Source organism: Carassius auratus, chromosome 41 (assembly GCF_003368295.1).
Source record: "Carassius auratus strain Wakin chromosome 41, ASM336829v1, whole genome shotgun sequence".
Classification (NCBI taxonomy): domain Eukaryota; kingdom Metazoa; phylum Chordata; class Actinopteri; order Cypriniformes; family Cyprinidae; genus Carassius; species Carassius auratus.
Genome location: NC_039283.1, coordinates 24,379,024 through 24,625,082, shown reverse-complemented (window position 1 = coordinate 24,625,082; position 246,059 = coordinate 24,379,024). Strand labels below are relative to the sequence as shown.

The 246,059-nt window shown below is 35.6% G+C and overlaps 10 protein-coding genes across 21 annotated transcripts; 6 read left to right on the top strand and 4 right to left on the bottom strand.

The window, feature by feature from the left end:
* Window positions 1-2,658: 2,658 nt before the first annotated feature.
* LOC113059363 (G-protein-signaling modulator 1-like) lies at window positions 2,659-7,035 on the bottom strand. Its single transcript, XM_026227821.1, has 5 exons — window positions 6,815-7,035; window positions 6,029-6,503; window positions 4,632-4,788; window positions 4,301-4,539; window positions 2,659-3,075 (listed from the first exon to the last, which is right to left on the bottom strand). Exons 2-5 carry the CDS (start codon window positions 6,488-6,490, stop codon window positions 2,941-2,943), a joined length of 993 nt encoding a protein of 330 aa, XP_026083606.1. The 5' UTR covers window positions 6,491-6,503; window positions 6,815-7,035; the 3' UTR covers window positions 2,659-2,940.
* A 1,205-nt stretch (window positions 7,036-8,240) lies between these two features.
* LOC113059355 (pre-B-cell leukemia transcription factor 1-like) lies at window positions 8,241-17,806 on the top strand. Of its 2 annotated transcripts, XM_026227807.1 has the most exons (9): window positions 8,243-8,580; window positions 9,178-9,251; window positions 10,957-11,201; window positions 12,053-12,243; window positions 12,843-12,978; window positions 13,109-13,250; window positions 14,012-14,106; window positions 14,278-14,328; window positions 17,343-17,805. In XM_026227807.1, exons 1-9 carry the CDS (start codon window positions 8,336-8,338, stop codon window positions 17,421-17,423), a joined length of 1,260 nt encoding a protein of 419 aa, XP_026083592.1. In that variant the 5' UTR covers window positions 8,243-8,335; the 3' UTR covers window positions 17,424-17,805. The 2 variants fall into 2 exon arrangements, with proteins under 2 accessions (XP_026083593.1, XP_026083592.1); XM_026227808.1 differs by lacking the exon at window positions 14,278-14,328 and having other exon boundaries at window positions 8,241-8,580; window positions 17,343-17,806.
* Window positions 17,807-25,609: 7,803 nt separating this feature from the next.
* LOC113059359 (alpha-(1,3)-fucosyltransferase 9-like) lies at window positions 25,610-27,363 on the bottom strand. Its single transcript, XM_026227817.1, has 2 exons — window positions 27,285-27,363; window positions 25,610-27,067 (listed from the first exon to the last, which is right to left on the bottom strand). The coding sequence occupies exon 2, from the start codon at window positions 27,059-27,061 to the stop codon at window positions 25,949-25,951; it is 1,113 nt and encodes a 370-aa protein (XP_026083602.1). The 5' UTR covers window positions 27,062-27,067; window positions 27,285-27,363; the 3' UTR covers window positions 25,610-25,948.
* Window positions 27,364-29,675: 2,312 nt separating this feature from the next.
* On the top strand, window positions 29,676-40,867 carry LOC113059348 (antigen peptide transporter 1-like). 2 transcript variants are annotated; one of them, XM_026227792.1, is made up of 14 exons: window positions 29,676-29,881; window positions 31,035-31,211; window positions 33,177-33,511; window positions 33,592-33,778; window positions 34,549-34,663; window positions 35,599-35,729; window positions 35,837-36,042; window positions 36,659-36,856; window positions 37,015-37,143; window positions 37,334-37,522; window positions 37,753-37,926; window positions 38,285-38,444; window positions 38,827-38,963; window positions 40,022-40,867. In XM_026227792.1, exons 2-14 carry the CDS (start codon window positions 31,205-31,207, stop codon window positions 40,253-40,255), a joined length of 2,202 nt encoding a protein of 733 aa, XP_026083577.1. In that variant the 5' UTR covers window positions 29,676-29,881; window positions 31,035-31,204; the 3' UTR covers window positions 40,256-40,867. The 2 variants fall into 2 exon arrangements, with proteins under 2 accessions (XP_026083577.1, XP_026083578.1); XM_026227793.1 differs by lacking the exon at window positions 31,035-31,211 and having other exon boundaries at window positions 29,677-29,881.
* Window positions 40,868-41,471: 604 nt separating this feature from the next.
* LOC113059344 (bromodomain-containing protein 2-like) lies at window positions 41,472-55,852 on the top strand. 8 transcript variants are annotated; one of them, XM_026227778.1, is made up of 13 exons: window positions 41,472-41,629; window positions 43,636-43,912; window positions 44,352-44,459; window positions 44,615-44,752; window positions 45,156-45,303; window positions 45,430-45,605; window positions 46,626-47,039; window positions 47,191-47,319; window positions 48,126-48,389; window positions 48,624-48,868; window positions 51,373-51,689; window positions 52,703-52,831; window positions 54,168-55,852. In XM_026227778.1, exons 1-13 carry the CDS (start codon window positions 41,598-41,600, stop codon window positions 54,293-54,295), a joined length of 2,505 nt encoding a protein of 834 aa, XP_026083563.1. In that variant the 5' UTR covers window positions 41,472-41,597; the 3' UTR covers window positions 54,296-55,852. The 8 variants fall into 8 exon arrangements, with proteins under 8 accessions (XP_026083563.1, XP_026083562.1, XP_026083564.1 ...); XM_026227777.1 differs by having other exon boundaries at window positions 41,473-41,629; window positions 43,639-43,912; window positions 48,126-48,401; XM_026227779.1 differs by having other exon boundaries at window positions 41,473-41,629; window positions 45,186-45,303; window positions 48,126-48,401.
* Window positions 54,238-58,885, top strand: LOC113059372 (HLA class II histocompatibility antigen, DO alpha chain-like). 2 transcript variants are annotated; one of them, XM_026227836.1, is made up of 4 exons: window positions 54,238-54,368; window positions 56,041-56,290; window positions 57,393-57,689; window positions 58,673-58,885. In XM_026227836.1, the coding sequence occupies exons 2-4, from the start codon at window positions 56,083-56,085 to the stop codon at window positions 58,804-58,806; spliced, it is 639 nt and encodes a 212-aa protein (XP_026083621.1). In that variant the 5' UTR covers window positions 54,238-54,368; window positions 56,041-56,082; the 3' UTR covers window positions 58,807-58,885. The 2 variants fall into 2 exon arrangements, with proteins under 2 accessions (XP_026083621.1, XP_026083620.1); XM_026227835.1 differs by lacking the exon at window positions 54,238-54,368 and adding an exon at window positions 55,817-55,906.
* Window positions 58,886-66,084: 7,199 nt separating this feature from the next.
* LOC113059349 (raftlin-like) lies at window positions 66,085-153,816 on the bottom strand. Of its 2 annotated transcripts, none has more exons than XM_026227794.1 (10): window positions 153,400-153,816; window positions 129,943-130,114; window positions 108,518-108,695; window positions 97,388-97,496; window positions 94,341-94,770; window positions 88,563-88,766; window positions 80,720-80,835; window positions 72,928-73,031; window positions 68,379-68,454; window positions 66,085-67,291 (listed from the first exon to the last, which is right to left on the bottom strand). In XM_026227794.1, the coding sequence occupies exons 2-10, from the start codon at window positions 130,085-130,087 to the stop codon at window positions 66,830-66,832; spliced, it is 1,824 nt and encodes a 607-aa protein (XP_026083579.1). In that variant the 5' UTR covers window positions 130,088-130,114; window positions 153,400-153,816; the 3' UTR covers window positions 66,085-66,829. The 2 variants fall into 2 exon arrangements, with proteins under 2 accessions (XP_026083579.1, XP_026083581.1); XM_026227796.1 differs by having other exon boundaries at window positions 94,341-94,767.
* On the bottom strand, window positions 138,166-143,702 carry LOC113059347 (uncharacterized). The gene is made up of 5 exons (XM_026227791.1): window positions 143,458-143,702; window positions 141,073-143,056; window positions 140,878-140,973; window positions 140,047-140,163; window positions 138,166-139,158 (listed from the first exon to the last, which is right to left on the bottom strand). The coding sequence occupies exons 2-5, from the start codon at window positions 143,054-143,056 to the stop codon at window positions 138,935-138,937; spliced, it is 2,421 nt and encodes an 806-aa protein (XP_026083576.1). The 5' UTR covers window positions 143,458-143,702; the 3' UTR covers window positions 138,166-138,934.
* LOC113059601 (cysteine-rich venom protein ENH1-like) lies at window positions 153,728-164,245 on the top strand. Its single transcript, XM_026228151.1, has 7 exons — window positions 153,728-153,851; window positions 160,968-161,068; window positions 161,154-161,244; window positions 162,130-162,272; window positions 163,243-163,328; window positions 163,474-163,556; window positions 163,674-164,245. The coding sequence occupies exons 1-7, from the start codon at window positions 153,728-153,730 to the stop codon at window positions 163,814-163,816; spliced, it is 771 nt and encodes a 256-aa protein (XP_026083936.1). The 3' UTR covers window positions 163,817-164,245.
* A 2,059-nt stretch (window positions 164,246-166,304) lies between these two features.
* LOC113059342 (inactive phospholipase C-like protein 2) lies at window positions 166,305-204,117 on the top strand. The gene is made up of 6 exons (XM_026227773.1): window positions 166,305-166,786; window positions 183,319-185,805; window positions 189,064-189,267; window positions 194,083-194,158; window positions 200,892-201,001; window positions 202,740-204,117. The coding sequence occupies exons 1-6, from the start codon at window positions 166,562-166,564 to the stop codon at window positions 202,938-202,940; spliced, it is 3,303 nt and encodes a 1,100-aa protein (XP_026083558.1). The 5' UTR covers window positions 166,305-166,561; the 3' UTR covers window positions 202,941-204,117.
* The last annotated feature ends 41,942 nt before the right edge of the window (window positions 204,118-246,059 follow it).

Here is a 246,059-nt window from a genome sequence, read left to right as displayed (position 1 = left end):
ATATATCTATATATATCAATATATATCTATTTATATGACAAGTTATCTAATTTTTATATATATATATATATATATATATATATATATATATATATATATATATATGTAAAATTTCTGAGATGGCACAGGCCAATAGGTTCTAACTTAGTTTGATTATGCAATTTGCTAGCTATCTATCTATCTATCTATCTATCTATCTATCTATCTATCTACATCCATCCATCCATCCATTGTCTATATTCATTAAAACGTTATTTTATATTAAGCAAATTCATTATATATGAATAAGTATTTCCCGGTAAAGCATGAAATCAGTGTTAACACTTGTGTAATTCTGTATTGACCGATCAGCATGCAGCAGTATAATTAAAGAGCTACTTAAATCTCCTCCAGATATTGCTGTGCTTGATTAAGCTTGTTTCAGTGTGGTCATACATGCAGAGCCAATGACATTTCAAAAGGATAAATAAAACTGTGCATGCTAAAACAGAAAACTACAATGTATAATGTGTTTATAACACCGTATTGACATCATGCAGAGAATCCCGAGCCGGGCCGTCATAAATCCAGAGCTGAGGTCACAGGTGAGCAGAGAGCTCAAAGAGGGTCAAGGAGGCGAGCTCAGGCCTGACGCTCTTACTTACTACAGCATCTTCAGCACAAACGCTGACTGTAGCTCATAAAGAACGGCTGTTTATCTCTTATAGCAACTGAATTCAATCAGAGCTTTAGAGCTGTAGAAATCACTGGTGTTCAGCGTTCAGCGGAGGAAACTATCTACATTTCTGTAAGGGGTAGGGTTAGAGTGTGAGTTAGGATTTGCTTATAAAACCTGTAACAATCTGTATATGAAACATTACAAATCATTACAAATAAATGTGTGTGTGTGCTCTTGTTTTTGTGACATATCAGGACACAACTCTGTATAATGACATGGGTATGACACAGGTATTACAAGGAGAGGGTGACTTATGAGGACATAACCCATGTCCCCATTTTTCAAATGCTTATAAATCATACAGAATGAAGTTTTTTGAGAAAGTAAAAATGCACAAAGTTTCCTGTGAGGGTTAGGGTTAGGTGTAGGGTTGGTGAAGGGCCATAGAATAAACAGTTTGTACAGTATAAAAACCATTACGCCTATGGGATGAACACACTTTTCACAAAAACAAACGTATGTGTGTGTGTGTGTGTGTGTGCATATAATACTGAAAATTCTCTTATGAGCAGATATCAAAAACAAAATGTGAGATCTTTGTGAAAATGTTGCATGTTTCTGGCCAAACTTAACTTATTGAAAGCATTACATTTCAGAAGCTATGCATATCAATGTGCCATGTTTTTTTTTTGTTTTTTTTTTGCATGCAGACATTTTCTGCCTCGTGATCTTGTAATTGAGCACAAATTGCTGGTAATGCACAGGCAGTGTCATGTTCCCAAACCTGATCGCTGCAGGGGAAGCTCATATAAAAACCAGGCATAAAAAAAATGCTAATTACTAATGTTAAGAGTGTAGCTGGTGATTTGAGAACAACACCTGACAATTATCACGCTCTCCCTCAATGAACGTCTCTCAGTGCAAACCTGATTGAGCTGCAGTCTAATGAGAAAGAACATCATGTGTGACCTTCAGCGTGTGATGAACCCACATGCTTTAGTCTGCAGTTAGGGTCCCGTGTCCCTGTGGAAAGAGACTGTGCTCTCATTAGCCTTCACGTCTGCTCACCTCCATCACCAGTGAACAGGTCGTTTAATGAGATCGGACTCACACAAGAGCTCTTTACCTTTCCTCTTGCCGCTTTGTTTTTTTTTTTGGTCTTTGAACAGTATATGTATAGGTTTTATGATCTGAAACTTAAACTTATTTTTTTTTCTGAAGTGTTTTGTTTGAAAAATGGGCTAAAATATTTTTAAAGAAAGCTATTTGTTATCCTGTTTTGTTATCTCATGAAATAACCTTTATTATATATTTTTAAATGTCCGATTACTTTTTGGGCCTACCGTACTGAATTAGAAGTGGACACCATTACTGATATTACTCTAAAAAAAAGGCCCATATGTCAAACATTATACATTTTTATGTTATATTTAACAAAATGTATTTTAAAAAAATGAACTCAAAATACAATAATAATAAATCAAAATCATTAGCATTTACCAATTTGACATTCCTGACTGGAAAATATAATATTGATTATACATTTGTTCTGATAAATAATAATAAAAATATATTTTTTAATTATTATCATTATTATTAAAAGGTTAATACAATAATAATAATGTTAGGAATTAAAAACATTAGCCTTTACCAATTTGACATTACTGACTGGAAAATATAATATTGGTTATAAATTTGTTGTGATAAATAATAATAATAATTTTTAGAATATTATATTTATTATTAAAAAGTTAATACAATAATAATTATTTTTGAAATTAAAAACATTAGCCGTTACCAATTTCACATATATAGCTGATAAAATGCATTAAATGCATATATATTTGCATTATGTTTGTCCTTCCTACTCAAGTGAGATTAAAATGATTAGTCTCTTTCGCCATCTAGTGGATGAATCTGTGATGTAAGAATTATGAATTATTAGAAATCTGTGCATAATAATTCATAATTCATAATAATAATTACAGTAAACATTATAATTCACATTGAAACCTTTATTTCCTTACCGTAGCATGTACATAACAGAAAGAGCAGAGATCCTTCAAATGACCTTTATCTTTAAAGCAAGAGATATTCTGTGACTCTCCCGTTTAATATTGAGTTATGATTTCAAGCGCAATAAGTGTAGCAAGAAGTAGTGCAAGTGTTCTTATACTGGTAGTCTGATCTTTATAGATACTTGTACAGGAAAGAGTCTGACAGGATAAACTCACACACTGTAACAGGCCCAGTAAAGCAGGAACCTCCCGTTTGATTCTCTCTTAATGACCAGGTTTGAGCTCCGTTCTCTGTTCATCCATTCTTCCGCCCTGGACCTTCAGCAACAAACTAAAGAAATCTTCATCGTCCATCGGTCCTGGAGCTGCACTGCGCTGCTCCTCCAGCCGCCCCTGGGCCTGGGCAAACAAAAATAGAAATCAATCAATCAATTAATAGTGACAACAATAATTATTATTATTATTACTTTTAATGAGAATCATTTTATTATTAATTAATTTAAGAAATCAAAACATTAGCCATTACATATTTGACATTACTGTCTAGAACTTATTATATTGATGATACATGTTTTGTAGTGAAAAATTATAAAATAATTTTTTATATTATAAATTGTATAAATATAATGAAAAGGATATGACAATAATACACATTTTAGAAATAAATACCATTAGCCTTTACCAATTTGACATTACTGACTGGAAAATATCATACTGATTATAAATGTTTTGTGACAAATAATATATATTTTTTATAATAATACATTATTATTATTATTATTATTATTATTATTATTGTTATTATTATTATTATTATTAAAATGTTAATACAATAATAATAAATCAAAATCATTAACATTTACCAATTTGACATTCCTGACTGGAAAATATAATATTGATTATACATTTGTTCTGATAAATAATAATAAAAATATATTTTTTAATTATTATCATTATTATTAAAAGGTTAATACAATAATAATAATGTTAGGAATTAAAAACATTAGCCTTAACCAATTTGACATTACTGACTGGAAAATATAATATTGGTTATAAATTTGTTGTGATAAATAATAATAATAATTTTTAGAATATTATATTTATTATTAAAAAGTTAATACAATAATAATTATTTTTGAAATTAAAAACATTAGCCGTTACCAATTTCACATTACTGACTTGAAAATATTATATTGATTATAAATGTGTTAAGATAAATAAAAATAATAATTTCTAATATTATAATATATTATTATTATTATTAAAAAGTTAATACAATAATAATAATTTTTGAAATCAAAAACATTAGCCGTTACCAATTTGGCAGAATTTTAACAGCAAGAAATAAATAAAAACAAACAAACAGTTATTTGTCTTTGAAAACAAATAAATAAATAAACATGTTTCTAAAGTCAGTCTCAGATGAAAATATACAGCTGTCTATGTAATATTTTATATTATATTTGGGATCCTGGCATCAGCGAGTATGAGATCCCTGTGTTTAGTGAAGTTAGAAATAAGAAAAGAATACGTTCCAGACATAATTCAAATACAAAGAAAAGATGCAGACTAGATTATATGTGTCTGTTCCAGTGGTGATAAACAACATCTCCGCAGCGCTCACTTGTGAGTTGACGATCATGTTGTAGAAGTCCTCTTTGGGTGTCTGCATGGGAACGGTTCGGGTGACCTCGGGGATCTTCCAGCTGCTCTTCCTCTGTTTGGCTTTGGGCAGTGGAGGTGGGGGGGCAGAAGGAATGTTCTGGAGCTCTGCTCGCTGGTCATCCAGTCGACGACCCTGAGAAGTCGCCAACAAATCGAAGAACTCCTCCTTCTGCAGGGACGTCATGGAGGAGAACACCACTGTATGGAAAGACACAGTTCAATCAGTCCTGTGTGTTGTATTATTTTCCGTAATAATGGCAAGGAGATGCATTCAGACTGTGTTTCTTCACCTCTCTGGCTGTGGCGAGGTGTGCAGGGCTCTGAGTAACACCTCCTGCGGCGATCCAGACTGAACGAGCAGCGCTGGTCATTGAGTCGCCGGCCCTCTTGTAACGCGAACAACAGCTCACACAAAGCGTCTGGGAAATCTTGAGATGTCCTGTGAACCTGAGCACATCACATCCAATCCGTCATTAAAGCGACGGTTCGACCAAAATGATCATGTACTCACCTTCATGTTGAGCCAAACCGGCATGAGTTTCTTTCTTCTGTTAAACACTAAAGAAGATATTCTGAAGAATGTGGGTAACCCAACGGTTGATGGTAGCCATTGAGCCATTTCCACATTGTGGAAGTCAATGGCTACCAGCAACAGTTGGGTTACCCACATTCGTCAGAATATCTTCCTTTGTGTTTAACAGAAGAAAGAAACTCATGCAAGTTTGGAGTCAAACGAGTCTTTCCATACTGTAAGTGTCTAGATATTGCCTAATTTCCAAAAGTCAGTAATGGTATCTCCTCAACACAATCCACTCAGCTCCTGACGGATCAAATAAAGGGCTTTTGTTTTGTTTTTTGACCTTTTCACTCATAAATATTTCAGATTACAGAAGTAACGTTCATTTCATAATTCTTAATAATGGGTGTGTCAGTTGCTCTAGACGAAACTTTTGTATTTTTGTAAATACCTTTTAAAAGTGCTTTGGAAATGTACAAAATCATGGAAAATTATTATTATTATTATTTATTTTTTGATGCAAAAAAAAAAGGCTTTCTAATCCCACGACAACTAAAGTAACAAATGTGAAGCTTTTGAAATATTATTAGTCCATACCTGTTAGCTTTGGGACTCATTTACAATACTGGTCAAAAGTCTGTAGTTAAGAGTTTTTTTTATTATTAATATTATTATATTAACACTTTTATTCCACAAGGATGAATTGCATTGATCAAAAGTGACAGTAAATACATTTATAATGTTCTTCCTTTTTGAAATCTCTCTTCATCAAAGAATACTGTATCACGGTTTCCATAAACATAGGAAGCAGCACAAATGTTTTAAATATCGATAATAGGAAATGTTTCTTGAGCAGCAAATCAGCATATCAGAATAATTTCTGAAGGATCATGTGACACTGATGATTATAAAAAAATTCAGCTTTGATCACAGGAATAAATATATTACAATAGAAAACACACATATTTTTTATCAAATTAACTCATGTAAGAGACTTTTTAAAAACATTAAGAAATCTCACCGACCCCAACCAAATGAAGATGCTAATATAATCGATAATAAAAATGTTTCGTTACACTGAGTGATTCAATAGTAAATACATTAACACAGGAAAGAGTCCTGCACTTAATAAATAATCTGAATAAATTTCAGATAATTATGAAACTTTACCATTTGCTTTGCATCGTCAGGGCTCAGTCTGTCTTTGGGCCGCAGTTTTACTTCTCCTTGAACGCTTGATTTGTCTTGAGTCTCTACTTGTAGCATCTTCTCTGGTCCTGCAGCCGTCCCGTCTGACAGTCCCTTGTCGGTTTTTGTAATAATTTCACGACCTGCATGATCTTCCACCTGTTGACTTTCTATAGTTGCATTCTTCTCCTCATTCATTTCTGCTTGCATTGTTTTACTCTCACCTTTTCCTTCTTGGACACTGTTGTGATCATGTGTACTTCCCTCTGTGGCTTCTCTAATGTCATCCTTTGTGTTTTCATCAGTCGTCCTAACTCTCAGTACGGTCCTTCCTCTGCTGCTGTTTATCACATCCGAAGGTTCATCCCCCTCTTCGAGGATGAGAAGAGGCTCCAACTGCTTGTCCACTGAGGTTTCAACTTTGACCTCGGCGCAGTTCATCATAGCTTCTGCCGAGCTGTCCATGGAAGAAAATTTGAGAGCTTATTAAAAGTACGAAGTTGAAGAACTCTCATTTCCATTTGCTCAACAAGTCGAGACATTGAAAGACACTGAACAGGCGTGCATGTAATCAGCATATACATCTCAAGTATGTCTAACATTTATTAACACATTTTTAATTACGTAGTCTGTAGTAGAACATGACATTTGACTATTTATCTTAAACACTTTCAGTGCACAGCATAGTTATTATATAGTTACAACATGTAACTGTACTTATTTCAACACAGATTTAGATAGTAGGTGATACTGTACGGCCCTGCTTACCTTCTCAACCTTCGATGAGTTAAAACGAGGTCCTCAGAGTGGAATGTCAAGTAAAGCCCACATGCATCTCACCTCCGTGTACGAACAAGCATTAGCTCCCACATATCTATAACTACATGAGTGTTTTTCACAAACGAATCTGAAAGGAGCTAGAAGCTGACACGATGCATCGACAACTTCACTGCTTCACAGTCTCTTCCTGTTCCTCTCTTATGGCCCTGATCCACCCCTATTTATTTGGCCCATGTCAGTGTAAGTAGTGGAATTGGCTCATGTATAGAAATGCACTATACGCATGATATATCAAACCAACTTATTTTTTCAAATGCTAAGCTATTTTATATTCATATGTCTTAGAAATGTGTGCTGACGCTCAACAGCTCAGAAAGTCTTACATGTTGAAACTGGCAGCCTGTTTGTTTAACACAGTCTGTGGTTTTGCAGATTTCCTGTTGACTACCAGAAAAACGAGAAGTTAGACTCGGCGATAAAGAACAAGACTCGAGAATGGTGGAGAAACCAAATGAGCCACTAGCATTTAAAATAAGATACTTGAAATTCACGTTCCATTTTCACCAAGAAACATGTCTTGTTTCTCCCCCTGTTGATTACATTTCAGACCTAAAGCCTCCGGGCCGTGACATGGTGACATGTAAACTATGCACTTGCAGTAAGGAATCTTGTATATGTTGAGCAACTGTTGAGTGCATGCAAGAATATCACATTTCAAACTGTGCTTTGATACAAGAGTGAATCTCTTGAAAACAGTCGAGTACACGCCCAGTTCACATTTCGCCCTTAAAACAAACAAGTAAATAAATGAACAAGAAATAAATGAATGATATTTACATATTTAAATGCATTATAATATATATATATAATATATTAATAATATATTTACATATATATATATATATATATATATATATATATATATATATATATATATATATATATTTTTTTTTTATAAATAATTTAAAAAAGAAATCAGCAGTTATTTTAACGATAACTATTAATTAATTAAGAATGATTCTACCCCAAATCATTTTGCAATTCTGGAAGTATTTTAATTTCACTTATCAATCTATTCACTGGAATGTAATGTTTTGTTTAATTGAAATCAGCTAAATTAAAGCATCATTTGATTTATATGTATTTTTTATCAATCTTTTTTTTATTTTTTTCAGGATGCTAATTGAACATGTTCTTGACAGCTTTGTGAGATTTAATCACAAAAAAAATTATCTTTTTTTTTTTTTTTTTTTTTACATTTTCCTGGGAGCAGAAATCCACTTTCATTCTTGGTTAGATGAGGTTTCAATTTCACCTATGAGTTTTTATGTACTGATTTTGACCCATGCAACAGGACTGCGTGGTCAAAGTGTACTCATATCTTGACTTTTGCATTTGCAGAATGCCTATTTCCATGCAAGGACACGGTTTTTTATGTGTCAGTCGCTAGGGGAACCCATCGTGGTGATGCATGGACACACACTCATCTAGATTAATATACTGCTCAGGATGTTGCAGCCGCAGCAGCCCATCACGGGCAACGGGCCCAGCGCAAGCCGCGGTCTCGGGTTGAACGTCCACCCGGGAATGCATCCCCTTAACCCGGTGCACCCGCCTTCTCAACACCGCCCCGATGGAGACCCCAAGGGCCTCGAAGGCACCGAAAATGGACACAACAACCGCCGAGACATTGGAGACATCCTGCAACAGATCATGACGATTACCGACCAAAGTTTAGACGAAGCTCAAGCAAAGTGAGTTAGTTATTTAAAATGATTTCTTTGAAAACTTAACGTAACGTTACAAGTTTAGCATTGAGCTAACGGCCGCGTGAGACAAGGGTATGCTAAAACATAGAAATATCTATTATCTAACCTTTTTAATGAAGAAATTGTATCTTTAGTCCAATCAAATACACTTTTATTTTACCTTTAAAGTTATTACTGTTTAAACATTTATTAGAATGTGTGCTGAAGTTCACGGTATAAGTTAACTGCTATTGTTTACGTTTTACTTGACTTACAAGAAACTCTTTTTCTTATTCAGTTTTGTAGTATATACGTTGCATTATATTGATTCTTTATTAGATGTACATAAATCTATATAGGTTATTTTAGTTACTTTTTTTTACTCCTTCCACAAAAACAAATCACTGCCTGAAGCTAAAGTGAAAGTAGTCAGTAGAAACGAAATCGGTAATCAGTATTTAATATGTTTAAAGAAAAATCTAAATTATATCATGAGTGGGGTTGTGAAATAATATTTTATTTTCACTAGCAAGGCGATTTCACTGTTCCATCGGTAGCATGATAATATTAGCTGACTGACTTTTGCTTGTTATTTTGTGATAGAAAACACGCTTTAAACTGTCATCGGATGAAACCGGCTTTATTCAGCGTCCTGTGCGAAATTAAGGAGAAAACTGGTGAGTAATGAGCATGCATTTTGTTTGAAAAGTGGTAAATCTCATAAATGTAACTTTATAATTGGTTTAAAAGTTGCCTTTGTAATCGGCACAGCCGCCATGTTCTGCAAGAACAAAGCCAGAAGAGTGTAGACCTCACAAAAATACAATAATTTTAATATTTCCCCTAAATAATAATTTAGAGTTTATTCTAGTTTATTAATGTATTCTCAACCCCCATCGTTTCCATGCAATATTGCATGATTTGAATTGTTTAGAATAAAGCATGTTTAACTCAACAATAGCATCATGATTATGGGTTTGAACAGGTATGCAGCTTTTAAAAATTAATCTTATACCAAAAACCCATATTATTTGCCAAAATTATTTGCCTGCATGTTTTTTAAATAGCTATATAATCACAACAACAACAAATGTTATCTGGTTTGTCTGAAGACCACATTTGCATTTCCTGAATACATTATTCTCAGCTTTATGTCTGTGATATTATCTCAAACTAAATTGTTTTTCATGCATCTGATATCAAATTGTTTGCATGCATTAAGTACAAGTATGATAGTAATAGGCTTCTATGAGAAAATAATAACAACCATCTAGTATATTAACACAAACCTTTTTATTTGCATGCAGCATCCTATTATTTGCAGGCAAGAACTGACCTAATAATAACTGCACAATGCCTTTGGTTAGTATGAAGAGTCTAAGTTTATAAAATCCCTTAAGAGGACTGAGATGTTTATAGTGATGGTTAGTAATTAAATGGCCTTGTGCCTAATGGATACTTAATTTCCGTGGTTTGGCAAGCTCCCTCACAGCCCGTGTCATTAATCATACACTACTGCCACTATTCACTGTTTATCGTACAGTGCTGTCTAGTAACATAAAAAAATTAAATCTCTCCTAATAAGAGTATGTGTAATCGTATAAAGCAGATTTTAGGGTTGTTGCAATGTTAAAGCAGTGATGAGACAGGAACTTCTTAATGTTTTGCTCTTGACTGAAGCACTTAACCTTGTGTTGCTCCATAGAATACATTAAAATGAATTAAAACTCATATTTATCTTGTAGGTCATTGACTGCCATTATACTATCAGGCATGTTGGATTGTGATATTTCTACTCCTGAGAAAATTAAGGGTTTTAAATAAGCTAACCCAAATTTAGTTTTAAGAAATATGGGTGTTGAGCAACTCAAATGTAGTTTTTATAGCATGAACATACAAAAATAATTTGCTATGGCTTTTAAATAAACAAATTCATAATTTCTGAAATTATTTGTTTGTATTATATCTGTTAATGTTTATTGTTATGTATATTATTCACATATAAAATTCCTTACATTTGAAGTACTAATACCAGTGTACTAATACAATTAGTTATTTGTATTATTAAGTGTAAACATAATATGGTGAATATTAAAGGAGTAATTGCTACGTGACTCGATAAAAGGGCTGCGGGGGAATAACACGGGAAAACTGCATCACCCATAATGCACTTGACCCGATTTGACTAAAATGTGGAAGTATAGGATCTGTAGTTTTCACAAAAGTGGTAAAATGTGCCATACGGCGGACAAATAAATGGGGGTGTCTTGGCGTAACATGAAAAAAATAATACACGATGTTCATTTACTTCATTTAATAACTGAAACAATGCAAAGTGGTTGTAAATCTGTAAACTCTAATGGATCTGTTTCATATTTACAGGTCTTTCTATGAGAAATGCTCAGGAGGAGGAGCCTCCAGACCCACAGCTCGTGCGATTGGACAACATGCTGCTGGCCGAAGGTGTGGCCGGTCCTGAAAAGGGGGGCGGAGCCGCTGCGGCGGTCTCTGCTGCGACCAGCTCTGGCGGGATGTCACCTGACAGCTCACTGGAGCACTCCGACTATAAAAGCAAGTTGAGCCAAATTCGGAACATTTACCACACAGAGCTGGAAAAATACGAGCAGGTACATAACGCTGCCATTGTGCTGGGTAGCCACGCCCCCGGCGAAATCTCATTGGTCCAGAATCCTGCATCACATGGCTTTTTCAGCTGCGTTGTTTCTGGAAGTATATTATTCATTCACTATTTCCATAGGGATTTAAAAGAAAAAGTCTTTGTTAAAGAATCAGAAAAAGTGAACTAAACCAGCGAATCACAATTTTTCTAACTTTGATTTGAAGCAAAAAATATTTGAAAATCAGCTAAAAGACAAAGCTTAACAGCTGTAATGAAGAAAAGGAGCCGCAAGCCCATGAAGCATTGTGAATGACATTGAATTGAAATAATAGTATTAAAAACATTGTGAAATTGTAAATGTAAAGAAACTTTTTTTTTTTCTTCTATTGCAAAATAAGGATACTACCAAGTACAAATAGTGCAAAACTTTAAAGTAGTTAGAGATCATTCTTATTATTATGCCACACACAATGCTTCATGGAAAGAGATTATTTGCTTGTGTTTAGTGGAGATTTTTCTGCAGAATCGTGGGTGATGTACTTTTCCATCAGGAATTCCACTTTTGAATATGATTTTCTTTTTAATATTTTAAATAAGTTCAAATAAAGCTTGCTGATGGTTTCAATCAAAGCATATAATGTCAATTGATAACCTTGTCGCTCACAGTAGGTCTCACTTTAGTGGTTTATAAGTTATTGTTCAAGATCAGTTCCTCTATGGAGAAAATGAATGGGATTTTTGCTTCCAGAACCCAACTGTTGCACACTATTGTGTTTTTGTCAGTTTGCACAGAAAATTGTTTTCTGACTTAAGAAAACACATGTTCTGAGTGTTTTCTAATCTCATTGTCGTTTCCAGGCCTGCAGTGAGTTCACCACCCATGTTATGAACCTGCTGAGGGAGCAGTCTCGCACCCGTCCCGTATCTCCGCGTGAGATCGAGCGTATGGTGGCCATCATCCACCGCAAGTTCAGCTCCATCCAGACGCAGCTCAAACAGAGCACCTGTGAAGCGGTCATGATACTGCGCTCACGCTTTCTGGACGCCAGGTGGGTTCATGCATTTTCTGATATTAAATCTTTGTTTTCAATATCAGAAAGTTAATTGTTCCGGCTTTCTGCATGGTCTTAAAATGTGGATTGAAAAACGTTGTGGCATTAAATGTTTCATGCATTGCTAAAAACTAATATCTCAGTGTTTTTGTTTTCTAGAAAAAATTTCTAAACGTATTCAGAAAACATCTCCTTGAGAAGTCTTAAAAAATTTAACAATTTTAAATGCTTAAAACAAATTTCAGTCAATGGGGGATGAAAACTTGTTTTCCTTTTCAATTAAATTGATTTTACTCATCCCATTGGTATACATATGTATATAAATATATATATATATATATATATATATATATATATATATATATATATATATATATATATATATATATATAAAATGTATATATGTTCGTGTTTTATTCAGAAACTCACTTCATATTGACAGAGAACATGCATTTCATTTTATTCCTTAAATTTTCATTATGGGTCTTAAAAGGTCTTAAATTTACCTTCATAAACCTGCAGAGACCCTGTTTGCTCTACGTGTAGATGATAATTTTAGATTTTTGTTTGACTGTGGCACTTTCTTGGTTTTTCAGGCGTAAACGGCGTAATTTTAGCAAACAGGCCACAGAGGTCCTGAACGAGTATTTCTATTCCCATCTCTCGAACCCGTACCCGAGCGAGGAGGCCAAAGAAGAGCTGGCCAAGCAGTGCGGTATCACTATGTCTCAGGTACCAGCTCCTCTATCAGATCTCATAGGCTTGTTCTCTCTTGTGAGAGGAGCCTGACTCTCAGTGCACTATGGGATCGTCCGGTCATCAGAGACGTATCCGTTTCATTCTGCCTCTGAAATCGTAACAGGTGTCCAACTGGTTTGGCAACAAGAGGATTCGCTATAAGAAGAACATTGGGAAGTTCCAGGAAGAGGCCAATCTGTATGCCATGAAGACGGCCTTAGGGGCGACACAGAGCGAGGAATCCCCCCACACTCCAAACTCCACGGGTCAGTTCAGATCTTTAGCTCTGATGAGGCGTTTTCACACTAGATTTGGAGATTTGAAACAGGATATTTAAGACATATTAAGAAACAGTAATATTCAGCTGAAACTGAAAACTGACTTGTGACTGACCATCTGTTGATTGAATCAATCAAATTAAAAGAAACCAGAATTGTGGAAAAATGTTTTCAACTGTAACGTGATTAAAGAATTTGAAAGCAATACACATATATTCTGTTGTTTAACAATTTAAACAATATATTAATAGACTGTTCAAAAGTTTGGCACCATTTTAATGATTCTAAAATCGAATATTCTCACCAAAGCTGCATTTATTTGAACAAAAATACGGTAAAAGCATTAATATTGTAAAATATTACTACAATTTAAAATAACTAATTTTATTTTCTAATGTTTTTTCAAATGTAATTTATTCCTGCGATGCAAAGCTGTATTTTCAGCATCATTCCTCCAGTCTTCAGTGTCACATGATCTTCATAAATCAGTCTAATATGCTTATTTGCTGCTTAAGAAACATTTCTTATTATTATCAATGTTAAAAACAGGTGTGCTGCTTCATATACTTCTTGAAAATGTTTTTCAGGATTCTTTGAATAGAAAGTCCAAAAGAACAGCATTTATATAAAATATAATATATATTTTAATAATATCTTTTCTGTCACTTTTGATCAATTCCGTGCATCCTTGCTTCAGACTTCTGCACAGAATTGCAATAATGATATATATACACCTCTTATTTTTCCAGGCTCAGGGTCGTTCTCGCTGTCAGGGTCAGCTGACTGCTTCCTCGGAGTTCCTCCAATGAACGGAGAGCAGCCGTCCTATCACATGGGGGCTCAGGTACGACTGTCTTAAACTCAAACAGCATTCCTGCTCCCCTGCCACATGTCATTGTCCCTGTGTGCGAGGATCTCACTGCTTCAGTAACATCAGAGGGAATGATGTGTTTTGTGTGTTTGCTTTAGTGTGCAGCTCTGTCTAAATGTCCTTCTCTCTCTCTCTCTCTGGTAGGACGCTCCATCCCGCTTCTCAGACAGACTCTATAGTACCAGAGAGAGCCGGGTGAGGAGCTCATCACATGCATGCTCATGTTTGCCGTCTATCAGTCTCGCTTTTTAAGTGACTTGCATGCACATCACTTGGATCCGGGGTCTTTACTTGTTTATGCAGTTTTTTTGTAAGGTTTCACGTGCTCTGTTGATTATTTTTAAGGTTTGTTCACATCAAGAGCGATGTGTGAAGTTGCATATGATTTATTAATGAGAAACATTCACACATATGAACAGAGGTGAATTACACATATATACTCTTTGAATGGACGTATCCAAAAAAAATAATGTTTTTATTATTATCATTATCTGATAATACAAATTTCCATTCAAATAAGTTTGAAATAGGAATGTAGCTTGATATAATGATAGTAATATTGGTATATTGTTAGTAATAATAGTAAATAAGGTGCTGTATAAATTCTTAAAGTATTATTATCATCATCATCATCGTGATCTCATACCGATTTGTGATCCTGGCTTATAGCAAAAAAACATTTTATGGGTCAAAATTATTATTTTTGTTACATGCCAAAAATCATTAGGATATTGAGTAAAGATCATGTCCATGAATATATTTTGTACATTTCCTACCATAAATATATCAAAACTTAATTTTTGATTAGTAATATGCAATGCTCAGAATTCATTTGGACAACTTCAAATGCGATTTTCTCAGTATTTAGATTTTTTTGCACCCTTAGATTAAAGATTTTCATATAGTTTTGTCTTGGCCAAACATTGTTTGATCCCAATAAACCATACAAAAAGCTTATTTATTCAGCTTTCAGATGACGTATAAATCCCAGTTTCGAAAAATCGACACTTAAGACACATTTCACTTAAAAAAAATTATTGTGAAATATAAATACATCTTGTTAAAATGATATTAATAGTGTATTATTAGTAAAAAAATTTATAAATGTTAAAGTTATTGTAATTAAATTGTATTGTTATTGTTAAATTTAAATTATTATTTCATGGTTAAATCTGAATATTATCAGATTTTACTTGCATAAAACAGGAATATATTGATAGGACAACAATAGTTGTAAAATATTAGTAATAGAAATAAAGTGTGGTATAAATGTTTAAATTGCATTATTATTTTTGTTATGATTATCTGTCAGTATATATTTCACTTGCATTAAATAAGTGTTAAATAGTAATATATCTTGAAATAATGATAATAGTGTTTTATTTCTTGTAACAAAATAATACATGTGATCAGCTTCTCATTAATAATGTGGACCATTTTACAAAACAGCTTTTGATTTATTAAAAGAAGAAAGCATTGTGTTTACAATAAGACTTCTGCAGTGAAATCACTAAATGTCCAAGAAAAAGAGGTTTGAACTTTGAAGACAATGTGAACAACATGAAAATATACACACACAAAAACATCAAAATGTACGGAAGTTCTAAGCGGCCATGCATTAAAATATTTTTTCTTCTTGTTTTCTCGTTATAACGACTTAATTTTCTCGTTATCTCGACATAACGAAGTTCATATTCTCATTATAACGACTTCATTTTCTCGTTTTCTCGACATAACGAAGTTCGTTTTCTCGTTGTAACGAATTAATTTTCTCTAAGAAGTTACAAAACTGCGCCAGCAGGTGGCACTATAGACCTGAATATAACTGATGCTGTGTTGTACACTGTCCACTTTACTGTACGCGGACCTTCCTCGTGATCGCTATAATTTGTGCAGTCTTCATTACTGACATTTAATTAATTCATAAATGTTAAATGCTTGAATCAATATGAATATTTTGTGTATTAAGTTCCTGCTAGATGCATGAGTTTCACCAACGCGTTCTGTGTCATAAAATAACTGCTTATCAAAACCAATGTTGACATCACTGTATTCTGTTTATCTACAGTAGGACGGGATTTAACGATGCAGGCTGATGTGCTTCTTTTCCTTATTACTAATCTTTATTGTTAACCATATTGATGAGAAATGTGATGTATATGTAAAATCCATAGGCTAATTCAATTCAGTTTTGTTCTATAATGTTGTAATCGTTGTAATGTAATGTTGTTTTTCTACACACACACACACACACTACACGTAGTCCTACACATGGACGCTCTTTTCAAACAGAAGCTTGTAACACACATGATATCTGCCACATCATATAATGACTACTACAAATTACAAATTATATATAATTTTATTTCAAATAAAGGGAAAATGAAAAGTGAGTTTAATCCAAGCAGCTCTAATTTCGCGGTGTTGCCATTTAAACATGTTAATTACAAAAACAAAACGTTCGTTGTACTGTCTCTGGAAAAATCAACAGTGATTGATCAGCCTTTATTTATGTACAGTATTGTAGACCTTATTACCTAGGCGAAACTAAATTTGCTGAAATATAGGCTACAGTAAGAGCGCCTGCATGGTTGTCCATCAGATGCCTGTCAAAGTTGCGTTCGTTACTATAGCAACAGTAAAACTGTTATATGTCGTTATGACGAGAAAACAAACTTTTATGTCGAGATAACGAGAAAAATGAGTCGTTATAACGAGAAAACGAACTTCGTTATGTCGAGATAACGAGAAAAATAAGTCGTTATAACGAGAAAACGAACTTCGTTATGTCGAGATAACGAGAAAAATAAGTCGTTATAACGAGAAAACGACTTTCGTTATGTCGAGATAACGAGAAAAATAAGGCGTTATAACGAGAAAACAAAAAGGAAAAAAAATTATAATGCACGGCCGCTTAGAACTTCCGTAAAAAAAGTGAAATGTTTTCCTCATATCAATTCAGACTATTACTTTCAGCTGGATCATTTTAAATAACATCTTTAGCACATGCTTAAGCACAATTTAGTTTTTTTCACTTACTATGCCTTAAAGTGATAGTTCACCTAAAAATTAAAATGACCCCATGAATGATTTTGGTTGAACTATCCTTTTAAATATTGTCATGTATGCTAGTATTTGAATATGTTTAGAGATCTCTGTACAGGATGACTTCTTTGTATGGTTTTAAGAGCAGTTTTCTGTCTGTACAGACTAATGGTAACTGGCAGGAGCAGAACACGCCTCCCTCGGCCACTTCACCCGGCAGCGATCACTCCGACAACTCTGACTGATGAACTCCTGCCACCAGGACGAAAGAATGATGCTCACTCTTCTACCCTACTGCAGTTTTAGTTATTCTCATTTTTGTTTTTAGAAGCTCATTATCGGACTGAAATACGAGCAGAGATTTTCTGTGTAAATCGTTCATACATCTGTTCTTATGAAAATTGGCGTATTCCATTCAATACGGTAATTTACAAAATAATGGGCCGTATTCATGAAGTAAACTGTTTGTAAAATTGTATTTTTTTATTTTGCATTGACTTCAATGTGAGCAGAACTGATTTCAGTCAAAATGTCTTGTGTGTGTGTGTGTATATATATTAATATATATATATATATATATGAATAGTTCAGATGCAAAAGCCTCTAAGTGCCATCTGAAATTTTCATCTAAAATTAGGACTTTTATCAAGCTCCTATGCTTAGATTGAGTCATTTTACTTTAATGACAATGTGCAGGTCCTTTTCCAGGCTATTAAAGTGAAATAACTGAACATAAATATAGAAGCCTGATAAAAATTCTAATTTTAGATGAAAATTTCAGATGGCATTTAGAGGCGTTTGCATCTGAACTCTTCATATATATATATATATATATATGTATATTTGTGTGTAACACTAATTAAGTTACTTACTTAAGTTTTTGTTACAGTTCATGGAATTTATGCATATGCATACATATATATACACACACATATACAAATATATATACCGTATTTTTCGGACTATAAGTCGCACCTAAGTATAAGTCGCATCAGTCCAAAAATACGTCATGACGAGGAAAAAAAAACATATATAAGTCGCACTGGACTATATGTCGCAGGACCAGCCAAACTATGAAAAAAAAGTGCGACTTATAGTTCAGAAAATATGGTATGGTATATAATGTTTGTGGAACTGTTAAATACTAATTTACATCTAAGTTTTAATTTTACAAACAACTTAAACATCTGTTGAGCTTTCGTTTCATGAATAAGGCCCTTTTTCCGTTTGAATGAGTGTGTGTGTGTGTGTGTGTGTGAGAGAGAGAGAGAGAGAGAGAGAAGTGTTGGATGAGATCATGGCGTATGCTTGCCGTCATGTATGTTATTTCACTTTTCCACTACAATACAACTTCCACTATTTGTTACTGCAATATCTGGGTGTTGAAAGGGGAACTTTTTAAACTGCATTAAGACTGCTTTCATTATAGTTATTATATTATTATTATCACTGCTTTATATTGTTTATTCAGAGCTCAGATAGAATTGGCTTTGGTGAAGGGGGCAATAGAGAAAAATCCAAAGATTGTTGGTTTTTGTGTGTGTGTGTGTGTGTGTGTGTGTGTGTGCTTTTCTCTTTTTTTACTGAGTTTGTGTGTGCATCAGTTAAATGAATGAGGTGTGTTTGCTGTCTTTATTTCCCGTTTGAATGAGTATATCAACAGTGCTGTCTTTTCTCTGTACAGTGAAACACCTGTATTCTCTACCTCTTTTACAATAAAGACTGTCTGTGTACACATTCATCATTTGCACTTAAATATCTTTTTTCTAAGGACATGATCTGTTTCACCTATATTTTTATCACTGAAAAGTGTTTGCTTAACATAAAAGGGCAATTGCAGCCAATTTTACTTCAGTAATCTGATTAATGTCCCAGTCGAATGTTATTTGTTAATATATCACTGGATGATATTTCAGTCAAGTTGGACCATTGTGAAAGACGCACTGGAATCTTGACCATTCTAGAAACTTCATCTCATGTGAGTGCACTTTATGTTAAATGCATTTACTATTAATTTCTTTAGGTATAATACTTTTTTTGTGGAAAACATTAGTGAACCTTGGGAACCCTCCTAAACTCTAAAATGGAGAGCAGATCCGGTGGCAAGAAAATGCAATAAAATATAATAGGATGAGAAAAAATTACAGAAAATTAAGCATATTTTAGCTGAATTAAGATTTTATGACAATATTAAAATATTTGAGATTAAGATGTTATTATTGAACTGTAATATAATTATTGTAGTATATGATGTTTATTGATTTATGATTATTTTCATGAAAATAAAACAATTCCTGTAATGCACAAAATTTATTCTTACTGCTGTAGTGATAAGATTATTATTATTATTATTATTATTTATATTTTGTGTTATAAACCCTAAAATACTAAAAAGCAAAACATGCAAACATATAATAGTAATGAGACAAAAATGAAGGGAAAAATGGGTTTTATTTACTAGTTCTAAATAGGCTTCTTTTTTTTTGTTATAACTTTTGTTTATTTTAATTTTGGGATGAGAACATGTTTTCCTGAAATTCAGCCAATAATATTAGATTATTTTCATACAGTCAGTAGAAAAATTTTAAACAACAGTTTTATGCATTAATCAGTGTCTTTTTTTGTTTTTTTTTTGGCACTTCCTGCTTTGGATGGAGTCGGTGGGCTCACTATTGACCCTGTCACTGATTTTGGAGTTGCGGTACCTTATATTCTCTTTCTCAGAGTCCATCTGAGCTGCGCTGGGGACGTTCCCTGTGTTTTTGCTCTCTGATTGGCTGGCCGCTTCTCTAGGGTGGGGCACGATCACTATTTCTGCATGCTCATTGGCTATTTTTTTGACTGGCACTGCTAACTGACTCTGGATGGTTGCCACTGGAGCGGCGGTTCAGTGCTTGCTGGGTACAGGAGAACGAGCGCTGTCGAGGCACAGGTTGTGGAAACCGGAAACAAGGAATGTCCTGGGTCATCTCCCTCTCCTCGTCCTCCATCTCTGACATCACTTCATGGAGAGTGCTGATAGGGTGAGATGGGTGGCCAAGAATCCTTGGGCTGACCAATGCCATTCCCATCTGCCAATCACTGCTGAGAACAAAACATGAGAGCATGCTAAAATTGTAAATGGAATTGGAAGGAACAGCTGCAGAGCTGACTTACGTAGGCAGAGTTGTTGACATCCCCCTGTGGCCAATTATCCCTGAAAATGAGGCACTTCTTAATATTTATAGAAGAGAGTGCCTTTTCCCTTCACCTTATGGTCCTGTAAGTCCACTGTAGCACCGTAGCGAATGAGAGTCCCAGTGGAGGTCAGATCTCCCTGGATGAAGAGAAGGAGAGAGAGAGAGAGAGAGAGAGAGAGAGAGAGGAGATGCAAGAAGGAATTGATAACAGACAGGGCCAGGGTGATCAGGAAATGGCGTGTTGTGGTGCACAAGAGTGGTCACAAAGTACTGTACGAAGCCAAACAATGACATGAGAGCATCCAGGAACGTCTTATGGGAAGAGAGAGAGAGAGAGAGAAACAGAGGCTTGGAAGATGCCCAGGTGATACAGCACATTAACTGTGTTCTGAGCTGGATGTGTTGATCGGTGCTGGAGGAGATGGAGGACGGCACTGGGGAGTTCAGGACAGAACAGAGACAGTGGCAAAGACATAACCAGAAAGGGCAAAACACATTACTGTCCAACTGCAAAAGAAACTAAAACTCTTTCTGTAATGTATTCTAGAAGACGACATTGATTGAAGGACTCCACATGCAAGGAGTTAATGGCACTCTTACCGGTGTGGTCAGTGTTATTGACAGCCACACTCCGGCTCTCAGGAGCTCCACAACTACTCGGTCAAACCAACTTCTGACAGCTCGGATCAGTACAACCCAGCCGTCTGGACCACACCACTTCACCGGAGCACTCTGAGAGATGACAGACAAATAATCAGCTCTACAGAGAGAATTTTTTACATGCACAGCGATGCAGCATGCATATTTTGTTCAGCAACAGATATCATGAATGCTGTAGTATAACAACTTTTGTGATGTGCAGGCAGATTGTTAAAATTAAACTTTCTTGGTCTTTGAGGTGTAGGAACCACGTTCCTTTCCCATCCTCTAGGAGGAGCTAAAAGAATATGGTCACACTTTATTTTAAGGACCAGTTCTCACTATTAACTGGTTGCTTATTAGCATGCATATTACTAGCATTTTATCTATTTATTAGTCCTTCTAAAACACATATTAATGTCTCATTCTGCATGACCATATTTGAGATCCCTTAACGCTTACCTCATCCCTAAACCTTACTATCTTACTAACCAAATAAGCAGCAAATTAGGAGTTTATTGAGGAAGAATTGTATTAATTAATAGTGAATATGTGTTCCCTATTCCCTATTATGTGCTCTCTATAGAGAAACACTGAATTGAAGTATAGACGGAGCATGTGTAAGGCGTATGGGGACTTGGGGCAAAAATGCCACTTAATTGGACAACAAATGTCCCTGCACAAACAAATATAATCTATTATGTCTGTTGCTAACAAAGTGAATATGAATAGAGAGTGTCGAATGTGACATTAAATTAAGATCTTCTCATGTTGCACGGAAAATCAGCCAAAAGAATAACTTGAATCTTGAATCTTAGTGCTTAAATTCGTGATAGATCAGTGTTACAGCACATAATGTCACTCTCTCTATATAATTCGCTGTTTGAATAATCGTGGAAAGGAAACATTATATAATTAGAAATGTCTGACCTTATTATTAAATTGTAATCTCATTATATACAAATTATGTACCATTACAAAATATATATTTATCCTACATGACACCCATGTCTGGTTCTTGCCCAAAAAGACGTGTTTAATATGTTTAATACACAGCCAGGATGTTTTTCATAGGGGTGTCTGGGGTGGCACAGAAATCTTCATTATTTCAATATAAAAATATGTTTGATTCTAATGTACTGGACTGTTTTAGTGCCCAAAAAACACAGCTGAGTACAATTAATTTCTACTTAACTGTAATTGAGATATTTGTAAATTAGATCAAGTAATACTGGGTGAATATGACTTTTTTTTTGTATTATTCCTCACCTCCAGGTATTTTAGTAAAGGGGCACACTATACTGTAGCATTATTGTTTCAGCTTCTATTAACTCCCAAATGCTAGCTCTCCAACATACTCATACTCCTGGATGAGGCAAGTTTATTGATACAAATTTAAAAAAGTCTGAAGTCAACAGTCAAAAATGCCAGAATATAAAATGAGTTATTTGATGCATTAAATTTTTTTAATTTTCGCATATTTTCTAGTAGCCTATAAGTGCCCTGAGCTCACACTTATTTGTGCATTAAATTACAAATAAAAAATACATATCATCTTGTGCTTTATCTGGTAATCTCGAATTGCAGAATATTATATTTATGTACATGCATTTGAGAGACGTTCTTGTGTGCTGCATACATGCAGTTTGCAGTTTTTAATTTTTGGTGTTTTCATGACTTAGCTTAGAGGACAGAACGATGTATGCAGCCTATGTTCAAAGTTTCTTTAGCAGGATATTTATGATGAAGTGATATAGAGCGTGCGCCACATATCTGCGTACTGTTGAAGAGTGTGCACTGTGAGCGCAGTAAAACGGCTGATGGGACATGGAATTGAGTGTTAATGACAAATAGTCTAAAAATATTGTTTGATGTGGTCATAGCCTAAAGAGATATGGTGGTTCCGCATCTAAATAAATGCATTTCTTGTCAAGAAATAAAAGGGACAAAAACTGAAGTGTTTTGAGTGGGGTGTTTCAAGCTTTTGTTAGTGGTGGCACCGTGTTAATATTTTTGGCTGCTTTTAACCTCACCCTGGAATTGGTGCACCCTCCGAGTCCTTATATGTCTGTGTTCCATTTCTCCTCGTAGTGTTACATAGTATTTGCATGATAAGAATGAGCACTTTCTCTATTCATGGTGTACTGAAAATAAACTAAAACAAGTCTGATTTTATTTACTTGAAATAAATAAATGAATCATCAATCAAAAATAATGTATATATTTATACAGAATCAATACATATATTATCCAAATTAATCCAAAAACTACATGCTTTCAAAATCATCTTTGTTAATTGAAATTCAAATTAAATATAAATATTTAACTTCAATTGAACAAAAATTAGAAAATTTGCCTTAAGGCAACTAACGGAAATATGCTTGAAGTATGAAGTTAAAAAAGAAATACATTAAAAAAAGAATAAAAGTGACAGAAAGCACACCAAAATGCTAAAACATTAACTAAACTGAATTTAAAAAGAAAACTGAAAATATAAAAATAAGAACTCTTTCAAACTAAGAACCAGGGGTGGTTCTAGGGTGAGTGGAGATCCAGTGCTTAGCCCAGAAAAATCCATGTATGTGAATTTTTATTTTAATAAATCAGAAATATTTAACTTGTTTAAAATATACAAAAACAAAATAAAAACAAATTTAAATTTTTTATTTAAAGTATTGAGGAAAATAAATTAGCTTTTTGCAAACAAAAATTAAGAATTGCATAACAAATGAAACAGCGAGAAAGCAATGATTTTGCAATAAATATTTTCCATGGTCATATCTATTAATTTATTTGCAGCACTGCTTTTGTTTTGTGTGTCATCCTGTCATGATGAGCGGAGACTATCGAGTAGATCGTTTATTTTTATTCAGTAGCATTAAAACATTCATGTTTTTGTTTTATTTACTTTATTAACAAATTTGTGTATAAGCAGCGTTTTCTCAAGTTAAAATTGTTAACATGAAAATCTGCTGTTTATTTCTCTAGATGTGCACATTTTAATAGCATTAAGTATATTGGGATTCCAAATCATTTGAGTCAGTTTGGGAGTTCGCAGCGGGTTCACGAATCATTTGAGTCAATTTGGGGATCGCGAATCATTTGAATCAGTTCGGGAGTTCGCAGCGGGTTCACGAATCATTTGAGTCAATTTGGGGATCGCGAATCATTTGAATCAGTTCGGGAGTTCAGAGCGGGGTCGCGAATCATTTGAGCCAGTTCGGGAGTTCAAAGCGGGATCGCGAATCATTTGAGTCAATTTGGGGATCGCGAATCATTTGAATCAGTTCAGGAGTTCGCAGCGGGATCGCGAATCATTTGAGTCAATTTGGGGATCGCGAATCATTTGAATCAGTTCGAGAGTTCGCAGCGGGATCGCGAATCATTTGAGTCAATTTGGGGATCGCGAATCATTTGAGTCAGTTTGGAGTTCGCGAATCATTTCAGTCAGTTCGGGAGTTCTCAGCGAGATCGCGAATCATTTGAGTCAGTTTGGGGATCGCAAATCATTTGAATCAGTTCGGGAGCTCGCAGATGTTTCGTGAATCATTTGAGTCAGTTTTGGGTTCGCAAATCATAGCTGTATATGGATAGGCATTTTTAACTAATTTAGTAGCTAGTTCTAATTAAGTTTCCATGCTTGTTTAGGTGTGAAATGTGAACTGGTATTTTTTGTTTTAATGATGTGCCTTAACAGTATCATTTATGTTCCAAAACTAAACAAATCGTGCCTAAAAAGTGCACGCATCTAGGCTAATGTAAAGTTACATTATGAAGTCATACTAGTGCGCGTGTGCATTTTGAGTGCGTTCTTTCACTGCATTATTCTGTATATTCAAATGCAATTATGAATGCATGTGAATGATCACAAAATTTAGGATATGAACCCTTTGTGCCAAAAGGGTTCTTTCTTGTCATTATAGATCCTTTTTAGCATAAAAGGTTCTTTGGAGTTGAGTAAAGAACCCTATGGTTCTATATAGAACCCCGATGATCCCTTTTTTCTAAGAGTTTGTTGTCATAAAACTATAGCCTATATAAATAAAAAAACTTCAGTCACGGCTTTCAGTAAACAACTGTACACATACTCTTACACATTTATCTTACATATCTAACAGCTAATGCAGCCATATGCATATAATTTGCATGTTATGCCGCACAGTGCGCACAGGCTTCCAACTAACAGCTTATCAACAATTTCAACATTGGGGGTGGGTTAAATTCAGAATAAATTTCCCTACGTCGATCAGTTAAAGTAATCCACCAATACAAGATTCACTTTGATCATTCACGTCATTCTTAACTGACGACACGCCCACAACAGCAGCGGAGCTGTCAATCTAGAACTAATGGACCAATGATGTCGCTTAAAACCGCCCTCATTTACATGAACTCTAACCGCAATATTTGGAAAAGCAGAACAAACAAAAGCAGAAGGGCAAATTAGCATGAGCAAACAAAAATTAAAACATGAGCAGAAATGTTTGAGAGGAGGAAAAAAGAGACCAAGGCAAACATGATTTTGTGCGCAAGTCAGACAGTATTCGCATTAATATTTCAATTTTGTGCAATATAATTTTAAACGTATTTAAAGTTTTGATCCATGCTTATTATTTTAAAAAATGCGTTATAATTTTTTATTTTATTTACTTGTATTATTTTTCAATCCGTGTCCATTGTTTGCTATTCTGAAAACATTGCTTTTATTTGTAAATCTTGTGCAATATACTTTTGCATGCATTTAAAATTTTTATCCGTGACTGTTTATGGGAAGGGAGCTTGAGTAGGCTATAAATTAAAACAAAAGCATCTTCACTTAATTACTAAGTAATTCATAAGCAATGATTTACCAAAACAGTTACAAAATCTAATACCATAATTAACAGATCATATAAAATACAATCTATTTCATAAACATTGTAACTGATAATGTAAGAAAACCTGGGGTAACTTTAATTGAAGTACCACTCATAGAGATCATGAGCTTCTTTATATTCCCTGTGTCGTGCTACATGGTCACAAGCAGTGCATATAGCCAGATTAAACTCTTGTGTCTGGAATATCAAGGGAGGACTTGGAGTGAGATGTTTCCTCCAGTTAAAGTACTTGTGATATGCATCTTCATCCTTGTCCAGCTGAAGCAGATATTCAGCTAGTGATTTTGCATCTGGGAAGTCATTGACATGAATGAAGGACTCGGCAGGAACAAAGTTCTCATAGTTTCTTCTCGGAGGACCCAACACCACAGGGACGGTTCCCACAGCGAGTGGCCCGTTTATCTTCTCAGTGATGTAGTCTTTGTGAATCGAGTTTTCAAAAGCAAGGTAAAATTTGCAGCTGGCCATGGTTGGATAGTAATCATTATAATCCAGGAACTTTGCATAGGCTTTTCCGAACAAAGTCACTTGTATGTATTTCCTGAATTCTCTGTAGAAAACGTTCCTTGTGTCGACACCAGTTGAGGGATCATTGTTACTCACAATCCAACACACCAGTTTGTCCTTTTTAGGAATCACAAAATCCTCATTAGGTTTCTTCCTGGTCATCAAGCGCATCCGTACAGGAATATCTGCATCCTGTCTGTAGCTGAGAGTGAGATTGAACAGGTTTTCCAGACCTGGTATCCTTTTGGTGTTGGTTGGAGATTCCAAATGTAACCAAATCCACCTCTGGAACGGAGGACGAGGAGATGGAGGAAGGTTGGACAGATCCCAGTTGATGGCTTTATGAAAAACGATGACATCATCTGCATCGTTGTAGAGAGCTCTATCATCCGTCAGATGACAATTATCAATATCGCAAAACTTTTTGCAGTCACTGAACTCAAACCTGTCATTTTCAGGCCAAACCCATAACAGAACTATAGGTTTCTCCTCTGCATTTTCAGTTACCGAGTTGTTGCTCTTGGCAAAGTTAATTTCTGAATTTCGATCTGGTATAAAAACTGGAAGTGGACAGTTTTTTGAAGGTGAGAACCAGAAAAACATAATTCCAAGAGAGATGACACCTGCCAACGTGATTATGATACCCAGACGAAACAGCGATGGGCCATTTGTGTTGGCCATTTTTTACTTAAAGAGAATAATTAAAGAAAGTTAATTTACTTTTACAAAAAAGAAGCTCTTTAATAAAACTATTGTAGAATCAGTTCACACATTTGTGAGAAGCAAAAGCTACACAAGTAAAAGTTAATTGTTATCTTGTAATAAAATATAAAGTTGAAACGTTGACAATTTTGTCTAATAAAAACAAAAGTTTTGAAACAAAGTACTTAATTCAGTTCCTCACCTGATTAAAAGAGAAAAAAATCTGTAATTTGGTGTCCGATATAGAGACAAACACAGAAGAGAGTTTCCGTCGAAAGAAGAAATGAATGGGTTGGCTTGTTTTGAGGTTTGTGATACCTGCAGGAAGTGCCAGTGCTTGACACGAACCAATAACATCACCTCTAGCTGAGGGTGATGTAAGGGTTTTTTTTTTTTTTTGAACAGCTAGAACAAAACAAACAAAATATATACACCTACAATGGCATTAATAGTTAAATGAGTATCAAGCATGGCATATAACAGTTAAATAAATAAATAATAATAATAATAAAAGAAAACATTCTACATTGTAAGTACATGTAAGTACATTTTAAATTTAAAAGTATATAATAATTAAGAAGGGGTTTATTAATTCCTCTTCTAAGAGACCAAAGTCTCTTATTCCTGCAAATGTCTGGGCCTTTTTCATTTTTATACATTCGAATTATGGAAATTAAATTACCCTTGAATACAGAAAAATAAGGTTTCATCTTCATACATTTGCATCTATGAATGAATTTTTTTTTCCCAGAATCAACATTAAATTAATTCATAAATAAATATATACATTTCTTATTTAGAATGCAATAACAATGGAAATGGAAAATGGCTCATTTACACCTCTGCATACAGACACCCAACTGTACAAATTCATTTATAGATTTAAAACTCCTGAAGAGAACCTGGAGAACCATGTTCTGTAGAGTTCAGTTCCAACGCACTTGGACAGTGCTCCTGATCCTGAAGACCTTACTTAGCTTAGGTGTGTTTGTTTGGGGTAGCTAAACTCTGCAGGACTTCCAGGACTGAGAGCCCTGACATTAGCTCTTCACATTCTTTGCATGTGATTTATCTACACCTAGTACATCTTAAAATATACAGCTCATGAAAAATAAAAGTTCCATATGGACAAACATTAAATGCATAAACCAGTGTGAATAAACAATATCTTGAAATAGATTTGGAGGTAGGTTGAAAAAGCCAGAATGGGAAGTTTTAAGTAGTTGTACAGCTTGAAGTGTGAAGTTTATTCTTGCGCAGATATGGCATATTCATGGCAGAACACATGAAATTCCTTTTTTTTATTTGTCTTTTAAACTAATATAAACAGAAATCCTGTCGCCCCCTCTAGTGGACATTAAGACGAGTCTAAAGATCTGAGCTGAATTTGGTGAAACAGTTTTATTCGGTGTCAATTATTCTCATAATAAATAATAATAATAATGTTTAAGTATATGTTGCCTTTCTCAAGCCCAACAAAGAAGACTAAGAAGAGAAACATCATTCAATTTAGTATGAAATAAAACTAATATTACTAATTTATTTAATAAATTTAACTACAGCCTATTAATTTTCACAATTATTTATAAATGTCACACACAAACAGTAACTAGTGCCTTTAGACTTAAAAGACGAGAGTGGTAAATGTTACAGACATATCATGGAACTGTTCAGTCTATTATTGATTTTTATTTCCACTTTGCTTTTATCCAAGGAGACAACAATTTGCACTGTATATATTAGTGGGGCAATATTCATACAATGCTATAACCTAGAAATAATTTAAAGGGGTCACTTGCAAGTCGCAGCAGCACGAATTATGTGTCCAACTACATCTGACTAAAAAGTAATGCTAATTAACAGTGAGTGGTGATTTCAAACATTATAGTACTGACTCTTATTCTGCCTGAAAGAATGAAAAGACCGTGGTGAAGGCGGAGCGTTTCGACCAATCAGATGAAAGGACCGTTTCAGCTCCGCCCACAAGTGCCCTAATCGACAATATGAGATGTTGAGCCTTAAATTAAACGGATAAACCAATAAACTAAAGTTTTACGGGATCCCGGCAGACATTCCTTCACAGAAATCAAAAAAACAATTGTGGTTGGTTGAATGCAATATGGTACAGACTGTACGGAGATTATCATAAATAATGCTCTGTTTGCAGTGCACACTTCATATCAGGTAAAATAATCTATGCATATTAACTGGTGTGTTGGTTTTATCTAATAAATCAGCAAGTTTCTGTTTTATAGGTGAAAAGTCGCCAACCTTCAGCTCACTAGCTAGTTTAAATGTTAAACAAATATACAGCCATAGATGTGTGTGCCATCCTTTGAATGGTCTCTTAAAATAATACACATTGCTTATCATAGTTAGCCCAGCATTAGAAAATAAGCCTTGACAAAATTCCCCAAAACCAACCAAAAGTAATTCATATGGCCGTATGGCAAGCTGTCACTGTCCCGCAAAGTCAGAGACTGTACATATTCGGACAGTTCCGAACCTTCTTCTGCATCCATGTTAAATAAATCCCTCCTCAACGTGCTAGCTTACGCTTGTCAACATTGCGTCCGCGCCTCTTTTTGCCTCCAGATAAGCCCCGCCCACCCGGAGACGTTGCAATGTTTACAAACTTTTAAGGGGTCTATTGAATTCTAAATAGGAAATGAAATGATCGAAATGTACAGGGACCCTCCTGTAATCGAGGTCAACGTCATTGTCAACGTCACTAACGCGTCGCGAACGCTGTAACGTTACTGTGGCTGCTTTCGGTATCAGGTGTGGACACTGGAGAGAGTAAGCTTAATTTCCATTCCCTCTCGTATGGTTCGCATCAGCTGTTCTGTTCCTCGTGCGGGTCTCGCAGACTTGCACTGCTGCTGTGGCTGTCTTTGTTGTGTGTGTGACTATGCACGTATCATACTGGTCATCGGTATGTCTAATAGAGGCTTGCTAAGTTTGGGTGAGGGATATTAACGTATAATAGTAGAATTGAATGGTAACATTCTGTTTTTATTTCAGATGCTCTCCCTAAAACATTGAGAGTGTTGACTGCTAGTCCGGTGTAGCAGTCGATTCCAAGTATAGGTCTCTGCAGGAAAGTAATGGGAGTTACCAGATCAGGGTGTTTTTCTGTTGCCCATCCCTTCTGAATGTCGGTTCCTCCCCTTTACGAAAACATACTGCGTAGTTGCCAAGTTACCATACGTACGATCAGAACTAGCGTGCGCAAGAGGCGCGACTGAATCAAGTCAAATGGTTCAAAATATCGTCCAAAATCCTATATTTGAAAGGAGAGGGTTTTCAACTTGAAAAATATACATTAGAATAAACATTAGAATGCTTTATATTTTGTTTCTCTTTGTTTTATGTTATCTTCATTTACATTTGGCTAAGTGATTCTCTCTGCTCTTCTTTGACTTTGTATCTTCTAATAGGTTTTTTTTCTTTTGTATTTTATTCTGTTGATTTCTATTTTGCATAGAACCCTACCTTTTGTCTTTGGGTTTATTTTGCAGTTCATTATTTTGTGTGGCTTGTTTTATTTCTTCGTTACTTCCTATTAACAATGGTAACATTCAGTTTTTTTTTGTTTCGGACGATCCTTGTTTTGTAAGGTTTTTGTTGGCCATTTGATTTTTTGTTAAATGCAACCTTTTTGTTTTGTATTTTTCTATATTTTGTATTTTCTGTTGCTTAGTTTATTTTCTTGAAAACTGTTAAAACCAACTGTTTCTATTGTGCATTTTCTTAACTCTTTTGATTAATTGATTCATTGCAATTTCAGGGCAAATAGGCCTTGCCTATTTTCTTTTGCAGTTTTGTTTTAATAATTTTGTGTTTTGTCATTTAGTTTGTTAAATCAACAAGAGGACAGTTCAGTGCCATGTTTAATAATTCGGTGTGCATTTTAGTGACTCTTTAAGATTGCTCTGTTCTTGTGTCACAGGATCTGGGTGCCAAAGTCAGGGAGGCCGGCTCTGTTCCCTTCTAGTGGTGTGTTGTTCACGTGTGCTGTGTCCATCTGAAGAATTATTTCTCTGCTATAGGCAGATAAAATCTGACAGCCTGACCCTGCTGGAAGCCCCAGTTAGCTGGTTTTCGTAGAGCAAATCTCTTATGACAGGTATTGTCCATATTGTCCACACACAGACAGGTCTGGAGTTAGTCAAGTTCCTCTTGATAAAACACCATGACCCCCTCGTTTAAGAATCACCAAGATGAAGACCTGGTGTCTTCTCATTTGAGGCTGCTCAGGGAGTCTTGGATGGTTTCTTCAGATGGATGCAGCAGTATCAGTCCAGTGATGCTGTGTGACGTGTGTGAGCGTTCGTGACTCTACAGCTCCCTCCCCGAATTTGTCCCTCATTCTTTTTCGGAAGTACTGCGGATATCTGGATGACTTTCTGCCACTGTGTGGAAAAGAATGGGAGCGAATCTGTGTGAATCTGAAAGGTCATCATTATCGCAGGAGTTTGACCTGTTTATGAATTATTTTACTGCAAGAATTTGTAATGAAGGAAATTTGACAGGACAATTGATCAATGCCACACAGAAAAACTTCTCTTCCTTGTGTTTAAACTAGACATATCTCACTTTTATATGTTGCTAAAAATCTTGTATTTTTTTTAAGCGGTTTGTCAAAAAAAAGTTTGGGGTCAGCAAGTGTTTTTTTTAATTTTTTTTAATTAAATTAATACTATAATATTAAATTAATATTAATAATAAAATTCAAGTAGATTTCTTTTTATTTTTTTATTCTTGAGATAAACAATCAAGACAAAGACATTTGTGTAATATATTTCCTAATTATATATTTCTGTAATGTGTATATATTTTCTAATGATGTTCCTTTTTTTGGTGTCACTTTCATTAACATTGAAAAAAAAAAAAAAGTTCATAATGTGTTGTATAAACAAGTGAAGTGATATTATGCGGGAGGGGTCAAGCAACAAAATCAAGCAAAGCACAAAAGCAGACAGATCTTTATAAGGCTGCATTAATATCCTGTTAACGGTAACTGTCTTCAGTTATTCCCTCAATATTTCTCTTGTGGCCCATATAGTGAATTTATTTATTTATTTTTTAAATCAGTGCACGAAATAAAGCTGCTCTTAATTTCCAATGACTGAATTGTTAATTTAAATGATAAGTTTTTAAATTAACGGACCTGTATAAATTAAAAAAAATAAAAAAATAAACCTTTTTAAAAACATTTCCATTGAGGAGTAGGCTATAGGCAACAATTAAGCATAAGCATGTCAAGTGGTGTTACGCTATGTTTAATGAAACATAATAATAAAAGTAACCTAATAAGTAGAAGAATGTAACAGGGCTACATTACTTGGAAGTACTAAATCCTCTTAATATTTCACATTTTTGATGCTTTTGATGCATCTCAACACACGGTCCACAGTGCCACTGTGTGGAAATAGTTGCACGAATTGTCGGCACTGACTGTATCTATTGTCTTAGGACTTAATCATGTTTTCCTGCAAATTGGCATTGAGAGTTACTGACTCTTGATGGCCAGAAAAAAATGACTAAATACTGTAAAAATAAAATAAATAAGAATCAAATTAAATAATGAAAACATGATTAGCATGTTCAGGTGGGTTTGATAAGGGTTACAGCTACAGTTACAGCTAAACTCAACAGGAAAGTGTAATTCATTCGTTTTCTTAGGAACCCCTCAGGACTGTTAAGCCTCTGTAACATTATAATTTCTCTAGTTTATTGACTACCGTATTTCTTTAAGCTATAATGTATTAAATAAATGTGACGACGACATTGAAAACATTAAATTCTTACATTTTAAAGCAGATTTTCTTATTGTTTGCTTCCTTCTTTTTTTCAATAGCATTCTGTCATCTTCATGCAGTGCTGGAAAATCTTTAAACTAAATACATAGATAAAGATAAAGATATAAGATATAGACTGTTGAGTAAGCAAAAACACATCGAACATAATATTAAAATACAAGTGAACTTAATTGAAACCGAAAAAAGAAATTCCATTGTTTTGCATTGTTTTTACACTGGTTGTTTCTCACTGTTAAGTTCTGGGATTTGGTTTGTTTTCTCATTGGCAGTGCTGGAGGTGAAGGATAAGATGTCCGTTCCTCTGTTCGCTCTGTTGGCAGTGTGTGTGGACGTGAGTGCTGTGATGGTCATTGGTTTCATCCAGCTCTCCTCTTCCTTCATCAACAACACCTTCATCCTGCTGTGGGCCGGTGGTCTGCTCCGAACATGTCTCCCCATCTTGGTCTCCTTCAGCTGTCCTGGCAGCCCAGCGTGGATGAGAGGATCCGAGGGGATGCAGACAGCTGCAGTTCATGGTCTTGTTTATCCAGTGTATATCTCCTCCCTCTGGGCTTGTGACAGGCCTATAGTGGAACTGGTGTGGGGTTGGCACACCTGTCAAGGGGTAAGATGGGTCTTAACACATTTAAATGCTGTTCCCGGTGACATTTTGAGAGTGTGCATTAAATTAGTATTATATTTCAGCTCCTGCAGGGTTATGTGGTGTTGGCTTCTCTGTTGCTGTGGAAACGGCATGCTTCCACTCTCCTCCTCATGGTCCAAAAGGAGAAAACCGAGCGGAAGGATTTGCTGCAAAGGCTGCTGGGATGCATGAAGCCTTTCAGTGGATGCTTTTTAGCCGTCTTTTTCCTTATTTTTATTTCTTCATTAGGTAAAAATATGTCAAAGTCTGGTTTGACCATCCTGCAAAAAAAATAAAGAAAAACGATAGTGCATTCAATTCTAATCCTGTAAGTGCCATGGACCCAAACCTGTGATCATCCTTGAGCAAATGACCCCAGTCCTAAAATAAAAAAGGCAGCTCTGTAATTTCATATATTATGATCTGTAAATAATTACTTTGAAATCTAGCCTGTAGTGTCATTTAAAACTATAATGAGATCTAATGTTACTTTTACTTTTACTTGCTCTGATACTTGAGTACACAAAATCATGCCAAGTTTGCAAACAAAATAAATATAGACTTTTCAGCAACTTGATTTAAATGTATTGATTATTCTCTAGAGCAGTGGTTCCCAACCTTTTTCAGCTCGCGGCCCACACAACCAAACACATATGTTTGCACGGCCCACTGCAAAACAATTAACTGACCCCGCTAATGTTTGGTGAATAACTGAGTACTCAGAAGCTAGATTGTTAACTGTCTTTATTGAATGAACTGGCAATGAACAGAAAATAACTCAGGCTGGCACCTCTTGGCATAACTGCTGTTGTTCTGTAGCATATGCAGCAAAAATATCAATTTGCAGTTTATTCTTAAACCAATCAGTGAGCTTGAATAGTGGAAGCATAGTTAGAGTTTAATATTTATGTTTTGTTATTTAATGGGTCACTGATCATAAACTTGGATCTTTTGTCTGTAAGCAAATTAGAAGATGCAGACAATGTTAACTGCAAGTGTCAATGCATATTGTCCCGCAGGTGAAATGGCGATTCCTCATTACACTGGTAAAATGACTGACTGGATCATGAATGAAGATGAACCCGAGGCTTTTAACCATGCTATCACTGTCATGACACTGATTACCGTTATGAGGTAAGAGCAAAAATGTGTCACAGTTATTAAGTTGGCTTGAGAAAGTCAACTTACTGAAATCCTATTTAAACGTATTATTCTTATTCTTCTAGTCGCATGCTAATCATGCTAGAAACATGCTAGTAACATGCTAATCATGCTAGCAACATGCTAGTCGCATGCTAGTCATGCTAGAAACATGGTAATTATGTTAACAACATGCTAGCGACATGCTAGTAACTTGCTAATCATGCTAGCGACATGGCTAGTCACTTGCTAATTATGCTAGCGACATGCTAGCAACATGCTAATCATGCTAGAAACATGCTAGTCACATGTTAATCATGCTAGAAACATGCTAATCATGCTAGTGACATGGCTAGTCACTTGTTAATTATGCTAGCGACATGCTAGATACCTTGCTTATCATGCTAAGTACATGCTAGTCATTTGCTAATCATGCTAGCAACATGCTAGCATCTTTGCTAATCATGCTAATGACATGGTAGTCACTTGCTTGTAATGCTAGCAATATGTTAATCACTGTCTTTTTTTAAACTTCTTAAACTTTTAAATCTTTTTAAACTTTTCACATTTTCAAACTTTCTAAACTTTTCAACTTTCTGGTCATGCTTTCCCAAGCCAACTTAAAGTTTGTCTTGACAAACTTTTTTATCTAGTTATTATTGCAGTTATTTATCACAATCACATTTCAGCATTTATGATAATAAGAAATGTTTCTCGAGCAGCAAATCATCATATTAGAATGATTTCTGAAGATCATGTGACACTGAAGACTGGAGGAATGATGCTGAAAGTACATTAGATTTTTAAATATATTCAAGTAACATTCCTTTTAAATGGTAATAATATTTCACAATATTACTGTAACAGACAGCTTCTCAAATGCAGTAAAGATAAAAGCACATCTCAGGTTTTCCATCTGTTTTCTGCAGCGCTGTGTGTGAGTTTGTGTGTGACCTCATGTACAACAGCACCATGAGCCGAATACACACGTCCATCCAAGGACTCGTCTTCCAGTCTGTGCTGAAGCAGGAAATTGGGTTCTTCGATAAATCTTCCACAGGTAAAGCTGCAAACGTATTCCATTAGTGCAGTTTTTTTTATCAGGTAATTGTTGCTATGTTTGATTGTTTTAATGCATCCTTTCACTGTTCCTGGCTTCCTGTCCAGGGTGTATTGAATCTCACATCACCACCGCCACCAACGAGATGAGTATGTCTCTGAGTGAGAACTTGAGTCTGCTCATGTGGTACTTCATGCGTTTCGTCTTCCTGTTGGGCTCCATGGTGTGGCTCTCCTGCACGCTGACCTTCTTCACCGTACTCATCCTCCCCATCATCTGGATCATCCCAGAATATTTTGGCCAGTGTAACCAGGTACAATTATAGCTGAAGAAGATATAGCCTCTAAGTGCCATCTGAAATTTTCATCTAAAATCCTAATATATAAATGTGTGTGTGTCATACATGAGATTGTAGGATAATATCTTAAAGTATTTTTGTACATTTATTTTATTTTTAAGATATCTTTAATATCTTAAAGTATTTTTGTACATTTATTGTGCACATGTGATGTTAGTTAAGTCAAAATGTGGTTAATAGGGCTTTATATGTGTGTGTGTGTGTGTGTGTATCTATATATATATATATATATATATATATATATATATATATATATATATATATATATATATTAATTACATCAATTAAAAAACATTTTGTAACGTTTTCTTTACACTTTCTGAAAGAAGACATATTATGGAAGTAAATCAGTTTAAAATCTCAAAATTGACCAGTACATGAAAAAACTGTGGTTTTGTTTGTAGTATCTTTTCTTAAGACATCAGTGTAAATAAATCGTGCAGAAAAAATTAGCATTAAAAGAGAATGAGCATTAAAAAATAGGGTCATTTTTCATCTTACACTGACTTCATGTTTCCATTGAAACCATTTTCTTTAGCTCATCAGATGTGTGATTATATTTTTCCCACAGAAACTTTCTAAGCAAGTGCAAGATTCTCTTGCCAAGGCCAATGATGTTGCCAAGGAAACCTTCTCTTCCATGAAGACAGTAAGGAGCTTTGCAAATGAGGACGGAGAGACCGAGAGGTACAGGATGTGCTTAGAGGAAACGTATGCCCTGAACAAAAAGGAAGCCGCTGCTTACGCTGCCTCAACTTGGACCAATAGTGTAAATGATTTTTGATCTACTGACAAACTTTAATTTGGCCTGTAGGGGCAAAAACAGGAACAAAACATGCCATTGAAGCATATATTAGTTAACTATTGTATATATTAATTTATTATCTAATACATCTTTAAGTTTGAAATCAAATGTGCATTTTTCAGATGTCGAGTCTGGCTTTGAAAGTCTGTATATTGTACTATGGAGGCCGGCTTGTGACAGGAAGTGATGTCAGTAGTGGCGATCTAGTGTCCTTTGTGCTATATGAGCTTCAGTTCTCATCAGCTATGGAGGTAAGACTTCAGGTTCTGTCTGTTCGAGCACAGACATCGTGCTTTACAAGAATCACTCTTTAAACAATACCCTGTTATACTTTAGGAATGCCCTGCAAGCACCCACAACACCCTAGAACTCCTATTGCATGGGAAAACACCACTTATAGTTTGCTTTTCTGTCTTTAAACCAATGCCTCTTCTATCACAGTCACTTATGTCCACATGGCCAAAACTAATGAAGGCAGTCGGTGCTTCAGAGAAAAACTTTGAGTACATTGACCGAAAGCCTGATATTCCTCCGGATGGATCCCTCGCTCCTGAAACTCTGAAAGGACACGTGCAGTTCAAAAATATCGCCTTTGCTTATCCAAAGCAACCGGACACAGAGGTGCTGAAGGTATGTGTTGAGAAAGATGTCCTATTATATTACACAAAATCAAAAAACAAAAAAATCATGTTTTGTCCGAAGAAAATTAAGTCTGTTTAGCATTATGACAGTGAAAGATATTTTAATGATATTTTTAATTCTCATTCTCTATACTGCAATGGCAAAAAAATGTTTTGAAAAATATTAGTTAGAAATATTATACATCTCATATTTAAATAATTTGTTGCTGGCCTCTCTAGAACGTTTCTCTTGAGCTGAAGCCAGGTCAGATCACGGCTCTGGTGGGTCCATCAGGTTCTGGAAAAAGCACTATTGTGAGTTTGCTGGAGAGATTTTACCAGCCTCGAAGTGGGAATATTTTCCTGGACCAGAGGAGACTGGTGGATTACAAGGACCAATATCTACATGAGAAGGCAATTCTGTTTTATTCTATAGTTCCCATGGCTCAGTGGTAGAGCATTGAGTTAGCAATGTATAGCTTGAATGCACTGTAAAGTCGCTTTGGACAAAAGAGCCTGCTAAATGCATAAATGTAAATATACTATCTGAGAAAAAAAGGTACAATAGCTGTCACTGGCGTGGTATGCTTCTGTACCTTGTTTATGCCTAAAAGGTGCATAGTAGTAACTTATAGGTACCAAAGTGGTACATTTTAGTACCTTTTGAAAAGGTACCACCACAGTGACAGCTTTTGTACCTTTTTTCTGACAAGAGTGTACTAAATAAATAAAAGTGACATATTCTTTGTTTGCCGACCTTTTTAATCTTCAGATTAGTGTGGTGCCACAGGAGCCACTTCTGTTTGCTCGGTCAGTGCAGGAAAACATCAAATATGGCAAAGAAGATGCCTCGGATGAAGAAATGTACACTGCTGCCAAGCTGGCCAATGCAGATGACTTTATTTTGAATTTGCCTAGAGGATATGACACGGGTGAGTCTTAAAGGAATAGTAACATTTGCATAATGTACTTAGGACATCCAAGATGTATATGAATTAGTTTTTCATTGGAGCAGATTTGGAGAAATTTAGCATTGCATCACTTGCTTTCTAATGGATCCTCTGCAGTGAATGGGTGCCATCAGAATGAGAGTCCATACAGCTGATAATGATGGATTTGTTTCCTAAAAACATGCAGCTTTTCACTTCACAAGATGGACTGGACTGGTGTGAATTATTGTGATGTTTTTATCAGCTGTTTGGACTCTCATTCTGACGGCACCCATTCACTGCAGAGCATCCATTGGTGAGCAAGTCATGTAACACTTCTGAACATTGGTTGAGAAAGTGACTCATGTAGTTTTGTTATTGTCAGATGCTGGAGAGAAGGGTGGTCAGGTCTCCGGAGGTCAGAAGCAGCGTATCGCCATCGCCAGAGCTCTGATTCGGAAACCACAGATTTTGGTGATTGATGATGCTACCAGCTCACTGGACACCGAGAGTGAACACAGGGTAAGAGGAGCGCTTACTGATGCCGTATACACCATGAAACCAACCACCTGATTAAAACGATTTGGAAAAGCCCATTCATGTACATTAGGGTTGAGAGATGAGTTGAATATTCACAGTATGTTTGCAATAATTTTGCATTAAGCAGCAGTGTGAATATTGCAATGCACTTTTATCCGAATGACTTTCATCACAACCTGCTTTGAAATTTGGCCATTAGGTTTGCTAAAGAGAATATCATTAGTCTAGGACCTATAGACTCTAAGTTAACAAATGTTTTTGAAGCACATCTCTGATTTAAATCCCAGTAGTAAGAAGTTTAGTTCAGTTTTGTGAATAATTTCAAGCTGCTTTAATGAATCGATTCAAAACTATAAATTAAGAAAAATAAAAAAATATGCAAACATATTTATGTTTTATATATATGTGTGTGTGTGTGTGTTAAACATTTGAAATCTAAGCCATTTAGGCTATTTAATAGCAAATACATAAATATATATTTATGCTGAATATCAACGAAGTTAAAAAAAATATTTAAATACAGATTCTATCTGTTAATCATTAATTTGCATCATATTTATTTTTAGTAAAACATTTGTGGGTAAATATATATATATATATATATATATATATATATATATATATATATATATATATATATATATATATATATATATATATATTTCTTTGTTAATACAGTTACACAGTTTTAAATCTATTTTTGTTATGTTACATTTATTCCAAATATTGCTTAAATCTGTTTAATGATTATTTGTCATCATATAAAAAAATATCAATTATTTTTAGCAATATATATATTAGTTTTATTTTAAGTTTTAGTTTTTAAAGTTGCACAATTCTAAATCTATTTGGCTAAAATGACCGCTTGGTTGAATTTTTTTTTTTTTTTTTTTTTTTTTTTTTTTTTTTTTTTAGAAATTAGTAGCAATAAGTAATTATGTATTTACAAACATCACCTAAGTTTTACAAATATGGAGATGTTTTGTGTAGTGTTAGTGTGATTTTTCCCTGATCTTGGGTTCTCATCCACTTCTTCTCAGGTGTACAGCGCTCTGCGGAAGGAGCTGAAGAACTGTACGGTTCTGCTCATCACACACAGACTGAGCGGTGTGGAAAACGCAGATCACATCATCTTCCTCCGAGAAGGGGAAGTGGCTGAGGAGGGGAACCATGAACAACTGCTAGCTAAACATGGATTCTATGCAGAGTTTGTGAAACAACAGAAAACTTCAATCCATCGCAACACAAGAGATGTAACAAACTCCATCCAATGATCTAGACCAGCTGCTCTACATTTAATCTGAGTTTAGCAGAAATCAGATGACAAATCCTTGCTTTTTTTTTCTCTATTAGCACATATTTCTCAGCTTTTCATTTGTTAACGCTACTAATGTTTTAAAATTAGGTCTAAATATCACAAAAATGCAAGCACAAAGATATGGATTAATCTTAATAAGATATTGCATAAAAACAGAATAGATTCTGGACATGTGACTTTTTTTCCCTAAGCTCACATCTACAAGAGTATCTTTTAGACATGTATTATATTTCAAATATATTGTGTAATTCATAGCATTAAATTGCACATGTATTTTTAGTTGCACTAAACACATTTTTAAAATATGATTTAAAATTAAAAGTAGGATTATTTTCTTTACACCATTTTTATTTATTTTATTATCCTTTTTTATTTTTATTTATCCTTTTCCTTTTTATTTCTAGATAAAATATGTCTTGTTCTTAACATGTTACCTGAAAATCAGTTGTAATACACTTTCCCATCAAAGTACCTTAACCAATGTATTTATTTATTTATTTTTTTGTTATGGTATTTATGTTTTTATGATTGATATGTTCAGGTTGTAAATAAAAGTAGTGCTTCGTAACTTTCATTAGTATGGCATTTTAAAACATTATGCTTATTATGGACATGAAATGTGTTATTTCATTTAATCTATTAAAGAAAATATATATTTTTTAAAAATGTCTGTAATTGTTGACATTGAAAAAAATCCGGTAGTGCTAGAAAAATGTTTAATTTTTAATAGGTGAATCAGAAACAGTAACAGAAAAAAAAAGCTTTTTATTATTTAAATAAATATGCTTTTGAAATCAAAAGGAAATTAAGGGTTACGAGGGAAAATATTTTCTTATAAATATTAAACTAAGAAGTTAACTATTTTATATCATTCAAACTATAATAAAGGAAATATTTTTAAGTAATTTAACCATGCGTGCAGTTAGTGTTGAAGCTTAATTAACATGCTAAATAAAAAAAATATTAAAAAAGTATTATTATTAATAATAATAGGTTAATAGGCTAACAGGTTAAACAGTTAAAATTCCTTTTTTTCTTTATCATCACCCCTCCAGTCATGGGCGGTTCCTGCCTGCAGAAGGACTTGACACTAAGCCAATAAGAAACTAGTTTCAGAGCCGGGACGAGTTCTGATTGGTCAGTAGCGTTCGTATATAAAAACCCAGGAGCGGAAATTGAAAGGCGCCATTTGTTCGTTGGACTGTCCGGGGGTAGGTCGATCATAATCAGTTGAATAACAATAAAACGGAAGCGAAAACACAGGATTCCGCACCGTAAAACTACCCCGATCCATCCGAATGGATGCGGCCATCAACCCGTCTCTTGACAGGTAACGTTAGTATCGGCGTGCCTTCGGAGTCTATTTACAAATCCTTTGTGTGTGTTTTATCACTAAGAATGAATAAAATGGAAGGAAGAGTTTGTTTACAATTTATTCTCTCCTTCAATGGGAATACAACTCATATTAAAGCTGCCTTGCGTCTGTTAAACTGAGTTGTTCCAGTTATTAATATAACAGCATGCAGTGAGCATCACTGTGTTGTGGGTATATGCTGCATCTTTTCCAACCGCCATCTTCAGCATTTAAAGCTTTACACTGTAATAACACACACACACACACACAGACACACACACACACATACCATGATAACCACACAGTCCCTGTCGAAATACAATAGTTACTGTAGTCATTGGTACAAACAGGCATGCAACTATGTTATCTTGGTATTTACACTGTTGCCATATCATCTATTAAGTAATCATGTCTTTACAGTATTAACTATACTAATGTGGTAAGAACTGTATACATCGTGGTACAGTTTTAAGGAATCCTAATGTGATATATATGCATCTCAGTGTTTTGCGTGGCTTGCATCTGTCTGATTGTGTTTGCGCATTCATCACATTTGCATAAGTGCAGTGAATGAGCTATCTGAAGTGTTGTAGCTGTGGTTGGTGTTAAATGTGTGTGAGGGGTGGGTGGATGATTGATGTGGCTGCTGACTGTCCTGTGATGATTGGGCATGAATGCACACAACGCTTGTTTACAAACAGAGAATAGGCGGGACAGGTGTCTCTTGTAGTGTGTTTTGTTATTGAATGACGACTTTGTCTTGCTGCAGTGCTAATGCATAGTTTCAATGCACAGATGAATTGTCTATTGAATTAATGTGTCAGTAATATTGTATGCAGTGCATGTGTGTTTATGCCTTGTAAACAATTTGTTGAAATAATGAGAATATATATATTGATAGCCTGAATGCACTGTTTATGCACTGAATGCCTTGGATAAAAGCGTCTGCTAAATGCATACATTTGTTTAACTTATATATTAAATATATATTAAAATAGAAAATAGTTCTTATAAATTTTAATAATTTAAAATATAACTTTTTACTAGACCTGCACAATTAATTGAATTTCTAATCGCAATTTCAATTATGGATGCCACAATTACGTAATAATTCAAAGCGGCAATTAATCATTCAAAATCCACTTATATTATTCTCCATAGATAATTTTTTTTCTTTCTCCATGTTATCTTAAGGGTTTTCCGTTGTTTTGATGTTAAAGTATAACTATAAAATCATATATATATATATATATATATATATATATATATATATATATATTATAATTTAAAAAAGAGACCAATCCGATGTATAGTTGGCATTTTAAGCTTAATACTACAGAAAAGCACTAAAAGTTTTTCTGTTAGTGTTTTCATCTGGTTTATTTTCATATAAAAATACGGCATTCAGGTGCATCAAACAAAAGTATGAACATCAATCAGTGTAAAAAGAGATAATCATAATTAATAAGCGCAATTATAATTTCAAGGGAATAATCGCCAGTTATAATTTTTGTCATAATTGTGCAGCCCTACTGTATTTTTGAATAAATGAATGCAGTTGACATGTAATATTAAAACTTACGCAATATCTAAGCCTTCGCACCATTCCCCAATAAAAAAAATAAAATAAAAATATATATATATATATTAAGGTAAAATGTATATTATCTGTTAATAAGGCAGTAGATAGCTTTGGAAAGGGACTTGATGGAAGTATAACACTACTGTTTTATGCCATTAAAATGACCAAATATTTGTTTATCAATCAAATTAACTGATATGTCTGTGTGGTTGAGGATAGTGGATGTTTTATATATGTAATGTAATATTATGTGGCTTGTTCAGGCTACAGTATGACTAAACAACGCAATGTTTGATATGCAGTCATATTTATTACATTTAAAATCATTTAATTTTTTGATATTCTCCAAACTCAGCACTAAATGCAGCATATTTTGTGTTTTGTTGATGATTTTCTGCAGCAGCTCTGTGGGTCTAGGGCTGTCTGTCTTGGGCGGGATGGAGCAGGGTTCAGGCAAGCGTATTCGGAGACCCTCGCTGCTCTATGAGGGCTTTGAGAGCCCGTCTCTGCCCCACGTGCCTCCAGCCGGACCCCCTCCGCCCCAGACAGACCGCAGCCGACAGGGACGCACCAATCAGCTGCAGTTCCTCTACAAGGTCTTGGTGAAAGCGTTGTGGCGCCATCATTTCGCTTGGCCTTTCCATGAACCTGTGGACGCGGTCCGACTCAACTTACCTGTGAGTGAACGCTTACTTTCAGAGAATAATTCACTATAAATTGTCTAGGGTCATTTTGTGTCAAATCAACTACATTTCAGAAAACTTTTGATTTTGTTAATATTTTTCTGAAGAAAGACAAGCACAAATGGCAAAGAAAGCCAAAATATTAGATGTCATGGATGTATATTTAAAGGGAAATACACTACTATTTATGACCATCTTCACCTGAGATTTGGAGCCAAATTACAAATGATGGCAGGATATGTTATTTGTACATGGATTGGTAGGTCTGTTGATAAAATTTAATAAAGATTATTGCTTTACATTATATGCCATTATAAGCGCTTTTCAAGTTTTATTTTCCTAAGTTTGCATGCCTGTAACTTAAGAAGTAATAAAGATATCTTAAAGCCCTTTTAGAGTTTGGTTCTTAATAAACTTTTCTTTTGATATCTAGATTTGTAAGGCCCTATACGTTTCAGTTCCAGCGATATTGGGATCTCCATATGGCTCTGAGAGTAAATTCACAACTCTAACCAACCGACCTTCATATCATTCCAAAACGGCATGGTTTTCCTTTTTCTTTGCATTGCAATGAGTCTGTCCAAGATTGGAAATCTTCAGGATGTAGTTGGTGCAAATACTCTGAGAGACATTCCCTTATACATATGCATAAATTATATGATCACCAATGACACCATTTTCACGTTTTGCTTTCAGGACTACCATAAGATCATCAAACAGCCGATGGACATGGGCTCAATCAAGAAACGACTGGAGAGTAACTACTACCACAGCGCCAGCGAATGTTTGCAGGACTTCAACACCATGTTCACCAACTGTTACATCTACAATAAGGTGTGTGTTGCCATGAAAACATCCCACAGTCCTCGTTAGGCATCACCTAACGGTGAAAGCAGAAACACAGTCAAATCAGTATATTAGAATGATTTCTGAAGATCATGTGACACTGAAAACTGGAGTGATGATGCTGAAAATTCAGGTTTAATATCACAGGAATAAATTACATTTTAAACTATACCCAAATAGAAAAAACTCATTTTAAATTGTAATAATATTTTACAATTTGACTGTATTTTCATCAAATTAATGCAGCCTTAGTGAGCATATTTTTTTTTTCTAAACCATCCGAACCCAGACTCTTGAATGGCAGTGTACATTTACATATCAGCATCGGTCTATCAACTGATGCCGCTGTTAAAATATTCTACAGAAGTGTATTAAGTGAATAGTTTTTCAGCCTACAGATGACATTGTTTTGATGGCACAGTCTCTGGAGAAGGTCTTCTTACAGAAGGTTGCCCAGATGCCCCAGGAAGAGATTGAGTTGCCCCCTCCTACCCCTAAAGGCAGAGGAGCAAAGACCATCAAAGGACGTCGAAGCAGAGGTTACACAGTCATGTAGTCTGTAGTACCAGATTTGTACAGGAAGATATCGCCTGACTGAGATGTGAAGCAATCAGTCAATCAACCAGTCTGTCACTTTTGCTAAATGCATGCTTTATTTCCGTCAGGAGGAGGAAGCGTAACATTGGCTCACCAGGTGCCTGCCGTGTCGCAGTCAGCATACTCTCCTTCCTCTCCCGACACGCCAGATTCCCGGTTTTCCACCCCACCACAGACCCTGCTGAGCAACAGCGGCCCTCCTCCACCGCTGATGACCCCACCACCCACCCAACCCACCGCAAAGGTTCATACACACAAGCTTCAGGGCAAAACTCTGGGCTGATACTAGACATCATCTTCATCTGGAGTTACTTGTTGATCCATTACATTATGATGTTATGGTTATTTATTTACTTATTATTTTAATATTTCAATAATTCTATAGATATTTTAACATTTATATATAACATTTATTTATTTATTTATTTTCTTTTACCGTCTATGCACACCCCACTGTTTAGTAAAAAAAAAAAAAAAAAACCTTTATACTTGATCAAGAATGCTTTAAATTTCTCAAAAGTAACAGTTAACTCTTAACTTCTTAAAAACAAATGTTTTCAAATAAATGCTGCTCTTTAGAACTTTTTTTGAAGTAACAAAAAATAATTTAAAAAATCCTATAAAATGTATCATAGTTTCTACATAAATATTAAAACTTCAATCATTAACTAATTTCAACATTGATAATAAATATTAATCAGTATATTAGAATTATTTCTGAGGATAATGTAACACTGAAGACTGGAGGAATGATGCTGAAAATACAGCTTTAATCACAGAAATAAATGACTTTAAAAACATATTCAAATAGAAAATATTTATTTTAAATTGTAATAATATTTCACAGTATTACTGTTTTTACTGTATTTAAAAAAAAAATTCGGACTTCAAATTTGCAAAATGTTGGGTTGTTCTGAATGCAATTAATTATATATATAACAATAACCTTATGTATTATTTATTTGAACTAACAAGTAATTATAATAAATAAACTATTATTTTATATAGTCATATGATCAGTATTTAGTGTACTTACAGACTATACTAAATACACCATAGATTTAGGTTATGATACTTGTGTGCTGTATTCCAAGTCTTCCGAAGCGTTTCGACAGAAACACAGACGGAAGTTTAATTGATTATTCACTGAAAATGTTTCCATCTGCCATTGCTTTTAAACACTTTTGGCTGCTGGTAGGTTAAGTTGTGTGTGTAGTTATTACTTGCACTAAATGAGAGTCTTATGTGTGTGTTCTTTCTTCAGAAGAAGGGTGTGAAGCGTAAGGCTGACACCACCACTCCCACCACACTCGGCTTCCCCGTGACCGCAGCTGCTCGGATGGGAGGCATGGGAAAAGGTCACGGATTGACTGGAGAGATGCCCCACTCTCTGAACGACCCCACACACCTCCAGCCCGTCTTGGGGCGACCGCTGTCCCGTCGTCCAATTAAACCTCCACGTAAGGACCTGCCCGACTCAGAGCGGCCCCATCAGCCCTCACGCCGGGGGAAACTAAGCAAGCAGCTTCGCTACTGCAGTGGCGTACTTAAAGAACTGCTGTGCAAAAAACACGCGGCGTACGCCTGGCCCTTCTACAAACCCGTGGACACATCGACACTGGGCCTGCACGACTACCACGACATCATCAAACACCCCATGGATCTCAGCACCATCAAGGTGACTCGCATCAACTACACATACACACAGTACTTTTGGATGGCCGTGTATACATGCTTCCACTGCAGATTTTTGGCTTTGTAAAGGTTCTGGGTAGCATTAAAGCAGTCTGAGGTGATGTAATACTCGACCTGTGTTTTGTGTTCCTCAGAGGAAGATGGATGAGCGTGAGTACAGAGATGCCCAGCAGTTCAGCGCTGATGTCAGACTCATGTTCTCCAACTGCTACAAGTACAACCCACCTGATCACGATGTGGTCACCATGGCACGAAAACTGCAGGTACTTGAACTCAACTGCCTCTGCTGTTTTGTATGAAGATGCATCAGTATAAAGATGCTTAATTCTGCTTCACTGCAAAATAGTAATGATGCTAAAATAGGCTTGTGTTTTTGTTCAAAGTGTTGGTGTGTAGTAATTGTTTGATTTCGCTGAACGCTCGAATGGTTTATATATTAATGTCATTTTTTTGCTTCTACTATCAGCCTAGTCAAACTGAGAGCCATAAAATATACTTAAAATACAATTTGAAATCATTTAAAAACATTTCTTTAATTATTCTTTTAATATTTTTAATATTCTCATTCAGCTTATTTTATTTGAAAATGAGGCCCGATAACTGAAAGTGATTCAGATTAATTATATTACAGTAAAATAAATATTAAAATGTATGTGTGTATTTATATAAATACAAATATAAATATATAAATATAAATATAAATAGTGTGTGTCTGTGTGTGTGTGTGTATATATTATTTGTTTTACTTTAATATAATTAATCTAGTTTCATATTTACTATTATTATTACTCATTTCAATATTTATTTATTTTAGTCAGTTTATTTATATAAAAAACTATTAAACTAATTTATATATATATATATATATATATATATATATATATATATATATATATATATATATATATGTATGTATAAATATTTGGAACCTTTTTTTGTGTGATAAAATGATTTGTTTTATTTTTTTGTGCAGTGATTCTAAGTAGTTTATTTTTGTTAGAGATTTTGCTAGGATTGTCCTTTTACAGATGTAATGTTTTTTTATATTCTTCCCTTTCTTTTTCCACAGGACGTGTTTGAGTTCCGCTTCGCAAAAATGCCTGACGAGGTTTCGGAGGAGGAGGGGTTGTCTCCCATACCATTAGGACGGAACATGGGCATGCTGGGAATGCACCACTCCTCCTCTTCATCGTCCTCTTCTTCCTCTTCGTCGTCCTCTTCCTCCTCGTCGGAGAGCGAGCCGAGCAGTGACAGCGAGCCGAGCAGCGACAGCAGCCCGAGCTCAGACAGCGAGGAGGAGAGAGCTCAACGCCTGGCCCAGCTGCAGGACCAGGTGTGTACTCAGGTACACAGACCTTCATGTTACGCTCTACTTCATACACACACTTCACTCAGCCAAGAGATCAAAGTCCTCTTTTACTTTGATAAAACTCTCTCGTCTTACTGTGCATGGTTCATCCATTCATTCATCTTTATAATAACTTGCATGTTAATCTAAAGGAAAAGTGTCATGACTTTGACTGTCATAACTCAATATTTTAGCATGTAGTCTGTATCTGTGCTTTAGCTCAGAGCGGTACATGAGCAGCTGGCAGCCCTCTCCTCCGGCCCGATCATCAAACCTAAAAGGAAACGAGAGAAAAAGAAGGACAAGAAGAAGAAAAAGAAGCCAGAGAAACACAGAGGAAGTCGAAGTCTGATGAGTGATGAGCGGGACAAACCTTCCAAACTGCCTAAAAGCAAATCCAGCCATGCTTCCCTGTCATCTACACAGAGCAAGAAAGGCCCTGCGAGGAAAAGCAACAAGAACAAGTTTGTATTTTTCTGTAGCTATGAGATATGGATGGAAATTTATTATTCTGCTCAGATTTTTAACTAGTTTTGTTTCTGTTACCCTAAAAAAAAAAATCCCGTAGTTTAAATAAATTTGAAATGCAATAAAAAATTAATATTATATTAATTTGTTTACAGAAATTAGAAATGTTGGCTTGACAACTTACTGAAATAAAGTTGGTTGAAGTACAACAATTATTAAAACAGAAACGCAAATAAATTGAAGCTACAGTATATAGAATGTTAAAATGAATGTCTTAAGAGTAATGACAAATGCACATAACAAAATCAATATACATTATTTTCCGGACTATAAGTCACACTTTTTTTTCATAGTTTGGCTGGTCCTGCGACTCAGGTGTGACTTATTTATCAAAATTAATTTGACATGAACCAAGAGAAATTAACAAAGAGAAATTAACCAAAATAAAACATTACCGTCTCCAGCCATGAGAGGGCGCTCTAATGCTGTTCAGTGTAGAGGTCTTCACGGGTCCAAAAATTTGTGCCCGAACCCGACAGAGACCCATAATGCACAACACCGAACCGACCCGGACCCGTCTAATATTTCACAAGCTGGCCCCGGACCCGTGTAGATCCGAGAAATGTCTACCCGGACCCGTATATTATTTGAAATCTGGACCCAAACCCTCCGGGAAGACACAGACCCGACTGGACCCGACGTTCACATATTCCACCTTAACAAGTAAATAAACCTGTTGAGAAGAATACAGCTTTTTGTCTTACCTAATTTAAAGAGGCGTAGTCTCTCTTCCTTGTACCCGACTGCCTGTGATGCATTACAATCCTCCGACAAAAAGTTATTCATGTTATTCCTCTAGTTATTCCAAGTCCAAGCTGAATCCACTCATTATTTCAGCTTCAGAAGTCCACTTGATGTCACGGTGACGGATGACAAATGCTACTGTGCACATTTACATTCTGACTTGAGTTAATTCGCTTAATAACTTAGACTGTTTGCCCTTTTGAACTATAATAACGATCGCTCGTGCAATGCCATGGCCGCTGACGTTATTTATTTACTATCATCTGATCTCTGTCTGTGCTCTCTGCTCTGCATCGAGTCTGAATCTGAACCACTAAAACTTTAAGATTAAACGGTTCATTTATAATATTATAAAAATGGGAGAAAATGTAAAACGCGGTTCGGCGGTCGAAGTGTCCCTCACTGCTTGCCATAGAAACATGAAATGCGCAGGAACATACTATTGAATGCGTGCTAGCTGTATCAACCTAAAATGCTTAACGCAATTTGAGCGTAATAGAAAACATTCATGTGACAGTTCACCTCAGATTGTGTTGCTGATTTGAAATATATTAAATATGAGTGTGTCAAGTCTGCAAGCATTAATACCGTGCATGCACTTGTATATTAACTCTGAGTGTGCGAGCAAGAGAGAGAGAGAGATCACTTTTTTTGGCTCACTCTTTTCTTTTCCTAATTTTACAAGTTGCAAGTTACAAAAAACACAAGTAGTCTTTGATCACGGCCGGATGTTCTTCGAGTCAGATGACTCCGATCGCACGGGTATTACACACAATGTTAAACAGACCCGGGACCCGAGGTAATAGATTCGGACCCGACCCGGACCCGGCTGATGATTTATAATATAGACCCGAGCCCGTACGGGTCCCGGGTCGGGTCCGGAGTCGATGGGTCTCGGGTGCACTGTGAAGATCTCTAGTTCAGTGCTCCTGTAGTCTACACTGAACACATAGATCGCCCTCTGGCGGCTGTAGACGGTAATGTTTTCTCTTGGTTCTTGGTTCTAAATAAATGCGACTTATATACGTTTTTTCCTCATCATGACATATTTTTAGACTGATGCGACTTACACTCAGGTGCGACTTATAGTCAGAAAAATACGGTAATTAAAATTAAAAGTAATTAAAAATATGTTATTGTATATTTGTATTCTAAAAGTATATAAACAATACCAAAACAACACTGGTCCAAACTGTATTTTTATAGGTCTATATATATAAAATACGGTCTATATATATATATATATATATATATATATATATATATATATATATAGACCGTATTTTATATATATATATATATATTATATATAGACCGTATTTTATATATATATATATTCTTTAAATACATTCAGCTTTAATACAAACATTATCTAAAACAGTTTTCATTTTTCATTTGATCATTTTTAAAGTACCGTTTATTGCAACAAAAAATATTTTAGCTACATGTTATGAACAACCAGTTCTGATCAATTCAGTTATTGGAATCTTAATTCAATTCAATAACAGTAGACTGCTTCAGATCAATAACCCAGATAGTGAAGAACCAGAACAGCCTTTAGTTTAAGATCTAAACCGCAAACTAACATTTTCTCATAAGAAGCAGCAAATCTTCAAATCCAGCTCAGATCTTTAACCAGCAGCTTCACCCTCCCTCTGTTCAGAATCACAAGTCTGTTTATTTGATTTACTGGCAGGAACGCAAAGAAATCCTCCTCCTCTCTTTTCTCCGCGGCTGCTGCCGTCTGCTTGCCACACTACGACTCTGAGGAGGAAGAGGACGGTCTTCCCATGAGTTATGACGACAAGCGGCAGCTCAGCCTGGACATCAACAAGCTGCCCGGGGAGAAACTGGGCCGCGTGGTGCACATTATCCAGTCACGGGAGCCCTCGCTCCGCGACACCAACCCCGAGGAGATCGAAATCGATTTTGAAACGCTGAAGCCGTCCACACTCCGTGAGCTGGAGCGATATGTGATGACCTGCCTTCGCAAGAAGCCCCGCAAACCATATGGTGAGCTGAGATCGAACGCTTGTTACCTGTGACATCCTGAGCTAGGACAGATGAGAAATCAGTTTTTCATATGCATTATTATTTGCATCTGGTTGCTAACTCAAACATGATGTCAAAATGAGTTATGATTAGTGATTTAAGCCAAAAAAAAAAAAAAAAAAGATTTATTTTTTTTATCAAGATAATTTTTTTTTTCTCTCTCATTTAATTCATCATTAAGTTACATACTTTACATTTTGTCTTTGGTCTTATTATGCATTTTTTTTTTTTTTTTTTTTACAGTTTTATAAATGTTTTATATATATGACATGTTTTTCCACATGATTTTAAAGTTAATATATTTTAAAGTTAATCTTTTAATTATAGTGATTTTGTTTTATGTATTCAGATTTGTTAAATCATATCGTATTTTAATAAATAAAATTAGATTTTATATATATATATATATATATATATATATATATATATATATATGTGTGTATGTGTATATATATATATATTTGTATATTATATATTTGTATGTATGTATATATATGTGTGTATGTATATATGTGTATGTATGTATATATGTGTATATATGTATATATATGTGTATGTATATATGTGTATGTATGTGTGTATATATATATATATATATATATATATATATATATATATATATATATATATATATATATATATATATATATATATATAATTTTTATAGCACTTGTGTATCATTGTTCTCTTGTTGATTTTGATTGCTTCCATTGTCCTCTTTGGATAAAAGCGTCTGCTAAATGAATAAATGTAATGAAAATGTAAAATAAATACACATTTAATTTACATTTTACTTCATCTTTAAATGAAATAGTTTGATTTGATATATAAATTATTCTTATATTGGTCAGTGTCCGCTCTACTCTCTAAAATATCAGCATCTACCATCCATAAAAAACATCTTTATTTGTTGACCTCTAGTACGTTTTAGCTGGAACATTTTGTTGTGTGATGGAGATGTGTCCTGTGTGCAGTGATGAAGAAGGGAGGAGGTGGGAAGAGCCGAGAGGAACTGGCTCTGGAGAAGAAGAGAGAGCTGGAGAGGAGGTTACAGGATGTGAGCGGACAGCTGAACTCTGTCAAGAAACCCCAGAAACCCAAAGGTACTGTAGGGCTGATAGCAGCTTCTGAAGGTCTCTAGCTGCTCCATTATGTCTCGGTGTGTGGGACTCATCAGTAACTCTGGTGTAATCAAGCTTCAGGCCAGGGTTGCCCTTTATGGGGTTAATTGAATGTGTGTGTGTGTGTGTGTGTATAGAGGTGATATGGGACAAGCAGACAAGAACAGAGGGAACCTAGGTGAACAAGATGAAAGAAAAAAACAGCAACAGACATGCCACAAGATGCAGTTCAATAGATACTTGGGGCTGCATGAATAATCAAAGTCAAAACTAAATTGTGATGATTATGACTTTATGATTATGGTGTTTTCAGTATCTTAGAGCGGTTTGGTTCTCGAATAATGCCACTCCGCACAAAACCTAACATTTGCCAACCATCTTCCCTTGTAATGAGAAGTGCTTATAAACCAGCTGTTGTCATCAGAAGAAAGGGTTTAACATTTGAAAATAAAGAAATGAAGCCATACATATTAGCTTTGCAATGTTATGTTTGCAATGTCTAATCTAATCTAATCTACAGCTGTATTGTAAAAGAAAATACATTATAATTGTTATCATTAGTAGTAAATAAATTATTTAAAAACAATTAATATTGCAGTTGTATTAAATTGAAAAACAATTCTAGAAAATATGAAAAGTATTTCTCAGTAGTAATGTGACTTTTTTGTTATTTGCAATAGTATTATTTCTAATTTTGTTGAATAATTAATCGGACAATTAAAAAACAAGCAAATATTTAAACAAATAATGTTTCATTTGTATTAAAAATAAAAAAGAACATTTATAATAATATTTACATTATGTAAATAATAATGGAAATAAAAATATTGCAATTGTAATATTGCTTATATGTTTGTTTATTTGATAATAATAGTAGTAATTATATATAAATTATGGCTTTTAATCCATCTCTGTTTGCTTTAAGATCATCTATTTGCTTAAAAGCTGACAAAATAGCATTTTCTCTCAGGAAAACGGACTACAAATATGAATTATGAGTTATGTTCACATGTGCAGACCAACTGTATAAGTTATATATTTTAGAAATCCTGTCAGTATTTATATACAATTATAATGTAAATCATGTAGGGAGTCAATCATTTATATTAATATATTTGTATCTGTTGTATTCAAAGTTATAATAAACATATGTGAAAAGTATCAATTTAGAAAAAAAGACATATTTGGTCTTTGAAGGACAAGTTATGTGTTCATAGTAATTTGCCATGTAAATCAAGTCAACAGCAAAACTCTGCTGGGATAAACCCACAAAACCAGTTTCTTCATGAGTGTGAACTGGTTTGTGTTTCTCTTTCAGTGGAGAAGCCGAGCGGCGCAGAGCCTCACACCATAACCTCACGTCTCAGCGCCAGCAGCTCCAGCTCAGACTCCTCCTCATCCTCCTCCTCTTCCTCATCTGACACCAGTGAAGAGGACTCCAGGTGAAGAGGACTCTGGGAAGGCACAGGAAGTGGGCTCTCTGCAGCACACTGAATCCAGGATCTATGTTTACTATAGTGTAAAAAAAAATGCACATACTATGAAGGATTTTTTTTCTTTTATAAAGAAGACTTTTACCAGAATGCCCATAATGGGAAAGAGTGCGTAATCATAACTACTTTTCTTAGTTGATGAAATAGCTTGTTGTTTTGTTCTGCTTCCATTTTGACCATTTAGAAACATTTCTTACTACTTTTTGCATTGCTTTAAAGATCAGGGCCAGTATTTAAATCTCTTTGAGCGACCGAAACTTGCCTGAAGATTTCTAAAGGACCTTTAAGGGGGATCGAAACTTTGCATTTGCATTGGCTTTAAAACGTTTATTTGTCTGCGCCGCGATGCACTGGACTGTTTTGTACACAGAGTTGTTCAAAAACTTTCCATTCGTGAAAAGAAACCACTCTAATTTGATTTTGATATTGCTTTGAACTGTAAAAAATGTATTTAATTTTTATTTTTTACATGATTGAATCAATGTCAAATTCAAACACTCATAAATCTGTCTGAATAGGCACCTGTAAAAATTGTAGTAAATATATTCATTGAAAAGAACAGCCATAAGGCCTCACTGGACTGGAGGAGATGGTTCATGAGTTCTAGAGAAAAGTTATTAAAAGAATGAGCAGTTTAAGTTGAATGTTAACTTGAGAGATCTGGTTTGTAGAGGAGAACAGAGGCGTCACATTTAAGCAATAGACTGTCATTTATTTCTTGTATCTATGGAGTCCTTATACCATGTTTTCTCGTTTGTATTTATTTGCATTGCTCTAACCTTTCTTTTCTAAAATATTCTTATATATAAGACACACGGCAGATCATTGTAACCCATTATTTCTTCTCTGCAGTATAATTAAGAGTTTATGCGCTCCAGATTATACATTGGTTTTTTATTTGGATGGAAATACAAATACAACAGGTGAACGGTGGGTGATTCAGTATTTTATTATTGGTACAACTCAGCAGGCTTGCAAAACAGGTAATGCTAGGGAGAACGGTGTGGGAGTTAAAATAGTGTGTACAAGCTAACATAGTCACTGTGAGAAAAAATAAATAAATAGAGCCCGAGCGCTTTCGGTTTAGCTCAAGGGCATGAAGAAGTTCTGACTGCTGGGATTTTGAGCGCAAGTCTCAGAAAACATTTTAATATCAGGATTATTTGGGGAAATTTATGCTGTGGAATATCTCTGTGGCAATTGACATAAATCCAACCGTCAACTATCCTACTAAATTGAATGAAAATCACTTCGAAACGAGCTGCTGTCAACCAAATCATATATGTATATATATTTGTTAGTTTTTTACATTACACAGTTTTGCCACCTTTTGTTTAATGCACAATGGTTATAGAAAAAAATGCAGTGGTTTCATGCAACACAAAAGATGTGGAACCTGATTAGCTGGTGGAATGTAGTGCTCTAGTTTCTATCAGGCATGAGGAAACTGTTTTGTGCTTAATAATGACTGGAGCAGGAAGTAAACGCTCTGTTCGGCTCATGGCTTTGACATGTTGTGCTTGTTCTCTCTGTTTTGCACACTTGAGTTTTTCAAGAGCTCAAGGTAATGATTTTATCTGCTTAAAAACTACCTTTGAAATCTTCTGAACTCAAATTTGAGGTCGTTTCTGTTGGCATTGTGTTCATTGTCTGTAATCCTGCATGTTGATGGTTCAATAGAAGGGTTTTCTCCTTCAGGTGTCAAGGGTTTAATGCGTCAGCTGACATACCGTCATAGAGATGATGGCCACTGGTTTTGAGCTGGAGTTTGACGGTGAGGAGCTCTGGCACGTCGAGACTAATGATTTCACAGCAAAGCAACGTTTGAACGCAGGCGACTGGACCCTTGACCGCAATCTGCCTTCTGTAGCACACTTCTCCATCGGCAGCTGCTTCTACAATATTCCTCGCTGCATCACAGGAGAGAAAAATCCCTCCGAATCAATGGGTAACATCTCCATATGAATAGAAAACTAATGATTGAAATCATGATTCAGTTATGTCATATATTAGTCTCTCTCTCTCTCTCTCTCTCTCTCTCTATATATATATATATACAATGTGTATATATGCGTTTTATATATATATATATATATATATATATATATATATATATATATATATATATATATATATATATGTGTGTATGTATGTGTGTGTGTATGTATGTATATGTGTGTGTGTGTATGTATGTATATATATATATATATATGTATGTATATGCAATGTTTCTTTTTAATGAAGCCTGTCAAAATATGTTTGTCTTTTATCTCAGAATCAAGTGAAAATGAATCCTTCCTTGAATTTCTATAACACATAAGCACATTTTAAAATTCTAATTACTTTAATACAAAATGTATTTTAGTTACTATTAACTGGAAATAAAACTAACTAAACCTAAAACTGAAACTATTATAAATAACCCCAAATAGTAATATTTCAAATAAACAACTAATAAAAATTGGAAAAAAGCACAATGACATGAAAAATAAAAAAATGAGAGTGCAAAAATTAAAGCCAATTCAGATAATTTATAAAAAACTATTTATTATATTATATAATTAATCCTAAAATAATAAACTGCTCAGTTGTCATTAAAATAATGGCTTTTTCCCCAGTAAATTTTATTATATTTCTGCAATTTTATTTTTTTATTCAATCTTTTAAATACATAATAGTATTTGTTGTAGTGCTTCTAATAAGTATGACAATATTACATTAAAGTGCCCAAGTAATGGCACGTTAGTAGAACTGAAGGAGAATGTGCTCAGTTGCAGGTTTATTATCATTCATTTTGTTAATATAAATAAAGCTGAAATATAAAAAAAACATTTAAAATAAGATTAAAAACTAAAAATTAAAATTAACCCTAAAAAATAAATTAACCCTAAATAGTAATGTCTAGAATAAAAAATGAATACAAGTGACAAAAGCACATATAGTAACAAATTTAAAACTTAAAAAGTGTTGCTGTGTGTGATGCTCAAACACAAACAGTGCTTTAAGTACATGCAAGGTGTTTAAGGATTGTTTTTTCATATCTCCATAAGATCTGTCCACAGTTCCTCCGTCTACGCAGCTGTACACCAAGAGCGACGTGAAGCTTGGTGTTGAAAACACCCTCATCTGTTCAGTGACCGGCGTCCACCCGCCGCCGGTGAACATCTCATGGATGAGGAACGGCGAGCCGGTGAATGAGCAGGACGTCAGCGAGACGCAGTATTACTCCAATCCAGACTTCAGCCTTCGCCTGTTCTCCCACCTGAACTTCTGTCCCAAGAGAGGAGACATCTACACCTGCAGCGTGCGACACAGAGGACTGGAGCGGGACATCACCAGGTTCTGGGGTGAGCTTCTCCTTTGTGGGAATATCAGACAGTTTGTAAAGATTTCCAACAGCATGCAGATCTGAACAATGATCTTGGTGTGTGAGAATTTTCCAAAGTACACATTTCCTTCTCTTAGATTACCTAAATAAACTAACGTTTCAAGGAAAGTTTGTCTATTACTGTTGTTTATTTATTCACTCATATTTCTGGGCAACAGGAACAAAATAATCAAGTTTGTCTATTTATTTATTTACCCCACAATAATTTTTTTATTTTATACTTTAAATCATTATAAAAATAATTTAAAGCTTTTAATAATACTTGTATTATAATGAATATAATTCTTATTGTTATGTTTTAACTAATAGAAAACTAAGACCTCAATGAAGGATGAAAATACCTCTTTGCTAATAAAAAAGTTAGTTTATTTATTATTAAAGATTAATTATTGCTTCATCAGTATTCAGTAAAATACACATATTTTATAAATGCACAATTATACACAGTTTCACTTAAATGTAAAACAGTTTAGTGAAGCGATAACAGAATGCATTTTGTTTATCATCATATTATTATTATTAGCATCTTAATTAAATAGTTTATTTTCACATTTCTGTGTTTGGGAACAAAAGAATCAAATACATTTTAAAAATTATTTTATACTTATTTTATACTTATATATATATATATACTTTTTTTTTAGCTAACAGAAAATAAAGAAGCCCAATTGTTGGAAAAAATTATTTAAATGATATTCAATCAAAATTTGTACTATTTATTTATTGGTAAATATTAATTATTGCTTCAGTTTTCAGATTTTATAGATGTAGAATAGTGCTTAATTTCACATAAGTCAGTTTTGCGAGGCAAAAGGATAGTACAGTGTATGTTGCTGAATGTAGATCTCCTCCTTTTTTATTTCTACCATTCATTTCTGTGAAGTATTTCAGATGTTTGGATGACTGTTTAATGTTGGTGATGTTCTGCTCTGTGTCCCACAGAGGTGGAGGTGCCAGAGGACTCTCAGGAGGTGGAGGTGGTGGTGCTTGTGATCGGAATTCTTGTGGGATTTCTGGGATTTGTGCTGGGAATCGTTATAGTCGTAATGAGCAAGCTGGAGCTGCGGCCTGAATGAACACAAACTCTCAAACAGCCTTCTGTTCTTCTGCCACAAACACTCTAAATCATCTGTTTATACTGATTTTAAAATTAATAAATATTTATTTAACATTTGAGTCTTTTATTATTTGTTAATGTATTTACTTATTTTATTACATTATTTTATATATTTATTTATTATTATTGGATATCTCTCTTGGATAGCTCATTTTTAAACATGTTTTCTTCATACATTTAGATTACGGAAAGCTAATATAAAATGTTATTTAATAAATCGCCAGTTTATGGCATCGGTTTATTATCCAGGACATGACAAAAATAACAACATCCAGCCCATATGGTAGCGTATAAATTGAATGTAACTGAGAAAATTATTTAAGTCTTACTCCTTTCTATAACAACTTTCACATCATCACTGATGTGCAGACAGTTTCACTTATTGTTATGCTGATGCATATTCATCCTTCAGTTCAGATTGCCGTTATGAACTAAGTAGATCAGGTAATTAATTCATTTAGAGTTTGGGCTCTGACAGCAGTAGATAAGCATTCATGTGGGGAGAGCAAAGCTTAATTGCATTAATTAAATGTGGGCTGGATAATCCACCTAGACTGTGTTCAAGTACTGCTCTCTTTGAGCGCAAAAACTAAAACTTAACACTAGACTCGAGTGGAGAAGAGTAATGATTGTGCATTACACAAACAAACTACGCACCGATGGTATCAGTTCCTAATAATATGATACTTTTGAATGATATCGGATCATTACCACAATATTCATAAACGTGCATTAACATGAGTAGCTTTTTAGTCATAAGTGAAGTGCTGAGATGCACGAGCCACTAGATGGCGCTGTGTTCCTTCAGTCGGGTTTTACATACTGTACTTGGCTTTTTGGTGACTTGATTTGACTTTAGTAAACATGTTACTCTAAAAGTCACCTTTGGTGTTTTTTTTCTCATCTAAATCTAAAAATGTGGCGTGTTTTAGGACGTCTGTCTATACATTATTCATTGTTCTAGTCTCTACATGACTTAAGTGTCTTAAGTGTTTTTTTCTGGTAATGAACGTGGCATTGATTTCATGTGCGTGTGTTTGCACTTGTGGTCTCTGTCCCAAAGAGCTTCAAATGGAGGTAATTTATACAACATTCAATGATTTACTCACAAGTGTTTTTCATTAGTCTGGCAGAGCTATTTTGCTATTTTAGTTTGTGGCATTGCATACCAGATAAGTTACTATCCACGGTGTCCGTATGTCTCGCGTTATAGGAGTGAACGGGTGCCGTCAGAGTTCAAACAGCTTATAAAAACAAGTAATCCACACCACTCCAGTCCATCAGTTAACATCTTGTGAAGCTAAAAGCTGCCTGTTTGTTCCACACATACCACATTTGCAGTGCGGTTTTCCAACTTTAGCGTTCATACTGCAGATGTGGTTCCAGAAGCGGTGCGGATTCAACAATCGTTTCTGCACACAAGTCTGTTTTTGCTGTGCTGCACGAGCTGGATTTAAGTGACAGCGGATTGTTTGCAGTAAAAATGAACATGGATTGATACAAAAAAAATATAGTAATTGTGCATACCATTAAAGTCTGTGTATCACAGTCAAAACATTGCCTATGGGTTTTTGGCTAGGTTTAAAGCAAGGAAATGAGCACCTTTAGATAACAAATGCAATAGATGGCACTCGCGGAGGTGTGAAACTAAAGTCTCCAGTGAAAAAGTTGTCTTTTCTGAATCAGAAGAGAAATCTGCACTGATCAAGCTCTGTTTACAAGTCCAGACTAACAGCTCTAAACAAATATGTGGGTGGATTTTGATGTGAGATGACACCTGGAGATAGGCTTTTTCACTGGAGGAAGCATTATTATTATGAACTCAAATTTTTTGCCAGAAACGACAGGTTGAAGTTAAATGATTCTTTCTTTTCTTCTAATGTTGTACTTCACAAGATGTTAACTGATGGACTGGAGTGGTGTGGATAACCTGTGGATTATTGTGATGTTTTTATCAGCTGTTTGGACTCTCATTCTGACGGCACCCATTCACTGCAGAGGATATTGCACTGGTGAGCAAGTCATGGAATGCTACATTTCCTCAAATCTGTTCTGATGAAGAAACTCATCTTGGGTGGCCTGAGGCTGAGGGTGAGTACATTTTCAGCAAATTTTCATTTTTGGACGAGCTATTCTATTATCTTGGGGTCGGTGATGAGGTTTAATTCATTTTTTTGTCACAAAACGTTTCTGACAAGCATATGAGAAGCATAAGATGTTGTGTGTGCATGATGTTATTTATTATTATTTATTAATTAAATACACACTAAAAAGTGTGTGCATTGTGATGCAACCTGACATAGAAATGTTGCTGATTTCTGTGGAGCCATAAAATGTCTATGCATGATATCTGTGATGAACACGCTCTTCACATTTCTCCTGATTATCATGCAATTACAATTTGCATGAGGAAAACAAAGCCTATTTAAGGACCATTAAGATTTTAATTAATTTTTTGGACTGTGAAAGTATCTTGGTAACAGTTAAGCACATTCCCCGAACCTTTAAGTTTTAAGAGTTTTTTGTAATTAATTTTTTTTTAAAGATGATTCTCATTAGATTATCATTTGGGTAATTGCACTTAATTGTCATGAAATTACTGCCTCAATGCTAAAAAATAAATAATAATAATTATTATGAACATAAGGTTTAATTTTCTTAATGCAAAGTAACATTATGTTTTTTAAATGAAATATGACCTGTGCAATCCCTCTATTAGAAACATCTTGAGGCTTTGCTTAATTAAAGCAAGCAATAAAGAAGCTGACAGATATTATAGCAAATATAACTTTCAAAACAAATCAAATATAAATGATATTTATTATATTATACAAATTGTACAGATGACATTATCATGTTGTTTGTCCTTACAAACAGTGAAAAATGTTGATCAATGTTCACAATGGCACAACAGAGGCTGACAATCAAAGAAGCAACCTGCAAATACAGAGGCAGTAATGGTGAAATCCTTTGAGATGTACAAGCTTGCTTTACGCATCTCACCGGCTGGGGGGTTGAGAGGGGAAATGCAGCATGTCTGGCATGTTTCTATCTTCTGAAAAGCAAGAAAACCAACAGGAAATGGACCACAAAATTAGGTGCACATACTTAAATGTGCATTAGTAGCTATGATGATCCTCCCCTGCCGCTGCAGGATGCATTAAAATCAATTTTATAACTGATGAACTGGCACATTTCTTAGCATACAACAAACAGAGACGAAAAAAAAAAAAAACCTACAGTGGACGAGGTCAGCTGCTGCATGAGTCACGGGAGATGAGGGTAAATATTACTCAGCATCATTTCACTGATCCTGCCTCACTTTCTTCCACATCCTTGTTTTTCCCTAACAGCTCGTTTGGAGCAGACTCACCGACCCACGGACTGATCCGACTGACCCTGCGGACACAGACCGGACATACCATCCATAAACTTTCTGATGTCATTCAAATCCACGCAGTGGGCGGTAAAGATCACGCATGTTCGCTCTCACAAACTAACCCTTCATCACTGCCAGCTAAACCACAGAAAGCATGTCTACATAGACATCTAACCTTCAAAGTCTTTAAGAAATGCGTAGCTTCTGTATGTGTTTGTTTAACAAGGTTTGAGTGCGGAATAAAGGCTGTGTTTGAAATATAGCATACTGTTACAATTTCTGCATAATTATTGAGTTAAGGTCAGTTTTGCACTGAGCATAGTCACCTCTGACTTAGAACTTTCTTTTATGCTGTTTCACATTCTATTAAAACAAAAGGCGGCATACAGCATACACTGTGCAATATGCAGTACACTAGTATTCTGTCCCCGAACACAGTCAAGGAACTCAATCTAGATAAGCCAAGCTTATCAGAGCAGATGCTGACAGTAGAGCAAAATGCATACTAACACACACTGTAACATAACTGCTATCTGTCAGTGATAAGCAGGCCCACACACAATCAGTGCCTTCAGATGTCCGCAGGAATTGGCTCGCCCTTCATTCACAAACTTCTTTATTTATTGAACTCTCAGCTCTCGTTTAACACATTCCACGGATTTTACCACCTCAAAAAGCCTAGATTCCACCTGTGATATGCAACAAGTAATGCTTGAGAAATACATCTGTATGTAAGCGGAGATTGAACATGTTAAACTGAAAATAGTGTGATCAGAATGTCTTTTCATCGTCAGCGCAGCTGTCTTTCCCCTGTATTAAAACAATAAACAAGGCCTTTCCCCTCCAGCTGCAGTCTAACAACAACACTGTGACAAAGCGCAATTATAATGACAACGTGTCAGAAACCGAATGAGAGCCGCCTTCGCGTATTATAGAGGGAAGTGCAAAATGAATTTCTTTAAAGCATTGAAAACGGCATGTTTTTTATTAGGGAGTTGAATGGCTGATGTCCTTTCTGATGAGGCAGAGAGGTTCAGACGCTTGTCCCAGCAGGAGGGGGGAGTGGAAAAGCCATTATGATTTTAAACGTGACCCCTCTGGCCATTAGAGCTAATGCAGACCCCACAGAACCGCACACACGTCGTCCCTCAAGACCACTGCTAATCCAGATTACAAACACAACATTGCTGACTTAATGGAAATGCATATGCAGCTCAGGTGAGGTGTACAGTGGAATAAAAATCAACATGAAATCAAAATGGCTATATTTACTTTCTTAAGGTGCAGTAGCAGAATCTTGGGAGCAAAAACAGGTCCATTGTAAATAGCAGAGAGATGTATCAATTATTACTTACACAGAAGACACTTTCATTTTTGAGCAACCAACTTGATCATGAGTAAAATCTGTGTGGGAAAGTTACTTTGATCACACTTTAATGCACATTTCTTGATGTTCATGATGGATTTGTCCCACTAACATCTGACGACCAGTGGTTTTAAATTATTGAAATATTATCTATCTGTGAAATGTTTTGCTTGTAAGGTTAGCTTGAACTGTCCCAGCTAACAAAGTATGTTTTAAGATTTTTATTTTTATGAAAAGTTTTTCATTTTTCTGAACGTTTCAAACATCCATTTAAAAGAAAAAAAAAAGTTTTAAAAACATTTTGATATGTGAATGTTAAGGGACCGTTCCATTTAATTTGCAATGAATGTAACTTTCAAATGAAATAACTTTTAAAAATGTTAGACAAACGTCCAACTAAAATGTTTCATGAACAAACAAACAAACAAACAAACAAAAAAACATAATTAATGTAAAATGTTCTTTTTGAGAAGATTATTAAAAACCAGATAACGTGGAACAAACGTTCTATTAACGTTACTGGAATAATGTTTGTTCATAACTTTGAGAAAACCTCAGAACTATATTCCCAGTTTCAAATAAATGCCACTAGTTTGATATTTGAACTAATGCAATGACATTCTCTGAACATTTTAAGGCATGTTCATATGTGTGTTCACCATAATTTTCTGCAGATTTCCTGAATTCAACAGGATTCCATGTCATCTGGAATTTCATGTGAGGACGAAAAGATTTCCTCATGCAAATTTCAATGGGTTCAAGTTTAAAATTTTTTTGTCTTGGTTTGAAAGTGACTTCTGTGTGAGCTATGATTCATATATATCTCACGAATGTGGATGCACCTCTAAGTTTCTAAACACTTTTTGGTCTATTCTGATATAAAAACACAATGTGTTACCCAGTTGTTGTTAACTGCTAAAATAATGTCAAATAATAGTTTTCTTTAACACATAGATTTTGTTCTTTTTTGATCATTTCTAAACCATGATTTAGATAGGATTATACTTTCTATCTGAAATCATAGTCTTGTGATTCGGCTGGATTAAGGATCTGGTTTCTAAAATACAAGACATTCGCTTCATTAATAAAAGCTGAAGAACCACGTGAACCTGTCACCGCATTATCCTCATTTTCTGTTGTTCACTTGAAAACTGAATCATCCCAGAAGATCAGGGTAATAAATTCATATCAGTCATGAAATAACCCCTCTATCCTCTCACAACATTCTGTTACACATTATCCACGTATCCAGTTATTTTCTTATGCAAATTGAAAATCGACTGCGGTCTCTATAATAACACCGTGAAGTTTCACTCTCATTTTACATCCTCCCCAGAAAATGTGATTTTCAAATAAAAACTGTCAGTATCTTTATGAATTCTGTGCAGTGAAATATATTAAAACAATGTTTGTACCATTTCGGTGCACATATGTGCGCATCTGTGCTATGTTTTTACATGTTTATTTCTGTAATTTGATGCACTTTTTATCAAAATTGAGTTGAATGGTTTGATAGTTACAAATCAAATTGCTGTCTGTTTTAAATCATGGCCATCAGATGAATCAGGGGCAGAATGAATATCTTGAGGTGAACATTAGAAAGTGTCTGGGAGTAAATGTGCATTTAAACGCACCTTCTGTGGCGCTCCGTTGTTTTTAACATGAGATAAAGATCCTGTGTGAAACGGCCTCTTATTCATCTGCTAATTAAACCAAGGAAAGGATCTGTTCATGAGCGTATCTCATCTTTCTGGTGTTGACTTTCTCAAACAAAATCACTTTAGAGAGCATCTATTAGAGCTAAAGCATGTAAAAGTCTCCATGTAAAAGTAAACTGAAGCCCAAACAGACACTTATTTTGCCACCTGCCTCTTTTAAAAGCAATAATACACTCTATAAAATGATCATTCTGTCATCATTGAATCACTTTCTTTTTGTTTTTGCACAAAGCATTCAGTGGATATTTTAATAAAGCTTGTGGCTAAGCTAACAGTACAATATAAATATTATGTGAAAATATACTAGCCCACAAATATTGGGTAAAATAATATATTTTTAATTAGATGGCCTACCGTTCTGATGCATCTATGGAGCTCAAAGGTATAGAAGCCAATTTCTGCATAATTATGACATAATTGTCACCACTTTGAGATAAAAAAGTCAAAATTGTAAGAAACAAAAAGTTGATATAAGACATAATTATGAGATAAAAAGTCAAACATGACATACTAAATATTGATACAATGTGCTGAAATTATGACATAAGTCAAAATTATGGTATATATAAGTCACTTATGAGATAAAAAAATTAATGATTTTATATTTTCAGTATCAACATGTCAATTTCTACTCTTTATCTCATAATTATAATTTAGCATGTTACAATTTTGACTTTTTGTCTTATAATCATGAAATCTTTTTTTTTAATTTTTTTTATTTGTGCTAGAAACCTTTCCACTGGAATGAAGTCATTCATATTTGAAACAACATGAGGGTGAGTAAATGATGACAGAATGTTTATTTCTTTAAACCTGTGGTGAATACGCTCTGAATGCTTACGACCAAACCACTGTACAACAAACGTAATAGAAATATTCCCAGTATGACTCTCAACCAGGTCGTGAACCTTCTCTTCCATTTCGAGAAGCTGACCCTTTCGTTCGGACGGTCAAATGAAATATTCATATAAACGTAAACAAAAGCATACACAAACAAATGCACTTTCAACACAACAGATTGCTTCTCGCGGTAGGAACCTTCTCCTCGGAGCGCGTCTGTGATGCCGTCTTCGAGTCTGTCTCTGGGCTCATTGAGTAAATATTAATGTGGTTTTCCCATCCAGTGCATTTACTGATAAACAATCTCTTCCCATCGTTCCTCCCTCTTCCTGGATAGCGGAGTCCTTTGGCTGTTATCGCCCGCTCACCAGCCATGAGTTAAATGTTCAGCATTGGTTACAAGCGGTGGAAATGTCAGATGAGGTGTTTGCATGACAGTTAACCTGTCTAAAACCATACCAGTAGTTTCGTCTTGAGTATTTAAAAATCAATAAAACAAGACGTTTAATCAGCATTGGCATTGGCTTGTTTTCTTGTTTTGTAATTGAACTTGTTTTAAGGATGTTTAGATACTGGAAACAAGACAAAATCTTTTTTTCTTTTCTTTTTTTTTGCAGCGAAGCAATTAGAACATTCATAAAGATCCACTTGCGTTGGCCTGGTGGGTGTGAGTGCGTCCTCAATCCTGATTGGCTGAGCTGTCTTCCTGTTTGTCCACCTCATGGTCCTCTCGTCCTGTTTCTTGTGCTGTAGGTGAGGCCTTGTCTTGACACGACTCCATTTCAGCTTCTGTTTTCACCCTACACTCTTCCTCTTTAACGTCTACCTCATCCTTAGCATTTCCGTCTCTCTCACTATTTCCGCCCACCGCTTCTTGTGTTTCCCTGCCTGCTCCTACGGCCTCGTTCCCTTCCTCTCCGTCCTCTTTCTGTTCACTCTGCACTTCAGCATCAGTCTCGTTATTCTGCTTCTCCTCCCGTCTTGTATTTGTCTCTTCAGCGCTCTTCTCGGCTCCATCACATTGCGTTTGATCACTTATCTCTTTCTCTACGGTGGGTGTGGAGTCTTTCTTCTTCTTGTTCTTTGGTGCGTCTTTGACCGAGTTCTTGTTGGACTTGTTCCGTGCTTTAAAGATGACTTTCTGAAACAGAAAACGTTGACAGAGTTTTAATACTTCTTTTTTTTATGGAAAAATAATGAGATACAGGTAAATATTTAATTAATTGCCTCTTTAAAATAGCAAAAGTCTGTAATGCTGTTTCCATCATTTCGAGCATCATTTTATGAATCACTGCTTCGATGATAAATCAAAATTTACTTTTGAGCAAAACTCTGTTTATCTACGGTCTTGTTTTAATCTGAATTAAATATAGTAGGCTACTATATAATCACATGATTTAATCTCTTTTTTAACCCTTATTAAACCTCTTTAAATAACAAACAGGCATCATCAATGTTAAACAAATCCATAATAAATCTGTGTTTATCAATTGAATCACTGAAAGCCCAGCCACAGAAACATTTATTTAAAGTTTTTAACCTTGTTTCCATCAAGTAGAGTACAGATCATTGTGATTTGTAAATGCTCAAAACCTGATTGTTGCTGTATTGCACTTATGAACATGAAATTATGCTTATATAAAAGCAGTTGTCACAAAGCTGTGGTGTCCTCGTGCAACCACAAGATGTGTGAGATGTATGTTAAAATTATATTTTTGGAAAAAGTTCATTTAGATTCTCACATCAGTTTGTTTATGAATACGAATTCACATATTGAATTATTACATATACAAGTGATGATGACATGTGTGACGGGTTGATTAAAGCTTAACACAGTTCATTTGCATGAACCTTTCTTCCCAAAAAATGTAAGGGGTAAATATCATCAGGAAAGCCAAACATGCAGTAACACCCACTATGCACACACTGGCTTTGGTTTTCTTTGAAGTGCTATGAGCTAAACCTTTGTTTAAATGATGCATTGTTCTCTTCAAGCGTCTTGTGCTTTCGCTCTATTTTATGTGGAGCTTTAAGGAAATGCCTCATGCACTGAACCCTGCAAAAACACTTGGTGTGTGACTTTAGCTGCTAACACAAACTACATAGATGTTTTTAGCCAAGAAGCAGACCGAATGAGAGGACTATGATATTAACTGTGTGTGTGTGTGTGTGTGTGTGTGTTTGACAGCAGTATGTCAGTAATGTGGCAGGAATAAGAGGTCATGTACCTTGGATTCCTTCTTCTTTCGAGGTAACACTGGTCTCTGGAGGAAAACGATCTGCTTGGTGGCCAAACTGCCATCACTGGATGAGAGAGAGGAAACAGTTCAGTTAGTGATCTAGGTATGATTATACTTCAATAATGATCAAACTGTTTGTCGTATGTCCAATCATCTTGAGCAGAAGTGCACAAACTGTTTTCTACAAAGGGCCAAAAATTGATAAAAAAAAACAAATGACACAAGTTGTATACTTGCACGGACACACACACACACACACACATATAAAGTTGGGTGAGTGTGTGTGTCTGTACTGGTATATATGGTTTATGATAGTTCATATGTGTGTAATGGCACAGGTACTACAATGTAAACATGGTTTATGAGGACACTTTCTGTGTCCCTATGAAACAAAAGGCGTAAATGGTGTTTTATGAAATTCAAAATTGCCAGTATTTTTCTGTGAGAGGTAGGTTGGTGTAGGGGCGATAGAAAATACAGTGTGTACAGTATAAAAACTATTACACCTATGGAGAGTCCCTGTAAACCAGAAATGCAAGTATGTGTGTGTGTATTAGAAATGAAGTTTATTGTATAATGGCATGTTTTCCCTTTTTTCACACCCCCAAAAGGGCACGGTGGGCCTTTTTTGGGGGGCATCTCTGATTTACACCAACTTTAAGTGACCAGCTAGTTTTCATTTGAGCATTTTTCAGAGCAGCCGCTCTGTATTGTTTAGAGTGTGTTTGGATATTCAGCATCTTATCTTGTATTTATATCTCCAATAATGCTGGATGGTGCACCCCCCCGCCCCCACTTGGAGATCTGTTTACATTTTTTAGCTGCGAGTGCAAGTGGGAACATCCGGCATTGAGAGGGATGAACAAAATATCCGTTTTGTGAAATCCTGTGATGACTATATCTCTCTTTCTAGCTGTCTTGTCATGGCTCTATCGCTAATATGTGTAGAGAAGGAAGTTTTACATCATCGAGCAAACATAGAGTGCTGTGAGTTGTGTGTGTTTGGTGTAAAACCTCATTTAAACAGTTCAGATAAGCAGTGTAATCTCCAGAGGAGATGTGTTACTAAACAGTCTCAATCTTGATCCCCCTTTCTCTTTATGATTCTGCTGCACATCTCTTACATCAAATGGGCCTCTGCATCTCTGGCATAAGCTGGCAATCAATACCAAATGTCTAATTTGCCCTGCTATTTATTTATTATTTTCACTTCCTATTTTCTTGCTTGTCAAGGAACTCGTTTATTTATTCAAGGGCTTCTTGCTTAAATCAAAGAGCTAAAACTGGATTCCTGCCTCAGTCCATTAAAATGTAAACGAGAGGCTGGTCGGTGAAATTACAGCTCTGTTCTTCAGTCTCGCCAGCATCCAAACTAGTCTGCGTCTCCACTTTATGGAGGACGACACACGCCACCTATAAAATCCCCATCATTAAGGGCTTAATTGAATGGTAACTTCAGCAATTTTGAATATAATGAATGTACAAGCCTTCTGTACGGCGTGATGCATAGCAATGAGAAGCCGCCCTGTGTGTGGAAATATAACCGATTACAAACAAACTCATCTGCATTCAGAAAAGTGTTTTGTGAATTACCTTGTTTGTTTGGGAAGACGATTACTGGAGGACTTTTAGTCATTTTCTAGAGATTACACTTACAAAGAGTGGATTCCTAGCTCATCAAGAGTTGAGCATGACAAGAAAAAATATATATTCAGTGTAGAAATTTCCATTACATTTATTATATTTACCCCCCCCCCCCCCCAAAAAAAAGTTTTTCTATGACAGTTTTTGCAGAAATCTTAAAGCAAAATAAATAATTATTTAATACTGCAACATAAATCAATTTCATTTTGCAGTAAGAAAAGAATTGCTTGCCTTCAAAATATTTGTGTCTGTAATATTTTTTTCTCTCATACTCACAAAGGCTGCATTTATTTGATCTAAAATGCAGTAAAATGAGAAATATCTGTTCCTTTTTGTAATATATTTTAAAATGTAATGTAATTTATAAATCTGAATTTTCAGCATAATTACTCCAGTGTTCAGTGTCACATGATTCTTCAGAAATCATTCTAATATCCTTATTTTTTTATTATTATTTTTTTTTATTATACTTTTATGGAAACCTTGATACATTTTATTTTATATGACAATTTTAAATGAAATCAAAATCTTTAACATAATAAATATATTTACTGTGACATTTGATTAATGCATACTTGCTGAATAAAAGTTTCTTAAACTTATACTTTTTAATGATACTGTACTTTTTAAAAATACTAGGTTGTTTGTTGTTTGCTTGTCATTGACTTTTGTTACCATGAATAATAAAACTGGATTTTCACCAACACTGGTATTCATAGTACTACGAGTTTTACCCATATATTACCATATTATATTTTGCCTTGCAGAAAAACAAGGCCAACCTTCTCAAAGACATTGAAAAGTGACGGTTCTGTAGCATCTAGGACAACGTTTTGATTAATTAGCCACATTGCTGCTCTTGTGTGTTGTGGTATTTTGTGAAAGTTTAAAATAGGCCTGTAATTAATCAGCAGGGACTTCAGGACGGATAGAAGAATGACGTGTGAGAGAAAGGCCAACGCAGGATTGGCCCAGTGCAGACGCTGGGTATGACAGATGAAGATTACATGGTGAACTTCAGTTCGACATCGCTGGAAGCTTCCACTCGCCATTACAGGAATCATCAGTTAGCTTGTATTGACATTCCATTACGGCGAGCAAACAGAGTTCTGCCCCATACTACTTGTGCCAGTCATTACATCTGACTCCACGAGGCCTGCAGAGCTCTTTATACCCCGAGGACTCTGTTGCGGTTTGAGATCAGGATGTACCATTACTCTAGATTGTACCATTGTTTTTTATGTTAGAAATGGCGCCCCATGAGGTGTTTACACAGAATCAATCGATGGCTTTATGTTTCCTACCTCTGAAGCCTGTTCACACTCAAAGGCTTTAAAACCTAGTCGTATTATTAGTTGCAATGGATTTTTTACTGCTGGATGCCCTAACATGATTGGTGAAATAAGCAGGTGGTCATAACACCAATCGAAGATGGTAGATCTTATATCAAATGAATATAATAATACATAATGGAATTATATATATATAATATACATAATTAACATAATTTAAAGGAATTATGTGCATTTATGTATGTGTGAGTATATACACCATTATTTTTATCCAGCTGTGAAAACACCATGTCAAAAAAAAAAAAAAAAACAGAATCACAGAGTTGGAAAAAGGATCACTCCCTTCTGTCAGTATTTTGCTGTAATTACAGCCTTTAGTCTGTTGGGATTTGTTTCTACTAACTTTGCACATCTAGACTTTGCAATATTTGCCCACTCTTCTTTGCAGAACTGCAAAAGTTTGGTTAAATGTGATGGTGAGTGTTTGTGGACTGCAGTCTTCAAGTCATTCCACAGACTGTTAGTAGGGTTTAAGTCTGGGCTCTGACTAGGCCATGCAGGGACATTCAGCTTTTTTCCTTCAATCACTGTGTGATCAGTTTTGCTGTGTGTTTTGGGTCTTTGTCATGTTGGGAAGGAAAACCTTCTTCCCATTGACAGCTTTCTGGCAAAGGGCAGATGATCTTCCTCAAGAATTTGACTGTATTTTGGCTCATCCATTCTTTCTTTTATCCTGACGAGTGCTCCAGTCCCTGCTGCAGAGAAACACCCCCATAACAGGAGTGGCTTTTTTCTGGCAGCTGCCCCATACAATCCACGAGAATTTGTGATGCTGTTGTCACATGCACACACAGTTCCTGTAGGCCCCTTGGTCGCCAGTTTCATTTTCTACTTCAGTTTCTTCTACAGGTACTTTATGAGAATACAGGGTTCACACAGATAGTGTTTTGGTTGTGAGACAGGTCAGTGGATTTTTTTTTTAAGTGCAAGGTCTAGAGACATGTTTTAGAAGCTTTGACATGTTGGTGTTTTAGTATATCTTTCACTTGGATGTTATAAGCTCCACTGAGTAAATATAGCTTGATAAAATAAAAACTGTGTCCGTCTTTATTTCAGGCTGCCACTAAAATTTCGAATATAAATAACGGCAATGCATAAAGCATCATATCAGGAACATGATTTTCATTGCATAAGACAAACCCACTTTAATTCCTTGTATATTTTCCATGCTTCATTTTTTCCCCTCTTAAATGCCCAGTGATCACTCGTGTTTTCTTTCATTGAAATGCATGGTTTTTGGTTTCTTTCTTGCTGTTTATTGCTGTCAATGAATATGAATTCTCATAGTGCTAGAAGACTAGCTGAACATACCACAAGTCTATGGTTGTACTGCAATTTGCATACTAATCCTAATCTTGTGTACTATATAGTACAAATAGTGAGATTTGGATTATTGTGTACCAAATCCTTGTATGTTGAAAACAGGATGCCAAGGGGGTCTGGATAGTGTATTATTATTTTTATAGACCTTTGCAGTTTTAGAAACTGTATGAACCTAGAAGTTAAATAAATAATAATGAATTTTAAGGCAATAACTTTACCTGTTGGTCTTGATGATGGGTGTAGGCAGCACACAAGTGAGTCTCCAGCCAAATGAAGCCAAAGACTGCAGCAGGGGAATATAGTCTGTCTTCACCTGTAAACCCTGAAAAGAAGAAAAAAAATGCTTTAAAGGGGGAAAAGTCACAATTAAATACAAACTATTGATTCGAGACCTGGTTTGGACTTTAAATGTTAGTCTTTAGGCGTATATTAAGACATTTAAAATGGTGACTCTGTTAAGATCCATTGCTCTTTTGTTCTTGTTATTTGTGTGGGCATTTGCTTTAATATAATTCAAATATCTGCAAGTTTTAAAAGGTTGAAAAACATATAACTTATACAACTTGTCGATATTTGGAAGTTTCATAATAAATGTGTCATATACTGAGGATGTGGGTTTAGCCTGATAGAAAACATATCCTAGTTATAGTTACCCATTCATTCACTATGGGTTAAATTAAGAAATGTAGTTTTCTAGGGGGATATAGTTGAAGCCTATAGTTGAAACTTGATTGGATCCCAGGGACTTGTTTGATTCAGTTTAAATAAATTCAGAGTGATAAAAAATAAGGTTTAATATCTGCTGTGGTTATAAAACAGATGTTGAAATAGAAGCTGTGTTGTATGAAGAGCTCATGAATATATTTCTGTGTGATTCAGGGAGCAGCGTTAATCAAACAGGGTTGTTTTGAGCAGTTAGGGGTTGTACTGTGGTTTCAAAGAGAAAGCTCGTACCCTCATTTCAGGAGGAGCACACAGGAAGTCAGTGCGGTTTAACGGCACCTGTCCTCAAAAGGAAACCATGTCGCGTGTCAGCCATGCACACACACTCATGATAACGCAAGACAGCTCTACATGATAATGCTTCACTTGCAATAATGTGCCACGAGTTTCGGCTCAGTCTCGCATGAATACACTATACAGTTAAACATGAGTCACTGTGGAAAGTTCAGAGTAGATAACAACATGATGACTTTGGAGCAGGCTTCTAAAGCAACAACTAAAACCATATTTAGAGGCTGTTTTAGAAAACTCTACATATGGATTAAAAAACAACAAACACAATCATTGGGTAAAACTAGGTAGATTGTTTTAAGTATTATTATGTATAATTGTTTATTGTTGAAACATTAAATAATTGTGTTAAATTGTTTTATAAAAATAAAAATATTTTGAAATAGCATTATACACTACTGGTCAGTAATTTGGGGTCAGTAATTTTTTTTCTTTCTTTTTTTAAATAAAATCAATACTTTTATTCAGCAAGGATGTGTTGAATTGATAAAAAGTGATAGTAAACAAAATATATTATTAGAATATATATATTATTAGATTTTTTTTTTTTGAATAAATTCAGTTTTTAACCTTTTATTGATCAAACATATTAGAGAGCAGAACTGTTTCCAACACTCATAATAAATCAGAATATTAGAATGATTTCTAAATGATCATGTGATTGACTGATGTTACATGTGACACTGAAGGCTGGAGGAATGATGCTGAAAATCCAGCTTTGCATCACAGGAATAAATTATTTTTTTAAGTATATTCAAATAGAAAACTATTTTTTTAAGTTGTAATAATATTTCACAATATTACTGTTTTTTCTGTATTTTTGATCAAATAAATGCAGGCTTGATGAGCAGAAGAAACTTCTTTCAAAAACATTAAAAACAGTAATGGCTCCAAACTTTTTTTTTTCCTCACAATGCATTGTGGGATTGCCTTCAGTAAGCAGAATGCACGTGATGCTGCCTTAAAGTCTGTCTACCTTTCAGAACAGCCTACACAAACACTGCCCACGTTGATGTTGGGCCGGAGCCAGAGCCAGAGTCTTAGTTCAGTCCTTTGAGGACGTTTCGTTTCAACACCCTTCCTAGTTATGAAGCCCTTTTGCCCAGATTGGATGACATTGCTGTGGGTCGTTTGTTGAGATCTCAGAGGCCTAGGTTTCTGTTGAAATGGTTTTTGGGTATTTGCGTTGGCCAAGACCACAGCAGCAGTCTTTAGGGACTCCAGATATGTGAGAAGAGGTTTTTGTTGGAAGCGGTCCCAGTAGTGGACCCTGTAAACAGCAACGCAGACTTAAAAGCGGAGGCGAATTGAGAAAATATTGTCTGTTTAATGGCTTTCCATTGCGGCAGGATTGTGTGAACATCTCGATGTTGTTGAAGTGCTACACTCTTTCAACATAGAGGTCAGTGAAATAGAGCAGAACCAAGACTACTCGAGTCGTAAAGTCAACACGAAAGTCAGCTCTGGAAATATGGTGCATTTCAGATTGAAGACAGATGATTGATGAGCAAAAACACGTTGGCAGAAATGTGATCATAATTGATTGGATTGTGAAAGAGAGAATGGAGTCAGGTGGTTTGATGAGGAGAATTAAAGGAAAGGAAGAGGGGATGTCATCCAGGATGAAAAAACATTTTAGAGGTACAGCAAATTTTAATGACAGATTATAAAGATTTCTTTTTTTTTTAACAATAAGATGTGTATTAAGATGTATGTATGTATATTAAGAATACAGATATGGTTAATTTTGATTTCTTGTTGATTTAAAAGCTTATGTGTGCAATTATTATTTATTTTTTTACAGAATTGTTATTTATTTATTTACTTATTTTTGACGTAATTTGTAGGTTGTAGTATTGTGTGCTTTCAAAAGTGACTTTGACTTGACCAGTGGTGTGAATTGTGGGCGGGACTGTTTACTGTTTGACCAACCAATAGAAAACATCGGGAGCATTTGTGTGTTCAAACTTTTCAGTCAAAGAAGCAGATTTCTGCTCAAAGACTTCCATTCTCAACAACTAAAAATAGCCTGGGCTTATTTTACACCTCTATCACACTTTTCCAGCCAGAGTCTACAGAATGCTGTATATGTCATGGATGTTTGGCTGCCACAATATATATATATATATATATATATATATATATATATATATATATATATATATATATATATATATATATATATATTTCCACACGGCCTGACAGCAACCGACTGTGTGCAGCATTAAAATCACACACATGTCATAAAGTTACCATGAACTCAGTTTACTGGAAAAATACTAATGAAAGATTTGAAAAGCAAGATTTTTTTCATTTCTGAGTCGTGTAGTTCAGCCACATTCACACAGACAAAGAAAAGTGTTCTTTGAAACGGCAGGTCGTGTGTTTTTCTCACCTCCACAGGAGCCATAAAGGTTACGTTGCCAAAGGATGTGTTTTAATGGTCTAGATATCACACTGATCCAGTGACTGCACTGACCTTTAAACTTTACCTTCTACTCTACATACTAAATATATAACACCTGAGAAAAAGGATATTGCTCAGAGGTTTCTCAGGCAACTTAATGGCATTTCATTGATGTTTCTCTTTTGATGCTTGTCTTATAGCTACTTGAACTGAATTTGAGCACTGTTTAAGACATTGCTGAGCTCTCTCATGAAACTCCAGAGTGTTTTTCTCATGCACAACACTGCACGGCTAAACTTCATTATTAGCATCATGATGCAACCACGTTATAATCGTATTTGAGCTCAAATTGGGTTTCTGGTAACTTTTAACAGTTAACTTAGTTAACTTATTCTACTTTGTTAGATCTCTCTCATCAACCCAACCCCCCCCCCCCCCACCCTTCCTGTTCTTTATAGTTGAATAAATCCAATTGAAGTAGCATAAGAAGCGCTTTCAAGAAAACGGATCCGGGTAAAAGTGATTAGAGTTCAGACTGTAGAGACGTCGGCGTGCTTCAAAACACGCAAGAAGAATCTGAGGCTGCTGTAGTTACGCAAGCGCTAGATAGACATGAATAATTTGAAAGGGAAAGATTTCTTGAAAGCTAGATGGGAAAACCATAACAAGATCGGACTAAATTTCACATTGCGTCTTTAGATGCCACAGGAAGGGGATTGGTTTTAGCAGTCGGTGGACTTGTTCCAGACGTCCCCAGGCCTCGGTCTGTCTGTGTTTACTCGCAGTCTTCCTGAAATAGGATGCACTGCGGTAACTGTTTTCATATCCATGTTAATCATTACAATTTCCTTTTTCTTTAGTGGCTAGACAATGTGCAGGACTCTTTATGCAGGTAAAGCGGTGTTTATACTTCACAAACAACATGATTATCACCACCTGTGTTTGCTAGGTCATTACAATGTCAGCATGACACGTCTGAAAAACACTGCAAAAACAGAAGTTAATCTATCCGTCTGTATGTGTGTGTGTCTGTATATATATAGATAAATTATTTTACAGAAACAACTAAATTACTTTTTTAATCGTTTTCATGCAAGGCTTTTCCATGTTAGAGTAAAACAGGCAATTCAGTTTTGTCCTTTAAATAATATAATTGCGCTAGATTTCTTTAAATTTAACTTTACAGCTTATATTGGGACTTTATAGCCTGGTTTCACAGTCAGGATTAAGACTAAGCCAGGTTCAGGCCATAGTTCAATGAAGACATTGAACATTAAAGTGTCTTTTATAAAATCAAAATATTACTGGTGTGCATCTTGAGAAAAAACAATGCCACTGATATGTTTTAGGAAATGTCAGTGCAAGTTTCCTTCAGTTAAAACGGCTCAGACGTGCATTTTGTTCTGGGACTAAGCCTTGTCTGTGAAACCAGGAGGATATCTTTCAGCTGTGCCTTTGTCTCTCATAACTGTGACTGAACTTTATTTCACCATTACGTTTTTACTTTATAGATGTCTATGTAATTGTTAATATCAATATTAACAATACAGATAGATTTTAAAATATAGTTTATTTCTTGTAATGTTTTACTTGATTTCTCACAGCTCTGACTGTCTTTTCTTTTTAGGTGTTTTTGAGGCAATTACATTTTTTTATGCAAGGCACATAGTTTCCATCTAAAGGGTAAGATAGGTAATTTATTTCTGTACTTTAAAATACATAAATACACTATATTTTCTGCATTTTTAACTGTATATATAACAATTTTTAATTGTTATAATTTTATAGATATATAAAATAATTTTAATTTCAGTTGAACATTGACTTCTCTTAACTATGACTGTATTATTTTAACTTTAATTTACCATTATACTTTTTTTTTTTTTTTTACTTTTTAGGCATTATATAGAAAATATATAAATGTATTTCTCATCATTTTGAATTCATAACTCACTCTTGTGACTATATCTTTCAGTTGCACCTTTATCTCTCATAACTGTGACTGAGTTTCTTATTTTAAACTTTATCATCATTACCTGTTTTAGTTCATAGTCATCCAGTGCTGTGGACTTCACTGCAGTTTTCTCTCCTCTTAACAACGCAGTCTTACATACGGGAGCTCACTGCGACTGTGATAAAAGGCTGTTAAGGCAATTTCTTTCTCAGTGGATCAAAACTAATAAGTGTTGCTGTGAGTAATTCTTCAAGGATTATTCCTCAAGGAAATGTAAAATGGAAAACTGTTTTTTGTGGTTGTGTTCCAGGGACTGAGTGCCCTCATTGCGTTACACGTCCAAGGTTACTCTGCCTATTGATTTTCCTTTGCCACAAGAATCAGAGATCGAGTCCTCGCTCAATTTGACTCGTATTGAACAAACATGGCTCAGTAACTCTGTACAAGTGCTTTCTGGATTTATGCATGCATTTAAACATTTCCATATTATTTATAGGTGTAATAAATGATGATATTAATAAATATTTATTTATAAAAAATTATTAAAATGTATTTATTTAGCTCTTTATATTTTATACATTAAAATACATATATACAAATAAAAACATTTTACATTTTAAACACACAATATATAAAAATTAAGTAAATAGGCACATTTAAAAATAATGTATATTAACTAACAATTTATTATGCAACTAAAAAACAAATATACACAAACATTATATTATGTGGAAATAATATAAAAAAATGTATTTTTTAACTAACTACTAATTAATTTACCAACTAGATGATATATAATATAATACTAATTTATATAATATTAAAATAAATAAGAATATTCACATTTTGTATTATTAAACACAATTAGTGTGTGTGTGTGTGTATATATATATATATATATATATATTGTGGGATATTGCAACTGTAATTTTTAATTTCAACAACTAAACTATTCATATATTGAATATCATCATAATAAATGATTATTTGTTGCGCTACATTAAAAAGGCATTTCTCAGAATACCATCATTGAGTGAATGAGTAATGTGCATTGATTTTCTGATGCTATTATAGAAACATGATTCACGAGACATTTGAAATAAACATGCAGGCTCATTGAAGACAGAAATATCACTGACAGAAAATGAGACAGTGATTGATGGGCTGACGGCAGACAGTGAGTCAGACTGCAGCTGAACATATCAATTCAAAACGTCTTACTACATTCGTGAAAATACCCTTCTGTCAGATTAATCTATATGATACTGATGCCTGGCATATACATCACCCTTACACAATTTTACTACTGAATACAACTCATGAAATCTTGAATTAGAGTCGTGTTGAATGCTGGGAGATGTCGAGCAGATTTAGATTTGAATGCAGGCCGTCGACCGAGCAGCACTGAATAATGCTGAGCAGAAACAGCGTGTCCTTACCCTCAGCTACAGATCCACCGTCACGGCTGAGAGCGAGTGAGAGCTGCAGGATTATAAAATAAAGCTCAAAACTCGATTATGCTGATAGCATCAGTACACAGTGTTAAATAACACAACACTGTCCGGTGTACGTGCTCCTCACACACACACACACACACACACACCCAGCCCAAGAAAGCCAGAGCGAGACCAACTTGAGAAGAATCAATGGCAAACTGGCACAATATCTGATTTCAACGAGCATGGTTAAGACTCTCTGAGCAGCAGGGCACATTACCGTCACTCAAACGGGATGTTCGGAAGAAAAATGGGGTGTCCTGCTTCTTTGTGTAATTCATGCTGCACTTCTAGTTATTTTCCCCCCCAGTTTTGCCTAATTGAATGGTTTTAAGTAGATTGTGCAAATAATTTAAGGAATAGTTCAACTAAAAATGTACCCACCCTCAGGCCATGGAAGATGAAGATGAGGTTGTCCAGAGTTTCTCACTTGCTCACCAAAGGATCTTCTCCGTTTCCTCTTAAAACACTTTCTTAAGTGCTATTAGAAAACCACCCGAGAGCTGTTTTGGACTGTTTTTGCTTATAAACGATGCTTGATCTTGGCGTATTCTTTTCCTGGTTCAGACAAGACGATGTTTTCACTGGAGAAAGTAATGTTTTTGCTCTTATTTTAGCCAGATTAAACAGATTTAAATGAAAACATCTTAATGGAATTAGCATTTTTTTTTTCTTGCAAACAACCAATTTTTCACTTCATATGATGTTAACTGATGGATTGGAGTGGTGTGGATTACTTGTGGATCAATGTGATGTTTTTTTCAGCTGTTTTGGACTCTCATTTTGACGGCACCCATTCACTGCAGAGCATCCTTTTGTGAGCACAGGTAAAGCTACATTTCTCCAAATCTGTTCTGGTCAAGAAACAGACTCATCTACATCTTGGATGGCTTGAGGGTGAGTACATTTTCAGCAAATGTAATAAATTCTAATACATTTCACCAATAATTACAATGAAACAGCAAGTAATGCATTGAAAAAAACAACATTTTGAAGTAGAAAGACTGAAATGGTATTTTCTTGCAAAACATATGCCAATAACCTTATACTTTGAATAATATATATATATTTACAATTTAAATATGACTATAGCACTGTGAGGAACAGAATGCAAATGTGTTTGTTTGAGTGAAACTCACATGAATGATTGTCCATTGTTCCACCACTATAGCGTCGTACGCAGCAGCCGCATTGGTGTCGCTCTCTATTCCTTCCTGGAACACGAACACACTGTCCACAGTTTTGATGAGAACATCTGCACAGAATACAGGAGAAATCAGGCAGTGTTCTGGGTTTAATACGGTGGGTATAGAAAGTCAGGTGGGTCCAGTGTTGTTTGGAAAGATCTTCTGTTGTGTTGCCCAGAAGAAGGAACAAGTGTTGTTATTGTTGACTAAAGCTAAAAAAATTTTTTTCAATTAAACTAAAGCTGACATAATACATAAACGTTAGTTGAAAACCTTAAACAATAGAAACAATTAGCATTACCTAAAATCAGTTTAAGTACTGTATTTACTAAAACGGAAATAAATATACATTAGCTAAATGTAGGAAAGCACAGAAAGAAAAGGGACATTAACTACAGCGGGAATTCTTGGTGATCAAAATATAACTAGAAAGAGAGTGTGTGCGGATGAGGAATTCATTTGAAGTATTTCAAAGAAAAGAAAGAGTGACAGCAACAAGACAGAGACTAATGAATGACCGGCCTAATTAGCCAGCACATCCATGAGGAACATTTCTGGTGACATAAATAAAGCCCTTTCAAATGTAAGAGCCGCACACATTTTAATGGCCTGATGTCACTGCCGCCCCATGCGCTTCCTGCGTTTGGCCCTATTTTAGAGTGATCTTTATATATGGGTGAATAATAAGCTGTGCTGAGTATTGAAGACGAGCACAGGGGCGTCTGGGAGCCGTGTTATTTCTGCTCAGTGTTTTCTCATGGCCCGAGAGCTTCCTTATTACCCTTCCTCCATTTACACAGTAATACTGTTTGTGCTGCCCCTGCCTGCTCTGGGAGACACTCCAGATTACATTATAGGAGGGCTGAGGGATGAGCGACCGTGGGCCGGCCCCTGGCGGGAACCGATGCAAAGGGGTTTTTCTCGAGAAAAGGAGGGGGACCGGTGTCTGTCGCCTGCATCCTTCCATCAAAAAAAGAAAAGAAAACCTATTTAAGACTGAACTTACTCAACTGAAGGCATCTCATCGGGCTTTCAAACACGGCCATTGTTCTGGCCACCGTGCATCAGACGTTCCCACTTGGGATCGTAATTGGAAAAGTCCACTCGGGAGACTCCACCCGTCTGGACGGACAGCGATGTCTCAGGTGAGCAAGTCTGACAGGGCGCTCTTTTCTACAGACGTGCCAAATGTCGGCTCAATAAGCTGTCGGCCCCGCGAGAAGCCCGTTTATGGAGATTGACGGGAGAGAGATTGTCCGTTTGATGGAGCGAGACGGCTGGAATATGTGGAGTTAGTCTGGCCAGGACCTGGTGACTGATAGTGTTCAGGTTTAAGTATGTGCCAGCGAGTGCTGCTGATGCTCAAGACAGCTTATGTATATTTTACAACATGGGGCCGAGACAGATAAAGGATGGAGGATGTGAACATATTAAATGTCAATCAGTTGAGCAGACAGACTGCTTCAGTAAAGGTCTCTGTGCTGACATTGATGTAAAAGCTTTGTTATTAAAGGTTAGATTACTGTATCACCTATCAGCACCAAACAAACACCCAAAACCAATGATGAACTAACATTCTATCTATCTATCGTTTCATCTATTATTATGTCATTCTGTTTCTCTGTATATCTCTCCATCTGCCTGTCTGTCAGTCTGTCATTCTCTTTCGATCGTTTTATCTGTCATTCTTTCTATCATTTTATCTATTGTTCTATCTATATTTCTATTGTTTTATCATTTATTATCTATTCTATTTGTTCTATTGTTTATATTTCTATCTATCTATCTATCTATCTATCTATCTATCTATCTATCTATCTATCTATCTATCTATCTATCTATCTATCTGTCTGTCTGTCTGTCTGTCTGTCTGTCTGTCTGTCTGTCTGTCTGTCCGTCCGTCCGTCCGTCCGTCCGTCCGTCCGTCCGTCCGTCCGTCCGTCCGTCCATCGTTCTTTCCATCCATCCATCCATCCATCCATCCATCCATCCATCCATCCATCCATCTGTCCGTCCATCTATTGTTAATTCCATCCATCCATCCATTCATCCTTCCATCCATCCATCCGTCCATCCACCCATCCGTCCATCCGTCTGTCCATCTGTCGATCCGTCTGTATGTCTGTCTGTCCATCCATTTTTCATTCCATCCATCCATCCATCCGACTGTCCATCCATCCATCCATCCATCCATCCATCCATTTTTCATTCCATCCCTCCATCCGTCCGTCCATCCATCCATTTTTCATTCCATCCATCCATCCATCCGTCCGTCCATCCATTGTTTGTTCCATCCATCCATCCATAAATCTGAATTCTACTTTCTTTCATTCTAAACCTAAATTGGAATTTCAAAAGCATTCTTAATTCAATTTTGAATGGCACTAATGTTTAGTACAAGACTGAAAACCGGAGTGACATCTGTATTTGTCTGCAGTGTGAATGAACTCCATAAGTACAAGTACTGTGTATTAAGAAACTAAATAAGATCAATTTGGATTTCACGTTGATTTTACACCTTCAAAACTGACACTGTTCACTGTAATGTCGTGAATAGGTGTGTCTGTCAGTCTCTCTCCTTCATGGACCTGTTCTAATGGTTCTATTCATACTTTGATTCTTTTGTGCATCAGGAAAATGACAGTGGAGGTATCGCCAAAATCCCTTTCATAGTGAGATAATACCTTATTGGAAATTCATATGCTGAATAATATCTGTGCCTTCGTGCATCTGAATATAGGCAGAGCAGCATGAATAGTCAGGCGCATGAATGTGTCGCAGCTGTTGGGGCATGTTCTCTTCTGAGGAGAGGGAAATTTGCACCGGAGCAAAAGTCAGACAAAAGAAACCTCAGTCAATATCGTTTGCATCTATTCAGTGGGAGCTACACCTGGAACGGCGATGAGCCTGTGGCCCACCGTGTTGCTCTCCTGTGGATCATATGAACCTTTAATTGCTGAATCACAACAGTGGCGTTGAGCTGAGAGCATAGAGATTTGCAAATTCAATCCTGGGCTGATGGGCGGCACTCACACGGGCTTCCATTGACGCCACACCCATCGCATTAAAACCTGATTCCTGCCTCCTGTTCTCACCATGGAAACTCATCTCTAAGGATGAGAGAGGTGAAAGGAAAGCTTCCTTATAAAGAACATTCTCCTGGACAACTTCAGTGTCACTGAAGCAAAGCTAGACGGGGGCACAGGCGAGGTGCACAAGTAAATCAGTGGAGCAGAACGCCTCGCCAACAGCATCGACAAAGAGCAGAATCTATCAAGAGACTTTAAGCTGCCACAAAAGCCCCATCCACCCCAGGACCGGTGGATAAACTCATATCAAAGCCACCTGGAGGACAGTTTCTGAAGATGGAGGAAGAGGAGGCCGTGCCACCACTGATCTCCTGAGACTATCAGTTTGATTTTCTATCAAATAGCATGACAGATCTCAGAAACCCCATCAAGAACTTGTCCAGGTCATTTTCACCTCAAAAACTTTTTTCAACAACATCATGCCTAGAATATTTCAGGATCATTAAGTATTTTACATTTGATAAATATTCATGACAAATAAAAATACTCATTGCCATACCAAAAAAAAAAAAAAAACCCAACAACAACATTTATGTTTTTATGTATAATATATATATATATATATTAAGGCCGGGACTCGATTAAAAAAAATAATCTAATTAATTAGAGGCTTTGTAATTAATTAATCGAAATTAATCGCATTTTAATCGCAGATAAATATTTGACCTGAGAACAGTGAGAAGTAATTTTTTTTTCACATGGATTTATAGTATACATTGAATAATGACCAAATACATAAGCTTAAGCAACAAAATATTGTTTATTTTTGTTCAACCAAGTCAAGCAGACCAGTGCAATTTTTGCCATGAAGTGTAGCAATAGCATATTTAGAAACAATTTAGAAATAGTACATTTCAGAAATTCAGGAAGCTTATAGGTGCTGGAACCTTCTGTAAAGTGTTTTTTTTAAGTAAAACACAATACTGTCAATTACATTCAGAACATTGGAAACACTGACTATTAGAAAACATCTCTCTGTTGCTTCAGAGGCCATAACATACTAAGTCCAACTCTCAATAACCTTGGCCAAAACAATAAAGAGTTCAACATAAACTGTTGCACCAACAAAATAATACATAGTTCAACATAAAGTGTAAAGTCCACGCTAGCTGCTATATGTTTTGCGTTGAGGTGATACTCTTGGCTCGATGTGCTGCAGTGATATGTGAACGCTAGTTGGTGCTTCACTATAATCGGTCCGCCGAAACTCATCCAGTGAGAAACGTTCCGCGGTGCAAAAATAAGTTATTAAAAATGCGGGAATTTTTTTTCTGTAATTAATTAATATTAGTTAACGCGTAATTTTTTTGTGTAATTAATTAATCTCAATTAACGCGTTAAAGTTCCGGCCCTAATATATATATATATATATATATATATATATATATATATATATATATATATATATATATATATATATATATATATATATATATATATATATATATATATATCAAATGATTTATTTTGGTTAGTTGCAACATTTCTAATTTAAACAAATAAATAAAATAAAATAAATTAAATTAAAATGAATAAAAACAAAACACACACACACACACACACACACAGTATATATAATGCAATTTATTTGAGCAATTTAAAATATTATTGAACTAATAAAAATTTATCTCTTGGTGTGTGTGTGTATGTGTGTGTATATATATGCATGTATGTATGTATGTATGTATATATATATATATATATGTGTATATATATGTGTGTGTGTATATAATTAAAAAAAGTATAATATTATTGAACTAAAAGAAATGGTAATTTGCTGGAGAAATTAGCTTAATAGTCATGAAATCATGACAATTAAAAAAATCTTTACAGTCTTAAAATCAGCTTAATTATTTTCGTGCACAATTTGATTGCTGTGAATACACTGTGAATTGTTACGGTTCATGCCATGGTTTGTGGCATGAATATGAATGATACCTTTTGTGCAGCATGCTATTTTTTTTTTATGATTTAGATTTTTTTTTGATGGACAGTGACCAGCCAGAACAATCTACCATCAAGGCCGTGAGATTTGCCACCACTCACATTTATTATTATTATTATTATTTCCTGTTGATTTTGAGGTGAAACGTGACCTTGCCATGTTTTGGAGAGATTCTCCCAGAGAATCTGTCTGGGATGGGGTTGTGTTATCTGTGTGTGCATCCTTCCTCACACATCACGGACACGTTGATGTTTACAGCGAGAAGACACTGTGGGAGTGCATCACCATGGAGTTCTCATTATGTATTCGCAGGCCAGATTCAAAGAGGAGCTAAATTTGGAGAGATCTGGCCCATGTGCTCACAGGCCTGATAATGAATGCGTCTCCAGCCTTTCATGTAATCAGACACTTATGAAAAGTCTACATGCTGCTGTTGCTTTGATATCACATTGTTCCCGGTCTCCACGGGGCTCTGCCAGCACCTCGCCGTCCTCCTGCTTTAACACGGCCTTCACTTCCTGTTGTTTTTCTTTGCACGTGTGGTTGACATGAACACCATCATTTGTCTCGACTCATGAAACATATTGTGTTCTACTTTACATATTTATTTAGTGACACTTAGTAAGGTTATGTATTCCACTTTTTATTTACATTTTCAGTCATATTTGCTAATAAAAAAAAAAACAAACATTTTAATCAAGTCAATTTTGTATTTTCTATACCATTAATTTATTTAGTGTACCCTTTTTTACCTTTTTTGCAAAAAGTCTTTAATATATTTATACATTATTTTCTTTATGCTTGATTTAATAGTTTTATATATTGTGTTCAACTCTATTTTTTATTTAGATAAGGTTATGTATTCCACTTTTTATTTGACACTTTTTTTTAAGTCATGTTTGCATTTTTTATTATGGTCTATTATTTATATAAAGTCAATTTTGTCATATAGGATAGGCATTTGTATAGTCAGTTATTTTTCTTTATGTCTTTATGTATACATTTTTTTTATGTTTATTCATTTAATTCATTACATTTTTAAATCTATTTATTAGTGGTCTTTGCAAAGTCAAGCATCAGTATTACTTTTGCTTATAGCCGCAGTTAGTTTGCTCAGTATTACAGCTCATTGCTTGTCCTGCATTTAAATTCAATTCAGTTAAATTCAATTCAATTCAAATTTATTTGTATAGCTCTTTTTACGATAATTCATTGCAAAGCAACTTCACAGAAAATTACATATCTACAATATTTAGTAGACAGTGGTGACTGTCAGTTAATTTACATATGGCAGAAATGTACAGAAAAATCAATTAAAGGCATAATCAAACGTAAAAGATGTAATTTGTCTTACAGATATAAATAATGCCTCAAATAATATTGTTTGCTAAATAGATGTTAGCTTTTACTTTTCTAAGCTATTGGACTTGTGATTTTTGCCTGGTTAGAGATAAAACAGGCAATTAGCATCAACTGATGCCATATCTAGAGGTCAGAAATATTGACTTTTCACCTGTATGCAACCACCAGAACACCACAGCGTTGTGGCATTGAGTTTTTTCATGGGCCAATACCACTCTTATTTTACTCAGAAAATGTAAAAATCAAATACATTTCTGTTTTTGCTCAATAATTACCTCAGGACGACTTCCCTCAGAATTGCACAGAACTTGGCAAGGGTTTACTGACTGTACAGGGGAGTCATTAAAGAATATTAATTAACTAATAAGAGGCTTGGGTTTTGCATCATTGCTGCCACTGCACACATTGTTCTGCCACATCATTACCACTTGAAGACCCAGAAAGCTCTAAATGATGACAAATACCCTCTTTTCCCCATGTCTCCGATGTTATAACCCAGCCACAAAACAGCTTATATTCAGTTAACCATCGAGAAACAAAGTGAAATCCAAAGCACCGGTGCATTTCCCTCACTGCTAGAAGATCCACAGTCCAGATCTCTTTCAGTGCACTCAAGTGAGCAAAACCCAAGTTATTTTAATAGCAAGATTAATTCATGAGTCAGAAAATAAAATAAAGCACACTAGTGTAATATCAAACTAATCAATTATCCAAAAAAAATAATAAAATAAAATAAAGTATATATATATATATATATATATATATATATATATATATATATATATATATATATATATATATATATATATATATATTTATTTATTTGTTTTTATTTAATTTGTTATTACTATTATTGTTATTATAATTATTTAGCTATCACCATATAATGTTCAGAATTGTATTTTATTTTATATTTTTGTAATAATTTATTTATTTATTTAGTAATGCAAAAAAAAATTTTTTTTCATTTATATATTTAGTAGCTTTTGTGTTTTTGTATATCCCATTTTGGAATTTATTTTTTAATTTACTGTACTCCATATTTTAATATATTTAATCCTGTATTACACTTTACAAAAAATGGTAATACAATTCTTACAGTTTTTGGACACCACACCATGCATGCAGTATTCAGAATTTTATTTTATACATTACATTATCATTATTATTAATGTATTAAGTCATGCATTCATTTTTTTCATATTTATATATATATACACATATCAAATCTTATATGATCAAAGTGGACCATGCTTTATGTCAGAGTTTTGGTTTAGTAGTTGTATCAAAAGCTAACTCATCACTGAATCATGGTATCATCTTAGTACTCTTATAATACGCCACTCTGAACAAATGTAAATGTCTGGTTGTTTGAGTTTCAGGAGTAGCTGTAACTCACCGTTGTCTCTGGTCAGCTGAAAGAATCCGTCCACTAGTAACGCTCCGTTGTTGAAGTGTTGAGTCATGTGATCGAGCCAGTTGGCCTCCACAGTACAGATGCCCTCGCCCTGCGGCTGAACTCGAAGAGGCACTTTAACTGTGTAGTACTTCAGCTGACCCTCACGCCGACCCGGGTAGTTAAACAAACCAAAGAGCTCGGCTCCTGTCATGTCAATGGAAATATTCTTAAAATCAGACACAGTTTAAAGGCAGAGGAAGATTTAATGAACATGATTTTGGAACAGGTATCAACAATAATGACACAATATTTTTTATGAATTTGTATATTTTTTAATCTCTATTATTTTTACATACTTTATATATAAATATTAATAGAGAGATATATTATATATATATATATATATATATATATATATATATATATATATATATATATATATATATATATATATATATATATATATATATATATAAATAATTACTTACTTAATTACTTGTGAAAATAACAAAAGTAAATGGTACTAAATAGTTTTTTAGTTATAAAGCATTAAAACTTGTAAAATTATTAATACAAATTAAAATATGATAGTTTCTTAAATATACATAAATTCTTAAAATCAGACATATTTTAAAGGCAGGGTAAGTTTTAACGCACATCATATTCAATATATATGATATATATGATATTTGTGTGTGTGTGTGTGTGACCCTGGAGCAGAAAATTTGTCTTAGGTCTCTGGGGTACATTTTTATATAAAAAAAAAAACATTGTTTGGGTCAAAATTTTCTATTTTTCTTTTAAGCCAAACACCATTAGGATATTAATTTAAGATCAAGTTCCATTAAGATATTTTGTACATTTCCTACTGTAAATATATCCAAATTAATTTTTGATTAGTACCATGCTTTAATTAGAATTCATTTGGACAACTTTAAATGTGATTTTCACATTTTTTTCAACCCTCAGATTCCAGATTTCAAATAGTTTTCTGATCCTAATAAACCGTACATCAATGGAAAGATTATTCATTCAGCTTTCAGATTATTTATAAATCTCAATTTCTAAAAATTGACACTGGATTTTGTGGTCCAGGGTCACACACACATACAGTACACACACACACACACACACACACATACACACACACACACACACACATACACATACATACATATATATATACACATACATACATCCATACATACATATATGTATGTATATTATAAAATACTGATTAATACTAAAAATTACATATTAATTGAATTTAGTGGTCCATGGGCCAGTATTCATTCTGAGGCAGGGACTAAACCCGTACTAACCATCATAACACAAACTCTCACTGCTCTTGTCAGGAAGCTTATTAGGTTTATTGCTCTCTAACATCGCTGTGGTCCTTCACATTTAATTAATTAGCTTGTAGATGGGCTTAACAACTAATTAGCTGATGTCCTGGTCTGGCTCAGGTGAGTAATGAAGGAAATTAGGTGATGTAGTGGCAATCTGAACAAGTATTCAGGATCATGGTTTGTCATTAGACCGACCCCACACCTGAGAGAACTGACCATCCGTTCTTCTCAATGACATTACGTTTGGCTGGAAAACAAAACACTATTTGCATCTGCCACAAAGAGAAAGAGAGCAGACCTAATGGATTACGGTAGTTTAAGATGAATTTGTTTCTATGCCCGGCTTCACTCAGTTAATCCTCCCTAGTTTCAGACCTATATTACAACTAATGGGAAATTGACCAAAAAGATAAATATGGATGCACTTTTGCTCTGGCAGCAATCATTTAGATTGCAGCTGACTGCATTAAGTCATTAACCGCCTCTGACAGGACCACGAAAAGCCAATGAGAGAGAGAGAGAGAGAGAGAGAGAGAGAGAGAGAGAGAGAGAGAGAGAGAGAGAGAGAGAGAGAGAGAGAGAGAGAGAGAGATCTGAATGGCTTTCAGAGCCGCATGCATTTACAACACAAATCTCAGCAAGAATGAATCATTAATTGTTGTTTCACTTCAACTCTGGTACAACAGGTACTTCCTATAAACCCATGTCCTGTAATGTTCACAGTACATGTGCATCACTTTATAACAGACTGATAAAAAAAAAAAAAAAAATTCTGCCCTTTTTTTATGACATGTATCCCCTCATTTTAATTACTCCCATGCAAAAAATTTATTTATGTATTTAATTGTGAAATATCTATGCATCAGAGTAGTATTTGTTGTACTGACCTTATTGAATTACATTTTTTAAAATGTATTTTTCAAACAAATTCCCATATTTTTTATTTTATATATAATTTTGTAGTTTTTAGTATATATTTATAAAAACATTTTACAGTACTCTACAGAAGCTACAAAACTAATTTATGGACTAAGTAACAATTTGTTTCTTTCATGCAAATGTTAAAGCTGTATTGTCTTAGTTTTAAATAATATTGGCTTTTTGAACACAGCACCATATATATTTTTGTCCCTTTAAAAGTACTTTGCAATGTGATTTGGATAACATGCATATAATATGTTATGTGTAATTTAAAATCATATATAATACAAAAAGAGGGGGACAAAAACCCTGGTGTCCATCAAAGTCTCATTTATTAAATGCTGGTACCATCACTGAATCATGATACCACCATAGTATTTCTATAATTAGGAAAACATCAAGAAACCTAGAGTTTCAGAAGTACAGTATCACTACTAACTCAGAATTGTCATAGTAGCCTATCTTAAAGTAGCATTTATTTGAAATGAGAATTTGGGGAAATGGGATATAAGTATTTTTAATATTTTTTTTTCTATTCTCTATTAAAGTTTCCCTTATAATACAGCTGTCTGGTTGCAGCTCTAAATACAGTTCATTAGACACAAAGTCATGCTCTCCACACATGAAAGCCACTGTCTCTGTGACATTCCCTAACTTTCAGAGGGGCTTGGTAAAGCACCGGACATTTAGTGGAGCAACAAGTACACAAATGACCCCGTTACATGCTTCCAGGCTCGATGTGATCAACCCTTTTGACAAGGTCAAACACGCTGGATCTCTGCAGTTAGCACTGCCAAGGAACGCGACCTGTCATCAAGTGTTTGCCTAATCCATGTCTGAATTGCATCATCATCATATCAACAAACAAACTCATGCCCACAAGTCCTGACCTTGGCGATAACTGTGGAAATATCTGCATGTGGATTGCATCCCACCGGCTGACTGCCGAAGTTTCAGATATACTGTAAGGCTCAGATATAAATAGATGATTTTTGACTCAAAGGAGCAAATTCTGGAAACCCTTCAAGACAGCATGTCTATTTTTGCATTGCTGTTGCTTTCTGCTGGATTCCCTTAGTGATGAACACAGTCCAAATGAGCAGATGCAATTCACATTTAGTTAATTCCCTGAAAAATTGGTCAACTATCATTATCAATGCTATTTTAGTAGATTTAAGGTACTATTTTAGATTTTATTAATATTTTGAATTATTTTCTTTGAAGGCACTTAATAAGTAATCCCTTTATTTTATTTCTTCCATTTCATTTTAATTTACATTTAGTTATTTTTGCATGAATAATTATATATTTGTGAATCAACATGATTTTTGTATTTATTTAATTTTATATCTTCAGTATTTGAATAGTTTTGGTATAGGAATTAATAGTTAGAAAATGAGGTATATAAATATATACTTTAATTATTAGATTTTTTTTTTTTTTTTTAGTTTTAATTATGTCGTTGAATTTTATATTTTAATTGTAAATGTCTTTACAGTTTTTATTATTTTCTATTTAGGTTTTATTTATTTTAATACATCAAGTTCTAAGTTGAAGAATTGTTTCAACTAAATTAAAATGAGAAATGGTGCAAAAAGCTCAAATCAAATACTTGTAATTTTTTTTATTTAAGTAAATGTAAGTATTTTTATTTTATTAATAAATGAAAATTTATTTTTATGGTTTTAACAAACATTTATTCAAATTTATTTCAGATTGGATATAAATAATTCCTTACATATATATATATATATATATATATATATATATATATATATATATATATATATTTTTTTTTTTTTTACATTTTTTTTTTGCTAGATAATTTATGACTACAACCTGAACGGCTTCTCATTAAAATAATGACATAATTTTAATGATCCTATGATAGACTTCACTCTCACGTTCTTATTTCTTTTTCATGTCGGTTTAAAATATAAAGAATATTGAATATTGGCCTTTCAATTTTCATTTTACTATGTAAAGCTCTTTGAATTACTGCTGTGCATGAAACAAACTAAACATAATCTTGTCTTTTCTTTCTGTCTGCAGGTTTCTCTTGATGGCTTTGCAGCTGCATGTAAAAGATCTTTGACAAAGGACCCTGACAAACCTCATCTGAGCTCTGAGCATTTCACACTGACCAGCAGCGTAATGTTTTATAGATGTTCACCGGGAGCATTAGAGTGACTTGAGCGGGGAATGACTATATTTATCAGTAGTGGCGATAAGTCATAAAGACCAAAGGACTCCTGGCAGCTGTCATTTTGTGGCTGAATGAGAAAGATTGGTGTAGCGTGAGGCCACCAGTGGCGACAGTAGAATAATTCCACTGCTGACGAAGTCACTTCCACATCCAGATGGAGACTCGGGCTGCCGGCACAGGACTCCCAGCATGCATCATTCACATGGTACGGCGATTTCTGTGCACAATGCCACAGTTAAAAAAAAACAAAAAACTCCCTAGCTAATGTTGAGAATGAGGTTTGCCATCTGGTTACAGGCGGGAAAGGAAGGGTGAACAAAGCCTAATCTAGCACCCGCTGTGTGGGTTTTTGTAAACTTTGTGACAATGCTTTTCTTGAGACAAAAAAATGACTAAATCAGATTAGGAGGATGCTTCACCTTCACTTCACATGTGACACCCAGAACACAAATGAGTTTGGATCTTTCTGAGAAAAACAGCTGGCATTAGGACTGAGAGATATATTTCTGACTGTTATGCTGTCAATATTAAATTAAATATTGTGACCAGTTCATTAAATGACTTTAGTTTCACTAAATATGTCGCTCTGCCCATGTAAATGGACCAATGATCATAAATGACTAAATGCAAGAGCAGGAGATGAGGTTATGTTTAGTTTAATGGAAACTGAACGCACAATATGTTGACTTCTAACGGCATGTTTTTATAATGTTGATTAGTTTATTTGTCTACCATGAAATCATAGGCTAATGTCATTGAATAATAATAATTGTGGGGCTTTATTTGATAAATATTGATATGCAATTAATCAAAATAATAATGTAATTCAATTTAATTGAATTTGTAATTGACTGACCACCCTAACATTAAAATTAAGTTTTTCAAAACTGTCAAAAGAGATCTGTTTTATTTAAATTAAACATTACAGTCACTTTTTAAGCCAAATTTAATCAGATTAAATAAAACAGCAGAACACACACTTTAAAAAATATGTTGGGGTCAGTAGGTGTTTGATCACAGGAATAAATTACATTTTACAATATATTCAAATAGGAAACAGCTATTTTGGAAGTTTTGGGAGTAGAAGAGTCTTCTTTTTAAAAATCATTAAAAAAAATCTTACAGACCCGAAACTTATTGAAAGATATTAAATGCTTATATTGAATATTATCAAAAAATGTGCCAAAAAAAATCATCACCCAGCCCTGGCCAGTGTCATATGTTGTAACCTTCATTTGTACTCTTTTGTTAAATATTTTGTGAGATTTCATCAGACATAAAAGATAAAGAGGATCAACCCACCACTCTTAGTCAGGGCCAGCCTGCTGGGTTTCTGGGATGTGTCTGTGATTCTGGCCGTGTCGTTGTTGTTGTGTGTCAGTGTTTCTCCTTGCTGTGTTTCACCGGATCCTGGGTTCAACACGGCTGATGTCTCAACAGAGAGATCGTCTCCTCCGTCTCCACCTTCAGTAGCTTTCTCGTCTTCTCTCAGAGCCTCACCTCTCCCGTTTTTCCCTTCGTTCTCCGCTCCGGACTCGTCTCCCAGCTCCGGCTCCTCCAGGGGACTGGGACTGGCCGTCAGCCCCGAGCCGTGCAGCGAGCTGGGGCTGGAGTGCAGGGAGAGGGAGGGTTCCTCTGGTTCTCCGTGCCGGAGCACGTGTGGGCGTAGGCCAGCTGGCTCCTGGATGAAGCCCACAAACATGATTCCCTGATCCGCAGCATCCTGGATCTGCTGAGAAGAGAGAAATGAACAGAGTAAGTCTATATATTTTGCTTGCCAGTTTAGACAACATGAATTTCCGTGCTGGTCTGGTTTATCCTGCTTAAACAGTAAGATTGTTTACTGTAGCTGACAATAAAACAACTTGAAATCCTTAAGTCATCTTCCCCATGCGCTCTGAGAACAAATCAAACTTGTAACCACCAGTCATTAACATATGAAAGCTTTCACACTCAAGACAGCATTTCAGCTCTTTTTAAATATTATTGTGCTTGTCCATATATGTGGGATTTTTACACATACATTACTGTTCAAAGTTTGGAAATATATATATATATATATGTATTTTTTTTTTACATGTAATTTATTAATTTAGTCTTCAGTGTCACATGATCCTTTAGAAAACATTTTATTATGCTGATATCCTTCTCAATATTATTATTATCAATGATGAAAAGAATTTTGGAAAAATGTATTCTTTAATTTTTAGCAAGGACGCTGAGTTGATCAAAAGTGACAGTAGAAACATTTTATAATCTTACAATATCCACAAAAATATTAAGCAGAAAAAACTGCTTTGCATCATTGATAATAATAAGAGCCATTATTTATAATTAAGTAATAATAATAATTTAGCACCATGATTTTCAAGCAAAAGTCAGTTTTTTTTTTGTTTGTTTGTATTGTAATACTATTTCATAATAATACAGCTATAAATGCAGCCTTGGCGAGCATAAGAGACTTCTTTCAAAAAACAAAACAAAAAAAAAAACCTTGACTTGACTGCAAATATGACATCACATGGTTTACTGTGCCCTCATGTTTTTGGATTTGATTTACGTAGGTCTTGTTGTTGGTCCAGTTAAGCAGATCTCATAATGGTTCACAGACAACATCTTTTCATAATATTGTTGGTGTTCGGTAATATTTGCTGACATGGACGCCAGATAAACCCCTCACTGCGCCGAGGGCTTTGCGAACCATCATGTTTGATAAGAAGTTTCATTTCGAGAAAGCAGTTTCATTCATTTTCAGTTTCCTCATTGAAAGACCATTAAAACGATTGATATGCCACATTACCCTAACAATAAAACCCAATTCAAATACAATATATTGCAAAAGCGGCTTTCTTTCTTCAACACCATCAGCTGTTTGAAATTAGCAAGTGCTGATTACAATGGCAGCGGTCCGCCATCGACTGCCCTCTGCATCCCAAATCAGTCCAGCATCTACCACTTTATTGTCAGTTTGCGTTTGGAAGCCAATATTTGAATTCTCATCAAACCAAATTGAATCGTTAACTGTCAAGGAATGCTAATGATGCCATTTTCCATTATGCTGCTTTAATAAAGGCCAGCCCGAGGCCTGCCACCGCTATCTTCGCCCACACCAGCCGAATCAGTTTCCATGAGGTGTGCAGGTTACTTTCTCTCAAATTAAACCAGGAACAGGCCAGTCCTTTCCAGTCGCATTGTTTAATGCATATTGAACGCTGACGCTGGGAGTCCTGTCATTATATTTGCAACAATGATGCAAATGAAACTGCATAGATAAGAAGCCATTTTCTCACCATCGGTGAAGGGGCACTGAATAATTTCCGAGTTTGATGTGAAAGGGGGAAGGATCATTGTTGTGATGGATCATTGCGATTAATGACATCACAGACACACAGGTCTGTGATCTATATAGTGACTCCAAGAAGTAAACAGTCAATTTCATCACACTCACAGCGAGAATTCAGAGCAAAGTTTGGGGTCCGTAAGACTGTTAAATGTTTCTGAGTCTCTTCTGCTCATAAAGGCTATATTTATTTGATCAAAAATACAGTTAAATCAGCATTATTGTAAATATTATTACCATTTAAAATACTGTTTTTCTATTTTAATATACTTTAAAATATAATTTATTCCTGTGATGTAAAGCTGTATTTTCAGCATAATTACTCCAGTCTTCAGTGTCACATGATCCTTCATATATCTTTCTTATATTCTGCTCAAGAAACATTTCAATCATTATTATCAATGTTGAAAATAGATGGGCTTCATATTTTGGTGGAAACCATGATATACATAAAATGTCACTTTTGAACAAATAATGCATCCTTGTTGATTAAAAGTAGCAATTTCTTAAAAAAAAAACACATTAGTGTGTGTGTGTATGTGTGTGTGTATATATATATATGTGTGTGTGTGTGTGTGTGTGTCTGTATAATTTATGTTTGTTTGTTTTTGTGTGTTTTTTAAATGCTATTTGTCTTGATTTTTACTCTTTTTGGAATATTCTCCAAATAATTTTTGGAGTTATAGAACTGGCATATTCTGTGTAACAACTCCTTACACATAATCAAAAACCTCCTTGGTACACTTCAAAACCTTCTTGGTATTTTGCAATACAGACAAGTTTACCGAAAGATTCTGAAAGCACTTTACATGATTTTAAGGAGTTACCATATTATTTTCAGATTTTATAGTGTAACAATTGCTATGTTCTTTCTAGGCAGCATTTTAAAGCATCACTGACACACAAAGAAATGTTAAGCAACATGTTAATATGCCTGAGCAGATTTGAATATTAATGCTTCCGTCATGTGCTCTTACTGTGTTCAAGAAGCTAAACGGGAGGTTCTTACTTTCTTCACGTATCCTTGGATGTGCTCCGTGGTGGGAATCTGGTCTGCAGACATGCATTCCTCCAGTTTGAGATGGTAAGGCTCAAAGTCTGCCGGATTCTTCTCCCAGCTGAAGAGAGAGAAGGGAACACCGGTCAGTGTCAAACATATCACTCTTAAACAGGTGCAGAGCAGCGATACATCAACACCAAACTTCAAAAAGTTCATTTTAGCAACCTGATAATGCTTAAAGAAAGAAAACGTTAGTGATAAGATATAGAGAACATCTGTTCACAAGGTTTATTATTGGAAACATTTTTGCATAGCATTGGCAAGAAATGAGCTCTTGAAAGACACATTAGCACTAAATGAGCTGGTGTAATACTTGAGTCCTGCTTTCTGTCTCTGAGGTGATTTCCTCTGGCATTTTTAAAGGGGAAGTGTGTCATTTAGTCAATGTTAAAATACTTTCAATCCCAGTTAATATGCAGAGACAACTGTAAGTAAGATACTTGTAGGTTTAGTAAAGCATACCTACACACTCTAAGAAAAAAAAAGGTACAAAATCTTTCAATGGGGCATTAGCCTTTCAAAAGGTACTAAAATGTATCATTTAGGAACTGATATGCATATTTAAAGGAATAGTTCACCAAAAAAATTACAATTTGTTAAAGATTAACCCTCAGGCCATCGAAGATGTAGATGAGTTTGTTTCTTCACAAGAACAGATTTTGATAAAAAAAAAAAATAGCATTCCACTTGCTCACCAGTGGATCCTCTGCAGTGAATGGGTGCCGTCAGAATGAAAGTCCAAACAGCTGATAAATACCTCACAATAATCCACACCACTCCAGTCCATCAGTTAACATCTTGCGAAAAGAAAAGCAGTGTGTTTGTAAGAAACACTGATGGCACCCATTCACTGCAGAGGATTCACTGGTGAGCAAGTGATCTGTTCTGATGAAGAAACATACTTCATCTTCATATCAGATGGCCTGAGGGTGAGTAAATTTTCATTTTTGGGGGAAAGATTCCTTTAAGGTACCATTATGAACCCTTTAGAGATAAATAAGGTAAAAAGGAGTACAGTTTCCAAAGGTACCACCACACTGACAGCTTTTGTACTTCTTTTTTTTCTCTCCTCCCATATTCTGTGTACATGTGACATTTGGGACAGATATTAAACCCACGAACTCAGAGCTCGCAGTGCAGCAGGGCCCTGACTCACCTCTGTCATACACACACACACACACACACACACACACACACACACACACACACACACACACACACACATGAATTCACACTTCCCGCCAACACACGGCCATCTGCTGCCTGAACACATTCCCCTCATGGTGTTCCCGCTGCACGTACGACTGGATCCTGCAGCCTGGCTTTAACATGAAGATAAACGAATCCAAGCAGCGTATGAGCGGCAGAATGAAAGGCCTGTCTAATTAACAAGTTCATTTAGTGTTATTAACAATAAAAAAGGACAAAAAAACATTCTTTTTGAAATTAATCATGGCCCCTGACATGTTGGTGAAATTTGTGATGTAAATAGATTAAAAAGATTTTTCTACCATCTGAGCAATTGTGAGCCTACAGTCCAAACGCTTGTGATGATACACAAAAAAAAATCTCACTACAAACACGAGTTTGGGTTCAGTATGATTACATATATTTATTTAAAGAAATTAATATTTTTATTCAGCAAGGATGCATTAAATTGATCAAAACTGAAACAGTAAAAGCATTTATATTATTACAAAATATCTCTATTGCAAATAAATGCTTTTGAACTTTCTATTCATTAAAGAATCCTGAAGATTTTTTTTCCAACACAAGAATAAATAGATTAATAAAACAATAATGAGAAATTATTCTTAAGCAGAAAATCAGCTTATTAAAATAGATTTTTTGATGAATCATGTGGCACTGAAAACTGGAGTAATGATGCAGAAAATGCATCACAGGAGTAAATTACATTTTACAATATATAAAAATATAAAAGGTTATTTTAAAATGTAATAATATTTTATAATATTACTGTTTTTACTGTATGTATGATTAAGTAAACTGAGCCTCGTGAGCATTTCTTTCCAAATATAAAAGGAACATTTTAAAACCCTTTCATAGTGCAGTACATGATGAGTTTGCCAAGATCTTTGATGTTTTAGATCCTTTATACCTCTGTCTTTTATTTTGCTGACCACTTGTTATGAGATGACCTGAGACTGCTCATACTGAGATCTCTAGGCTAATAAAACCCAAGCAAGAGACCTCAGCTTCTCCATTTGCTCTCCATCTGATCTCAATTGATTTATTTTAAGAAATGAAATTTCTGTTCAGTCACCCTGTGCATCCTGTGGTCACTATGAATTGTTTCATTCAAAAGAACCACATACTGATTCTTCTTTTGTGTCCCACTGAAAAATATACCAGCGTGATGGTGATTGAATAAAGTTTTCTTACTTTTGCGTGAACTATTCCTGTAAAGAGACTGCATTTGTGATATTTCTTTCCTACAGGCTTAATGCACCTACAGAAGAGTGATCCACAGTATTTGGCAGCACCGAGGTTTTTTGTGCAAATGCTTTAGCGGGTTAAACAGCAGTAACTTTGACAGAAAAGATCCAGCCGCTTGCTCACAGAAGTGCCGCTTCTGGGAATAAAAAGCTTTAAGCAACACTGATCTAGACTTCCTTTAGAAAGCGTTCGCTCAAAGGTTTCTCTCAGACACGGATCTTAGACACAGCTGGGTTGCACTGTTGGCAAACGCCTGTTTGCCTGCGGATCATCTTAGTTGGTGTGTGTGTGTGTGTGTGTGTGTGTGTGTGTGTTTTCACCTCTCTCTATCAATGCCCACAGGAATGCCGATATCACTGGTGCTGTCAGATTCAGTGTTTCCAGGTCTGGAGGCTACATCCAGCTGTGTGCGTGTGCAATTTCGGTGGCACTGCCATGAAAACAACCTTCGATGGTATCCATCAAACCTAGGTATCCCCATCTTTAATCGCTGTATTAATAATGGATCACATCTTTCTTGATGTCAGCTTATTTACAGAGCCATGAATAATGTTATTCAAGCATATCGGCCTTAATGGTTTCTGGTCTGTACCGTTACCCCTGCGCGGTGCACTGCAATTATCAAAAAATGATGCATACATCAGCCACCCTCGTCACTGAAGTGGAACTGTAACTAAAATTGAACATGGGGGCTTGACAGCTGACATTTGGAATTATTAACACAGTCAGCTACCGCACACATCCACTGCTGGGTTATATGTAATGCCCGGCAAATCGCTTTAAAACTGGCCTGCCGACTCTAATCCCGAGATCCTGCTTCACACTTGTGATGTTTGCGTCTACACGGTAGCGGTGGGCCACATCTGGTTTGGTGAGCTTTAGAGGGGAATCTGAATCCAACACTGCTACATGTGATTGACTGATGCCTGATCTCCATCCTGCTTCCTCTGTAGCTTCTACCTCGAACATACTGGTACTTATTGACTTTCTAGCAGCTTCCTGGTTAAATTACATTAAAGTGGGCAATATGACTAAAATCTTTACTGTGAAATAAATTATTTTTAACTAAAATATTTACCTAGATGTAAGCAATTTTAAGCATCTTTACCATGAGACAAGTTATTTTGATCCACTATATGTATTTTTTTAACCAAAATATTTAATCCCCCCAAAATATCCATAATATTGAACTAATATCTTTACCGGTATAAAAGTAATTTTAACCAAAATCTTTCTCTTGATATCAGTAATATTTGAAAATATCCATAATATTAAACTAATATCGCTTCCATGATACAAGTAGCCCTCCCCCGCAAAATCTCTATCATGATACAAGTAATTTTTGACCTACATTGTTACTACAATACAGGACATTTTTAACCAAAATGTTTACTTCAATACATGTGATTTTAAACCATTTTTAACCAAAAAAATTCCATGATATAAGTTATTTTCCCCCAAAATCTTTATCATGATACAAGTCCCTTTTAACCCAAATCTTTACACCAATATCAGTCATTTTGTACAAAACCTTTACCACAATTCAAGTCATTTTCAATAAAAAATCTTTGCCCCAATATACAGTGCTTTTCAAATAAAGTTGATGACAAGAATTTCAGATAAAATTTCATTTCAAAATTAAATTTTTATATATCCTTGTGAACATGGAACATTACTGAAAAGCAACTTCTCAGCAATAACATTTCTACCTGTGGAAGGTCTTCTAACAGTTTTAATTAGCTTGATCAAGAGAGACTAGCAGCCAATCATCCATCCATCACCACCAGCTCAGACCTGGATTTCACAAGAGATCATTCTTCCATCTCTCATTTCGTTCCTCGTCCCTTCTCCAGCTCTCGTCTTCTCTTCTGTATTTTTTGGGTCTGTTTGTTTTGGGAGAACGATGAAGGTTTTCTTTCATCTGCCCTCTCGTCTGTGATTCCTTGGATTGGCAGAGGAGGAGAAGAGCTGTGCCCTGTTTGATATCTCGCCTCTCTCTTGGTTTTTTTCACAGGTTTATCCCTCAGGGCCGCTGCTGATGCGAGCAACTGTCACCACGGTGACAGACGCCAAAGATAAAGCAAGGCAGCTTTGCTGGAGCCATCAAAGGTTGGCAGCTGCCTCAATACTACGATTCCTCCCAATACACGCACATCAACGTACACGTGACAGAAGTCAAGACTGATCTTCTTTCTTCTCGTTTTGCTCTTGGTCTCTTGAAGTCTTCACTATGAGCAACGCCCCAACATCACACCTCTTCTATGGATGAAACATGACTTGCTAAAGGTAGAGTTTACCTGAAAATTGTCATTATTTACTCACTCTCATGCTGTTCAGACCTAATTTGACTTTCTTTCTTCCACTGAAACCAAAAGGGAATCTTCAGGAGAATGTTCACACTGCCATTTTCCATATTACAAAATCATACAATCATACAGCTCCTAAATGACAAAGACACCAGAAAATAACCACAACAAGTAGACTACACGACTACAATTCTTTTGAGGTCATTAGATAATTTTGGCCACTAATCAATAAAAAAAAAAAAAAAAAAAAAATTCCCCTCATTAACATCCATGTTTGGCATCACTGATTTGTCAATATAAGTTAAATCTAGTTTAAAAAAATTACAATAAATATTAAACAAAAATGTATGTAGATATACAGTATTTATTATGAAATATTTAAATATGTGCTATCATTCAAAAGTTTGGGGTCAGATTATTGTTATTTTTTTTGTAAGTAATTAATACTTTTATTCAGGAAGGATACATAAAATAGATCAAAAGTGACAGTGAAGACTTTTATAGTGTAACAATTATTATTATTATTATTTTTATAAATGCTGTTTTTTGAACATTCTAGTCAAGAATCTTAAAGGTGTATCACAGTTTTCACAAAAACATTAAACAGCAACTTTTTCCATCATTTAAAATATTCATAAGCAAGATGGTCATATCAGAATGATTTCTGAAGGATCATATCTCACTGAAGCCTGGAGTAACGATGCTGCAAAAATAAACTATATTTTAAAATAAATTCAAACAGAAAACCGTTATTTTAAATAGCAAAAATATTTCATGATATTACTATTTTTATTGTATTTTTGATCAAATAAATGCAGCCATTTCTACATAAATTGTTTTTTTAAATTTAGATTTTTATTGCTTTTATTTATTTTATAAAACTGAATTTAATAGGGTACAATTAACAAATTTCAATGAATATATAAATGTATCTATAGCATATAAGTGAACATGTTTAGCTAAATCCTCCAGCCTTTTTGGACAGAAACAAGGAGTATCTACATTCCATAAATGTCCTCTTTTGTGTTCCACTGAAATAACCTGACAGCATTTGGGTTTAAAACTTCATTGTCATTTCAGGGTCAACTGTTCCTTTAAGATGAATGATGGAGTGTGTATGACTTCAATAATAGGTTTTTGCATGAGCATTCTTGCTTTTTAGTGCATGACACATTAACTTGAGTGGAGGTCGTGCCAAGAGTTCATCTTGACATCACTGAACTGTGTAATGTTACAGTACAGTTTACAGCTCAAGCTCATTCTGGCCCTCATAGAATGCTGCTTCAAGTGGAAAATTACACTCCTAAAAGAAGAGTAGCCAGAAGATTAACAGTAATATAGAGAGGATTTTTCCTTCTTAATGTTTTGTATTAAACCTTCATTTGCCAAGTTCAGGATTCCTGGTATGTCCATGAAACAGAATAATTCCAGTGCTTTTGAATTTGCTATCACTGTTCGGCCACGGAGCTGGAGTCCACACTGCATGTCAGAAGCCAATTGCATGAACAAGGTATCGGTCCCCAATTGGGAATCTTTACATGCATTTATGTGCATAAGCGGGCTCCGCATTGGATCCTAAAACATGCTATTTGTAAGACAACAAACTGTTAGAAGAAAGGGATCATTGGGGTTCTATATAGAACCATAGGGTTCTTTACTCAACTCCAAAGAACCTTTTATGCTAAAAAGGTTCTATAATGACAAGAAAAAACCCTTTTGACACAAAGGGTTCATATCTTGAATTTTGTGATCATTCACATGCATTCATAAATGCATTTGAATACACCGAATAATGCAGTGAAAGAACGCACTCAAAATGCACACGCGCACTAGTATGACTTCATCATGTAACTTTACATTAGCCTATGTGCACTTTTTAGGCACGATTTGTTTAGTTAAAATAAAAAATACGAGTTCACATTTCACACCTAAACAAGCATGGGAAACGTAATTAGAACTAGCTACTAAATTAGTTAAAAATGCCTATCCATATACAGCTATGATTTGCAAACCCCAAACTGACTCAAATGATTCACGATCCCGCTACGAACTCGCGAACTGATCCCCAAACTGACTCAAATGACTCGCGAACCTGCTTTGAACTCCCGAACTGACTCAAATGATTCGCGAACCCGCTACGAACTCCCGAACTGATTCAAATGATTCGCGATCCCCAAACTGACTCAAATGATTCGCGATCCCGCTACGAACTCCCGGACTGACTCAAATGATTCGCGATCCCGCTCCAACTCCCAAATTGGAGTCAGATTACTCAAATGATTCGAGATCCCGCTACGAACTCCCGAACTGCTTCAAATGATTCGCGATCCCTAAACTGACTCAAATGATTCGCGATCCCGCTACGAACTCCCGAACTGATTCAAATGATTCGCGATCCCCAAATTGACTCAAATGATTCGCGAACCTGCTCCGAACTCTTGAACTGACTCAAATGATTCGCGATCCCGCTCCGAACTCCCGAACTGACTCAAATGATTCGCGAACCCGCTACGAACTCCCGAACTGACTCAATTGATTCGCGAACCCGCTACGAACTCCAATACCGACTCAAATGATTTGCGATCCCATAATGCCGTAAAAGTGTGCATGTCCAGAGAAATAAGCAGCAGATGTTCATGTTAACAACTTCTTTAACTTGAGAAAACGCTGCTAATACACATACATTTGTTAATAAAGTAAATAAAACAAAAACATGAATGTTTAAATGCTCTGAATAAAAATAAACGATCCACTCGAAAGTCTTTTCGCGCTGTTTCATTTGTTTTGCAATTCTTAATTTTTGTTTGCAAAAAGCAAATGTATTTTCCTCAATACTTTAAATAAAATGTTTTAAATTAGTTTTTATTGTTTTTGTATATTTTAAACAAGGTAAATCTTTCTGATTTATTAAAATAAAAAGTCACATACATGGATTTTTCTGGGCTTGGCCCCGGATCTCCACTCACCCTAGAACCACCCCTGTTTGTAACCCAAGTTTCAGTAACATTAGAGGCCAGGGATCAGGATTATTTCCACAAGACATGAAGTAAGGTGAATTTACTTGCTTTATTTTACTCATTTGTTTGAAATAAATACAATATTTATAGATAAATGAAATAACTTGAAACTAACTTTTTAATTAAATTAAAAGAAGACTGTGATGGCATGAAGACACAATCAAAACTTTTTGGGACGTTGAAGGTGAAGTGTTTTATGCTCACCAAGGTTGCGTTTATTTAACAAAAATACAGTAAACAGTGAAATATTATCATAATTTAGAATAAATGTTTTATATCTAAATATATTTTAAAATATAATTTATTCCTGCGATGCAAAGCTGAATTTTCTGCATCATTATTTCAGTCTTCAGTGTCACTTAATCCTTCAGAAATCATGAAAATATGTTGATTTGCTGCTCAAAAATACATTTCTTATTATTAATCATATAATTAAAAAAAAATGTTGAGAATTGTTCTGCTAAATATTATTATTTATTTTTTTTGTGGAAAGTGTGGTCAATTTGTACAGAAATAGAATATTAAAAAAGAAACATAACCGAATTAACTAATTTGTATTATTATTATTATTTAAAATACATTTCTTTCCTCTCTCTTTAGAGCAATTTAATACATCCGTGCTGAATAAAAGTAAGCCCACATCTCCAATCAACAACCGATGGATAAAATCAACATGCACCCTTCATGTTTTTCTTTTTCAATTATATTGCACTCAGTTAGAATATGGAGTCATTATGGTAGTAAAAGATCCATCACTACTTCCTTTTCATCACAACTTTAAAATCCTTTCTCCAGCACCAGCTAATAAAGCCGTACTGTAAGTAAACAGGCTCTTTTCAAACCTGAAATGACACTCTTCAACTCTAAATATCCTTAGACTTCACAAAGGAAACAAAGGCTGTGATGCCTTATGCTTGTTTGTTGGCAGGTTTAGCAGTAACACAATCAGTTACATAATCATTCGACTCTCAGATCAGTGGAAACCTGAGGCTGAATCTGAGAGGTTCACAGATCTCCAGACTGAGCATCAGCACTGAGGTAAGAGAGGCCTTTACATGGGCCTCGGCCCCACCATCACCTTCCTTCCTTCCTCCAGGGACTCTCCTCTAAGAGGTCAGTGGGGTCAGACGCATGCCTGCGGTCTCAGATGCAGATGTGATTGTGGTGTGACTGTGTGTGGTGTGTGTGGGTGGGTGGACGTCAGCTCATTGTCTCCCGCTCAGTGCCCTTTACGCCGGTCTGGACGCTGTGTGATGGAGATCCAGCAGTGCTGCAGGCAGGAAGTGGATGTGACTTTGAGTTCTTGCCACTGTTTTGCCAGAGGATTATCGAACCGCTCTTTGACCTTCACCAACTCTGTGTGACGGACTGTTAAGTGTTAGCCTCATGCAGACAGACTCTGGACTAATGGCATGAAGGCTTTGCTGTCCACTGCTTGACTGACATTTGAAGCAGCCAATTGTATTTTTTAATTTTTATGCATTGGTTTATGTGGAATAGTTGCTCCCTCTGTAATAGACTGATGTGATATATATATATATATATATATATATATATATATATATATATATATATATATATATAATAAATTATATATATATATATATATATATATATATATATATATATATATATATATATAATAAAATATAATAAACTTTATTTTATACAACAGATTCTCAAATAAAATATATTTTAAGATTTAATTTATTTCTGTGATGGCAAAGCTAAATTTTCTCCTTAATATTTTTGTTGAAGCCATGATAAGTTTTGGATAAGTGTAAAGCTGTTTTGTTTTAGTATTTTTCTATTTTCATTTTATTTTCTGTTTTCATTTTTAGTCAAAGTTATAGTAATTTTGTTGTTGTTGTTGTTAACATATAATTATACATATAGTTTTGTTTTAAATTAAGATTTAGTTTCAATTTTAGTTGATTTAAAACTTCAACTGAAGAAATGTTGCATTTATTTTATTTTTATTTTATTTAAAGTAACGTTAAGGATATAATAAAATAATACTTACAATATAATAAAAACAGCATGTATTTAATATAAAAATGTATTTAAAATAAATATATATTTTTTAATGTTTAAATATATATTGACACTTTTGCATCCTAAGAATAAAAGCATTAATTCTTCTTTAAAATAACATATAAACTAGGGCTAGATGATTTATTGAAAAGTAATTGAAATCAAAATTCAGAACATGTAACCAACATAATTTTCCCATGTGGGTTACTTTAGTTTTTTGAATCCTATTAATACTTTGTCATACTATATGGATGTGTATGACCATTGCGCTTGTATCTTTTACAGCGTCTCGCAGGTGAGTCTCACGTTAAAGAAGAATACCTTTGATAGTTGAGTATATTTTCAGTTCAAACCTCGTTAATGAAGCATGAGGTTAAAAAAAAGAAAAAAAGGTAATTAATTGTAACCGAGGAAAATTTTTTCAATTAATCGAGATTTAGATTTAACGTCCTATTGTCTAGTCCTAATATAAACAAACATTCTGATAAACAAAAATCAATCAATCTTAAAGACCCCAAACTTTTGGACATTAAGGTAGTTTATATGCATCCAAAAGTAATATTTTACTGATCCTTTTACAGGTAAAGCTCATAAAACCTTTATTTACTTTTTCACCTCAAAACTCTCATTTTGATTCCACCGACCTGGTAAAGTTTGGTTTTTAAATCTTCCTCAAAAGGGTTTATTCCTTCAATGCAGTACGATATAAACACATCTTCCTTTCCAGGTGGACTGAATGTGTTCTTACTCCTGAATGATGTGCACAAGCTGAGCAGATCAGAAGTGGAGAGTTTGTGTGTCAAATGCATCTGACGCTCAACTGTGGGCCACTAATTTCAGAGTAGAGAAACTGATCAAAGAAAGTGGTGCAGAAATGATTCACAGCAGTCATATTGGTGAAAAAACCAAAAGATTATTCCTGTATATAATGCAGACTCTATTGAAGTCCAGTTATAATGCAATCAGCCTTCATAAAGAGAATGTGGCAGCACCAAATATATTCAACCCAATACATGCACATGGAGTCTTAAAGGTACAGTAGCATGAAAGCCTGTCGAAGGATCAGACAGAGGATGGAAAAATGCTCATATACACTTAATTATGATGTTTTTGGTGCAATAAACTAACATTATAGAGAGGACTAAAAGATCTCAGGCCAGAAAACAAAGATATAAAGTGGGATATGACCTCTGTAATAAATGTCAGCGCCACCTGTGGAGCTGAGAGCAGCTGTCATGTTTCCACTATGTGTGTTGTGACCCCACCTGTCAGAGACTTTGATGAGCACTGCCCGGTAGAGCTGGCGCTGGACGCTGGCGGGCTCGGGGCCACACGGATGGACGAAGGGGTGCACAGCTGCTAGAATGAAGCCCTGCTGGTACAGATCCTGCAGCTGAGACGGCAGCTCCCTCACTGAGGACAGGCACAGCGTGGACGTCCCATCTGCCAGAGGACACACACACACACACACACGGGTGAGAACACACACACTATACCACACACGCTCAGACAGGTCGAGTCCCTGGAGGACTGAACACTAACAAATAATGCTACATTATTCTGCATTTTGATGATTTATATTATCTATTTATGATTTATTGTTTATTGTCAAAACATTTAAACATATGAATAATGCAAAGCAGAGAGATCTGTGGTTATTCTGTTTTTTTTTTTTATATTTTCAAAATATTTTCATATATGGAAGCTTCAGAGCTTTCTATTGTTAATTTTTAGTTGTTATTTGTATTGTGAGGGTTTACACACTAATGTATGAAAAATAAGCAGAGGCTTGTATGATTCCTTTATTTAAATTTTATATATATATATATATATATATATATATATATATATATATATATATATATGTGTATATATATATATATATATATATATATATATATATATATATATATATATATATTTTTTTTTTTTTTTTTTGACAATAATAGAATAATAGCCTGAAAAGTCCCTATAAGCCAACAGCTCTTATATGTCCTAAAGATGTGCATTACTTTATAAATGAACAGAAAAATCATTATAAATCCAAAAATCAAATTGAAAACTAATTCCATAAAAAAAAAAAAAAAAAACTATAATAGTATATCAATGATACGTAACCCTGATTATTTTTAATCTTCTTCTTTCTTTTTTTTATTCATTACTTGATCAGACTGCCAGATTTTAAACAACATTACACATAATTGAATTAAAAATCCAAAATACACTATTTTATATTTAAGATTATACCTGGATGCCACATATGCATTGTGATAAGGTGATATGTATGCTAATATTTATCATTACAGAGTGCATACTGTAAGCTAGTAACTAAGTATTAAGTTAGTATCCAAACATAGCCAATAACTCGGAACTGAAAAGGTTAAGCTGGTTTGTGGGTGGTTTGTGAATAAGCTTTGCACAATTGGTGAATCATCCCAGAGAGAGAAACAGTCAGAGTTCGTCTGTCTGCTCAGATACGGCTCGGCGTCAAAAACACTGACATATAAACCAACCCAAACAGCTGCCTGGAGTGAGTTCTTCCAAAATAAACACATATACTGTGTGTCTGTGTGCAGTGTGCTGGAAGAAGTCAACCTGAATACTGAACTCATCCTAAAGATGAACAGGAAGTCATATGAGGTCACGCCGTCGAGCTCTAGACCCTTCTTCTGCTTTTTAATGTTAGAACAACTCTATATTTACACCCAGACAGATGTGTGTGACTCGACATCAGTTCTGGTAAGCGATACTGTGGTGTGGCTCAGCTATGAATACCAAACAAACGATAAAACCCTCATATTTCCAGATAACAATTTCAGATCCAGCTTGCAGGTGTATCATGGTCTATGACAAACTGTGCAATACTTATATTCTTTTTGCTTTAAATACGGCCCAAAAAATAGCTTTTTGCACCATATGCTCATCCCAAGTGGAGGAAATTGAGGAAATTTACCAGCCATAAAACTGAATTTTGCAAAAAAAAAAAAAAATTATTGAGTATAATATATATATATAAGTTTTTATCCTTGCAATATAATAATAACAATAATCTTAGAAGCCTCTGTTTATCATTTTTCATACAGTATATTGAAATGTTTTTAAAAATTGGTAAATAATATTTAAATATTCAATATAAAACAAAAAAGATAATAAAATAATAATTTCAAAATAAAACCATAGAAGCCTTAGACAAGTTAATCTTGATAAATAAGAGCTTTTTTTATTTTAGTATGTGTAACTTAATGGAAGAAATTACTATCATACTTAGCTTAAACATCTCAAACAGATAATTATTTTTCAGCCACTTGTATTTACTCACAAACGGTGCTAAAAACAAGTTCAACCCCCTTTTCTTTGCACTTGGTGAGTGTTCATTTTGCACCCTGGCTTGTACAAACAGAATATAAATCATAAGATCCAGCCGATAGAAAGGCCTGATTGTGGCTGTATGTATGTTCTTCTTTTCTCAGGCGTAATTCCAAAGCTCCATTGTAAAATAGCACACACAATAAAGCAAAGGGTGCTTCAGGCAAATCATTGGCCAACTAAAAATAATATTGGTTTGCTCAATCATTTTCTCCACAAGCCGTGAGATAAAACGAATGATGAGAAAATAGTCCACAGATACAAAAGCCCTCTAAACCGTATGTGCACGGTTGGATCTGTTTAAGTATAATTAATCCTGGTATGTTTGATTTGATTTTTTGCTTTCTGTGTGTAAACAGAGACTCTCCCAACAGGCAGATGCATGCTGGGTTTGCCCTCTCACAGTCGATGCTATTAGCTCTCTCCGCCATCTCTGTATGTGCACTTTCTGTGCCTTGTAGAAAAAAATAAGCAAGAAATGTGATCACATGCCACTGGGAAAACACGTATTGGGATGTTGCTTAAGCTGGCCTTAATCACCGTACGAACTCCCAAAACACCAAATTCTGTTGCAGCTAATATTGAAAAGTCTTTTTCAGACCCGTGAACTGGAGCAGATCAGCCTTTGATAACATATGAGATAGCTCATCCCATAGGATAGACAAATCACAAAGGAGCACTCTATAATATCTCAATTGTTTCTCCTAGAGAGTAATGATATAATATAGATAAAAATATAGTGCAAATGCACAAGCCTTTCAGATTAAATTTTCTTGAGTAAAAGATCCCGGGAACCTCATAGATAGCTGCTTTAGCTTCAAAAGATACATTTCGCAATCAAAAGTACAAACTACATACGATTTACATCAGAGATGCCCAAACCAGGCCAAAGTTGACTTCTAATGATCGTTGATTTGGCCTGCCATGCCATATCACTGGAAGAAAAACACACACACACACACACAAAAAAAACATACATGCCATATATCTTCATTTCTAATTTATATTTTGTTTTATTTTGCATTGAAAAAAATAATGACTTTGATTAATAAAAAGTAAATATATATATATATATATATATATATATATATATATATATATATATATATATATATATATATTTGGATAAAATGCAACATTAATTTTGGCCCATGGCGTTCAAACAAGTTTAATTTTTGGCCCTGTAGCGTATCAGACCCGAACTAGACAAATTAAATATTCGATCAGAAGCATTGATACACGAGGAGCCGAATTCCTCTGAAAGGCAACAGGATGGTTTAAATCAATTCCTAGTGCCACAAGTCTGAAGCTAGATATCCAGCCAACCAACTCACAGCTTTCAACATTAACACTACTAGAACAATTATTGACAATTTCAATTCAGAGAAGAGATTGTAAAATTTGGGGCAAGTAATCAAGATTGATGGTCAAAGAGATGCACAGCCGACCATCACATGTAAACCCATGAGACTAAACAAGATCCTTGGATTGACTTCCCCCCACCTAGCAGAACCAGACTGAAATTAGTAAGGGGACCTTTTAACCTCTGGTCTCCACAGAACATCTTTATGTTAGAGAATTTCACAGAAACTGTCTTTTATAGATGGAGATTCACAAAAATGAACTCAAAAAGACTTAGAAATGAATATCAGTCCATTGCTTAACTCCATATTCATGTAACCTACACATTTGACTACCATGTTTATAATCACTTATTGTGTATGTCTTTTAATAACTATTGGATATCTTAAGGATTCATATTCATTTTTAGTATGTATGTGTTTCAATCTGCTTGCTTGAAATCTTTCTGACCATCACTTAGTTGTCAAATTTATTGTTATAGGAATCATGTCCAAAATTATACCCTGCAAGAGTGGGAAAAATTAAGACCACGTGCTTGATAAGATAACATATGATTTATGATACCCCGAGCAAACACAATATCTGATTGGTCAAGACAACATTTGAGGTGTGTACTCAGGACACCATCAAATTTTGCTTTTAGCTTTGCTTCTTAGTTTCTGCTCCTAGTCATGACTTTTAGTATTCTTTGAGCGCGGTTCCAGTGTGCTTCGGCCTGCACGCCTGCTGCTACTTAGCCACGTTGAGAAGAAACACCTCCTAGTCTCGTCAAACTTTACTTCTATTCTTTTACTTTAGTTTCTTTTCTTTTCCATTTGAGAGTTTTGTGTTCTGAGTTAAGTTTTGGAACGCCGTGTCTCAGAGTCTGACCTCGGGTGCAACTTCAACCAGCTACACAACTCCACGTCTTCAGCCATCACCCAACCATGGGCTTCCCAAGACATCACTTCAGCGACTACTGAACTTCCAGCCAATCAGCTACATCGGGAAACCCCCTTTCCAACGACAACAAATGGAACCCCTTTACACAGGAGATGCAAGTAACTCCTCCAGACTCTGATCTGTGCTGGTGTATCTAATATAATTTTAACCTCATTGAGGAACTCAATGCGAGGGCTAATTACGTGATTGATGGTTGTTCATGTCTATGCAATTTCACGAATTGCTGTAAACTTGGGATTCCACATTTTCATTCTCTTAAACTCACTCTTCCCTAACTTTCGATCTTCCTGCAACTTGTGTGAATGTGTGAGTGCGTGCGTTTATGTGTTAGATTAGTTTATATGTCTTAGATTTATCTAATAAAGCCTTATTCATATTGAAAAGAGAAGTATCTTGTGTTTTATGCTTAAAAGTTAATGTCTTAAACTGCCGATCTTGTTATTGTGCTAATTGATAGTGTTTCACTATAGTTTGAATATTAATATCCAGTGCAGATTTGATGTTAAACGGTTCGTTCAGTGAATCGCAGGGCATCTCAATTGACCCTTACAGCACCATGTATAAAAAATGTCTCTCTTCCCTTGCTATATGTCACTAATACTCCTTTGAGTCTATCTTTAGGTGTCCAGAAGAAAAAATAGACAAAGTTGGTGAAAAACATCTGAGGACTGCATTATGTCTAATTGCTGAGCAATAAAGCTGTCTCCTAAGTATGTGTCTCAGTTTTAGCTTTAGGTAATATTCATTAATGTCAAAACATTTTTAGCTGGAAGAATTATAATATCAATTATTTTCAAATAACAAAGCGTGGAAGGGGAAATGTGACATTTACAGGCTTAATAATATTATTTTGCCTGCAAAACTCAAATCTGTAGTCACATGCCATGGTAAAAGTTTATTTCTTGTGATTAATAATGGTAAGAGTAATAATGGTAACCCTTGCCCAAAGACATTAGACACAAAAACTCAATTACAGCAGTAGACTGTGGCCAGTGCCGCAGAGACTATTAATAAGAAATGTAATTATTTTTACATTAACTCTAATATGCGACCCATCCGAGAGTGAATGATTACTCAAGAACACATACATGCTTGTGTTTTTCAGCAGTATTTTTTGAAAAGATTTCTTTTTTTTTTTTGGCCCCATGAGCTTCCCTGTCAGTCAGGCAAGAGTCCACTTCAATGTCAGACAGCCGTGTCTTTCCACTCACAGATGTTCAGTTCTGTGATGCAGAGATGGGGACTCGAGTTTGAGACTCGGACTCGAGTGCGACTTAAGTCGCACAAACAGTGACTTCAGACTCGACTTGAGACTCGTCCTCGAAAGACTTCAGACTCGACTCGGACTCGAGCTCCGGGACTCGTGAACAATGTTAATTTTTAGTAAACGTCAGATGAGCTCGCTGTTAGAGTTGTGACGTTCGCGAACGAACCGATTCTTTTGAACGGCTCATAAACATGAACGATGGGAGCCGAGTCACGGCTGGAGGGGAGCCGTTCTTTCTGTCGCTCTTTTTTCCTATGCGTGTTTCAGAGCGCGTGTTTCACACAGATGCACACAAATGAGCTCGTCCGCGAGACAGAACAGTTATAGGGGAGGGGCGCACCCAGCGCAGGCCAACCCTTTATAGCGTGATGATATTAGTTATTAGTTGTGCACGCATCCTTCACGTGAGTACTCCAGTGGAAAAAAACCTGCGTGCCTCTGTCATTGGGTAGGAGCGGAGCCATGACGTTTTGCACAGATATTCATTGCAGCCCACTTTGTTATTGTTCATTGACTTGAAGGGGCTGATGTCCTATTTGCAAAGTTTACAGTAGTAATAGTATGTAGACATTTCCATTTTATTTATTCTAATTTTATCTACTTTAAATATTTTTGGTTCTCTATCAACATGTTCTTGTGTGATAACAATGTTCTTGTGTGGAAGTGTTTGTAGTAAAAGCTGTTTTGCACAGTAATTCATTGCAGCCGGCTTTGTTTTTGATGTTTATTTGTGAGTAGGTATTGTATGAATAACATAAGTCAGCGTAGCTTTGTTCATTCTTAAGCCAGACAAGAGGTGTGCAGCTATACAGCCAGGACAGACAGAAGGCCATTACTGAATCCATAAATGCAAAATACAGATATTAACTTAAAAGTAAAGCATTCTTGGTGTTTTTGTCATGTTGCAATAGCCTGTTTACACTGATTATATACCAAAATCAAAGTTGATATTGTTTGCTAATAAATAGAGTTGTCATAATAACATATTACATGCTTTGAATTCCTTATATATAGCTATGCAGTGTTCTAAGCAGCTTGGATGGGTCGCTGTACGTGATGCAACATTTATTATAACCAGAGACTTAATATAATAAAGAGACTTGAGACTTGACTTGGACTCTAGCTCAGAGACTTGAGACTTGACTTGGACTCTAGCTCAGAGACTTGAGACTTGACTTGGACTCTAGCTCAGAGACTTGAGACTTGACTTGGACTCTAGCTCAGAGACTTGTGAGCATCTCTGCTGTGATGTGATCCGGTCCCCGTGCCCTTTAACCCAGCACTGGTGCTACAGAACATTCACGAGCCAGTGCATTTAAAAAGAAATGAGTATGAAATGAATTAACCCAGAGATACAGTATGGCTTGGGTAGCGGAGAGAATGCGGTGTTCTGCCGCTGGGGAAAACGGTTCAATCTGATTTGCATGAACGATGAGAGAGGGTTAGAATAAAAGATCTGTGGGAAGGAACTGCTTAGGTTTTACAGCACGTTAGGTGGTTCCGCGCCATTTTATCTCATGACTATTAAAGGCATGCATGTGTTGGAGCATGTTAATAACTCATCTGGAAAGTTTCTCACTAGATCTGGTGAGCTCGCTATTTTCAGCACCATGTGCAATGTTAAAAATAAAGCTTCTAAAAGCAGATTTTCACATGGATGCCACAGAAGAACCATATTGGAACCTTTCAGTGAACAGTTCTTAAAAGAACCATTATTTTCTTAGTGTAAAGAACATTTTTCTGCTATTGTTGTCGGTACTAATATTTTAATACTAATAATTTTTTTTAAAGTTTTATTGTTATTAGAATAATAATTATTATTATTTAACTGTTTGAAAATTAAATAAAATGTTTTATTATTACTTAGATTAATTAAAATAAATAAAATAGTAAAAATGTTAACATTAAACTTTTAACATGTAGCCTTCAAATCGGTTCAATGTATGTAAACATTGCATAAAAAAGTTGAAAATTATTTGAAAAAATTAAAAGCAACTATACACATTATAGGTACAGATCTACTTTGATCTATCAGATTTTTTGTCCCGTCCATTGTTATGATTATCATGTCAAACAATGCGATTTCAGATTCAGTCCTGCATTTCAATACGGAACATACAGAATATAATCACGCCAAAACTTTGCAGTGTGTATGCAGCATCATGGAATATAAAACTTTTATTCAAATTATGATTGGATTATATACAGAAACTGATTTAGACGCCTCTGATTGGCTGTTGAGTTCACATGCTCAACAAACACGTCTGTGATTGGCTACAATGCTCAACGCTGCAAAAACACGTTGTACATAAAAACGTTTGACATTTATCACAAAGCGTGCTCTCATATACACAGGAGGACATTAGAAAACAGACATCTATCAGTGGGAACTGAATCAACCTAGTAATTTGTACTACCGGTACTGCGAAAATGTCACGATAAGGGGTATTGTCTTTGTTTTCTCAGGACTCCAATTCCCTTAAACCCTTGCCTAGTAACTCATTTTTGCACCACACCTGTTTCCTATCAGGAACACTATAAAGGTTGCACACATCCACACACACTTTGCTGATTATTGCTTAGCATGTATCCTGTTCCTTGTCTCCACCTTGCCTTGCCTTGCCTTCTTGTTTTTTGACCTTGGACTGTTTATCGGATTACTCTTTTGTCTCGCCCTGGATTGTACCTGTTTGCTGGTGTTTGACCCTGCCTGTTTTGACCACTCGTCATTAAAAGCTGCATTTAGATTCTCAGCTCTGTTGTCACGATGCCTCCCATGTTACTGAAAGACTAGTTTAATTCAGTTTTTAAAATGTAAATATCAACTTGCTACCGAAGTACCAACGACACTATTTCCTAAACAATTTTTAGGGCAAGTCATTTTGCTCGGCGGCCATCTTTAAAACGCCTCTTATGATTAAATTTAATACACATCACATAAATTATGTTTCTTTTGCTCAAATAGTGATAAAAAATGGCCATATTGAGCATTGCATTTTTGCCCATTCAAAACTAAACAAGTGACACGTTTTGGGAATTCTATAGTCTTTGCTGTTTCCCACTTTTAAGGTTCTTTTAAGGTTCCATGGACGTTAAAGGTTCTAAGTGGAACCGTCGATGCCAATAAGGAACTTTTATTTTTATGCAGTGAGGCCTCTGTGAAATATGTTTGTCTGTGTGGCTAATGAAATAGGATAATTTGCAGTGTCATGTGTGGAAGTGTTTCTTCAGGCTAGGCTCTGTGGAAGACTGCTTTATGTCATTAGTAGTCATTGCTCACAGTCGGTGCACGAGCCCCAGGGCACAGCGGCACGCATTAATTACTTTACTAATGAACCTTTGTGAGAGAATCAAGCTGTGGCTGTGGAGTGGTTCCCAAATCTCTCTCCTCCCCTCATTCTGCCTCTCCCATCATCCCCTCCCGTGACTCCTCTCATGTCTACTACCTCTCCAATGACCCGCTTCTTTCGAGATGGTCCTCACTGCAGAACACAAGATCCAAGGGGTGAGGTCCTCCCACCTTCCATTTCCCTAAATCTACCCGTCTCCACCCCCTGAATAAATCTTGTGAACTTCAGTGAGGGGCTATTGCTTCTATCTCCCTCATCAGTTTTTAACCATTTAATTATGTATTGTGATGTGCAATTGCTATTGTACTGCACTCTTCCATTAAGATGCAATGTACCATTTTTGACGTCACAGATTTTTCATGTTCAATTACTTTTAAACATTTTTTCATTGAGAAATGCTGGTCAATTGCAAGGAAACAGTATGTAACACATCAAATTAAATTATTATTTTTTGAAGTAGAAAGACTGAAATATTTTCTTGTAAAACAAATGGCAATATCTTTTGTTTTATTTATAACTCATAAAAAAATAAATAAAAAAGAATAATTTTTACAGTGCATGAAAGATGGCCTGTCCCAGAGCTGCACATGCCAGCTGAGAGACTGCTATTGAGAAGAATGGAAATGCTGACGGATAGCTTGCTCCAGGTAAATTAGACAGAAACAGGTAAATACATTTTTTTTTCCAGCATAGTTTTAGTTAACAGTAATAATCACTGATAGATTTAAAGTGGTGGTAAATTAGCTGTTTCTGAAGGCTTAATTGTGTTTATTGGTTGCACTGTAATGTGTTCATGATCCGTAAAAAAACAAACAAACAAAAAAAAAACATTATTTTCCACATGCAGCATGTTTGATGTCACAAATTTGTACCCATGAAAGATGGCAAACCACAAAGGCTGCACACGCCAGCTGAGCGACTGCCATTGAGAAGAATGGGAATGCTGATGAATAGCTTTCTCTCCAGGTATATTTTGTTGTCTTAAATTGGTAAATGCACCAGGAAAGGAGCCCGTGTGAACACTGCCATTCTGTGTCATCTGGCTCTGATGGATGTTGTGTGTGTTTTTGTAGTATTATATTGCATCTTTTTCATTAAAAATAAACCAAATTTCCAGTGTAAGTTTAATAACGGTCTTTATGCGCATCCAGTTTCAGTATTCATGCATCATAGTCTTTATTAATATGTAGCTTTTGTTTTTATATGTTCAGTTCTAATTATTTAATATTTGATAAAATAAATGTATTTTTATGTAGATGTTATTTATTTTTATTTCACTTTTAGTAATTTTAGTACTTTATAGGTATAACATTAACCATCCAGAAGCATTTCGGCTCAGGTCACAGTGCTGGCCGTGTGATATGCACACGGATGATCTTTTCTATCTTTCAGACAGATTAATCTTTTAAGGACTGTTAGTTGTAAACTACTAAAACACAAACAGGAGGTGGCAGCTACAGCTCCCTAGAGACATAATCATTCATCTAAGGCCAGATTGAGTGTTAATGCCTTGTTTAACCACATTCACATCTTTATAAACACTACAGCATCTCTAGTGGGAACAACTAGCTATTCTCTCCTAGCCAGATCAATAGATGGAGAGACATATTTTGTCCTTTGAGCTGGAGACATATGCCGTAGAGTCTGTTTACCAGCTTATTACCCTGCACTTGACACTATGAAACTCAAATATTATCTGGCAGATGGAGAAAAATGTTGATATGATGTATTTTATCTGTAAAAATCATTTTATTGGCTGTAAAAGTTGCAGTAACTGATTGCAGACTCATATATCTGGTGTTATTAGACATTAACACTCAATCCCTGGGATGCGAAACCACTGCACAGTGACAAAAGAAATACATCAAGCAGTTAGCCATGGCATATTGCACATGAAAAGTCCTTTGATTTCATGTGCGCCACTGAAGATGAAACAGAGGTAGAGGCATAGTTCAGCCATGAATGAGAGTGCTGTCATCGTTTACTCTTCGTTCCCTCATGCCAGTCCTAACAAACTTCTTCCTTTTTTCCCCCATTGAAGAGGTGGCCAAACTTTTTACTATGGGCTGAAAGTCAATATTGCATTATAATAACTGTATATAATTTGCACTTCGAAATTAAATGTATTTATATTTTCTACCATTTTTTTTTTTTTTTTAATTTGGATCACTTGTGATGTAGAATTGCAATTATATAGATAGATAGATAGATAGATAGATAGATAGATAGATAGATAGATAGATAGATAGATAGATAGATAGATAGATAGATGGATAGATCTGAGACGACATGATGGGAAGATTTTTATTTACGAACGAGCCGTTGCTTTAAGACGGAGAGGAGTGCAATTTTCTGGCGACTGAATTTTCCAGACGCTAATCAGACGCTACAGCCTATGCCTGATGGGATGCATTAAAGGTGATTTGTTTTCCAGGTAAAAAGGTTTTATTAATAGCCTTTTAGTGGAATTCAGTCATTTGCTTGACAGGACATCTCAGATGCCCAGGAGTCCACTGACGGTCCTGTTGCTAAGTGACAGCTCTTGGGAAACAAGCTCTGTTAAATAGAGGAGGCTTGTTCATCAGCGTTATTTCTGTATCCATTGATGAGCGTCTGGAAAAGCTAAGAATATTACTCCGCTGCCATTGTCAGAAAGCTTTAATGGGCCCAGTGCAGCAGTCACACTCAATCTAACAATCAAGTGCTATTCAACCCGTGCAACAGTCATCACGGCACAAGTGAAGAAATCAATTTGATGTACTCTGATTGTGGCTCTTTTGACATGATTTAGGAGCCACCAGGCTGTTAATTCATGATTTCACACTGCTGTTCCATGCCGCTGTGTTAGATGATGCTGTCGTTAATCCTGTATTATTTAAGCAGCAAATGGACGACGGTTTGTGCGGGCGTTAGTCTGTGAAGCTAGAAAAATAAATTATAAATAATGTGTAGTGATTGATGGAGCGATGAGACGCTCGTGATGCAGTTTTCTGAATGTCATTTAGCTTTCGCTTTCATGGAAAGAGACACGAGGGCCTGTTCACATCAAGCCTGATGCAACAAAACAACACAAATTGCAAACAAAAATCCTGTGTCATGTTTCAAAACTCTTCCATGACACAGAGATCTTTAATAATCTCCAGTGGTTCATTTATTTGAACCAAAATACAGAAAAATTCTGAAATATTATCACAATTTAAAATAAGTGGAAATCATTCTATTAGCTGCTTTGATAAATAGTTCAAAAAAAGTAAAAACAAATAAACAAAAACAAAACAAAAACAATAACAACAGCATTTATTTTATATATGAATCTTTTGTAACATTAAAAAATAGTACCACTTTTGATCACTTTTGTCCTTGATGAATATGCATTCATTTCTACATAAAAAAAAAATCTCAAACTTTTTACAGTAACATCAGGGCATTATACCGTAAAGATCATTATGAAACCATAATGCCTATTGTGACATCATAAAAGGTATTATGATATCATAGGAAGTGCTGTGGCACTTAAAGGGCATTATGGGATCATATTAGATATTATGGCATCGGTTTGGCAGTGATCTTTCACTATTCTGCTAGGTTTTTATAATGTACAGTAAATCCTATTCAAACCAACAATATCAACCATTGGCATCTTTCTTAAATGCCAGATTGGACTTTTTCTGCACTAATTTTAGGGGAAAGTCTGCAGAATATATTTGAGCATGGTAAATTATGCGCTGATATTATACACTGAAAGGGTTTATATTATTGCATTGTGTCCCTGGGAAACTTGGACATTATTAGAAATGAATATTTGATATTTTTCCTTCAGTTTGTTGTGCAGACTCTGTGTCCCCTGGTGCAGTTTCACAAAACAAAAGAAACTGATGTTCGAAATGGTGCTGCTTGCTTCTCTCTGAATCCTACCTTTGTGTTTGTGTAGTTGAGAGAGATCTGACTACCCCGAGATCAGGATCTCTCATAAAAAGCCTTTAGAGACTTCAACATTCCTCTGGGATGTGTACTTTACACAGTCCATAATGTGCATACATACAAACCCTCTGTAATTGCTACCAGAATGCAATGGGGCTGAATGCACATGGCACTTATAATGCAATTAAACATCTGCATGTCCCCCTCATGTCACTGCATGACAAGATTATTTTAGTATTTACAGTATGAAAGAGTTAAAAATAGAACAACCTCAAAATACAGGAAGTTCTTTTTCTTTCCACAAATTGTCATTCTTATGAAAACCCTTTCAATTCTTCATGGGAATTTATAAAACTGGCCTCTCCCTTGAAAAATGAAGCCTTTGCAAACCATTTAATTGTTAAAAAAACCATACCTCTTTTCAGAGCTTTCCTCTCATAGTGAGACTGAATAGGTCAGTTTCGACCCATTATTGAACCGTCATTTCACTTGAGTCCTCCTGACAGCAATCTCTAAACAAATATAATTGAAATATATTCATCGTTCCTGGGACTAAAATAAGCACTATATGTTTTAAACTACATAAAAGGAGGCTAAATTTGCTTATAACCTTTAACACATTGGATATACTCGATATACCTACAGTATAGACGTGTAAATGAGACACCGTAGATCTGACGCCTCCTAACAAAGAAATGCACCTCTATAATTTGTTATTCCCAAATGCCAATCATCTCATGGCAGACGTGTGAAAGGAACGGAACAACAGGTGGTGGATTGTCATGGAAACAGCTCCATGATTCCAGCATGGGAGGCCGATTCCATGGAAACACAAGTCCAAAAATTCACTCAAGTTGGGTGTGGAAATATGAGAAATTAGTGTATTTGAGAAACGCCATGAAAAGTCAGTCTGCAGCAACAACAAAAATATTATAGTAATAGTCTTCAGGCTTTCTGATGGACTAAATATATATAGTATATATACTTAAATGAATAAAATAATAATTGAAAATAATTGAAAATTAACTGACACAGCCTATCAGCTGTTTCAGATAATGACCAACTGCAAATTAATGCTGAAACTACACTGGACTTGATTTGTTGGAAAAACATTTACATAAATATTATATTTAAATATCATAGAAGTAGTGTATTCATTTTTTTGTCTAAACTGCTTTATATATATGTGAATACACTATTATATATATATCTATTCAGATCAGATCTGAGATCACACTCATCAATTCCAAGAACAAGTTTTTGTTTGTTATGTCATTTCTCTTTTTCATTTCATTTGCCGTCACTCAAAATTGAAACTTTCAGATGATTCATTTCTTCCTTTTCTGGTGGATGCCTGCTTATCCACACATTTCAACTCATGGTGATACATAGTGTATATATATATATATATATATATATATATATATATATATATATATATATATATATATATTTTTTTTACATTTAATTTTATGATTCCTTATTATATTTCAGAAACCAAAGAGACACATAAAAGACAGAGCTCAGATGAAGCCACTAAACAATATTGAATTGAGTAGCCACAGACGCTAGCTGAGATCCAGAGGAAGTGGACGAATTTCGTTTTTTTCCATGAACTTTGAATAATGTGACCAGACACAGCAGATACATGTTACTTGAGAGAATGTGTTAACTTTGTTTCCAAAAGGGAGAAATATGTGTGTGTGTGTGTGTGTTTGTATAAAATTGTATATAATGTTTGATGCACTATATTCTAAGTCACTATTACTGACCAGGACTGTTGAGTTTCAAAAAGTGGAAAAAATAAATATCATATAGAAAGGGAAAGAGAGTAATGCACTATAAGTTTTCTGAAGTTTATGTGGAACGCTTTTAGTGTGTTGCTTGTTCCTTTTGAAGTGTTTGTCACCTGTGGGCAGCATATATTTTTAATGGACAATAGCAACTTATCAAAATCCCCTTTTGTGTTGCCCAGAAATGATGCAAGAGGAGGGTGAGTAAATGATGGCATTAGCCTTTAGTTATGTCACGGCTATGTTATTTGTAAATCAGGGGGAGGTACAATGAATCAAGAAAGAATTTGATTAGACACAAAAATCTGTGTAGTGCAGGATGCATCCTCGGTAAATTTTCCCATATGAGAAATACTGTAAAAATGTCTTAAAGCTGACAGACATGGACGTAAAGACAAAAAAAGTCTGATTTAAAAAAAAAAAAAAAAAAAAAGGGTCTCTCTTTTGAAACTAAGATCACAGAAAACTAGCTCCTTTGTTAAATCTTTGCTGTTTACCCCACCGCTGGAAACTTGATGATTGTATTTGAGCGGAATCAATACTGCCGGTCTGAAGCGACTGCCATGCTGATGTGAGATGACTGGCCTGTGGAAGTTCAATGTGCTTCTTTAGAGCAGAGGCCCGAACAGATGCTGTGATGTAAAGCAGATGCTCGGGGCTGAGGGCAAACATCCGCTCGCTAGCACTGTGAAGCAAACCTGGTTTATCTAGCCACCGGCAGACAGATCAATGCTGTGGCCACCTATTCTCCCTCATAGTGACAAAGGGGAAATGTGCACCAATAAATGGGCTTTACTTTGACATTATACTGAGGCAAAAGCCATTTAGATGACAGCAGCCTGACACGGGAAAGATGATGAGCAGAGTAAGATGAATTTCTTCCCCTACAAGCAGCTATAATCTGAAACAAACTGCAGCGAGCAGAGTTTTGACATTGACTCTGTCGAAAAGAGGAAGGAACTTTGCAGAGATCTGGATTTCCTGTTGTCGAGAACGCTGTCGGCGCTGCTTATGACAACCCGAAACACAACTGATTTTAAACATGTAACATAACCACAACACTCTAACTACAGAAGCAAAGGAAGACTCTGGTGTCCTGTTAGTTTCTTTAAAAGCATTAGAAGCACAGATCCTATGGGATTTTACATTGAAAAAGATCAGATGATAAACTGTTATAGAAGATAAAATTAACTAGCATGAAAAAAATTTTGATATTGGCCTGTCCCCTGTCAAATATTGATTATTGACTGGTATTGTCTTCAGAAGCGTTGCTTAAAAATTCAAAATGTCTTGATGGATTTGTTTCTTACAAACTCACAGCTTTTTTTTTTTTACAGCACATGTTAACTGATGGACTTATGGTGGATTATTGTGATGTTTTTGTCAGCTTGTTTAGACTCTCATTCTGATGGCACCCATTCACTGCAGAGGATTGCACTGAGCAACTAATGTAATGCTATATTTATTCAAATCTGTTGAAACTCAAGAAATATTTGAGTTTCAGATCTTATTTTTTACCTTATTTGGGAAAAGTGCTATTTATGTCTGTTTACACTGTACTGCTGGTGTTAGTAATTATACAGCTTCACATATCAGAACTGTGCCCTTAATGCACACTGAGCTCTTCCTTGAAAGTTCACCGAGGTAGGCAGGAAATTCTTTAGAAAGATTAAAGGCGACTTTTAAAAGAGAAAGCCTGCTGGGCAGGTGCTCTTAACACATCAAGAACAAAATCACAAATAGTCTAGAAACCTGATCAAAGCATTATGGCTTAGCTGTTGACATTTCCTATGTGTATTTATATCTGCCAGAACATTTACATGAGAATGTCATTGTTCTGCTTCTGGTTACAGATGTGCTAATTTTCAGAGAAAATGTGGTTAGTTGGCTTTTTTATTTTATTAAATTTTTGTATGCTTATAAAAAAGGTTCCAAAAGAAACCAAAGCATTGCTTAACATTAATTTTATTCTATTTTATTTTAAAGAAATTAATAGTTTTATTAATATATATTTTTTAAATAAATATGCATTCATTTGATCAAAAAAGATCCTTGATAAAAATGCATCACAGTTTCAACAAAACTATGAAACAGTGCAACTGTTTAATATTAATAATAATCAAAAATGTTTCTTGAGCAGCAAATCAGCATATTATAATGATTTCTGAAGGATCATGTGACACTGAAGAATGGAGGAATGATGCTGAATATTCAGCTTTGACTGACATAAATCAGGCAAATAAATTATCAAATGCAGCCTTGGTGAGACTTAATGACCACAAAATATTAAACAGTAGTATGAATTTAATTTCCCAGAATGCATCACCTGGGGTGGACCTGAATCCAGTAAATTCCTCTTCCTATCAATTCCAGTTTAACTTCCTGTGGGATGAGGCCGATTCAAATTCCACCTCATGAATAAAAATAAAAAAAGAATCCAATTCTTTGATTCTGGAGTTTGCACAGCCCTAGTGTAAGCACAATTTAGATTCATTTGTGAATCTAACATGAAGTATTTAAGCATGGATAAAAAGGTTTCTAATGCTCTGTTTCCATTTAAAAATAAACACTATGCCAGAAGAAGGACTTGCATTGTCAGTGTCTCTATCAACTTTAACCGAATAGCCCATTTGATCTTTATTGCAGGCCCATCTCGCAGAAAAGCTAAAGGAATCAATGCGTCCACATCAGAGAGAATATAATAGAGGTTCACCTGCCTTTGTGCTGAAAGCCTTAACCTGACGCCAGCGGAGAGCCTCTCTTTCACAGGCAGAGGTTTGAACTATGGCTCTCTGGAAGGGTGCGGGGTCTGGGGCCCGAACTCATCAGCACTGTGGCAGTCGTCCACGCGGTGAAGATGAAATGAAGGAAGGTAATGTGGGGAAGCAAATGGCTATGAATGTGACTCCCGCGGTGCCCCTCCGACTCAATTTTCACACTGCTTGGCTGCAGAATAAAAGCAGCAGTCTCTGAATCCACCTGCTCTAATCCCCTACACGACTACAGCTCCTTTAACCCCGCACCAACTGTCTTCGCCTTCTCTTTCAGCTGCTATGCAAAAAAAAAGAAAGACTCCTCTTGTATTATTAACTGACATGTTGAATAAAGGTATTAGGTGTCATTGCATTTAATAATCAGCCCCACTCTCTGATGATATCAGGGTTGTGAGAGTGATTTGGAGAGCGCCGTGTGGTCGAGAAGCCGTCCGTAAGTGTGTTTTCTATTCCTCTTCCTCTTGACATTTTAAACATTTGAAATCACATTTGAGGGAAACGTGCAAAAAAAAAAAACACGTGCAGGGCATGTTTAGCACCACCCTTGTGTATTTCATGTGATGGCTTCTTTACCACACAACTACGAGGCTCATGCGCTTGCTTACCAGGGTGTTTCTTTGTACACCAGCATCAGGGGAAAATGTATTTAGACAAAATCAACAACAAACACAAGGTGTTCATTTTGTCTAATTGGTGTCTCATCCCAGAAAATGGAATATGGTGTTATCTTTAATATCGAATATACAGTATATATATATATATATAAAAAAAAAAATAATAATAATAATAATAATTATATATATATATATATATATATATATATATATATATATTTTTTTTTTTTTTTTTTTTTTTTTTTTTTTTTTTTTTTTTTTTTTTTTTACAAGATGTTCTTGTCTGGATCAGAATGGATATTCATGATAATTTTAGACAAAAATCTGACATTTCTCCTTAAATGCTTTAAGAAAATGTTTGGTCACACTTTATTTTAGGGTCCAATTCACACTATTAACTAACCATTAACTATAACTTTTGCCTCAATTAACTCCTTATTTAATGATAACTTAGTAGTTTATAAGGTAGTTGTTAAGTTTAGTGAATTGGGTAGGATTATGGATGTCATGCATTATATGTACTTTATAAGCACTAATAAACAGCCAATATGTTAATAATAGACATGCTAATATGCAGCTAGTTATCAGTGTGAATTGGACCCTATACTAAAGTGTTACCAAATTTTTAATAGACACCAATGATACATAAAGCAGTGTTATTTTAGTATCAGTTAGATACTATTATGGTTTTTATTATAATTTTATTATGATTTCTTAATTTATCATTGGTTCTTAGGAAAAATTTGATCAAAAAATGACTTTTGACTGCAGGTTCTTTAAATATGAAGAACATTTCTGAGATCTCGTCTGAAACTAGAAGAGACGCTTGAGAATTACAAAAGTCTAGGTGACAAAATTGAGACAATGTGTGTTATTTTCCTATTTTTAGATGTTTAGAGCAGTCACTTAATTAAATAACATGGCTTTGCTTGGTGCCTTGTCTTCTACGCAGTCACAACATCTGGCACATTAGTTTGTGTTTTTGCCATTTCTATTAATCGTTTCTTTTATAGTTTTATTTTATTTATTTATTTTGTATTAATTTTTACATTTTAATTTCAATTATTTTAGTGAATTTAAACTTGATGAAAATTTGAAATGCTGCATTGACAACTAGTTAAAACTAAGTACTTTCACATTTAATTTGATTTCAGTTATCATTTGTATCCTTTCAAGTAACTTTTTTATCATTTTAGCTTTAGTTATCGCTGACAGAGAGTATTATTGCAATATAAAATTAATCTGAATGACAGATCATTTGTTCTTGAAGGAATTTGAGGAAAAATGTTCCATATTGAATTATTTTGATTTTAGGACTTTTGAATTTGAATCTGAAGATGGAATATTTGAATTCCAGAATCTTTGAATTCCGGAATCTTTGAATTCCGGAATCTTTGAATTCCGGAATCTTTGAATCTGAAAGACAGAATTTGAATATTTGAATCTGAAGATGCCGTCTGAAAGTAGAAGAGAAGCATGCGATATGAGTTCAATCTGAGAAGTGGAAGACTTCTGTAAAAGTCAAGTGACAAAATTGAGACATTGTGTATGATTTTCCTATTTTGTATGATTAGAGCAGTCAATTAAGTTAACGACGTTGCTTGCTTAGTGCTCGTCTTCTATGCAGTTGCAACATCTGGCTCATGTCACAATATCACCACAACATCTTAAGATAGATTGATGGGTCAGATCTCTCAAATAGACGTGGCAGTTCACACAACGCTTTGTGAAGGAAAGCATTGGTGCAGGTTGACTATGGACACTTAATCAAATTTGATTAAGGCGATTAACAAATGTGCAGTCTAATGTTTCCACCCGCGTGGCGTCAGGGAACATTAAGCTAGCCACCACAGTCTTGCATGAGGAAGTTTATTGTCTTCGCCTTGTAGATGAGACATTTGCTGCTCATTCCTCCCCCTCCTTTAAAGTGTTTTGCAACTCCTCCTTTATGAATAGCAATATATATGCAATAATAGAGTAGAGGCAGTGCTGAGAAATGAAGCGTAGTGGGGGATGTGAGATATGGGCCAATACTGCTAAACATAACAGAGTTCTCGTATGCGGTGTTTACTGAAGTGCACATATTCACCCATCTTGCCAAACTCAAGGACATACAGTATAGAGCAATCGCACAGTCAGGCTGCTCTATTACAGTCATTACCATAACAGAGCTGGAAAACTATCATTTCAGATGTCAGTCATCTAGAACGATGACTTGGCCCAGGTAATTTGCACTAACATGGTCACACGCCAGGATTTCAGAGGTGATCTCAAACGGTGCTCAGGTTTGCAATCAGACATCCAGAGATTTTGAACACTTTTCATCAGGTTCCACTGTAATATGTCTTACTGTATGTCAACAATGGTCTGATTTGTGTCTGTTTTAGTTCTCTTTAAATGAATTTAAGGAGAAACATCTAAGACAAGGTTGACAGTCAGCTAAAATAATTAGGGGGAAACAGATTGAAAGAATGAACAAACGGATGGATGGACGAACTAACCCTAACCCTAACCCTAACCCTAAGACAGACAGACATGGATGGATGGATTGATGTGGGTAAGATGTCATCGTAGAGGAGCAAATTCCATCAACCCTGTTTGTCTAGTGATAGATAAAGTGAAACTAGGACTTTCTCAAGAGAAGGAAGTAGGAAAAACTGTATATGTGTGGGTTTACGCCCACTCAGAGAGAGAGATTGACCTCAGCATTCATCTGAATCCTCCTTACAGGATTTTTCTGATCTGTGGGGTAAGATGTCAGCGAGACTTCTGGCTCACACTACATCTCATCACCCTCCCTCCCGGCCCAAGCTGAGCTCCGCTCGTGAGAAATAACAACTCTGACAGCTATATTTAGCCAAGCCCCTCTGGATCTTCCCCCATTAGCCATCTCACAGCCCGCAGGCTCCAACATCTCACCGGCAGCCGCCTCACAGATCACAGACACCTCACCACGCACCTGAGAGCCTCCTCACAGGAACACGTCGACTGCCGGAGACCCAGGTACAGTCCGTCGTGGAGCGTGTGTATTAGCAGGCAGCTGTGATTCACAGAGAGAATTCTGGGAGGATTTGGGGATTGTCATTTGCAAGTGTCATCACTTTGGGGATTTGCGGAGCAGCGAAGAATCAAGGAACATTTCTGGAGAGTCTCTACATGCAACGGTTTGATTTCTCCTTTCAAAAGTTCCTCGAAGATTATCCTTACCTCAACATTTCTAACTCTGCAGATCGTCTATTTTAAAAGTCACTCGATATCAGAGTGAATTCACACAGAGATAGGAAAACGGCTGATAACTTACCATCTTTCCCCACCAGGAAGTCTAAATGGTGGTACGTGTAGGCGACCCCGACACTGGTCTCCACCTGTGGTCTCTTGAGGGTGGAGTAAATCTTTCCCGGACTGTTGTCTTCCGGCTGACGGTACTTCCTCAACCCGCAGCCCATTTCTGCCGAACGAGTTCACAGTTAAGCCTGGGATGAAAGAGACATGGTCAGAAAGACAAAGAGGTTCAAACAGTGTCTTCAGCATTCACAACAACACTCCTGTTAATGCATCTAGACACATCAGAGCTGACCTGCAATTCAAAGACTGCATGCACTCTTCAAAATAAAGGTTCCAAAAGGTTTTTTTTCAATTATGCAATTTTTTGGTTCCACAAAGAGAATCAGTTAAGTGTTCTTAAAAATGTAAATAATCGTTTTCCACAATAAAGAACATTTTGAGCAATGGAAAGGTTCAAAGGATGATAAAGGTTCTTCATAGAACCATTTATGTCAATAAAGAACCTTATTTTTTAGGGGTGTAAATGCTTTGACGGATGCAAAAAAAAATGTATTATATATATGTCCAATAAATATTAAGCTATTTACTGTATGCATCACCAGTGAATCAGTGTTCGATTAAATATATAATGACTATATATAATGACTATACCCTAAAAACACATTACAGTACAATTCTTACTGTTTTCTAGAACTCTTACTATTTATAAGTGTTTGTAATCTTTGCACTTTATGGAATACAAGGATTATCTGCTATATTTGCCAAAATATGTAGTGTACAAAGTGATAATGTCACACAATGTAATCTGACAATCTGACCTTCCAGTTGTACATAAAATGTTATTTAAAATTATCTTTATTTAAAATTAAATGTAAAAAAAAATAAAATAAAATAAAAACTGATAATAAAAAAAAAACGTATAAATACAATTATATTAGAATTAATTATAAAATTATTTATGATAATAAAAATATTAAAAACTAAAATAATATATCAAACAAATGTCAATAATTATATTAAATTATTTAAATAATTAGAATTTATTATTATTATTACTATGGTCATTATTGTCAATATTAACATTCAAGTAATAATTTTCATATAAATTAATCATAATTATAATACACTTATGATGATAAAAAATAATAAAAATGAACTAAAATAATAAAATTATAATTATAAAAATATATATTATATAGTTGTTAAGTTATAAATTATTATTCTCTTTTCTACTAATAGTACATTTATATTATTATATTAGATATTAGCAAAAATGTGCATATGCTGTAGTCATCAATTCTTTTAGACACTGTACACAGTACACAAGGGGCCTGCTTTGTGTTTATTTGTGTTTTTTTTTTCCATTTTCTGTAATTGCGTATATCTGCTTGAAGTTTAGATGTCAGCTCAGCGGTATACTAGCATACAGATGTCCTTAAACCTAATAGAAAAGGTCTTCAAAACCACAAAACTCCAAATTTGATTTCATGGACTCTCATTACGACATTACTCCATTCACATTCTGCTTTCTTTCAGGTGTTTCCCGTGTGGAAAGTAATCTTTCCATTTTCTCATGTACCACCTTAATTTGCCTCAGCAAAAGACCGTGCACTGCTGTTTTACAGTTCCTTTCAGCCAGGTACGGCCTCATCCTGTGCTTGCTCGGCAGAAAGAAAGCAGAAAAAGACCCAATTAAAGGCACACTAGATTACTAAATCAGCTCCTAAATAAATAAATAATAGGCGTAAATGGGCTTCAGCTCATCATGGGAGCCCAATCTCTCAACTGGCAGGCTGGGAATTAACACGTCCAGCCAGCGAGAGGCCAAAAGTGCTCTCTGTTCATCAGCCAAACCGCCCTCCTTTCCCAAATCTAAAGAGACAGCCGCTGACAGTCGCGAGCGGATCAGAAGGGTGCAGGTAATATCCCATTGTGGCCAGCTGATTAAACCTAGGGTTGGCCATTGATGAAGAATACTCTCTATTATGTTCCTGTCTAATTACAGCGGCTGGGCACGCAGCGGACGAATAATCTGAGAGCCAGTGATGGCCGAGGGTTCTAGAGAATACACGGTTAATGAGGTGAGCTGCTCGAATGAAAAGGTGAGAATCAATCACAGAAAATCAAGGAGCAGATTGTTCATTATGAGTCAGGATAATGCATAGCGTGCTGGCAACTCCAGCGGCAGGGCGACTTTAATTAGGGTCCAGACGAGAGGCCATGCAGATTTATGAATGCTGTCATAAGAATCACTGTTTCCAGAGACATGGACTTGAATGGATGCGTTCGGCTAGCCGTGGCTGAATCCAATCGGGGAAATGGCATCTCGGGCACAACAGTCATGCATCAGCAATTGGATTTTTCGAATATGATCGACTGAATGAATGAAGTGCAGGAAGATTTTAGACTTGTAGAGACTTTTTTTTTTATGTGTATAGAGTCAAAATGCAATGGCCGCACATCTGATTTAAATTCAATGACTTGAAATATAATTGAAATAGGTTGTTAATGAAAACAAACTGAAAAGATGGAATTTTAGTCTATTGGGAATTGATTGGACTGTGTGAAAAAATGTGGTTCTTTTTTAAAACTGATACTTTAATTCAGCAAGAGTGCATTACATTTGCATTACATTGATCTAAAATGAAGGTCAAGCTATATATAATGCTACAAAAGATTTCCATTTAAAATAAATGATGTTTCTATTCTATTCATAAAAATATCATGGTTTGCATTAACATTTCTGAAGGATCATGTGACACTGAAGAGTTATGACGCTGAAAATTAAGTTTTCCATTGCAGGAATAAATTACATTTGAAAATAAATTCAAATAGAAAACAGCTATTTTAAATTGTTATAATATTTCAAAATTTTACTGTTTTTGCTGTGTTATATTTAAAAAACTAAATGCAGTTTTTATGAGCAGAAGAAACTTGATGTCGGTTAAAATGGAAAGTCACTTTAGAGTTGGAGCATTGTATAAAATGTAGTTTAAAAGGATTTTTTAATTCATATACAAACATACACACACACACACACACATATATATCCAGGAACATGCATTAAAAAGTAAACTGTAATTTTTAAATTCATGTTGGTTCACAATAATTTATGTACGATACAACCTGAATGTTAATGTATTTAAAGATGTTCTGACTCTGTAAACGGTCATTTTGTGCTAAAAGGCAGGTCAGCTTGCTTTCAAATATCTCTCTTTTCTGAAATATTTCCATCAAATGGAAAAAACAACAGACTGCCCCTAAAATAGCCATCTTTGACATAACAACAACTTGCACAGTGTGGCTTTTTGATGCTTTGAGCTCAGATACGCTCTCTCTAGAGGCAACAGGCTAAGTGTGTCCCCCGTCGGAGAGAGAAACCCAGCAAAAATACAAAAAGAGAGGGGTGGAAAACAAAGTTGGTTGGAGGGGCTGATATTTGCATAGCTGATAGAGACGAGGAGGGGGGCCGTGAAACGAAGAGGCGAGGTATTTTTAGAGCTGACGGAGGAAGTGGGAGATGTTTATGATTTCAGAGCGTCTTCTCCCTCCCCGAGGTTCTGCTTCACGCTACAAGCTTTTGGCAGAACTGTCTCTCTAGTCAACCTGGCAACAGCTCCCTCATGCACTGTAGACTGACAAGAAAAGAGTTCCCTTCCAGTTTACCTTTGCATGGTAGTCCAAAATGAACGACAAAAAAAAAGGTTATTCCAAAACCTTAATGTGTGTTTTAGCATGCATCTTATATCACGCGCCACAGGAAATCTTTCTAAAAATGATCATTTTCCAAGCAACAACCCATCAGGGAGAAGTGATGAACTGACAGTGTTCCTCACTGCTCTAATTCAATAATAGTGTGCAAAGGACAAAACTTCAATGTCACGCTTTAGGGCTCTGCTCAAAGCTGTGCTCAAAAATACCACTCTCCCTTTGACCCATTTTCTTTAATGTGGCAAATAAGGCACAAGGCATGGTTTCGTGACTCATGTTTTTGTCGGTTCAGCAGGGAAAATACTCTCCTGAGGGTAGGAAAGAGGCAGTCTCCCTGTTTGGACTTCCTCCTTCCTTCCTGGACGTCCTGGTCTCAACAAAGACCCCTCACCTGAGCAGGACATTGAGAAGGAATGTGAACACACTTGAAGAGATAATATCGCTGTGAAGACCCAAACAAGACGAACACCACCGTAAAAGCAACATAAGCAACAATTATGGTATGTGTTTTTAGAATTGATTTACTATTATACTTAAAATATAAGAAAAATATTGGGAGGGGTATTAGGGATTTCTTTTTTTTACTTTTTGCCATGTATGAACATGTATGAAATGTATGAAAATATATATATACATATATATATATATATATATATATATATATATGTGTGTGTGTGTGTGTGTGTTCTGAACTTTCTCACTATCGCTTTTTGGAAGAACTACTGTAATTGTGCTCTCTTCATGTCCTTTCCATAAAACAGTTTTGTCTTAAAGAAACAGAAATTGTAATAGTGCCATTTGTGGATAAATATAATTACATCATGGTAAAAACTCTCTATAGTTAATTAATAAAATCAATGAAGAAATGCATTAGTGAAATTCCATTGTGGAACTGCATACACCAAGTGTTTATGTTTCCTGAATTTTCTGTAAGGATCAGTAAGCAAAACCATCTAATTAACTTAAAAAGATGATTATGATTAAGAAGGATACCCAAATAAGTGCATCACTTCAAACATGTAAACTATGATAGAGGGGAAGATTTTCAGAAAATAATGCATTGATTCTTAATTTTCAGTGTTCCTTCACAAAGCTATTGCGTGCCATCCAAATACAGAATAGAGAGCGTGACTGCTTTTACTTTTCACAAGAAGTACTCTATTAAATGAGAGATGCACAAACAGCATGGTTTACTCTGAGGAAACATTTCCTGTCTAAATAAAGTCGAGTATAAACAAAATGTCACAGCATAATTTAGACAAAAACTGGGGTTAATTGTTGTCTTGGGAAAGCATTCCTTCTGTATGTCCCTACAAGCTCCAGACACTCTCCGGTTCCGGCCACTGCTTCACTGCTTGCTTATAGATAATTAGAAGAAATAGGAACACAGGTATAATGAAAACTACAGTTATCGATTGAATCCAATATCAGACACTGCTACTCATCTGACAGGTCGTCTCTTTAAAATCTCTTTCACTGCAGCCTTTTGGAAGGGGGTTGGGTGATGGTGGTGGGGGGGATACTTTCCCTTTTGTTTGGCATGAACCTAGAAAACCCATCCTCTCAGCATCCAAGGTCTGGGCACGGACAAGCTGGAAACCCAGACACAGCGGATGGAATTGCCATGGGAACGGGCCCCTTGACAACGATTTCATACTCAAGAGAAGAAAAGAGAGCAGTATCTCCCCAGTCTGTTTCTTTCCCTTTATTCGCTTTCTCTGAGATTCTCTCTCGTATTCTCCTTCTCTCTCATCTTTGCTTTCTCTTGCTTTCTCTTGCCTTTGCAGTTTTACTAGACAAATATAATTTGCTTTATTAAAGAGATGGGCGGAGTCACGTGGAACCTAGTGATGATAGAAATATGCTAGAGAATTTCGTTTGCTTTTTATATGTATTAATTGTATATCAGTATATTGGATGCTTTATGTGCAAAAAAAAATAAAGAAATAAAAAATTACAAGCAAGATAAAATGGTCACAGGTGTGTGCTACTGCTATTTAAATTATTTAATTCTATATATATATATATATATATATATATATATATATATATATATATATATATATATATATAATATATATATATATATATATATATATATTTATTGGTTTTATTTTTTATTTCAATGTTTTTTATTAAATAAGATATTTAGAATAATGCTGTTCACCAAACAGTTGACAGTAGCCATTAACTTAAAAAAAAGTTACATATACACACACACACACACACACACACGTTTGTTTTTGTGTAAAGTGTGTTCATCCCATAGGTGTAATGGTTTTTATTCTGTACAAACTGTATATAACTGTATAACTGGCCCTTCACCAACCCTACACCTAACCCTAACCCTCACAGGAAACTTTGTGCATTTTTACTTTCTCAAAAAAACTCATTCTGTATGATTTATAAGCGTTTTGAAAAATGGGGACATGGGTTATGTCCTCATAAGTCACCCTCTCCTTGTAATACCTGTGTCATACCCATGTCATTATACAGAGATGTGTCCTGATATGACACAAAAACAAGAGCACACACACACACACACACACACACACACATACTGGTTTCCATGTTTGATGGGGACCAACTTTTTAATCATCACATGTGGGGACCACCCTTTCTAAAGGGTTTTGAGGTTTGAAAAAAATTAGGGACACTAACCATAGCTCTCTTAGCCTATACACGACTTCAGACAACTGAATTAATGAAGTAATGTCTTGACCATGCTTAATGGGGACTTCTGAAATATCGGGTGAACATAACTTACAGGGACCAAATTAGCATATTTTATGCATATCATTTGCATAATACACACACATTCCCATGATTTGAGGGGACCTTGCGCACACACTAATACGCACATTCCCATGATTTGAGGGGACCTTGCGCACACACTAATACACACATTCCCATGATTTGAGGGGACCTTGCGCACACACTAATACACACATTCCCATGATTTGAGGGGACCTTGCGCACACACTAATACACACATTCCCATGATTTGAGGGGACCTTGCGCACACACTAATACGCACATTCCCATGATTTGAGGGTACCTTGCGCACACACTAATACACACATTCCCATGATTTGAGGGGACCTTGCAATAATAAATATTACAAATGACAAATAAAAGGCATTTTACTGCATTTGATATTTTGCTCTTAAAATGGGTTTAATCCACAAAGTAAAATTTAAATGTTTATTAGTAGTACAAAAGTTACAATTTTGAAATTTCACTTTATTTTATGTGGATCTATACTGTAGTGAGTCCTGCAAATGGTTCGTGATGCAAAGCTTCATTCTCGCACAAAAGCCCAGTTTCACAGACAGATTACCAGGAATAGGCCTTACTTAAATTAGGGTATAGACAGAGGTGGGTAGAGTACCCAAAAACTGTACTCAAGTAAAAGTCAAAGTACTAGTCTTGAATAGTTACTTGAGTAAGAGTATCGGATAAAAAAAAAAAATCTACTCAAGTGGTTAGTTACTAGTTACTTTGGGTCATATATACTGAGCCTATTTTTATTAAGATATATAGATAAAATGTATGTAATGTATGTGTGTGTGTATAAATGTTTATATTTCATCAGCCTTTACTCCAATTTATGTAATTTATTATAAAACCCTGTCTGTTTACTTAAGTAACAGATATATGTGTCATGGCATAACATATTTTTAATACGCCTGACTTTATATTAAATGTGAATTTAACATTAAAAGTTAATGTGATATAAATATTGCTAGTAATCTTTCATTGTTCAGAAAGAGAGCAAATAACATTTACATTATTAAAGATCATTTTCACTGACAGTCTAGATTTCAATCACTCTCAGAAACTCCCATTAAAATCACTGAAACTGTTAACACTGTGAAAACAATATCTTAATTATAGATTCATACACACATCTGCACTTTGTTGTTTCTGACGAGAGAATTCTCCAGAAAGCGGTCTACAATCAGTGAGCGTGTGAAGGAAGCACCGACATTTCAGCGATGACTCATCTGAACACCTCTGATTGGCCATTGCATTCAAAAGCTCAACAGAACCGTGTGTGATTGGTTAATGTGCAGCGCTGTAAAAACGCGTCTGTCTCTGGCTCAGCGCCAGCAAGCGATCACAGATCTGAATTTAGCAGCTGATGATATGACTTGCTGAACGTACTCGCGCCGGTGTGATTGTATTACAATTAATAAAATCTTAATCAGCTATTTTTTGTCTTTTGGAAGCTGCATTCAACTTGACTCCCCTCTGTTATAAGCCATACACGTACAACAAACTAATGTCACAGTGGTATCATGCACTGTAATCGAATGTAGCCCAAGTTATTACCTGTTAAACAGTAGACAGCACACGCGGTGTTCATCTAATAAGGATCTCCATCCAGAGAAAAGTAGACGGCGCGTTTGGAATAAACTGAAGCATTTACAACATTTATTGCATTAAGATAAAGTAACGAGAGGAGCTTCACCCACAGTAACGAAGTAAAAGCACAGATTTTTCCCAAAAAAATTTACTCAAGCAAGAGTATAAAGTCTTTAAATATACTCCGAAAAGTATTAGTTACCCCCAAAAATTACTCAAGTAAATGTAACGAAGTAAATGTAACTCGTTACTACCCACCTCTGGGTATAGAAACAGCTTCTATTAAAATGCCTTAGAAAAAAACATTACTGGTTTGCATTTTGAGACAAAACAATGGCACTGACATGTTTTACAAATCCTTCAGTGCAAGTTATCTTCAGTTAGGACGACTCTAAGTTGCATTTTGCACATGTGAATACAAAGGATTTAGCATAGTGAATGATTGCCTGTATATGTTCCAACTCATATCATACCCACAAGTCAAACATTTAAACCTTTCCACTTCGAACTATTCTTTCTTTAAATTATTTTAAAGTAGTGTTTAGCCCCAGCCAACCACCCCACATCAGCTACTACTCACTGGATACTTATCAATACAATAAACCTACTACTACTTGAACTTCAAGACAATAATTCAGATTAAAATGACTGAATTCAACTTTTATTTAGTTAAATTTCACATAACTCTAAGTCAAACCTCAAAACAAAACCTCAAAAGTCCTGTTATACTAAATGTAAAAAAATATATATATATAAACTCTCACCATGCTTCCTTTCACAAACATGGATTTCAACTTTTGTTAGACCAATGCTTTCAGCGTGTGGCCTTGCACTGGTTTAACGGTTTAAGTTATTCTATTTCTTTAAGTGCTGCTGTGGCTTTAACTTTAACAAAACTTGCCATGCCAGATAGTTGCATCTTTACAGTATTATCTGCACTGCAATTTCTTTTTGAAAGCTGTAATGCGATTATAAACATAAAATTTTACTGTCTTCCAATCGCGGTTCCTCAGAGCTTGTGGTTCAGCTTTCAAGCATTTCTCACAGTCACTCTTTGCTGGTACAGTGCCAGATATGATGAATGACTTCAGGTGCCTTTCCACCGCCTGCACCTCTGCCTGCTGCCAGGGAGCTTTCTTCTGGCTTCTTTTACCTTAAAGTGATCAGAAAATAAGAAATGATTAAGAGTGTATGCTGGAATTCAAATCTGAAGTTCTGAATTCTGAATTCATTCAAGGATTCGATCTCTCTCTAAACCCTCCTTTATCGAAGCTCGACTCTGTTCTGATTGGTCAGATGTCCCAGTCTGTTGTCGGTTCTACCGCTGTTTGAGAGTAGGTCAAATTACACATTCGCACACAGCCAATGAAAACCTGAAGTCTGGAATTACGCAGGACTCGTTTCTTCCTTTTGGGAGACTAATTTAATTTGTCCTGAACTTTGACCTTTTTACATTTGATCTTTTATATTACACACTACATAAAAAGGTCATACCTGAGTAAGCATAAAAGGGGTACTTTAACTAGAATTAGGTCAGAAATTTGTGACTAAATACATAAGATATAACACGATGTCTGTAGTCATTTTTTGAATTGTCTAGAGAGAGAGAGAGAGAGAGAGAGAGAGAGATTGATATTCTTGCCAGATACGGTGCATTTATGAATTTCAGAAGGATCTATGACCCTCTCTAGAGACAATATGCAATGCATTTTTTTATTTTTTTTACTTACGTAGATTTACTTAATTTCCAAATGTGTTAAATTTACTTGAAAAATGATTGTGCAAAAACTTGCCAAATAAAAATTAAGTAAATTTACCTCTTGTTTTTTTTCAGTGTAGGGTAACTGGTGGCTTTTAAATGACAGAGGCATGAATTTAGAATTTCTCAGGGATAAAATGACAAACAGATATAAGCTTAGTGATTAAAATGAGCATTCTTTTTTACCATGTGGCTGCTACTGCAACGTTTAGCCAATTCTAGTTGAATTTAATCCTACAGAAAACAACAGACGTACCAAAGAGAAATATGTAAAGAGTTCACCTTTGCAAGGTGGTCTCATAGCACTGGCTCCTGAAGACATCGGCACTTCTGATGATGGTTTGCCTCTCTTGTGTGACATATTCCTCTCGGTAGCAGGAAGTGCCACCTCGGCTGAAGCTTTGATGGAAAATAATCAAAGTTCAACATTTTCAGAAAGAGAAGTAATATATATATATATATAAAAAAAAAAAAATAGTAGTAAATGTGCTATAAAATTCTGACAATGCACAAGTGATGGGTGCTATTGTCCAACTCATGATTTTAATCATGATTATACAGTAGATACCATAAGTGAAATTAACGCTAAAGTGTGCAGTTGTTTTAATCATTGCAAGTATAGCTGAACTACAATCTACATCATGTCTTTTCAAGAAACATTTTAGAAAAAATAAGCTCAAACTCTTTAAACAGAGTACTTCGTTTTATTTTAGTCAAAAAGGAATCATGTCACAATTCGTTTTGTGCCTCGACCCACCCAACAGAAGAGAGTGGATCAGCTAGCTTTACATAATAAATGTAACTTTCTCTTATGAACCCTTAATTTTATAGTATTAAGTTCCTCAAAAACAAAAAGTTTACAATAAAACATGTTGATAATAAAATAGATAAATTTATATTCATACTTAATCATATGTAATAAAATGATAATGTTGAAGAATAGCTTGGAGGCATTTGACAGTAGTTTTGACAAAAAATAAATACTTGTTTAGTGTACTGAATCATCTTCTGCGCTGGAACAATGTGTTTGCCCATCAGGTCTTCACAAGTCACTTGACTGATAACAATCAATAACTACAAAATGTAATGGTGTATTTTGACAGTAATACAAACCGTCAACAGTAGATGAACAGGGTCCCTCTTGTATGCTCTGGTCTTCCTCATCACAGTCATTAACTTGTTCTTCCTCATCACAGTCAACTACTTTTTCTGTGGAAGTACAAAATACAGCTTTACAGTGGTATATAATGGTTTGCAAACTTGGTATAGGAATAGATGGTTAAAAAAAAATCTATTAAATTAACAAACCATCAGGATCTATCCCAATTTCATCCAAGTTCTTGCCATGGAACTCAGCTAATCTTCCTTGCTCAAGAGCCATTAAAACTTTGCTGATCTTGGCTAGTTGCAGGGTCTTCTCAGGGAGTCGATAGAACTCACGATGGATTCTGATGTCGTGCCCGAGAAAGTTTGCCAGCTGGTCCATCTCGGTGTCGGTCATGTTCAGCACTGTTGAAAGGGTCGCGGCATGCTTACGCAGCCTGGTAGATGTCAGTGCCTTGGGACACTTTGCACCACAAGCCTTTGCAAAGCCACGGAGGCAGTCTGACCCTCGGAAATGTGTCATGGCTTCTGGTCTAGCAAACATATAGGCATTGTCTTTTAAAACCCCACACGCCTCTCTCTGCTTAACAAGGAGTTCTAAGGAACACAGCATTTTTGGAGTCAGAAGGACTGGAACTGGCCGACCACGCTTTCCCCTGGTGATAACCCTTGTGAAGTGTCTGCAGAGTTTCTTCTCCACTTCAGAGAGAGCCCAGTCCACATCCTCATGTGGATCAGAAGTGTCTCTTGATAAAAACACAGACAAAGGCATGCTTGCCACCTCTCCTTCTCTCCGCCGATTAAAGAGAATCATCTGAGCTAGACACACCTTGGCCAGCTCCATCCAGGCTTTAGTAGATGGACTTTCAGAGAGCAGGTTGAACCACTCATCTTGCACTTGACTGAGAAAAGTATGCAGTTTTTGTACGTCTTCAGTAAAGGGCATGAGCGTGGGCACATTCCACTTTGCTTCCCTGATATTCCTCAATGCTGTAGCAGAAATCATCTCGTTCCACTTATTCGCATGGACTTCTTGAAACTCACTGGCATTCTTCACAAGCTGTTTGTCATTGGAGATTAAGCCCTGAGCTTTCAAGAGTTTGCATACTTTAACCAGGGAATTCCCAAGCTTGTTAGCAAGAGATGGAATCAAGAATTTGTCGGTTTCACTGTCATACCCACATGTATACTTAACAGCTTTGACGGTCTCCATGTACTTCTTTGGATTTACACAATCTTCCAGTGTTTTTAAGGAGGTGACTTTCCTGGCATTGTGAATCAATCTTCCCAGTTCTCGCATCTTCTCCCGCACACATTGTTTATTCTTATCTGATAGCCCACCTTTGTTCAACAAGTGCTGCCCAATATCAGTAATTACTCTGTCATTTTTTATTATATCTGTGATTGGGTCAGGATTCATGGCACTGATTACTCCCCACAGTTGTTTGGTCATGTTTGAAGGCACAGGCCCTGTGTAGGTACACATGGACTGAACACGGTTTTTTCCTGGTTTGGGAGGGTCTGATTGTGGTTGAAGTCTACAAGTACGCATGTGTCTCCACAGGACCTTTCTTGTAAAAAGTCCTTGACAGTATGCACAATGCATGAAATCTTCTCCCTGCACTTCTTTACGTGGTCGTTTAAATGGCACTAGTTCCCCCTTTCCTGACTCCATAACAGCTGCATTGTGAGCATAGTTTCCTCTGTTGCGAATATAATCAAGCTGGTTTTTCCTCTCCTTTGAACCCTTTGGAAAGCTTAGAGCTCTAGCCACATCAGACTTATTTTCATGTGAACTTTCTAGATGCCTTGCCATCTTAGCATAGGGTTTACTGCAGTACAAGCAGTAATGTCTCTTGTTGTACACTCTAGCACCATCTCTTTTTTGGTATGCACTAACAACTATTCCGTCTGTTGTGTTCTGACTTGAACTGGGTTCTTCTCCTGTTCCAGATGCTTCAGACGCAACATTGTGCATTTTGTCTGACGTTGTGGTGTCACAATCAGGGCAACTCACTGAGCCAGACTGATCAATATCCAGTTCATCAAGAAGCCGACGTTTTGCCTGGTTTAGTGTAAGGCTAACATCACTGTCACTTTCAGAAGTGGTATCTGGAACATAATCATCGGAACTCTCTGGTGTAGAATCAAAGAGCTCATCAGAATCTTCAAGATTTGTATCTTTCATCTAAAAATAAAATAAAGAAAGAAATGGGTAGAACTGCTGCAATTAATTGATCATTTGATTTTGACAATAGTAGCCAATTTAATGTGTCTCTGTTAATCTGTTGAGTTTTTTTTTTTTTCTCAATTTTGCAAGTCACATGTGATGATTTGCTGCTTCTTACCATGTTATAATAAAGTTCTCAGTGCAAAAGTTATGAACAGTTGTTCTGACAAAAAAAAAAAAAAACTGATCATTTTGGTCTTAAAGTAAAATAAAATTGAATAATTCTCTGATACTTTGCAGTCAATATCACATGAGAATATATTAATATTACATAAATTACTGATGAGGAGAATGATCTTAGGAATGAGAAAAAAAAAAAAAAAAAAAAGACCACGTCTCTTGTTGTGACTTAAACTTACTATGACACTTTTAGTCCGTCTCAGTTTTGGGACAAAAATCTCATTTTCACTGTGGTTCTGGGTTGCAATCTGTAAACAAAGTATAAACAATATTTGACATTTCTATTGCATTTGAAATATGAAAATAAAAAAGTTGACCAGAGATCAAGAGTAGAAAATATCCCTGTCCAACATCCTCTGTCTGCGCTCACACACACACACATATTGAATAAAACGGGCCTCATGGGGACCTTTCACACACAACGTTTATTGTTCCTCATGGGGACCAGATTCATCTAATCTCACACAACATCTCAACTCCCAACACTGAGCGACCAAAAGTGTGTTGTGGGGACGTCGTGAGTGAAAATTTTAAAGCACCAATTAACCAAGAAAAAGTTACTTGTGAAGGACAAAACTGGCCCCAAATATTCCACTACCTCTAACCTACTGGACACATGTTGATAAACTGTTGAGGGAACTAGTTTACAGCAGATAAGCATCAAAATATGCACCAAAAACATGGAAAAAACTGACAGTAGACATAACTTTCCATTGATAAATGTGACCATACCTGTTGAGGAGACCTGGTTTGACCAAAAGCATCATCCATTGGAGTCTGTGACTGGAGAGAAGCATCATCCACTGGAGTCTGTGACTGGAGAGAAGCATCATCCACTGGAGTCTGTGACTGGAGAGAAGCATCATCCACTGGAGTCTGTGACTGGAGAGAAGCATCATCCACTGGAGTCTGTGACTGGAGAGAAGCATCATCCACTGGAGTCTGTGACTGGAGAGAAGCATCATCCACTGGAGTCTGTGACTGGAGAGAAGCATCATCCACTGGAGTCTGTGACTGGAGAGAAGCATCATCCACTGGAGTCTGTGACTGGAGAGAAGCATCATCCACTGGAGTCTGTGACTGGAGAGAAGCATCATCCATTGGAGTCTGTGACTGGAGAGAAGCATCAGAGTCACCTGCTGCTCTGCTATTAGCAGCAATGCTACTCTCCTGCAAGAGACAACACCAATAATGAGAAGATTTCACAACATGGAAAAACAAGAGGCTAATCTGATGCAGACACTGAATGACCAATGAGACAATCAGCATCATTTTAAACATTTATCCCTGTCCAACATCCTCTGTCTGCGCTCACACACACACACATATTGAATAAAATGGGCTTCATGGGGACCTTTCACACACAACGTTTATTGTTCCTCATGGGGACCAGATTCATCTAATCTCACACAACATCTCAACTCCCAACACTGAGCGACCAAAAGTGTGTTGTGGGGACGTCGTGAGTGAAAATTTTAAAGCACCAATTAACCAAGAAAAAGTTACTTGTGAAGGACAAAACTGGCCCCAAATATTCCACTACCTCTAACCTACTGGACACATGTTGATAAACTGTTGAGGGAACTAGTTTACAGCAGATAGGCATCAAAATATGCACCAAAAACATGGAAAAAACTGACAGTAGACATAACTTTCCATTGATAAATGTGACCATACCTGTTGAGGAGACCTGGTTTGACCAAAAGCATCATCCACTGGAGTCCACGACTGGAGAGAAGCATCAGAGTCACCTGCTGCTCTGCTATTAGCAGCAATGCTACTCTCCTGCAAGAGACAACACCAATAATGAGAAGATTTCACAACATGGAAAAACAAGAGGCTAATCTGATGCAGACACTGAATGACCAATGAGACAATCAGCATCATTTTAAACATTTATCCCTGTCCAACATCCTCTGTCTGCGCTCACACACACACACATATTGAATAAAATGGGCTTCATGGGGACCTTTCACACACAACGTTTATTGTTCCTCATGGGGACCAGATTCATCTAATCTCACACAACATCTCAACTCCCAACACTGAGCGACCAAAAGTGTGTTGTGGGGACGTCGTGAGTGAAAATTTTAAAGCACCAATTAACCAAGAAAAAGTTACTTGTGAAGGACAAAACTGGCCCCAAATATTCCACTACCTCTAACCTACTGGACACATGTTGATAAACTGTTGAGGGAACTAGTTTACAGCAGATAAGCATCAAAATATGCACCAAAAACATGGAAAAAACTGACAGTAGACATAACTTTCCATTGATAAATGTGACCATACCTGTTGAGGAGACCTGGTTTGACCAAAAGCATCATCCATTGGAGTCTGTGACTGGAGAGAAGCATCATCCACTGGAGTCTGTGACTGGAGAGAAGCATCATCCACTGGAGTCTGTGACTGGAGAGAAGCATCAGAGTCACCTGCTGCTCTGCTATTAGCAGCAATGCTGCTCTCCTGCAAGAGACAACACCAATAATGAGAAGATTTCACAACATGGAAACATGGGGGGGGGGTAACATTTTACCCATTAGGCCAGGCATACAACCCCCACATTTAACCCCTAAATTGGTCTAAGAACATAAGACCCTATTATTCAATGTACTTAAAAAAATAAAATAAAAAAACACCGACCCTCAAGTCATAATGGTTACAAATTATTTTCATATTTCTAATAGATTCAAATTCTAATTTCTTCAAAAACCAAAAATTAGTTATTTCTGCAACTTACTTGGGTTCTCCATGGGCAGTCGTCTCCCCCATAATCATATGTGATTTCTTCTCCTTCTTTAATGTCTTTCAGCGCAAATAAACACAGGTGTGCCTTTCCATTCACATCGATTTTCTTCATCTTACAATTTGGATGTTGGTGGTCATCGTTAACTAACCGCCCAAATGATCCATCTTCCCTAGATGCATCAATGCTTAAATTTGAGAGAAAAAAAAAGGGAAAAGGATAAATACAAGTGTTATAATGCATCAACACAAATCAGTGTCTTAGGCTGCATTTACACTGCATGGTTCAATTGACCCAATTCCAGTTTTCTTCATCCCATGTGGCACAGATCAGATAAGAGTCACCAGCGTTTAATAAGGAAAATGAAGAGCATGGATTCAGATATTATCAGATCAGTTTCAGGCCTAATTCAGGACTAATTACCCCTTAGCCAACTGTTAACTGGTCAAACTAGTTTCATAAGACAATGAATGTACTATTGAAATTGAAACTGTAACAGTTTTTTTTTTTAGATTGTCACCAAATGCCGTTTAAAATGCACACACTGGATAAGTGTCACTCTTAAAAAAAAAAATCTAAGCACGTTGTCAAAAAAAGGATACATTCACAAAATCAGAATTGGTCATGAAGACCTGTAGTGTAAATGTGGCCTTATTTTAGCAAAAGGAATATAGCTTTGGTGCAATGTGACTTCTTACCACCATGTTTTCCCTCTCCACTTAAACTCGAACATAAAAACAGCACAGGATGGGTGGTAGAGTTTTCTTCTCCTCTCCAGCTCTGCATAATTGATCAACTCACCCCTGTACTCCACAATAAAATCTCCTTTGCAAAAGGAACCTTTTGCAAATAATCCACGTCCTGCAGATACAGCAAAAACATTTTCACCAAAAAAATTAATTAATAAATCTTGCAGAGATAAAGGGTGATAATTGTGCACACAGAACACATTAATAGTAGCTTATTTAAAATATTCTGCAACCTGGTTCCTAATTAACATAGATTTTCTATTCCATACTCACAAGGTTATGGTTCCATATTTCGTAATTATTAAGTGATAAATCAGTCATACCAGACACCACCTTACCTTTCACCGCATTGATGTAGTTCACCTCTAATTTAGTTTTGTCAGACTTCGTGACAACATGATGCATGGCATCCTTAAGAGGGCTGATTCGTGGTGGCATTTCAATCTGGAAATATATATATATATATATATATATATATATATATATATATATATATATATAAAATAAGTATAAAAAAGTATTTAAAAAAATTACACCGATTATGGAGAGATATGCAGAATTAAACTAAGGTGTTTATTAAGCAGATTTTATCTTTATTGTCATGCAACACTGTATTGTACTTACGTAATGCAACAGTTCATTACAATGTTACATTTATCAATGTGACAAATCAAAACTGAAGGTTACATAAATCTAGGACAATGTTAGCGTTTAGGGCCTCAATTCACTACATTAATTTAGGCCCTAATCTCTCACAAAATGACAATCTGTTCCTATATAATCCCAGGCCTTGAGAACTGCTGATTTGGACTACTCTTATGGACGACCTCTCCATACAAACCCTGGTTTAGTTTAACTACTGTCATTACTACATCGAAGATTAACCTTAATCATTTGTTCATTTAAAGCTAACGTTACATACCTTTTTTATTTTGCTTCATTTCTCTCACGAGCCCAGTTAATTATATGATTAATATATAATTATAATTATATATTAATAATATGACATAAAAAGAGAGGTTTTTGTTATACTAAAAACTTTTTTTTTTTTTTGGAGTAACATCTAAACAGTTTTATTTTATTTATTTTTTTTGTAAAAAACCATAGTTAATTTTTGGAATGCAATAACCCCTCCAGAACCCGTGACCAAACAAGAAATGTAACATTTCTTTAATATAAAAAAAGTAATAATTCCCCTTCCAGAACTAAAGCAAAACAGACAGAAAGCAACTTAATATGCAAAGAATCGCTACATTAGCAATCAGGCAGGCTGAATATTTGATAAAGATTTTCACTCAAAAATGATTCTTAAATTGTATGATTATGCGATCGCTAATTGAAAAACAGAGAAATATCACAGGCCATACATAGGCCTCAACAGTTAATTAGCACCACTGTTAACTAGCTAGCTAGCGACTTTAGATCTAATTAACCTAATTGGTTTTAAATGTGCTTACCTTTTATTTAACTTTTTGCTCTGCACAACTTCAGAATCTCCTCGAATCTCAAACAATCTCCTCGAGTCGGTATCTCCTGTAAAGTCTTCTTATCGTCTGTCCGTGTGAAGTGTCCACTTAATACGCATATTTTCATATTGCTGCTGATATCGTTCCTAATGAGGACGAGGAAGTGGGCGGGGCCTACCATATATAGATAACGTGTGTGTGAAGAAGCGCGCGCAGTACCGCTGAGAAATGTTTGGGGGCGCAGCTGAGCACTCCCTTCACACTCACACATTCACGGATAAACGTGTGTTATGGGCCACCGCTGAAACTCCGCCCATCACCTTCAAAACAGCTCCTCTAATCATTTATATGGCTTTCCCTTATGGGGACCTGACTTTTGGTCCCCACAACGCAAGAGGTCCCCATGACGTGACTGTGTAAACAGATTCATGTCCCCACAACGTGATGAATACCAGAACACACACACACACACACACACACACACACACACACACACACACACACAAACACACATTTTAAAACCTTTATTTTTAAAGAGAATAAAAGAACATTGAGATTCCATTGATGTTTAAAGAATCATATCAATGCCAATAAAGATCCTTTGTTTTTAAGATAAATAAATAAGTTATATCATATTTCTATCATAGCACCCACCCAGTGGCCATATGTGAGACAGTATGTTGTGCGAAAGTGTGAGACTGATTTCAGTGGAAACAATCCAGTACTTGTAATGTGAGAATGAAAGAATTTAGTCTTTTTTCTTAACATGTGCACTCTACCAGAAAGCAATCTGAATCGGTGTTTCTTTTAAAACAAAGCTCAACTTCTATTTCACTCAAGCAAAGTATCGACATGTCCTTCTTCAGCACGACTCAATCAATATCGCTGCAATTTTCCCGGCCGCTCGTTAGCAAGCGAGTCGATGAGTCTTGGAGATGTATTAAAGGAGTTCTGTTCTGTCGCCTGTTAAAGCGTGTTTTACTGCAGCTCTTGCATGTTTCCCGCTTTGATTGTTCTGTGTTGTGCCTAGGCATCGCCAGCGGCCTGAATATTTGTGGCAGAAGCTCGTCGCTGAGACTGGAGGGAAGCAGCTAATCTCCGCGCACATCCGGGAAGAATAATCCATTCAAAGTGGCACCTCACACAGTAGAAGAACAAAAATTACCATTCATCTTCCATAAAGGCGCACAGCTGAAGCTGCGTTTCATCTCCTCAACTGACTCCGAGAAGAAGGTGCCGAATGCGCGGCACAGACAGCGAATGTGACATCTGATTTGTAGGCTGTCTAATCACAGGAGAGAGTGTACATTTTCTCTCAGAGAGAGCAAAGGAGGGCCTACCCTAATTGAACGAGAGGTGAAACCATTGTACAGCGAGCCACGAATAACGCACTGTGCTTTTTGCACGTCACGTCTCGGAAGGATGTCGTAATTAAGTTTCGAATGCACTAAGGCGTTCCAATTATCTAAATTAGAGTTAATTGAGCACAAGAGATGATTCTCTGTCCTAATTAGATTACCAAAATATTGAAGCTTCACGTGTATGAATCATGTTCCTAACAATCCCGCTCAGCTGCCAGTGAAGATACAGGTGTAACAGCTGCAGGAGGAACAAAGAGGCAATTAGCTGCACTTTTGCTGTGTGTGACTTATAGGTAAAGGAACTTACAGAGCAAGCTGTTATTCACAAGGTTTTCTACAAAACAACAACAACAACAACAAAAAGGCAGATCTCAACAATCTCTAAAACATTTGCACAGTCCACTTTCAAAAGTCCCAAACTTACGCATTTTTCATCAAAGACCAAATTATGTGAATTATGTTTTCCACATTAATATTAAGATTGTTTAGAATGACCATGCATCCTCTTTGTGCTCACTGGTATTTGTCTTTGTTTTTTATAGTTTTTTTTTTTTTCTTTTGCTGAACTTAATTTGTGAAAAGTTTAGAAATCCTGGTGAGGACATGTGTGGAAAAAAACTGATGAATGGTAATTTTAGCATATATTGAATAACTGTTGTTATTAATAGAGTTGTTCTTACTGTAGGCCTATAGTCAGCATTTGTCTCATTAGTGTTTGTTAAGTCGAGCACCGCTATTACTACTACTAATACTAGTTAGTGATTTGAATAAAACCCTAACTAAAATATTAAATTTAAGTATGTAACTTGTCCTGTAATGTTTGTTGCTACTGTTTTTAATCAAGTCAAGTCTGCTTTATTGTCAATTCTTCCACATGTACAGTACATACATAAAGAGAACTGAAATTGCGTTACTCTCAGATCCATGGTGCATACAGATAACACTTAACAGTAGAGCCTGAAAATCTAGATAAAATATAAAATATAAAATACATCTATACAGTACACTATACAATAAGGTTATGAAAAAAAAGTTAAATAAAGCAGCACGAGGCACATTAATGAGGCATATTAATGAGGCATATTAATGATATGCTATATGAGAAAATTTTTTTGAAATTTACAGTACTTTTTTTACTGTAAACAAAATATAGTAACAACATTTTAGGTTTTAACATGTCAATTTATGTTTTTGTTTTATTTAAAATTTTTACTATATATTATTAGATGGCTTGTTTTCACTAACACATTTTACAGGAAACTTACATTAACTGGCCTCATTTAGAGTTTTTCATATATATATATATATATATATATATATATATATATATATATATATATATATATATATATATATATATATATATATATATATATATATATATATGATTACTTAATTTTTTTAATAAATAATATATTTTTAAATACATTTTATAAATAAATTATATAAATAAATACATTTTATAAATAAATAAATATATTTGTTTTTCTTTTTTTTTAATAAATATAATTTCATTTACATGGCAACACCCTGGAAACCACTCCCAGCTCCATAGCATCACATCAGAGACTTTTGCACAGGCAAGTACCATTCATATTTTTGTATGAAAATGGACAAAATTTATTATGTTTGGTATTAGTTTTTTTTTTCTCCCAAGGAAACAACCTTGTAATAAAAAGGTCCTGCTGATGCCCATATGACACTGAAGTCAGCATTACTCTCCAGTAACTCTCTAATAGCGGGTACGCGTGGGGTCTGAGGTGACTAGCCCGTTATATGATGCACCAGATTCCTCCATGACAACAGCAGCTCTGTGTGTCAGTCCTGAGGCGCCTGGCGCAGCGCAACTGAGTACGCACAGCCTCCGAACCGCCGTCTGGAACTGATTAATGACAGTTTGCGTTCTCTGTTCTTTTTTCTTACATTCCTTTCTTAAAGGGCATTCAAACTGACAGTGATTTGCATCCATAACACATTAATTTATAATGAAAGTTGCCATTTTTTTGGCAATATGAGTGACAGGGACCATTAGTGAGACCGCCTACTATCTAAACAACAGCACAATTAGGCTATGTGTAGATAATCATGCTAACATACAGTACATACTACTCATACTCTTTGAGCCGTATTTAGTATGCTGTATAGAGTATATGCACATTTTATATATATGTGTGTGTAAGGAATACTTTGATAAACTAGTACATTAAAAAAGTGTGCAGTGAGTTCACAACAGAGAGAACACAGCCCGACCATGCAATGCACTCGACTTGACCTTGCAGTTTTGGTAATGATTTTTAACTCTTTCTTGAGTCATTTTATCAGACTGCCAAAAGTTTTCTACACAAATAGGGTCCTGTGACAAAAATAAATGAATGAATGAATGAATGAATGAATGAATGACAAATCTAGTGTTGTGATTAAAAAAGGAAACCCCTAAAACTAAGTTTAAGCTAAAGTACTGAAATTGATTAAAAAAAAGAAAAAAAAATTAAATATAATGTAAAATAAAATAAAATCCTTATACAGATGGCTAAAGTACATGGAATTGCTAAAATGTAAATTAAATATAAAAATAAAAGATAATTCAAAATATTAATGCTACAAATAGTACATAAATAATAATAAAATTAGTAAAAAATTTCATCAAGTAATAATGTGTGCCAAAGTTTGTTTCTTTTTTTTTCTTCTTTTTTTTATAACTTCAAACTAACAATCCCAGATCATTGCAGGAATATTTCTTTGCAAAAGCCTAATAGAAACTATAGAACATACAGAATGTTGTCTTTAGGTTATTTTTAGGTTTACTTTTTGTCAATAACAAACTAACATTAAACGAGCAACAGGGAATTTTTTTGGGCTCTTGATTATTTTGTATTTCATTTCTGCACTGTAAGGAAACCCCGCCTACAGTGAAATCTCATTGGTTCAAAACTATGCTCCACATACAGTAGTGATGAAACAAAAGTAGTGACGAATCTTTTATCATTTTGTATTGTGATAATTAACGGAGTAGAAAAATTCTTGAGTGGGGACTTGGTTTTGTCTATCAGATTTTGATTGGATGGTGGATCTGAACGTGAGCTTGCCGTTGGCCGTTGACTGTAAGAAAGGGGCGGGTTTTATGCACACTAAATGACTGGAGAAGTCGGTGTTTGACCACAAGATAGACATTTTGATGAACAATAATGAGGTCCAAAAACAATTCTAATTAAAACATGCACAAATAAAGGTTCATAGAACAATCAATAACATGCATTTAGAAAATATCTGAATTTTCATTCCATACTGACTTTAAACATCAAATATCTTCAGATTGTTCTACCTTATGCAGCATTTTCGCTCTCAGTTTGAAACAAATTAGGCTACTTAATGTTGAGTTTTAACCTCACTTAGTGAATGCATGCTCCAAAGTTATTTAAATACGTCCTATTAAAGAGGATTGCAACCCAAATCCTTTGATTTCAGACAAACAAACGTCATAAAGTGCTGAAGAAACACTTCTTAAAGAAAAGCCAACTGTCAAGCATTGAAGGCAAGTATGCAGTCTTCCTGTCAGTATCACACTTTGTACATGTGACTCAAATTAAACCATTGATCTGTGTGATACGCTTTACGTGGAGCATGTATCTGTGTTAATGGATAAAGATGGTTGCTGTAGCGCATCACACAGTGGCAAACTTGTGGCTTGTGGCTTCCCATGATTGATTCTTTATCACTGTACTGTTGTCATGTTTGCTTTCCTCCTAGACAGACAGCATGCTTCATGAAGTGAGAAAATCAATGAAGACAGACCGCTTACCTGTTGTGGAGGTGTCGACACGCAGACGCTGCAAGTTTGAGTCAGCGATCCACCGTCCTGCGTGTGAACAGCAAGAGTGACGGTAGGATTCCTGTTGGATGTGACAGCACAATAACAACAAGAAGCGAGGATCCCGAGCGGATCAGTCCTCCTGCGGCAGGCAGCTAGTGGAGCGCAGAAAACACACTTTGCATGCTGCCGTTAGGTCATGCTCAAAGTATGTCTGTGCAATGTTCTGCAAGCTCAGGGAAACCACATCCTCTGACATACCTCCTGTATCCTGCCGTCTATCTCTTGCGTACGGTCTCGCTCTCTCTGACTGTCTGAGATGACAGACCGAGCTGACCCAGACACAGTTCTCTCCCCCGCCCTCTCTCTCTCTGCTTCTTCAGAAGACACAGTTACTGCCCACCGACTGAAGAATCCAACTGAGGAGAAGGAGGAGGTGCTGAGTACTAGAGAGAGAGCGAGAGAGAGAGAGAGAGAGAGAGAGAGAGGGGAAGGGAGACCAATAAAAAGGAGAACAAGAGAGTGGGAGCAGATATTTTAGAAATTACAGGGACATAATAAAGCAATGACAAGTGCTCAGCATGAGTGAGGACTGAAAGAGCAACAGAATGAAAAAAGATCTCTCTATCTCAGTTGTTTCTCAAAGACCACAAATGAAATGGAGAGTAAATTCATTTTAAATCTCCAGACCTTTATGCTGTTATTTTGTGACATGCTTATTTTTTTAAATTAATTGTTTTAATTAAAATAATATCTTACAATATTATAAATGAGCCTGTCCTCCAACAACAACAAAAAAAAAAACGACCATATAGGTCGTTTGTGCAAGCACCTTATTATGACCTATATTTACATTTTAAAATTAAGCGCCCTCTAGCGGGCGTAAAAATAATGACAGTATCGCATTGCGTCACGTGAGCAACCTGTAAATCTTCTAATCGCTGTGCCAAGAGAAATCTGAATCACCCACCGAACCTTGCAGAGAAGGCGAGCGTGAACAGGAGCAAATTTTGGTAAGTATTCTGATCAATTATCTCCCTTGACTTCATGCCTCCACGTCCCCCCGATAGCCTCATAGACAGTAAAAGATTGCCTGCGAGCTTCTCCTCGTGTCCATACGGTACTTTCAGAGAGTTGCTGGTTATGACGCAATCGTTAGCCTACTTTTTACAAAAACTGCTTCTATGGGACCATAACGTAAGATACAAGGTAATGGAGCCTTTTATACATTTTCGTGTTTCTTTAGAAATAATTAATGGACAAATGGAGTATTTAAACGCTTCAGATGTAAAATTATTCGCTGTCAAAGTGACGCCAAAATGAATGGGAGTCAATGGAATGCTAACAGCAGGTGGGGGTCCGCTAGCCAATGGCGGCAGCCAGGGGTGCTTCAAAAAAATATGAAACCCTGCCCCCCTGCTTTTTGCACCGATCTCACAGTAATTCGTACATATTTTACTAAGTGGCTTATTCGTTTGATTGAACACACCTAACCCCACCCCTAAACATATCCCTCACAGAAATCATGCTAAATTATGATTTATTGAGCATATACATTTTACGTGCACGTCCGTTCTCTGGTTTCGAACCCATGATAACATGATTACATATCAAGGTATAATGCAATAATCTACCAACTGATCTACACGAAGCAAATAAAAAAGTACAAAACATTAATATGAAAACGACCTTTTGCCGATAAGGCAATTGTAACATACGCTCTGATGGGTCGTATTTCAGGATTACAGAATGGCATAATAAGGGGGCGGATCTACCAGGGTGGCAAATGCCACCCTAAAAGAAAGCCTTGCCACCCCTGCTGCCACCCCAGTTGGCAGCAACAAATTAAAGGTTATGGCCAATTTGAAAATTTACTAGCTCTAATCTTTCGTGATTCGTGATCCCGCTCCGAACTCCCGAACTGATTCAAATGATTTGCGATCCCCAAACTGACTCAAATCATTCGCGAACCCGCTTTGAACTCCAGAACTGACTCAAATGATTCGCGAACCCGCTACGAACTCCCGAACTGACTCAAATGATTCGCGATCCCGCTCCGAACTCTCGAACTGATTCAAATGATTCGCGATCCCGCTCCGAAGTCTCGAATTGATTCAAATGATCCGCGAAGCCGCTCCGAACTCCCAAACTGACTCAAATGATTCGCGATCCCCATAACTGACTCAAATGATTTGCGATCCCGCTACGAACTCCCGAACTGATTCAAATGATTCGCGATCCCCAAACTGACTCAAATGATTCGCGAACCCGCTTTGAACTCCCGAACTGACTCAAATGATTCGTGAACCCACTCCGAACTCCCGAACTGATTCAAATGGTTTGTGATCCCCAAACTGACTCAAATGATTTGCGAACCCGCTTTGAACTCCCGAACTGACTCAAACAAAGTACTGTATTCTTACTGTATGAAAACACTTTTAAGATTTTTACGAGAAACAAAGCTGGCTCCAGTAAAACGTAACTGAGGACTGTCTCCTGAGCAATGAAACAGTGATCTCTGAGTGCTGCCTTTCTCCTCTGAGGAGGTTTTGTGGCGGTGGCTCGTTCAAGGGTGAGAGGGTCTGTGTCTGCAGCCCCCAGTAGAGAGATCTATTTTTTATAAACCCCAGACGTGGCCCCCTATGGCTGTGAATCCATTATTCAGACCAGTCTGAGAGAGAGGGGACAGACTAAAAACACAATGGCCTTGTCCGAATCACACATAATCACTGTAATTTCATCCATCACATCACTATGATAAAAATGACACGCCAGCGTTTCATCAGAAGACCAAGTGTTTTAATGGGAAATATTGTCTTTAAGGCACTCGGGATGATTGACGTTCCTGTTTCAAAGGCTGTTGATAGTGATTTTATGCACAGCAGAGGACACAACTGACCCTAGGACACAAATTAATGACATGAGCCGAGTTGAAAGAATATGAATCTTTCTGAAACAGGAAATCCTTGTGGCGCCTGTCCTTATCTCAAGTACAGTCGCAGCTCATCAAGAGGTATGTTGAATTATTGATTCAAATACTTGACAATGTAATACTTCATATGTAGATTTGTGCTTGTGGGTGTTTTTATGTATATTCATGGATAAACAATATGTATGTAATATATATTTCAATAGGTATATTTTCTCTCTCTCTCTCTCTCTCTCTCTCTCTCTCTCTCTCTCTCTCTCTCTCTATATATATATATATATATATATATATATATATATATAATTTTTTTTAATTTTTAATATATTCTAAATATCAATTATGTATAATGTTTTGTGTGCATAAAAAGGGATTTAACCTGGAAATGAATAATAATACATTAAAATAATTTATCTAAATATATATATATATATATATATATATATATATATATATATATATATATATATATATATATATATATATATATATGTGTGTGTGTGTGTGTGTGTGTGTGTGTGTTTGGGGGGTTATTTTTGGAAGTATATATATATTGAGTAAACATTTTTTTGCTGCATTTCTAGGTCACTAATCAAAGCAAATTATTAAGAGATGAAACATTTTGTGCTAATTCGAAAAAAGTGCTCTCAGATTTCTGGACCACACCGTACTTCAAAAAAACAGAACAAAACAAAACAAAACAAAACACATCTCTTTCACTGAAGCTTGAAGAGGAAAGAGAGATGGTGGAAAATGAGATCTCCCACTGCGTAATTAGCATTGCGTTTATTGCGAACTAATCACTGCGTAATCTCTGTGAAAATAAAGAGCACTGAACACTTCACTAACTGCATTGTGAGAGGAAAACAAGAAGTGTGCAGTGCAGCAGAAGACGAGTAAATGCTCCTGCTTCCACAGCGCTGAAGCACTCACTGGACCATAACAACCTTTACACACAGAAGACACCCACTGCATGACCTCTAATGGCATTTTGTCTGATGCTGAGGTCGTCTGAACCCATATTTCAGACAGTCTCATAAATCAGCCAGTGTTTTGAGGAATCTCGCTGATAAATGTCTTCCAAAAGCAAAATGTCAATGGATGATACAGTTCGTTAACATTAAAGTTTTAGTTTTTTACATTAATAAATAGTTTCATAATATAAATTGTTAGTAAATATTGCATAAAAATTGAGACTAGCAACATCCGCCTCACATCAGCATTCAGCCACCTTGCTTTCTCAGTTAACAGCTTTGGAAACCACTGAAATGACAGATCGCTTTGAAATCCAAAAGAAGTAAGTGTTGTGTAGAGCACAAAACACTAAAACCTTTTAATTCGTACTGATTTTTAAACTATATATAAACATAACTCTCAGTGTAAGACATTCTGAAGAAAGTTTTTGTCGGGGAAATCCTGATATTGGTGCCACTGCGCCTCCTACTGGTCAGACTGTCCTGTGTCGTTTAACTCGGTTTACTCTCATAAAACAAACTCTAAACACAGTTCTATACATTACATTCGTCATTCGAAACTAACAGCTCTTTTGTTTCATTTGGGAAACACTACCATTTAAACGCCACACTTATTTATTGATGACATGCACCAAGTGTTCATGTGAGAAAACACTTACACATAATTTGTTCAGTAGAAAATCAAAACTCTGTGTTTTTAGAAATCAATATATATATATATATATATATATATATATATATATATATATATATATATATATATATATATATATATATATATATATATATATATATATATTATACACACACAAACACACACACACACACACACACACAACGGGTTCATCCCATAGGCGTAATGGTTTTTATACTGTACAAACTGTATATTATACAACCCTACACCTAAACCTAACCCTCACAGGAAACTTTGTGCATTTTTACTTTCTCAAAAAAACTCATTCTGTATGATTTATAAGCATTTTGAAAAATGGGGACATGGGTTATGTCCTCATAAGTCATCCTTTCCTTGTAATACCTGTCATACCCATGTCATTATACAGAGTTGTGTCCTGATATGACATAAAAACATGCACGTATGATTATATGTGTGCACAACACACACACAGTGAATATGAATACAAGCCAATTCAGAAAGTCAACTTTATTTCAAAAGTGCTTTACATAACAGATTGTTTCACATCAGCTTCACAATAGTTTCAGGGTCATTATATAGCTCAAGTCAGTTCAGTATTGATTCAGGTCTGTTGCATAACTGTGTAAAATACATCAGCTGTACTTACATACAGTACCTTTTATACTTTGTATGTATGTGTGAACTGCAATCTGAACAAGCAAAAGACACACGAGAGTAGTGTTCTACATTTTTCTAATTTGTGTGTAGTTCGGAATGTATGTGGCTAATTATTTTATTCTTGTGTGTAGCGTTAATATGCAAAAATGACATTTTGGAGTTCAAATAGTTTTGAATGAAGTGTTTTCTTTTGCAAGATATGTGTTACGTTATGCGTGTTGTGTGTGTGTTTTGTGGTTTTGTGTGTAGAGTTTTGAGTTTTTTTTTTGCAAAAACCTGGTATGCGTAGCACCTGCTACCTTATTTATTTTATGCTCACAGTGATCAGAAAAAATATTTTTACAGTGTATAAATCACATGTAATTATATATATAACATATTACAAATGCATTTCATAATTATATGGCTCATTGTAAATGATTTGCCTTTACCAGACATCTTAATATTTATTTATCATTCAGCGATTGTATTTACTACCTGCAGGAATATATATACCTGTCACTCCTTCTGCAGAAGAGTCAAGCCATCAAATACATCAAATGATCATGTTAAGACAGGGAATGAATAGTTAAACTTATATCTAAAGGTCTACAATGATGTAAAAAGATTGAAATGCTTTGAAAGGCCAGATTACATCCCATTGCATTATAACCCTAGCTGTGAAAAAGCACAGTAAAAGCCCTGGAGACACAGCTGATATGACAGAATGTTTTAAGCTTTAATGATTTTGCTCTGATGTAACTTTAATGTATCTGTTTGTTAATTAACCAGGTCAAATGGACAGTCATTTTGCAAGTCAGACTGAAACTGGTGTCAAAAATCCCTTGTTTGCTTGATGAAAATACACAATAGCAAATGTCACACTGTAATAGTTGGCATGCATGAGGGTGATTGAGTGAAAGTAAAGTCTACAGTTTCTATTTCATCCTGCCTATTATACCCCTCTATAAGAAGACTGATGTGTTTTCTTTAACTATACGCTCTGGTCCATTGCCACGTTGTCCATTCGATTTATCATTGTTGCTTTGTTTGCAGGTTCTTTGGATATCTCGGCTCATTCTTCTGTGGGTTAATTCACGCTGTTCTTTAAACTAAACCTAGACCCTCGTGTTTACACTCGCATGTTTGCTTCTGCCTCTCAGGTTTTGTATTGTTTTGTGAACATATTGCTCAAGTGGTGTCACGAGTCACTGCAGACATGGGAACATGTTCTTGAGATCATTAAGATGCTGGGAATATAAAAGGAAATAGTGAGCGAGTAACATCTCAGACTCCTATACTCCGGTGGGAAGGTGAGGAGCAGAATTAATAATGCAGATCAGTTTGTTATAAACTTGATCATTTTAGCTATAAAGCAAGCAAAAAAACATTTGAGTTTCTGCTTAACATTTTAACAATGATTAAAGTGTATTAGTATCTGTAGTGTATATTTAAAAATATTCTTAATAATTTTTTTCTACTTACAGTATTTTTTACAATTTATATTTTAAATTCTGAATGTATTTATCTGAAAAAAAAAGGACTACAAAATGAGCTTTCAAACTTGAAATTTAGTTTCTTTCTGACATTTTTTCTGTTATGGTAGTGTAAAAAAAATTGTTTTTTATATTATAAATTATATTTTAAATGAATTTTCTTATCATTTATATTTGACATTGAAAAATAATTAATAAGTTTTTAACTTTAAAAAATATTGTAATTATTATTATTATTATAATTATTACAATTATATATAATATAACAATTTATAATATTTTAAATTGTGTTTTATAATATTTGAAATTATGTGTGTGTGTGTGTGTGTGTACGCATGTACCTACACCTGTTTTTAGATAATGTTTTTAAATCATACATTTTTGCTTTTATTTATTTATTTTAAAATGCTGCCTTTGCGATCTGCTGGACAGAAGAACCTAAAATGTTTGCAGTAACAGTTTGTATCCTGGGATTGCTCCATTTGAGCGCTGCCTGCAACTTGGTGAGTTTGAATTTAATACTTTTTTATTTATGATACTTATAACAGAGTTTTAACTAACATTTGAACACATTTGACTAAATATATGTTTCTAATGATTTAAAAAATGAAAGGCTTCTGTTTAAATGCTTGGAATGAGTTCTGTAGTCAAATATATATAAACCATGAACATTTATTATACTGTAGTTGTGGTTTTGTTATCAACAAGCAATAATATTAATAATCTTTCATATTTGTCTCTTTTCATGTGGTGGGATTTCCAGCCAGGTGACATATATTACCATATTGCCTCTTATAAATTTGGTTAATAGGCATAAATATGCATCATCTGAAAATGCTTCATACTGATTGTTTTGCTTTTGACTCTCACAGGCGTCTGTACAGACCTGACTTCAGTTCAGCAGGAGATCGTGGATCTACACAACGCCTACCGAAGGACTGTGAAGCCGCCTGCCAGCAACATGCTGAAAATGGTAAATCACACTGTTGCATTGTAATCATGCATCATTCATACATCATGCATACCAATGACACAAACATGTTTTGTGTCATTTGTAGCGTTGGAGCGATGCAGTGGCAGAGTCAGCTCAAGGCTGGATTGATCAGTGTAACATGACACATGGACCACCGAGCAGCCGTCTGATTGACGGTATGTTACACACTTACAGTCACTACTTTTATCTTTAGCACACTTTTCATAGTACATACTGTTCTGAGCAGCTTTAAAAACAATATTGTTTATAAAACTATTGTTTATAACTCTGAAGTACTTCAATATTTAAATACTTTAATATTTAGAATTTTTCATGCACAGATAGCTTTTATGTATGTGTGTGTTTTTGTGTTTTACATTGTACCTGAATAAATATTCTGCAGCATAGGTCACTAATCTAATGGAAACCCTTTACTGCCAAAAAATTTAATTAAATTAAGACATATCTTAAAATTCAGATTTTAATTGTGAGAATTGCAATATATTTTTTTTTATACGAGTACAGTGACAGTTTAAAAAATGTTGCTTATATACAAATATTTTGAGGCCACAGCATATGCAACCAAAGCAATTAAAAAACAGAAGATTTCTTTGATCAACTCACATGCATATAGACCTAATATTCATACATGAGGATTGTGCAAGTGTGTGTTGACATGCTGTGTGTCACAGTCACATGCAGTGCATTCTAGATGATTGATGCTCAGTGGGTTTCACTTCACGATTTGATACTGGATGAACCATTACACCACCAGAGTTTATTACTCTACACTGTAAGAAACATTTACTGAAAAACAGAAAAGAAACAATGTTTGTAATGCATAATTCAAAATACAGGTAAAAACACTTCTGTAAATCAACACAGAATTCCTTTGTATTAACATTGAACATCAGGGCCTATTTTTATAGGCTTTGGTGTACAAAATCATTAAAAAAAATGATGTTTTTAAAAAAACACAAATGAATCTCTGCAACCAGGCTGCAGGTCACCAGATGCAGCGCTGAAATTCTCTCATCGAATGTTTTCTCTCTAATGGACAGGATATGAAATGGGTGAAAATCTCTTCAAGGGCTCTGCGCTTTATTCATGGACTGATGTGATAAATGCCTGGCACAGCGAAGTCAACAATTATGAATATCCCACCGGATCCACCAACGGTCAGCCGACTGGACATTACACACAGGTGATTATTTACAAAAATGAGAATTCTGTCATCATTTACTCACCCTCATGGTCTTTCAGACCTGTAAGATTTACTTTTGTCTGCTGAACACACACACACACACACACACACAGGATATTTGAAAAAAGAAATGTTGATAACCAAACAGTCGCTGGTATCCATTGACTTCCATAGTAGGGAAAAATACCATGGAAACCCATGGCTACCAGCAACTGTTCGGTTTCTATTTCTGTGCCACATATGCAGGAAGTACACTTTAAAATACTTTTAAAAAGACAGCTACTTATTAAAAAAAAAAAAATAAATAAATATACTTGAGTGCAAACTGAATATAATGTTTTGGACCCTTAATCGCATGTTATTTACAATTAACTGAAAATGTATAATAGTTTTATTTAGTCAGTCATGTAACAAGAAGAGGAGTAGTATGAGAAGTAGGGCCCTTGATATAATTCTATTGTCTTTGAAATATGATTAAAGTGCACTGCTGAATGTACTGATAAGCATCTATGGTAATTCAAATATACATTAATGTAATGACAATAATGAAACTTGTATGTCATGTATTTAAATATATTTGCAATTACACATTTGTAACAATGAAGATGCAGTTTAGTACATTTACTCTACTGTACCTTACACGTGAGGTTTAGTACGGTGAACACATCAAAAAGTATACTTTTTAAAGCATGAAATACATGTATTTTTTTTCTATTTGACATGAAAGTGCACTTGTTAAAGTGTACTTAAATCTGTTAAGAAACAAGAAAGTGTAGTCTAAGTATTATTTCTTCTTCAAGTAGCTTTTTTTGTTGTTGTTGTTGTTGAAAATACACTTTTAAGATGTGAATAACAACCAATACAATTAAGCACACTTCTTTTCCAGCAGAAAAGCAGTGCATTTGTTTGTAGTGTCATTAAGTGATTTTAAGATGGAGACATCTCAAACTAAAGCAGTGCTTGTGTTTAGGTGGTGTGGTACAGCTCGTATGAGGTCGGTTGTGCCGTGGCTAAGTGTGGAAGCTCCTACTTCTACGGATGCCATTACTACAGAGCGTATGTTCCTGTACACTATGATAGTTTAATGTTTTATTGCCAAATTCAACACAGTTGCAATGCATTTGTTTGTATTATCATTAAATGCCACATTGTAAGATGGAGGCATCTCAAACTAACATACATGACTCTTCCTCTATTTCAGAGGGAATTTCAGAGGAGTCCCACCGTACTCGCTGGGTGATCCATGTGCTGCCTGTCCGGACCACTGTGAAGACGATCTGTGCAGTAAGTGCATTCCTGTTTTTGGTTGAAAATGATCCTAAACGACGAGTTTGCATGGCTGAATGCATCTCTAAGAAGAGTCTATTGCTCCACTGACTTTCAATTCTCTTCTTCTTCTAGCTAATCCCTGTCCGTACGTCAACACGGTCACCAATTGCGATGAACTGAAAGAGATGGCCACTTGTGACCACTCCCTGGTGAGCCAGTGGTGTCCAGCCAGTTGTCAATGTGAAGACAAAATCATCCCCATTGCGAGGAAATGAAATCTACCATGACCATATATCAAATGAAGCACAGGCTTTTTTGGAGAGTTGATGCACATCTTACCTATAATGTGAAATATATATTCTAACTTCTTTCTATGTCTGTTCTTTCTATGTGGAATACCTCAAATAGGCTAATTATTAAAAATCAAGGGTACTGTACTAATAATATGATGGAAAAGCTTACAATCACATATAATCACATATAAGTAAAGTCATTTGTGTTTTAAAGCCTTGTACATCCTGAAAACAATAGCTGGAGAAGGCACAACTTAAAACAGAAAACCGGATACATCTCAAATGACAGACTGCTGGCAGTAAAGAGTTTGGTCACAAAGTACTGTATATTGTGCTGAAATGTTCATGTAATGAACTCTGTTCCATAATCCTGCAGTTTATATAACCACATCACTTGATTAAAATCATTCAAATGATTTTAGACCATGTCATTATGCTTCACAAATTCACGTATGTCCATATTAAATCATCAAGCCACGAGAAGCTGTAGATTCAGTCTCTGGTTTTAATCTAGTGTTTACTAATTATTATTAAAACAGTTGCACTTTATACATTTTTATTTAATTTATTATACTTACAGACTGCACAGTTTAGAGTAAAAACTATATATACACTCACATAAAGTAAATGTGAATTGAAATTAGAATGCAATTATAATTAGACAAAGGCACATTTTATTAAATACAGTGCAAAAGTACATGTTGTTTCCTGATATTCACAAATCAGGAAACATCACGTGCTTTTGCACTGTAGATTTTGTAATAGCCCAAGGGTCCAGCAGGTGACTCTGTTGCACACTATATGCACACAATGACACAAATGTTTCATGCTTCCTGTCAGAAATGATTAGAATACTCGTCTTGTCCTTTCAGATGATGGTCTGTGTTAAATGTGCTAAGAGTGTGTATGACCGCACATCCGTGTCTGCCGTGTTCCTTGAGCATATGCTGCTTTCACCTGCTTGAAAGCTACTTGTTGAAATGTGCATGTCACGTGCATGAAAACACAATGTGAGGAGGCGGGCTTAACTGCTCAGGGTGCTCAAATAACAAGCATGCTTTCATGTGTCACAAGCTCTTGGCTGGATTCAATGCTGGGAAAATAAAAAAGCAAAATCACGCACTCATGTGTGTCAAAAGTCCAGTCTTTCCATTTCCATTTATAGTTATATAGTTGCTGAAAATCTACTCCCCCTCAGGCCATCCAAGATGTAGATGAGTTTGTTTCTTCACAGGAACAGATTTGGGGGAATTTTGCATTACATCAATTTCTCAGCAATGGATCCTCTGCAGTGAATGGGTGCCGTCAGAATGAGAGTCCAAACAACTGATAAAAACATCACAATAATCCAAACCAGTCCATCATTTAACATCGTATAAAGCAAAAAGATGTGATTGCATGAAACAAATCCATAAATCCATAATCATCATAAACTCTGAATTCAATATGGCCACCAGTACGAAACCCTATGATATGAATCCTTAATGGCTGGTGACTCAGTGACTTGATAATGATATACTGTTGGAAACTGTGAACTTTGCTATGCCTGTGCATCTGATAATACTGATACTCACTTAAATAGCTCACAAACCTATTTAAAACTACAGTGTGTATTCCTGCATCTACAGTGTCACCAAAAAGTATTGCAAAAATAATAGTAATAAATGCACTTAAAAAAAAAATGATTTAATTTAACTGAACTAACATATGGTAGCTTTTGAACATCCTGGCTAACGTCATCGTTTCGTATTTGTGGAGATGATTTCCTTCACAAAGAACAGATTTTTTTTCAGCACATTTTAGACTATTAAGCAACAGCAGCAAATTGTTAAAAGCCATCTGTCTAGACATGCATGCATGCATATTCCTCTAAAAACGTTTTAAATTGTTATTATGATTATTAAGTAATCTGTATAATTTAAACTACCTTACCGAAGCTTAATTCGATTGAAGCAAAGCATCTCAATAACGGTTAACTTACTGTACTTCAAACCTTATTTCACAGCTAATGTCGCTAATATTTTCTAGGATGCAGATGTTTATCAATGCATTGTCAAACGATGCGTTTTTTTTTTTTTATAGCCGTTGAAACAATTGCTTAAATACAATGATAAAACACTTGTCTGGAGAATCCCCTTCATTGCCTTTTTCTGAACGTATGACAGATTTCACACGAATTATCTTCATCAAGTTTTAAAGAGGCCAACGTGCTTGACAATAAACATTTGTTGAACTGTGTAATAAAAACGTATTACCCCTACAGCTATTGAGATAAAGTAAATTAGAAGCGAGTTTCCTGAATTTCCCCGCGTGACAACTTGCCCCGGTCTCCATGCAGCATATGTTCCGACATGTACAGTAAATGCACTTCCATGTAAAGCCTTATCTGATCGTGGAGCTGCTGCGCGCGCTGTTTCAGAGCAGCAGTGTATTGTACCGATGTGAAGTCAATTCGGCAGATGGCAGTGTCTGTAAGACGCGTGAGCGCCTCCACGATGACACTCGCAACACTGTAACACACTGAAACATTCGAACGCGGTGCGTGCGGATACAATGTATCGAACCCCACAGATGCTGGCGAGCCGAAGCAGAAACGCCGACGAGAATTAAACCTGCGATGGCTCTCCATTTCTCTCTCACGTCTCTCGGGGAGCTCCAATCGCTCGCTACTCGAACCGACAGCTAATACTGTCAGGCACAGGCTGCTGCGTGCTTTACACGGGGTTCATGGCGGAGTTTGTCACCGAGAACTGCGGGGTCTCATCGCCGAGCGGTGGCGGGAAATCCACCCAGCCCGGCGAGGAGGCGGACGGCAGAGCTGCGAGCGAGTTGTCGGTCTCGAACGGTGACTGTGGACAGTGTGCACCCGAGAACCAGGGGCTTGAGACGGCCAACGCGTCTGTGGCGCTGGACGGCAAACCTGGAATACCACGGAAAGCCAGTATTATTAAGGTAAACGATCAATACATCGGGGTTTTTCCTAATTTGTGGGCTAATTTTGTGCAAAACCCTGATACACGGCTACATCCACAGGTTTGTGGGGGCTTATGGTACGGATGCACAGAAAACACAAGCCACTGTGACCATACCATTGCTGCTTCCTCCAGATCATGTGTTCTTTTCAAGCGTTTTCGTGATCAGTCAAGATGAAGTCACGTGCATTTATTCCTTTCAAACTAACTAGCATCTGTGTGTCTTATATGGCTAGTTAAGCAACCGGCTGTATCTTTTCAGGGATCTGTGGTTCATAGGTCAACTGATCAGTCAAGTTGTTGCTTCTAATCCAATTTTAGTTAAAACTGCTCATTATTTCCTCTCTTAACAATCCCATTAGCTACTGGTATCTGTTGCAGCTTTACTTATACTTGTAAATGAGACAAATTGCATCTAACCCAACTGATATCTTTTCTTATGTCACTATTAATTACTTTTTTGTGCGTGTCATCATCAACAGTAAAAGTGGAATAAGCATCAGCAGCTAGTTGAGTCAAAAGTGGATTTCTGAACCACATAGAGTTACATGGCAAGCTTTGGTTAATTTGTTGTTATCAGTAGCATTTCAACAGCTAGCCTAGTTATCAATAGTTAGCAAAGGAAAATGTGAATGCTAATGACTGTACTACTAACTAACTACTGTATGTAGTTCACTGTAATGAATGTTGAAATGACCTCACACATCACATTTGATGCCAATACATGTCGAAATGGATTCATAGGTCACATTTTATGCCATTTCTTAATGCCATGAGAATGTTTGACACATTTATTGTGTGTATGCCATGATTATGGGTAAAAATACTGTTTAACTATAAGAATTTATGAAGCACAAGTTCTTACTAAGCTTTTTATTGTTCATTGAGAAGTTCTTCCTCTTCAGAACCAATACTGCTTTAGTTTAAACATGTTTTTACAGTCTCTAGCGAGAGTGAGGCTCTAGTGAATCTTCCAGTGGCCTCTAGCGAATTTGTTGTATGTTATTGGGAAATTTTGACCGTTTACTGTAGAAAGCTGTGACAGGAAATATTGCTCTACTTCCCCATGCCGACTGCTGTGGCACCATTTTGTCAGTTCGGTTTAAAGATAAAGACTTTAAGCGGCACAAGTTTGCCCAAACAGACGGACTGATGACATTTATAAGTAGGTCATACACTTGTCGAACAGAAGCAGTCGGCCATTGTCGCTCGGTAGCTTCGAAACCGCTTCTTCTTTTCCTCTGATTTAGTTTTGGTTGCTCAGTAACGTTTATATTCGTGCCGTCTGTGGTCAGAGTTCTGTGCTGAAGCTGGCTGAAGGCAAGAATGTGACAAACGTCGGACGGCTTGCAGAGAAGACAGTTTACACGTAGATGAGGAAATGCTTTCCCTCAGTTAAATTTGTTTCACTCTGCGTTGCTTTTAGTTCCTGTACCAACTACAGTGTTTCCTGTGGAAAGATTTTGAGTGCGTTTCTCAGCTTATTCAAATCATGTGGTTAGAAGAACGATCATCTCAGGTGAACCACAGAGACGTGAACAACCTTCTACAAGCATCATCATACTCACTGTTTCCTCCATTGTTTGCACAACGGGAGGCCTATTTTGGGTGTGACAACATGCTTAACAGACAGTTATACAGTGTGTGTGTGTGTGTGTGTGTGTGTGTGTGTATATATATATATATATATATATATATATATATATATATATATATATATTATTATTATTTTTTATTTTTTTAAGCCAATTATTGCTTCAGTTTTATGTTAGTTGTGCAGCACAAAATTTATTTTAGAAAAACTTTCAAATTTTATCGTGTCATGGAAAACCAGTATGATTTTAGTTATTCTAACTGGACAAATTTTCATTTTCTTAATTTAAAAAAGTAAACATAATGCTTCTTGATGTAAAAGAATAGTGAAGCTTGTCCTCCTTTGTCACTGTTGGCGCTGAACTTTGAATCTCAGTCCTCCAGCAGATAGATAGTGAAGCTATTGACATTTGTGTCTTGTAGAGATCACGAAAGCTCTGACTGATCTTTAACCACACAATAGCCTGTCACGATGAAGAGAACAAAGTATAGCCTATATCATTCTCCTGCAAGTTCCTGCAAGACACTTCCTGCTTTCCTGTCTCATTTGAAAGGCTTGAACATTCACACTAGTGCTAGACACACCAACACTATATATATATATATATATATATATATATATATATATATATATATATATATATATATATATATATATATATATATTATTTGATGTATACTCACCGAACGCTTTATTAGGTACACCTGTTCAATTACTTGGTAACACAAATTGCTAATCAGCCAATCACATGGCAGCAGCTCAATGCATTTAGGCATCTAGATGTGGTGAAGACGACTTGCTGAAGTTCAAATCGAGCATCAGAATGAGGAAGAAAGGGGATTTAATTGACTTTGAACGTGGAATGGTTGTTGGTGCAAGACGGGCTTGTGTATTTGAGTATTTCAAAAACTGCTGATCTACTGGGATTTTCACACACAACCATCTCTAGGGTTTACAGAGAATGATCTGAAAAAGAGAAAAGAACAGGAAACTGAGGCTACATTTCACACAGGCTCACAATAGAAAAATGAAAAGTGTTACCTGGTCTGACGAGTCTCAATTTCTGCTGCAACATTCAGATGAAGGGTCAGAATTTGGTGTAAAGAACATGAAAGCATGGATTCATCCTGCTGCATTCAGGCTGGTGGTGGTGGTGTAATGCTGTGGGCAATATTTTCTTGGCACACTTTGGGCCCCTTAATACCAATTGAGCATGGTTTAAACACCACAGCCTACCTGAGTATTGTTGTTGACCACGTCCATCACTTTATTAATACAGTGTACTCATCTTCTGATGGATACTTCCAGCAGGATCATGCACCATGTCTCCAAGCTCAGATCATCTCAGACTGGTTTCTTGAACATGACCATCTTCAAGAATGCAGATCACCAGATCTCAACCCAATAGAGCAGCTTTGGGATGTGGTGGAATGGGAGATTCGCATCATGGATGTGCATCAGACAAATCTGCAGCAACTGTGTGATGCTATCATGACAATATGGACCAAAATCTCTGAGGAATGTTTCCAACAGAATTAAGGCACTTCTGAAGGCAAAAGGGGGTCTAACTTGGTACTAGCAAGGTGTACCTAATAAAGTGGCCAGTGAGTGTTTATTGTCCAGCCATAACGCAGACAAGAAATGTCACTTTATAAATTTAGCAAAATAACCAGAACATTTTCTCATTGTTTCTCAAATTTTCTCAGTTTAGTAGTCTTCATAGTAATCATTATTGTTAATATTCAAAAAATCCCAGAGAAAAAAGCTTAAGCAAAGCTGCTGATCGATTTGTATCATCATCATCAACATAGGATGATTCAATGTCACGGTGTCTACAGTTATGGTCAAACTTGCACAGATCTGTCCTGTTGTTCTTTTTGCCACTTTAATGAAAGAGATAGTTAAAGAGCAGACAGAAAATGCCACGGAGAAAAGAAGGAGGCAGGAATTGAATGACACAAGCCAGATTCAAACCTGTGTTGCCCTCATAAGCAGCAGCACCACTGACATTGCTGTGTCTCTCAGTATTGTTCGTTTATTCGTTTATTAGGCTGTTTATATATATATATATATATATATATATATATATATATATATATATATATATATATATATATATATATAGGCTGCATTTATTTGCTAAACAATATAATAAAAATAGTAATATTATGAAAAAGTTGCAATTTAAAAAGTTTTCTATTTCTATTTTTTATTATTTTCTATATGCATTAAATGTGTAATTTATTGTTGCGATCAAAGCTGAATTTTCAGCATCATCACTCCAGTCTTCAGTGTCACATGATCTTCAGAAATCATTCACTCAAGAAACGTTTCTGATTATTATCAATGTCGAGAACAGTGCTTTTTTTTTTTTGTTGTTTTTTTGAAACTTTTCCCAGTGTTTTTTTGATGATTAGAATGCTCAAGAGAACAGCATTTATTTGAAAATTGAATTGACATTACTAAATTTAAAGTTTTTTTTTATAGCTCAAGAGAAGTTGTTTTGTCAAGATATATTTTGCTATATTAAGATCAAGTGAAAAATAGATCTTAAAGAAAATAAGACTAAATCTTTTTTTCTACCAGATTCAAAGAATCAAAATTGAGTGGAATTTCCACCGGAGGCAGAAAGCGAATGCAAACGTCCAGTTGCGTGCATTTCTGTGCTGCAGGTAGCAGATCGGATTACCCGTGAGTAATTGCTTGTTGAAACATCGTTGATGTCCTAATCGGTGGTTTGGTATAGCATGTTTTCTTCATTGCTGTCAGAGGATGTGGTTTGGTTGTTAACAGCCATGTTCACTTCAGTCTGTGAAAGGAGGTCTCTGAGGGGTGTAGACTGCATTAAGGCTAGGGCCGAGTTCAGGTTTAGAATCTAACAGCATTGAACAAGTGAAAGGTTATGATGGTATTAGTGTAAATCACTTATTTGAGATGAAAACGATGACCTGACAGTAATTTGAGGGCAGCCCCTGTTACTATAATGAGTTGCTATTTTTATACTTGAGCAGTAAACACCCTCGTCCTTAATTTAAAATCTACTGACTGATAGCAGGTGCTGATATGAGTGTTGTTCTTCTGTAGAGCCATTATTCTCTTTTATTTGACTAAAACAGCAGTTTTTAATGGCTGATACTGTTTATGTGGGGATTGTGAAAAAGAGACAATTCAGACCAGTCTGTGCCCTTAAAACACTGTCCGTCAGCCTTTTTTCTCTTGCGTTCAGCAGGATGCAGTTGTAAAGTTGGAGACGGTCTCTGATCAGCAGCTGAGATCAGTCACGATCCAGCATCAGCACACCACAGAGGACAATATTTATCACACTGAAACTTTCCAGGCATGCTGCAAGAATAAATTAAGCCTAAATTGAGCTTTCAGGAGTCATTTGAAATTTCAGAACAAAGATTTTACATTAAAAATGAGCTTGGATGAGCAGTGGCAAGTTTATAGAGAACTCTATGGAATATAAGATTATATAAGTTTGGGGTTGATGAGATTTTTAAAATGGTTTTGAAAGATATGCTAGGGTATGAATACTAGTACTCAGTTTTAAGTTTTCTTTTTTAAATAATTATCTTCTGCTCACCTAACCTGCATTCATTTGATCCAACATAATCCAGCAAAAACAGCAGTAATATTGTGAAATATTTTCACTATTTAAAAGAACTGCTTTCTATTTGAATATATTTTAAAATGTAATTTATTCCTGTGATTTCACAGCTGATTTTTCAGCTTCATTACTCCAGTCTTCAGTGTCACATGATCTTCAGAAACCAGTATAATATGCTGATTTGCCATTCAAAAAGGCCTCAGGTTTTAAATGAACATTACCAAAATTATCCACAAATACAGCTTTTTTCTCTCAAAAAGGTGAGGTGCACAAGCTCAAACCAGTGAGGCCTACGATCAATCAGTATCAAAAGCATGTTGTGGAAAGTTTGAATGAACAGCATTTATTTTAAATGGAGATGTTTAGTTACTTTATAAATGTCATTAGTATCACTTCTGATCAATGTAAGTCTTCCTTGCTGTCTCCAAACACAGTAATCATGTAGTGAATTTGTTCATCCCGTCCCCCTCAGTGTTGTAGCTCAAGTTGACATCACTAGTAGTGTTTTGAGGAAAGCACCGCTCTGTCCACTAATAGGTGTGGTGCGCATTAAAAAGGTCAATGTGCACTTTGTGCTAAACACTTGTGTGTTAAGCGAGTGAACTCAGTGCTAGCTCCGCCACGTTGTTCATGGTCTATTCATCAGATGTGGCGTCATTCAGTCTCGCGCTTTATATAAGCCACTTGATATGGATTAGATAGAAACCAGGCCTAATAGACATTGCAGAGACGGATAGCAGTTGGGTTCGACTCTGCATTCACCGAATGCTTCATCTGCACGCTCATCTGTCTATAGAGCAGAGATCTTAACTGGGTTCTGGTGTGAACTCAGGTCACACATCCAGTGCTTCAAAACGAACGCCTCTTGCTGTAGGCTATGTGAATAACTCTATGTGAATAGCTTGAACTGCTGTTTATCTATTAGACTGACCACTTTCCTTACTGTAAATGAAACCTTTCTATACTGTATGTGCTGCAAATAACTGTCCAGATCTTTTTCTCCATATATCTTAAACCGGTTCTCAAGTTAGAAAGTACTTGTAAGACTTTTCTTTTATTTTTAACGATTGCACGCAAATGCTTAGACTGTGAAAATAGGGCGAATCTCATGCTAAAAGTAATTGCACTTAAATGTTAATTAAAAAAGCTTTATTTTTAATGCAATACATATAGGCCTTTGCTTCCTAATGCTTTCTGGGGTGGAAAAAGACACGTTCTTGAGAGGTTTTGTCAGATTAAATCCCTAAATGTTTCTTTGCACTGATTAAAAGCATACATTTTAAAAGCCTGCGTCAGTTCAGAGGATAAAGAAGATGCACCGCCATGGTGCATTCAGAATTGATTTTCATATTCATCAGAGAACATTTTAATTGGACGCTTTCTTCACAGGGAAAGCGCTTGTGTGAAAGGGACAGCCGTGATTGAAGTGCAATAGCCACCCTGTCAATTCTTTAGTCTGTAATGCAGGACTTAATTAGCAATCCATGCCGCCATGATTGAGCTGAGAGGAACACTTCACATGTTTTATGAGCGTCTTGAGAAGATCCAACTGCTTTGCGGTGTGTGTAGGAGGTTAAAGCCGGATCATGAGTCATAAAATAAAACAAAATATCGATAAAATAGATAGCAACTTCTTGATTCTCTAATCCTAAATTGTATTTATTTTATATCTTATTCAGTAAATTCGAAATAAATACATTGAAAAAAAAGTGAGAAAAATCATTTGAATTTGATAAAAAATATTATGTATTATTTTCTTGTTTCTGTAATCATTTATAGTCTGTTAGACTATTTGCTGAAAACTGAAGGCAGATGAATGTTGTAGCATTTACCTTTAGTTTTTCCTCATAATAGAGAAGCAAATTCTAATAGTTTTTCACATACAGTTTGCTTATTTTATTATTTATTCATTATTAAAACTATTAAACAGAGACAATAAAGGCAGAGAATGGGAGCTCGGTGAGTAAAATCACTTCTGACACCTCAAGCCAAACTTATTGGTGATATGGATAATAAAAAAAAATGCCAGATACATTAAAATGTTAATGTCTACTTAGGCAGCTCGCTTAGTTTTGGCTCATCGCTGTAGATGTTTTACAGTTTATACCGCACTGACATGTCTTGCATGTAGCCGGTTGCAAAAAAAGTGAAGTAGGTTGTGAGAAAAGCTTGTGCAGCATTTGTTTTCTCATGCTGCTTTATTATTATCTAAAGCATAGTTAATTGTGGCTAAAACTTTTCAGGGTCACTGCATTTCATGCCCACATCGCTGGAGAGGCTTTTGAAGTGCTATTACCCAGATGGTGAGGTGTTATTAATGTGTGGAGTGTATTCATATCCAGCAGATGTCAGCCCCTTTTCTCAGTAAAGCACTACAATCTGTACAGCAGTGTAATCACAAAAAGTGACATATTGAAGACTAGCGGATAAATAGTGTCTCCCCGGTGGATATCTGCGAGGGACGTACAGTTCACAACGGTGCAGTTAGCCAGAAAAAAGGCTTTCAATCCATTAGGGACTTTAATCAGGAGGGAACAACGAATGGTCCCTTATTAGTCAAACACAGAGGATATTTCGAGACAAAAATACACAGGAAATCCCTCTGTTTTTATTATCTTAATGACTTTGTCCCTCGTTCTCTTAAATCCCTCAATTAACGTGCGCTTTTATCGCTCCAAAACTTTCAGTCGCATGTGTTTCAGGCAACTGAGGAGCTGGCAGCCAAAAGAGCCACAACAAGCTGCTTGTGCATCATTTACTGATTTGTAACGTGATTTGAAACTTAATTGAATTACAAGTTCCCTTATTGTTTTTTTCCTCTAAAGATTTTGTTTTCATTAAAGTAACTGAACTGTTTATTTGATGCTGTTTTAAATGTTAATATTTTATTGCATGGTTAACACAAGAATAATATAAGTGATGCATTTTTTAAGGCAAGAAGTTACAGATGAATAGGGGAAATATTTTAGTAAATCTAATGATATCATCATACTTTCCCCAGTTTATTAGTCACAGTGCATTGAGACAGTTGTTCACTGAAATATGTTTACTTATGCAAATAATTCTTTATCTAATTAAATATTACACACATTTGCATACCAGATAATATGACCAGAATAGAAATCTCAATATATTGGATAAAGCCAGGTTCAAATTTCTTGTTTCATATTGTGGACATATTAGAGCTAAAAGATTTTAGGGTTTTTGGATTTCTTTTTTTTTTTTTTACTTTTTTATTATAACTCTATAAATCAGAAAAAAAAAAAAAAGAAAAGTTTTTAGTAATGACATTTTATATAAATTAGCAAACCTTCAGAATATAGATAAATAAAATTTGCAAAGTTTGGTGTACGTAAGTGAAGTGGAGCTTTCTGACTGAAACTCATTTTGAGAAAACATCCTTTAAACATATGTGCTGTAATTGACATCTACAGATGCAAATAGATAAACTGCAATTAAATAACTAATAATTGTGTATTTTGGATGAAACTAGACAAATTAGAAGCAAAATAAGCCATAATGTCTCAACAATAGAAATTAATATGATACTATTAAATTCACATTAATTAATTTATTTAAATGATACCTATTTCAAAACACAGTATTCTTGAGTACTCTTAATGCAATCTTTATTATGATAATGTCATTTGAACATCGGCTTTCATTTGAAACCAGTGCTTTAAGTGGGCCGGTACGGACCGGTACTCAGTACGTTCATTTGGACATCTGTTTTAATAGAGGTTTTAATCCTTTGCCTGCGCTGCCGCTTTTCAGAGCGCCCTTCACAATGCACGCTTCCTAATTCTTCCTAGTTGGGAGTATGGAGTGTGAATCATTTGAGTTAGTTCGGGAGTTCGGAGCGGCTTCGCGGATCATTTGAATCAGTTCAAGAAATCAGAGCGAGTTCGCGATTCATTTTAGTCAGGTCGGGAGTTCGAAGCGGGTTCTCGAATCATTTGATTCAGTTTGGGGATAGCAAATCATTTGAGTCAGTTCGGGAGTTCGGGGCGGCTTTGCGGATCATTTGAATCAATTCGAGAGTTCAAAGCGGGTTCGCGAATCATTTGAGTCAGTTTGGTGATCACGAATCATTTGAGTCAGTTCGGGAGTTCGTAGCGGGTTTGCGAATCATTTGAATCAGTTTGGGGATCGCTAATCATTTGAATCAGTTCGGGAGTTCGGAGTGGGATCGCGAATCATTTGAATCAGTTCGGGAGTTCGTAGCGGGTTCGCAAATAATTTGAGTCAGTTTGAGGATCGCGACTCATTTGAATCAGTTCGGGAGTTCGGAGCGGGTTCGCGAATCATTTGAGTCAGTTCGGGAGTTTAAATGCAGTAATGCAGTAGCTCTTTCTAAGGGTATTTTTTCAAAATTCTTTTGCACATTTTATTTATGTTCAGTAGTTCTTTCTAGCTCAAGCAAATCCACAAACTAATAAAAGGATATGTTGACTGCTGTATATAAAACCCCTTCAATATAGTTGTTGTTACCTCGGGATGAGAAAAAATAAATGGCTATAATAGAGTACCGGCACCTCTTTTGGGCCACTTAAAGCACTGTTTGAAACCATAGTCAAATTGTGTGTATTAAAAAAATGAAACGGCTGACCTGATCCCAGCAGGCCTTAAAATGAGCTCACGATATAACTGGCCAGAAATAGACTCTTTAAGGGAAATAATACAACAGCTGTTGTACGCTGAGGGGTTTTTACTGAATTGTTTTTCTAGCCCGGGGATGTAAGGGCGTCCCCTTCGTCGTAAGGAAATCCTCAGGAAGGACAGTCTGCCTGGAAGACAGAAACCTCCCCTGTGTGTGGGCTACACCTAAAGGTCAAAGTGTGTTAAACCTCTTCCCAGACAGACCTTCTGCATTTTTCCCCAGACCAGGCGGATTATATTTAGTCATGCGGTTCAGCTTTTCCCGTGAATGTTTAGGTAAGACCACAGTAGGTGGTTAGTCAGGGAGATTCCTTCATGTTCTCTATTACATTAGTTCAGTTTGTTTACACTGCTTTCGCTTTCAGTGCTGCTTGGAAAGGGGAATTTTATAGACCTGTCAAACAGTTGCCAAGTGCCAACCAAATGCCATGTGACTAGCCGCTCTAGAGCCGCAGGAAAAATTACTTTATGATTGGCTGATGGCAGCAGAAGAACGCACACAGTCCCAGGTCTTTCACTAGTCACTGTCCTGAGAATGTCATGGTTTTAAGAGTCTAATATAATATATAATATTATGTATTCAGAGTGGTTGTTTACTGGCCCAAGTGAAATGTGTATGTGTACTGTTCAAAAGTTTGGGGACAGTAAGATCTTCATTGATTTATTCAGCAAAGCTGCATTAAATTAATGTCCGTGAAGACCCAGAATGATTTCTGAAGGATCATGTGACACTGAAGACTGGAGCAATGATGCTGAAAATTCAGCTTTGATCACAAGAATGTCTTAAAATATAGAGTTTAAAATATAATCAAATATTTTATTGCACTTTTCATCAAATAAATGCAACCTTGGTGAGTCAAAACATTTAAAAATCACACCAACCCCAAACTTTTGAATGTTAGTGTACCTTATTTAGTCTTTGATTTTACCTAACTGAAAAGAATTTCAACAAACAGAGAAAAAGAAAAAAAGTGGATAAGATAATCTTAGTTGTGAGCTGAGTGCTGTTTGAAGAGAGCTGAAGCGAGATCAACCTCAGATGTTGGTCTGTTTCTCATGATTGATCTTGCCGAATGCTGTTATTGGTTGTAGATGTGGTCAGCGGTGCTGTTATTTTTGTCACTGTCAAAAAATGCATATACACTGTTTTTCCGGGCCCTCACACAATAACCTGTCAAGCAGTGTTAATTTTGACACGAAATTTTTATTTAGTTTTAGTCTTAGTCTTTTGACTATAATTCTTTTTAGTTTTAGTCAAGTTTTAGTCATCTGATTTGTTTTAATTTTAGTCTTATTTTAGTCGACTAAAATTGCTTGGTATTTTAGACTAAAATAAGACTAAAATCAATAACAGGTTTACTAGACAATTTTTTACAGCTGGTATAGGAAACAAACTTAACCAAAATATATAAAACACAAATTCAACTTTATTTCAACACAACTGTGTCTTTATTTTGATTCAAAAGCTTTTATGCAGCAACAAACACTGTCATGATAATGTAAACAATAACTAGCTGCCAATTGACCATCAATAAAAGAAACATAAAGTTAGGTCCAGGACCTTAAAGCTTACAGCGGAGCTGAACAATAAGTGCATACATTTAAAGTAAATATTTAATAAGTTGGCAGCTAGGTGGATAAAAAAAGTAACAAGATTTTATAAGGTATTCATTTGTCTAGCAATATTGTATGTTTTAAATACTACAATATTGCTAGATTTGTATGTATAATGATAGGATGTGAACATTCATGTTTCACATGACTAATATAGAAATATTTGTGATATTGTCAACAAGTAGAACATTATAAAATATACTAAACATTAGAATTAATCAAATGTATGTATCATAATATTACGTATTAGCATCTAACTTGAAGAAGGGGCTATTTTACAGTACTTTTCAGTTCGTAATATTTAACATCTACGCACTGCAGTCTTCCAATTTTGCTTAGCACAATAAACAAAAGAACATCGTTGTGAAATTACATTTGAGAAAATGTCCGGGTGGCTCGTCTGTAAATGTCTTTTCAAATTGGTTGTGTTCTTGCCACGAATGAGCGCTCCGCGTGCTTTACACTTCGTTTTGTTTTGTTCGTCGTCAAACGTGAAGTGAGCTGTGGACATTTTGTCGCTCTTTTAGACATCACCTCTTCGAATGCCGTCTTCCCGGGAGCTCATTTAAAAACTGAAAACCTTCGCTTCACGTCTCAATAAGTCCGGCTCTGATTGGTTCTCTTCTCTCATGCAGTCTGTTCCGTTTTGCCGGTTCTTTTGCTCATTCCTCGCATCTCTCCCGTCTGCTGATTTGATTTTCGTCACAGTCTATTTTCGTCTCGTCCTTTATTCGTTGACGATAATGTCAATCAATTTAGTCATAGTTTTAGTCTCCATCAGTGCCTTCTATTTTAGTTTTCGTTTCGTTTTCGTCCGCAAAAATATATTCGTGAAGAAAATAATGACGAAAATATTTAGTCAACGAAATTAACACTGCTGTCAAGTCTAGCAGAAAACACACTTTCGTGTTGGATAATTAACTACATACACATAGATTTTCTTTCTAAATATTCACTAAAATGGCGGACAGATTGTTTTCTGGTGCTTTGAGTGGTGTTAGTGAATTAGCCCACACACACGCACTAGAGGTGGGAATCTTAAGGCACTTAACGATTCGATCCGATTCCGATTCTGGGAGGAACGATCCGATTCCCAAAACGATTCTTAATTATCCTGCTGTGAAAAAAATACTCTAAACTTTTTATTTTAACCAAAATTGGAGTTACTATGCTTTTTGTATATAGTTAGAATATCTGTTTGACAGTATTGCCAAATTAAAAATGATTATGAATATTTCTTTTTCAATACTTTTAATTTATTAACAGTTATTTTCAGGATTAACAAACTCTGAATGAATGGTAAGCCATACAATTGCAATGAACAATCATTAAGAATAAACAGTTCTCAATTTGTATGACAGGGAGAATTAGGGATTCTAAGATGTGATCTTTACATTGTAGAGTGCGGGGACAGCCGTCTCACTAAAATAACGACGCGGGGGCAAAGTGTATCGTGGCTCAAGTACCTGTAACGTCGTGCGAAATCCTTGGTTTTCCACAACGGAGTACAGGCGCAGATCTTTGGCAATAAAACCCGCCACTGATCGGGTAATTCGTTTTGCCTTTTCAGAATTCGGTGGAAGCTTTGCTACTTGATCCAAGGTCCTTTGAATGTAACCAGGAGTGTTCGTGATTGGAAGAGAATGCTGTTTCTCCAGCTCTGAGTGGAACCGTGTAATATGTTTCTTCATGTTAGTCGTGTTGCCGAAATATTTGAATTTGGCGCTACAGACTTTGCACACAGTATGGCTTTTATCAACGACACCTTCGGTGTCTTCAGAAAATCCAAAATGTTGCCACACATCCGATTTTAAATGAGATGGTGCAGGTCGTAGTTTGTCCATTTTATCTTAAACGAAGCTAATTCACCAGCATATGAACGGTCGTCCATCACCGGTGTCTTTTTTGTTTGGTCACGTGAGTCTTGACAGCGCTCGCATTTGAATTGAACACAGAATCGATTCTGAATTTTTGAGAATCAATTCTGGATCGTTAGATAACGAATCGCGATGCATCGATGTATCGAGCTTTTCTCCCACCACTAACACGCACACACACACACATATAATATGTAATTATATTTTTAATTTAAATTCATATGCATTAGGAAATGTCGACTTTAAATAGACTTTTTTTTTTAAATGTAAGAATCCACTTTTGAGATGTGATTTTCAAAATTGTGTGTGTGTGTATATATATATATATAATGATTACAGATATTTGAAAAATGTTCAGAAAGCTGATTTTTCAGTATTGACCTTGATGTTGATGTTTTATGATTACTTTGGGCTTATTCCCCCCTGCCAGAATAAGATTAACCTCCAAAGCTCAGTTGTTTACAACCGGGAAGCACATTTCCTTTGACCCAGCTAGAATAAATTTCCAGTGGACCAAAGCCATTGACATTCGCATGGGGCCATTACTCTCAGTGCTGCTGCTCCAGCGCTAGTGCAGCATCATATTGAGAGATGGTCATATGGATGGGGTCCAGTTTTTGGCCTGACCTCTCAAGGGACAAGAGGTTACCATGGGACAGTGTTTGTTGATGGGTAAAAATCCACTGAAGTTGTGGTGTTTAGGAGCAGGTAGACCGCCAGTAGGACAGAGTTGTTCAGGAAATGTAGAGTGGAGAACTACTGGAGAAGACTGTTTCCATAATGTAATTGTAAACAAACAGATTATGGACCAATGGAGCTCATAAGTTTTATGCATTATTTTATGTGTAGATTCAGCTCTGAGTTCTCTAATTAAAATGAATTAATGTCTGTTAATTGATATGCCTGTCACAGCTGATGCAATCTGTTATATAAGAGACTCGTGAAACTCAGTCATACTGTCAGTGTCATGTCTCCATGTCTCTTGAGATCATGGTCCCTGGAGCAAACTGTACTGTTTTAAATAACCAAGTGAAGCCTGAATGGCTGTTTACATAATTTATTCAGCTTTATTCACTTTATTCAAGTATGCAGGTTTTGTTTTACAGGTTAGCATACTGCTGATTCCTTTGGAAACTAACATTGTTCAAACAAATTTTAGACATTTGGCACTTTATGTAATTTTTTGTGTACTTTTTCAGTCAAAATACTTTTATGTAATCAGACATGCGGGTATTCGGTAATGCTATATCGTTAATGAAAAGGCATTCTATTGTTATCGTTGGCACTTTTAAATCCTGTGAATAATTATATATTGCAAATTATTCAGAATTTGGAATGCATTTTAAGAATACTTTTGCCATCAACTGGTCAAAATGCACAACACCACTGAATTCTGCTTAAAAGACCATGTGTGCTCTGATGTAAACAAGCATGCATAAGAAGCACATGGAGGAACACGCAAGACACGCTGAATGAAAGCACATTCACTCTCTGACAGCAGATGGCGCTAAACTGCAGAAAATGCAGCTGTTACCCTGGAAACCCCATAAATAAAGCAGCTGCTCTACTTTCTAAAACATATTTAAATAGCCATTTAGATTTGTGGATTTGCTATGCTGTTCATCACCGCGCCAAATACTTAAATATTTAGACTTAAATGGGCTATTTATTTTCAAACTTTTGAACATTTTAATCTAGACTGCAACATACCCTAGATATTGTTCGAAAGTGTTTTGATACTTTATTGTTCGATCACCCTTCACATTAGTTAATTCAAAAGTTAACATAAACTGCCAATGAAAAATTCTTCTGAACATTCATTAATCTTAGGTATTCTAATATATAACATATATAATATATGTTAAAATCAAAAATGTTTTTTTTAAGTTTAACTTCTGTAGCAAATGTTATTACAGTATTTCTCATTGTGAAAATAATGCATTAACTAAGGTTAACTAATGAGATCTAATTGTAAAGTGATACCTATTGCTCTTTATAGTTCTTCTGCACTTTAATCTGTGTTAAACTAGGGCTGCACAATAAATCCGAAGCAATATTTAATGCGCATCTTGTCAGTAAATCCGGTTCAAGCTGACACGTTTGTCAGTGAATAACAACTCTGTGTAGTTGATGCAGCTCCATGTGAAAGTGGGTAGGTGATGGAGATTTGCCACCGATTATAGAACAGGCTTCACTGACAAGATGCACATTAAATAATGCATGCTATTTATCCTGCTGCCCCGTGTAAAAACTTTATATATTTTCTGTATTGCTTTATTGTATAGTTATTTTTGTTATAAGAAAAAAGTTATTAAACTTGTCATACTGTATACAATACCGTGATACTGCTGTATAACATGAAAATTTGATACCAGCATATATGTAATCCATATATGTAATTGCAATTATTCGTTCATAAATAAGTGTTTTTCCCAAAATACATATATATATATATGCATGTAATAAAGTGATATTTTTATTTGTGTGGTGTATTTGTCAGCAATGTTCTGTGTTCTGTGTCTGAAAGAACTTGGCAGTACAAAATGTAATTTAAATTCTGTATGCTATATATATACTGTATGTAATAATGCTGTTTGTTTGTTTAATAAACGGGCAAAAAACTGGTACGCCTATTCTGCTGTAAACAGATAGGTGATACAAATAGTGGCAAGAAAATGTAGACTTATTTTGCATTTTTCTTATCCCATAAACACCCCATTGAAGACTTAAGTGCTCTCTCTTGATGAAACTGTTGCAATTATTTTCTTAATTAAGCCTGGTTTAGCTCAATAATTTGCTGCCTGTAGGCTCAGGGTGGTATGAAAGCAAAGGACACATTGATGCTCTGGTCACAACACCAGCAGTGATTACAGCACACACCAGCAGAGATGATGCAACAGGAAAACTCTTGTTTGTATTCTCATTTTGTCCCTTTTATGTTGTTCCTTTAACATATCTGAATATGCAGATTCAGTAGTTGTTATTTGAAAGTCAACATGAAATTATTGTAATGCACATTACTGGTCTTAAATATGCAAGTTATGTTCTTAATAAATATGCAAATCTCCAATTATTTAAATCTATAGGGTATCCATATGATTTTTTTTTTTTTAAACTAGTTATAAACCTTACTGATGATAAATTGCTTTATTTTCCAGGATGGTTCCAGGCGGTACAAGGAAAGGAAAAAGACGGTGTCGTTCAGTAGCATGCCAACAGAAAAGAAGATCAGCAGTGCAAGTGACTGCATTAACTCAATGGTGGATGGGTCTGAACTAAGGAAAGTACGCTCCAACTCCAGAGTCTACCACCGTTACTTCCTTCTAGATGCCGACATGCAGTCTTTGCGATGGGAACCATCCAAAAAAGAGTCGGACAAGGCCAAGATTGATGTAAAATCAATTAAAGAGGTCCGAACTGGTAAAAACACAGACACTTTTAGGACCAATGGGAATTCGGATCAGATTTCAGAGGATTGTGCATTCTCAATAATCTATGGGGAGAACTATGAATCACTTGATTTAGTGGCTAATTCAGCCGATGTAGCAAATATATGGGTGACTGGACTCAGGTACTTAATATCATATGGAAAACACACTCTTAACATGATTCAGAGCAGTCAGGACAGCATGCGTGCATCCTGGCTCGGTGACCTCTTCGACGAAGCGAACGTCATTGGTGGAAAAAGCATTCGTCTTTGTGCAGCCGTACAGCTGATCAAGAAGTTAAGTCCTGGGTTGAAAAATGTCAAGATAGAGCTGAAGTTCAAAGAGTTGCACAAAGCGAAAGACAAAATCGGTTCCGATGTGACCAAGGAGGAGTTCATCGAAGTCTTTCACGACCTTTGCACAAGACCAGAAATCTATTTTTTGTTGGTGCAGTTCTCTAGCAACAAGGAATTTCTTGACACCAAGGACCTGATGATCTTTTTGGAGGCAGAGCAGGGCATGGCCAAGGTGAGCGAAGACATCAGTGTGGGAATTATTCAGAAGTATGAACCTTCGAAGGAGGGGCAACAAAAGGGATGGCTCTCCCTGGATGGGTTTATCAATTACCTCATGTCACCAGACTGCCACATCTTTGATCCTGAACAAAAAACAGTATGCCAAGACATGAACCAACCCCTTTCTCACTATTACATAAACTCTTCCCACAATACCTACCTGATTGAGGACCAGTTCAGGGGTCCATCAGACATCACGGGCTACATCCGTGCCCTAAAGATGGGCTGCAGGAGCGTGGAACTTGATGTATGGGATGGGCCGGATAATGAACCGGTCATTTACACGGGCCATACAATGACCTCACATATTGTCTTCCGCAGTGTCATTGACATCATCAACAAGTACGCTTTCGTAGCCTCGGAATTTCCTCTGATCCTTTGTTTAGAGAACCACTGTTCCTTGAAGCAACAGAAGGTAATGTTTCAGCACCTGAAGAAAATACTCGGAGACAAAATCCACATGGATCCTCCCAACCTTGAGGACAACTACCTTCCATCTCCTTCGGACATAAAAGGAAAGATTCTTGTGAAAGGAAAGAAACTTGCGACCAGCTGCACCGGCTCAGAAGGCGAGGTGACGGATGAGGACGAGGGTGCAGAAATGTCTCAACGGATGAACAGCGAGGGTGGCGAGCAGCAGACGGTTGTTCAACCCGAAAAGTTCCAGCTTTCCAAGGATCTATCTGACTTGGTAACCTTATGTAAGTCTGTTCGGTTTAAGGATTTTCAGACCGCTTTCCAGAACCAGAAGCACTGGGAGCTCTGCTCCTTCAATGAGGTCTTTGCCAATCGGTGTGCCACTGACCACCCTGGTGAGTTTGTTAACTACAACAAGAAGTTTCTAGCAAGGGTTTACCCAAGTCCAATGCGAATTGATTCTAGCAACATGAACCCGCAGGACTTTTGGAAATGTGGCTGTCAAATAGTAGCAATGAACTATCAAACACCGGGTCTCATGATGGACCTCAACATCGGCTGGTTTAGACAAAACGGGAACTGTGGGTATGTTTTACGCCCAGCGATCATGAGGGAGCATGTGTCTTATTTCAGTGCCAATACTAAAGACTCTGTTCCAGGAGTGTCTCCACAGCTCCTTCACATAAAGATCATTAGCGGACAAAATCTTCCTAAACCCAAGGGCTCAGGCGCCAAAGGCGATGTGGTAGATCCATATGTTTATGTTGAAATTCATGGCATCCCTGCGGATTGTGCAGAACAAAGGACTAAAACGGTCCATCAGAATGGCGACAACCCCATCTTTGACGAAAGTTTCGAGTTTCAGATTAACCTTCCGGAACTAGCAATGGTGCGCTTTGTTGTTCTGGATGACGACTACATTGGGGACGAGTTTATCGCTCAGTACACAATTCCGTTTGAATGCATTCAGCCAGGTTTCCGCCACATTCCCCTCCAGTCGCTGACGGGTGAAGTCCTTCCACACGCCTGGCTCTTTGTCCATGTGGCCATTACTAACCGTCGTGGAGGGGGTAAACCTCACAAAAGAGGGCTTTCGGTTCGCAAGGGTAAAAAGGGTCGGGAGTATGCCACTATGAGGATACTTCTCATCAAGACTGTAGATGAAGTCTTTAAATCTGCTGCACAGCCACTTCGGGAGGCCACTGATCTCAGAGAGAACATGCAGGTGAGATAACACTTACTTCATTGAGAAACAAAGTAGTGACTTGTTTTTAACATGAATGCCATAAAGGCTCAGTGTGATTGCAAAGATCAAGGTAAATATTTTCATCAGTTCTAGTTGATATTTCAGACATATTTGATATTTAAATCTAAAATCTTAGAATAAATAAATGAGATATTTAAAAAAATATTTTGATTTTGCATAATAACTGAAAACATCCAAAAGCAAAAAACGATTTCTAGGTTTTTTAGGGAAAATGTAATGTTTAATAAAAAATATTTTGGAAATAATATTATAATTTTTAGATGACATATGACCTGGACAGGTTTTGTGAGATTCACCCCATTCAGGTTATGTAAATGTCTTGCCAAAACGGCTTGCCCAACTGTATCTCATTGTGGCAAAAGTCTTCTAGCGTGAGAAAGTTTTCTCAAATGAAGCTTCAGAAAGTCGACCCTGAGAAGGAAGCACAGTTTACAGGATGTTTCTCTTCACAAGGCCAGGAGCACTTGAACCGAAATCTCTCTGGCACTGATAAACAAAAATGCTGATTTTAATCTGCTGCAGTTCCTCGATGTTGCACAACTTGTTGAACTGGTACAAAAAGCACCTTGAAGATTGACCACAGATGCTTTTTTAGACACAAGAACTGAAAATATACTCATACATAGGCTACAGGTAGGAGATCAGCCAAATTCCTTTAAATATTTGATGTGGAAAATGTTACATAACACAGGGTTTGTCCTGAGGCATGTGTTGATTATATCCCTTTAAGAAGAGATTAGGTGGTCTCATGGATATAAGAGTTAGCACTACTATAACAAGAAAGCACTGTGTGTGTGTGTGTGTGTTTGTGTGTATATAATATATATATGTATGTCATCATAAGCTATTCTATTCATAACTCATTAGAGGAGCCTTCAAAAAAATTACATCTTCCTCCTACATTCAGAGCAGTGCTTTTGTAGAAGAACACTTACAAAACCACTTCCTATCACATTTCTTGTTCGTGGACATTCAGTCGGCACATTGCTTCCATTGGCTCGGTTTTTGTTTTCTCGTAACCTCCCACAATTAGGTCACTGGTTATGTTCAGAATAGCATGCTAATGCTCTTGCTGTTTCTGCTGTGTGTTATAGGCACATGCATACACCGTATATTAGGTGTAGCATGTGGTATGCATACTGTATGACATAAAGATGCTCTGATCGTTTGGCCAGGGATCGGAATCAGTTGATTTTTACTTATGATCGGCCCAGATCTCACTTCTTTCCGATTTCGAGCTTATCCGTTTTATTACCAGTGGTACAGGAAATAACGTCAGTCGCACATTCTGTCTCTCTCTCTCTCTTCTCTCTGATGACCCCTTTTCTCTCACACATCTCATTCTGTCCAGTTAAATCGTACTCATACTGCGCTTTATTTTAGTAATTCCCAGGTTTCGCGCTTACACCAAAAGCGCACGTACCGCCAATGATCTATATTAGTGGAGCACACAAGCCGCGCTCGGTCTAAAACAGCTTATGAGTAACAAATACCAAAATGAGCAACTAACTGCACTAAATGCTGTTTTGGAATGTTAAATAGTTAAGAAAGAGAACACGTTTTAGAACTTTAATGGTAAGCATTAATTTGTATTTAATTTTTACAATGAAGACTACTGAAAATAAATTTGACAAGAGAGATGAACTAAGAGACATGAACCAAGAGAAAACATTACCGTCTCCAGCCACGAGAGGGGGCTCTATGAGATGTTCCTGTAGTCTACAACAGAGCAGCACAGAGCGCCATCTCGCGGCTGTAGATGGTAATGTTTCCTCTTGGTTCTTGGTTCTAAATAAATGCGACTTATATATGTTTTTCCTCATCATGACGTATTTTTGGACTGATGTGACTTATACTTAGTTGCGACTTATAGTCCGAAAAATATGGTATATACTTTGTAGTATTTCTTATCTGGATTAAAAAGTAGTTTTATAGCTTTCTTTATTCTATTGCATTTATTTGTCCTGTTGTTTGCAATTTTTTATTTGTTCTTATTTTATAACTGACTTTTTACGTGTTTTTGAGGGGAAAATAAAATTTTGCGTTAAAGAAAAAGTACATTTGTGTTTGTAATTGCTGTCAATTATAGTTTATAGAAAAGAAAAAAAAACGGAATCTGCAAAAATCGGTATCGGCAGATGATACTAACAAAAATCTGAAATCGAAATCCTGCCCAAAAAAAAAAAAAAAAAGTGCAATCGGTGCATCCTCTAGTATAACATGATGCAATGATCTCAACATTTCAAATACACTTTAAGTGATATTGTTATTATTGATGTTAAGCCCTTGATTATTATTATTAATTGATTGGACTGTGAGAGTTTAAATTTGCTAAATATATTTTTGAGATTTATACCTAGTGAGGGTTTGTGGAATTAAGCAAGCAACCTGATGAGTTCATGTAACAAAAAAATGTAAATTGCATTTTAGCAAATTATATGCACCGTATATGTTAGTATTAAATTCCAAACATAACAGTAGCTGGCCGCTATTGTACTTTGTCATATAATTATATAAGCATCCAGGTTAGTTGTTGTTCTTTAAATTGCTATACAATTTGGCCAGAATTCTGTGGTTATATATCAATATGACTAAAAAATAATAATGATAGGAAACCTAGTGAAAATTATAGAAATTACAGCAATTTTAAGGAAAAACTAAACATTATTAAAATTAAAATTATGATTAAAGTAAAATGATTAATAATAATTATTATTATTTCTACTATTAATACTAAATAAAAATAGAAAAATTAAATGTATTAACATTTTTATTTTTATATAAATGTCAAAAAAATATTTTTGATGGATCACCACATGTAAGAAAAATAGTATAGTAATTTAATTTTAAAATTGCTATATTTATATTTGTGGCTGTATGAATTTCAAACATCAAACCTTTGAAAACCTTTTGACAGAAGACCACAGGGTTTCTGTTTAGTTGATAAGCACTGCTAATTTCAAGTATAGGAAGATGCAAACACATCAGATAATGAGCTGCTCGTGTGTAAAAGAACACAGTGCCATGCTTCACTCTGAAGCACACAGGGTATATAGATATTAATTCAATCGAAGCCATATCGCAATTTCGCTTTCATTTTGATTAACTGTGCAGCCCTACATTTGGTGGTAGATATTATCATAAACATAACAATGTGTTAGGTGCTGCAAAACATTTCTGTGCAGGCTCACTCTTTGATCTACATGTCCTCCACAGAATGCCATCGTGCCGTTTAAAGAGCTCTGCGGTCTGTCTGCAGTGGCCAACCTGAAGCAGTGTATACTAGCACTGTCCCCACGCCTCATCGGGCCGGACAGCAGCCCGCTTCTGCTGTTTAACCTCAGAGATCAGTACCCCACCATGGAGGCCCAGGGCCTGCTGCCTGAAGTCCTGAAGAAAGTGGTCACCGCTTATGAGATGGTGAGTACATTTCTATGAAAATGTCCTCCAAAACTATGAAAAACTCCCAAAAAAAATGAAAATGCAGTCTGAATTCACTCACTCTCCTCTTTCTAGATGCTTTTTTTCAAAGGAACACAAATTTGGATTATTTAATAGCTTGCAACTGCAGTGAAAATGACACCGTATTCAAAGTGTTCAGATGCCACAGAATAGATTTGTGTGACTAAAATGTTTTTCCTTAATATTGTTGTCTTGTTTTCCAGAACAAGCTATCTAAACATTGTTTACATTTAGATAAATTTACTTGAAAAGTAAAATGACTTTCAGAAAACAAGATTTAATATCTATCAAAATTAAGTGAGTTTTTGCTCAAAACAAGAACAGATATCTTGTTTAAGAATTTTATTATTATTTTTTTTAAAATTAAGATAATTTTTTCTAAACCCATTGGCAGATATTTTGTTGTTGTTGTTTTGTTGTTGTGAACAAGATTCAAGTAAAAAAAAAAAAGGATTTCAAGGATTCAAAATATTTATATTTTTCTGTTTAAAAATACTATTTTATCTATTAAGATTAATTATTACGATTATTTGTTTAACTCCATTGGCAGATATTTGTGTTTAGATATTTGTACTGGAAAACAAGAAGAAAGAGAAATTCTGTAGGCACACATTTAGTTTGCATGATTTCATGTAGCCTTAAGTGAAATAAATAGTTTTTGGATGCATGTTGACTCAGATTTGATGAGTTGCAATGATGCAACCATGAATAAATCAGGTCTGAATCCATGGGTCATGATAATGAGTCGCAACAGTTTTTTGCTTGTGTTTGAATAATTCACCATCATAAATTGTAAATTCAAACTTCTAAGAAAACTGCCCAGAGAATAGCTGAGCAGGAGCAGAATCAAAGTCTCCAATCTCTCAATTCAGGAAGAGCACTTCTGATCTATATGAGACCAAATCCCTCATATCAGCATGTCAATACTACTTTTTATTTTTTTGGCTGTTGCTGTTTCCGAAATCTAAGTGTTTATTGTCCGGGGACTTGTATGTATGTATGAATGAGCTGAATGATTTGCACATCCGTGAGGACGGTGTTTGTGCACCAGTTGAATAAGGGGTTGCTGGTCCCCTGCTCTATAAATACCCTTTATAGTGGTTCGTCTGCCACCAAGGCTGCAATTTCTTCAGCCATTAGTAATGTAATGACAGTGGGCATGATGATGATGATGATGAAACAGCTGCTGCATCTGTGTGTGCATCTCTGTCACAGCTGCAACCAAAAAGCTGTTGTGTGGGCTAGTGATTAAAGATCCAGTCACAGAAAACCAGAAAATATCAAGGGATTTTAGAATGGAATTTTCTATACTGCATATACTGCATTTTTCTAGTTCAGTCTCTGAAATACAATTCTATTCTGAAGTAAGATTTTTGTTTTTGAAAGAAGTTTGTTATGGTCACCAAGGCTGCATTTATTTCAAGCAAAAATGCAATAAATAAAATAAAAAAATAATAATAATAATTATATATATATTTACTATTTACTGTGCCCTTGCTGTATACATTTTTTATTGAATTTTTATTAATTTTTATTTTTTTAAGAAAATGTATTAAATATACCAGATCGTCTGAGTCGGCTCGTGTCAATAAATGTGTCAGAATGATTTCCTAGTGTACTAATCCAAATTGATTTTTGGATGACTTGGATGTAGAGCTAGTTTGATAGATTGATTAAAATGCATTAATTTGACAGACTGATTAAAATGCATTCATGAACACTCAGCCTTAAGTTACCCCAAATAGGATGTGTGTACTGTAAGTCGCCTTAGTGTCATCTAACTAGTTGCTTACATAGTAAGCATGCATATTTCTAGCATTTTGGCTTTTTTATTAGTACTTAAACACATGCCTTATTTTGCATGACCATATTTTATATCTCTTAATCCTAACTCATTCCTAAATGTAACAGCTAGCTTGCTAACTATTAACAAGCACCAGAGTAGGAGTTTAGCAAGGCAGATGTCATGGTTCTTTAAATGAAGTGTGACTGATCTGTAGATTTTCTGTAGAGAGTGTGAGTGGTGGTGGCGGCCCGTGCAAGCCCAAGTCTAGGTTCTTTCAGCGATTGTTTTGGTTGCAGATGAAGGCAGACTCTTCATGTGTCTCAGAGTAGAATGGTGTGAAGAAATAGTTTTGACACTTGCGTACTGTTAGCTTTCCTGCTTGCATACAGTATGTCAGGTCTGAGCGACTGTCAGCACGTGGCGAGGCCATCAGAAAGTGTGCTCTCCGACCCACTTCCTGGAAAGTTTCCACAGCCTCATGACTGATCGCAGTGAGAGGTTTCTGAGCACGAGCCATTGGAAAAAGATGCTGGCATGAAACTAAAGCAGCTGTTCTCCTCTTTGTTGGCATGGAAAGATAATCTGGCCATGACAAGTGACCCTGCAATGCTTTTGGCTGCTATAGGGATGTACAATTCAATTAGACTGACCTGCGGTACATAAAGACCTGTGCCGCTGGCAGTACATTCAATTAAAGTTTCAGCTTATCCTTTGTTTCTTCATCACAAGAGCCAGTAATTGCTCAAGACGACGAGGTCAGCGGATTCATTTTCATAGAAATGGTACCACAAACGGGTTGCGAAAATCATCCTTTTGTAACTTTTTTTCAGACACACATTTCTGTACTTCCAAACAAGGTTGTTTACAAACAAAAAATAAAAAAAAATACCTGTACTCCAGAATTACATGACATTTAGTTCAAAATGGACAGTAAAGGCATTTACTGTAAAATGTAGCAAAATATTATTTTCTCAAATAAACAGTTTTTCTATGAATTAAATAAAAATGTATCAGTTTCCAAAAAAAGAGAGAGAGAGTATAAGAAACTTCTTTAAAAAAAAAACAAAAAAAAACTACAAAACAGCCATTGTTACCAAATAGATTGAACACGTTAACTGCAGGAAGTTTCAACAGTTAAAGCATGACTTCACATTTCCCACCCCGTTAGGTTTTTAAGTGTAAACTCTTCCCAGAGGTCTTTGTTTTTATGATACTGTACATTCATTTCAAGAGTCTAAAGGTCAGAACAAGCATGTGCATAATCTGCATTAAAAAACTTAAACAGATGCTTGAGACTGAGATGAACTATGCTGGTAAATCATTTACATAGAGACACATTAAATATACAGTAGCCAAAACATGCATTAGCATTATTAAAATTGTGATTATTTCTAATGGTCAGAGAGAGGGTACAAAATGAACATAAAAAACAAACAAGGTGTAAGAAACCTAGACTAGAAATAAATTAACTTCTAAAGTTGCCTTTAATAAACGCAGCTTTACTTTGTCTGTCTTGGCAGCAAGTTGAGTCTCATAAGAGAAGTTTTTGAGCTAGTCTCTGGTTTTCTGATGTGGTTGGTGTTCAGGCGCTGCAGGAACTGAGATGTCTGTCTGAATTAGATTTAGTGTGTGTCTGAATAGTCTGGCGTAATTAAATATAGGAATCTGCTCACTTCATTAGAAGGGTGTGGGTCCGTGTTGAACAAAAGAGCACATCTATTACATAATCTGACCCACTTTCTGTCCTGCTATGACTTTCCTCATTAGACGAGCTGTGCACAACCAATTCAGCAAACATGTACTTCCTGTTTTGCATTGTTTCTGCTAATCTTACGTTGTTCAAAATGTCAAAAATAGATTTTTTTTTCCTCAGACTCCATCATGCCAGTCATCGCCTTGTCCTGCGGATGGATGGATGGATAAATAAATGACATTTTTAAATGGTTTTTCATAAGACAAATGTACAAATTTTATAAAGATTTCGAATTTTAAATATCTGTGAATTATAACACTCCTAGCTACCGTATAATTTACAGGAACCATATTCAGGCTTAAATTGATAATATCATATCTCAACTCCTAAAATCTTTGTTGCCTTTTATGCAAACTTACCCCAGGATACTACCTCTTTCTTTCTTTCTTTCTTTCTTAAACTCAACTTATCTTCTTGCCTTTCATACGAAAGTACCACAGGATAATACTTAATTTTATTTTGTATCATTTTTATTTCATTTTTTGAGTGAGTGCAATGCATTTTGTAATATTTCAAGTCACCTCTGATATACTTTGTAATAATAGTTATTAAACAATTAAACAGCTACTGTATGACCCATATTCAGGCACAAATTCATAAACGTCTTCTTGTCATTTACACAAAAGTAGTACAGAATACTTAATTTTAAGCTATTATATTATTTCTGTCTATAATTTGTATTTATTATGTCTTTTATTATTATTAAATGTTATTATGTATGTATGTTTGTTAATGTATTTGTTTTATATGACCTCTGTTATAATTTTTAATAATATCTGTAATTATACACCTACTATATGACCCATATTCAGGAATAATTTATAAACACGAAAAGTCTTCTGATCATTTACACACAGAGAGAAAACAATGCTACTTATTTATTTATTTCACCACTACTTAGTTATATATTTTATTTTATGACTATTTATTTTATTTTTTTAACTTGACTGGAATGTTTTTTTTTTTATGTTTCTTATGACCTCAGTCACAAATTCATGAGCATTCTTGCCATTTGTAAAAAAGTAGGGTGGAATTGTATTTTTTTAATTTTTTTTACTATTATTATTTTATCACTACCAATTTTTTGTTTTACTTTTTTTTTTATTTCTGTGTGACTGGAACGTAGTGCCTGCAGGGTTCAGGCCACTGTGGCACACTACAACCGAGCTGTCATCCGAGTGTTACAGTAACCGCACAGATGCTCATCACGTGTCCCTTTCTCCCGTGTTCACAGATGATCCAGACCAGCCGAACGCTGCTGGAGAGCTCAGACGGCGTGTACGAGCGAATGCTGCAAGTCCAGAAATCAGGTAAGAATGAAAAACCATGCAAGAGAACAAAAGCAGACAAGACGAGCGAGAGAAAAAGAAAGACGGAGTGTTCCACAAGGGATGGACGTTTCTTGGAACACAGTCGATCGACGCGGCCTTTCGATCGCAGTTCCCTCTGTAATAGAATGCATTCATACTAAAAAAGCTCAAAGAGAAAGATTTAATTATTCCACGCTGTGTTATATAAGACCCATCGTGCGTTTCTCTTCAGCTGTGTGATGTCCTGCTTTTCAAACACAGTTCAAGTAGGGTTTTTTGACTTTCAATAGTGTCATTCGCTCTGTTCTCTTATTAACAGGACACTAAGATCTATGGCCTATCATAGCCGTGAAATCAAAGTGACGCAAACAGCTGCACGATGCAATCGGCCAAGATCGGCCTCAGTTGCATTCACTCCGAAATGAAAGAAAAAGCCAGAATGCAAGAGAAATCAAGCATTTTGAAGATGCATCTGTGCATTGCATAGATTTTTTTCTGAAGTGCACAATGTAGCTTCACTTCTGATCTCCCAAATCAAATCAGACGGAGGAATCCAAATTGAATCTAGAAAACAGACAAAATTAAATCTATTAGTGAGGCAAAGCATGAAGTGAAAAAAAAAGAGATCCTTCCATCATTCCTGCTGTGATTCACATTTCACCATTATCCGGTTGCCTTCTATCTGTGTGCTATTGCATTCATAAAAGCTTGTGGTGCGGAGTGGAAACATTGATAATCATTTAGTTGCTGGGGGACAGTGATTGGCAGGTGATCGATGCGGGAGGCTGGCAGTGGGTTTCATTGATCGCAGCTGATGGAGTCTGTGCACAGGAAGCTCTTCCAGTTCATTAGATGTTCTCTCTCTGAATAATTATCAAAGCTCCGCCCAAACACACACACACTACCATTCTGGTTTGTCGAGCCAACACTAAATCAATAAACTTGCCGATTGCTTTAATACCCCATGTGTCATTTTCTATCCTGTTCGGCTTTAAAAATGGACAAATAAACCTTGTTGCACAGAGGTTGTTAATGCTTGTTAAAGCAAGTTACACAATTACTGTCGCTCATACTTAGTATTAAGTACCCCAAAATGAAAATGTGCTGTTAATTTAACAACTCTCAAGCCATTAAAAATGTAGGTGAATTTTATTTTAATTTTTTTTTACACCGGCAACCATTTACACCACTCTTGCTTCCTTCTGAAAATCTGAAGATGTAGTTCATCATCAAACTATCACTCAACTGCTTCCATCTTTGATTTCTCCTGCTTAACACTGTCATTTCTCACCACTTTTAATGCAGTTTAATATACTGCGTCAGAAGTGAAACGAAACCACAAAGCTTTTATTGATTTCCAGAGTCTGCGGCCACAAGAAATATCAATCCTCTTCTGTTCCAGCACGAACGCTGGAGTAAACACTGTAAATCAATCTCTGTGGTTTAGTGCCTCTCTTAAGAAGCCCATCTCCGCCTGGTGCACTTCAGAGTCCCGCATGAACACAGAAGTTAATGTGGATGAACGGCCCACCGGCAGCAGCTTTACTTCTCTTGAGGTGTGGCAGAGATGGACAGATGGAGCTGTACGAGGAGCTGTGAATTAGGAAAAGTGGGTCAATACTTGCCCATTCCCCCGTGGAATCCAGTGGAACGCTCCTGCATTGACAGCCCTGAATAATCAAAACTGGCCACTGTAAAGTGCTATTGCAGGTACAGCAGGTATCGATCTACAGGCAGAGTAAATAACATGCTGCCTTTTGAGCAAAGTATTACCGGGCAGTGCTCCAAGCATCTAAGTTACAATATACTTTTACTGTAAATATTTGAAAATTTGTGCACTAACAATCACCCTGATGACAGCGGGAAATGGTCGTATGCAAGGCACTGCACTTATGTGCTTTTGATTTAATATACTAGTAAAGCAAATGCATGGCTTGCATGCAGACCAAGACTAATTTTTTTAATAATCTCTGGCAACAGATGAACATAAACGAGTACATTTTCAAGAGCCATCCATATTTTATATATTCCATTGCAAAAAAATCTTTTTTTTTTTTATAAGCTAGATGGAGAGCAACAGAATGCAGGTTCTTGAGAGGGTCTCAGCTTGACACAATGTAATAAAAACATCACACTAAGTGATGAACTGAAGATACCGGGTCAAAGCATCTGACAAAAACAGAGGTGCACGCTTATTATGATAATTACAATAATCAGCAGAGAGAGCACTTTAAGAGAGTGTTCTTTAATTGAGTTGGCCAGTGAGTCTTCACATACTGGAATGACAAAACATGATGCTTTATCTTTTGAATTTGCTGTTTTGGTAAAAAAAAAAAAAAAAAAATTGAATATGCAAGTTGCTGATGCTACAGTGTATTTTCCATCATGGAAATGAGCTATTTACTGTTAATGTGCAAGACTTCTGATTCGTTATCTGTTATAGATAAATAATCTTCATTCTTAGTATTGTATCAGTTTCTCACCAGTGCATCCTCTGCAGTGAATGGGTGCCGTCAGAATGAGAGTCTAAACATCACAATAATCCACAGCACTCCAGTCCATCAGACAACATCTTGTGAAGCTGCGTGTTCATAAAACAACTAATCCATGAAGGAGTTTTTAACTTCAAACCACTGCTTCCGGCTAAAATACGAGTCAATAATATGACTGTCTCCAGATCAAGGACTATTTACAGGCAAAAACAGTCCAGAAAAAGTTCTTAACAAATATGTGGGTGGATTTTGATGTGAGAGACAACAGGAGATGGACTTTTTCAGTAGAGGAAGCGTTATTATGAATTATGGACTTGTATTTTAGTCAGACACGGCGGGTCAAAGTTGAAATGCCTTAATAATTTCTAATAAACACAGTTTTTCACAAGATATTAATTGATGGACTGGAGTGTACTGTGATGTTTTCATCAGCTGTTTGGACTCTCATTCTGACGGCACCCTTTCACTCCAGAGCATCCATTGCTGAGCAAGTGATGGAATGCTACTATTTCTCCAAATCTGTTTCGACGAATAAGCAAACTCGTTCTGGATTGCCTGACGGTGTGTACATTTTCAGCAAGGGTGATCTATTCCTTTAATCTTGTGTGTGAAGGTCTATTGGTGCATCTAAAAGTCAATGTGAAAGTTTGCATGAGAATGTTTCGATGCACTGATCATGCTGCTATTATTACGGTTGACAGGCGGTGCATGAGGCATAGCTGCGCGGTGTGCAAGACTACAGGTATTTCTGTCAAATTAAATCATTTAAAGCACATAAAAGACTATGTATAGATGAGCAGGTGTCTTAGAAGCATGCTGTGGCGTTCTTTCATGCTGTCTGTGCAGTGTCACAGAGCCACAGAGCTTGCATCCTCAGAGATGCCCGGGTTTTTCCCACTCTTCCTACAGTATGTTGCTAGGCAACCCCTGCCAGGAAGAGCCGTCGGAGGGCCATTGGTCCCCCGCCTTCAGCACGATCACGCATCATTAACCCGACAGCACCTCTCCTTGCTTACCGCCCGTCGAATCCACCACTGAGGTTACCAGAGTGTGAAAGAATGAATACAGATCATCTTGAAATATCCTCACATGGCTCGCGGTAATGGCTTCCCCCTCTTGAGCATCATTGCTCTATTTGTACGAAGTCAAACACCGTCTCCTCAGGCTCGTGTGCCGCCTCATTGGCCAGCGATCTGCATCTAGAGACAGTCGTCTAAGCCGTGGTCTTCTTTTAGAGGGGGCTCACAGCTGCGGGAGCGTTTGCACACCTAGATGTCATCGCTGAGAAAGCGAGACGGAGCGCAACAGATGTGCGTTTATAGGTGGATTACCTCTCACACGCTGTTGCTAAAGTACACAGAAAGACAGAAACAGAGCAGGGTGTGATGGATGTTCCTATTGTTAGTCAATCTGGGGTTTGGGAGTAACAGTAACTACAAATTCCTCCTTGTTTCTTAACTGGGCTTTGCTAAGTTGCTGAACACCAAATATGCAAGTTGATGCATTCAAATACACTGCCATGTGCAGTATTCTGATGTTGTTGCTGTTTAGTTTAGTGTTCCTTCAGCACAAAAAATCTAATATGTCTGTCAGTCCACAAAAGGGACCAGAAATGGCATAAAAAAGAAGCAGAATAGTAGCCTAGTTGTCTGTGTAAAATTAAAAATTATTGTATTATTTTTAGAGTGTTATTTTATTACTCTTTAGAATGAATTCGTTTATATAATACTTTCCATAATAGATTATATTTTTTATTAAAATAGTATTATTATTTAGTTTTATAGATTATGGTCTTAATTGCAGAATATAGTTTTTTATTAATCATTTAAATTAGCTTATATTTTTATGTTTTAAGTTTTCATTTTAATTAGTTTAATTTTAAATGAATTTTTTTTTCAACATTTTTGTAAGTTTTTGTATAATACGTGTAACATACAAATTTTACATTTCAGTTTTTCCTCACTCAGTTATTTTATTATGCAGTATTATTTTTTATTTTTATATTTTCAGTTTTCATTTCAGTTTAATTTAGTGATGTTTATGTGCTTTTAACATGTTTTGTAAAACAATTTCAAACTATCTTACATTTCCTCCATTTTTACCATTTTTAAATTGTGTTCCTCACACAATGTTTTGTTAGTATTAATTATATATGATTACAGTTTTTATTAATATATTGAATTGGCATTTATTTATTTAATATTTTAATTTTAGTTTCATTTGTAGCAATTATATTTATTTATAAGTTTTATATTTATGTCTAGGTTTAATAAATTTTTATTTTAGTTTTAGCTTAGCATTAGATTTTTTATTTAACTAGTAATTTCAATTTTAATTTCCAGAACAGCAAGTTTTTCCCTTTAATACTTAGTTTTGGTAATTATTAATAAACCTGCAAAAAATAAAATAAAATGAAAAGCATATGACTTCAGAATATTGCCATATAAACTTTAATATTATTATTATTATTATTATTTTTTTTTCAGAATTGTCTTTTTTTATGTCCAAATTTGTTATTGTTAATTCAAACACAACAAACCCGACACACCTTGGCCAATCCTGTGCTTATTTCTTCCTTCAGTGCTAATTGTAGGTTTGTTTCTGAATTGTGATTGAAAGCAGCCAGTCAGTTTGAAACGTTGCATGTCCTATTTGTGTATGACGTGCATCATATCGGAGGCTTTTATTTGAAAGATGCAACACACCAAACAAAACTATCACTAAATTGAGATGTTTCCTCTCCTCGGTGGCCGTTCTTCAGTTCAGTTCGGATGAAAGAAAGACGAAGACAGGAACAGAACGGTGTGGTTCTTGGCTTGTGTTCTTTGGCTCGATGCTAAATTTTTCTGTCCGTCTGCTGTGCTCACACTCACATCTTCTCATCTCTGCGATCTCTCTTTCAGTTTTAAATGTGTATTAAACACCTGTTTTCTGATTGCGTCACAAGCGTTTACTGTCCTTATTTGCACTGTACGGTTCAAGGAGAAACTTGTGACTCACAGTTTACAGCAACGAGGCGTCAGTCTGGACAATAAAAACACAATGAGATGAATCTGCTGTATGTGACACAACAGGCCCGTCCTCACATCTCCCATGAGGCTTTAATCCTAGCCAACCGAATAAAGTGGCCTTGTGCTGGTGTGTGTTGAGATGACAGGAAGTGAACCCACATCCCATAGTTTCTTTGATAACTAAAGTTGTCAAAGCTTATGAATGCATGAAAAGATTGACTAGTGTCAGGGATTTTGTTGCCAGCTGGAGATCAGATGGCTTGAAACTCTCTCAAATTGGCCACGAGCCATCCTTATTGTTGTGCATGTTGAGGTGGGACGTCCCACAAACAAAACTGTGGACTCTATTTGCAGTGATTGTAGGAGCTCTTTAAGACTAGTTTCATCATTCCTTGTCTCATGATTCAAGAATAATGTTTAAATTGTTGGTTCAAATTAATTGATACGAAACCCTGAACTCTGACAAAAATAAGCTTTAATTTATTTTAAATTTATATATATATATTTGCTGTTTATTGTAAAGTTTTTTGATACTGGTGCATATAATTGGAAACATACATATTTTTCTTTGTTCATAGATTTTTGCTGATTTAGTTCTTAAATGAACATTTTATATCTTTGTCACAATTGCTTGGTTGAAGGAATGTCTTCAGATTTTATTTTTTATTGCAAACTGCAAATACATACAAATTGAAATTTACACTATTGTTCAGAAGTTTATGGTCATGGTACATTTTTTAAAAGAAATCATTCTTTTAATAGTATTAAATTATAATAAATTATAATAATATTTTGAAGTAGTCAAGTGTGGCATCTATAATGTTACAAAGGATTTTTATTTCAAATAAATGCTGTTCCTTTGAACTTTTTATTCATCAAAGAATCAAAAATAAAAATAAAAAAGTAGCAGTTTATCAAAAAATGTAAGCAGCACAACTTTATTCAACATTGTAAATAATCAGAAGTGTTTCTTCAGCAGCAGATCGGCATATTTTCATGATTTCTGAAGATCATGTGACACTGAAGACTGGAGAAATGATGATGCTGAAAATTCAGCTGTGCATCATAGAAATAAATTACATTTTATACAATATATTCAAATAGAAAACATTCAAATTTTAATACTGTTGCACAAAATTAAAAAAGGTAATCTACATTGAATATCCACAAAAACCTATTAAGATATTGACCACATTTTTGTGGCTATAACTCCTGAATCTGTCATTTCAGCGATGGAGTTCCATGAGAAACTACACGACATGGCGGTGAAGGAGGGACTGAAGGGAAGAAAACTCCACAAATCTGTAGAGAGCTTCACCTGGAACATCACCATTCTGAAGGTGATCTAAAATTCTGCTCCCATTTCAGATGATGATATGCATATATTTGACCATAAGAAAATATATGAGATGCTGTGATGTATAACAGTTAGCAATCTTGAACTTATGATGAGTATTAATCATTTCTCGACCAATGTTTTGGGACACTGACTGTTTAATTCGGGGCTTGCACAGCCTCTTGTGGAATAAAAAGCAAATAGCCTGTAATAGAATTCAGAACAACATCGTTAACCAGATTTGCATTTCCTGAAGGAAATACCTCCGTGCTTACGCAAGGAAACCAAAGAGAAGTGTGAAAGGTTGACTGTGTTTAGGTGTTAGACATTTGGTTCAGCAAAAATGAAATCCTGTAGCATAACAACATATGTTGATTATTATATAGATAGAATAAGAGAATCACATTTAGTATGCAAATACATGAAATTTTCATTACTGAAAATGCAAATATTCTTTCATCATATTAAATTCATCAAAGCAAATGTTCATCATTAGAACTGAATCTTAGATTTTGCTTATTGCCACAAGCATTCACAAAACTAAGAGGCAACAGTATTTCCAAGAAAATCATACTGGTCAGAATGACATGAGGGTGAATAAATGATTTCATAATTTATTTATTTATTTTTTTACTTGTGCTGTACTGAACACCCTTTACGTAATTTGGTGTTCCCAGTAAAAAATGACCGGCCATTAACATATCTTGGATTCAGTCTTTTTGTCGACTTGTTTTCTTTAGGAGAGGTTTTGTATTTCTTTTTTGAACTGATTGATGATAGGCCTCATTGAGTTGAGCTTAAAAACCCCAGTCTTTGAGGGAGAAAGCATTATTTGTGGAAAATGTTGGCAAAGTTCACTCAAAAACCAAACATGGCTGTTTTTTGTTTTATGGTTGTGCATGAATCCCTTGTTTGTTCTGAACAGTTAAACTGAGCTCTGTTCTTCAGAAAAAACCTCCAGTTCCTGCAGATTCTTCCGTTTTCAGGCATCTTTTGCATATTTGGACCCTTTCCAGCAGTCACTGTATGATTTTGAGATCAATCTTTTCACACTGAGGACAATTGACGGACTCAAACACAACTATTGAAAAAGGTTCAAACATTCACTGATGCTCTAGAAGGAAACAAGATGCATTCAGAGCCGGGGGGTGAAAACTTTTGAACACGATGTCATCCAAATTGTTCTTATTTTGTTGAAATCATGTTTTTCTATTTAATACTGTCCTTTGGAAGCAACAGAAGATACCTGCATGTTTTTCCGGAAGACAAATTAAGTACAATTTACCTTGATCTTCAAATTCCAAAAGTTTTCACCCCCCGGCTGAATGCATCGTGTTTCCTTCTGGAGCATCAGTGAACGTTTGGACCTTTTTGAATAGTTGTGTTTGAGTTTGATCTTTGATGTAAAATATCTTACAGGACTAAATAAGAAACTAACATGCATTTTGTATGATCTCTCTTATTTTGTTAAAAATATTCACATTTTCACAGATTCTGCAAAGGGTTCCCAAACTATCGCATGCAACTGTATAAAACTATAGAAGACCATTGAACATTTTTTTTAAACAGCCAATCCTTATGACTAATCTGCAATAGATTCCAGATAAAAATACAGCTGATTATATGTAGGTTATAACAGGGAAAATCGTTTTCTGTGCACGAATATGAGAATATTGTCTTCAAGAGTCCTGTATCCAGTTATTAGTGAGTGAGACCCCTTGTCTCTGCTTGTGTGTTTTTAGGGCCAGGCTGATCTGCTGAAACACGCTCGGGCAGAAGTGCTGGAAAATCTGAGACAGATCCACTACGCCGCCCTCACCTGTAACCTGGCCAAGGGAGAAGCGGGACCCTCGTCGGGGTCCGAGTCCAGGGGCCGCCGCAGCCTGGAGGCCATCCCGGAAAAGGCGATCAGGGAGGACAACATCATGGACGAGGAGAACTGAGGGTGCCAAAGCATCCCGCCAAATCCCATAAATCCTCTCCCAGGGTCGGCATGTACCGAGAGCCGCGGGTGGACAAAAACATTTCAAAAGATCTCCGCACGACTCTGAGCGAAGCCAAGGCCTCCTCTACTTTGCGTTCCTGTCTCCGTCCCCCATCCGTGTCTCTCCTCAGTGCTCCCGGTATCCGAGGTCAGGTGGGTGTCCATGAGGCTGACCTTCACTCCAGGTCTCTCTACAAGCACAAACTTTGAGTATTAGGAGGAAATAGAACTGAAGCCATGAATGTAACGAGACGTTGTGTGTGTGAATGTGTTCGAGGAAAGAAGAAAGCTGTTTACAATAAAGAACTACTTTGCATTCTGTCTGCCAAAATAGTATGTGTGTGTGTATATACAGTATAAATGTATATGGAGATCTGTTACCTTTTTTGCTATGTGAACTTTTAATGGATCGGATTATTTTGTTATGAGAAATGGATGTTTTAAAGAGCTCTTATTTTATTTGCTTGAGATGTGGATCTGATGAGACGGCCCCGGTCCTTTATGGGCTTTTTAAAAATTATTTGTATAAATACAGGAGGATTTGGTTTGAGAGAGAATCTAGTGTGAGACATTACCAGCAGCTACTGTACATGTGAATAGGTAAGAGTCTCTGTGCTAGTCTTTGGCAATGTGCACATTGCAAAGTTTCATTTAATTTACATTTAATCATTTAGCAGATGGTTTTATCTAAAGCAACTTACGAATGCAATTCCTTTAATTGCCATTCTGTGTACATTTAAAATTTTGAACATTTTGCATAATGTTTCTAAAAAAGAAAGATGAAAGCCAACAGTTTAACTCCAAGGTCCTAGATTGTTAAATATAAATGCTCTAAATTTTTCAAGGTTGCATTGATTTACATCTAGCAATTAAATGTATTAAAATTTAAATCATTTGAAGGCCCCCCTGAATTTGACGTATTGAGAAAAATATATTTTTTTTCTGAAGTACGGCATGCCTAATATATATAAATATATAATATACAATAAAAATTATGCCATAAATGTTTTAAGATTGCATTCATTTACATGACTTTCCCAGGTCCAGAAATGTAAAATTAATGAAAATTGAAATATGAAGTAACCTTGGACATTTTGCCAAAGCTGAGAACCATTGGTTTAACCAACTTGATGTTTTATTTTATATATATATATATATATATATATATATATATATATATATATATATATATATATATATATATATATATGATTTCAGGCTTTCTATCTTTAAATTTCACATTGAATTCAATGCATTTCTCATGTATTTGTAATAATGTCGAAGTCATTTATGAGTGAAAAAGTGAATGAGTGATTTCCCTGCAGTGTGCACAGGGGCTTTAAAGAGCGGACTGAATACTGTACGTCAAGTGTTGTGATTAAAGCTTCTCGAGCATTCCTGGAAACTAAGTTGTCCATTTGTAAATGGCTATGATTCTGCCTTGTTGCTAAAGCTCTGTCTTGCATTGCCTTTTTCCACCCACCTTCTTGTTGTTCTAGTTTGTGTTTGTTTGCGGCTCGTTTCGTTGGTCTTCTCATTGTGCCCTCTACTGTCGGACCCTGTGAACCTCCTCCATTGGATTTTACACATGCTCAGAGATTAAACTGGACCGAAAATGAAACCAGTTTGTTTAAACATTTCAGTGCTGTTATTGTGTATTTATAATCCTAGTTTACCATTTATACCCATACAGAGACGATGATAGTTTCTAAGAGAATATTGTTTAACTCTGTTAAGACCCAATGCTCTGAAATAAACCGTTAATTACATTAACTGTTTCTAGTTTGTCGTGGTACACAAAATCGTGTGTGTGTGTGTGTGTATGTAAATAGTTTGGGTTCAGTTTCAAATGCTTTTGAAAGAAGTCTCTTCAGCTTACTCAGATTTCTATGTGAATATCTGTTAAAATCAAAAAATAAAGATGAGAAAAAGAATAGCAAAATATAGACAAAATATGTTTTTTTGCCGAATAAAAATCAAATAAGGGAATCGTTATATTAGATTAAAAAAAATGGTTGAATCAGAATTGTGTGATAACTCATATTTGCGAGAAAAAGTGAGATACAAGATAAAAAGTTGCTTTTACTTATTTTTTAACCTTTAGTGGGAACAAGCTTCCATAATTGAATGCATTATTGCTGAATAAAAACATTTGGACACATTTTAGTTCCTTATTAACATGCATATTACTAGAATATTAACCATTTATTCGTACTAATTAAGCACATATTAATGCCTTATTCTACATCCCTAATCCTACCCAATACCTACATTACTCTGTATTAATAAACAGCAAAATAGGAATTTATTGAAGGAAAAGTCATAGTTAATTGTGAATAAGTGTTCCCTATTCTGTTACCAAACATAAAAATAATAAAAACTGACACCAGTCTTTTGAAGGGTATACTGTATATAGCCGAGGATTTGCAGAAATGTTTTATAAGATACCAGTTACATTGGATTTACAGTTATTCTATTAAACTAAATCTAGTTATCTAGACTTCATCAGATCCATTTTTGTCTTTTCAGCATAAGAATGCATTCAGGTAAGACCAACAAAGAGTCAGTGAAAGCAGCGTCTGTCGTGTACATGAGAGGTCATTAAATCACGGCCCTCTGGCACTCGCTGGACTCTAAAGTACACAGTAATGACACCTGAAAGAGACGGTATACGCTCTTTATCTCTGTTTACCTTCCAGCCATTAGATGAATCACACTTGGCTCTAGCTCATGAGCTTGCGTAACAGCAATCGTAATAATGATTGCGACGAGAGTCTCTGGTGTTATTACCCAATAGATCTCTCTCAGACGGCTGTGTTTGAACACGGCCCATCCTGAGAGATCTATAGCAACCCCAGAGAGCCAGCACAGATATTTCATTCAATGACATGATGCTTGAGGACTGAAGGCATTACTATTGATTACATTATAATTTGTGGAAAGTGGTGGAAAAACCCCAGTGACATCTGGGACTGTTGCAGGGGACACATGGGAAGGTTTGACTCAAAAAGGGACATGGAGAATCACCCCTCAAAATCATTTTGCGTTATAATATCTATTCTATTATGGGGAAATGCTTTCATAAGACCTGATCTGTTTGTTTTTCTGGATTTTTAGAAACATCCGTGAAAAATGTGATTCTCCCACTCACAATACAACACACATCAAAACGTTCAGAGGTTACCAATAAAAACATTATTTATCAGTCGTCTTTTCTTACTAATTATAATAACCACTATTTTTATACAAAAAAGAAAAAGAAACAAAAAACAAGATTTTTAAATTAATATTCATGTTTAGTAAAATAAAATATGATCATTGCTTGAATGCAGAAGAAGCCATAACATGCACGCTGACAGTAAACTACTGCACTCGGACCTACAGTCGTGCAATCAAAGCTTCACGATCCTCTTATTTAGGTTTGTAGTTTTAAAGAAAGTTCGAATTTTATTTTACCTTTGCTATCTCACAGAAGTGTCTAGATTAGTTTACTTTAAAGTTCATTGGAGTTGATGCCTACCACGGGGTACAAGATTTGTGTTGGATCATGGCGTTGAGTGAACAGGACGTGTAACAGAACAAGATATATCAGCACTGCTGAGGACATCAGCCCACGTCTGAGCCAAATACCTGAGTTTAATTGGTTAGTTACAAACAGTCAAAGTGTTGGTGTGTGAAGCCCTTGTTTGATTTCAATCATCTACGAAATCAAATTAAACAGAGTGGTTTTAGATTTTATGTTGTTATATTACTCTCTGGACAGCTGCAACAAAACACTAAAGCACAAAATGAGGCGATCAAATGGAAGCCAAGCTAGATGCATTTACTCACATGCCCGCATAAAAGCCATTTCTGCAAAGCAATCAATCTTTTCCCTGTAAAACAACTGAGTTCATAGAGTTCTCTTGCACAATGGATACAATATAATTTTCCTGGCATGTTTAATTCTGAGTGAATCTGAAGCTGGTGGACTGACTCCATCACTGACCTCTAATTCACTGCAACTTTGATCTACATTCACGATCAGAAAAAAAAAAAAAACCTCTCTGAAATCTGTTTTGACCTGCCAGATGAAAATGTTATTGCTTAAAGGTTCTTCTTTCATGAGCTCTCAGTTGTTTCAACTTTTTTTTTAAATCATATGTATCCCCTAAAATTAATTAGAAGAAATAAACTAAAACGAAACAACTATACTTATCCAGTAAAGACATTTAAAATGAATTTGAAGAACAGCTCAGATATTATGGCCTGAAGTTTATTGATTTTAAAATTCGTAATAAAAAATCAGGTGCATTCAGGTCACTTTGTTCAGAACAAAACTTTGAGATGGCCTTTTCTACCAAAAATAAACAAATAAATAAAATGATTAAAAAATAATAAATCAGCAAGATGTTTAGGCTGTGCTTCAACCAAATGACTGAATTGCTATATATTATATTGTAATTGAATAAGATTGGAAAGAGCGGCTTCCAATCTTGCTGGATCTGTCAGCTGCTTTTGATAAAAGAACCATCAGATTTTCCTGTCAACCCTATTGGAAAATGGTATCTCAGGAACCACACTCCAGTGGTTTGAGTCTTACCTCTCAGATATATCCTTCAAGGTATCTTGGAGAAATGAGGTGTCCAAGTCGCAAAATCTAGCTACTGGGGTGCCTCAGGGCTCAGTTCTTGGACCACTTCTCTTCTCTGTCTACATGGCATCACTAAGTTCTGTCATTCAGAAACATGCTGATGGCATTCAACTCTACCTCTTATTCCATCCTGATGATCCAACCATAGCTGCTCACATATCAGCATGTCTAACACATTTCTTGTTGGATGACAGACCATCACCTTCAACTCAACCTTGCCAAGACAAAACTGCTTGTGATTTAAACAAACCCATCACTTTATCAAAATTTCATCATCCACTTAGGCTCATCAACCATAACTCCTTCAAAAACAGCTAGAGACCTTGTAGTTGTGATTGATGACTTTCTCAGACCACATTGCTAAAACTGCCCCATCCTGCAGATTTGCTTTATACAACATAAGGAAGATCAGGACCTTTCTTTCAGAACATGCAACACAACTTCTTGTTCAAGCTCTTGTTATATCCAGGTTGGACTATTGCAATGCTCTCTTGGCAGGTCTTACGGACACTTCTATCAGACCTCTACAATTAATCCAAAATGCTTCTGCAAGATTAATCTTAAATGAGCCTAGAACAATGCATGTCACACCTCTGTTCATCAAAATCAACTTGGCTCAGAAATCTGAGCGGGCACGTGCCCCCTCGGTTTGAATGGACATGAGCCCTCTGACTTTGCTCATCGGCCATTATAAATCAAATAATATGATCTATAAAGGTTTTACTTTTTTTGCTTACACATATTTGAGAATCAAAATATTCCATGGTATAGGCCTAAAACATTAGAAAATATTTCAAATAAAAAGGAGAAATTAAATAAAACCATAAGCCTACATCAGTTATACAGCCACTGTGGCTCCTGTGTGTCACATGACCAGCATGAAGAGGCCTGTAATTTCAATACAAAAAAGACAAATAAACATATGCTGTGTCAGTCTGATCCAGAGATCTATTGGGTAATAAAATAAAAAGTGAATTACTCAATTTACAACATGTAAGCTCAGAATTCATAGAAAAACATAAATTCACAATTGTACGATGCAATATCTGAATTCTGAGTAATAAGTCTCAGTTACTTACATTTTTTCATGCCAGAAACGGGCTTGCATCTAATAAGAAGTGAAAACGCTTTCAGCTCTGTGATGTTCACATGCGTAGCAAATCTGAGCAGAGTTTGGCCTTGTTGTAATCTCTTCTGAAACTCTAATGGAGACATTTAGAATCACAAGAAAATAATAACGAGTGTCAAGCATGTTATTTAAAAGCCGCCTCTTCTCAGCGGCAGTAACCGACAGCCAGAAGGCTTTGGCGTGTTTTCCTTCTCTTTTCACTTGTCGAGTCAAGCATTCAACGCTTCATGCTCGGCTTGCTTCTTAACTAACCCCTCCGAGTCACTCTGTCCTATTATGGGCTGTTTTGTTGTGGCACTTCAGACGCAGATTGTGTCCCTGCTGGGATCATGACCGGGACATAGACCTCGAGGCTGCACAAAACAGCCAGCAAATAGCTTCCATAAACACATTCGAGCTGCTTAGATGGCGAATGGTGGCCTATTTCTCCTGTGTTAAATCTTCTCTCCTCACATAAAGGCCACTGAGAATACAACTGCTCTCTCCTGAGAAGAGAGAGAGACGATATAAAGTCCAAAGACTCTGTAAGTGACAGTTTATCACAAACACCTTGCTTTCTTTCAGAAAGATTGTTTATTCTACTGTCTTGTTAAAGCTGCAGTAGGTAACTTTTGTAAAAATATATTTTTTACATTTGTTAAACCTGTCATTATGTCTTGACAGTAGAATATGAGACAGATTATCTGTGAAAAAAATCAAGCTCCTCTGGCTCCTCCCAGTGTTCCTGTTGCCATTTGCAGAAACTCCATCGCTCCCGGTAAAAAACAACCAATCAGAGCTGCGGTCCGTAACTTTGTTTGTGCTCAAAATGTAGAAAAATTTATATATTAAGTGAGTACACTATGAATCCATTTTCCAAACCGTGTTTTTAGCTTGTCCTGAATCACTAGGGTGCACCTATAATAAGTGTTTATATTCTGACTATTTTAGATTGCTTCGGGGATACCGCGGCGGAGTAACCCAGTATCTTTGTGATTCTTCATAGACATAAACAGAGAGAAGTAGTTCCGGCTACGATGTTCTTCCGCAAGACGCAAGCAGTTCTGTTTATTAACCGCTAGAGCGTCAAAAGTTATCAACTGCGCTTACTTTAGTTAATTTATTAGGAGATTTATCTAAAACTGTTAAAAATCAAGTTATGAGGTTTCTCAAAAATATGGGGTTGTTCTACCGTATTTAATATGTACATATTTATATAATAAGTATGCGCATAGGTGAATAATTCCCTCTGACTATTCTCGACGACCACACTCCTGTCTGGTAGATGGCGGTAAATGCACCTTAAGTTGGTCTGCCAACCGCCAGTTAAACTCTAAAAGAAGAAGAAGAAGAAGAAGAAGAAAAAGTTACCAACTGCAGCTTTAAAGGATCATATGCTATACTCATATGCTGGTAGTTTGTCCATGAAGCACAAAAGCTGAATTTGTAAAAAGATTTTATGAATAAAAAAAATCTTTTTTTTTTTTTGTCCCACAGACAAAAACTAACCTCATATGGGTTTGAAACAGTGTGACAATACGAAACTGGAATATTTAGGCTCTTAACTCTGGTTTTGTTTGAAGGATATCGCAGATGCATGTTTTCTGTTTCTGACTTAAATGTGCGGTAAACCCAGCTGTCGTGATTTAGTTTCCTCTTAATCATGAGGAAGTGTTTATGTAAAAGCATACCTCCAAGATTAAAACATCACCTGACACCAAATTCACCGTGCCGTGCTGAGATGAGCCAAACGAAATACACGCGTCAGTGAGGGCTTCCAGTTAAAAAGCTTTATTCGATTACCTTCATTATAGGACTCTGAGTTAAACAAATGTGAAAGAACAACTTCAAACTATTTTATCTGATGTAAGAAAACCACATATCAACTGTTTCCCTAGACATAATACGTTAAGACCAAACTGAGATTTTACTCTGAGAAAAACTTTTTAAGATTCCAATTTGCAATCAAGTCAGATCTCAAGATATAAACTCACAACTGTGAGAAAAGTAATTTCTTTTAATTCTGTGTCAAAAACAAAAATACAGAACTGCAAGAGTGCAAACTCATAATTCAGAAAAAAAAGTCAGAATTGAGATTTAAACTAATTTGTGAGAGAAATAAAAACAGAACTGTGAGATAAAAAGTCGCATTTACTATTTTAATTTTTTCATTCTGTGGCAAAAATAAAAAAAATAAATAAAACAGAATTGCATGATGTAAACAGAAATTTCAAGAGGGGAAATCAGAATTGCAAGATGTACATTTACAATAAAAATAAAAAAGGCAGAATTGTGTCATAAACTCACAAAGATGAGACCAAAACTCTGAATTGTGAGATGTAAATTCAGAAATGCAATTCCTTGTTTATATCCTGCAATTCTGAAAAGTTAGAACAGTGAGATAAAAAGTTGCCTTTTTTTTCTTATCCCATAGCAGAAACAATCTTTAATGTAACCTTCTGCTTCTCAGATTTTTTCTGAGAAATAAAGTGTAGTTTCAGAGATCTAAAAAAAAAAAAAAGCCTTAACAAAGTCTTGAGGCCTGACAAAAACAGGTTATGCTTTTCTGCTCGTTTAATTATCCCTCTTTTGAGGGCTCTTGCTCGGCGGTTTCCACGTTTTCCCACAGGTCGAGCGGAGGGCTGAGGTTTCTTAAGGTCGCCCATTAACCAAATCACAAGACCTTAACAAAACGAACAGAATTTCTCATTCATTGACACAATGAGTGCTTGTTCTGGTCAACCAACAGTGTGGCCTTTTCTTCTGCGAGGAACTTTAGTCTGAGTGTGTGTGTGTGAGTTTGTGCCGCTCGTAATGATGTGTTCTTCAATCTGCAAAACTCAAACAACAATTGAAACATCTGACCCCAAAGCACCTAGCGTTTTGTACCTTTTATGGAGCATGACTACATAATTACGAATTTAATGTGCCTCTCAAGATATTCATCATTTGTGCATGCTAAATCACGCTCGAGGGGCTTGTGTTTGAATGGCTTTGCTAGAACTCTGTTTAAAAAGAAAGTCTGTTTAATACATGCTGTGCAATAAATTGAGCACTTCTCTCGCTATTAGAATAACCACTGTACACTAGTGTTTCATTAGTGGTGTTTACTAAAGCAAGTTTCACTCTTTAGTATCACTGTTGCATTGAGTTTTGCACAATTATCACTCATTTCATTCAGAAAGTGTAAAAATCTAGGCATTAGTCAGCCTTACTTTCTCATAAACAACACAATGTTCAAAATCCTTCCAATTTGTTGCAGCTTCTCATAACATTTATGATGGTTTTAATAGTCATCAGTGGTTCTCTTAAGCATAACTGTAGACATTAAAAACCTCACCGTTAGTTAGATTAGCTGTTTTTTTTTTAACTCTTAATGACTAAACATGAAGAACTGCAATATTAATCCTTTCCTGCAGGAATTTATACAGTATATGCATGCTGTAAATATAATGCAAAACTAATGAAAATTAGAAATGGTGCTCTGGCAACTAAATGAAATAAGTTTAAGTTGAAATATTACAATTACTTAAACAGAAATTAAAAAAAAAATTAATGCATAAATCAGTAAAAAAAAAAAAAAAAAAAAATTTAATTAAAATCTATCTATCTATCATATAAAGCTACATCTATTTTACTTTATCTAATTATTAAAGCACATGTTTGCTTCCACACAAGTTTGTCATTCTTCTGCAACGGTTTTTGTTGAATCAATGTGAGGTGGGGGAAGTTTTTTGAGTCAGTATAGTGTCACAGAAATTTACACTTGTCTTTACACATACAGATACAAAACCTGTTTGTATCAGTTCAATAGAATACAATTTCAAGAATAGATTTTGAACTACCCTCATTTGAAAAAGCAAGTTGAGCAGCATTTAGAATGACCATGCATTCCCATTTGCATGCTAAAAATCCTAAATAGTGCACGATTACAAAATGTGCATATTGAATTATTGCACCTTGAAAAGAGTAATCCTAACATACTTTACATGTGTATCTCTAAATTATGCATCTATTACTTCAGTTATATGCTCAGGCTATCATGCATTGTACAGTATAGTATGGTGTCCCAATACTGACATGCTCTCGTTCTACGTCCTCAAGTCTAGTGAGAAGCAGCCTTATAGGCTACTGTATGATCATGACTGTTTCTCTGAATACTGCTCAATATATTTTATATATGCTGCCTACTACTTTTTTAAATAGTAAGTGTACTGTTGTATTATGCAACGATTGTAGCACACATAGTCACATTTTATCATTACATCCTATGTTTAATTCAGTGAGTGACATCCAGCTTTCATGTGAATAATATGCATTCTGTGCACAGTATATATACTATATATAATATGTTAGCATGCTATTCAGAACATATCATTCTTACTTTGTGCCAGTAACATGCTGCTTCAGTTCACACGGCTCATCTGATCTTATACTGCACTCTGGTGCTCATTCAGGGTTCTGCAACACAAGAAACACATTTCAAAAGATAGTTACAGAAATACTGAATAATCTGTATAAATACAGAGGCTGAATATTTGCACAATAAATTGACCATTAAGATGTTTGCATTACAGAAATGACGCTTTTGCACTACTGTCTTCTAATGACAGCATTTTAACTCTAACGGGTCCATAACCCTGTTGGAAAGAGAGAGAAAAACATCACAGGTGAGTTTTATTGATTTATATTTCAGTTGTTTTCCTTTCCACCAATGAGATTAAATGAAGCAGAAATTTGTTGAAGTCTTGTATTTCTCAGTTTTTTTCCCTCACATCTCTAAAAGTTAGAATAAATGTAGCAAACCTACATTTTGGAGGCAAACGATCGGTCAAATTGTGACCTTAAGGTCTTCAGGGTCTGCAAAATGTATTAATTCAACATTAATTACGTAGGCTACTCAAATGTAGCCTTTACCATTCAAGGCCAAATCATCTGAACTAGGCTATCCACACTTATATCTACTATTGTCTCATGTTTTAATAATTTTGTTGTCTTGCTTTTTTTTCTTCATATAGTTTAAATATTTCCATATAGTATTATCTTTGGTAAATATTTTTGATAAACTATAACAAACCCTGGTTTCTGTTGGTAAGGAAATACAACACTACATGCAAATAAAGTGGACAGGATAGCAGAATAAACAGACGTAACCGTAAAAGGAGAAGTGAAAATATTTCCAATTTCCTTTATTGTCACATATCAGAAACGCCCAAACATATGCCACTAAGAACAGATTGTGTGACATGCCCTCATCCTCAAACATGATTAAAAACAACACAAGATCATGTGATGCAGTTCAAATACAGCTTCATTCGCAGCAAAAATAAATAAGTATAGATTGTGCTGAATCAGTGAGATATTTTCCATTTTATTTTTAGTTAAAGTTTTAGTAATTAATTGGTGTGTTTTGGGAATTTTATTAACTTTTTTGAAATGTCTGTAGTTTTTATTGATTCTTTCAGTTTAGTTATATTTGGTTCTAGATATTTATATATGTATAGTAATACATTTTTGTATCTATCATTTTATTTCAGTTAACATTTATTTCAAGTAATGCAAATTAGCAGAACATTAGCTTCAAAAGTTAATGAAGACAACTTCATTGTGTCTTCTGAGCTATGGAAGATCAACCAATGAGCAACACAATTTTGGAATAAATTATTATTCTTTTACATTTTAGAATAAAACCTAAACAATTAAATGACATACTAACTTGAAAATTCCCTCTATTGTGCACTAGAAGGATGCAGAGAGTTTGTTTAGTTCATGCTCCACTAGAGGGCAGGTGAAGCTCAAGAAACCATGTGTGTTTTGTGTGCATGTGTGTGTGCATCTGAGTGTTTGTGTGTATGTAATTATGGGAGAGGGAGCAGAGGGAGTACCTGACACCTGTCTGTGCTCATTCTCAAATCATTCCCAGCCCGGACCTCCATCTATGAGCTCCCTTATATGCAACGTCTGCAAAAAACCAACACCATCCCTCATAGAGTAACCTTTCCCATGATTCCCTCAGGCTGTGTGTGCGCCACTCGATGGTGCGTTTAACAGCTAGTGGCATCTCTGAGGACAAACATCATCTCGCTTTAAATTGTGACCTTTCACCTTTCGGTGTGGATTCTGATTTAAGGTCCTGGGTTTTTAAGAGCCACTCGATTCTGTCTGAAATGAAAAGAGATGTGAGATCTTCACTTTTATACAGTGTCTTTTTAAGATTAGGAACAGGATTAGACCAGGCCTTAAGAGCTGCTTGGTTTTCCGTTGTATGGCTGCTGATGCAAACGCTCGGCTGTTTACTCGATAAAATAAAAACCAGCCCATGAAGTACATTAAAATGGAAGGCAGCATCGAGGTGACTTTAGCGGCTAATTAAAAACAGATGTGACCATTTAATATTCTTAATACTTGGAGGGAGAGAGACAATCACTGCAGAAATATCTATTTGCCTCATTAAATTGAGAAGCTTGATCATGATGAGGGATGAAATAATGAATGAAGACAGGCATGTTTACCAGGTTGTTTAAATAGAGTTAGTCAGAAGAGACGAGGAGAACAAAACCTGCTGGCTGTGGGAGCGTTCGCCTCGGCTGACGTTTATTATGACTGACGCAAGCAGAACCGAGCATGCTGGAGCAAACAGAAAGGACAGGTTTAGATAAATCATACGGCTGTCAACACAGCGTCAAACGCCTACTGCTTATTTTACCCACAGTGACCATTAATAGACACGGAGGAGTGCATAAACAGATCTGCCTTGCAACATTTACATCACAAAAACAGTCAATATCTGAGGAGCTGGGTAAAACAAATATACAGATGCTTTATGATGATCTATCTATCCATCCATCCATCCATCCTTCCTTTTCAACTCTTACATGGCACCTTTGTCTCAGTTTGACAAAGGCCTGAGTATTAATGAGACTAATCACTAATCTATTATGAGGGATAAGGGATAATTAGTCCAGGAGATAATAGTGACACATATTCATTTCCATGCCTTCCCGGGTGGTCTCCCTCTCTTTCAGACACAAAAGAGCACACGACTGTTGTGCTTTGTGTCTAAATGGGCATCTCACAGATGCTCAAACGACATTTGTTTTGTAGATTCTGATTATTGTAATAAATAAACACAGCTCTACTATAGTCACGTGCACAGCAGCTCACGGGAACACTTCTTTAAAGGAGTCATGAACTGCATTTTTCTTCATTTAAAATAAAGTTTGTCCACTCTTTCCTAATCTTAGGATCAGAAGCAGGGTGATGCAAAGATTGTTTTTTTTCTCTCTTGGTTCTTCTGTGTAGATCTGCGTTTGCCTCTCTCATGATTTACAATGCATGTGTGATTTGGGGCTAAACAGGAAGTGATGTAGAAGCAGGCGTTGATCTTTTTCTGTGGAGCCCGGGTTGTCTGTCTTGAGAGTTTAAACATGTGCAGATTGTGGTGAAGTTTCTGATGCATGTAGTGCTCAAATCATAATGTTTACACATTGGACGCATTGCAGTTGTTATATTAATTAAAGATTAAATATTGCAATTTGTAATTTTATTTCCTTTTAAATATAATGTTAACAAAGTTAGCAAACACTCATGACCAACTTGACTTTAACTCATTGCAAATATTTGACAACTGTTGTAATGACGGAAATGTTCAATGACAAAATACCTTGCAAAAGGTTGTGAAACATAATATTTATGTATTGTAGTAGCATAACCATAATAACTATAAACATAGGCAACTATAAATTATTAAATTAAAAACTGGTTTTATTCCTGTATTTCTGTACTAGATTTACTTAGTAGATTTACAATTTACTTTGGCATCATCAACTCTTTTATGATAAATCTAAATCTTCTAATTTTTGAAATGAATAAGGCTCATACATGTACACATGTTGATTACAGATCAGTGTTAATTTCGTTGACTAAATATTTTCCTCATTATTTTCGTCACGAATATATTTTTGCCGACGAAAACGAAACGAAAACTAAAATAGAAGGCACTGATGGAGACTAAAACTATGACTAAATTGATTGACATTATCGTCAACGAATAAAGGACGAGACGAAAATAGACTGTGACGAAAATCAAATCAGCAGACGGCAGAGATGCGAGGAATGAGCAAAAGAACCGGCAAAACAGAACAGACTGTATGAGAGAAGAGAACCAATCAGAGCCTGACTTATTGAGACGTGAAGCGAAGGTTTTCAGTTTTTATGAGCTCCCGGGAAGTCGGCATTCGTAGAGGTGATAGGGACCTACCAGCCTCTGGTGGAACGGCAACGCCATTCTGGCGTTGTATTGCGCCTGCGCGAATTTAACTGCTACTTTGTGACGTTCTAATTTAACGGTCTACTACGGGAGAACAGCTGATTTGCCGGAGTCGCTACAACGTGAGAGGTTAGGTAAATAAATGTTATGTTTTTAGACTTATTTACATCATACAATATTAAAAACTCCTCTTCTGACAAAAGATTGTCATTTAACGCCAAAAGCAATCCTTCTCTTGCTTTTTTAAATTATATATTTTTTTGGATCTCAATAAATGAATTAATGCTGCGTTGCGCTGTTCTGTTTTACCGTTGCTTAGTGACTTTTACGTTCTTGGCTACAGCGGTGTGACGGCAAACTTCCGGTCGCTGTAGCCGTTCCATTCGCAGCTGTTGCTTAAAGTCCCTACTGTCTAAAAGAGCGACAAAATGTCCACAGCTCACTTCACGTTTGACGACGAACAAAACAAAAAGTGTAAAGCATGCAGAGCGCTCATTCGTGGCAAGAACACAACCAATTTGAAAAGACATTTACAGACGAGGCACCCGGACTTTTTCTCAAATGTAATTTTACAACGATGTTCTTTTGTTTATTGAGCTAAGCAAAATTGGAATAGTGCAGTGCGTAGATGTTGTAGCATTAAATATTACGAACTGAAAAGTACTGTCAAATAGCCCCTTCTTCAAATTAGATGCGAGCACAATACTAATACGTAATATCATGATAAATACATTTGATTAATACTAATGTTTAGTATATTTTATAATGTTCTACTTGTTGACAATATCACAAATATTTCTATATTAGTCATGTGAAACATGAATGTTCACATCCTATCATTATACATACTAATCTAGCAATATTGTAGTATTTAAAACATACAATATTGCTAGACAAATGAATACCTTATAAAATCTTGTTACTTTTTTTATCCACCTAGCTGCCAACTTATTAAATATTTACTTTAAATGTATGCACTTATTGTTCAGCTCAGCTGTAAGCTTTAAGGGCCTGGACCTAACGTTATTTTTCTTTTATTGATGGTCAATTGGCAGCTAGTTATTGTTTACATTATCATGACAGTGTTTGTTGCTGCATAAAAGCTTTTGAATCGAAATAAAGACACAGTTGTGTTGAAATAAAGTTGAATTTGTGTTTTATATATTTTGGTTAAGTTTGTTTCCTATACCAGCTGTAAAAAATTGTCTAGTAAATCTGTTATTGATTTTAGTCTTATTTTAGTCGACTAAAATACCAAGCAATTTTAGTCGACTAAAATACCAAGCAATTTTAGACTAAAATAAGACTAAAATTAAAACAAATCAGATGACTAAAACTTGACTAAAACTAAAAAGAATTATAGTCAAAAGACTAAGACTAAAACTAAATTTAAATTTAGTGTCAAAATTAACACTGTTACAGATGAACATTAAAACCATTAACATTGATGATAATAATGGATTTTCCTGTTTATTTTCTCCCGACTGGGAACAAAACCTGAGAGATGGGGAGAATGTTTCTCCCAGAGGAGAGTTTGAAGCTATCACTCAAAGGAGTCCTGCAGGACGGTGTGTGTCCCTTGAGCCGAATCCAGCAGCACAGGGATCCCTCGATGGGACTGCTTCATTAGCGAGCCGGTGTTAGGGGAGTTATACCAGCAGTCCTTCTCTCTAATACAGTATATAGAGACTCTGTGTTTGACACCAGGTGGGCTGGCCTGTTAATACCGGAGTTAATATTCAACAGCCACATGAGCTAATGTCCACAGAGAGAGACGCTGAGACAGGAGAGGGGGGTAATATCAGGGTCGAGGTGGTCTGGAGAGACACTGAACTGCAGCGCCTCCGGAGACAACACGGCGCTCCAGAGAGAGAGATTCAGCACTTGAGACACAACAATAATTATCAATCATGAAAACAATCATCACTGCATTTACTTTTCTATTAGGGAGCAAACTGAGTGACCAAAGAACTTCAGCTAGAGTTCAGGCCTAATTTCAATTTGACAGCAAAAATCATAAATCAGGCTAATGTGTGCTTATGTATCTTAAGTGTCTGAACTTTTTCTGAAAAATGATTCAGTTTACAAATATTTACTTTTCTATTATGGAGGAAACTATTATTTTATCATGCATGCAGTTGGTTTTAAAGACCTAGTCACACCAAGTTTAGATTTTTAACTTAAAAAAAACATGCATGACAAAATGTTTTTAACAGATACTATTAATTATTGGGTGGCTATGTCTATTTTTTTAAGATGTCAAACTAAGGATATCGAATTATTAGTTTATACTGAAAAAACATGCATGACAAAATATTATTTATTTGATGGCTAGGTCAGTTTTTTCATAAAGATGTTGAACAATTAAGTCAGAAAATGTTCAGTCAATAGCATAAATTCAGCATTGTACTTAATGTGGATTTAATTAAATATTATATATATATATATATATATTGTTTAAAAGGTAAACAAAGTAGGCAGGGATTGTCAGTGGTTTTAAAAACCTTGAAAAGTTTTTAAGACAGAAGACCTGCGAAAGGACAGAAATACTACACAGTCTAAAATAAGTTCAAAATATCATACAATAATGATAAGTTGTTCTTTATTTTGGCCTGAGAATCATGATGATTCAGAACTGGACTCTGTGAGACTAGTTTTTATAGTTTTGTATTATATAGTTGCATCTGACACGGTATGAACAGGCCTTTAGATTCTAGAGCACATAAACAGGTAATTTTTGATATTTTTAAATTGCTTTATAATAATTTATGTCACCTATACACCCACAATGTGGATTGAAACACAATTTAGTGTAAATGATGGAACAAAAGCTCCCTGTTAATCACCAAACAAAACTCAGGCAGAGATAGACGGCGAATCCCGTTCTGCTGGGAATTCTGGAGAGACTGCAACACAGTATCAAACGCTGAACCCTCGGTGCGCTGTGGCATGGGGCTGATGGGATATCTCTGGGGAGCCTTTAGTGCTTCGATCTGCAGTAAAGCGCTGGGGATCCAGCACAAGTCATGAGAGAGCAGAAAAACTCACAACACACTAACAACACCTGTCACCCTGCGCCTAATGAGAGACACAATAAGAAATGAACAGTGCGATCTGTCAGCACTGATACCTGCTCCACGCGCTGGCCGGGAAACATCCCTCTAAATCAGAAGAGAAACACACCCAAAGAATTATTCCCGGACTAAAGGTGGCTACAAATCACTGACTTCAGGCCTGATATATTATGAGCTTCAGCTGCTAATACTATATTGTGCTTGTGTTCACCACAGACCTTATTTCCATAATTTAACCAAAAATCCATTGACTTGAGAGTGATGAAACCATTAAAACCCATTACTGCTCTTAGGAATCCTGCAGCATTATATACATGCACAAAGTATGTTTTGGACCCAAAAACGACGTTCCCAATTGTCCCGTCATCAAACAATCCTCACAAACTTGCTGTCATCTTACAATCCGCAAAAACCTAACACCTCACCTAACACAACCAGGTTTTTATAGAAGGTGCTGTTCAACTTGTAATAAGATTAGACCTGCCTCATACACCTCCAGGATAGTAATTGTGTCAGCCCATGAGGTCAGTGGGGAACTGGAGTGTTAAATCCAATTTGAACTTGTCTCTCTCGTTCTGGGGGGTGTACAGGAGTACCAGCCATATGCACAGTCCCCGATTTCACAAGATGAATATGAATGAGAGCCGAGCAGAAGTCAAATCTACCTGTAGGACTGTGAATAACCCTTTGCCCTGTTTTACAGTCAGGCTAGGTGTATGATAACATGCTGTTGTGTACAGTGGCTCACTCCATGTCTATGAAGGGCATCGCTCTATTGTCAACGGAAAAATTAATAAATGATAATGGCTGACAGGCAGATTAGAGTCATTCTTAACAGACATTGTTAGCAGACGGCCATTGTTGAAGCTAAATAAGTTTTCTTTAACACTGAAATTAATGGAGTATGAAGAGTAAACTATAATAGCGTAAATATTAATACATAAATACATATGAACAATTAATCATTCTGACCATGAAATGCATTTGGCCCGTCAGGCACGCAACTGAATTAGCACATATTTTTAATTTGAGTAATTTCCATGACTTTTCCAGTGGATTAATTTTTTTGTTGTTGTTTATATAATAATTGTATAAATATTACACCAGTGTTATTTTAGTATAATTGATATTACGATTTTTTTGTCAATATTTTGTTGCATAACATTTTAAATTTTTAATTGCATTTATTAAAACATTTTTTACATGTTTATTTTTTTGTTATAACAAAATTATTTACAATTATTCACATTGATTATTTATATAAATAAAATAGTTTTTATTATTTTTAAATGTAATTTTTATTGTTTTTGTTTATTTTAGTAATTACAATTTTGCTGAAAATACATTTGATTTTTATATTTTTGTTTATTGCAGTTAATATTTTAATTAACTTTTTTAATGGCTTTAGTTTTAGTTGGCATATATATATATGTATATGTGTATGTATATATGTTTATGTGTATGTATATATATATATATATTGGAAGAATATGTTAGAACTAAGCATAACTAGCCAAAAATATATTTACCATGTATATTTTTTAACATTTAAAAAAAAAAAAAAAAAAAAAATCCTGTCTCATTCAGACTTGGAGATCACACTTTTAAAATATCCTGATTTTCTTCTGACCACTTCTACATCAGTTATCTCTTGTTGAATTTAACCAGTTTGGTGATCTGATAATGCTTTCACTGACCAATAAGACTGCTTTTAAATTCATTCTGCTGATTTTCTCTCAAAATCAGTGCAGATGAAGTACTATGCAAAAATTACTGCAGAAGTAAAAACAGAAATATACGTTTTGTAGGTGTCAACAATGCATATATCATCAAACAGGTCGTCTCGTGCAAACAGTAAATCAATCCTGCGCTGTGGTCAGAGAGTCATTCATCTTTGTTACTGTATTCATGCATCAGTGTGACATCTCACGCGACATTCAGGACAAATCCTCACCTCAATGAAGTCATCTATCACTCACACACAAACGATGTTTAACAGCGGTAAACAGAGGTGCAGCGTTGTGCTCACCATTTGAGATAGAATTGAAATATTGCATTATTGCATAATTGTAAATATTGTAAACTAAAGATTAAACACAGAGTAGAAAGTCGGTCACTTCAGAAGGAGAGCACACAGTCTGCAAAGGTAAAAAGTCACAGCTTGACAGTTACAGAAAGGATACACATGTGGTATCGATGTGCAGTAATGGTTTTAGACGGCAGTACCTTAAAAGTGCACGATGGCCTTCATTTAACCACATCCTTTGGAAGCTTTGCAGGTATCTGTGAAAGAAAGAAAAAATCTATCCAAGATGGCAGATGAAGATAGAAAATCAAGTATTTCTATACTGAAAAGTATCTATAAAAATATCAGTGTCTAAATGTGGCCTTGGCAACTAAATGAAAGCATTATTTATTGAAGTACAAAATACCAAAATTACTAAAACTAAAATAAATAAATAATATAAAGATTATACTTACATAAATAAATTAAAGCTACACACATGCATACTTTATATTAATCAGTTTAAGCGATAATAATTACTAAAACTTGTAGCTTTTAAATATTGTATTACATAAATTAAAGCTATATATATATATATATATATATATATATATATATATATATATATATATATATATATATATATATATATATAAACATTTGGTGGGAACAAATGTTAATTATATTAATCTCACTTAATTACATTCAAGCTGAAATAAGGACTAGTCTACTGCATGAATAAGAAAAATGCTCTGCTTAATAATTCTGAACTTGGTAAACCAATGATCTTTATTTAAAATGTTTCAAGTCTTAATATTTTTCCTTTTTTATACTGGGATGAATCTTACTGGGATTTATGCTTAATTTGTTGGATGTGGTGCCCTAACTAACTAGAAATGTTTCCAAGCCACCGCTGTATCTCCTGAGCTTTTGATGTCATAAAACATTTCTAATTATTTCTATATATTAACTGTGAAGGAAAAGCATCCTGAAGTGCTCATTAACTATTGTTAATGGAAAGCATCCCAGGATCCACATTTAGTTCAAATATAAGAGCATCTTCCTCTGTTTAACAAGTTTGCTTGCTGCATAATTCCCATGCTTCCTTTTGTGTCGTTTCATAGTTCGGTGACTTCAATATTATTCGGAAAAGTGGAAAATAGTCATAATCAAGAAAGGGTAGATGTGTCCAATCTTCTGAAGAGCCAGTGTTCATACGCAGCTTAAGAGAAGATCAATTCATTTCTTATCCCTGAATCAGTGATATGTACCGATATCACACACACACACTAAGGACAAGATTGCATATTTTTGGGGCAGCATGGTTCCCTGTGACAGATCACACATGAGATGGATGGTTTTGCCCTCAGGTTGGCTCGGCCTACCAGGAGCGTGGCTTGTGCTGTTGTGATTCACTCGACACAGAGCATCGGTGATAAATCTCTTTGTCGCTAATGAACTGCATTTAACAATCAAATGCAGCAGCAAACTGAGCATTTCATTTATAAGAAGATCAATGACACTGACAGGCCCTTCTTAGCTCGCTTTCGGAGGAGCGCTGGCGGGCTTGTGCCATGCAACAACCGCCATCAATCACAGACGCTACAACAACCAGATCAATCAAACGTGATGCACGCGTGCAAAATATGAAGAAATGGGGGAAGCGGGCCTCTAATCATGTGTCTGAGAGCAGGTTTAACCCGTTCACTCAAGCGTGATTGTGTTGGTACACTCATGACGCATCAGAAGTGAGTGATCATGAATGAGGTCGGGAAGCGCTTCATCAACGACGTCCTCCATCTGCGGAGCGACAGTTCATAATTCCAGGCATCTGCTTTCATTTATATAGTGATCACTTAGTCCTCCACGTCTCTCTCTGCCTCCATGAACTTCTGTCGGGGTTACTGCGGCCCTCTCGTCCTCTCCCGCTCCGACACAGATCAAAGCAACAGTTCGAAGATAAAACTTTCATTCACAAATCAGACTAAATTAGTAAAAAGCATTGTCTGTTTTAAATGCAAATTATATTTAGGCTCTAAATGACTATGTTTTTGTGGGATGAATCATGGCTGCAACCAAACTGAATTAGGACACCTGAAATTATAATAAACACCACTATTTAAGGGATAGTTAAGTTCGGTCATTTAAGTTGTTTTGTTGAACATAATATATATATATATATATATATATATATATATATATATATATATATATATATATATATATATACATATATATTGAAGAATATGAAAGTTGCAGGGCCCCACTGACTTCCATAGTGTGGAAAAAATACTAGGAAAGTTAATGGGGACCACAAACTGTTTGTTTACCATGAGAGTAAATGATGACAGAATTTTCAGAAATGAATACTTTTATTTTGCAAGGGAGCATTACATTGATCAAAAGTATTACCGGCAGTAAAGGCATTTATAATGTTATAAAATATTTCTGTTTCAAATAAATGCTGTTTTTTTTTTAACTTCCGACCCATAAAACATCTGTTTTCAACATTGCAAATAACAAAAATGTTCTTGAGTAGCAGAATGATACTGACACTGAAGACTGGAGTAATGATGTTGAAAATACAGCATTGCATTAAAGGAATACATTATATATATATTCATTAATTCATTATATATATTTCACAATATTATGGTTTTTATTTTATTTACAAACCTGAACTTTTAAAGAGTAGTGTAGAGTATTTAAGGTTTAAGATTCATGAAAATGAGTTGTAAAACTTGAGAATTTAGGGCCACCGGTCAGACTATCAGCACTGATCGGATCAGTAAAGTATCTGAGGTCTAACGTGTTTAATGTGTATGAATAAAGAACAGGTCGGCATGCTTCCTGATTTCAAAAAAGTAAACCCGTCGGAGGGTAAGAGGAAACAGGAGGAGGCTGTATTGTTACGCTCAGCTCATACTGTATCGCAAAACAATCCAAGGATGCATCCCAATTCACACACTTGCAGAGGCGACATCATCTGTTTTTTTCTTTCACTTAGTGCCTTAGGCAAGATAAAATAATTAAGAATTAATAAAGAAGCTGATCATTAATATTAATCTAGTAGCATGGCAGTTTAACATAAAATTGCATCTTGATACAACAGAGCACCTGGTACTGTTTGCATAGATACAATCAAACACATATATTAATAACTATTAAATTACTTCACTTTTTGGTTTAAACATCAAAATGAATGCCTTACCATTTTTCAGTAACAGACCACATCAATTGAGTGAAGGTTACAGTAGGCCTAGTTTGAAAATATGCCAGACATTTTCAGCAATTTGGGATGTAGCCCAATAATCCAAATCTCACAAACTATTTAGGAGGGACACGTGTACAAACTGGGATGTAGCCTTTATTTGACCCTGTTTTTTTTTTTTTAATAGAACTATATTTTAACATAAATTTGACATAAAACTCCTATTAAAAGAACACTAAAGCTTCGTGTGGGAGGACAGACAGAGTCACAAACACATCACACAAAGGAAAAGAAGTGATGCTTTCATTTAAAGTGGTCGTGTGATGCTACATGCACTTTTACAAGTTGTCTGAACTGAAATGTGTGTTTGTAGTGTGTGTACACAACCACCCTAAAATGATAAAATCCACTCATTGTTTATTTTTAAAAAAATGTATCTGCTCAAATCTTACCGATTTCTAAATCAAGCCCATCTCAGATGCCTGTCTTTGTGACGTCACACAGATAGGCCCCTCCCACGATAGTTTGATTGACAGTAGTGTTTCAGCACAGACTGGACTGGTGTTTTAGCTTAGAATCCTCCTGAGTGACTGTCATCAGTCCAGCATTGTTTCACCACAGGAGCAGATGTAGACAAGAATGACCCCTTTCATTTAAGGAAGTGGTTCTCAAAGAGGTAAAAGGGTATTGTGTTGGGTTGATGTTCAGTGCAAACCCAGGTGAGAAACACTGATCTAAGGTGCGCTGCATTAAATTAATAACTTCATATTCATCACAGCCAGCAAATCATAAGTCAAATGGTGTAATATTCTATGCATTACAAGCAAATTTCTTTCCTCAATCAAAACACCACAGGTAATACACAAATGACATAATTCCATTATTTTGCTTCTCTCAAAGATGATTTCATCTTATTTGTGTACTGTACTAATGTTGATACACTATGGTGCAACCTAATGATGGTGTTGAAAAGCGATTTGTGACCAGTAGGTGGTAGACTTCTCCCATTATACTGCCAGCAAAGGCCTCATTTAAAAACTTGCTGTTTGATGATAATGAAAATCTTAAACTCTTGTTCCATCATTAAAAATAAAAACTAACATCTGTTGCAAATATATTTGGATACATTAGTGTCACCTTTGGGACGATTAACGACAGCATCAGACCAGTGAAATGTAGTCCTGGAGCCATTAGAGAGATAATGCATATCAGTCAGCTTATTTACCGCTCCTGACAACTTCAGTATTACCACTGCAGACCTGCTCAGTGACGCTCATAAGCCTAGAGAGAGGAGGAGAGGAGAGAGGGGTTGTTTTACCTCTAATGTGCTCAGCTGGGATCCGCAGGGACAGATGACTCCTGAGGGAAGAGGAAAGTAACACATTGCAGAAGAATGTGCAAGTGCCCTAAAATTAACTGAGCACAAATGATTTCAATCGTATGAATTTATGGAGTCTGAAAATGTCTGTATTAAAGACTTACAATTAAGAGCAGGTGTCGCTTTCTCCATCGTCCTGGTTGGAATCTCTCCGGTAACAGGCCAACTGGATTCATCTGTATGACACACAGGTCCTGCTGTTTCCTGGACTTCTAATATCTGTTTGACATTTGAAGGAGATAAGAGTGAATTAAGAAAAGTTTAAAATGTAGATAGGTATAGGTAGATTCCATAGAATGAGATAGATAGAAAGAGAGACAGACAGATAGATAGATAGATAGATAGATAGATAGATAGATAGATAGATAGATAGAGAGATAGATAGATAGATAGATAGATAGATAGATAGATAGATAGATAGATAGATAGATAGATAGATAGATAGATAGATAGATAGATAGATAGATAGATAGATAGATAGATACTCATGTATAGACAGGCAGACAGACAGACAGACAGATACATAGATAGATAGATAGATAGATAGATAGATAGATAGATAGATAGATAGATAGATAGATAGATAGATAGATAGATAGATAGATAGATAGACAGACAGACAGACAGACAGACAGACAGACAGACAGACAGACAGACAGACAGACAGACAGATAGATAGATAGATAGATAGATAGATAGATAGATAGATAGATAGATAGATACTCATGTATAGACAGACAGACAGACAGATACATAGATAGATAGATAGATAGATAGATAGATAGATAGATAGACAGACAGACAGACAGACAGACAGACAGACAGACAGACAGACAGACAGACAGACAGATAGATAGATAGATAGATAGATAGATAGATAGATAGATAGATAGATAGATAGATAGATAGATAGATACTCATGTATAGACAGACAGACAGACAGATACATAGATAGATAGATAGATAGATAGATAGATAGATAGATAGATAGATAGATAGATAGATAGATAGATAGATAGATAGATAGATAGATAGATAGATAGATAGATAGTAAGTAGTGAAGTTAAATGATGTAATGGCTTCAAAACTCATAATTTAGCACTAAAATATGCGATGGTACACAGCGGTGAGACCCTCCTCCTCCACCCGCCCCGTATAAACCTCCACACAGCTGAAGTGGAGCAATTTATTAGTCTTAAGCATCTCATTGACAGTCTAAATGGTGGAAACGTCCATGTCACCCAGCTGGCAGTCTCCACGGTAATGACTGCCCAACAGGAGAAGCCGGGTCACTTGTGTCTTTACAGTCATCATTAAGCACCATTGCTTTAATGAATACATCATTTATGAGTGCTTGGACCTTCATGGCCCACTGCCTCATTAAGTGCAAAGCAAACTAATATGAAGAGCCACCTCACTGTCACCTCCAGAGAACGAGCCAATCACGCGCCTCTCAAGAGCAGACACATTTTGTCATTGCTCATTTTCCCTGACCACCCACCGAGACCCCAGTAAGGGAGAATATGTTTTCTCTCCTGAATATAAGCTGTGATCTGATCTGAAGTGGAGAAAATTATTTATATACATATATACATAATGTAGATGGGATAATGCCCTGATAAAATGGTTTTAAATTACACTGAAGCTCTCTTAACAGTGGTAAAAATCACTGTAATAATCTCACGTGAAAATGAAATGAATTTTTTTTTGCCAAATTTTTATGCCCCAAAATCAAACAGAAGAAATAAGAAATTATAAGTGCAAAAAGAAAAAAGGCTTTTTTTTGCAATGTTATATTAATTTCCTGACAGTGTCCCTGTTTCCTTTACCACTTCTCCTTAGTGTAATGCAAAAACAACATGCATTTTTAAATATAAACAAACAAAAATAAAGAAAGAAATTTAAAATAAATTAAATAGGAAATTTGCATTACAATGATGAGAATCAACACTGACAATAATGTGATTTTCCAAAGAAAAAAGTTATCGATATTACTGTAATGAGAATTATGGGGGGGGGGGGGGGGGGTGGATGATCTATGCAAAGAATATAATGAATGATATAATGATATGTTTTCCAAAAAAATAAATAAGCAACACAAAATAAATCTAGAAATGTTAAATTAAATAAGACAACTGTATTAGAGTAATGAGAATCTAATGAGAATCAACACACTCATAAGAAAACATCTGGATATTCTAGTAATGAGAATTAGAGGGGAAATGGGTTTATTTGAAAATAATAATAATAATAATAATAATAATAATAATTACATAATTAACAAAAAAGGCATAATTTTCTTTATGTAAAATAGAATAACTTTTGTTCTTGTAGTTTTGGTAATACTTATCCAAAAAAAGACACTAGTATTCTATAACTAGTCACATTATTTTGTTAATAATAATGACCTTAATACATTTTTATGCCATAGTTTATGAGCTCAGCTGCAGGCTGTTCAAGGTCTGACTTTACAGGTATGAGTGCTGGAACTTTGTTTTACAATAGATAATATGGAGTCATTATAGCTGGAATCCACCACTTTTACAGTCTCTTTATCTTTGTCTGGGATGGTTATTTATCTTTCTTGCTTTCCGTTGTTGTTGGAGTAACCTGAGATTTGATTGGGCATGTGTGTGGACATCCTGGAACGAGATCTCCACGCCTTCCCCACACGGTCTAATCGAGTTTCGGCTGAGCCTGCCCCCGATCTCCTCTCCGGCTCTGCCAAAACGGCCCACCACCCATCTCGCTTCCCCCTGGAGTTTGAGCTGGTGGTTGGCCTGAACTAATTCTTTCTCAATGGGGAAACAATTAACGCCCATGCTCCCGGCTTTATGGTCAGACAAGCAGCTGCTTTTCTCTGTTTCCGGGCACATTACTGTCGAAGGAAGTGTGAAGGAGAGGAAAGGCCGTGCGCGTGCTGCCAGCTGGTAACGGAGCGCTTCTTTCTGCTTATGCCGCACAAGTGCCCACTTACTCAGCTCTAAACATAACCTGTCAAAGCAAACCTCCATCAGTGAAAACACAAGGCCGGACTGGATTGTGTGCGATGTGGTAAATAAGAGCAATGGAGCGATGATAACAGGCATAAACAATCTGATGCCATCAGTAAAAACTACATAAATCAAGCAGGAAGTGAACTGCGTGTTCTAGGGTTGGATGGTGTGACTGCTTGCTATACTGTTAGCATGATATAAAATTACGCATAGCATGATTTAAGATTTTGGTCATACAGTACCTCCCACCTCTAACGTCTTGTTTTCAGCACATCAGCAACGGAAGCAACCAGACTTCTGACTTTGTCCTTGATTGCCTCATTGTTTGCGTGTCAGCTGGTTTCTCTAAGGAAGAAATTCTATTAGTGAAAGTATTGAACACTAAAGATGAAATGCAAACCAGACGGCGTTTGTATGCAGGAATAAGATCATGTTCACCCGCAGGAGGAACAGAGCTAGAAAAGACTGGACATGATGCAGCTACAAATATCAGAATGCAGTGAGATGCTTTTTGTTGCCGTTGACCACCTTGGTTACTGTCTAAATCATAACAAAGGAACTATATCTTTTTTGAACAGTGTAATTTTCAGTAAAATGTTTTTATATAGATGTTGAATAGATATTATTCTTAAAGGGGGTAGAATGAAGTGTGGTACAGGTTTTGATTTTTTTTTTTTTTTACTTTATTTAACCAAATTTATAAATTAATATTATTAATAATAATAATTAAAACAAAATAATAGTGATAAAAGAGCCCTCTGCTTAAGCGCTAAAATATATAAAAATTAAAATAATAGATTTATATACCATATTTCTTTAACCTGATAACTGTCACTCACGTTTTTGAAGATCGACTTGAATGTGCATGATACAAACCTAAATTTTTATATTTCTCGACTGAAAACATTTTGTAACATGATTTTGATGTGCCATTTACATGGTAATGCAATGATTTTAAAATGGGTTTTAAAGGATGAATTTTGAGATTTTATGTTTTCAAGTGATATATAACTTCTGATGATTTCTAAAATGTGATAGAGAAAAAGGCAACGAGGAAGTCTTTTTTTTAACAAAGGTAAAAGCTCCTTTTGTAATGTAGATTTCTGAGGGTGCACTCTTGTCATAAATTCATCTATTACTTTTCCTACATAATTTTTAACAAAAAATATTGGTATAATATATATTTGGGAGTCTTAGACCTTTCCAACGATATATAGTTTGTCAAGATTAGATTAGATTTGATTGTAATATAGTATAGTCAACCTAGGCGTCTCGTATACGGGACGGGGTGACATTTAACAGGTTAAAGATATATGAAAGCCTGTTTCAGCCACAGAATAAAAGACAAAAAAGGTTATTATAGAGACCTAAAATCTGCTAATGCTCTAAAATGTAATTCATTTTGTAATTAAAAAAAATAGATTTGAGAGTTGCAGTAAGGGGTAGATTTACCGTGAATATCTGCCAAAATTTCTTCTGTCCCTCACATAATATTATAATGATTTTTTTAAAGCACTTTTATGGTAATTTTTTTTAAATCTCCATTTCAGAACTTGAAAGACCGTGGTCAAATTTTAATTTATACATGACATTTTTCTATAAAGAAATTGTTAAAATGTGCAGTAACGCAAATACATCTCCTGAGGCTCAAAAGTAAAATAAAAATAAGACAAAAATCTGAAAGGAATTTAATCTTCTTCTCTGATGAACTAAAAAAATTTTTTTAATTCACGTTCAGATTTGAAAATTAAATTTAAGAATTACAGTCAATGTCAACCAAAAGTATTGACTGTCTTTTCCTCACACTGAGCTATAATCTGAACATGCATTTTTATGAAGAATTTTTAAGAAAGTAAAATTATCCCCCAAAACAACAACATACAGTTTTGGAACGACATTTATATAGTTCCAGAATTGTCATTGTTGTGTGAACTATTCCTTTACTTTCACTGAAGGGACAAGTTAAGCATCTTTTTGCCATTGGCGTGCGATGGCCTCATTTAGCTACCTATGAGCCCGACCTCACCCTGAGATGAGACTCATTCATTAATTATACTCACAACCGTACACAGCACCAGGAGATGAGGAGAGGACAGCAAAATAAGAGTTTCTTTAGAACCAGAAAGAAAGCACAACATATGGATGTAGGAGAAAATCCATAAAGAACGTATAAATAAAGGAGGGGGAGGTGGAGAAGCTTTCACTTCGCCTGGTCTCAGCGAGATGTTAAAAGAGAGAGCAAGGCCTGTGTCTGCTCTCGCTCTAATTATTCCAATTATCATGGCACACTATGAAAACGTGATTAATAACACTGAAGATATTGTTGTGGCAATTAGCCATATGGTGGTGGGACTCTGCTACTGTCACGAATTCGCCATTAGCATCTACTTATGTTTGTCAGGAGCGTGCATCCATGACAAGTGCGAGTTGTGCTCACCTTGCTCTCCCTGTAGTGAAAGTCACAGGAGAAATGTTGGTTTCTTCCAGCTCTTCGTCTCAGTGAAACCGGTCAGACTGGGGACCAGTGTCAGGTTTGGTCAGGAGCGAGCCGTCAAAGCGCCGTGTTTAGCTGTAGGCATGAATGTACTCCACAGTTTGTTTCCCACAGTGCAGCATGGCTAGCTGCAAGAACATTGTACTGTACTTGTACTTGAGAGAATGTCTCCTGCTATGACGAGCTCATGCTTAAGTCTTCACAGTGAATATGGAAATACAGCAGCTCTCCTGTAATGACAGGGGAGAACCAACATTAGGTCTTTTCAAGGTAAAATAGAGAATTAGTTCAAAAAGAATGCACGCACTGTAAAAATGTCCACCTAATTCAACTTAAAAAAATATATAAATATAATCAAATTGGCCATACAAGTAACTTCATTCAAGTTTGAATGTCTTGTTTAGTTGAATAATGTGATATGTGTGATGCACAACAAGATCTGGAGCATGCATTAAGAAAATAAATATAGCCAGTAAGTACATTTTGATTTTATGTCGTCTTAAAGTAAAACATAGCATGAAAAAAAAGCGTTTCCATCAAACCCCTCGACAAACCTGAGGTGCCAACACAAACGATTGACGATACTATGTGAGAGAAGGAGCATGGTGATGGCACACTGAAAGAGCTCCAGTCCATACAGGAAGACTTAATATGAGCTTAAAAAGAGGAGTGGGAGAGGAAGATGGGCTTTCATAGGATAATTAAAACAGCGAGATGGATTCTGTAATTGAGGGGAAAAAACAAGGATCTGAACAACATCTGCGCTATCCACATAAATTATTTCAACGAGAAGCCGACGTTACAATAAAACCCTCAGCCTTGAATTCAGACACGCTGTCAAATACGTGAATAGGTCCTGGGAAAACAATCCACCTGTACTCTGCTTCAACGTTCAATAACGGAGCACAACCGTGAAGTCATGGTGAAAACGGCTGCTAGCTTTCCACCTAGATGACAAGGGTGCCAAAATCATCCTCTAGCATTTGAAATAGACCAAAAATATTGATAACTCACCTCACACTGAAGGTCTATATGCAAGTCTGTGCAAAATTACTATTGTTTTTAGTTAACTTTACATATTGATTAAACCCTACTGTAAACTTACATTTAAATAAAACACAGATGTGTTTCAGATGAAATATACCAGAAATATTGATTACTCACTTTGCAGCAAAGCAGATCTTTGGAATATTTGCAGGTGGATTGCTAGAAATTTATATTTTAGCTGGCTCAATGGGAATTTAACTTAAACTTCATAATTCAACATATGCTATGAAGGGATTGTTATTGTCGCTATAAATCTATTAAGCTATCACTATCAACTTAAACATACTGTAACATCCAAAATGTGCTACTTAGGTTAAAAACAAATCATGATTTTATGGCACACATGCAACGTAAATCAACTTTTCCTTACTGTTCCTTCTAAAAGAACAATTTTTGAAGACATGAAATATTTTGGCCTGGTTTTTCAGCGTTCACATTGAAGTTCAAGTGGTGTTAAGTCAAGTGTCAGATGCTTTTCTTCCAGGAACTCTTGTATGTACTTGTTAAGCTCACTATATTCATTAATGCAAATAAAAATAAAAAAGTTCACCCTCAGCAATGCAAAAGAGAACAGCAAATTCAGCGTCTGCTTTCTCTAAAGGTCACTGTGTGTCCTGTTGACATCACACGACTTCAGCTACTGTTCAGCCAGCACACCTGCTCTTTTGAAGTTCAAAGGGTGTGACAGACTGACTTCCTGAGAACCACCAGATTGACTTCTTTCCAGCCCCTCGAAATGAAAGCCTCAAACCGTCAATTTGTCAGCAATACACCTATGTGGTTTTGTATTGGAGTATAAGCAGCAGTCTACAAATGCAGGCTGCAAATATATTTGTATTGAGAATGGCACAATTACTGACAAAGGCTCAACAGGGGGAAGTTCACATACTGAGCACAAAAGGTTGTGGTGAAAAAAAATAAAAACATATTGCTGGTAAAACTGAAATCACCTGTTTGTATTTATTGCATTGCACATGCATTAGCGATCACCGGATGGCCAGTGCCTCAGAGTTAAACTGCCAGTTTTAAGTATTTTAATATTCATATTTTTGGTATTGAACTAATGCATATCTTACTAATAGATATCACCATACATTCGTCATGTCATTATTCACAGTATATTAAGAAAATATTGTTACAATTGTTACAAAATTAAAAAATCTATTTATATACACAAACGAGCTATTATATAATTAAAAATGCATTATTTTTCATACATTTCCAGAACAGTAATCTGAACAATGGATACAGCTAGGTTAAAAATGTTTGTTTATTTTCTTTTTTATTTATTTACATTTTAAAAATGCATTTATACGATATATGATCATATATCAAATCTATGTATATATACAGTATATTATATATGAAGAAACCACTGAAACCAAAATTTTACAAAATATAATCCTACAGGCACAAATAGATAAGGTATTATATATTAAATGCTTAAATGTGTATTTTTGCATGCTTTCTTTCCTTACAGAAACAAACTAGCCTATACTCTCTTAATTTACCAGTGCATTAAAATATATATATATATATATATATATATATATATATATATATATATATATATATATATATAAAACCTAACAGACAATGCTTTTGTCTGTAGATCAACAGACTGTCTGTAAAATCAACCTTATTAAACAGATTTATTCACAAATCTTTTGAAATGCATTATGCAATTGGCCATGGAATTTAATCATGTCACCTACTGACTATTGTGAGAAAAAAAAAATAATAATAACACCCGTTCAGTTGCGACCTGTGTGGTATTGATAAAAATGTTCATATGCTAAAAAACTGGAGAGACACTTTGGGTTTTGCAGTAGGCCACACAGTGTCCAGCACTGAAGAGTGCAGCAGATGGCTAGTGGTGCATATTTAATGCAAAACCTGAATAATTTCTGAATTATAGACTGCCTGTAGAGCAAGATTTGCTCCAATTGGTGAACCCTGGTCATGCCAAAGGTTTTCTTCAAAAGCTGATCATGTGTCTTTAGACATGTCTGAAGAGCAAGGATTCTTCTACATGACAAGAAGAGGTTCAGTTGATCACTGTGAAGCGTTTGGTCTGAGTTGAGTTCAGGTGACAGACGGCATAATGTGAAAAGGCCATGTGCTCGACTTGTTTTCATTACTATATGTGTGCCAAACTTAAAAAATGTAGACTGCATATGCTCATATAGATGTGTGGAAAAAAAAAATACCAAAAAGATCTCAAAATATCTCATCTGTTTATACAGCAGTATGCTTCTCAGGTTTGTCTACTGTTAAAATAACTCCAGTGATCTTACATCTGGAGTTTCAGAAATGTCTCAAACTGTGATCAGATTCGCCAAAATAATTTCCAATCAAATTCTTGCGAGATCAGATAACATGCTCTGATATCCACATTCATTTTATAACTCTATAGTTTTATAAAAGTGTAATATTTACATTGATATTATTAATATTTAATACTTGAAAATAATTAAAAAAATAATTTTAATACTGCATTAACTTTCGGATTTGCAGTTTGTTCATGCCATTTGTACTTTTAAATGTTTATGTAATGTAATGTGATACTTTTTAGTAATATTTTTAATTAGCTTTAACTTTTATTTAGATTTTAGTAATTTCATGTACTTTCAAAGTTGTTTATATTTAGATGAATATTATTGATATTTTTATATATAAATCAGATATGTTGTTTTATTTCCAGATCTGCAGATTGTTTTGCTACCTGCTCCTCTTCAATATTTAAATTTAATTCTAAATTAAAGTATTACTTTATGTGCTTTTGTAATTTTTAAAATATTTTTATTAATACTCAGTGTTAATAATCAGTGTTTAATATTTGTATATCCTTTTAAACTATTTGTTATCAGATTTGTTGTTTTATATTTAGATGTTCAGTTCGTTTACCCATTTGCAATTTAAGTGTTAGTTATAGGCTACTACTTTACTAATATTTTTTTTAACTGTAACACTTATATTTTTATATAAATTTTTATAATTTTAGTTTTAGTAATTTGATGTGCTTTTGTCATTTTTATTAGTTTTTTTTATATATTTATTTAGCTTTCATATATTTTTATTAGGGTTTTTTATATTTATTTAGCTTTAATATATTGTTATTTCAAGTTTTTCATCTATTATTTAAATTTTCCATTGATTAACATAAATGCTTTATAATAGTCTCATAGTTAAAAATAACAACACTAGAAAAAAGTTGATACGATACGATACGATACGACCCATAAATAAGAACTCCAGAAAAGTCTTGCACTAAAGCTCACTTTGTGACATGCACTACAAAAGATATGCAACCTTAATCTCATCCCAGGTCATGATTTGAAGCAAATTTAAAATGTAAAAGTCTGTAACCCAAACAGATCCTTCAATATATATCTCATGCTGTAATGATATGCAGAATTTTGTGCTTGTATTCATCACCCTCTGGGTATCCAATAATCTAATATTACGATTGGTCATGGCGAATGCTAATGATATTGATAGCAGATGGCAGCTGGTGAAGACAAAACCCACACCACCCCACTGTGCATTCATATTACTCTTTTGATGAGCAGGTGCTCTCGTACTCGACAACACACAATTCTACAGATTATTCATTTTTCACCACATGGACTGCAATATTCTTCATTTCCCAAATAACTGGAGTACAAGAGGATCTGAATCTGTTTTTAACATGGTTTTAATATTAAAACACACTGATAAACCACAATTCTAAAAGTAAAAAAAACACCCAAGGCTGTGCATTACCATGATTTTACCACGGTTCAAGGGCTTTTAAAGCATTTCCTGTGGTAAAACACATTACCGTTTAATCGAATAAACCTTCACCCTCCGAACTCTCTTGAAAGCTCAGAGTTTCAAGAGTTTCACATCAAGCAACGAACTTGAAGAAGAAAAGCAAAGATAATGGAACACTTAATCATCGATGACAGCTTTGAGCTTAAAATGTTTATGATACATAAAGACAGACTATTAAGGCATGAGTGACTTCTCCTGATGACTAACAGATGGTATTAATGCTAATAGGAGCAGAAAATAGGCAAGAACATTGTCGTTTTCTGCTTTCCAGATGCAAGATGATCTGAATTTGGTCAATCATACAGGAAAGACTGCATAATGGAGCGCTTTGATCAACATTTATGGATGGACATGCACATCTATTTCCACAATGAGGCAACCATCATTGAGTTTTTGACATTTTATTGTTCTTCTCCGAGCTCAGAGAAGGTATATCAACTGAAATGAGTTCAACATAAATGAGCATTGATTTCCCATGCTGGATGCATATTAAATATTGCTCAGATAATAAAGGATTGTCCCAGCATGGATCATTAATGAGCTGTGCTGGATGAAGCACATGCTCTTGGTTTGGAGTGAATGGTGGGGTGAAGAAGTCAATGACAGGATGTTTTCTGCACTAACAGCATAATAATGCAACTTCTTGTCTTTGTGTTTCATGGTTTGGTCTTTGCATCATCTGGTTTTTAAAGGAACAGTTTCAAAATTGAATATTATTGACTGTGGAATACAAAAGAAGAAAATTAGAACTCCCTTTTTCAATGTAATGAAAGTATTTGACTAAATAACAACTTATTTTAACTGTGTTCCTTCAGAAGACTTGGAATATATTAAACTTTCATTTTATTTCAGTTAGTTGTTAAGGCAACATTTCCCATTTTCATTTACATAGTTTATCTTGATGTATTAAAATATCTAAAGTTAAACTGAAATAAAAAATGAATTAAAATTACAGACAATATAATATAATAACAATATAATATCTCGATCTGCTTAGCAGTTAAGCAAAAATTATTAACACATTTTTGGTAACTGAAATAACGCTGAAATAAAATTGGAAAATCTAAAAAAAGAGAACTTGAAAATTAACTAAAATAAACTAAAATAAAAAAATTAAATACAGCTATATTAAATATTTTAGATTAAAATTGACAAAAGCACAAGTATTAATAAATATAAAGAAAACAAAAAATATTAAAAGCTAATTTAGAGTATTAATAAATACTAAAACAGTGCATAAATTGTACTTAAATAACACTGTTAGGAAGTAAAAATGGCAAAACTGAAAGCAAAAAAACTAATCTGAAACAGAGTTATTAGAGCAACACTGGATGACATGTATGGAGGATACAAAACTTTCTGTTTAAAATACACAATTTCTTTTTTTTTACTGTATTCTGCAAAGTTTAAAAGTGAAGTGTGTCATTTTTCATTGTTAAAATGCGTGCAACTTTCCCAGTTTAATGTGCATATATAAGTAATTATTTGGTTGAAACCCCTTGCCTAACCATAACATGGACATCTTTTTCCACTGAAACATATAAATAAAAAAACAACAACAAAACAACAACAACAACAACAACAACAAAAAAACATATTATAAAGTGATTTGGCTAGAACCTGTTTTTTACAGACCTTTGTAAAAAAAAAAAAATTCTGAACAATGGGAGGTTGAGGAGGAAACCTGTCAGGAAACAATCATTAAATCCTATGTGGTGCCACAGAAATGATACAGCACACTTTACCCTTAACTTTATCATGACTTATTTGTCACCGTATGATTCCTGTTTAACTTCCTTTTTGTGTCTGAGTCACATGACATCTTCATCATGTGACGGGCACTAGACTAATATACTTAAAACATAATAACACAGCTTCCTGCCAATTACACACAAAAAATGGATTACTATCTACAGTGTTTCTTCATAATTTCAGCCTTTAAATGAGGTTTTATGAGTCTGTTCTACTGCTTTTCATAGTTTTAACACTGTTTACATTCCAGCAAAGTTTTGTTTCTTTATATTGTGCTTTCCTCAGATTTATTCGTGATTTATGGTGTTGTTTTAATTAGACTGTAGATTGCAATAGTGCTTTATAGAAGGAATCACTTTATGTCCTATTATAAATCAGACACATTTATGAAGCACTCTCAATTAACGACAGACCTCTGTATTAGTAAAAAGCATGCTTTGATGTGCCCTACTGAGATTCAAGCCTCAATTTGAGTTAATTTTGCAAATAAAAGCTAGCCGATAGACTGAGGCTTACAGCGTAACATTTTTACACAAATGCAATGAGAAAAGACTATTACGATTAAACTGAGGATGCAATTGTGGCACTTTTTGTTGGGTTTCGCTGTAATATCTACACAAAAGCCTAAGGCACCAGTGATCAATGTGCTTACACAAAACGGTTATGCTACAATCAGTATCAAAAAGCATACGTGCCACCAACTAAACCACTATACTAGTGTGTGACTGATATGCATTCAAATCACTTTACTTGTTCCTGGAGTGATGGTCTACATTGATTTTTACAAGTTTGTTTCAAAAGCATGAAAAGAAACTCCTTACTCTTCTTGACTATATGAATATTTACAAGTAACTGGTTTTAATAAGCTTTTTCCTTTTTATTCTGAACAATGGGAGACAAGCATTGTTTGGAGGATAAAAATCCCATTTGGCGACAGAAATGATACACTATACAATGCTGACTAATGCGATCGCTTGAAATAAAGTCAGACCCTTTTAAAGTGAACAGAACTCAGAAAGATATTAGTACCACACTAAAATTAGCTTCTTTTTTAAACGTTTCGATCAACTTCAGGCTTATATTAGACTTTTATCAAATGCATCTACGTATGATTCAGGTGTGTGTGGCACTATATTTTCTAAAGTGAACTGAACTCAAATATGTAAATGCAAAGTTAAGATCTGAATCCAATTTTAGTCAATTTTTTTTTTTTTTTTTTTTTTTTTTACCTCATTAATCTCACTTTCCTTGCAATTCCGACTTTTTCTCCCAGAATTACCTGATAGAAACTTGCAGTAGCAAGTTACAAAGTCAGAATTGTTTGATTTAAGCTTGCAGTTCTGAGAAATAAATCTGAATTGCGTGATACATAAACTCGCAATTGTAAGAAATAGTCTTTTTCCCCTCAGAAGTTGACTTTATAACTCGCAATTGAGAAAAAATGTGACGTGAATTAAATTGTGAGAAAAAAAAAGTCAGAATTGTGAGATAAAAGTTTCATTTTTTAAAAATGTTTCATTTATTGGCAGAAACGGGCTTCCATAATATTCAGTCAAAAAAAAGCAAGACCCTTAAAAGTAGCTGCTTTGCAATTAATTTGTGTTTTTTTAAAAGTCAGTGTAGATCATCACTCCATGTGAAGTGCAGAGGTCTGGTTTATATGAACGTACACTGAGAGTTAACTAGCACCAAATAGAGTTAATTTAACCAGCACAAAAATCCTGAAACGTCTTCCAGACTGGATTTGAAAGACTAAATGGCTCCTGTTGGTTTGTGAAGGGCTTGGCGTGAGCTTGCGCTGGTGGAAAAGAATAGAGAAACAGCTCGACATCAGAAATCTGCCGTTTCCTCATTTCCCGAGTGTGACGGAGAAGCGCGTCTCTCCCTCATCGTACCTTCCAGCACACATCTCTGGAACCTGATGCTCCGCGTTCCTCCATTAATCCCCCTCTGTCGGATCCTGGCCAGGTAATTACTGTTTAAAATTATTACAGCCCATTCTTTTGCCTGCAGAGGAAAAATGGGAACAAAGACAACACAGTTATAAACAACGACAAAGGCCTGCTTTAAATTCACTCGTCTTTCTTCCCTGCAATTGGTGGCTTTGTTTTCACAATGTACAAGGTGTCTGAAACAGAAATCTTTGGCTATTTCATATTCAAATGTGGCAGTCATGCTCTAGTTTTCTACACACAGTAGTTAGGTCTGTTTCATTGTGATGAGGCGAAAGCACACACGTGCTGCCTTCCAGACAGGCTTGCTCTATTAGTGCCTACAAACAAAGCCTGAAACTGCTCACATATATCCCTTTTTAACTCAGGAGATGTGCCTCTAACCTCCTAAAACATGCATGTCACATTCCACACACGATACAGTTTGATATATAAACATACAGTGCATAGATGTTAATACATATAAAATGAATATGTTCTATGTTAACATTTCCTGAAGGTAAGTCATCTTGCAGAAAAAAAGAAAAAAGTTTTAGTTCCGTTTTGTACCCCATTCTTGCACAATGTCATATAATCACACTTTTTCTCCTCTATAAACCCTCAGAACTGCTCTCTCTCTCTCTCTCTCTCTCTCTCTCAAGCACTCCTCCATGGACTCTTATACCAAACACACAAAAGGTCTTCTGTTAGAATCCGCCTCTTGTCCGATTTGGATAAATGTAGGTGACATGAAATAATGAAGACTTGGTCAAGGGCTGTGCCCACAGTGTAGTTTAAGAGTCGCCTCAAATGGGATTAGTGTTATTAGGGCCGTATGACCTGTTGTGCAACGACATAACAGCATAAAATCAGATGACCGTTTGATATTAGCCAGAAACTACTTTGCTTTGACGGATCTTCAAAAGCAGTGCTATTTCAGGAAATCAAATGCACAATTTGTTAATTTCTTTGATTAGGGTGTTCATTAATATACCGTTAACAGTCTTTTGATATTTGTTCTATGTAGGCAGTATTTTATTGCATTATTTTTTAAATATTAATTCTTGCTAATCAGCAAAATGTACCAACATGTTTAAAGCAAGCGTGGCACTGATTTAATGCTAATTAATTTCATTTGTAATTAATTGAATGTGATCATAGCAATCCTTCTGTTGACAAGCTCTTTTCTTCAGCTGTCTTATAGGTTCAGTAATGGGTTTTTATATCGCTCAAAACACCCACTCACACCGTAAACGCTAAAAACCTTCCAACATTCATGCACATTTTCCACAAACAGTTGAATCATATCAAGTAATTGTTATATTTCCATTATGCATCGTCCATTAAGCTGAAGTTAACTTCAAAATGTCCTACATTCCACAACACTCAATGCAATGTAGTTCTTTAGACGGCAAGACATTCATAGATGTGGTGACCAACATGATATTTCTCATATTTTGGAGCCGGTGTCTTATTGCTGAGTGATCGTTCCGCTCGTTTGAGCATGTATGGCTTGTGTCAGCGACCCTGATGGTTAATGCTCAGCAGCTCAGGTGTGCTGATGCTGACAGGTAGTGTTCACGCCGCAGCGCATGCTCAGGGGAAATCAGACTCGCTCTCCAAATGAGTCTGTTTACTGCACGGGGGAAAACAAACAGGCCGCATGCTCATCAGCATCACACTTATAGGACCTACAAACAGGCCCTACTTTTACAACTACAGCAGTGGCGTTTAATGCATACTAATCATGCTCCGCTTCACCACCAGCTTCTGACGAGTCTGTAGAAATACGAGAAACAAATGCAGGCAGGCGGGTTGAAGCTATGCTGTTCAGAAACATAATGCATTAACTATTGTTCATAATTGATGATTATTGAAGAGTTATGGTATCCTATATAAGTGGGTCAAATGGAAGATGACTTTTACATATTGAAAAGGTGGTTTTCAGTATGGGAAATATGAAAATAAAATGTCTGCATTATAATAATAATAATAACAAAAATATGTAAATAATAATAATTATTAGAAATTGTGCATGTAAATAAATAAATAAAGGACAAAACATGGAAAAAAGGTGGGAAAAAAAGAAAACAACATAAACCTATTGTTTTTTTTGTTGACATGTTCAGAAAAAATGCCATTATCAGCCTTTCATTGTTTTCACTGTCACAAAAATAACTTGTAATCTAATCATTAATCAGACTTCAAAATTCTTGCTCAGTTTATCATTATATAATATTATTCAAAATAGAAGAATCAACTGAAGGTTTCATTAAACCTTAACCGAACTGTTATAACTAAATAAATAAAGGACAAAACAGGGAGAACAGGAAGGTAAAACTACAATAAATAAGAAAACAAAATAAAACTATTGTTTTTTGTTGGCATGTTCAGAAAAAAATGCCATTATCAGCATATTATTGTTTTTGAATGTATTGTTTTCATTCACTGTAGCGAAAAAAAACGTTAATAATATTGTAATCTAATGAATATACTGTATATACTGTTATACACTGAATATATATATATATATATATATATATATATATATATATATATATATATATATATATATATATATATATATATATATACAAATACAAATATATATATATACAAATACAAATATATATATATATATATATATACAAACTGTTATATACTAATACTGTTTTCTAATCTATTTCTACGGGTATTAAGTCATGAATGTTGAGAATGTCTGGTGCAGAACTAGTTGCATGAGACTAGTTAACACCCATCATATCTATCATCAAAAATCACTCTGCATATCTCGTAGAGGTTTAACACCTGAGCAAAGGCAGAAAGGCAGCAGACCAAATGACAATGTCTACCAGATTTCTCACAACACCCGCAAACACACATATTAATAAGCTCATAATTATATTACACTTCTCCAAATCGAGTCCCTCAAGCTGTTAGCTAAACAGAGAATATGCCAAACACGTTCAAAGCCAAATTATGACAGAAAGAAAGAGTAAATATGGCAAATGTAACTGTGACTAACTAATGCCCAAAGATGCTGCTGAAACAGAGGAATGATGTTGATTGTATCGTTCATCCTGGTGCTACCGTATCACTACTTCTGCACTAATATCAACAATTCTGTCATTAGTATCGATTGGGGCTGCATAGAATTATATTAAAAACATATCAGTTATGCATACTTGTGCTTAATAAATACTGATGTTTTCGAATAGTAAGCAGTATTTAGTAATCCAGTGTTGACTTTTAACCTCAGGAAGTTTTCGTCTCCTCAGAGAACATGTGCAGGAAGTTTGTCTCTTTACCTCGGGGCAATAACACATCATTCCTCTCTCAGTGTGAGCACTTAAAACAAACTTAAAACATGGAAATGACTTATTGTACCTCCAGGGTACATTTCTAGCTTTGTGTACTCCCACATAAATGAAACAGATTTAGCCAAATTACTCACTGCTCCATTTCAACTTTAAAACTTTTGGCGGCACTATTGACAATTACTGTAACATTGTTCCCCTCAGCTTCCACCAGAGTTTGGAAAAGCAAGTACCTCTTGGCTGTTTTTTTGCTTTTAAACAGTTGTGCTGTTGTGAGTTGAGTACTTCAGTAACTCCTCTGTGACATTAGGGGGTGCTGGAATTCTTCTGGATGGGAACATCAACGCTTCTCCGATATCTATCCCACTTTTCCATGTCAGTCGGAAGAGAAACTTTTGCAGTGCTAACCTGAGAAAAGAAAATTAAGAATTTAGAGGACAACATCTGAAGGACCAACTTTAGTTGGTAATTGTGTGTATTGTAAAAGTAGCACAGGGAGAACAGTGATATATATGTGGGAATTCAGCCTATTTAAAAAACGACCAAATGTGCATTAATTTATACACTGAAAATTAGATATTAAAATAGATTTTATAACATTTTTTTTACTAAAAATCTTTCTTTTACTTAAAGCCTTCATGTTGAATTCATTATAATGGTTTTAATAATGTACGTTGTGCTATATTATTTATTTTCAATGCTAATTGTGACCAAAGTTACAATACATTATAATATTTGTTTTTATTGTGTGGATTATACTTTCTAAAGTATGAATGAAAAAATAATTATAATGCATTATAACTGTGAATTCATGAGATCATACAATGCATTATAAGGTTCATAACAAGGCATAATTAATGAATTAAAAATATTTTTATAATGCATTATATATAAAGGATTTAATTATAAAAAATAATATATATATATATTTATTTATTTATTTTTTGCAAATGATCATTTGTATAATTATTGTATAATTCTTCACAACTATTTACAAAAATAATAATAATTCGTAATCAATAGAATGTACCAAATAACAAAACATTTAAAATACAACAATAAAATAAATATAATAGGATAAATAAAATTATATATACGTGCACACACACACACCCACACACACAAACACACACACACACACACACACGCACACGCACACACACACTATACAGAAATGTATCAATCTTCACAACTATTATCACTGTCCCACAAATCAGTATTTTCTCAAAACGTTCCCCCCAAAATTGACGCCGCTCATGAATAATTGAAAAACACAACATTTCCTCTTGTTTACCCATATACACATATGTATAAAATATCATTTATTCTAATAGGGTCTATAAATCAAGAGTATTGTCAGCGAATGAGAGATAAGTGAGGTTATTGTGCGATGAGGCCAGCTGGTGGTAATAATTTAATGAAGTTTTACAGGCGCTATAAAGGCAGGAAGCAGATGTGGCATTAAGGATTATAAAGTTGGTAAAACTTTTAACAAGTGAGATGGATTTCAACGGTACAACAGCAGAAGTGCAGAACGGAGGGAAAAACTGGGTGAATTTACACATCCTTCAATTGCAAAGCTATCAATCACACGCGTGTTATTCCTCTGGGAGAATCTTTACATGCATATTTATTAGCTCAACATGCTAATTCCCGCTGCTCCAGGCGGCACCAAGCCTGTTTATGACTCATAATTGTTGATATCCTTTGATTTCTCTCCACTAAGACATCATTTGCTTTTTGTGGTTTCAAGTCAATGAGGCACAATGACCCAGGCTTTCAATTCAGATTTACAGTTCAACATCTATTAAGAGCAAGTCAATGCCTCCAGTGGGGGATCGGCACAGTACAAAAGCACTATTGTGTCGGGCTTTGTTGCTCAAACTTAAAAAAACAAAACAAGTTATACAATTATCAGAGAAATAACAACAGCTAGAAGAATTGCAATGCACTGGAAACCAAGAACTACATTTTACTGCCATAAGCCACCCCTATGTTTGCAATAGTTTGATTCTCTCTCCTTCCTTAACACTGGAAGTTAACAGAG

Coding starts and splice junctions, on each gene's coding strand:
- LOC113059363 (XM_026227821.1), bottom strand. CDS start 6,490: ATGATGAACTGCGCCGAGGTCAAAGTTGAAACCTCAGTGGACAAGCAG. Junction 4,789..6,028: donor CTGACGATGCAAAGCAAATG/GTAAAGTTTCAT, acceptor TGATGTGCTCAG/GTTCACAGGACATCTCAAGA. Junction 3,076..4,300: donor ACATGATCGTCAACTCACAA/GTGAGCGCTGCG, acceptor TTGTTTGCCCAG/GCCCAGGGGCGGCTGGAGGA.
- LOC113059355 (XM_026227807.1), top strand. CDS start 8,336: ATGTTGCAGCCGCAGCAGCCCATCACGGGCAACGGGCCCAGCGCAAGC. Junction 12,244..12,842: donor TCACGCTTTCTGGACGCCAG/GTGGGTTCATGC, acceptor TTGGTTTTTCAG/GCGTAAACGGCGTAATTTTA. Junction 14,107..14,277: donor CCTATCACATGGGGGCTCAG/GTACGACTGTCT, acceptor TCTCTCTGGTAG/GACGCTCCATCCCGCTTCTC.
- LOC113059359 (XM_026227817.1), bottom strand. CDS start 27,061: ATGGCCAACACAAATGGCCCATCGCTGTTTCGTCTGGGTATCATAATC.
- LOC113059348 (XM_026227792.1), top strand. Junction 37,927..38,284: donor ACCAATATCTACATGAGAAG/GCAATTCTGTTT, acceptor TTTAATCTTCAG/ATTAGTGTGGTGCCACAGGA. Junction 38,964..40,021: donor ACACCGAGAGTGAACACAGG/GTAAGAGGAGCG, acceptor ACTTCTTCTCAG/GTGTACAGCGCTCTGCGGAA.
- LOC113059344 (XM_026227776.1), top strand. CDS start 41,598: ATGGATGCGGCCATCAACCCGTCTCTTGACAG. Junction 44,753..45,155: donor ACTGTTACATCTACAATAAG/GTGTGTGTTGCC, acceptor ATAGTTTTTCAG/CCTACAGATGACATTGTTTT. Junction 51,690..52,702: donor GAAGCCCCGCAAACCATATG/GTGAGCTGAGAT, acceptor TCCTGTGTGCAG/TGATGAAGAAGGGAGGAGGT.
- LOC113059372 (XM_026227836.1), top strand. CDS start 56,083: ATGATGGCCACTGGTTTTGAGCTGGAGTTTGACGGTGAGGAGCTCTGG. Junction 56,291..57,392: donor AAATCCCTCCGAATCAATGG/GTAACATCTCCA, acceptor TATCTCCATAAG/ATCTGTCCACAGTTCCTCCG. Junction 57,690..58,672: donor GGACATCACCAGGTTCTGGG/GTGAGCTTCTCC, acceptor TGTGTCCCACAG/AGGTGGAGGTGCCAGAGGAC.
- LOC113059349 (XM_026227794.1), bottom strand. CDS start 130,087: ATGGGCTGCGGGTTGAGGAAGTACCGTCAGCCGGAAGACAACAGTCCG. Junction 80,836..88,562: donor TCAGCTGACCAGAGACAACG/GTGAGTTACAGC, acceptor TATTCTGTGCAG/ATGTTCTCATCAAAACTGTG. Junction 68,455..72,927: donor CCCATCATCAAGACCAACAG/GTAAAGTTATTG, acceptor TCTCTCATCCAG/TGATGGCAGTTTGGCCACCA.
- LOC113059347 (XM_026227791.1), bottom strand. CDS start 143,056: ATGAAAGATACAAATCTTGAAGATTCTGATGAGCTCTTTGATTCTACA. Junction 140,164..140,877: donor CTGTTCATCTACTGTTGACG/GTTTGTATTACT, acceptor TTTCCATCAAAG/CTTCAGCCGAGGTGGCACTT. Junction 139,159..140,046: donor TATGAGACCACCTTGCAAAG/GTGAACTCTTTA, acceptor GATCACTTTAAG/GTAAAAGAAGCCAGAAGAAA.
- LOC113059601 (XM_026228151.1), top strand. CDS start 153,728: ATGACAGACCGAGCTGACCCAGACACAGTTCTCTCCCCCGCCCTCTCT. Junction 163,329..163,473: donor GGATGCCATTACTACAGAGC/GTATGTTCCTGT, acceptor CCTCTATTTCAG/AGGGAATTTCAGAGGAGTCC. Junction 163,557..163,673: donor CTGTGAAGACGATCTGTGCA/GTAAGTGCATTC, acceptor TTCTTCTTCTAG/CTAATCCCTGTCCGTACGTC.
- LOC113059342 (XM_026227773.1), top strand. CDS start 166,562: ATGGCGGAGTTTGTCACCGAGAACTGCGGGGTCTCATCGCCGAGCGGT. Junction 166,787..183,318: donor GGAAAGCCAGTATTATTAAG/GTAAACGATCAA, acceptor TTTATTTTCCAG/GATGGTTCCAGGCGGTACAA. Junction 201,002..202,739: donor GGAACATCACCATTCTGAAG/GTGATCTAAAAT, acceptor GTGTGTTTTTAG/GGCCAGGCTGATCTGCTGAA.